Consider the following 284,603-nt stretch of genomic DNA (forward strand, 5'->3'; position numbering starts at 1 on the left):
AATTTGCCAAGGCAGATAATACTTTCAGTATATATCTACAAATAACAAGATATCCTCTTTTCAAAATCATTTTGTACTGTATGAGGGTCTCTTGATTTTACTGCAAATGATTTACCGTACTAAGCCTGAGTCTGAAAGTTCAGTTCGTAGCATTATAACTGTTCTGAGAACAGCCACGCATCTGAGAATGTTGAGAAATACGACGAGCACAATGAGTCAGGGTCGGACATTCATTTTCACCCAAAAGAAAATCCAGACAGATCGATGCAGAAATTGTGTGAGACATATGCTTATAATGAAATGGAGCCAGTTAGCAGTTGATGATTATTCCAGACCAGGCTCCATAACAACTTGTTTTGTATTTTGAGTTCTAAACACAGTCTGAGCAAGCAGCACGTTTTCTCAGAACCATGACGTTTTCTCAGAACAGCACGACTGCAGCACAGGATTAAGGTCAGTGTCTTGAGACCGAGATACCGCATTGCTCTAGATTACTTTGTTAACATAACAGTGATTAAAGGTCTTAACTAAGAAACTGGGGCTAGCTACTATTATTAGCTAAAAGGCTAATCTTAGACATGCTAATCAGCAATCCTATAAGCTTACAATGCCAATTTTGGTTACCTGCTCTATATATACTGTAAAGATCTCACGTGGCACAGTTAAACACACCTAGAGATACACTGAAATAGCCTACAAACTGCTTGGAAACAATCATAGACATGCTAATCAGCAATCCTTTAAGCTTACGATGCCAATTTTGGTAACCTGCTCTATATATACTGTTTAAGTACTCATGTGTGACAGCTAAACACACCTAGAGATACACTGAAATAGCCTACAAAATGCTTGGGAAACAGCATCTCACAGAATGAGTTTCTTGTGTGTTATTATGGGTTGTAGATTAGGCATTATCATTGAACATGAAGAATGTCTCCAAGAAACAAAAATGAAACACCTTTAGCAGCAAATAATAATATAATAATATATGCTGTATATAGTGTTATAGCAGGAGCCACCGAAGGGCAGACAGTACGCGTGTATGCGTGCGTGCTTGCGCGCGCACGTGCATGTGTGTGTGCGTGCGTGCGTGCATGTGTTTGTGCGAGGTAAACATATAGGGACAGAAAATCCTCACTGTCAAGGAAGTCAGCAGCAATGGGGTCATTCATCAGCAGGTGGGATGATAGCAGCTTGTACACCTCCCCGTGTTCCCGCTCAGGGAGGAAGTTCAAGATGTTTTGATCCACCATATCTGACTGATACAAAAGGGTAGATTTATGATTATCATTTGTGGTATTTGAGTTATTCTAGATGTTGCACCCACTGGTCTGTAGCAAAGCATCATAAAAGGTAATCTAGTGGTGTTATATTCGTGAGAAAGGTCTCCATTATAGGTGGAAGAAACCCATTACACAGCTAGTGCATGTGCCAATCACAAAGAAATCAATCATTAACAACACAATGACCAATTATAATAAATGGAAGTTTTGTACTGCTGGCTCTTTAATGGTATTATCTTTTAGTTGCGATATCAGTGCTGCTTCTCTGTCACTTACCGGCAAATGGCCAATAAGTGAAGACACACTGTCAGATACATATATGATGTTTCCATCTGTCGTTAATGCAACAAGGAAACCATCCAGAGCCTGTTAGAAGAATAGCAAAGCATTATTAACTTGTATTGACTACCTGTATTCCTGTCTGTCTGTATTGATTGTACTGAAATCAATAATTATTATTATTTCAGCTTGTGCTGTACAATCTATTCTCGACACACTATAGTTCTCGGCCTTACCTCCATCATTAACTGGGTGAATTCCTCATTACTGAGGAATGAAGGCTTCCAGTCCTGTTGTATGTCACAGGATTCATTCTGTGCAGTGATATCTGAAAAAGATGAGAAATAATAGACCTGAATGTTCAACATTGGCAGAAACTTGGGTAGTATATTGCAGCTACCTGGGCACTGTATTATCCAGTTAACATCGCATAATAAAGGCCTTGCACACAATGTTTTTGTTTTTTTTGGCAAGTATGGCTGCCTGTAACCATTGGTATAACCACTTTCAAAAGAAAAGGTCAAACCTGGTCAAAACTTATCTATTGTAAGACACTAGGAAAAAAAAGCGTTTGGTCCCTTCCTCCATGAAAGTTTTGAAACCCCTGTACCCTCAGATGGATACAGGTCCAGTGGGCACCTAAACCCAATTGTGGGCAGTAGTGAACATGGTTTTAAGATGCACGGTACATCATGATCAGACATGAAGTTACCATTGAGAAACTGATGTTTATTCACAAAATGACTATCACAATATTGTATATTTGTGTATGTATTTGGCCCCTCATTTGTAAAAGATACATTTATATAAAATATATAAAATCTAAGTTCTCCCAACTTTCCCATCAACTTTGAGTGTAATCTATTGATCACGTATTCGTATACTGTAGACAGCCATTTGTAATTATGAAAAGCAGAAGTCAATAGAAAATGTGTTATTAATGCAGAATGTTATTTAACCCATTTTGGGCGGGAACCCGTTTTGGTGTTAGCATTATGTTGTGCTTTAGCTATTGAAAAATAGAACTACTGACATAGAAACATAGCTTTTTCAGAAAACTGTCAGGATGTAGAAGACATTTTTAGAATCTGATCTCAGGTCAAAATGGGTTAACAAGTAAGTCCATATACTAGAGTTCAAAAGTATTTGCAGACTTTGGGGTATATACTGGTCGCACAGTGAAACAGAGTTTCCAAAAAACCCTAATAAACAGCTTGAATTCGGACAAAGTTAAAAACTGTCTTCCTCACGTGTGAATAATGCTAATAGGCAATGCCGTGTGCACGTTGAGATCAATTGCGCAACGAAGTGAGGAGATAAATGCAGAACAGAGAGTGTGACGGATTCTCCTTAATTATAATAGGATGATCAAAACAAAACTAAACAATGTTGTCAGTTATTCCCTCATATCCCACAGTATAAAAAAAGAGTCCAATACATGTTATTCTCTGTCTGTGTGTGTAGCATAACTTGATGTTCGCGTTTTGTGTGTGACATCAAAGGTTTGTAGTTGTAGGCTATAAGCAGCACAACACTGTTCACTTGACATGTCATCCCAGAATGTTTAGTAATAGGCAGAAATGTGCCAAACTGAGTTTGGCTATTCAGTGGAACCTAAATTACTCAAACATTTTGAATTTTTGATGACCCAAGACTCTGTGGGAACTGGGAATGGGTGCCTCACAAAGTCAGTCCAACCCTTGTCTGCAGCTTCTTGCGCTGTTAAGGCAGAGGTTTCAGGTGGGAGTGGTTAACGCACCTTAGTAATTAATTTTCAAAGAGAGGTGGGCGATTATTTGGGACGCGCAGAGAAGTTGAGGGGCGGAGACGCGAGCAGGCGAGGTCCTGTGAAATTCTTGAACGCGTGTTGGTTTCTTGCACGCTCTCCGAATAAATCAATCATTAACACAATGACCAATTATAATAAATGGAAGTTTTGTACTGCTGGCTTTATGGTATTATCTTTTAGTTGCGATATCAGTGCTGCTTCTCTGTCACTTACCGGTAAATGGCCAATAAGTGAAGACACACTGTCAGATACATATATGATGTTTGGCCAATAATTGAAGACACACTGTCAGATACATATATGATGTTTGGCCAATAATTGAAGACACACTGTCAGATACATATATGATGTTTGGCCAATAATTGAAGACACACTGTCAGATACATATATGATGTTTGGCCAATAAGTGAAGACACACTGTCAGATACATATATGATGTTTGGCCAATAATTGAAGACACACTGTCAGATACATATATGATGTTTGGCCAATAATTGAAGACACACTGTCAGATACATATATGATGTTTCCAAGCTGTGTACAAGCTGCTATCATCCCACCTGCTGATGAATGACCCCATTGCTGCTGACTTCCTTGACAGTGAGGATTTTCTGTCCCTATATGTTAACCTCGCACAAACACATGCACGCACACACGCACGCACACATGCACGTGCGCGCGCACACACGTACACGCGTACTGTATACTGTAGGTCCTTACATGCTGCAATGCTAAATGTATAACACTATATACAGCAAATCTTATATTGGCTGTTAAAGGTATTTTATTTTTGTTTCTTACAGTATATAGCCAGACATTCTTCATGTTCAATGATAATGCCTAATCTACAACCCATAATAACACACAAGAAACTCATACTGTGAGATGCTGTTTCCCAAGCATTTTGTAGGCTATTTCAGTGTATCTCTAGGTGTGTTTAGCTGTCACACGTGGGTCCTTTACAGTATATATAGAGCAGGTTACCAAAATTGGCATCGTAAGCTTAAAGGATTGCTGATTAGCATGTCTATGATTGTTTACCTTCCAAGCATTTTGTAGGCTATTTCAGTGTATCTCTAGGTGTGTTTAACTGTGACACGTGGGGCCTTTACCGTAGAGCAGGTTACCAAAATTGGCATCGTAAGCTTAAAGGATTGCTGATTAGCATGTCTATGATTGTTTCCAAGTTTGTAGGCTATTTCAGTGTATCTCTAGGTGTATTTAACTGTGCCACGTGGGGCATTTACAGTATATATAGAGCAGGTTACTAAAATTGGCATCGTACGCTTAAAGGATTGCTGATTAGCATGTCTATGATTGTTTCCAAGCATGTTGTAGGCTATTTAAGTGTGCAAGGGTGCATGTGCGAGTTGCACTGATCGGTGATGTAATATGCGTCACAGCACTACAGTAGTGCACTACAGAGCAAAATATGAGGAAGAGAACAAATACAATGTAAACAATTACACGGTCCGAAGGCTACAGATATAACCGATTTTTAGGCAAAATGTTTATGTGTAGGCAATTGGACACATGGTAGATAGATAGCTAGATTGCTAGAACATAGCACAAACAAACAAATAGCCTACATGTAATAGTTAATAGTGAAGGATGCGTGTTCTTTCCTTCTTGTTTAGGTATGCTAGATTTAGCACAAACATTTAGCACTTCAATGCAATGCACTGCAATGCAAGAGTGTGGACTACTAGCCATCACCAACTTTATTGAACCTCATCGTCACAACAGCAGCAGCTGGGATTGGCACAGTGTAGGAATATGTACAGAAATACCTATGTGGTTTGCTTTCTTTGTAATCACCAAATACAGTTGCAAAACAATGGCTGACTAAACAGGGCATTGTAAATTAGACCTACCTTTCTGTTTCTGCAAGAAATCAATAGTTCTCTGCAGTATGGTGGACTTGTCCATCTTGCGTGGATGTCCTTGGCCTTGCAGCATGGTGCATAGCTCCTTGATGAGCACATTGAACTGGTCTCTTCTTTTCTTCTCCGATTTGTTACGGGATGCCCTTAACAAGTCATCAAAATAATTAGAGAATCAGTGACAATATAAACAATATTCCTGTTAAAGCCTGTTAAAAATAATATTGTATATATATAAATGGTAAATGGTAAATGGTGCATTTATATAGCGCCTTTATCCAAGGCGCTTTACATAGATACATTACATTCACCCATTCACACACACATTCATACACCGATTGCAGCGGAAGCCATGCAAGGTACCAACCAGCACATCAGGAGCAATTTGGGGTTCAGTGTCTTGCCCAAGGACACTTCGACATGTAGACAGGAGGAGCCGGGATTCGAACCGCCGACCCATGGATCATTGGACGACCTGCTCTACCTCCTGAGCCACAGCCGCCCCAACTATGTGCAATCTTGCACGCACTCTTGCACGCACGCACGCACGCACGCACGCACGCACGCACGCACGCACGCACGCACGCACGCACGCACGCACGCACGCACGCACGCACGCACGCACGCACGCACGCACGCACGCACGCACGCACGCACGCACGCACGCACGCACGCACGCACGCACGCACGCACGCACGCACGCACGCACGCACGCACGCACGCACGCACGCACGCACGCACGCACGCACGCACGCACGCACGCACGCACGCACACACACACACACACACACACACACACACACACACACACACACACACACACACACACACACACACACACACACACACACACACACACACACACACACACACACACACAGACACACAGACACACAGAGAGAGAGAGAGCGCGCCACGCAGTACCTTTTTGCCCTGTCTTTATCATCTTCATCCAATAAATCGTCGACACAGCTGCTGGTGCTGTAGATAGATATTTAGAATGTAAAATGTTGCTTCTGTTAATGTCAAGGAGGACCGTTGTGTTGTAATGAATTGACTAGGGTTTGCAATGTCCACACACTCATTGCAACCAAAATCCATCAGAATTCAACACATTACTCATGTTCGTCATGGTATATATTACATTACTGAGAGATTCAGTTTTTTTGATCTAGGCCAGATTATGCACATATTGCATCGGGCAAATGCCCATTGGCACCAGCCAATTTGTCGTTTTTGTGGTCTGAAACAGAAGATTAAACCTTTTTCAAGCACTTTGCCGCAGCATTCCTGTCATGCTTAATTAAATAGGTGGCTCAATAAAGAACCTAACTAAGCAGGATGAACATGTGATTATTAAGTTGAAATATACAGTATAACAGATAACTCTTGGACATAAGTGACTATTAAAGTGAGGAGACATTTACAGGAGAGAGATGTGATTATACTTGTAGTTGCATGCTCCAAAAATGCCAGCAGCAGCATAGACGGTTCCAATTGATATTAGGTGAGCAGAACGTTTTTCCCCATCTCCTGACATCATTATTCTGCTCCGGTAAATGGTTGCGCACTTTCAATAAATGCACGAGCACATCCGTTTCCTCAGCAGAAAACGGTTCGTTTCTCTGTTATTTAAATAGCGATGCAGGTGCAACTGGCTCTTAAGACAAATGGGAATAGACACTATGATTCGTCTAATTCATTTTACGCCTAGCACAAAACACTAAGACCTTTGGACCTTGCAACATACGCGCAGATAATGTGCATAAAGAATAGATCCAGTAAATAATGCCAACTAACTAGTACATTTGGAATTGGAGCTCTCAAGAGTTTATAGAGATCTAAAAAGGGTCCATTTGGTTATGAACTCTCCATCATTTAGCTGTTGAAAACCACTGTTCTGCATATAATGACCACTGTGAATTAATGGATATGACAGAAGATATCAAGGAAGAGAAAGAACATCCGCACACTAGTTTATAGAGCTCCAACAAATTGCAACGTTCCGACCTACTAGGTCTTCATCAGGCAAATATCAGATATTTGCCTGATGAAGACATATAGTAAGTCGGAACGTTGCAATTTGTTGCCTCTAAATAAAGTACGTAAGTCTCTGAGCTCTACAAACTAGTGTGCGGATGTTCTTTCTCTTCCTTGATGTTTGCCTTGATGCCTGACATCCAGCACCTGGCCTAAATATAGGCATTGAGATGTGCACACAATCTTCTCTGTGAAATGACAGAAGATATGACACTTCTATGGCTTTCCACGTTATGGGAGGGCAAGATTAGATCTAAAAACTGACACATCGTATGGACATAATTATATTAGGCCACACTGCAGCTACTATAATATGTATACACTGTAGCTACTTCATGTCAGATAGTGGATTAATACAAAAATGAAATATTAATTTGATCAAATTTCAAGATGAATCACAATGTGATCATGTGTGTAGGCATATCACATTTAGACTCCCTGGTTATATGACCTGCATTACATCATTCACATGTTGTGTAACTATTTACACAACTTACATGTAGCAACTACAGTATGTGATAGAAAGGGAAACGTCAATGTATGAAGTGATATGAAGTGGCACTCACTCCCATTCCCCCCGGCTGGACGGACAAGGGCCACCAAAGTCGGAAATGTTGTCCATTATCGCTCCCTTTCCCAGCCAGGCCCTTTCTGGAGTCGTGTAAATCCCATCCGCGCTGATGGTGCCTCAACGCCTTGGATAAAACTACTGATGATCAACAGCTTCTCTCCACTCCAAACAAACCCCAAGACCTGTGAAAAAAAGCACAATTAATTCCAATTAAAATGCAAACTGGTTCAGAATGCATGTATCTCCAGATTTAGGCAAACAATGGGATTCGTCTGGAATCATGGGCATCACACAATGCAAAAGGTTTTTTGAAAATGGGTCAGGGAACTGAGAAAGAACAATTATATGCTTCTGTACACATGTTCACGTGCGGTCACAGTGATTCAAAGAAGAGGCCTGTTGTATTGCAGGTATGATATTAAACGTCAAAGGCCTCTTTGTCAACGCGGGATACATCCCTTCATCAGTGTGAAAACATTAGAAGATAAAAGATGCTAATGTCAAGGCTACACCATGCATTTGTCCTGACATCACGCTATATTACAGAGCAACACAAAATGCATAAACTATCTTCGGTTTCCACCTGGATACGCCACTTCAATACTAAAGAAATGCTCCGCACGAGATGGAGCTCGTCTTGACCTAGAAAAATGCTCGAGGCAGTCTACCTCGTTTGATAACGCAGCATAACAAAGACACTAAACGAGCCCACCTCTTTCACATCCTCCCGAATAAAGGAAGTTTAACAACACGCAGCAGCAGAAAACACCACTGGGAACTACAGTCTAGATCTGTTGCAAATCAAACTCACCGTCTGTCTGTAGCCTGCCCTTAGTGCCCTAGGCCAACTAAGTAAACAAATGAAAGCTGTTCAAAGCCAGACATTATCAAAACAATGTCTGAAAGTAGGCTACAGTACAATTCAAGGAGTAAAGCTTAATTATATGAAGACATATATAGGCTAATCTACTGTCCTATCCTTTTTCAGAGGGATTTCTAAGTGATGATGCACTGTAAAATCAGTTTTTATTTAACTTTCATAGAGTATAAGTTGCAAGTCAATACTGTACATCTCCATGACGAGCATGTGTATGCTTATAATCATATACTGTAAATACTGCAGTGTTATTAGTACATTTTCAACCATTACGTGGAAAGCATTTCATCATCAGCCATCATCATCCCAGAGCTGTTTATGTTTCCATTGACAGGGAAACATGACATGCACTACTTTTTTCCTCTTGATCCTTGATTAAAACTGCTGTGAGAGTGTGGAAATATCTTGTACTCTATATCATTTACTCCTCCGTTGGCAGCTGGTGGCCATTATTCATATTTCTGAGAGTGCTTATCCTCTGCTCTTCTGGTCTATACAAAGCAAAGTAGTATGACAAGAAGAAGAAGAGTATTCAAATAAACAATCACATGTTTTCTTCTTGCACAAGATAATGAATACTATAGAGAAAGAAAAACACAAGCAGCAATGAGGCAGGGGGTAATTAAGCTGCTCACTGTGGATAAAGAAAACGATTCCCTGCACCGTCCTAACTCATAACTGAAATGCCAGAAGAAAAATCTTAAAATCCTACAAGTTAAATTTGCAAGATGCTAAAAAAAGAAAAAACAATCCAGTTAGATATTGGAAATGAAATGCCTGCAGCTTAATGTTATGATGTAGCCCACACTTTGCATATATAGCCCAGGAGTGTTTTTAGGAGAGATTAGACTTAGATAGTTATACAAACTAGGCTGACATCCATATTTAACAACATATTGCATCCGGAAATTGGCCTGTGTTAAAATGAATACGATGCAGAAAGCTAGAAATGTGACATTTTGGGCTGGCTTGTGGTGCAGTGCAGCACTTTGTCCTGTGAGTGATGAGGACCTGAGTTAAGCAGACAGACATACCCCTCCCTGTCATGTCTCTGACTTAAGCAGACAGACCCCTGTCATGTCTCTGACTTAAGCAGACAGACCCCTGTCATGTCTCTGACTTAAGCAGACAGACCCCTGTCATGTCTCTGACTTAAGCAGACAGACCCCTGTCATGTCTCTAAGTTAACCAGACCCTCATCTGAAGAACCGTCTGACCGACTTCAAACTTGCCCGGACGACCCAAAACCGACACAAACAGACGAGTATGAGTACAAAAGAAAACAATATTGATAAACTTGCAGTCCCCATATATGGAGTACCCTGGTGTACTAAATATGACATCATGATAATGGCATAGACTGGCCTGGACTCCATATTTGGGCGTGCCTGACACGGAAGTCATATGTCCATTATGCCAATGAAAGGGACAGACAGACAGACAGACAGACAGACAGACAGACAGACAGACAGACAGACAGACAGGGGGCGAAAATTAAGGCCTGGCCCTACCTGGGCCCTAAGTGGGGTGGCCCGAGGCCCTGCCTGGCTTTACTAATTAGCACAATTTTACGCCCTACCTGGCCCGAAAACGTGAAAAAAACAATCCATATATGTGAAAACGTCAATTAAAAAAACTCATCTTTTTATAATGATCATGTAAGATTACAACTGAATTTATGTGATAGGTTAGCCGATTTGCTCGTCTGTATGTATGTTATAATGTTCCTTTCATTGTAAATGGCATTTAATGTTTGTGTTGCCACAAATTTATGTCATATTTCAGGCACATATGACGTAAATTCTCCTTTCATTGTCAATGGCAAATGTGAGACGTGACGGGACGAAAAGCTGTATATAGGAGCTAGCGCCCCTCGACGGGACGAAAAGCTGTATATAGGAGCTAGCGCCCCTCGACGGGACGAAAAGCTGTATATAGGAGTAGCTAGCGCCCCTCGACGGGACGAAAAGCTGTATATAGGAGTAGCTAGCGCCCCTCGACGGGACGAAAAGCTGTATATAGGAGTAGCTAGCGCCCCTCGACGGGACGAAAAGCTGTATATAGGAGTAGCTAGCGCCCCTCGAAAAAAGGGAAAAAAATTCACAATATGGTCATATATTGACATTCCCATATGGGCTTAATATTGATGACATCATGTATCTCCATATATGGGCATAACAGGAATTGTATTAGGCCCTAATACAATTCTCAGGGATCTATATGGGCATTCCCAGCCGATGCCCTAATTATTAGGGCATCGGCTGGGAATGCCCATATAGATCCCTGATGTCATCAATATTAAGCCGGCCAGCAAGTCTACATCTGACCTCACTGACACCAGATTCATAGTTTAACTTAGCTTCTCAACTGTGCCATATTAAGAAGCTCTGTTGTTTCAGCGCGACCTCGCCCTTAGGCGTCTTACTGGTAGTATTTTCTCTGACCAGTACATAGACCAAATTATTCAGGGAATGCCAGCTCTAATTTAAGAATGAATTTGCGATAAATATGAGTATACTGTTAACTCATTTGAAGTTTTCTCTCAAAGAGTAGATTTGGTTTTCTAGCCCTATAAATGCCTAACACAGTTGGATAATTCACTAGATTAGAGTAGACACTAGAAGACTGCTTATGTCTACAATCAGTCACTTGCCAACTGCCACCAATGAACATCAGCTGAAATAACATCGGAAATTCCTCAAGTTGTATTACGTAAATGTACATGTGACAGCTTTGATTTGTATAATATCATCATCATCCTAGAAAGCATCCAAGATATTTATGAAGCTACCTTTACAGTATGTTCTGTATGCTAGATTCAGCAAAACAAATGCAAATGTTGCAATGATTAAATGATGAAACCCTGACACCAGATTCTGCACTGAACTTTCCTCTGACCTCTGTGTGTGTGGGTGTGTGTGTGTGTGTGTGTGTGTGTGTGTGTGTGTGTGTGCGCGTGCGTGCGTGCGTGCGTGCGTGCGTGCGTGAGTGCGTGCGTGCGTGCGTGCGTGCGTGCGTGCGTGCGTGCGTGGGTGTCCATGCATGGAAGTGGGTGTGTTGGCAGAGGGAACAGAATGATCAAATATTGGGGATTGAGTAGCCCCTTTTCCACTGGGGTTGAACCGGTTCCGTTCTTTCTTCCAGACTATTCCAGAATCAAATTAATTGTTTCAGATCACTGGAATCAAAAAAATACTTCTTGCCCTGAAGTGGGAACCAAAGTGGGCGTGTCCCTATTCTGGTTGGAAGATGCAGATGTGATATAAACCGTCATAAAAAATAAAGTTCTAGACACCAAAATTATTTTGGTGGAAAAACGTCCAGACAATAAAGCATGTGCAGAAGCAAACCTTTCCTCAAAATGTTATAATTATCTTTGTTTCTGAGTTTAGGATTAAGATGCTGATGCGGGGCACCTGCTGAATTAACGACGCTGTGATATTCAGCCTCACAAACAAACCCTGGAAACCCACATTCACTGAATGCATTGAGGTTAAACCACACCTTGCTAAGTTTACCACTACAAAGCACAAGGCTCTGGTTACAGATGCCCTGAGGGGTTCAAGTCTTAATTTGGTCACCTGAACTCATGACAGAGGAGTAAATACACTACACAGGTTCACGTTCATGACCAAACCCGGAATGTACTGTACGTCTACTGTAAAAAGAGAGGGAGATGCATACTCTCGTGCTCCGGGTTTCTCATGGTACTGTACATAAACCCTCAGGAAATAAGCTGTTACAGGGTAATACAGTAGAGTTTAATAGAAGAATTGAAACCTTATGCTTGCTAGCAGGGGCATACGTTTTGTTTCAGTTCTGAGGGCAAACACTATACTGTTGCTGCAATCTACCCTACTCCTTCCTGATCATCATTACTGATGATGGAATATGGTGCAGTGTTACACTGTCTACTATGAACCCAGAATTGCCAATCCCAGTGTTATTTCACAGTGTTTGGGTGAGATCGGGCTGATCAATCACTCTGGTTGGTATATTACCAGAGTAATCGACAAAGTGTTCAGATCTTTTTGACAAACTACTAGCTAATCTGAGACTATTGTCAGCGTAGTGACTGTTCTTGTCTGCTTTGCAAACTATAACTACCGTGCCTGAAAAACCTCTACTTGTATCTAGACTTGTGTCTCGAAACAAACAATCCTGGACCTGGGTAAATTCTGTGTCTACTGAAATTTCTTCAAGCATCGACTCATCATTTAAAGAAAAAACGTGTGCAAGTGAAATGTACGGAGAAACAAATGTATCGAGCAGAAAGATCTCCACTGCCAACTCACAGTTTTCCCAGATGATAGCCTTTTCATGGTCAAACATTGAAATGTAAGCTCTATACAAGTCATTACATGTAATACATCTGCTTGTTCTAACTTCTCATTTGAGCTGCCGTATACCAAATGTATATAAACTCAAGCCACCATTTTGTCATGGCTGTCACAACAGTATCAACCATTTCAAACACCATGGTCTGAAAGGGCTTATTCTCCTTTAACTATGATGATATATATTATTATATCATGGAATAGTTTTGAGAGTCTGTTTGACACCAATCACTAATAGACGTGAGTAACACCTGGCCTATAAGCCAGCTTTCAACCTCACTCACAGTGTAGGCTACTGTATATCCTCACACAGTATCCCACTCCCATATGATAAAAACAACCGCTCCATTTCTTCAAAATGCATTCTAAACCCATGTCGGCACTAGTTTTGTTGAGTAGTTATGTGAGCATGCAGCTCTTCCTATTTGAAAATGGATATAGTCTGTTCACTTCAATGTTTTGACCCTCTAGTTGTACATTTCAGAGGCAGGGTTAGTGGCCTCAAGTGATAAGGAAACGTCACAACACTTCCATTCCTTAGACCTCCTAAAGGAAAACAATAATGTAGGGGAGGGGGTGGGTGGGCCCACCGATGCACTCAATGACCTTTACCTTCAACATGCATATAGCACACAACGTCCACAGTGACACTGGTTAAACTCAAGCAACCTCAGTCATTCAGAATCTGTCCACAGAGTTCCAAACAACACAAGTCATCCAAGATGTATTTTAAACCATGGTAATGGAATAGCCATGAAAAAGCCTTCAGTAGCCTAATGATATAATTTAAAGATGCATTTATTTTATATTTGAATAACTAATAATGACCTGAGGAAGTCAATAATGAAATTGGATTATTACAACCTATATTTTGTAATTCTACAATATACACTTGCATATTGTATAATTAAATGAGAGAGAGAATATTTAAATGGCTCTGCTGTGAAGCAGTCTCAAATATAGTAGTTGAACCAACAATCTACTGCATACATACTCAGTGGTCCTCTAGAAAATTATTAACTGTGTATGTGTGTTGTAGGCTAATCATGAGATAGAGACAGACCACCCTCCAGTGTCATTTGAAGGAAAAAAAAGACTGCACATGAACTTTGATGTTATAAAAATTCAAAAACGGTGCCAGGGATCATCATGACAACGTGTGTGACAGCCTCTTACAGTGGAATAAAACATATTGCAATGAAATAAAACAATCTAAAATTAAATCTCACATAAGTCCTACCTTGAAAACGAGTCTTCAGAGGAAATAGAGATCCATATAGTTCACTTTGGTAAACCTTACTCATAGTAAACTACGGCATAGCTGTTCTTGTGCAACTACGCACGATCATCACCACACAGCTAGACGTCAGAAAACGTTCAATTGCATAACCTTATTTAATGTGGTTAATCGCAAAAGCAGCAGTCAAAGAAGTCTATACCCTTAGTATTAATCAACATATGACCGAATTCCATTCGCAATCCTTCCTGGTTTCTGAGCTCCGTCCGTCTTTTTCCAAAGCCTGCACTTCAACATCCTCCAGTCCGCTGGCAGCCGCTTGTAAACAGCACTGGGAGAAAGTAGGTCAGCTGGTAGCTCAATACTCAGCTAACGACATCATCATAATCACACTGCTGAAACTCACCAGCCCAGCACAGTAGAATGCTGTGGTACCTCGGGGTCCGTCGGGGAGTAATACAAATGTAACCAAACTAGAATTTCGCGGGCCTTCGGCCCGCTCATCCTAACGCGATGCGTCGCAAATGGGAAGAAGGCAATGGCAACCCATGATGTTTTCATTTATGCATTTGCTTGGAAAGCGCAAAGTTGCCAAGCTGGCTGAGTGGCCCTGTTTGGTTTTGTGTATGTGCGTATGAAAGCGAGCATGGCAAGGCGCAGGAACAGTATACTGTACTGTACTGTACTGTAAGTCTTTGTACTGTACTGTAGTCATGTGTACTGTACTGTACTGTTCTCTGTACTGTTGTATTAGTGTTTTTTTATTATTATTATTATTACATGGATTAATATTCAGATGTACTGTACTGTACTGTTCTCTGTGCTGTTGATATTATAGTTAGTAGTGTTGCGTTATTATTTATTATTATTATTATTATTATTATTACATTGGTTAATATTCTGATGTGAGCTTTCTTTCTGTACTGTACTGTACTCATGTGTACTGTAGTGTTCGCTGTATTGTTGATATTATTGCTGTTATTAGTGTAGTGTTGTTATTTATTATTATTATTATGATTGAAAGAGCATGGCAAGGCGCAGGAACAGTATACTGTACTGTACTGTACTCATGTGTACTGTACTGTTCTCTGTACTGTTGTTAGTGTTGTGTGCTTATTTATTGTTATTATTATTATTACATGGATTAATATTCTGATGTACTGTACTGTTCTCTGTACTGTTGATATTATAGTTATTAGTGTTGTGTTATTATGTTTTATTATTATTATTATTATTACATGGATTAATATTCTGATGTGAGCTTTCTTTCTGTACTGTACTCATGTGTACTGTACTGTTCTGTGCTGTTGTTATGATTAGTGTAGTGTTGTAATTGTGTATTATTATTATTATTATTAGCGTTTTGTGGCGTGTGTGTGTGTGTGTGTGTGTGTGCCATTTCAGCTGCATCGCGAGGCGATCCAAATTCCCCCCCCCCCCGCGCACGCACGCACGCACGCACACACACACTGTACGTAGCTGTTTGTTGTTGCAGCGCGCGCGTGTGCGTGTAGTGTTGTTGTTGGTATCCATATATGCGCCTGGGTTTGTCCCGCTTGTACCACGCCAGGTGTCGACGCGGTCGTGTTAGCATTATGGTAAGTGTCCAAGTTAGAATCAGAGTGTGCGCTGTGTAGTTGTTCTTCTTCTAGTAAACAGAAGCCGTGTGTGTGTCACACCAAAAGTGGTGACCTATAGAATCCTGTACATAGAAGCATCACGCAATGGTCTCCCTCCCTGTGTGGGTCACGTGGTGGGCTGTGAGCCAATGGGAGAGGGAATGTAGTGTTGCCAGGTCCGCGTATTGTAAGCGAGTGGTAGTGTGTGTAAGTAGCGTGTTGAATGGCATTTTTTTTGTGCTTGTTTTCATAGACGTGGCAACAAATTAGGCGGGGGTGTCGGTGCTTGTGGCGTGTTTGTGTTTATTATTGATATTGATGTTGTTTGCGAGTGTGGACGGGAGCCGGCTGTAGTGGCAGTGCGATGACAGTTTTGACGCGGCTGGTGTCGAGTGTGGCCGTGCGGCGCGACATGAGGAGATAGGGAACCAACGACGCGGAGGGTAAGTGTGTGACGTGTTAGTGTGTTGTTGCAGTGTGTGTTGCAGCGTGTTGCAGCGTGTCAGTGACGTAGTAGCTGGTGCCTTTTGTTCCTGTCCTGGGGACACCTTTTGGGGACACCTTTTCAATTGTATATAAGATGGACCATTTCGTTACCCTCTCTCACTCAGAGTTAAATGGACACTGACGGGGAAAACAGATTTTTACATTGTTTAGACACGTGCAATCACTTCTGAGTCTGACACGGCTGTTATTTATACTGAGGCGCTTAATTGATTCATTGTAGCCTACAAACAAGAAAAAATAAGTGTTTCGTGTTTGCGATTGGATCACAGTCTGAGTTAAGTGCGCTCCTCTCAAGTTCAATGTTAATCTTTACCCGGAGCTCCACATGGTAAGAAGAGGCCAAGTTGTACTAGGCGAGATAAAAGAAACAATTTGACCAATCGATCTACGGGGCAGTGACAGCTCAGCAAACAAAACACATGTGTTGTTTATATAGTTGTAGCCTACTTTAATTACTACTACATTTATGAGTGTGGGTTTGCATTAACTTTGCAACAACTATATATAGCCAATATAACTCATTTACTATGCCTATCATAATTCACTATCTCCAAATGTTTTGTCAAATGTCCATGATTTTACGCAGGCAGACAGAAAACAATGAACCTTACAATATAGCAATCATTCAAATCATTCAACAATAAATAAACCGTGGGCATCATTTCCGAATATGAATGATGATTAAAGAGTACTGCCCCTTTTACAACTCATTTATCAACAAAGATCAGTACAATCACACACACACACACACACACACACACACACACACACACACACACACACACACACACACACACACACACACACACACACACACACACACACACACACACAGGTGAAAACATAACAGGTGGACATAATGAATATGATCGACACTTTGGCAGGACATCTGCATTGCACTCTGGGCAGGCTGTAGTGAACTAGGAAGGGGTGCTCTGTGGTGTGCATATCTCCGCCCGGCTATAGGTGGCCTATAGCAGGGATTCCCAAACTCCCCCAAATTGACACTAATTAGCCCGCGGACCCCCATTTGAAGAGATAAAGACCCCAGGAAGAATAGCTGCTGTGACTCACAGTAAGCTAATGGGGATCTAATAAATAAATCTAAAAATGCCAGGGACCACCATAAGAGAAGATCCCTCAGTTTGACATGCATTAGGCTACGGACCCCCATTTGATGCTATTTCTACCTCTGGGACCCCAATTTATATCGTACAATCACTGTTAATTTAACTCTGAGAGTGTACAAATGGAACGGTGGGGGAAATGCTGAATGGCAGAAATTGTAGTTAGGCAGAAATGGGCATGCGGCCCAAAAAAGTTAAATTATACAAGCCACGTTTAAGAGTTATATATAGAGGATATGCGTGACATCATCATCAAACCCGGAAGTTATGCAGGAACGCCTAGTCTGAGACAGCCCATACATCCAAATAGAAAACGTATTTGATTGCATTAAACGACGATAAACGACATTAAACTCACTTTGTCGCTCATTTTGCCACTCGATTTGCCATTCACTTTATGCATGTGCCAAAGCGTAAAGGATGCTGGTGCAGTGCCACCGGTGTGTGTGTGCGTGCGTGCGTACATGCGTGTGCGCATGTGTGCGGTGTGCGCACATGTGTGTGCGAGCGTGCATGCAGGTGCACTCGAAATTCAAAGGTTTTTCAACGGAGACAGACGGTCTGTCCTAAAATAAACAAATAAATAATATAGACATGATTGTGGTGTATAGAAGAACATTGTTTGATGAGTTGTGTTTATATTATATTACTTGGCCATATTGAGTTGTCATACACATTTCTCATACAGTTCATAACTGTATTTGGGCTCCATATTTGACTCACCATTTACTTCCAGTGTACATTTTAAGTATACAATGATTCCCAAAAGACCATTAAGATCACCTTAATTAAGGCTTAAAGCTATGGAAAGTTTCAGCAATTCAGACCAATCTGACCATGGGGTGTGTGGGTGTCCATAGAAGACATACAATCAAACATACATTACAGTCAGCCAAACTACTTTATTGTGATATGTCTGTCCGTCCGTCCGTCCGTCCGTGTCTGTCCATGGGTAATCTCACAAAACACTGAACCGAATAGCACCTAATTTCTTGTTCATGAGGCCAAGAAAGAAATTGTCCTTTTTATGGAGCTGTTTGCACCTGATGCCCTGACAACACATTGAGGTTAGACAACAAACTCCATAAATTATACAGACTCAAGATAGTTCTGATTAAGGGGGGAAAAGAACATCCAATCATACAGTGGTACATATACGACAACAACAGAACACCTATGGCGAACAAAGGGAAATCTTGCATTTGTACACTTTCAGAGTTAAATGAACACTCAGGATTGTATTGTGTAATAAACTGAACGATACCAGGATGACAACACTAGATTACTCCAGAAATAAGTATTGCTCAGGCAGCAGCCAACAAGTGTGAAGCTTCATCAAAGATCTCCCACATTTTACTGCATTATTCACCATCCGCCTACATAGAGATTAGTTCCCGTCTTTTATGTAGGTCAGTCTATTAGATAATGGGATGACATTTACTGTTTATGAACAGCCCTCAATACATAATAAATGGTCTTCTACATTCAATACATATCTTCTAGCCAGCTGCTAGGTCAGTGAAAAACAAGATATTATAGCATATCTATATCATTGAGGCATTAAGCCATCTTGCCTCTTGATGCTGGTGTTGGTGATGTCACTGTGGTCCTCCTCTGAAGCACTGACTGTCATTAATTAGACTGTGGTACTGCTGTTCTCTCTGGGTTACCATGGTAACATTGTGTGCTGGAGATGCATCTAGTTATCTTCATTCTATAATCCAAGCAGGTCATGTCCATCAAGACAACTCAAAGCAAGGGAGCATCAATACACTTATCTCAAAACTTAGCTCGAACTGTCCTGTGTGCATTTCTAAAACATACTGTATTCTGTAAGCTGGCTTAAAGAAGAGATCATGATGTGTTAATGATTTTTTTGTTGGGGCACTGAGTCAAGAACTGTAATTGTAATTATAAAGATGTAAAGCCTAATTTATACTTAGTTACCCCCACCGGTGTCATGCACCAATATGTGATCTACAAGCTCACCTTGCCGAGCAGGTTGCGCAACACAATCTGAGTTTGTAGATTGGCTATTTTCAGGGTGCAAGACTGTGCAACAAAGTATTGTAAGATTTTGACTTGATTTCAAAGTTTGTGTGTGGCCCTGCAAGAAAAACCTGGGTGTTGATGTGATTGTGTAATACACATCCCTCCTTCAATATCCACTGTTAAATGCCCTGAGCGAAGCAGTTAAGCCCCAACTGCTCCATTCGTGGTTGTACTGGGCAGCTGCCAGGGGTGAATGTGGGTATGAGGCAGGGCATTGCTGTAACCTACCCAGGATTAATAATGGTTATAAACTGGTTGAGGCTATGTTCCTCGCTTTGCTTTGATGATCTGCTGTAGCCTATACATGCATGGCTCAGTAAAGCTCTCACTCACCATTGCACCCTATATGCTGGACTCGGAGTTGGGTGACCTTCATTGGCCTTGATCTGTTTCCCTTTTACCTTTGAGAAAATATCTCACCAAAAACAAGTAGGGCCTAAGTATTGTTTGTGTTCAAATGACACCCTCTTAAAGTCTGGTTCATATACTGAACTCGGAAAACAGATCTTTGCAGCCTGCCTCTGCAGTCTGGAACTTCCTGCAGGCAGATCTGCAGCTAAATGAGCTTGATACCGATTAGGTCTTTCACAAATGTAATAAAGGATTTGGTGGCAAATCCAATTGGAATTTGTAATTGCTTCCTTGGCTGGTTTTCTTTATTTATCTTTTAGGCACTTGATTCTGTGAGTTTCTATTGTATGTTTACTATTGCTGCTTTTAATGTTTGTTGCAACATTGTTATTGTTGCTATCTTTGCCAAGGCTCCCTCTTTAGGAGATAAATTGCAATCTCATGGGAACTGGAACAAAACAACAAAAGCAACAACAGCAACAAAACATTTCAAGAACAACAGAAATATTGGCCAATGGAGATCAAATCAACATGGTATACCTGTCCTTTTCCCACAAATGATGGATCTGGCAAAAAAAAGAAGAAAAAAAACAGCTCAACACAACCCCTCTGCCCCAGGCAGCAACCAATGAACCCGTTGCACTCAGCAAAACAACATTGCACCCCCCACTGGACAGTCCACTTTTCTTTTTTTCTTTTTTTTTGTGGAATGTGCCTGGACTGCTTGGCCAGCGGGCGCCCCCTCTGGACAGTCTTCTAACAATGCATTTTAACATTTATTCTCCATTTATGTACACTATAAAAACATACGTTATTTCTACAAAGTGACGGTAAAGCATTCTCTTTTTTAAAACATTTATCCTTTTTTGTACTAGTGTATGATGAGCTCAAACCTGTTCAAACTAGTATGTACATACTTTGTTAGTTCGTTTTACTTTGCAGTTTCATATTTTTGTTTGAATTTGAAATTGTTTCAATTCAACCACAAACTTGAGCTGCTATTTTAATGGACACTTTCATTCAAAATATGTACTGTACCGGTCTCGCAACTTTTTGAGGGGCGCTGCCCCTCCTATGCACAGCTTGTGTATGTGTATCTGTCTGTCTGTCTGTACGTTTGAGCACAGAATGTGCTCAGCTGATTGGCTGAGCACGTAATGTGATGTATGATGATTGATGTATGATGATAAAAGCACCGCTCACTTCACACCAGTGAGACTTTTGAGTGGTGCAACCACTCCCTTACGGAGCTATGTGTGTGGGTGGGTGGCTGGCTGGGTGGGTGTCTGGGTGGGTGTGAGCACAAAACAGCCTGGTTGTTTTTCACCACCTGTGCGCAACCTAACACACACAAACACACACGTACGTATTAACTGTATATATGATGATTTCGGGTGTGCCAGTACAGTACAGTGACAGTACAGTACAGTAGGGGGTACAGTAGAGGGACCATCATTTCTCAACCGTTTCGGACGCGGGGCGGCACGCCGGAACCGGCCCGGCTCCCTGGGCGCGTTCCTGGGGGTCCCCCTGGGAACCCCCACACGGAGTTGCACCACTCACTTCACACGGGTGTGATTTTTTCAATAATGCCCTATACCGTTTGAAACAAACCTATCTCAAGGAATTCGATCTACTTTCTAATGTAGACTCAATCATGCTTAATCATATAAATATAGCCACATATATATTATTTTACATTATTAAATCATTACAGGTCTCTGCCTGCTGTTACCTACAAAAAATATGCAATCCTTGCTGCCTACATTATAATTACCTAAGGCAGTGTGTGAGCAAATATGGGTCACAATTCTAGGGCATGAGTGGAAAGGGCAAGACAGCTCTCTCTCTCTCTCTCTCTCTCTTTACACATAAGCTCAGAGAATGGGTTACATCGTTAATTGAATTCTTGGCTAGAGAAAGATCCTGTTTACTGGTACAATGCCCTGAAGAGACATTTGGGGCTGGAAAGCATAATCGTATCATCTGTATCAACTATTCAAATGCCCATAAGTATCAGCACACTACAACCCATAGTATAGCTAATAGCTATACTCACTTGACTTGAGTTTACAGATACAATTACTCAATTTAAAAGTTAAATTGAGCCCTAAGGTGCATGGGATTCATTGTCTGAGGTTTCTGAACATAAATGAATATCTCCCATAGCCTTAAAATATTAGCAAAGACTGTAGTAGTCTATGATGAATCCTCAAATGTCACACACACACAATGGAAACAGTGGTGCACATGCCTCAGTATTCAGGTGAGTTATATTATTATGATATTATTATATGCTCCTAATCAGGACACAAGCTTATAATGATTTTAACGGTTTAGTATAGCAGAGGCTGGCATGAAATCGGTGCAGTTACCTGTTCCCACGGATCACAGATTGGTGTCTTTCTCTTATGTTAACATTGGTCTATATATAATACTCTATGGGGAATTATTTTGGGGATGAATTGTCCTTTTTATTTCAGATGTGACACACTTCCAGTCTAGCTTGCTGTAATACTTTGTGTTTTAATGTACAGTAAGTATAAACAAAGTAATAGATGTGCAGCCAACACCCTGAACAATAGAACTTACATGTAGGTAATTCATACAGGGGCTGGGTTCACACAGATTGTGAAACCAAATGTTCCTCCTCTGAGTCTGAGTTAGCCAGTAGCCACACCCAATCCTTGACAGTGACCTTTTGTCTTGGGATACACAGATAAAGGCTGAACCGTGAGGATTATAGATCAGATGTATGTATAGATAGGACTTGGAAAGAAATAGAAATATCAAAATAGAGAGAAGACATGTTATTAATTATTTTCACCTGACACTTGAACAGAATGAGTAGCACTGAAAACCACTCACAAGACTGTGGTCATCTGCTTACCATTATTTAAACAACTTAAACAAGAAACGAATAATAACAACGTCCCTGAAAATGTTCCATATAATGTTCTTTACTATACACAATACTTCTCAAGAATTGTCCTTTCCTTTTGATGCCGTGAATGAAAAATCGAAGTGACACGTTAACACACTCAACGTGAAGTATATCCCAGTTAGAACTAGAAGAAGGAACTTTCACAAAGGCAATTAAACATCTTAATCATTCCCTAGTCCTAGTACATCCATGACTGACGCTGGTGGTGACTACAAAGGGGCAGTGCGAGATCGGCGACATCAGCAGCGAGGCCATTGACGTCTGTAGAGGCAGTTATATTATATAACCAGAGCTGAACATTTTGTCTGTCACAGTTAGAAGGTTAAAGAGGGTGACATGAATACCAGACATACTCCCAAGAGTCATGTGCAACATAGTTCCACTGGGCAAAGAAGTCATCATCCAAGTACAAGGAATGTGCAGCATGGGGGCAAAAGTATACAGTGCTACAGTATAGAACAGATCTGTGAGCTATTAAAGCTGCAACGTTTGAACAATGTGTTGTACGATTCGATTTTATCATGTCTCGCTGCACATTTGGCCATCATGCAAGAGACCTTACAAAAAGCTCCTCCTACGATTTCCTCCCAACAATTACAGGCATGGAAGCATCAGAAAACTAGAAGTTCCATTATGGCAGGCCGGAAACAAACACTTTGGTAACATAAGTGTTGATGGATCTCCTTTACCAAAAGCAACAGGTCCTGTAGTGCTGCAGTAGAACCACTGCTAGGGTCAATTTAATAATTGAGTTAATTTAATTACAGAAATATAGCTAAACGCTCACGAGAGAAATACATGTACACTAATTAAGTAAGTGTTATTGTTAGTTGGACACTATACCTTTCTTACAAGGTCATTCAGTGTCTTTAGATCATACCAACAATAATTTGTTGGTATACGACTAGTCGCTTGCCAAAAATAACTGATTTTCAACAACAATCTCTCTCTCAATGAATCATTATTGTTATTATTAGTGTTTTGAAAGAGATAAAATAATAACAAATAATAATAAAACAATAAAAAAAGAACTAGCCTAAATAAATGAAGATGAAATAAATTAATTAAACTGATTTCTTTACAGGTCAATCGACAGAGGAATATAGGATTAGGTATATCATTATTGACAATTCTAACTTATACAACATAAAGTATTGTAATAACAACGTATCACAAATCTTTAATTATCACCACACACACAAAAATGTATCACAATTCCTAAGGAGATCCCAGCTCTATATGGTCTGTCCATTCATGTCCAAAGTTATTATAATTAGGATGCATAGAATAAGTTATCTTACATCATCTTGGGATGGACAGGTCTGACAGCAAAATCTGGAGTGACTCTGGGTGTAAATTGATTGGTTTGTACACCCTCAGAGTTCAACTACCGCTGTGTGCTTAAATAATTTCACTCATTTTTTATGAGTGATAGGGATGAATCAACACAAGTTGAACATACAACATTCATTCAATGCGGAGCACTGCTCTATTTTCTTAAAGGGACAGAGGACAGAAAAGGCCCCTTCACAGCTGCACAGGACTACACCATTTGTGCATGCACAGTCACACTAAGCAGCTCTGGCAATATTCAGACTAGCGTTCAGTTTAAGCTTGCAGGACATGGCCTAGTAACCTACTTTCCTTACAGCATGCTCTGTAAGATCAGAGACTACAGGCTATGTGTCATCAGTTACCTAACCCAGCATATTTTAGGCAAAAAAAGTAGCAAAAACGCTTTAAATCCTAAAAGAGAGAACGGACACCAGTCAATAAACAGGAGGGTTGTTAAAAAACAAAGCCTAAAGCTTATTTGCCTATAAGGGCATAACCTTAACCAACACTGATCACTGGTTCCACATTCTACTCCTGACAGTGGCATAACAAATAGGTGCAAAAGAGTGAATGACAGGCAACACGGGCCATGCATAAGGCAGACACAGACACAAATAGATGATATAACATGCACATAAACACCCCAGTAATGGGATGTAAACCTTGTCACACTTAATTGTCTATACAGTTTGTCTATAGACAAGCATTAGCTGTGGAGAGTGGACCTCATAAATGAATGATGTTTGTGGAAAAAGCATGAATGGAACATGAATAAAGAATAGAAAAAGGCTATACTAGAATGATTCATGCAAAACCCAATACTTCCCAAGCTGTCCCTCACTGCCTTGTGCGCCTCATTGACACAATACTAACGTAAATAGCCAGGCCTATTAATAGGCCTACTATATAACTATACACACGCACACGCACGCACACACACACACACACACACACACACACACACACACACACACACACACACACACACACACACACACACACTACTATAAATATATAATATTGCCTTTAATATATGAAACATATTAAAAAAGATAAAAGTATGTAGGCCTATTTAATAGGTTTATGACATTTACACGCAATGGTTTTTCGTCTTTTAAGTTAAATGGTTTAATACATGTCACAGTAGGCCTACACGTGGATAATATGCACGTATATTTGCACCCATTCCCATTTACACTTTTGGGCATTCTGGCATTACTGATTAGTCACTGGCATGCATGACTACCATCGACTATAGCCTATAAAACACTTGAAGAATATGACATGACATGACATCTATCTTTCCAGTGATGCCCTATCATGCCCACATGCATCATGCATTGATTGACCAACAGTGACAGCGCTCATGTGCTGCATGTGCCTGTGACACAGATCCACGCCACGCCAGACGATCTAACTGCCAAAGTGACATTCCACCTTCAAATGAACATGCATGCTAATCTAGGTGGTTACGCCGGTACACCGGCTGGCCTTTCACCCTGTAATGTAGGCATATCAAACATTTCACAAGTTATTTATCACCATTATTCATAATTTCTGCTATGGTACAGTAGGCCTACGCTACGAAATACGAATATCCTATGGCCGTTTTTGAGCGACACACGGTCACACCTGTTGCAACATTAAACTATACTGCAAAGCTACACACTTACCTTATTCAATGCACGAATTCAATTCCTTCAGTAGGTAGACAGTATTTCCATGGAATAACACCCTTTAACCTCCAGAGTTGAACTCCAAACATAGCAGCCGATATGTGGTTTTTGAGATGATGACCAATGACCATTTTCCAAGCCGCACACCTCACTCGCACTTCAAAGCACACTTATAGTTTAAACTCAGTTGAAAGCGGTAGACGACCATGTTGTGTCGTAACTTGGGTAGTGTTATGACAGGACCCCTGATTGTGCTAAGAGGGAGCGCCCCGCCCACTGGACCTGTAAGTTTGCATTGTCAAACTCAGAATGTCAGTCGTGTTGACATTTGAGTTTACAGTAATAATAGCACAATAAGCATAAGCACATCATGGAAAAAAAATCTTTATATGTGCTTTAAATGTATGTAGCCTATTGTTTTGTGCTTTATAGGGCACAGCTTATGGGGATCCTATAACAAATAAACAAATTAACTTATAGGTAATATAGACAAGTATCCTATAAACAGTAAAAAATAAAAATAAAACAAATGTCAGATTCACAGGAAGACCAATAAATAAACTTTATTGCAGTAAAAAGGTTCTTATAGCCTACCAAAGCTATTTAATAATAACAAAATCACACCCATGTGAAGTGAGGGGCGCTCACTCTTATCATCATACGTATGGATTTGTCTCTTCCTCTTTGATATCCTCAATCCCTTCTACAATCGCATCTTTATCTTTATAAAGTAACAGTGATCCTGTAGGATCTTCTTGTTAACATCTCTCTTGATACATCTTACTGTTTGAATAAAACTGATAATGAGGATTTCCACTTTTCTTTAAAAAGTCCATGGGCTTAATATTGTTGATGTCTATTCGCTCTAATTGTCTATTGCTTCATTGTTAATGGGAATTTAAGCTGAATGCACCGCAGACGATTCGAACCAGCCCCGGCACACCACACTTTTTCCATCCAAAGGCAATACCGTGGACCCGTGGTGGGGCCTTGGCTGGCTTTGACCCAACTCCAGACCCAGTTGAGGACCACATCACTCTGTCCTGCTCTCACAGCAGCTGTGTGGGTCTATGCATGGTTTCGGGAGCTGTAGTTATTATGTTTCCCATCTTACAGTGTCTGTGCTGCTATGCTTCGTTCCTCCAGGTATTGACAATAATGGCACCTCAACCTGCTCCCAGTTTCGTTGGGACAGGCCATTGACTTTTCCATGAAGATGGCCCACTCTGTGGCACAATTGAAATGATATCCCTGGAGCGTTTTGACGCCAGGCCCAGGAAACTTGCATCTTTCCTAGGTTCCGGGAGCTGGCCAGTCCTTGATGTTGATGATGGTGCGGTGGTGATCGTCTTGTGTCAGTAAGGGCCTGGCACTTTGTGTCATTCAGCTCACAGTCTAGATGTAGCCCCTCGGTTTAGCCTATAGCCAACTGAGTTGATGTTCAATGGGAAGGGAGGAGAGATGGGATGGCCATTCTCTCACTGTTCTGCCATTCTGTAGTTTTGCAGCAATGAAGAAGGTCTTGGATGCTCTGCATGCGTGGACATGAGCAGTTGAAAGAAAGCACGGCCGAAGAGGCGAATATGCACCTGAAGGATCAGATTATTGCATAAAGCCTTGCAGGGCCAACTCCTCCTGCATGGACAGTAGATGAGAAAGCAGGATAACTGCATTGAGCAGTAAACAAATTTCATCAGCCCCTAAGCTGTGTACATCTCTCCTCGTCCTGACAGAAAGCGGAGAGGAGAGCTCAATCATCAGTTCTGCCAAATGGAGATGAGTTCATATAGCTGTGCTTGTACCGCTAATGCTAGCACAATATTAACACCATCTGAACTTGGACATGGTAGACATATGGAGTTCCCTTTCCATTGTACTCGGGTAGCTTAGCACCTCCTCTAGTCTAGATGGCATAATATGCATCCATCAATGCTTCATGGTGGGTGGTTGCTCGAAACCCCTGCAGCACTCACTACAGCAGTCAGCGGAGGTGGCATAACGCTGATCATGCTTGATGTAGGGGGCCTGTCAGTGGGCCTTGGCATTGTCAGTGACAGTGGTGGCAGCAACTGCTGGGTGGAACTAAGTGGCTGCTCTCTGTAGCTCAGTGGATACTCTTTTAGTAGCTTGCTGGAGTTGCAGCTGCTGGATAACAAGAGGATTGGCATTATAGAATTGTTTGACTGTACTTGTTTTGGCTCGGGCCAGTTAAGCAAGAGATATAGGCTGATCTGACCCATTGGTTTGGCATTTTAATAAATGTCAAGTTAGACAAAAGGTCAAATCATACACACAGTCTATACCTGTTTCTAGACAAAATAAAAGTAATTGTATTGTCAATGTACATAGAAACAAAGATCCCCATCAAGACAATTTCATTTAATTTTTATGTCCATTGAGGGGAGAGAGAGTGAGTGAGTGAGTGAGAGTGCGAGAGAGAGTGTGTGTGTGTGTGTGTGTGTGTGAGACAGAGACAGAGGGGTGAACCATAACTCCTAAAACAACTAACAGCTAATGTGCCAGGCCATGAAGGTTGCATCAATGATGCACTTCCTTATTAATATAGTGATATAGTGATAGTGCTTCTACAGCACTGAGCATTATTTGGGACGGATTCATGGGACAATGAAATATGGGAAATAAATTGTATTACGTGGCCAATCCCATTCACCTTTCCATGACTCATCCATAAGGCTGACTCATAGGCGGGGGAGAAATACACACACGCGCACGCAGACATACAGTCGCACGCACGCACGCACGCACACACACACATGGTTTGACCTTTAAAATTGCTTCAGATATATCTAGATTTAAAATCACTTTTAGGGGATAAAAGTAAATATATAATGAAAATATAATTTTCCAACTTCATGTAAACGCGAATCTATAACTCTATTAGGACAGTTATGCAACCCAAATGCAACCACATGGTTGTCAGCAGTGCCCTGCTGAGAATGAGTCTGTTTCAGGCATGATGGGTTATCAGTTTACCACAATGCCACATGTTGCCTCTTCTATTTCCACACACAGTAAACGCATCTTCAATCATAAGTAGTATACCATGTTCCAGATACTCCAGTCATCAATGTGTTATTGTTGATATTTTAACATATTCTTTTACTTTATCATGTTGTAGTAGTAGGGCATTTAGTAGAGTAGTGCCTTTAGGGAAGAAGTGGTTGTTGAACATTGGGCTGGGCTGGATATTATTGTCTTTTTTTGCAATTGTGTTTTTAGTGGAATAAGAATGAATCAGAGAACATTTGCATTATTTTTTACCCAAATGTCTCCTTCCATGAAACAACAGTTTGACGACTGCTGGCTTTACATTCAGTCTGTCAAGACTCAGACATGCTCTCAGGATTTCCATTGCTGCCTCCCTTTAATGGGGGGAGAGGGGGGGGGGGGGGGGGGGGGGGGGGGACTGAAATATAGTATCATGGTTTTTTTTTTCCAGTACTTTGACCCATCAGTTAAGAAAGGAAACCAAATAAGACCCAGATGAGATGTCATTCTATGGAATTGAATTTCAAGCATTGATTGGGTACAGCATCCACCATGATACCCTCCATCCTTAAACTATTTGAATTTAGATAACTCACAATCACATAAGCTTCTGAACATATTGTAGTATGATATTAAACAGAAATGGGCATTCAAAACATTTAAGAAACCAGGAACTTTTGTTTCTCCTTATATTTAAATAAAAAATCACACCCGTGTGAAGTGAGGGGCGCTCTTATCACATTCCGTGCTCAGGCCAGGTCAAATTATCACAAATGTCATTCCGGCCAATCACTTTTGGCGACCTCACTTTTCTGTCCTCACTTTTGGCTTCAATGTTTGTGTTTACACAGACACCAAAAGCTGGGCATAGGTGGGGATAGCACCCCTCAAAGATAAGTCTGAACAAATATGCAATCAGTGTAAATATAAGTGAGGTGTATATGATCCTTTCATTCACAGTATTATGAAAATTGTAAAAAGAAAATGTGTGTTTTCTCCAATCTCATCTCGGTAGTCAGTACCACTGAAACCGTGGCTCAACCTCGTGTTTTCAGATAATTAGCCTAAATAAAGATTGATTTAAATCTATTCTAACAGTTGTATTTCACTTCAGTGTTGATAAATGTGAAAAATGTAAGGACACATTCAACAGTGCCCAGTTAATTACTGTCTCAAGTTGTCTGTTCATTAACAATCCTCATTGGTCTAAATAATCTATATTTAGTCAATAGTGCATAGTGTGCCATCTAGTGGTAAAAAGTATGCCTATGTTTATGCTGAATGCAATTGCTTTTTAACTAAGGAAAGTATAGACCTATTTCTAAGTGAAAATGGAAATAAAGTTGTCAAGTGGCAGCATTTCCCATCAGTGCGATCAGCAAGAATACATAGTTATATACTGTATGACTTTTGTCCATGTGTCCATCTGACGATTCCTATATAAAAACAAACAGGTTGGGCAGTGGAAGGGTTCCACTGCTGGAACTCAGGTTTGTTTTTTGACCATTTACGGTATTATTATTGTGTGTGTATTTTGCTTTTTCTGCCCACTCTTTCTTCCTTTTCTCCTGAAATGTACACTCTGAAGTGATATTGCCATGTTGCCCCTGTTAAGTGTTGACTTGATGCCATATGTAGTCCATCTGAAGAAAGCGAGGATTATACATCACATTGGAGATGGAGCCACTTGGAGGGGGGATGAGGGGGAGGGAGGGAAGAGGGGTGAAAAAAAAAATCCTGGGAATTGCACTTGTGTCCTATGTATAAATATAAATGCTGTCTATACTGTACTGCTTTTTCCAAATAAAATAAATATTATAAAAAAAAAAACACAACTATATATGAATACCTCTCTCTATTATGCTACATGCCTACATCTAAATACACAATTATATATATATATATACACACACACACACACACACACACACACACACACACACACACACACACACACACACACACACACACACAGAAAATGGTGGGCCCTATTGTAAACAAGTGTAATGCTTTATGCAGTTTATGGTGCCGTCCACTCAACAGTTTTTGTATTGAGTTGTACTTGAAATGTACTGTAATTCTGCAAACTGTTAATAAATAAATCAATCAAATCAATCAATCAAAAACACACACACACACACACACACACACACACACACACACACACACACAGTATATTCTATTATTGACGTATGTCAAAAGCAGATATGCATATAAATATGCTACATAAAAATGCATACATTTTTTTTATAATAATTTAAAAGAATGACATTAAACCAATTATTTATGATTTTGTGCTTTGTGTTTACTATTTCAAAACTGACCACCCCCACCCTAGCCTCAGCCTTTCCCCCACCGAGGGAAACAATTCCCTAAAGACATTCACCGAGCTGAGCTGAACTGTTCTTTTCGACATGCGCCCTTCCAACTACTGAGCAGATCTGATGAATGTCATGTAAGCCTGCCTTCAGCTCATGAGCTCATGTCCCAGCCAGGTCGAACCAAGCCATGCATTGTCCACTCCAGTCTCCAGAGTCCAGACTCTCCATGAGCTTGCTTTTGTACTACAAACCTAAAAGCTCAAGCAAGGACAAACATACACAATCCTATATTCCTAATAAGTAGCAGAAGTTATAATTGGACACTGCATGTAGCATACAAATATATATAAATACAAATAAAATGTATGCATTCGTGTTATTATTATTCACCCACACTACTAGCATTCCATGATTGCTTCGAGAATGGCATTGTTTCGCTGGAGGGCGCTAACACAAAGCACCAGGTGGTCACAGGGAGAACTTGAGAAAGGAGGAGGCCATTCACTAGCTTGTTTGCTAAACCAGCCATAGCTAATGCTGGCTAGCGAGCTAAAACACCAGTTAATCTAATGTCGTCTTTCTTATCAAGTGATGGCAAACGAACAGTGTTCTCAAATCGAAGCTGGTGAGTATCGGGCCCCAACTTCTCTAATTCAAAATATGGTGTGTTGTAATATATATTATATATATATCAGTTAGCCAGCTTAACCATTGCACCCGAATGCTAGCTAGCATGGCTGACAAATAACCTTAGTGCCTAAATACACCCTCTTTCCTATTTCAGAGTTATATTACCTCATTGCCAGATTTCTGCAGTCTGGACCGTGCAAAAAATCAGCACAGGTAATTCTATGAATAGAAAAAAAATTACAACTCGCATATATTAATCGTAAACATTGTCTTGAGCGTGTAGCTTTATAGTGCTAATAACTAACGCTACCACCGACTGTTTCATAGATTCTAGTGGAAGAACTGGAAGAGTACGAGGTAAGTTAAAGCTGCCCTTTCTGTTTTTATTCTCATGTGTGTTTCCGTACTCCTGCCCAGCTGCTTTTTTGGTCACATTGTACTGTTTGGATTATTAGCAATGCGCTCAACAGAGGAGCTGCTGAGCACCGTTGCAACATTGTATCCCGTTTTTTTAACAGCGCGTTTCTAATTTTAGTTGATTCCTAAACGATGGAGTTGGGACGGGAAGATATACAAAAGGAACTTCGAAGACTGGGTGAGTGTACATTTGCAGAATTAAGTTTATTATATTTATAAAATATGAGGCTTGGGCTTTTTTTATTGTTTTTTTTTTAAAATCAACATTACTCATTATTTAGACTGATGTAGTAGTGCAACCGTGTGATTGTGTTTATTTGTCATTTAAGCTTTTCTAAAAGTGTAGGCCTATAGATAATAATTTTATCCAGGCTTATCTATTGTGTGGCGTTCTCAGGGGAGGGTCTAAAGGCTAATGCTAAAAGTAGGCTGCTGCAGAAGGACACAGAGGCTGTCAATCTTCACGTTAGAGCCAATCAAATCGCAGTTACCGTTGTAGAAAGCGGAAGAATTGGAAGAGGAGGCCTTTGATTGGCCCTGAGCCCTGATTAGTATGTGTGCGTGAGCGTGCCATGGCGCGTGCATGTTTGTGAAAGAGAATGCTTATATATAAGCTATTACCATGCTTCTTTGTTTAATATTTCAGCAAATGCAATTATGCAAATAAGAAATATGGCTGTTATGGAAGGGGGAACACCAACACAAAATTATCCACAAAATGACAAAACAGTGTTTTCAGATTGTTTTGAAATCTTCGCACATATGGCCGTTTGTTCCCAAATTGTGTATGTGTAAACTTATTTACTTATTGGTAGTAAAATAAGTAGAATAATATTATATAAAAAAAAAAGAAAAGGAAAAGGTCTGGCTGCTCGGAAGTAAAAAAGTGTCAAAGGTGCTCTTTGGTGGGGGACTGGAAACTTGCAACTAGGGGAAAGAAACCAAGGCACTCTTCTGGTGTTTTTTTTTTAAAGCCTTTATTTTAGTGGCTATTTTATATTACACTGGTATTGTCAAATTTCAGGCGTTGGCCTCATTGGAAGAGATGTTTTAGGCCCAGGCTTAACGATATTATGCAGATTTCAACTTACTGGATGTTATCTTTTTTTTTTAAATGTTTTTTTTTGCGGCTTTCGCCTTTATTTTATATATTTCTTAGAGGGACAGACTGTAGACTGACAGGAAATGGGGGAGAGAGATGGGGGAATGACATGCAGTAAGGGCCGTCGGGATCGGGAGTCGAACCCGCGGCACACTGCCAGACTCGGACTACCGGCCAAGATGCCTGGACCGCTGAGCCACGGCCCAGGCCACTGGATGTTATCTTAAACTAATTTATCTGGTATGCAGGCGATTTCAGACTGTATATGATAGCCGTTTCTCTGATTTTTCTAGGTGATTGTCAACCAGCACATTCCTGCCGACTACCTGCTGCGTATATGTCAGCAGATTGGGCCGCTTATAGAGAAGGAGATCCCACCTAGCGTCCCTGGCGTCCAGACCCTCCTGGGTTTGGGAAAACAATCCTTGCTTCGTACCACCAAAAGTGTGTGATCTTGAAGTCCTGTTCTTTCTGTGTTGAACTTAAACGCACAATAAACTTAAAAGCACAGTTTATTCTTCTTGGAAAGCAATTCTGAATTTGTTTGTCTCCAAAGTAGCCAATCGTATGTCTATTGATCTGCCACCTCTTGTACTGTAGGTTGTAGCCATAAAGTATGTACTGGCTCAGCTATTGCTGCACTACACCGAGGGCGACCACCAGAACCACCAGTCAGCCATGGAAACCCTCCCAGTGTCGGTATGTGAAGCGTGTTTTAATTTACAGCAGTGTTTTTGGCAGCAAATTTAGATTTTTAGTTTTAGTCATAGTCTCTTGAAAAGTTTTAATTTAGTTTCAGTCACATTTTAGTCAACTGGAATTTTTTTGTGTTAGTTTAGTTTTAGTCGACTAAATATAAGATTTTAGTCGACTAAATCTACAGTTGATTTAGTCGAACAAAATGTATTTTGGTGGGCCTTGATGCCGTCGTAATGACAGATTTTTTCACTTGCTGAAAATAGCCGATCTACAAGCCCACAATGTGTCTCAGCACGGCACATTGTGAGCTTGTAGATCGTCTATTTTCAGCATGCAACTAATTGTAAAATTACTTATACTGGATCTCTTGTCCACTAGTCCCTTCCTAACATTTTAGTCTAGTTTTTATTTGTTGACGAATTTGTTAATGCCATGATCGAAAGTACTTAAGCCAAGTAAAACAATCTCTGGCCTCTATCAATTGCTGTTTTTTATATTTATTTATCTAGTGTCCACCATGGGTGCTCGCCAGGCCACAGGCATGGCCCGATTTGACCACATCCTGCCGTCTTCCACCTACCAATGTATGAAGATACACAAACGTATCCTGGGTCACCTTTCTTCGGTCTACTGTGTAGCATTTGACCGCACTGGCCGGCGAATATTTACAGTGGGTCAAGATTACTTTGTCATCTGATCAAATTATAATCAAGTTTATTTTTTATCGTTTTAACTTGTCATGGCTGGTGTTTCTTTTTTTATCAGGGATCTGATGATTGCCTGGTGAAAATCTGGGCTACAGACGATGGCCGTCTCCTGTCCACACTGCGTGGCCATGCTGCAGAGATCTCTGACATGGCTGTGAACCATGAAAACACTCTCATTGCCTCAGCCAGCTGTGACAAGGTCATCAGAGTGTGGTGCTTGCGAACCTGTGCTCCCATCACTGTCCTGCAGAGCCATGCTGCCTCCATCACTTCTATACAGGTCAGATTCTATTTATGCTATATTTTAAGGTTATGCTCATTCAGTGAGGTCTATGAAGGGTTCCCATTTCCCAACTTTTTTTTTGATTGTTCAAAATTGGTTATTTGTGGGGATAGAAAACACATATGGGAGCCCCAAAAACACAAAAGAAAATTGAAAAAGTTGAATTTTACGTTATAGGTCCTTTAAAATAAGGTATGTTTGCTAATGAAGTCAATGTAAATCTTTGCAATGACCCTTACTGGTTCTCTGCCCATAGTTCTGCCCAGCGGTTAAGGGGACGACACGGTACCTTGCCTCCACTGGTGCAGATGGCATGGTGTGCTTTTGGCAGTGGCATTCGATCAGCATGAAATTCAAGTAAGAACTTGTTACCATTGACCACTGTTATAGAGTACAGTTATTGCTGTTTTACCTGTGGTTCAGCTGAAGTTTTTTCAAAGCAAGTCAGTGTTTCCACAATGTTACATTTCTCCTCAGTGATCAACCATTCAAGTTTGTGGAGCGTTCACGTCCAGGTGTACAGGTGTCCACTTCATCCTTCAGTAGTGGTAGGTGGTCAAGTGTCAAACTGTGTGTGTGTGTGTGTGTGTGTGTGTGTGTGTGTGTGTGTGTGTGTGTGTGTGTGTGTGTGTGTGTGTGTGTGTGTGTGTGTGTGTGTGTGTGTGTGTGTGTGTGTGTGTGTGTGTGTGTGTGTGTGTGTGTGTGTGTGTGTGTGTGTGTGTGTGTGTGTGTGTGTGTGTGATTACATTACATGTGGCTCTTATTTTGAAGAGGAAGTTAGTGCACAGGAAGTCCGTTTCAGTTGTAAACAAGCTACTATGACACTCCCCCTTAAAAATACGAAGGCAGCTGCTGCACGCACACGTGAGCTTTCACACTTGCACAACAGGTCCATCCTGCTGCCACATTTTGCCCAGTGCAGGAGGGATCTTGTGCCCTAAAATGTTAGTTTTTAGTCTATTTTACATGGCTTGTAACTGAGAATACCTATGCTTATAGGGGTTATCAGTAGGATGTGTTGGGAAAGGCCTTATGATTAGAGGACTGTATCTTGCCTTAGGCGTCGGGGGAGGGAGCTGGTGAACTAGTCAATAGCAGTCAGCTATGATTTAGGTACCTCCTTGATAAATGATTCTGAATACTTACTTACAATATGAGATACTTTTTAGTATAAGATATCTGCCTGTGTTATATATATATATATATATGTTCTTCAATGCTTCTGGGCACCACACTTTATAGGGAGACATGACGTCGTGGATGATGTCATGCTGTCCACCGTTTCCGTGACAACATGGCTCGTGTCTTAGAATGAGTTTGACACCCTTGGTAATAACACAGTTGAATTTAGCAATGATTGGATCTTGCCATGGCTTTCTAACACAAAGGATTTTATAATTTTATAATAATTGTAATAATCAAAAGTCCTGCTTTACCCGCACATTGTAGACCTTTGAATCCTTGTAACTTAACCCATTTTGGGCGGGAACCCCTTTTGGTGTTAGCATTATGTTATGCTTTAGCTATTGAAAAATAGCAGATCTACAGCTCATAGCGCGCCACCGAGTGGCGCGCTACGAGCTTGTAGGTCTGCTATTTTTGAAAAATCGAAGAACGACTGACATAGAAACATAGCTTTTTCAGAAAACTGTCAGGATGTAGAAGACATTTTTAGAATCTGATCTCAGGTCAAAATGGTTAAGTCTCCAAGAAATTGGAAAAAGTAGACAACTAGACATGGCAGAGGAAGTTGTGCTATGTATGTCAAGCCCCCAGAAAGGTTTGCCAATGTTGAAGCTGCGAGACGTAGTGGTGAAGGCTTGGACACCAACTGTTGGTGTCCAAATGCGGAAGTAGACTGTTCTTCCGGGTGCTTCAAAACGCCACTGAGCAACTTCCAATGAAATGAACAGCAGGGGGCGGGGCAGCCCGCCCTCTATCCTTTTATAACTCTATGATGTGTATGTTCATGATACTGATCTTAGGGAAAGTTGCCCAAAGCCATGATCAGGTGTAGATTACTGTGTAATGACTTCCATGTTTGTTTTATGGTCAATGTTCACAGGAGGGATGTTCCTGGCTACTGGTGGCACAGATCATGTGCTCAGGGTGTACTACCTCGGTGGTGAAACTCCCATGAAGCTCTCTGAGATGGATGCGCACACGGTGAGAAAATACATTAAAAGCGGTAACACAAGCTGAATGGTATGCTAGTTTTAAAATGTATAGTACTCATTTTTGTCATGTATTTTTCTAGGATAAAGTTGTCGTTGTCCAGTTTTGCAATAACAGCGACAGGTGAGTGTGTGTGTGTGTGTGTGTGTGTGTGTACTGTACTGAATATCTGAAGGTATCAACTCTCATGTTGTTTGTTGTTCTTGAATTCTAACAAATGTGTGTGAATGTTTCTTTTTGTATGTCCTTAGCCTAAAGTTTGTGAGTGGCAGTCGTGATGGCACTGCCAAGATCTGGCAATACCAGCAACAAGAATGGAAGAGCATCACATTAGACATTGCTACCAGGCTGCCAGGGTAAGTTAAGTGTTTCAGATAATTGTGAACTTGTCTTCTACCATGTCAGATATTTGGCTTTACATTTTCACCTGCATTGCACAGTTTTTCTTTTTACAGCCAAGCCAACAAGGTTTGTCTGTCCCTTAAAAATAGAGCTCATGCTGCTACAGTATGTGCATGAAAAGGCAACATAACCACTTTTGTCCATGAAAGCCTGACATGCCTTAAATGTGCAAAGGAAACTATGAACAGTGTGAAAGTTGGTTGCACACAAGCATCCAGTCTGTATGGTGTGGCTTCCCCACTGAACGCCACCATGTCATTTGTGTAGTTTCATTTACAGACTGCACAGATTGGACAGGGTCAGGGACCAATGCCATGCCGTTCTTAGACTCTCTTCTTTTCTTTTTTATACCATGATCCCTGACATGGTCTCCTTTGTAGTAAATTGGCTACGTGTGTGTGTGATTTTTCATTTTTTGTTTTTACTTCCTCCAGGAGTTCTGTTGTCAATGGGGATGATAAAACCAAACTGGTTGTGACCATGGTGGCCTGGGACCGCAGAGATCAAAGTGTCATTACTGCTGTTTCTAACTACCTGCTCAAAGTGTGGAACTCTACAACTGGACAGCTACAGCATGTGTTATCTGTGAGTATTGAATTGTGTAATTCCTGCCGATTTCCTACTAGTTTCAACACTGTCAATTGTGTTTGTAGCTGGGAATTGAACGTGGGTCTCTGTGGTGGCAGGCGAACGTTATACCTCTATGGGTACTCCCAGACAGTCGAGTCACGAAGATGCCAGATGCAGCTAAGAGCAGGAGTCACTTCCTGGTTTTTAAACAGCTGGTGGATGGAAAATAAGCTTGCGTGCGGCTGCAACCAGGAAGTCACTCCTGTTCTAAGCTGCAGCTTGCATCTTCGTGATGCACCTGTCTGGATGCAGGTTATGCCAGCCAGATGCAGGTTATGCCAGCCAGATGCAGGTTATGCCAGCCAGATGCAGGTTATGCAAAAGACCCCCCAGACACGGGGTCTTTTCACAAGCTGATGTCCAATATTCTGCCACTCTTCCAGGGTCATGATGACGAGGTGTTTGTGATGGAGGCTCATCCGTATGACTCTCGCATCATGCTCTCTGCTGGCCATGATGGCAATATCTTCGTGTGGGACTTGTCCAAAGGAGCCAAGATTCGCAATTTCTTCAATATGGTAAATAACCTGCAGTAAAAAAAAAAGTGTGTGTGTGTGTGTGTGTGTGTGTGTGTGTGTGTGTGTGTGTGTGTGTGTGTGTGTGTGTGTGAGACAAGGAGATGCATTGTTTAATTAAGGTAGTTTAGAAAAAGCATGACATTGGAATATATCAAATAGCGACACTTGGTCCATAAATATTGATCACTTTTAATTCAAATAGCCCAGTCCTTTGTCTATTAACACTATAGTTCATATTTAAATGAATTGTCTTATGTTACAGATTGAAGGACAAGGCCACGGTGCTATTTACGACTGCAAGTTCTCAACTGACGGACAGCATTTTGCCTGCACTGATTCCCATGGTCACTTGCTTATCTTTGGCTTTGGCTGCAGCAGGCCCTATGAGAAGGTGACACACCCCCCCCCCCCCCCCCCCCCCTCGTCTAATGTTCAACTCCTTTGTATTAACTCCTCTTGTCAGGAACCATGATCAAATAATCAAAACCACATAATCAAAATTGTAATGTACCCTTAACTCCCTTTCAGATTCCTGACCAGATGTTCTACCACACGGACTACCGACCTCTCATCCGCGATGCTAACAATTACGTCCTGGATGAGCAGACGCAGCAGGCCCCACATCTCATGCCTCCACCCTTCTTAGTGGATATTGACGGGAACCCCCACCCGCCTCACTACCAGCGCTTGGTGCCAGGCAGGGAGAACTGCAAGGAGGAACAGCTTGTGCCCCAACTAGGCTACATGGCTAACCGTAAAACAAGATATTTCTCATTGATTACATTCACAAACTGTCAAAAAAGATGTTAAAATGTCTACTTAAAGCAAACACTGTTGAGACGATGCTGAGTTTGAATCTGTGTCTTTGCTGCTTAGGTGATGGAGAGGTGGTTGAGCAGGTGATGGATCAGCAGACGGCAGACAATGGAGAAAGTGTATTGGACAACATCATCAGACAGCTTCAGAATCAGCAAGATGAGCAGCAGAACACAGAGGGACCGCCTGAAGAAGCAGCGGGTATGTTACTGTGTTTACATATACAAATGGTTATTGTTGGATGTCCCGAGGGCTCGGATAGATCTACAGAATACATACTGATCGCAACATGAACGATTTAATTAAACTCCCCGTTGGCAGTATCCCTCGCTAGAAAATAATCTCATATTTCTTACCAGCCGGCGACGCAGCTGAGATGGAGGCAGCTGAGATGGAGCCAGCTGAGATGGAGGCCTCGCCCCCTGTTGGGGATCTACAGACGAGCGGTCAGGGGGAAGGTGTGCGGCAGATTCCCCAAAATAATCTCCGTAGTCAGGTGGCCACTGAAAGGGACCTGCTAGCCTGGAGCCGGCGAGTTGTGGTCAATGAGGTCCCCCGGGGGACATTGAGGTGAAGCAGGCACAGCCGGGCACTACACATTTTACCCCCAGATATTTCTTACTTCAGGGTTTGTTTGTGCTCAAAACAGCCACAGGCTACCACAAGTTTGTTTCATAATATGGTTGTATTTATAGTTTTTTCTTTTTCTTTTTTTTTTACTTAGGGTGATGACGGACTGTAGACGAGCCAAGGGGGAGGTGGAGTGCTCCCTGTACAATACAGAGAGGAAGAAGAAACCGGTGACCACCACACCTAAGGTTCTTATTGTCTGCAAAATGCTTTCTTCACACTGCATCATCATAAACTAATAATACATTTGTTGTCATTATAATGTTTAAAGCACTTCCTGATGTACTCATGATCCTCCTCCTCCTTCTGGACGGCAGACTACAGGCCCGCTCACCAGGCGTATGCAGTCCCTTCGGCCGGCGAAAAAGAAACCGCAGCAACGCCATGCCTATCAGACCCGCTCAGCTCAAGGCAGCCGTCGTGGCAACAGGAGTAGGACCGCCAGCAGCCCCCATAGTTCTGACAGTCAGATAGACTCGGACAGTGATGGAGAAGTGAGTGGGGCAGCATGTTTGCACTTAATACTTAAAAGTCACCCCAAAGTGTCTGGTGTAACAGACAAAAATAACTTGGAACATTTATCAGGCCACCCTACATACATATTGAACAATATTGATGAATCTGAACGACTGAATCATGAATGGTACAATGTGTGGGTCTGTCCACAGGCAGTGGAACAGCAGGCCAGTGATGCTTCCTCTGACGGTGAAGCACAATGGCAGAGTGACAGCAGTTCCAGGTAAACCATCTAAACAGAGTAATGTCCATATGAGCCGAGTCCTTGTACAGTACATAGCTACATTCCAACTAGATCTCTGAGATCGACTGAACCTGGGTTATTGTGTAGCTCTGCATTTTAACATTGTATCACCTCACCACCCTTGTTTTCTCAGTGAATCTTCCAGCGAGTATTCCGATTGGACAGCCGATGCCGGGATCAACCTCCAGCCCCCAAAGCGATCGAGCAGACGGCAGGCACCGCCGCAGGCTGACAGCAGCTCAGAGGAGGAGGAAGGGGATGCAGACACTCGGGGAGAGGAGGCCAAGAAGAAGGAGAGCGAGAAGAGGAAGAAGCCCAAACAGGTTAAACAGGTGAGCGGACTGGGGGTCCTAGATGATTGGAAACGTAAAAGCACAGTGCATTTTGGCAAGATCATGTGAGCGAGTGCTGGTGCTGAACATCACACTTTGCGGCTTGTCTCTGCTCAGAAACCCACCTCCTCACTGGCTGGGATCGATGCAGAGGAGTGGCTGCCACCGTCGTGGATAATGGAGACAGTCCCTCGCCGGTCTCCTTTTGTTCCACAAATGGGAGATGAGGTAAGAGAGCGAGAGACTACTTTTGGGGAAACAAAGTTCAAGCCAAGGCCTCTATTATTTCTTTCTTCCAGATATGACCAACAACATTTATTCAAATAAGTGTCTCCCCCCTCACCCTACCAACAATGACCCCACCTTAACTACAACACTTAACCAACATTGTTACAAACCAGGCCAATGAGAAACTGAAAATATCAAAACAAAATTAAGAGAATGAAGCCTTTATTCTATTCTTACTCCCAACCTTCCTCCTCCAGCTCATGTACTTCCATCAGGGCCACCAGGCGTATGTCAGGGCTGTCCGTAGGGCCAAAGCTTACAGTATCAACCCTCAGAAACAGCCCTGGAACAAGGCCGACCTCAGGGTGAGATCCACTGTTAATTACTTAACCACCAAACTTTACGTTCCTTCATTAGACCCTCGTAAACGTAACATTTGCGATTGTGCGTTTCAGGACCAGGAGGCAGTGAAGGTTGTTGGCATTAAGTATGAGGTGGGACCTCCCACACTCTGCTGCCTAAAGCTGGCGTTCCTCGACCCCATCTCAGGGAAAATGACCTATGAGTCTTTCTCTTTAAAGTGAGTGTTTTAAGGTTGTTGTATGACTGTGCGTGTTTTAATGATGAATGAATTCTCTGTTTCTATGGTCCAATATATTCTGTTCCCATATTCCTCCAGGTACCATGACATGCCTGATGTCATAGACTTCCTGGTACTGCTGCAGTTTTACAATGAGGCAAAAGAGCGCAACTGGCAGCCAGGTTTGTCACTCCCCAACTTCCCTTGCTATTAACTTTGTGAGGTTTGTGTTAGCTTTAGTGTAATATTCACACTACAACTCGTGTTGCATGCTAATCCAGCCCCTCTGTCCTAAAAGGTATGCGATTTCGCAGCATCATTGATGATGCCTGGTGGTTTGGCTCCGTGGAGGAGCAGCAGCCTCTGCAGCCAGAGTATCCAGACAGCCTGTTTCAGTGCTATGCAGTAAAGTAAGTTGTGTGACACTCCAACCTTTGTATGGAGACGTGAGGGTGATTCTGACATGGAGTGCATGGTTGAATAGCCTCATAATGTGGAGGTGTGATGTTCACTTTTCAGGTGGGATAATGGTGAGAAGGAGAAGATGAGCCCATGGGACATGGAGCCTATTCCAGAGGAAGGTCAGTCTTGTGATTTACTGTATCTCTGATAAAGATTCAACATACTTCTGGCATAATGGTGGCCAAAGAGAGTGATATCTGTAGTAGTTGAGATTATCATTTACTTGCTAATCTCATGGTTGATTATTTTCAAGCTTTTGGTGTCCTCAGTTTTAAACATGATGCAAGTTTATGTCAAATAGATTCCATTTCGCCATGTAATTCTTTTTTTTTATTGTGTATATCAGCCGAGTTGCCAGAACAGGTTGGTGATGGGGTGGACGTGTCAGAGGAGGAAGTGAAGGCTCTGCTCTACAGCCCCCAGGAGGGGGAATGGGGGTCTCACATACGGGATGAGGACTGCGAAAGGGTCATCAACGGCATCGATGACCTTCTCACACTAGGTAGGTCAATGGAAAGAGTAGAGAGAGAGCTCATTATGTTGACGTCATATCCTGTATGTAGTATAGACGCTAGAACCAGAAGTGAATTTCTCATTCATTTTCCTCATAGACTTTTCAAAAAGTATTTATTTAAAGACGATTACGCCACGGACAAAGCCAACTGGAGTTGTGACACATCATGACAATAAACACAATGTTTTTTGCTGATCAAATAATTTGTAAGAAGAAAAACAAAACAAAGTGTTCTATCCTGCCATGTTTTTCTTCTTACAAATTATTTGATCGGCCCAAAACATTGTGTTTACTGTCATTTGTCGTCACAACTCCAGTTGTCTTTGTCCGCTGACTTTTTGAAAAGTCTATGAGGAAAATGAACAGGGAATTCACTTCTGGTCCTCGGCAGGGGGCGGGACTGCGGAGCTCTATCATCAGCTGTTACTGGTAATGAGGCTTAAAGGACAACTTTAGTTTTTTTCAACCAAGGTTTTACGTTGTTATTAGAGAAAGTATAAGATCAGTGTTGTTTTATTTTCATTTGCTTTTGCTTTCTTTCGTTTTAGCTATTTTTGACAGGGGGGCGGGGGCATTCGAACATGGGGCTAAATATGTATTTTTTTTTACAAAATTTAAGAGCGATTTTATTTTTTTATTATTTACTATAGTCCTACTAGACCCCAGGAAATTACATCTGGCTACAAAAGATCACTGAATGTGAAGGGGGTGACAAACTGACCTGTTGAGCCATACGACACTGGCAGCCCCCTATAGTAACCCCCTTCACATTCAGTAGATCCTGTGATCTTTTGTAGCCAGATGTAATTTCCTGGGGTCTAGTAGGACTATAGTAAATAATAATAAAAAAATAAATCGCTATCAAATTTGGTAAAAAAAATACATATTTAGCCCCATGTTCGAATGCCCCTAAATAGCTAAAATCACTAAAACGAAAGAAAGCAGCACATGAAAAATAATTAACACTCATCTTTTACTTCCTCTAATAACAACCTAGAACATGAACCTTGGTTGAAAAAAACTAAAGTTGTCCTTTAACTAAAGTAAAGTATATTTTTATTAGGCTTCGGAGTGTGATTTGTTATTCCTTTGTTTACAGATGTAGCCAAGGCGTTTTCTTCGCCCGTGGACTTACGGGACTACCCTCTGTACTGCACCGTGGTCGCCTACCCCACTGACCTCCGCACTATACGCCGTCGACTGGAAAACCACTTCTATAGGTCCCGTCCCTTTACCCGTGTTCCATATTGTAACAAAACGACATCACACTGGGAGTTTTGAGTTGAAGTTCTGAGTTTAAAATAACTGCCTCCTCTCTCCCTGTAGGCGGATCTCAGCGTTGATGTGGGAGGTGCGCTACATTGAGCACAATGCCCGAACCTTCAACGAGCCACAGAGCCCCATCGTAGCTGCTGCCAAGGTGGTGACTGACGTGCTTCTCCATTACATCGGGTAAGACGCAGTGAAAGAATAGTCCTTGTCTTCCCTTGTTAAGTGGGCTTTTTCATAATATTTAACCCTAAATGTGTCCATTATTATTTGGCCAGTGACCAGAGCTGCACAGACATCTTGGACCTGTACCACAAACTGAAGTCTGAGGTCAGCAGTGGAGGAGAGGCGGAGGTGAGAGAAGTGTGTTGCGTGAACTACGCTGCTGATCACAATGGGTTTGTGGGGCATCAGAGGCTACTTTGTCTTTGGATTGTTCTGAAGAGGGTAATAATATGCATTTGTGCGTCTGTCGTTCTGCAGGCAGTTGAGGTGGATGTGGACTCTGACACTCCAGGGACATCCACGGGCCAACGGGTAAAGTAGACTGAATGCTAGTTAAGCCTAGTTAATGCTTTCTTAATTAAGCCTGATATATATTATATGCGCCAGTGTCAAGAATACCCAATCTACACGCCAATCTGAGCTTGTAGATCAGCTATTTTAAGCGCATGACACCTCATACGATGGCGTGTAAATTAAGTGATAAATTACACAGATATAGCTAACTGTGTAGTTCCTGTCTATATATAGTGGAAGAGTGATTTATTATTAAAATAATAATCTCAATAAATGATGCATACATTACACTTAGAATGGCAATATTGTAAATCTTTGCTCATAAAGATCCATTCTGCCTTTTCTGTCTATCAGCGGTCCAACCCTAGTACGAAGAAACGCGGTGTGGTGTTGAACGTGAAAGCATGGCAAGGCCAATGTCGGGAGCTGCTACGTCGTATGATGGACAACCCAGATTCGGAGCCATTCAAGCAGCCTGTGGATCTCTTTGTTTACCCTGTAAGACACAGAAAGATAATTACCACCAGCTACAGAATGACTGATTTCATAATATTCTTATCTCTTCATCTGATGGGCAATGACATCTGAATCAAAAGCAGTGGCCGTAATGAAACTGCCGTGATTGTCTACTAAACATTACTTCTCTAAATCTTATCTCAATTTAGGACTATCGAGACATTATTGACACTCCAATGGATATGGGCTCAGTGTCAGAGACACTGCTTGCAGCGAACTATGAGAACCCGATGGAGTTTGCCAAAGACATGCGGCTCATTTTTAGCAACTCCAAAGCATACACACCCAACAAGAAATCACAGGTAGGGGCCCCATGCGATCGTAGATATAAATTGTGTCAAATCCCTCTGACAGTTTGATTCTAATGGTCGCCGGTATGTCAGTTAAATTTACTTTCTTGTTTATTCCCCAGATGTACACCATAACTTTAAGCCTGTCGGCCTACTTCGAAAGGCACATTATCCCCGTCATCTCTGACTACAAGTCAGCCATTCAGAATCAGCGACGGAGTCGCCAGAGACCCAATTACAGGAATAGGGTGCCCAGCGGAGGCAGCTCTCCTGCCACCAGTCCACCTCCCAGGTATTGGACCCAACTCACTGGCATTGGACCCATCCACAGTAGAAGATTAACTCTACAACATTCTTTACATGAGCACTACTTTATATAGATATGGTAATCATTATTTTCTTACTTTCTTGTCTTTTTAATGTTCAGCCCGAAAGGGAAGCACAAGTCAGGGAAGGCGTCGAAACCAAAAAAATCCAAGCCCACCTCAAAGAGCCGTTCTCGTCGGCCGAATGATGGTATGAATCCAAAAAAATACAGTTGATGGTATGAGTGTGGTGCAGTGTACGCACCTCTGTGGTGTAGGGGTTTGCTGGTCAGCAGTGTACTTTGCTTCTCCTCTTCTGCAGAGTGCAGCAGCGTAGCCATGGACGAGGACAGCCAACCCTCCTCTTCCAGTTTAGGGACAAGCAGTCGGAGCAGGAACCAAGAGCCAAGTCGGCTAACCCGCAGCCAAACAACACCAACTAAGAAATCAGGTATATTAGTTGCACTACGTGTTTAAGGCAGTGACGTGTCTTGAGAGATTAGTTGCAAGGTGAAGGTTACAAGAACTCCACCCCTTAACCCATTTAGACCTATTTCAATCCGGGAGCTACCTCTGTGTCTCATTAGTTGCTATGATGTAGCAACATATTAATTAGGTTTTCAGAAAACTTACCTTAGGTTTTAGAAGGTGTTTTTAGAGTCTAATTGGGGAAAAAGTCAATTAATGAGAGTTGGCTAAGGGCAATTTAGTTTCTTAAAGAATTAAATTTCGACCTAATGTATTGTACAGTGTGCATCACAGCAGAGGGGAGTTAAGTGTGACGTTTCCAATGTCGTACAGAGATGAACTATTTGTTTCTCCTTTGTGTCAGGGAAACTGCTTAACATGGTTTTGACCAATGGATCCAGCCAGAGCCACAGGCGAGCATTAATGCAGTCAAATGAAAACGAGGCTCCTGCGTCCAACAGCTCCACGTCAGAGTCATCGTCTTCGTCCTCGGATTCCTTCTCTTCGTCCTCGGACTCATCCTCATCTGACAGCGAGAACAGCTCCGATTCGGAGGCGGCGGTGGGAGGGGGAGCGGGAGACCATGACTACAGCAAGGCCCCCTGCTCATCGGTAGCCTGGTTAATAAACCAGACCGAATCAGCCTCATCGGTACCTACCCATGACTACAGCATGGCCCCCTGCTTAGCAGAACAACATATACAGGCCTCTAAGGACCAGGCGGCAACCTCAGGGAAAAGGAGGCACAAGGGAGGAGAGGACATCTCACAGAGACCCAAAAGGTTGCGAGTACAACTCCCAGCAGCAGAGGAGGAGGAGGAGGAGGAAGGAGAGGAGGAGGAGGAAGACAACGACGAGGAGGAAGGAGAGGAGGAGGAGGAGGAGGAAGAAGAGGAGACGGTAGAGGTGGAACAGAAACAACAACCACCACAGGAGGAGGCGGGAGGTGAAGAAGATGAGGAGGAGGAGGAGCCTGATGAGGAGGAGCCTGAGGAAGAGGAGGACTCTGAAAAGGAGGAGGACTCTGAAAAAGAGCAGGGTGGGGAGGCGGCGGTCAGTGGTAAGAGGAGTGGCCGGGGCAAGTCGAGGCGGGAGAACACACGCAACCAGGAGCCTGAGGAAGAGGAGGACTCTGAAAAAGAAGAGGATTCTGAAAAAGAGGAGGACTCTGAAAAGGAGGAGGACTCTGAAAAGGAGGAGGACTCTGAAAAAGAGCAGGGTGGGGAGGCGGCGGTCAGTGGTAAGAGGAGTGCCCGGGGCAAGTCGAGGCGGGTGAACACACGCAACCAGGGCCGCAGGACGGTAATGTATGGGGACGACTCGGAGGACGATGGCCATGGGTCAAAGGATGACCCCCTGAACCTGGGTAAGTCCCGTTCGGGACGGGTACGGCGCATGACTGAGAAAGCCCGTGTCAGCCACCTTATGGGTTGGAATCATTGACACGTCGCCCCGCCAAGCCCGCCCTGCCCTCTAAGGCCCTATTTCTACTTTGTCACAGGACGGTGCGACAAAGTAAAAACGAGGCTTACGGCTGAAATGAAGAGACTGGTGTCTAGAAATAATATACTGCAGGGATTTTTTCTTTTTGTTTATTTTTATATATATATATGACTAAGTATATATGACTTTCTTTTTTTTTATCTGAGACTGACAGCTGGTGCTCTTGATAATGTTGCCAAGGAGAGCATCCCTCCCTGGTCTGTAGTAGTAACTGCTCCACAAGGACCCTCTTCAAAACTCAACAAACTCACCTCCGCCTTACCGCTCTCTGGAGCCTTCCACATGGGCCTGCTCTTCAACCTCGACGTCTTTTATTCTCTGCCGTCATCTTTTCTTATCCACTACTTTACCAATACCTGCTCTCCTCCCTACATCTTTTCCTCTCTCCTCTCTTCTCCCAACCCACCACCTAGTCTTTCTTTCCAGGTCACCAAAGAAAGGTTCCGAGATGCCAAAATACTGGTGCTCATGTTGTTTCTCAAGGAGTGTATTGGTTCTGGTTTTCTCGACATTAGTGTGTTTTTGTAAAGTCATGCCCCACATTTAATGAATTGCATACAGTAACTGATGTCAACTTTCCACGTGTTTGCTATATTCTCTAGCATTAATCTTTTGAAGAAAACCATCTGAATTCCTACCTTAATTATGTTCTAGTTTTCGTATGGACTTGCAGCTCGGATAAGGAGTGGGCACTAGCAATACTAAGTAAACACAGTGACATGGGTAATCATTTCAATAGAATACTGCAACGCCATTAATAACAAGAATTAATTAATTAAATTAATTACCAGCTGCATTATTATCTGCTGGGGTCTGCTATAACTGCCTCTGTGTCAGTTTCAGCGCAGTAGTTTAGGTAGGAACCAAAATTATCGAAGGCGAAACTATTTTGTTCTGACTGAGTCGTTTGTTTCCGCCCGGACATATTTGCGGTGCGCACATACGTCAGCCAATGAGAACCAGCTGGACTAGAGGACTAGCTTGCACATCGATGATAGACTCAGCTTGCTATTGCATAGCAGCTGGTAAAAAAGAAACCTAACCCCAAATCAGACAAATTGACCTCCTAGGCCATTGAATGTTATGTCTCCCCATTTGCCTTTCGTTGTATTCACTGTTCCATAGAATCATGGTATGTTGGCCTTTCATCATGTGGCATTGCTTGTCTTCCAATCTAGGGGACAAAATGAAATGGTGGGTTTTTACTTCTTGGCATAAAGGCACCACATTTTGCTGTAATCCACGATTGATCCAACATCAGACACATCCACCCACAGTGGCTTCCATGGCACTGTCTGCGCAGCATGTTCCAAAACAAAGGGTTACCCATAGCCAACTCTTCCATGGAATTTATATATTTTTTCAGTGTATTATACTCTTTACTTTAACTATTCCTAAATAATGAGGAAAGGGACATCTTTGCACATGATCTACCCTATGTGGCAGCTGACAGTGATAAATATATTGGATACGTGACAAATTATGAAAAGATCAACCCTAGACTTTAATGCTTTTTTTTTGGTGAAAGAATGCTTAAACTGTGGCAGCATACTTTGTTCGATCTTGGATTTTAAAGAAAACACGTTTTGCTATAATTAAGACTTAGAACAAAAGCAAAATGTAGCCTGTTAGATACACCACAACAAAACAAAAAGCTAGATATTGGTTTATTGTATGCTTTTATTGGGTTGGAACAGATCTAGCTGGCAGGTGACACCTGAAGGATAAATCCACAAAGTATAATTTGGGTTTATTGACTGGCCTTTGCCATGTTCTTCTAGCAGTTATTTGTGTCACGTTTTTTTCCTGCCCAACCCATTCACTGCAACTGCATTCTCTTTCATCTCATGTTGTTGCAGAACCATTTCCTTAAACAGAGTGGTAGGATTAGTATGTTCATTTGAAGCCTTTGGTGTCAGACTTATCCAATATTAGAAGAAATGTAATAATCTGAGTTTTACACAGAGGCTTTCAGATGTTTATTTTTTCATTTATAGAGTATGGATAGGGGTCAATCTCAGAAATAAACTAAAGTCAACGTCAGTCTTATTTTCTCTGAGAGGTAGCATTAACTGGTGTGTGTGAAGGCTTCCATTGGGCCAATGCGTATGATTAATATTTTGGGAATGTGTTATTTTCATATCTAATAGAAGGCTTTTAAGCTAACCTCTAAAAAAAACTGATTGCGAAAACAATGACATTCTAGCTGGGAAAACTTATGTGACTGGGTTTTTTTTGTTTGTTTTTTACACTGTTTTTTGATTGTATGAGTTTTCTTTTTTAAATAAAGAAGTGGGTTTCTCATCTTGATATGTCTTTTTTTTCTTTCATGGTGTATGCTGAGATATTCTTAATACCAGAGATTAATATTGTTAATACACTTACCTGACCACATTCTTTGTGAAAAGGTTTCAGTACCTCTGGTTGTTATGGTGGTATAGTGACTCATCACGTCATTCAATTATACTCCCAATTTTCTCCTTGGCCCTCAAAAATAAGCAATAGGGCATGCAAACCTTGCACCTTTGGTATGCAAATTCGGGGGGTGCGCCATTGTGATGAGTCATTACTATACCTGGCCAACGGATAGGCATACAGTGGTGGAAAAAGTACTCAATTATTTTACTTAAGTAAAAGTACCAATACTGCAATTTAGAACTACTCCATTTCAAGTAAAAGTATGGAATTGAAAATGTACTTGAGTAAAAGTACAAAAGTATCGGCAAGTATGGCAAACTGAAAGGGCTCTAGCACTAAACACTCAAACACCAACTTTATACATTTGATGCAGATGTAATATGTAGGGCTTGTAGGCCATCACAATCAAAATGGCGCCGGTAGGCGTGACAGCCTCCCGTGACGTCAGCCTTGCATTCCCTGTTGGCAAAATCTTCCCTTTTTTCTCTGGTTTTGGGTTGGTGAGTCATCTTTACGCCTCCAAAGAGTACAGTGATGAGTCACCAATGCGCCACAGTCTGCTGTAATGGCAAATCCACCCACCATGATGAAAACACTTCAACAACATGAATTTATGCTGGGGCAATTCACAGCGGTTCATTGTTTGGGAATTTTTGCATCCAATATTGATGGTTGTACTGTATACTGAGGTTTGTCAGACACATTTTAAGACTGTACCATGAAACCACATGTCAATGGAATAATGGGTCGAGTGCATAACACCATTACACCTAGGTTTATTTACTTTTTCATATTTGTCCCATGGCACACAGCCAAGATTGCATAGTTTATCCAGCTTGTGAATGTTATAATAATAATAGCAAAACAAAGCAACGGGAAGGCTTATCCTCTGTACGCTGGGAGTCTCATCATGCTTTGCTTGTGTGTTCTGTCAGTTGTCCTATTAGTCCGGCAGCCGAGGTGGACATGTGGGTTTTTTATTGGCCTAAAATATTGTCTATATACATACATTCATGAATCCACTTGCTGACCGGCTGTTAGTGTTGAGCAATTATTTTATAGGGGTTTCTTGTGATCCTACCATTAACATCCCAAACTTTCCTTTTGCTTTAAATAGCATGTGACATGTCAAACTAGAGGGTTTTCATGATTCTGAAGCAAGCATTAGTTTTGCACAAAATGCACTCCTTGGGCCATAGCCACTTGCCCAAATGTGCCCGAAATGTGCTGACCTCATCACATTTGTCATGACGTCTATGGCCGTTTTTAGCCCAAGGAGTGTTTTTTGTGCAAAACTAATGTTTGGAATGGATTCAGAATAATGAAAACCCCCTAGTTTGACATGTCACATGGTACTTAAAGCATAAGACAATTTTGCCTGCCATAGGATGTTAATGGTATAGAAACCCCTATAAGAAAATGTGCCCAATACTGACAGCCAGTGAGTGGATTCACCAGCAAGTGGATTCATGAATGTATGTAGGCTATATAGACAATATTTTAGGCCAATAAAAAAGACTATATACCACTTTAAACAAAAGAAGCCTGTCGGCTGCCGGATATTTATTACAAAAATTGCAAAAATTGCAAAGCTCATGTAATTCCCAATTATATAGCTACATAGAGCAGATGTACAGTAGCCTACTGACTATACACTATCACCTCGGGAATATGATATACAGTGATGGTCAATTTGGGAGTGCTGCAATACACTCATATATTTCACTATATCTCATACAAGATGTTATATTCAAGAAAAGTCTCATTTCCCACAACTAAAGAAGTGTATCATTAGGCTATATTTGGAGGGAAGATTTCAAATAAATTACATTTGTGTTATGTTGTTTATTATCAATGACAAAACAAAATGTACCAACTGGATATCATAGAAATACATTCATTCATTAATGCCTGAAGAAGGTCATCAGTGACTGAAACGTTGCCTACTTCAAATAAATTGTCCTCTTGTACCTAGCACATCAACAGTGTGCAGGTACATTTCAAGTGGCAAACCTACCTACTACATCAGCTATTAAGTTGGCATGGGAAAATGAGCTGGGGACTTCAATTTCAATTAATGCGTGCTCTATCAACTTCAGACATTGCCTTATCCAGTTTCGAGTCATACATAGACTCCATTATTCCAAATTAAAATTACATAACATATTCCCAGATATTTCTTCACACTGTGACAAATGTAATGCAATAGATGCAAATCTTCTTCACAGCTTCGCCCTTTGCCCTTGGATACAAAGATATTGGATTAAGATATTTGAGACACTCTCTGATATTTTGAGTATTCATATTGACCCCGGTCCTGTACTAATTATTCTGGGTTTGTCAGACTCCATGCCTAGGTTGACGAGAGCACAGAAACAACTCTTCTCATATGGTCTGATTACAGCAAAAAAAACTAATTTTGACGCACTGCATTTAAGCATTGGCTAAATGAAATGACTAGTACGCTTCATCTTGAGAGAATAAGGTATTTCCTGAGAAACAGGGAGAAACAATTTGATAAGGTTTGGCTGCCCGTTGTCCATTACTTGAGTAGAAACAATTCATAGACAGGATACCACTGATGTGGTTGACTGTACGACATTTTCTTTCAGATGTTTTCCATTTATCAAATTACTATTTTATTCTATAGTCACTGAGCTCTTTTTTGTCCTTGTATTTTTTCTTTCATTTTTTGTTTTCTATAAAAGAAAAATGTAATTCATATCACAATGTTTAATCTACAACAATTTATAATCTGTTCTCAATAAAAACCTATTTGACAAAGAAAACAGTGTGCAGGTGTATTTTTCTATTTTATTAGTCTTGTGATTAATATATTGACATAGTATACTACTAAATGCAGTCCTCACAATGTAGGCTACTGCCACACAGTTTGTGCCCACAGAATGGATTCAGTATACTGTATAAGTGGACAATCACAGACATCAGAAACAGCCTAATCCACAATAATAAATGAACACTTCTTCATTTCTATAGTTTGTATTTGAACATATATTTGAATGTATAGCATATTAACACGTACGCCTATGCTGAAATGATACACAATGAATGTGTACACACAAATGCTGTGTAAAGTAACTGCTTAACAATGCTTAACTAATTAGTTACCAAATTATTAATTTTATTATTAACTTTGATATGTTAGCTGTATTTCACATAGAAGAAACAAACACTTTCCCCACACATTAACACACAATTGTCACCATTTATAACAGAGAGATAAATCTATCTATCAATTAAACCTAACCCTAAAAATGAAAAGAATCTAGTATTTGTCCTTTTCAAAGACATAAATCCCAAGACTCATTTTGTGATGTGCTGCTGATACCATCAAAATATGCTATCTATGGGCACCCACTGGCCTAGTGAGTCCCGTTCATGACGACCTTTGCTGCATGTCTTTCCACTCTCTCTCCCTCTTTCCTGTCCGTCTTCACTGTAACTATCAATAAAGGCACAAAAGCCACACAAAAAAAACTAATCTTTAAAAGATATGCTCTCTATAACAGTCCCACTGATCCATCAATGTGTGTAGGTAAAATCAGAATTGTAGGGAGACTGCATGGGGTCAAAAGCAACACTATTTACATTTTCCTTCATAATTCACAGACTATAGGTCTACTAGTCATCTTTCGACATTATAAACATATGCCTATTAACAATACCATCTATAAGCTGTCACTAGTAAGTACAGTAGTCAAGGACAAGATTACTTTTAATGCATTAAAGGGATGTGTGTGTGTGTGTGTGTGTGTGTGTGTGTGTGTGTGTGTGTGTGTGTGTGTGTGTGTGTGTGTGTGTGTGTGTGTGTGTGTGTGTGTGTGTGTGTGTGTGTGTGTGTATGTGTGTGTGTGTGTGTGTGTGTGTGATAGATTCAAAAACATCCGTCTTTGGTTCTGGTGACTCATACTGCCCTCCGAATACGTGAGAGCCGAGGGCCATATTTTGTTTTACTTTTACTTTTACTTTTAATCAGTGTAGAAATACTCTCACGTCTAAAGGAAAAATCATGTCAGTAAGAACTAAGAATTATGACTCTGACTAGCCCAGACCATGAAGACCTCTTCTAATACTTTACTGTCCATGGAGAATTCTCCAACCGTATTCTTCTCTACGTGGAAGAGTAAACACTGCAAAGCTTTCCAACCCCCAAATCACCTTCTACTGTACATTCATCTACTGTGTATTCATCTTGAAACATCGACATGCTGGCCTCTAACAAAAGACAGTCAGTTTTACTGCCATCTTTCATATCACAGGCATAAAGGTTTTTCAAAGCATTTAATATACTGCAACCGTGCATGCCTCTTATTCTTTAACTTCAAATGTGCCTCTGGTGGTTACAGAGCTCCATAGTACATGCTCTCCACACTAACATGCCAGAGCTACACTATGCCACTCTGCATATGGAGATGCAAAGGGTAGGGATGGTAGAGTAACGGGGACTGGGGCGGGGCAATGTAATATCTACTGAAAATGGGGTCTGCTATGTATGGCGCCGGCTGATAAAAGCAGGTCACGTTGGCAGTGTTTGGGATGGCATTCTGCTCACCTAACACCCTCAATGCCAGTACGGTGATCATATTGAGCGTCTGTCTCCTCTCATGCCCCATCAAACACACAGTGCTCTCATCTATCACTCGCCGCAGAGTCATCAGATAGTCGTACTTGCTCGTCTCCTCATTGCCAACAAAATGGCCCTGCAAGTAGGCCTCGACCTTACGCTGTTGCTCGCTCACGTCGGGAAAGTCAATGAAGAAACGGGAGCACATGTAGCGCTCAAGGGACTTGATCTCCATCTCACTGGCTGGCCTGAAGTTTCGTACCAGTAAGTCACTATACTTTAGCAAGCCCCCTCCTCGAATCTCCTCCGGGCTGTGTGTCACAATGAGATGGTTTCGGAGGTGGCTGATGGCCTGCTCAAAGTCTCCGTACATGCACTCTGCCTCAACGATAATTGTGGCATTACCTTCTGATAAGTCTGCCCTTGAGCCTGACTCTGTGTTATCTCTGAATCCGTCTGTTGGCTGTGGCTCCTGGGAAGCCAGGGTGGGCTGCAAGTCTCTGTCTGTGCAAAGTGCATGACTTTGAGCCGTTGTGTCAGAGAGTTTTGTCTTCAAAACTTCTTTTGAGACTTTTCCGTCTTGGCACGTGACAGGGGTATCATATGTGGGACTTGTGCAGGTTTCTGCATCCCTTGAAGATTTGTGCACAGAGTCTGGCAGCGTAGAGTAATGAACCTCTGCATTCTGCTGTACAGGAGGCTTTGGCTGGATTGTTTGGGGTATTTCTATGGGGGGAAACAGCTGTGCTGTAAGGTCTGACAAATCTGTCAATAATGGCACATTTTCAGGGAGCGCCAACTTGCTGCTATTCTTCCGTGATAATTTTCTTTGTAATTGAGGGGATGGGCAAAAATCTGGTACAATGTCCTGCGATGTGTTGCAGGTTTTCTTAGCTGGAGGAGGCAATGAGAATTCAAAATGGGAGTCTTGTAGAACTAATGGTGCATTGTCACTCACATGGATTAGCGAGTCTACTTTGAACTGAGGTGTTTCTTGATGTTGGATTATTTCTTCTATCGACATTTTTGTATGTAACAAGGAAAGTGGTTTGAAAGCTTTAGACTCTGGTAGATCTTCCTTCTTCTGCAGATTCATGCACACATTTGTCACAGATGGTTCTGCATCTTCAAATAAAGGTTTGGGGGATGAGGTTGACACGTAGTCTCTTCTGTTCAATTGTCTTGCCTCCTTATTGCTTCCATGCAGTTTAAATGCCATGTTGTCCCCAGAGGGAATGTCTATGTCTTCTGCATCCTCTTCACCCTCCAGAGATGTTAAATCAAGGCCAGTACCCTCACTTTGTTTCACTTCCTGTGGGTCTTGCTTTTCCTTTACACACTCAACTACTGGATGCAGAAAGTCTTCCTCAGGCCTAATGGCATCTTCATCCTGGCAAGGACTTTCACTGCTGCCTGCCATCGTTGAGTGTTTTTCTTTGTCCTCTCTTAGATTGTAACATTTCTGTGATTCTGTTTCTCTCCCCTCCAGTCCGACATTTGACAACTTCACACCATGTAATTTTAATCCCTTAAACTTCTCACCTTGTTTCTTTTCAGTCTCCCAGTAGGACTCTAGCATACGGTTGAGTATTATCTGGAAGGAGTCTACACTGAACTCAAACTGCCTTCGCAGAGAGCTTACAAACCTAAGCTCCACAGGTTTAGTCCTGTTGTTGGACAAAGAAATAAGGCTCCATCTGTCATGCTCATTGAAAACCATGACCATCTTTTGCACATAGGCCTCCTTCATGGTAAGGCAAGTAATCTTGCGCCTGTTCACGCCACAAGGGAGGAAGTCTCTGAGGCTCTCCAGCACTACCTCCTTAATAACCTGGAAGTTCTCTTGTTGAGGCAGCTCCACTCTGAAAACGATGTCAAGGTCTCTGTAGCCCATGCCGTTATCTCTCACCATCACATGGCTGGCAGTCGAGCCATTAAGGCGAATGTCTTTGACCTGGATGTCTCTTTCAACCAGCCGATCCTTCACTACACGAATTATATCTTTTGCTCTCACCTCCAATGTGGGAAAGTTTCCTCTCCCATGAATGGGAATGACCTCAGTCAGAACTTTATCCAGCGCCTGGACTTGTTCTAGGGTCAATTTATGGAACCTTTTATCCATCTGAAGCGCCATTATCTTAATCTGTAAAAAGAAAGGACTTAGATCACATTATGGCATATTAATAGTGAACACAAATATTTAAGTAAAGGTAAAATGGCCAAACCAATTCATTTATATTGTTTTGAGTTAAAGCAAGAAGTTAGAAAGGGTACTGCAATCCAAACTGCACAGTTTATATATGATGCATTAATCATGTAATTTAATAATTCTGCACATCAGCGACTTTATCAGTGATTTAATGATTTACCGTGATGATGTTCCAATCTAAAAGCGAATACACACTCCTCCTGTAAAGAACAGCATGTTTGTAAAGTTGTGGTATTAACTTTCTATAACAGGTGAGTATTGTTTACAAATCAGGTAGTAAGATTTCTTTAGGGTGCTTGTTTACTCTAACTTGTGTTGTGTCTATTTAATGTAATAAAGAAGCAGTTACCATCATTACAGGTCTTTTTGTTATGTATTAAGAGGGAACTCTCAAGTTTTCTTTATTTTTTTCATGTATGCACACAGCACACGGTAGAACAAACAGTAAGCCTGAATATCCTGGAACAGCTGGAATGGAAAGGAAAATGAGAGAGGTTGATGAGGCTGAAACTCTGCCTCGCATGGGCCTCAAAGTCTTTTCATAATAGATCCACTTTTTCAAAGGAAACTTCAGCTGGTTCCCAAATTATATTTTTTAGTCCATTTACCTGTTATTTAGACTAAACCAGCTGGCTGGCAGAGCTTGCAGGAATTATATATTACAAATTAATCAAACGTTTTGAGTAAAGATCTCTTTCAGTAGCACTTCATTTAAGCAATTTATCTTTATGGGACCCACTTTTAGAGTCCACTATAATAAAATAAAACAAATCTGGTCGACTATGTTACATCTTAAGTCAGAAGTGATTATTTCCCCACAATAATACTTTTGTACTGATTGACTTGTGCAGGCAAGAGCCAAGCTATTAGTCCGGCAGTCGAGGTGGACGGTCATGGGAAATTTGGTATCTTTTTTATTGGCCTAAAATATTGTCTATATACATATATTCATGAATCCACTTGCTGACCGGTTGTCGGTATTGGGCAATTTATTTTATAGGGGTTTCTTGTGACCCTACCATTAACATATATGGCAGGCAAAAATGTCAAACTTTCCTTTTGCTTTAAGTAGCATGTGACATGTCAAACTATGGGTTTTTCATGATTCTGAATCCATTCCAAGCATTAGTTTTGCACAAAATACACTCCTTGGCCTAAAAACAGCAAAACAGCCCAAAATGTGCTGACCTCATCACATTTGTGCTGACCTCATCACATTTGTCATGATGTCTATGGCCGTTTTTAGCCCAAGGAGTGTTTTTTGTGCAAAACTAATGCTTGGAGTGGATTCAGAATGATGAAAACCCGCTAGTTTGACACGTCACATGCTACTTAAAGCATAAGGAACGTTTGACATTTTTGACAATTTTGCCTGCATGCCATAGGATGTTAATAAAATAAATAAGACTATATACCAAGCCCTAGCAGGACCCCTGCATTGTGGCTGCCAAGTGGTTTATTTTACAAGAGCAACTACTGTATTTATTTCACTTTGTGCATGACATAATTGCTTACAGTGTTTAGAGGTCAATATTTAATGTTGTTTAATGTTATTTAATGTTTAGGTTATAATGTGACCATGCATGGCCTGCCAAACCATGTCGAAAACATATGACAGACAGGGTTTGGTTTTTAGTCGTGACATGCAATATTGATTGGCATTGCCGCACACATCATATAGCAATGTCAATGACCACCACTATTGTGGAACTGGAATTGAATACACTTAAGGTATAGCTAACTTACTGATGTTTATGCTGAAGTCAAGTCCATCTAAGTTGCCATGGATATGAATCAACTGATAGGCTATTCTATTATCTAATATTGGTTTAAAAAATATATAATAATAATAATATTTTATAATAATAAAATAATAATTTCCCGAACGTTTTCAAGCATAGATGCAGACATAGCCACATATGGTTTACAATTTTAGACTTCGTTTTGAATTGGCTAATATGATATATCGAATATATATTCGACTCAGAACTCAACTCACCTGCAGTATTCTTGTGTGATTAAAACATACACAACTGAATTAAAGTATCCTCTCTAGGCTACTTAATTGTTCTGCAGCGATCAAAACAAAACAAGATCCAAAGTAACGGGTTTAAATCTCCAACAGCGTTAGACACTGAGGAAGCGCAGAGGTGTTGATGACAGACAGACTGTCCAACGCAATGTTTAAGTTGTAGCTTATGAGTCTCTTTGGTATTTTCTCTCAGCGGGGTACCGGTGTTTCCATGGAAATCTGGCGTCACGAACTTGACGACGAGCACTGACTTGTCATCACACCAACAAAAGTCTGAAAGAGCCAAACTGCACAATTAGTATAGATCAGTCTTTCTTTTCTTTTTTAAAGCTGAACTTTCACTGTAAAATGCACTGCTACTTCTTGCATGTTGTCAGAGGCAGACCGCAGGGTGAAATATCATCATCATCAGACAGAGAGTGAGTCATCCTCTCTCTCCCCCGCCCCTGCTGCCACATTGGGAACAAGACACACAAGTGGCCTATCATACCAAAGTGCAAATACCTTTTTTAACTGCATAGGCCTATATGATGATTTCCTTTTTTTCATAGAAGTGTATATTTTTAGGTCATTAATGTTCTGATCAATTGAATGTGGAGGACCCTTATGTAGGCCTAAACAAGTCTTCTTAATTAGTGCTTTTTCTTGTTCTATCCGCAAGTAGCAATTTTTCTATTGACCTGTACATTTTCGGCATAGTGTGAAATCAATCAATCAATCAATCAATCAATCAATCAATCAATCAAAAAAATGATCTTGCATATAAATTCTTTCTTTATTTTCATGTCAACATGGATGGAACTATAATACTACTGCCACCACTGCATACCACGCGAATTACGATTTAATTATTAGCTTAACCTTTTCATCGAGAGGGGAATTCACTTCTTTTGTGACGTAACTGAGCACGTGACGATGACGTCGTTGATATTTTGGTAGTTTACCAGGAAGTAGGAAAAGGAAGGGAGGCGAAGGAAAAAATAGCTCGCAAAAATATCAACTTTACTGTGTTTAACTTTATTTACTAATATATACACGCCTCGACGGCTTCCCGTAAGGATTTGGTCCGCTTCGTTTGGGAATTGTGACGTCTCACGCTAGCTCAACATGTCTCAAATGGAGAGTATCCTTTTGAAAACTTTGCGAGAAAGATATGACTCAAAATGGTAACGTACTTAAGTAGTCACTATAAAGTAAACAACCTAACAGCAAGCTTTAGTTTTTACTTCATACTACTCGGTAGTATGAAGTATTTTGGTCGTTCTAATTTCTGTAACGAAGTACTACAAACTACATGCTGTGGTTGTTCTGTTGAAGCAGTGAATCATTCACGACGTGTTTGTACATGAAAAACTATTCATGACCGAGTGTTATAGACATATAATAGACATATTACATGTGACTGATTGGAGTGACTGTGAGAATCCAGGATATTAGGGGGGCAAATAGCTCTGGTCCATAGCTCTAATGCCGTGCTAGCTCTGGTCCATAGCTCTAATAGCGTTGCATTTAGAAATGCAACGGCATTAGAGCTATGGATCAGACCAGAGCTAGGGGGCAAATAACTGTGGCATTATTGCTTAAAAGAGCAGATGTAATTTCCTGTGTTCTGGTGAATTTTAAGAGTTTGATACTTTTACTTTTATCATTACAACGATAACTGTGGGGGTGAGGGGTGGGTAAAGGGAGAAAATGGAAAACTACTAATAAAACCTAAACCTTTAAATATCTTTTTAAAATTATTTGGGTAGTTGGGTACAGTTTCAGCCATTAAAACGCAAAGCGTAGACCTACAGAAATTGATTTGATGACTGCATTTCCTGTGTTCTGGTGAATTTGGGGACTTGGATACCAAATAGAATCCAGTAGAAATGAAAATGCAGGGGTCCAACAGGAGATGTGGTCGAAATGCAGGAGACTAGTCTGTATAAAACTGATCACCAAAATACTTAATTGGGTGATTTTAGTGAGCAACTACTGTATGTGTGGCATCAGGCCACCAAGAAGGGGGGGGACTAGTTTAAGAGGCAGGTACATCTGGTACAACAGTCGGCCCCTTAGCAAGCCAGATTGAGTTATGGATTGTCACTTCTCATTTATAAAGTGTCAACATTTACTTGTATTACTTACTTGTATGTCATTGAGCGTTGTTAGTCTTTAACCTCCCATCACAGAACAACTCTTCAACCTAAAGTTTGCTGCCAAAGAACTTCAACGCAATTCAAAAAAATGTGACAAAGAGGAAAAGATAGAGAAGTCTAAAATCAAGAAAGTAAGTACTGGCAATAATAAGCAGTCAACGTGGCACTGAAATATCTCTACTTGCCTGCTGATGGGATAATATGTCCTCATATTAGGCAATCCAAAAAGGAAACATGGAAGTGGCCAGGATCCACGCAGAAAATGCTATTAGACAGAAGAATCAGTCGGTCAACTTCCTGCGAATGAGTGCTCGAATTGATGCAGTCGCAGCAAGGGTCCAAACGGCAGTCACGATGAACAAGGTATGGTTATTCTGAATAGCCTACCTGGACATTACTTACATCCATATATACATCTACACAATCATAGTCATAGTGTTCCGATGTTGTTGATCTACACAGTGCTACTATGTCAGCAACTTATATTCGGATAATGCTGTATTATTCCACAGGTCACAAAATCTATGGCTGGAGTGGTGAAAGGCATGGATTCTACACTGAAGAGTATGAATCTAGAAAAGGTAATGCGTGTGCTTGTAAAAGAGACAAAATATGAAAAGCGAGAATACATATTTTCCTGTAAAGCTGATTTTTATATTATTATATAATATATTATTATTATTAGACTGCTAGCTAGGGCACCACGCAGCTGTTTGTGTGCAGTACTCCCCATTTCTGACATGTTGGCGTCTCAGGCTTATCTCACATTTTCTCATACGCCGTCACTTATATTGGTGAAGTGGTGCAAACTTGCCGCAAAGCTTGGCCACTTTGCAGGGAGTTACGGATGACTCATGCAGATATTTATTAGGTTACGTTTTGTGAATTCATACTGTAGATGAATCTTTGTTACAAAAATATGCTCAGTGATTTCTGTTCATTAAAAAAGAAAGTCTGTTACTGCAAGAACAAATCAAAAAATGTTTGATAGTGTTATTTTCTCAGATTTCAGCTCTCATGGACAAATTTGAACATCAGTTTGAAACTCTGGATGTTCAGACAGCCCAAATGGAAGACACCATGAGTAGCACAACAACACTTACAACACCACAGGTACACTTACTCTGCTTTCCCCATTATCTTCACCAGTTTGAGCTGTAATTATGATATTGGAAAAACTCATTTCATTTGCCCAAATATATTTATGTTTCAGAACCAAGTGGATTCACTGATGCATGAACTGGCCGATGAAGCAGGGTAAAAAATATACTGCACATTTTGTTGGTATTTATTATTTTTCTCTATGTAAAATATTTCGGTGTAATATAATATGTTGAAATTGCATCTTTTAGGTTGGATCTGAACATGGAGCTACCCCAGGGACAGACAGGATCCGTCGTCGGCGCCAGTGTTGCTTCGGCAGAACAGGTACAGAAACGCACACACACACACGTTTGTATTATTTGTACTTGTATTACTACTATGTAGTTAATTTGGGAACAAATCATTATTTTATGACGCGATTTTATGAAAAGTAGCACAAGCTCACAACATGCAATGCTACAACGCTTTGTGAGCTTGTCATGATACTTGCAATGCGTGACACCAAAAATAAATCAGTCATAGCTCTAACCCTAGTTTTGTGTGGCCAAACTGTTTTGAAAAATACTTTTTCAAATGCATGTCGGGATGGGCATGTCTTGTCATACAGTCTGGAGCACAGAAGCCCTGATCATGAGCAAGCGATACAACGGATGTGGCGCCTACTCCTTGATTCCGTTTCATCTTTACACTTGCGCAAATTTAACCTAATATATAAATCCAAATCCAATCCAAGCTGAAATGGAAATAAAATATTTTTGTGAACGGAAATGCCAGCTTCCGTGTTCGGATTTCGAGAGGTGTAGTTCGTATATAGCATTCAGAGATTGTGGAATAGTTGACTGATTACGTGAGACTACTCTTAACTCTAAACAATAAATTAGGGATGCACCGAAAGGGAAATTCTTGGCCGAATACTGAATATCCGAATGATTAATATTATATATCTTTTTTCCTACCATTGCTGTCATGGCCGTACCTTAAAGCTACCTGATTTATGGAAAAATAATTGGTTATGGCAAAACTTAATCACTATTATGGGTCCATAAAACATTTATTCAGCTCTTTTGAATGCATTAATTGCATACACTATTCGGTGATATCTTTTCTGCCCATTCGGGCCGAAACCGAATTGGCCGAAAATGCATTTTTAGCCATTTTCTGCCGAATACATAATATATAGTGATGCACATATTCGGTGCATCACTACAATAAATGTAACCTCTAAATGTCTAATCTTAATTTAACCCCAACTGAATCTTTTCCTAATTAAGGAATAAACCTAACTCTACAAATCATAACCATTAAAGCAATTTCTCCTTACAATGTCTTATTACTCAAATATATATACAGTATATACATATTACAACTTAAAGATGGGGTGCCGTGATTTCCCCCCCCCCCCCCCCCCCCTAAAACATGGTCATCAGGTACTATGATTATACTAGGAGGAAGATTTATTTCAAAAAAGTGTACAGAAAGTTTTAAAAATATGTTTTATGTGGCCACACCCACCAGTTCATTCAGTATACCTGGTTTTCACCGTAGCACCACCTACCTGAACTTAAGCCTCACCCACACCTGTCGTTGTATGATAATGTGGGAGGGGTTCGGGTTATGATGTCACTAAAATGGTGTTATTTCGATTGGGCCTTTTGACTCAAAGGCTTTCAGCTTTCAGGAAGAAACCAAAAATACTATACTGTAATACTGTATTGCCTTTGTCTATCTATGACAAATGTTGTTCCTTTGTTTTCAAGGATGAATTGTCTCAAAGGCTTGCCAAACTTCGAGACCAAATGTAGGAAGAAAGACTTCAGTCGATGGGGGACATAACTGAGAGCTTCAGGTCAACTGTGTACTATCTGAAACTCAAAACTGCTCCATTACTTTAAAATGACATTAATAATGTCTTTATTTTGCCTTTCCATCTCATACTTCTCTCTTCGGGTTCTACTGTATAATATTTTAGTCTATGGGCCTTATTTGTTTCTGGTACCTCAACATGCATACTTGTGGGTGCATGCCAAAAACTGAAAAGAGTGTGTATAAAATATATGCATTTCTGAAAATGTATGTTTCAGAAGTGTGTAAATTGGAATTTTATTTCAAATATTTCTTGGGCATAAGTGTGTAATTTGTGGTTAAACAAAGAAATATATTTGTAATATGGTTTTGTTTCTCCTATTATAAAACATTCTGGAGGTGAATTGACTTCCGGTGTTGTGTATTGTGCTTTTTTGTGTGGGTTTGTAGATTAGAAACTTGTCTTTGTCTTTGGATGACAATTATGTTTATTCTTTTGGGAAATGGGATGTAGCTTGGAAATTACATAAGCAGATAATACAATTTTATAACCTTTTTCCCCCTTGGTTTTTCAATAAATGTAATAGAAATCTGCATCGCATCTCATCTAGTCTAATGTCACTGGATACTTGTATGCCATCTTGCTCTACCCTGGATGAGTCAGGTCTACTAGAATTCTACTAAATATTGACTGGGTAGAGTAAAGCAATAGTAAGCCGATATTGACATGATAGCTTCTAATTGGGGTGTAATGTTAAGCCTAAGCTTCTCATAATAAAGAAAGCAAAAAAGATTTGCGGTGAACATAAGTCTATTTTATGTCTTTGTGTATTTGGTATTTTTGGAGATGTCAAGCTTTCATCACTGCCTGTCCGATTTAGCCTAAAATTAGACTCGTAGAAGATGTATTCATCGATTCTGACATTTTCAATAATGTCAGAATCGATAAATACATCTACGAGAGTCTAAATTTTATGCTACGGACTCAGCTTAGAACACAACCACTAAAATAATGACATGACTCGTATTGTGTTAATATACCTTAAGATGGCTGGGGACCCCCAGGGGTCCTTGAGGGAGTTCCAGGGGGTCCCCAGCTAAATGATACTTAGGAACCAAATGGACCCTTATGGGTCTGTAACTCACAGAACGGGTCCATTTGGTTCCATTTGTTCACTCAGAGTTAAATTAACTTAACAAATTGGGGTCCCAGAGCTAGAAATGCCATTAAATAGGGGATCCATAGACTAATTCAGGTCAAACCGGGGGCCCTTGAAATGAACATGGTTGAAAATCACTGCTAGAGCTGTAAAAATCTTCTCTTGTGGGGGACCTTGGCCTATCATTTTAAATGAGTGTCATTTTGGGGGTCCTTGACATGAAAAGGTTTGGGAACCACTGCTCTACCTGGAGCACACAGACAGAACCCAGCTCCAGCTGACGTCTCGGGCTCCACCTGGTGGCCATCAGTTGGGAGTCAGTCTTGGGACTGGGGTAGTCAATCAGCGTAAACAGGAAGCAGCTGATCTGTACTTCACTGCCAGCTTGTGATCAAGAAGAAAGACCAGTGACCAAGTAATGTATAACAATTCTTTTAAGACCAACAAAACGGTCTATATAAAATTGCTAACCCCTCTTCCATGCCGGGCAAACCATTGGAGCATGGCTAGCTTGAATTTAACATAGCTTTGCTAAGCTGTCTCAACACTTTATTCGGTTTGGTTGATATATGCTAGCTAGCGCTTAGCATAGCTTTATTGCATGAACAAAAAAAAATGTGATTGACGTAATGTGTTTTTGTTTTTTAAACTCAAAGTTACGCAAACATGTCTCAGTTTACGGTCGTCTCCCCCAACAATGATTATGGTCCCGTTTGTGAGTTAATTTAAGAGAACACTAAGATGAACTATATGCTCTCCTTAACACCTATAAGTGAAAATGTTCTCATTTTGACCAGCCTGCAGCTGTCACAGCCGCGCGAGTAACTGAAGAAGTGGGAGGCCACACCTGGGGGGGAAACAGAAGCAAGAAAAACATTTCAAAGTAATACTCTACTTGTTCAAGAAAGGGAATGTCAAGCACGGCTATGAAAAAGAAGGTGAGTCTCATTAACCACTGTTGATTTCCTGTTAGTGTTTTTGGCTATATAGAAGTGTATATTTGTATGTCTCTAAATGTTATGATGAATTGAACATGGTGGACCCTATTGTAATGCTTTATGGTGTCGTCCACAGTTAACAGTTTTGTATTGAGTTGTGCTTGAAATGTACTGTAGTTCTCCAATCTGTTAATAAATACTTCGATCAATCAAAGTCTCATATATATATTAGTTAATTCTGGGGCCAGGTGAATTGAGTGATAATGACCTTGTCTTGCGCTGTGTTCAGGTGCTGCTGATGGGGAAGAGTGGGTCTGGGAAGACCAGTATGAGGTCAATCATATTTGCCAACTACATCGCCCGAGACACACGGCGCCTTGGAGCCACAAGTACGTCATCTTGATGATCACGAGTGTTTATTTTGTAATCTAATAATTAATTTGTTTTTAATATGCAAATGATCTCTCCTTCAAAATGTAGTTGATGTGGAACACTCCCATGTGCGGTTTCTTGGCAATCTGGTTCTGAACCTCTGGGATTGTGGCGGGTAAATCTTATTTATTATTTATAATTATTACCATTTGACCAGCTACAAACATGTCAGAGCTAATGATCTGACAATATGTTTTTTCTGCTCTTTCTCTCTCTCTCTCACACACATCAGGCAGGACAACTTCATGGAGAACTATTTCACAAGCCAGAGGGACAACATTTTCAGGAACGTGGAGGTGCTGATCTATGTATTCGACGTTGAAAGCCGTGAGCTGGAGAAAGACATGCATTACTACCAGTCTTGCCTGGAAGCCATCCTGCAAAACTCCCCTGATGCAAAAGTGTTCTGCCTTGTGCACAAAATGGATCTGGTGCAGGAAGACCAAAGAGATTTGGTAAGACAGATGTGGTTTGGAAATCAACAGTACCCCCCCCCCCCCCCACACACACACACACACACTCTTGCCAAATCCGGCTGCTATTACTGCTCTTCTGTGGAAATTTAAGGCCTAATAATATGACAGTCATACGTCATGTGACGGGATGTCATCAGTATTGGCATGCAACTAAAGGGCCCTACCTAGCCCCTCACACAGCAGCGGAATTTTTACCCGTGTGCGCAGAGGCATTCCCGCCAGGGCGTTAGTGAGAGACTCGCTATAAGCACTGGACCAGGCAGGGGCTAGGCCCTACCCTGCTCACTATGCTAGTGTTTGACTGTTAGTGTCAACAACTTATCACACCATATCGACAGCTTGTTCAGCTTGTAGAAATGATTAACTGTAGTGAACCAAAGCCTAAGGGGTTATTCACCATATTATTAGCCGTCAATTCACTGATTAAATTTGAATCAGTGAATCCTAATTCTGGCACATAGATTCAAGTGAGGAATATCTTTCTATCCATCTTTCACCTTTCATCTTTTCTACTTTAAAAAAAAATACTATAGTGTAGCAGTGAATAATGTGGTGGTGTTAATGTTTAAGGTTCACTATGGATAATGTGCTATTCTATTGGAAAGTGAAAATGGTTTAAACTCCTTTTTAAAGTAACACTCTCAATCCATGTTGACTGATGTTATAGATCTTTAAGGAGCGTGAAGAAGACTTGAGGAGACTGTCCAGACCACTGGCTTGCACATGCTTCAGGACGTCAATTTGGGATGAAACGCTGTACAAGGTTGAGAATCTTATTTCACCACATGTTGAACTGTGTGGTAGTACTCGGTAGAACACACCACTGCTAGTGCTAGTACTGGCAATCTCTTAACAAACCACTGTCTCTCCATGTTCTTAGGCATGGTCCAGTATTGTATATCAGCTGATCCCAAACGTACAGCAGTTGGAGACAAACCTCAGAAACTTTGCACAAATCATAGAAGCAGACGAAGTTCTTCTGTTTGAGAGAGCCACATTTCTGGTAAGAGAAAGCAGGCTGCGCTTGAGTTGGGATGTAATTTATGCTCGTATTTAAAAATGTATTTCTCTTGTGATTGCTGTGTTATTTAGTATTGTATTGCCTGTCACAATTATTACATCACCGCAATTATGTGAGATAATCACAATTATTTTTCATAATCATTGCCATGTTGAAAAATGTTCATACATGTTCACACATTTTCCCAGAATCGTGTAAATAGCAGATCTACAAGCTTGCAACATGTCATGCTTGTAGATCAGCTATTTCCTCTATTTATTTATTTTTCTATTTTTAAGTATGATTTAATGTAATTTCTTTATATATTTAAGCTATTTGTCATATCTGCCCTGTGCAATTTGTGAGTATGAAGCCTAAAAACCAAACGGAAATTAAAATTCTAATCGTATGTTCCAATGCCAAAAACACAATTAAATCGTTAATCGCAATTATTTTTGACAATTAATAGTCAACTTAAATGTAATGTAATGTCAGCCCTAATACCGTCACACATTATGTTGTAGGTGATCTCCCACTATCAGTGCAAAGAACAACGTGATGCCCACCGGTTTGAGAAGATCAGCAACATAATTAAACAGTTCAAGCTCAGTTGTAGGTAAGCACACAACGCCCCCTCGGGTAGGAAAAGTCCATTTGCCTCCAGGACTGCTTGATACGTGTAACTTGGTGATTCTGATTTTAGACTTTTATTTATTTCAGTAAACTTGCAGCCTCCTTCCAAAGCATGGAGGTGAGGAACTCCAACTTTGCAGCCTTCATCGATGTCTTCACTTCCAACACATACGTCATGGTGATCATGTCAGACCCCTCCATACGTAAGTTTGAAGATTCAGTTCATAGAACCATGCATTGAAATGATAGAAGGATATTATTATAATTGTAATTTTTAGGACTTTACAAAAATCACCTGTTTGATCCTGCCAGTAGCATATGCTTGTCTCAAAGATTAAGCCATGCATGTCTTAACCCATTTTGGGCGGGAACCCCTTTTGGTGTTAGCATTATGTTATGCTTTAGCTATTGAAAAATAGCAGATCTACAAGCTCATAGCGCGCCACCGAGTGGCGCGCTACGAGCTTGTAGGTCTGCTATCTTTGAAAAATCAAAGAACGACTGACATAGAAACATAGCTTTTTCAGAAAACTGTCAGGATGTAGAAGACATTTTTAGAATCTGATATCAGGATATCAAGTACAAACGGCTTGTACAATGAAACTGCGATATCGGCATAATGCATGTCTTTTTATTTTATAGCGTCTGCAGCGACGCTCATCAATATTCGCAATGCTAGGAAACACTTTGAGAAGCTGGAGCGTGTGGACGGACCCAAGCACAGTCTGCATATGCGGATGCGCTAGCTAAAGGAATGGGAGTAAGTGGATACACTCAACCAATCAGTCCAAACTTCAGACCACAGGATGTGGTCCAGCCGTGATTTCAAATGAGCAGCCCTGCACTGCCTCTCCTGTATCTCCACACTCAATCACAGTTATTATTGAGTTATTGTTTGAAAATCAGTTTTTGATTTTTGTTAAGTCTAATTTCTACAGTGATCATATGTATCATGATCAGTGATGCTATTTTGTTGAAATATTTGTCCTAACATTAAGAATTAAAGGAGGAAAAAATAAATGCTTGTGTTTACATTTAAGGGGCCAACTATGATTGTCATGCTTTGCCATGCTAATATTGGTATGGAATTATGATGTCATTAATAAAAGGACAAAACTCCCAAAACAAAAGGTCAGAACATGTGCATAAGTGAATTGTATGCAAAATCCTGTTTGGATAATTAATTACAATATATTTTAAACTTTATTTAATTTTAACAAGCTATTTCATATTTGGTAAAAAGAGTATTTCACTTCAAAATACTTATTGGGTCATTTTAACATCGACTGATTCTTAAAATGTTTACAAAAAATCACACCCGTGTGAACTGAGTCTCTCTCTCTCTCTCTCTCTCTCTCTCTCTCTCTCTCTCTCTCTCTCTCTCTCTCTCTCTCTCTCTCTCTCTCTCTCTCTCTCTCTCTCTCTCTCTCTCTCTTCCCCCCCTCTCCCTACTGGTACTCTAAACATAGTCACGGACGTTGCTGTTCTTTGGAGTTAGTGTTCACTTAGTGTTCAGCCCATGACTTCCAAGTGTTGTTTATACAACAAACTTAAGTTTTATCCTTACCCACGAGTTATGTCGAGGTTGGCAATTGAATTGTCATGCTCTCCTTGACCGCATTTAGGTGGTATCTGTGAGGAATTTGTCTTTCCCCTCTGTCCCTAAAATGCATTTCTTGCAATCTATTTAGGGTTTTGTTAATGTTAACAGATTTAATCTATTAACAGATTTAATCTATTAAAGAATGAGCATATTTTGATATAGAGGGTATGCGCATGACATCATCATCAAACCCGGAAGTTATGCAGGAATGCCTACTGAGTGGCTAAAAACTACTTTCTGGCCTTGACAGCCCATACATCCAAACAGAAAAGTCCTTTCTGATTGCATTAAACAACATTAAACAATGTTAAACTCACGTTGCCTGTTGCTTTGCCACTCGATGTGCCATTCACGTTAAGCATGCGCATACCCTCTATTGTTTAAACTTGACCAGTCCAGTTCAGCTTCAGAAATCTGCAGTTCAATTCTTTTTTTCTTTCTTTTCTTTTTTTTCCTTTTTTACAAATCAACATCTATGATCCTCCTAGGACTTCTAAGCCATGAGGAGTAGAGAGGCCAGATGTACAGTCAGTGCTAGAACGCAATACCCTATTAAAAGGAAATATTTATGATGGCAATTATCGCAACCCAAATGTATGTTCACTGTTTACCCAAAGACTGCTTCTTTTAATGTTTAATACACATACCTTCATCCTATTTTAAAGCTATAGCACAATATAAACATCCTCAAGACATTCAAGTTAAATTGATGTTGACATACAGTAGAAAAAGACAACCTCAAGTCAGTAGCCTGTAGTTTGTCCAATATTTTCATGTTCCACTGTAACAATTGTTCTGAAAAGGTCTTAAATTCGTTCTTATGGTGGAAGTCAAAGGGACATCACTGGCAGGAGTTTCATTTTTTATACTGAGTTTGAAATGTATTGACCTTAAAAACCTCTTCACTGGTACAGTTCACATTTATACATTGGGCTTAGTTTGTATATTATTTCCATGTGCAAATCTTTCTGTGTTTGCAACAGCTGCAGAATCTGTCTCAGTGACAGCTTCTGCATCTGTGTCAATTATTTCATCATCTGCCAACAGGCCACAGCATGTGTGGTTCAGCTGTTGCTCCAGAACGGTGACCCGCTGCTTCAGCCGTTGTTGAGTGGCTGTGTGTTCACTAAGAAGTCGAGCAAATCGAGTCTGCAAGGTGTCTAGAGAAGATTCTAGTCTCTCCAGCTTCTCCTCTGTGTCCGGTTTACCCAGCCCCCCACTTTCGGCATTCTCATCCAGTAGGCCCTCTTTCATCAGTATTTCCCGACCCCTCTCCTCAAGTACCTTCTTTGCATCTGGGTACTCAGTCACTGCCTCCATCAAGTCATCCTTAGAGAGGCAAAACAGATCTGAGTAACCAAGGCTACGGATGTTGGCTGTTCGTCGATTTCCCATTTTGCTGCCCTTTATATTAAGAATGCTAATTTCCCCAAAGCAGCTGCCAGCAGTTAGAAGGGCATATTGTGTGATGCCATCATCTGCCACCACAGCCAGCCTCCCCTCTTTGATGATGTACATCTCTTTTCCAATATCGCCCTTACGGCAGATATAGTCACCTGGACTGTACACTTGTGGGCGGAGCTTAAGCACTAGCTCCACCAATAGTCCCGCCTCACAGTCTTGAAAGATGCGGACCTTTTTCAGTGTTTCCAGGTGTACATTAATTGCAATCTCTGCCCGTAGTTTGTTGGGCAGGTTCTTAAGCACCTCTTGCTCATCCACAGCTTTCTTGTTAGTCCAGAGATAATCGAACCATTTAATGACACGTCCCTCCAGCTCTTTGCTGACTCTGCGGAAGTGCATGTAATGTTTGATGGCGTCGATGCGGGCCTGAAACTCTGCACGTGTTGCATTCATGTTGGCGATCATGGAGCCCACATTTCCCACAATTGTAGCAAAGATCAACACCCCGACAAGAAAATCAAAAACTACAAATAGATATTCTTCATCTCGCACTGGTGCTGGCATCTCTCCAATGGTGGTGAGAGTAAGGGTTGACCAGTACAGACAGTAGACGTATCCCCTGGTTAATGATCCATACTCTGGGTTGGAGATGTTAGGATATACCCAGGTATCAGAACCAAACCCCAAAGACTTTGAGATAGCGAAGTAGATGCAGGCATTCCAGTGAATGATGACCAGAATGTAGAGCACCAAGTTGCAGATGCGGAAGATGTTTGGGTAATTAGTGCGTGTTTCAGTGCGGTCAAAGAACTCAAACATGCGTGGGAAGCGCACCAGGCGGTTGAACCTGAGCTGTGGCGTGTGGATGCCTGTAGTAATGTAAGCCAAATCGGTGGGCAGGATGGACACCACGTCGAGTTTGAACTGAAATGTACGTATGTAGCTGTCTCTTAGCTTGGCATGATCCTTCACCAACAAGCCTTGCTCCAGGAACCCTACAACAAGCAAAGCACAGTTTTAAATGACCATACAATACATATTGTCTACAGCAGTGGTTCCCAAAGTCAAGTGGGGTCCGGGGACCCCCAGGGGAGTTCCAGGGGGTCCCCAGCTAAATGATAGTTTGGAACCAAATGGACCCTTAAGTGCATTCTAACTGCATTTAAACAATACTTCTTATGACAGGAAAGTGTGTTGAAATGATCTACCTGTGCGAAGTCTGACCATTGTGTCCATTATGTAGACAAGATCAGAGAGATAGTCCAACACCAGCCAGCAGATATAATTTCCCAACTGCAACTTGTCAAAACATGCCCTATGGATAAAATAAAAAACGTTTGACATTTAACTAAAGCATTCAACTCCTGTTCAGTATTGGACAGCAGGTCTACTCTGAGTCTCTCTCACGCGACTGAACTTCTCACCCTATCTCTAAGGGAAATGCCAGCCACCCGTCTGAGAAAACTCATTTCGGCCGCATGTATCCCAACCTTATTCTTTCGGTCATGACCATAGATGAGAGTAGGGATGAAGATTGCTCGGTAGACAGAGAGCTTTGCCTTTAAACTGTAAGGGTTTTTTTCTTTTTCTTATTCTTTCCTTCAGTACCTAGCCACGAGAAGGATCCAGTTGTACAGCACGGCTGTTGCGATTACAAATAGCCAGCGATAGTATGCATCATCTGATGGGGACACGACGAACACCTCCCACTTTTTCCTAAAAACATGGTAATAAAGGACACAATATTATTCAGTGACCTATTGTATATATTCACTGAACAATGTAACAAATGTATATGTCCCTACACAGCTCAACAGACAATCAAACATGCTAATACATTCATTGTTTGAGAGATATATTGTCACATATTGAATACTAATAATTGTACAGTAGCACTCATACCTAAAGATTCCTTTGCTATTGTTGCCATTGGAGTCACTGTTGCGACTGGGGGCAGCTCTTATTTCACCGCCCCCTCGAAAGCGCTCCAGGAAAGAGTCTGGCCGCTCTTCTTCTTCTATTAAACGTCTGTGTGCCCAATCTCTCAGTGTCACCACCAAGCTCACAAACCTAAGAGAGAAATACCAACCTGAGTCATGCATTATGTTTTCCTTATATTTAAAAATACGTTTTGTATTTAGGTATCACATATGAATCATCACGTTATGTTAATTTCTGGATAACTGCCTCTGGAAATTTGGCAAATGCATACACGCTGCCCGAACCTCATAGTATTATATTTCCCCACTCAAATATTAGCACTACAGATTTCTAGTCCACTCATACCTATTTTCATTAACACTGCTGGTTTATCAGTGGAAGCATTCTGTGTTTTTTGGTAACTCGTGTGGAACCTGGTCCTAAGTCCATGTATACAAGGGATAGAGACTGATGATGGCTTTTGTCTGATACAGTTGGAGGCCATCGATATTGTCCTTTGTACTAGCTTGTAGGTCTGCTATTTTTGAAAAATCGTGAAAATATTTATTTCAGAAAACTGGAGGATTTAGAAGGATTTTTTTAAATTTTGAGGTCAGGCCTAAATGGGTCAAATAATAAGGGACAATATCGGTGGCACCCAACTGTAAGTGTTTAGGAATTGCATGTGTCGGACATTCTATTAGCATCCCAGGCCAGGCTTCCACAGCTTTACCTTGTGAAAGCACCTCCTGTTTGTAAAGAATTTCTAGAATTGCGTCCTTGTGGATCAAGGTCAGCTACTCTTTGTAGCTCGGAAGATGTGTCATCACATGCTGATGGCACCCTTGAAACAGAAACAAATGATAAATGTTGAATACAAACCGTGTTTTTGTTATGATCTGTGACAAAATATTTATTGTATAGTATACAACATGGTCTCATTGGGTACATACGGTAGATCAAGAATATTCGTACTATGACAAAAGTACTGAATGAAGGAATACATACAGTGAGAGTGCCTATGATTGAATTGGGAAATGCAAATTGTCTGTAGTTCTTAATGGCCAACCTGCTAGGAATACTCTCTCTGTCATTCTCCTCCTCTAAAGTGGTCTTCACTGAAAGGTTATGGGGCGACACCTCTCTCCCAGCCACCTGGCCTGTCATCTTCAAATCTGTTATGAGGAGAAATAATGTATTATGTTATTGTACCCCTCACAAGCCATCTCCGATTCTATGGTCAGTGGTCACCATGCTTCTTGTAGTGTCACTATCATAACCGAGGGAAAGGGAAAGAGGGTGAACATAAAGTCTGGAGTGTTTATGTGGTGTGTTTAAACAAATTATAGTCGAGGGACGTAGGACGGTTGGGATTGCCTGCCACAGTCCCTGTTCTGGCCTATTGCAGAGAAAGTGGTTGCTGTGGTGAGTCTGGTGACTAGCAGTCATACTACAATGTAACAATGGCGTCGTAGGGATCTGATATGACTTTATTTAAAATGTAGCTTTTATTTGAGGATGAGTAAGAGGATATTGCACTCTAAACATACAAATCTATTAAAAAAAATTGGTTTTGCGTCCAGAGCTGGATAACGAGGGGGTGGGGGGGGGGGTGGGGGGCAACAGATGTCTGTGGTGCATGTTTGGAAATGGACACAGATGATGAGGTGTTTAGACGGTGTTACCATTGTGTGACTAATTGGTAGATCATTAAGGAAACCACACGCAGTCATCCTGAAGCACAGCGCTCAGTGAGACAGTCACCCCACCTCTCCCAGGAGCTTCATCACTTAGGAAACCAGGGCACTGACTACAAAGCTCAATGTGATATAATACTATAGTATAATGTCTCATGACCCTATACTGTAGACACAGTTAAACAAACACTGCAGAGTAGTATGATGTTCGTCCCTCTCCATTATTTCTTTTACTGGAGGTGGGCGGATTTATTTTAAATATGTATTCTTACAATAATATTATACATTAGGTCAAGACAATTGACTCATAATCACATTCTAGTACTACAGTGACACCACTATACACTATCATGTGAATTGTAATCGTTGACTTGATTGAATTCATGACCTCTCTTTTTTCCTTTAAAACGATATCCAGACAGTTGGCGTTATAAGACATTATAAATGTGTCTAATGTATGACAAAGGGTAAATCTTACTAATGTAATTGTCATTCATACTTTATTCCATCTCAATAACATAATAAAACATGGTGTACTGAAAACTAATGAATGTATGAAATGTCATATAGCTATAATTGATCATTTGACTCTGTATATCCCTGGAATGCTAAATGATAGGAATGCATTAGCATTCATACATTTATTATCAATATTGATTTAGATGTATTTTTTTGCCTACCTTAGTTTCGTCCAGCTACTCCAACAAAATCCTTGGTGCTTTCACAAAGAGACAGCCAGAGCTCAATCCCATTAACCAGTCCATTGTCAATGTCCATTACAGCTCTAGATACTCAGCCTGTTCCTGTTGTACTCTACTCTACTCTGAGCTCCCAAGACCATTGCTTACCCCGTTGCTGCTGAACATGTAACACTTTGCCTGTGAGTGCGTTTCCAGCGGGTAAATACAGGCATAAGTACAGGCATAAGTGCAGTTGTATCCTCACAGGTGTGATAACAGGTCTTCTGATGGACTAGTTAGAGGAGGTTGGTGGACAAGCTGCTGTAGGAAATAAAGGGCGGAGAGATGCTCAAACAGATGCTTGGTAAAAAAAAAAAAACCTGGTGGTCGTATCTCTTTTTACACAGACCGGTAAGAAACGGCTTAAAAGTGAACAGGAAGGAATATGTTGTCGGGCAATACACAGACCTACAGTTGGAGGCCATCGATATTGTCCTTTTCTTTTTGCTGAGGTTTGCGTGATCTGCGCAAAAGGACAGTTAACCCATTTTGGGCGGGAAGCCGGGAACCCCTTTTGGTGTTTTAAACATTGTTATAATTTAGCTATTGAAAAATAGCAGATCTACAAGCTCATAGCGCGCCACCGAGTGACGCGCTACGAGCTTTGTAGGTCTGCTATTTTTGAAAAATCGTGGAGGATTTAGAAGGATTTTTTAAAATTTTGAGGTCAGGCCTAAATGGGTCAAATGATAAGGGACAATATCGGTGGCACCCAACTGTACATGATATAACGTCACAAAGACACCTGGGTATTAACGAAGCACAGAGCGCTTGAGAACACAGATGATGAGGCCGCAAGAGACAGGCATTTGCGTTTCATGTCTTCCTCGCCGTAAGGCTGTCTGACAGAGCATGACACTCACTATTTAATGAAATACCCTAAGAGAGAGAGTGGAGCTTTGAGGCCCTAGGCTAGGGTCTCTATAGGCCCTCTATGCTGTAGCCCAATGGACCGTCAACTGCAGTGTATAGCCTAGTAGACCAGAATGTTGCTAGCAAATGGATTTAGGAGAAATGTGTCTTCTGTCAAGTATGTTATATAGCCTAAATCTGACATATGTATGGGGACCATTGTCTGAAAGACCACTGTGAAAAGGAAACTCAGGAGTAGTAGGCTACCGATTTAATAATGTATTCAACTCCACAGATAATTTCTAAACTAATACATGAATGTTCAACTCATAAATACACAATGGCTGTGCTCATAAAACGAAACATGGGCCTACAGGGATTTGTTTCTTTCTGTGCAGTTGTGCAATAGCTGTGTACTAAATGGCAGCTATGATGGTAAAGGTATTTGAATTCAAATCAAGAGCAAAGCACCCTTATTTGGGCTTTAACTTTTTTCTTCCTGAATTGTAGCAGTTTCTTATAAACAGTGTTCTGTTATTCCATCCTCCTCGCTTTCAATAACAAAACAGCCTAAAGGCACAACCAGTAGCCCCTAGAGGCCATACTACTCCTCAAACCCTAAACTCTAGCCCACATTTATTGTGCTAGGGAACCCCCAGAAGAGATTTGTAATCAAGTTTTCAAAATTATTCTATATTTTTCCACAATAGATTTTTCTACAAACTAGACATGTCACGTTGCAATGCGTTGTGAGCTTTTATACCAGCTATTTTTGAACAGCCAAAGTATAAAAGAGGGTTAAAGTAGTTAAAACTGCTTCCGATGCTGCATTAACAAATCTTAGTGGGAATGCCCTGGAACCCCTAGGGGGTCCCCAGGCTCCACTTTGAGAACCACTGCTGGAAACTGACCCAAGGGTGACACAGCAGTATCAAGAAAATATGTAGGGTTCATCGTGGAATCTGCACATCAAATTATTAGATATATTGAGTGAAATGTTGGCATTTTAGCCTGAGGGTGGCACTAGAGGATAGGTCATGGGGTCACTTAGTGTTCTGTGAGTGTCATGGCAATTTTACTTTCTGAGATAACTTGTGTTGTGTGCACTTAGACATTTTAGACTAAGGTTAAGGGAAAAGTCACCCAAATCAGTAGGGGCCATCCATCAGGGAGCTCAGTGAGTTGCATGGCAATTGTGTGCCAGTGTTTAAAAGGGTATCTTTGAAAAACAAAGAAGGGTCCCGCACACTGTCAGAAAACTTGCCAAAAATGTTGCTCTTTATTCAATGTTTCGGTCTATTCGACCTTCATCAGGACAGACAAATGTCCTGACAAATTGTGTGCCAGTGGAAATGTTGGCCTAAACCCAGGGTCATGGAAGTGCAGATAAAATCCCATGGCATTTCTGTCAGTAATTTGTTTTCTCATTCACAATTTGAAATTAGGGAGGGAAAGGAATAGAAGGTGAATTCATTTTTTTTCCCAATGTCATATTTATTACGTATAAAGCACTTAACCACATGACCAAATCAAATTATTTGGTCATTGTCATAGAATATCATGAAGCTACCTGGAATGGAGCCATTGTTTATATTTGGTAATGCTGAATACAAAAGAGAGAAGAACCTCAAAGCGCAATACAAGTTGTCATCAAGACAAAAAGGCACAGAAGAAGCCAAGAGAGTAAACTCTGTCTGATCCAAGAGTTTCATCCAACATAATGAAAAACAAAACGAAAAAAGAAAATCAGATTGATACAAAAACAGCCAGTCACCCCCACCACAGCTTTCACCAAATGTATAACCCCAAGAAATGGATGTATTCAAGAATACAGAGAGCACATCAGGCTTGGTCATTACTATAGCTTGACCTTTACGGCTTCTGTAGATATGTAGCAGTTCATGATACCAGTTTTAAAAAATATGAGACATGCATGCACTTCCATAATAGGTAGAGGGAATGTTTGGGTGCTTTGTTTGAGATGCCACACCTAAACCCCTCCCCTCCCACTTCTGTTTTTGCCAAGTCAAACAGATATACAGTATTAATAAAGGAGTATGGTATTGCGGAATGCTTACTTCTTCATTAACATTTGAGGATATAATTAACTTATCAGTCTGAGTAAAAATATGTAAACAACCTTGCAGCTGGAAATATCCAGACATAAGAAAAGAAAAACAGCATTTCTATACATTATCAAACATTTTTGCATAATTGAGAAGTAACATACCAAGTTGTTTTCTGTAACACAATGCCCGTGTCCTTTTAGGAATGTAACATTTTGGGCTTACCTTAAATAACAAGACAGCATATTATTCTTCAGTACATTACAAGAGGCGGGGGGGGGGGGGGGGGGGGGGGGGGTTACCAAGATGAACATTTTTTTAAATTTGTTTGGAAACAATCAAGGTGATATTTTCATCCTAAAATTGTTACTTCTTGAAAAATATCATTCCTTCAAATAGGGGATTGGGGGGGGGGGGGGGTGTCTCCTTCATTCAAGCAAATGGCTGGTAGGTGGGTATTTTTTATCAAGCGCCACACAAAACACAGCCAGTCCATTATGCTCGCTTCATTCCTCTGCCCATCAAGCAGGCAAAGACCGTCATCACCAGCTTGGGCTTCACTTCCACAAGGTCTTCTGGGAGTGCGTAGACACGTGCACCAATCTTTCTCGCCATAGACACAGCATATCTGTGAAGGGCGTTGAGATTAATGCATAGAATAACAATGCATTCACACATTGTGTTGACCATTTAAGCCTGACACGTCAAACGTTGAAATTAGCCAATCTACGCATGGTCGGTGTGTTGTGAGCTTGTAGATTTACATTTCCCTATCTATGCAACACCAGTGTATGATGTGTATATTTCTGACACGGTACGCCCACAGGTTAAAGGAATAATTCACCGGGTGTCTGGGGCTAGGGTTATGGTATCCTACCCATAGTTATATATATATACACACAACAGAGACGTCACCGGATTTCTCCTCCCATCCACTTGCATTGAGTTGCTCACCCAGCGCATCTTCTGGGTTGGAACAGAGTGCATTCTGGGATGGATTTGGGGAATTTTCGGCCATACATGAACGTCCCGAGCCGAAAACATGAACGAGTAACGTGCGTGTGTGCGATATATATATATGGAATATGTGCGATATATGGCAGATGGAATGTCGGGAACAGGTTCTGCCATATATGGAGATCTAAGGGTTTGAGGTCAGATGTAGAGTTGCTGGCCAATATTGATGACATCAGGGTCACTTAATTGCGACAGCAGGTCGCATTTACTATGACATCAGGGATCTCCATCCCTGATGATGTCACGAGACCTGGGCACCATATATGGGGGCATTCCCATGTATGGGGATTATGAGTGAGTGACTGACGGGAAATGTATGATTTCATAGTAAATGCGACCTGTGGTCGCAACAACGGACACGCTGTGAACCATCCCTAGCAGACATGATACAAAGTTATGAAATCATAACATATACATAATATTGATCAGGTAAGCTGTTAATATCTTACTTGGCATTGTCCAGCTTGTCATCATCCGAGAGGCTGCCTGTCTTTACGAGGTCATAGGTGATACTTCCAGGTTGGATGGCATCTATCAGGTCAACCACTGCCAAACTGCTACTGATCTCTTTGTCCTGCCGAGCATAGAGGTAGATGTTAATCCACTCCAGTGATAAAATACACACAATCATTATGAATGGGTTTACTGAATAAATACAGTGAGATATTGGATTTGTTAAAACTTCAGAGAATGTGCCAATTTGTTTTTATTATCGATACCTCTAATATCTCGAATATGCAAGTGAGTTATACAGTAACAACTTAATTGTATCATGATAAAGTTAAAATGTAATAAACTGATACCTGCCAGGTGTTCCTCTGGAGTCGCATTCAATGATTAACTATCTCTAGATAGTCAAATAATACCTATGCGACCTCAGTTAAAATTGTTTCACAAAGTCATGAGAAAACCTAATCCAAAGAGCCATATACACCCGACAAACCTTGAAGCTTGAAATCTTCGTAGCTTTCCCAGCCTCAGACAATGTCTTGTTGACCCATTTTACAATAATGTCATCATTTGCTTTCTGTCCATCTCCCAAATCCTCCAGTACATTCAGTGTATATCTGAAAGAGATAAGCATGTTTAAAATTTAACAAAAAGGATTTGCACATCCACTAAGTCAGTAAGAATACAGGTCGAAGTAGCTTATTGTCAGTATCAGCCGAGCACTGAGGAAGTCTATCCCTTTTACAATGCGCTAGGACCCCTGGGAGATGGATTGCTCAGGTGGAGAGACACACCTACAGAACAATCGGCTCCCAGGACTTACGGGTTACGGCATGTTTTACCAAAACCATGCTACTAATAAGCCAAGCTCGAGTACCAGGGATGAGGTATTGAACCCAGGCCAGGACCTTGTCATTCAAAGGCGAGTGCATCGATCAACAACTGACTGCATTCACCAAAATAATAATAAACCATGATATATTGTATAGTGCAATAAATGTGTTCTGCCTGTGGGAAATTATGCTCCCGTTTTCTTTGTATGATCTTGATGTATAAAAGAGTCAAAAGGACAAACAAACCTTTAAGTCATAAATAATGCTGATAACAGCAAAGCAACTGAAAGGCCTGAGTTATGAGTTTCAGGTCGAACAATATACATTTCAAATCATAGTCACACCTTGTGGGTATGCTAAATGGAGGCAATTTATTGCAGTGTATTTTGGTCTCCAAGGAAATTATGAATTGCAACATGGTGGCCAATTAAGTACTCTTTAACTGTTGAGAACAAAACAAAATTGTTTAATCTTATTTCATTTGAAAAGTGATTATGTGCATATATATAATCATTGCCGTATTACCTTCTCATCAGCTGCCACACCAGAGCAAGAGTAAGGGTGGCATTGCCATCGTTCAGGTCCTGCCCGCCAATGCCAACAAGGGAGAACTTTGCCGTCGTCTTGCCCAACTCTACTGCGTAGTTACAATTCTCCAACTAGGAGCAAAAAAATAAAATCAGGGTTGATTTCTGTTGTAATGTTCTTGAAATGGTGTACAGAGGATTAAGACAATCATGTGACAATGGTTCACCTTTTTCATGTTGGTTCCAATCTTGGGATATGGTGGCTTGTTAACCTTGTTCGTCCAGTCAACGGGTACTTTAATCTTCTCATACAATTGAAGGATGACCATAGCATCCTGTAGGTCTCTACAAAAGAACATTGAACATGGAACATTTGATAATCATTAACTTCAAACGACTACTAGACAACACCTATAGTAAATACAGTGCTTAAATAAATAAAAGATATGCAATATGTTACTAAAAAGGGAAATTGTGAGCTAGCTTACCCATACAGATGATTTACATGTGGGTTTACCCCCAGGGAATTCATCCAGTTTCTGAATGTTCTCTCTTCTCGTGACTCACCTAGGGAGAAAATAGAGAGGACAGGAGAAGTTAAATGGTCATTCAAGAATAGGAGTATGACAATCTGGCATCAAAATCTGTCCACTAAGGAATCAGAATCAAATGTAAAGAGTTCTCAGTAAGACAGTAATTTGTCTATGTCATTGCACCAATCCACATTTCTTTTAAAATCTTTAATGTGATGGTTAGAGCCATTATAATTCGGCATACAGAGTTGAAGTTTATCTATGGGGACATCAATTTCAGAAACTGACATTAAATTAAATTGCTTGTGTCCACTTCAAGGCCTTCTGCAACTTTTTGCTCACCTTCCAGAAGTCCCCAGTCAATGTCCTCATTCTCAGGTTTGGTTAGAGCTGGATATTTGTTGAACAGATTGGCCACAAAGGCCAGATTGAGTTTAGGGTTGCCACTGACGACATCCGCTGAAGTGACAAACTGGCGGCAGCCCAGCCTGTCCGCTTGTAGCAACATGGCCTCTGCCCTCTTCAGGTCATCTTTCTCCTGGAAAACACACAGAGCATCGGTTCAGGTCAGGGATGGATCGTAACTCACACAGAGGCATTTTCTATAAAGTCTGGTTCAGACCAAAGATCTGTGATGTGACAGAGCTGTTTTCAGCCACATTTAAACATGTACAGTGCACTTACGCTGAAGCCTGCCATGCTAATGTCTATGCGTGGCTGGTCCTCCTCCGTGCCTTTAGGGGAGATTTGGTTCAGGAGGTGGAAATATGCCTTGGAGTCCTGAAACAGACAGATGAATAGATAAACAATCTACCGTTTGCAACAAAACCTCCCCAAAATATTAGCATTTTTTTCACAGCTGCAGTAAAGTTGAGGTTCTCAACTTTGAAGCCACACTTTTTGCTGCCGAGTGGCCAGACACTGGAAAAGTGCCGCGACGCTCGTCTCCATAGACTTTGCATTGAAAATCGACGCTCAATCAGAACGTGTCAGTGTTAGGGCCGATTCATACTCCTATTTTACCGCTGTTTCGGCGCTGTAGTGCCGAAATGATTTCGGCTCGTCAGAAATTTTCAGTAGCACCAAAGAGCCGACTTTAGGACGGTACCCGCCCCCCCGAACCTCAAATGACGTCACATTGTAGGCTCTACAAAGCCGAACCGACTTTTATTCGGCTCTAAAATAGGAGTATGAATCGGCCCTTAAGATGCTGTGTGAATTGAGTGTTAGTTATTAAGATCTTTCACAAACAGAAAAAAAGTTGCCATACTTTCTATCCAACTAGAAACACTGTGTAAACATTACAGGATTTCTATTCCAGCAAACAATCCTTACTGAGTATCTTGTTGTCGCTAGAGATATAATTATGATTGTCACAGGAACTACAATTGGTGGTTTCAATGTTACTGTAGGTTTATATCAGCTTTAGGATAGGAACTCTGATCTCTTGGGGAGTTACTGTTACTAATTCAACAGCTGCTTCAGTCACCCAGCTGAACTGTGAGCAATACAGGGAGAACACTGCTGTGTTTGTTGTGTCAATAGGGACAAACCATCAGTTACAGAGGAAGTAGAAGAGAAAAAGCAGAAATGTAAGGTAAGCAGGGCTCACCTTGATATCAGAGCTGAAGTTGTTAATCTTCTGCCAGCCAGCATTGTCCAGGTGGAAGTTGGCCCAACGCAACAGAAGTTCTTCAGGCGACAGCTTCATCAGATCTTCCAAGGTCTCTCCATCTCTTAGCAAGGCTGCCAATGCTGAGGGTGAGATGTAATGGTTACACAGCCAAACCATTAGTAAACCAAATGACCTGCCTGTACCTTCGGGGTCGGCTCATAATTCCGACCTCCCATTATTCAGATGAAAAATGGGCCATGTGAATAATGAAATGGCACTGTTACCGTACCTTCATTCCTGCTGAGCTCGATGTCAGCAAACAGGCCAATCTTAATGATCTGCCACAGAAGACCCAGCACCAAATGAGGCTTCCCCTCCCGCAAGTCTAGAGCTCCAATGTTCACAACATGGCAGCCAATGGCAGAGGCAGAGTTCAGCGCCAGGTTCAGATTTTCCTATAAGATAAAAACTATTAGCTGGAGGAAGTTTCAATGAAAGGGAAAAAAAACATGTCACATATTTTCCTTTGTACTGACCTGTACTGTAAACGGTGTCAGCTTTTTCTTATTTATGGTTCGCTCGTCGATCGTGTCTGGCACCGACAGGTTGATCATTTTGCTATACAACCACAGAAAGGTAAACAAAAAGGGTTTATGACTATGAGCCATCTAAGCATATTATGATGCTGGTATTTGCCATTTATACAGCTCCTATCAGTAGGGTGCCTAGGCAACAAAGTCATGATTTTGGCTTTGAAGCACACAATAAATCTCACCAGAGTACTATCCCATCTCCCACGGCCGTGAACAGAGAGTCTGCGTTGGGGTCCATTGGCAGGACATGTTTGCAGTCGTTATCATTTTCCAGAGCAGTGTTGATCCAGTTGACGAATGCAAAGCGCTCCTCCTCTGCAAGGATGCAATATTAAGACATCATTTAGCCAACAAAAAAGAGCAAAGCAAGCCATTTTTATATATGCAACGCCGTCCATTGTGATGTCTCAAAGGAATTACATTGAGAAAGACATTTTCATTAAAAGGACCACTTCACCACTTTTCAACCTATCTTCATATAATAGGTCCTCACTAATAATCATGATAAAATGGCACGATTCTTTTCTACTCGGTCTGTGTCTCATAGGAGGGCTGTGGGCAGTTTAGAAACCGTCTTCCAGTGACATCATCATTAGGCAGATTTTTCTTTTATAAAAATAATGTATTATTGTGAGAACGATGGCTTCCATTTTCGCATTGCAACTTTTCAGGACTAGAAAGACTGCAGTTTCTATTAGCTTGTATTCCCCATCGATGATGTCACTGGAAGGCGGTTTCTGAACTGCCCACAGTCCTCCTATGAGACACAGACCGAGTAGAAAAACATTGCGCCATTTTTCCATGATTATTAGTGAGGACCTATTATATGAAGCTAGGTTGAAAAGTGGTGAAGTGGTCCTTTAACAATGACATGACAATGGCCATTTTGGTCTTACGCCACGACATGTGTATGATATGGGCAAAATGGCCAATGGGAGAATATGGTCAGTTGTCTCTAGTATACTGTGCAATACATGGTGTTATTTTTCAGGAAAACATTAAGCCCGATTTACTTAGATGTGCGCAGGACGGTGTTGCACATTGAAAATCGACACACTGTGATCTAGAATGGCTATTTTCAGAGTGTGGTAAGATGCACACAAGTATGACTCAGGCTTCAGTGTGGTGTCTTACCAGAGAAGGAGTGTTGCGTGCCTTAGTGTGGTGTCTTACCAGAGAAGGAGTGTTGCGTGCCTTCACTAGATTGACTCAGGCTTCAGTGTGGTGTCTTACCAGAGAAGGAGTGTTGCGTTCCTTCACTAGATTGACTCAGGCTTCAGTGTGGTGTCTTACCAGAGAAGGAGTGTTGCGTGCCTTCACTAGATTGACTCAGGCTTCAGTGTGGTGTCTTACCAGAGAAGGAGTGTTGCGTGCCTTCACTAGATTGCACAGATGTTCCTCCTATGGCGAGGATGCCTTCTTTTCTGTTGATGGCCTTTCGGAAGCTTTTAGCAATATCACTGCTTTTCAGTTCTTGGAATATCTGTAAAATAAAATAAAATGATGCTAAACTGTATTCCACGACAATAAAGTCAGAGTTAAATCTAAAGGGAATATTCATGTTGATAATGTTATTCCGTAAGGCACCTTCCAACCCAAGTGATAAGACATGTTGATAATGTTAAGACATAAGACATGTTGATAAGGTTATTCCGTAAGGCACCTTCCAACCCAAGTGATAAGACATGTTGATAATGTTAAGACATAAGACATGTTGATAAGGTTATTCCGTAAGGCACCTTCCAACCCAAGTGATAAGACATGTTGATAATGTTAAGACATAAGACATGTTGATAAGGTTATTCCGTAAGGCACCTTCCAACCCAAGTGATAAGACAAGCAACCAAGACATGAAAGACATCCAAAGGTAACTAGAAATACTGGACTTTGATTTGATTTATTCAATTTCTAGCAACCGTCTTACATTGAAGGTTGAAAGACAATTGACTTATTTCCACTGTGGGCCCCATACACAAAATCGAAAAACATAGCCATACATAAATAAAAAACAGTACAAGTTTTAAAAGGCGCCTAAAACTATTTACAAGTACTAGCAAATAAAATGCCTTAGCTTCTTTATTCAAACAAGACACGACAATGGGAAGGCATATATATATATATATATATATATATATATATATATATATATATATATATGCATTTCTGTTTTTTTACTCGAGTACCGAGTATCGAGTACCAGCCCTAGAGGCCTTATTGTATTATTCAGGCCACAATGAGCTACTCAGCCTGGAATTTTGTGACTTTTTAAAATGATATATATGCACCACAAAACAAACACAAGGCCACAGAGTCTACGCTTACGTTACTGTAGTTGTACACTCGAGGAAGAGGAAGTAACCACAACATACAATGATGGCTTGGCTTTGCGGTCGCAGACGATTGTTTCTTTCAAAAGTGTAAATGTATAAAAGTTCCTACAGTTGTAGCCCAGATTGATGTTTATGGATACTGACCGATTTAATCAAGAATGTACATAATTAACCGAAGAGACACATTGTGTTAATTATAAAACAACTTCTTTTAGCAACTTAGCCAACCAAACAATAAATAATGCAAATGCATTTGTTTTTTTCCCTTAAAGTGGTCATACCCTACATAACTGTGGTTTAAACTAAATAAGAAAAAAAGTTGAAAACTCCTCACATCCCTAAAAATAGTAAGATTACAAATGAACCCACCACACCTCTCCTTCCTCTAGCGGCTAGCCACTCTCCAGATGTCAGTAGGCACATTCTGAACAGGGATAATAGTGCAGAGGAAATTCTTATATTGCATTACATTTATTATTTATATGTTTTTTAATTTATAAGAACAAATAGCTATACAGTCTCTTATCCTCTATTGATTATTACTAGTAGTGGAAACAACCAGCATGTCCCATTTAAAAATGTCGACAGTGGGGAAATTCTGTCCTACATTGTGTTTGTTATGTGTAGATTTAGTATTGTGCTACTTGGTTTGCATCTTACAAAGTGAATAGGAAAATAACCACTTGTACAGCCTCATCAGTCAAAACTAACATGCCAAAGTGACGGTGCAGTGGGATTGTAAGCTGAACAAACAGATGCATGTAGCATGTTGTTGACATGGGGAGGTACCTCAGTGACAAACATAATGAAAATTGTCAGTGTTTACCACTGCTTGACACTGGGTTAGTACTTGGTTTATTTGATTGGCCCTAATCAAATACACCCAAGGTGGTTCTAGGCTCTCTACATTATTAAATTGGCCTAAAAGTCTGATACATTTGATATTTTTGAGGGGCTCCTATATACAGGTTTAATGTTTGTTTTTAGTTCAATGTTTGTTTTAAAAACACCATGGACAATTCAGGGAAAATGTATGTCATCTTGTCCCCAACACAAACTTAAATTAAATGCCATTAACAATAAAGAGAATTTAATGTTTGTTTTGTCACCGTTTTTTACATTACCATTACATCACCTAATCATAGCAACATGAGTTACTTTAATATATTAGCGCCCCTTAGTTTTTAACGCACACAATGAGTAGAGTGAAGTATGTCCTAATATGGACACACGGTCACAATGGCTAATATCATCCACATCTGACAGAAGTGACATTTTTCATGATTAATTAATGTTATGAACTAGGTATCGAGGCCCACATGGATTTAGAATACCCATAGATTATTAGGCTATGTATAATGAACATTTTAAATGCACACTATAAATGAAACCATTTTACAGAGATCTCCTGTACTCATCTGGCAAATATTTGCCCAATACAGTATGTGCTTGTGCGTCTCTAATTCAGGATTCTGATAAGATCTTTAAATCTACACTTTTTAAGGACCTCAACTACCGGTACACACTTTGAACACTTTTCTGTCATGGTAGATGACTATCATTTTGTGTAACGTATATTATTTGTTTTGTATATATCTAACTTAGCCATTTTTCAGACGTGGGTGTTTGTTTAAAAAAAATGATTTCCCAAATGACTTCTGCAGTAACCGTCTCTTTCCCCCTCCACCGATCATTCCATTACTGTGAGACATGGAAGTTATGAAAAGAAAAAAACTGCTGTGGTCCTCTTTGGTGACTCAGCAGGCAATGGCTCATGTCATGATATAGACTGTAAAGTATTTGGACATTTTAGGGAAAGAAAAACAAGTAACTGGACATTTTGAATCCCACTACAGAACAACACTATACGCTTCATGTCCAAATTATTGCCCTCTCATCACTGGCGAAACAAAATACTGGAACTCACACCACTTTGCTGACCTCATTTCCTCATTCCCCATGTGTGCGCATGTGGAGAGGGGTGGTGGGGGTTCCATGCTATTGTGCACAGAGGGAACACTCAGTGGCTAAAAAAGGTGCTTTCCACACAGTGGTCTCACTCAGCAGTAGCCAGTGGTTCCTTTGCCAGACAAGGAACCAGACACCAACCGCCGACAAGGCATTTCTGACCAATAGGTGAAAAACTAGTAAAACCAGATTTGCAGGCAACAAGTTTAACGGAATACCAACAGAAGGAGTAGTGAATAACTTAACATACCGATACAAACTCGTCAAAGCTGATCTTGTTATCTTTGTTGCGATCCAGTTTCTGGATGATGTCCCGGACCCGGTAGCCAGGCAGGGGGACGTTGGCAGCTTTGAAGAGCTCATGGAGTTCATCGTCACAGATAAATCCATTGCTGTCCAGATCTATGAGAAGCCAGAATATAATGGTAGAATAGTCAAAGAAGGTACTACAGAGGCTATATAAAACACATGTTGATTACCAATGTTACCATGCAGACAAATAGAAACATCCTACAAAGTCATAGTAAAATTATATGCCTTCCAGATCTATGTGAGAAGCCAGAAAATAATGGTACAATATAGTCAAAACAAACAAGATACTACAGGCTATATAAAACAAATGTTAATTACCAATGTTACCATGCAGACAATAGAAACATCTTGATAGTATGTGATGTATGATGTATGTGATTTATTGCCATGCTTTTGTTCTTGCTTAATGTAAGTCACTCTGGATTAAGAGCGTCTTCTAAATGCCTAAATTGTAAATTGATAGTAAAATGATATGCCCCCCCATCTATCTAATAATACCAGAAAAGAACAAACTCACCAACTTTCCCAAAAGCTTCTCTCAATTCTTCCAGCTCGTCTTTTGAGATCTTTCCTGCCATTTTCATGTGATTGACCTGAAGTGGTCAGTCAGAGAGAGGTGTAGGTCCTCTAAAGAGAAAGAGAGCACAATGTCAGAAGGACACAGAGAGCAAACTATTTAGGCCCAACAGGCTAGGGAAGATAAGGGCACTTGTCCTTGTGGGCTGGATGCACCAGTTTCTGTTACTACTGGGAGGGGGTGGGGTGGTGGGTGGGGGTGGCGGCTTACATTGTAAAACCTAACAACTTCTCGTCATTATAGTATATAAATGGCGATCACAAATCTTCCAGAACACTCAAATGCATAAATAGGAAAACAAGGAATCAGACAGCTGGGGACTTTTGCCTCTCCCAAGATCAGTTTCAAGCCAAAAGGAACCACCTTGCTTCTGCACGGCTCTCAGACCAAAGAGAGAGACATCTGAACATCACATAAGAACAGAAATTAATTTAAATTAAGCTCCTCCGATCATGTTCTGGTCTAGATTTAGTGGAACAGGAATGCAGCGGGCCTGTGCAGACTCAGGGGTGTGCTGCTTTCTCATTCAGGTTACTCCTTATGCTAAACTGGAATGATAGCATTCCTCTATGATAAAAGTGACACACAACAGGAAAGGATCTGACTGCATAGTCAAGGAGCATAGATTCTCAAACAATACAGTGTTACTCTTACTTTGAAGTCTGTATGTTATAAGCCAACCTTTTATAACAATGTTTTGTCTGAGCTATCGCATCCATAGACATAAATTATCAAATTATAATAAAAACAACTCCGGCCAATCACAATTTGCAAAAATAATTACTGAAATAATAACTTCCTGACTGATACATTTATCCATATAATTTGTCAAAGCCGAAATCAGTAGTGGATGCTCAGAAACATATATACACATAATGAGGCAAGACAAGAATTCAGACTTCAAAGTATGAGTAAGCAGTCAAAACTTACATGGCCCCTCAATGGAATGAAAACCCAGTCTGGCTCAAAGAACAACAGAGATTCACAGTTTTTGAGGGGCGCTATTCAGCTATAGTGTAGATTTTTATCCTAACACAAACATTAAATGCCATTGACAATGAATGGAGAATTTACATCATATGTGTCTCACAGTGTCTGAGCAAATCGGTATTTTTGTCCTACACAAACATTAAATTCCTAATGACAATGAATGGAGAATTTACGTCAGATGTAGACGAGCAAATCGGTATTTTTGTCCTACACAAAGATGAAATTCCCAATGACAATGAATGGATGATGTATGATGATAAGAGCGCCTCTCACTTCACACAGTGTGATTTTTATACCTGCCAACAGCTACAGCTCTGGCCAAATAGTAAACAGACATGTCACATCACATGAGGGTCTGTTGATATAGGTCAGATAAAGAGCTGGGAGACAGTGCCCATTGTCCCACAACAGTGCTAGATCTAAGCAAACTAAGTACATCCTAATCCCAGATCTCACAATCATTCCAAAATTGAGTACCACAGACGAAAAACAGTCTAAGTCCAAATTTCAGACTGACCCCTCCACGAAAAGGCCTTGTTGTCCTGAACCCTTATCTATCATTTATATATTATGGATCAATAGTGTGGACTTAGACTGTTATTCGTCTGTGGTACTCAATTATAGGTAAAGAAAGAGAGCTCTAAAGTCAGATTATATATAATATAGCATATATTATATAGCATAGTGAGTTATATTAAATGTTTACTTCTCAGAATTCTTTGATAAATTTGAGTAAGTTGGCCATTTCTAACCAAAGGCATCAATGGAACACATTCAATCAGAAAAACAATGGATAAAGAAAAACGGACTAATTACTATTAATACACTATGGATAGAGGATATGATGGTTCAGCATACAATAATAATACAAAAGGCTATGAAAGCATTACTGATGAAAACAAAACACTTTGCCTCACAATTACTCAAGGGAGTTTCCCCAACTCCCATAATAACATCATTACTTTAGTTTAGACTGACACAGCTATGTGCAATAAAGACTACAGTCTATGTAATCACATAGGTGATAATGATAATCTACAGTCTAAAACATATTTTCCCACACTTCACTCAAAATAAAAGAAAAGCGCTAAAATATTTTCAAAACAACTGCAAAATGTTGCTAATTTATGGGCAAGTACAAACCCCTAGCAAAAAAGCTTGGAAAGTGACGTGTGCCAGCCACTAGGCCTATATTTAGCTTGATTTCTCCAGAAGGATGTGAAATGAGACTGCAGATGTCGGCCAGGCTACAATAAAGGACTACAAACATTACCTCATTTACCAACTCTTGTCACACCCTCGACGGAGAGAGAGGGAGAACGGAGGAGTGGGGGGAAAGGGGGTTAAGTACACGGAGCACAGGGCACAGATGGCAATAGACAAATGTTATGGGGTATCATTGGTGGCACTGTCAGAAGAATAGAGGGCTTGTGTCGCATTCATAAACTGTGGCAATCAATCTCCAGAGACCCTAGAAACCAAATCCTGAACGTTAAGACTCCAAAGACAGTTGCTGTCACGACAGCTGAATGAGGCTTGCTCATGGAACAGAAACATTCTTGCACACTGCAGTGCTACATGCAAAAGGTACTGTAAGCTATTGGTGGCAAATTCAGATATCATAAGAAGTAGCCATGTGCCGTGAGGCAATGACAGTGATAGCTCTAAGCTCTTACAATTCAAATTTCAAATATTTACTTAGATGTCAAATACAGAAGTAAAAAAGCCAAAGCTCTGTTGTAACAAAAATAAATAACAGACGATCAGAGCTATGCCGTTATACTTCCTTGCTTCCTAGCGTCCATCCTCCTATAAGAAAGTACCAGCTTTAATTACTACGCCAAAACAACACATCAACACCATTTACAGTTATTTAAATTTTTGGAGGGGTGTTCCCAGATGGCAGAGTAAAATTTGAAGAGCCAACAGACCCCGCCCTGCCTATGCTTCATCCAGAGTAACATGGGAAATATAAGTAACACAAATAGATTGGGCACTCTTCCCAAGTGTGGTCAAGTTCATGTGCACACACCCAACATAGTCTGCAAGAACATGGACATTTTCAGCCCTGTCAGAATCACCCGCAGATAGCTTCAAAGCCTACACACTCCATAACACAGGCCTTTCATTTCCCTTTAACTTCAAGTGAATAGGCACAACAAACCACACCGACAGGTAAGGCAGCAAAATATTTCAGTTTGCACTACTCTGAATTATGTCATTCCCCACCCAAAGAATAAGGCGTGTTTTAGGCATATATGGAAAGGAGGAAAAGCAAGGCTACCATGCCATGGACACTTGGTCATGTGCCTTGTGGTGAATATTCAAATCAAAACACTGAGGTGGAACCGTGGAACCCTCACCATCACTAGCAACTCTTTAGTACATTCATGAAAATTTGCTTTTTAACATAAGATAAACCTTTATTGATCCCCGGAGGCAATGGTGTTACCAGTTTTGCATGCAATGGAGCATGTAACAGTCGCCTGCATTGGGTGACTGGGGTGTAAACAAAGGAATTTGTTTTATATCCATCAGAGGAATGTCATCAGGCTGGTTACCGAATTCCTAATAAAGCAGGCTAGGTTGTTTCAACTTCAAACTAGAAAAAGTGCCCTTCCGGGCACAGGTCTCCACCAGGAGGATAGGAGTGTGTGTGATGTTTGGCAAAATGTTTAGGAGGATGTTTTTTTTTATTTGTTTTTGCAACAATTTTCTTCATTTTGTTGAGGAAATGCAGAGCCAGATCACTCATAGCATCTCTAAGGATAGAATTCTGGATGAGCAGGACATGTGCAGCATTTTGTACAAAACGGGCCACTCCTGAAAACTTTGGAAGGCAATCTTAGCCAATCAGTGTACAATCTGAGAAATCCAACAGACTCGTCTTGATCACATGACTACAGAGATCATGTGTACCGTTTGCCATTTCTTCATACGCCTTTGATGGCAATTGGATGATTTGAGGCATTTTGTTCCAAAAATGTGTTTTGCAAAAATCAGCCTGTTGGTGGCGCTATAACAGGCCAATGTGAAAAGGGTGGGATATATTCCTCAGCCTAGTAAGAAAATGTGTGAAAGATTTCACGTAAATTGCATGCTGCGTTCATGATTTGAGGCTTTTGTTCAAAACGGGGCAATCTTGCAAACTGTGAAAGCCAATTATAACCAATTAGGATGGAATATGAAATATGGGACAGATCCAACTTGAGCACATGACCATAGAGATACTGTGTAACGATTTGTGAGATTTTTGAACAGAATCTGGAGGAGTAATATCAAAAAATGTGTTGTACAAGAGTCGGCCTCCTGGTGGCGCTATAAAAGGCAGATGCGGAAAATGCAGGTCAAAGGTTTGTCCTCGGCCTCTGGGGAGTGTGCATGCAACATTTCACGCAGAACGGTGCAGTTTTAGGTAACAAATGTGAAAAGCTGCCTCATGGTGGCGCTATAACAGGCCGTTCTGGAAAATGTGGGGCAGAGGTTCATCGTTGGCATCCAGGGAGTGTGTGTGCAAAGTTTGGCATCGACCGGGTTAACGGTGCCGGAGATTAGCTGTTCACAGACGGACGGAAGGACGGAAGGACGGAAGGAAGGACGGACACACACACGGACGGAGTGCAAAACATACTCTCTCCCCATGCCTTCGGCCTGGTGGAGACAATAATCCAAATCCACAAGATGTGTTTCCATTGCTACACCTAATGATTTTATAAAAAATATCTATACTAGGTAGGTAGTAGGTACTGTCAGTGACCTACTAAGCTTTGATGCTGTAAACGCCGCACATGTGCACAGGAAGTCCACAATATAGCCCCATAATAAAACACATTTAAAATAAATTAATGTTTTGTAAAACAGGCAGAAATAAAATGGAAAAACAATTAAAAACAGAAAATTATTGAAAGGCCTGCACAGCTGCTTGTGGAGCCATCCGGATTGAGTAATTTTATATATGTGATGTATTCCCAATGCTTTTGTTCTTGCCTAATAAATCGCTCTGGATTAAGAGCGTCTGCTAAATGCCTAAATTGTAAATTGAGTAACAAATTTCAACATGTGGATTAAATACTGACAGAATGGAGTGGGGCAACCTGTCCAATCCCATAGGTAAATTGCACTTGGGTGTAAACCAATGTTATGCAAGATCCTTTTTTCCCCTGACAGTCTAGAATAGATTCTTTCCAGAGAGATTTTGTTTTTTCCTGCATGCATTTAGAACATTACAGACATTCTTATACAATGAGAGGGCAGGGCATAACCTCCAAACTTAGATTGCACACAACAACTGGACAAACCATAAACACACAAGCAATTAATGATGTCAATGTTGGTGTTGGCCATCTGGCAACACATGGCCAATACAACTGTTGTAGATGGGACAAATGACAATTTTCCTTGGCTTCAATAGAATGCACCATACATACACACATACAGCTAACAGCCCTACTGATACCAAGAGCTGGTCCAAGTCCAATCTATTTCCCTAGAGAGGATCTACAGAACAAAAGGGGGGAAGCAAGAGTCTATAGAACAATGTTATCAGGAACCAATAGTGGTAAGTGATGCATTAGGAGAGAGGATGGGTGACTGACTGTCTAGATGAGAATTGTATCGGATCCCTGACCAACAAAAAAAGGAGAGAGAGAGACATATTTCTTCTAGTACACAGTATACACAGGTTTTGATTTACTAATTCACAGGACAAGAAGTGAAACATTAAGCACCTGACTATAGAGCATGTGTAATGCATTAGATAGACTACTGTCTGTGTGTGTACACTGTACACTGTGTTTTGAGGCTGGCATTCAAATGGCTACAAACAGGTGCCTTTAGCTTCCTTTCAACACATGCATTATTTTTGCCCCCCCCATTGTTGGTCTCTGCAAATAACCACCCCCTCCTCCATGCACTTGCATTCAAATTCATCAATGTTGGAACAATATAGACCTCGAAGGATTACTCACTTGAACCATATGACCCAAAGCCAAAATATGTACTAACAAAGGCAACAGTAACATACACTATAAAAAATGAGTCAGAATGAGATCCTAATTTAAATAACTGACAATATTAAAGTAATGCCTTATTGTCGTTTCTTCACAACAATGTTCAAGGCTAGCAAAAATACAATTAGGCACACCTGACCTGACACCTTAACTATAGGTAGGTACTACTTCACTTTAGTTTAAATTACATTGCATCGCAGACTAGTAGTTGGCATCAACCGCTCCTACTCCAGAGTGTCCATGTCGCTGTTGTACAAGTTGCCACTACATCAGTCTGTCTGGACATGAATGTTTAAAAGAAATGCAGGCTCCATCTGTAGTACGGCTTAACAAGCCAGTCTAGTAAAGAAACGTAGTTCTTGAAATTCTCGCTTTTAGTGGGTGGGTCACAAATATTTTACATTTCTGCGTTTTAAAAGTGTGGATTTTACTTGGATATCTATATGCTGCAACATTTAGTATTCATTGTAATACAATGATACAAATTCCCATAGGATGTCTTAACCTGGGTTAACTCCAGGCAAAAGTTGGCTGGCCGCCTGGCCCCACAGAGGAGTGGAAATAATTTATTACAATACATAGACGATGTGGTAGCGTCGCGAACAGAGATGAATAGGCTACACACAGTGAAAGTGCTAGCTGGGCTAGCAACGGACATGCAGGAAACTATTCCCGTGTAACAGCAGTTTATCACTAAAACAAACAAATGCAGCCATGGCCGACAAGTCGGATCACACCACATATTATAACAAGACAATTTTCTCAAAAAGGAAGAAGAGTATAGCACACATCAAGGCGCCACTTCATACTCACTTTCTGTGTGCGCCTTAAATTCCAGACAACGTCCAGACTCCAGTTGGACCGGAGACGTACTCCCTCATCCACGTAGGAGCAAAAAAAAAGTAGAAAGAGAGACTGGAATGTTGTTCACCCCGCCCAGGCACTGACGTGACATTTAGGTTGGGATATTACGTTTGTCAAAAAATTCAATGAAGACATGATCTGACTCCCAAGTCCAACACATCCTAAAACATTGCACATCAATGCACAGAGAACCTCATTGGTAGCCTGCCCTCCTACTACATACATGCCCAGTTCCACCCATGCTTGGGTAGTCAGTAAAGCAATATAGCCTACCAATAAAAAGTGTGTTGTGTACCCAAAAAAACTTGAGTTAACTTTTCATCTATCAATATTGAACTTGGCAAGGTTAGTAGGCCTATTAACAGGGAAACATCTGTGGAGGAATTCTTGATTTTGAACTTGATTGTGCCTTGACCTTATTATTATTATTAGCCTTCTGATCATTACATTTTTATGAAATCCATTCTCGATTTTGATGACCCAAAACTAAGTCATGACCTAATATCGGGGGCAGCTCCTGTTCATTTCAACAGTGAAAATCTGTAATAAACAAACAAACAGATACTGATTGATTGATTGATTGATTGATTGATTGATTTATTAACAGTTTGGAGAATTACAGTACATTTCAAGTACAACTCAATACAAGACTGTTAACTGTGGACGACACCATAAAAGCATTACACTTGTTATAGGGTCCACCATGTTCAATTCATCATAACATTTAGAGGCGTACAAATACTACTTCGTACTGATAGGACCAATTACAACACCCAGTATGACAGTAACAAAAGGATGTAAAAATATAACAGATGTGCTTATAGCTACAAAATAAAGCTGTTTCTAGCTGTTTTAACACATTTTTCGTCCAACCCTATATAGGCCTATGTCATGAATACTTATAGTGTTTGAGCATGATAGAAATATATATATGTTGTATATATATATATATATATATATATATATATATAAAATAGGCTACATTTCACAGTGCTTCCACCTTGGTTGACTTGCACCTGCTAAACAATGCACCATATTTTGAATTAAAAAATTACGTAACATTTAAGGTGAAATGTAACACGTGGCATTTCTCTCCAGCCCGGAATGCTAGTTTACAGTAGGTCTCACTCCTACTCATCTTAAAACAATGAAAACAAAGTGAGAGTGGGATTCATTAGTCTACTCATTAGTCTCCTCATTAGCAACCTCATGGGGCTCAAGCCTGCTTCTGTTGGTGCATCTGCCTTGTTTTCAAGTGATATAAAACGTCCTACTCCTCTTGTTGTAAACAAAGGTCTTGCACGGTGGTCAGGTCCTGTTGAAGGGCTGTGCCGTTTTAACCACCCTCTGTGGAGCCTTGCTTTTGGATTTTGAGCATATTCCATGCAGACAGTGATGGATACTCTCTATACACCTGTAGAAGTTGTAAGGGAGTCCATGCTGAACCAATGTGAACCATTTCGGCTTATGGAGGAAGAGGATAGCCATCATCTCACCACCTTGACAACAGTGTCTGTGTGGTGTGACCGGGCCCAGGTCCTTGTCGATGTGAACCCAGAGAAACTTATGAGCAGGCTACATTAAAACAGGCTAAAAAAAAACGTCAGTGATGTTACCCATGTTTTAAATGGCGAGTTTGTACTTCTGCCCTCTGGGAGAAGATACAAAGAACCAAAGTGGAAGTACATCAGATTTAAAAAATCGTTTGTACCAGCATCAACTAAGATGTTGAACGAGGCTCTGAAACAGCAGTAACTGTGTGAGGCTAGATTATCCACATCATGTGTGCAATTGTGTAATGTTGTGTCTTCCTCTGTAATGTATTTTTGTTTGTCATTGATGTTTTATGTGTCAAGTCAAGTCAAGTCAATTTTATTTATATAGCACATTTAAAAACAACAGCAGTTGACCCAAAGTGCTTTCCAAAATAGGTAGACCGTAGTCTATCACAGTGCAATAATACAATGTAATACAATCGAAAGAAAACAGGCCAAAACAAACAAAATAACAACAAAAACAAAACAATGAACAACAATAAAAACTAAAAACTTCACACTGTATTAAAAGCCAGACTAAAAAGGTGTGTTTTCAGGTTAGATTTAAAAATCTCCAGGGTGGGGCTAACCTTGATGTGGGTTGGAAGATTATTCCAAAGTATGGGACCAGCTACAGAGAAAGCCCGATCGCCCGATCACCTTTGATGTGCGGCTGTAGCTGGGGTGAAAGCCCAAGACAAATTTCCCTTGTGGACAATAAAGTTTACCTTGACCTTGACCTTGAAACTTGAAGCCACTCACTCTCTCCACTGTAGAGGAACCATTGATGTGAATAGGGTGTGTGCTCACTGTAGCTTCCAGAGTCCACAATCATCTCCTGTGTTTTGCTGACGGTGAGATAGAGGTTGTTTTCATTTTTAGGGCACTCATTTCCTGTAGTCTCATCATTGTCAGCAATCAGGTCATCAACGGTGGTGTCATCACATCAGCAAACTTTATAATAGAATTTGGTCACACTGTTGCATGAGTAAACATGGATTATGCTACAGGAGGGGGCTGAGCACACAGTCCCAGGGTTGAGTCACCTGCGGTCTGCCTTTCAGGAAGTCCAGGATCTATAGCTCCACGGCACAGGGTGATGTTGAGTCCTCTAGGTCTCTCAACTTGATATTCATCAGTTCTAGGTGAGAGAAGGAAGTGTGGATCGTGAAACGCGATGATGATTCATGATGACTGGTGTGTGCAACAAGGTGGTAGTCATTATGGCAGAGACCTTTTGTTTACTTAACAGGGATGCTCTGGTTTGTAAAGACGCCTTCCAGCTGGTTTGCACACACCTTAACCCTAGAACACTAAACATATTTTTTGTTACACCATCAGGTCCATCACTAAATACGGGTATATTTTACCCAATATAAAATATTACATAAAAGATATTTCTCATCAAAATATATTGCAGTACAGCAATACATGGCAACTTGAGGTACTCTTCTTTAATATTTCATCATGACTTTTCACATCATCATGGGGGGAAAAATCGGTGAAAAACGTGCATATTATTTTTAAAATATTCCTAAAAAACTTCTCCTTTGGTCCACCCATTCCTAAGACATGTGAGATTGGTCCAGTGAAGAAAATAATAAAAAGGGGGAAACAAACCTACCTTCTATGATGTCACTGAGCATCATGAAAGTACTGAAAGATCCACAGACCTCAGACATCAGCAACATTATTAAATTAAAATTCATGAGAAATATAATCGTCCGGGTGAAAATCACCCATGTTTAGTGTTCTAGGGTTAAAAAGGACCACTTCACCACTTTTCAACCTATCTTAATCATATATAAAATAGCACAATTTTTTCTACTCGGTCAATGTCTCATAAGAGGGCTGTGGGCAGTTCAGAAACCAATCTTCCAGTGACATCATCGTTAGGCAGATTTGTTTTTAAATATTTAGATTTTTATTATTGTGAGAACGATGGCTTCCATTATCGCATTGCAACTTTTCAGGAATAGAAAGCCTGCCGTTTCTATTAGGCCGGCTTAGCGGTCCAGGCACCTTGGCTGGTAATCCAGCATTACAGCGTATCATGGGTTCGAGTCCCGATCCTGACGAACTTTGCTGTGTGTCTTCCCCCCATCTCTCTCCCCGTTTCCTGTCAACTTACTATCTATCTATCAATAAAGGCAAAAAAAGCCCCCAAAAATATCTTAAAAAAAACAACATTTACTATTCTCTGCCTATCGGGTCGCAACTCGAACGGCCCTGATTCGGCTAAGCGAACTTCGCAACGTTCAACACAGCAACTCGCTTGCTTTAGCTTGCTCGGTGGTGTCTCACGTGGCTCTAGTCCATAGAGTTATACAGTATATAAACAAGCGCCCCATCGGTGTCCATCGACTTCCAGGCTCAAAAGGCCTCTCTAACCACTAAGCTAGGGCCGCTCCTCAAACTTCTATAGAAAAACAAATTATGCTGATTTTAGTAACATAATTTATCACTACACAAGTAGGCCTATTTCATTTGGAATTATGTACACATCAGGACAACAAAGACCTTACTTAATTCCGTTTGGACTTGGTATTGGCCTACCGTATGCTATTATTAACCTATTACTGCCGGTTAACTACATGCAGTTTGCACATACTTAAGACACTCACTCGAACCCCTGTGATGGGCCATTCCATGTCCTGAAAAGTAGACGAGAATGGCTTCACAACTCTATGCATCACCTCAAACCTGCTCACCTGGACCTGGATCAGGTTGGCTGTACTCTCGAGACAGACTGTTGAGTCCCATCAATTCAATGGAAAAGAGGGCGCTGTTTCTCCTTCATTTGCCGATGGGTTCTCAGATTGGGTTGGCTGTGGCCCCACACTAATGTGTTCCAGTCCCAGACACGGGCAGGATGGCTGTCCCAGGCCAAACAAAAAAAAACATTACCCCTGCTCACTGAGGCTCTGTGTTTGATTGATTGATTGAAGTTATTTATTAACAGTATGCACTATGCAGAATGGGTACATTACACTTGTTTACAACAGGGTCCACCATTTTCAATTCATCAGAACATTTAGAGACGTACAAATATACACTTCTATATAAAAAACTTGAAATCATCATATAAGGAGGTAAAAGGGGAAAAAACATATACAGTAAGGGGAAAGGGGTGTGTGTGTGTGGGGGGGGGGGGGACTCAGATTTTACAGGGGCCACTTTCGAATTGCAGCCGTAGGTAGGTGCCCTTTGTCTTGATGGCTGTTGGTAGAGCGTTCCACATTTTGGTGGCATAGGAACGAAATTAATTTAGAACCCTTGTTTGTGCCGAATCTGGGTTGCACTTGCACATGGCTTGTTGAACTCCCTCTGGTGTTGTGGATGTGGACTTCGTTGACGAAGAAGATACAATATGCAGAAAAGGTTAAGCAGCCTTCCTGGTGGAAACCATGCACCGTTTCTGAACCGCAGTGGCAGGGGGGTTGGACGTGACCTCATCTCGGAGCTACAGAATGAGCGTAGGGACCGAGGGCTACGGAAAGATTAGCCTCCAGGATGGAACCGAATACCGAAGAAGTCGCCGGTTTACCAATTCGTCTCTCTGCCTTGGGAGAGCTCTGGGCGAGCTCTCCCGCCCCGGGGCGACATGTCTGGCAACATGTCCGGACTTTCGGGGACCTTCGCGGCGACATGTCAGGCGAGTTGTCCGCACTTTTCGCGGTGAGTCGGAAAACCGGCGACTTCTCCGGTTACCATGGAACCTAGGTAGGTAATTTCATCTTTTCAATCAATCAATCAATCAATCAATCAATCAATCAATCAATCAACCAACCAACCAATCAATCAATCAATCAATCCTGGTTTTAGCCTTGTAGCAGTTTTTGTATTGACCTGTACTATCGTTGAAATGTACCCACCATTATACATACTGTGAATAAAATGATCAGACAATCAATCAATCAATCAATCAATCAATCAATAATACCTAATTTGGTCATGTGGTTTCATACTCGGGGTACAGCATTTCTATTGAACAACAGGGTGCAATATCTCCATCTAGTGGGCACTGGGCAGATTCCTAGGATCCTTGGCTCCTCGAGTCCTTGGATGATCCTCGAGCACTCGATCCAATTCCGGGTCACAGCCGGAGGACGGGTTGCGTTGTTGCGTTGGAGGCGCGAGCCGAGGTCCATGGCTACATTGGCTACTTGGCTAGCCTAGCAAGGGGAGTACGCGTGAAGAGAAAACCCGTCTCGCTTGTTGTGGTTTATCCGTCATTAGATCATGCAGCGGTACCACCATAGTATGTAAACAAAAAAGGATCTGAGACGCGAATCCACCGTCGGCCTGTCTAATCTCTCGAGATGACGGAAATGCTGAGGTAAAAACTAAAAGTAGACGTTACTATAATTATTTACTTAGCGGCATGATTAGCTAGAGCTAGACGTTAGCATTTGTAGCTAGCTACACTGTTAAATCAAATGCGTGTGTTTCATACGGTTTCTGTTAGTTTAGTCACAATCTTAGTGTATACTAAGTTGTATAGTTGTATGTGTTTAAACACACTGGGGTGAACAAATCGGGATGTTCATATATATGGTAACAGTAAAATGTAAAGAAACCATTGTTCTCTGGAGGAAATCCCCGAAAAACAATTGTGAACTGAAACTGTTTTATCTCTCTATTGAGCCGAAGGATGGATGGCAACACTGAACACCAACAAGCTTTTTAATTTATCAGACAAGATCTCTAAATGGCTGTCCCCCTTTCCTAACGGGGCTATGCTACACTACAGTAGCCTACAGGGGATAGTTTCCCTACTATAGATTTGTATCAGCTTGCTCTGATCAATGATCAGACAGCTCAGACTTCAACACTTTTTGACCATTGGCTATTTGGCTCGCCTCGATCCTAGCCTTACTCTCCACCCTGTGGAACTCTCTCCCAATAAAGATTCGCCATGCTCCAACACTGGACTCTTTTAAGGATGCCTTGAAAAGACACTTATTCTCTCAGGCTTATGGCATATATTTGTTGATTGTTGTTGGTACATTTTGTAAAGCGTCATTGGGTTCATGAAAGGCACTATATCATTTCAAGCTGCTATTATTATTATTACTCATGATCTGTGAAGAGAAAAGCCTGGTCACAACTAGCCCCTTTCGGGACCCTCGGTTACCTTTTCTGAATTTTGGACGTCGGTACCCTAGGGTCCTTTCCCAGTTATTCAACTCTCCATAGGAATGATAGGACGCAGCTTTACCACTGTCTGTTCACGGCAACCCGCGGTGTTGCTTGAGTGTACTGTTGATGCGATGTTTCAAAGATGCATAGGCCTAAAGTTGCAGTAGGAGACCGCAGAAACTTGTGCAAAGCAGCGTTAATCGGCGTTGCCGTTAAGTATTTTTAAGTTTTAGCTTCTCTGAAATTCTCTCTTCCTTGACTTCCCATGTCCCGCCTCCCGCGACTGGCTAGCTGCACGTCCTAGTTACTGCCTCTGATTGGCCGGCCTTGTACATGCTGGATGTTTTTAAGGCTGATGTGTCGTGGGTCTATTTAATAACTCCTGTTATGATCTAAGATCGTTAATGTTTCCTCTAAAATGTCTGAGGCTGAGCACAGATACAGCAACGTGCAGCTAGCCAGACGTAGTCCGAGAGGCGGGACATGGGAAGTGAGGAAGAGAGAATTTCAGAGAAGCCAAAACAAAAAAGATAAAAAATACTTAACGGCAACGCCGATTAACGCTGCTTTGCATACGTTTCAGCGGTCTCCTACTGCAACTTTATGCATCTTGGCCGGAACATCCGTCAGATGTATTTCCCCCGGATACGATATTTTCCGACCAATCACAACGTCATTTCCTTGAGTGGATACTTCCGCCAAAATCCCGTTACTTCCGCCGATACACTCTACACTCTAGCGTAGGTCTTGCCCAGCGTGCTATTTGGCTATCCTTCAAGCCAATGGGGAGTGTTCCCCCAACACACACACACACAGCTGCAAGCTGATATAAAAATGACATTCATTTCTTGTTTTCATATTCAATTCAAAGGAGCTTTATTGGCAAGAGAAAACATACGTTTACATTGCCAAAAAGTGTCAAAATATAAATAACTGTTGAAAATGGGGAAAGTAAAGTATATACAGTTGGAGGGGGTACAACATTTTGTAAACAGCTTTGTCACATTCTGTTGTTATTTACGTTATACAGGGTATAAGCGTTTTTGGGACAAATTGCAGAATTTATTTCTCAAGACAATTTAGCAAATATTTGCCACATACTCAAGTCTTGGGATTCGTGCTCGCAACTGCCATTGCCAGCACAAGATCTCTCGGGAGATCAGAATTAATTGTATTTTATTTACCGTTTTTAGCAGCCATCGTTAGCCTGGAGCCAAAATGGAGGGCAATCACTTCTGGGTCGGCCGGATGAGGGCTCTTCTTTGTTTATGTTGTGCATTTCACTGGCACTAGCCTCACGTTACTGCCTATCGTAGCGGCATGGAATCGGTTAAAGCGCCACTTCACCCCTTTTGCAACCAGAGCTTATTTTAATGATGTTTAGGACACCAGAAACACTTTCCTGGGGTTTGTGTGTAATATGTTTTACAAAGACAACGTGTCTTTGCATCGTTTCATCTGCCTGTGTGAACGCACCATTTGGGTGTGTAATCAGTGGGAAGTATTTGTCTCTGTCTTTGTATAGTGGGCAGGTGGTTAGAAAGTGTAGCTCTGTTTCCGCCTTTTTTGTGTGCAGTGGGTGCATGGTCTGTCTTCCCTTGGGAGCGGAATCGGTCTGTGGTGGCCTTTCTCTATTCAATGGGTTGAATCTAGAGTTGCAACACCAGCCATTGACAGTCCATACATCCAAACAGAAAAGTCAGATCATCTGATTCTATTAAACGATGTAAAACTCACCAACATTGCATGGGATTTTTAGTAGAAAGTAGCTCATAACATGTCTACGGCAGACTTTTAAGAAACAAACACTTGGCAGATAGAACGTGGTGTGCCACATTTTGAATGTAGCAACTACAGACTAAAGACTAAATATTTTCATAAATAGTGAGAATCATGAAAATGTGAGAATCATGATCTCAATTCTTGTGGAAGAAAATCGAGATTCACGTTTGAACAAGAATCGTGCAGCAGCACTACTTGTATGTTCTAACAATTCTTAATATCCTCTCTGTAGTAGCAAGATGGATGCGTTGGTGACCAAGCTCCATGAGTACATGGCTCGTTCTTCTGTAGAGGACAGTAATGACACATCAGCTTCTCAAAATGTGGAAGGTATTAATACTGTATGATTAAAAAAATGTATTTTCCCACCACAAAATTAAGATATTCATTTAATATGCATTTGCTTAAACATGTAGTAGATAACTGATTATTTTATGTCCACAGATCTGCCGGCCAAGGATTCAACAGGCCCAAGTACCACTGAGGTTGTAATACTTTTAATGTTTTGGGGTTGGGGAAGGGGGGCTTTGACTCTTTACAGGGGCCAGTTTCGAATTGCAGCCACCTGTAAGAAAATAGTTGCAGGCACTGCAGCCCACATTTCCATAACGGTTCCAAAGTTACATACCGGTAACTTAAAAAAGGCATAGTTCATAAAAAACAGAACTTTGTCATGAAATCTTGACATTTAATTTAACCTGTTCTTTAAAATGTATCTTGGTGGGACTATTTTGAATATAAGAGGATTTTCTATGAAAGAAATCTTAGGTGCATTATTAAGGAATAACTTATATATTAACACATGCTTCATGTAATTTGCCTCTAAAATGTCCCTTTGCAAAATCTCTTGATTTTCAGGCTGGAATCTCTGTGGATCTCTTGAAGAATTCAGGATCAAGGAGGTGGGTTGACGTTTCATTGAAAATCGAGTAAAATGCCACTTTAATTTTCTCCACCAGGCCTAAGGCATGGGGAGAAAGTATGTTTTGCACTCCGTCCGTGTGTGCGTGCGTGCGTGCGTGCGTCCGTCCGTCCGTGTACAGCTAATGTCCGGCACCATTGGTGCGGCCGATGCCAAACTGCGCACACACACTCCCTGGATGCCAACGACGAACCTCGGCCCCAATTCTTCCACAACGGCCTGTTATAGCCCACCATGAGTCCGACTTTTGCAAAACACATTTAATTATATTACTTGTACACATTTTATCCATACATCACGCAACTCTGTATACACCATCTCTTTAGTCATGTGATCAACACGGACAACTCCGCGTCCCCATATTCCATCCCCATTGGCTGAGATTGCCTTCCAAAGTTTTCCACACCTGCCTGTTGCGCCACCATGAGGCCAATTTCTGCAGAATTGAAACACTTACTGTAAGTCGCTTAAGAGCGTCTGCTAAATGCCTAAATTGTCAATTGCTATTATCCCCAAGGGGCACTTTTTCTAGTTCTTTCTGCAAACATGTTCGTAGACAACTGTATACATATATGAAAGTGGCAACTGCCAATTTACCTTTTAGCATTGCTCCGGTTGCTATGCAACGCCTCCGTCCCCACCAGCTATGGGTTTTTTTTTCATCCAGCTCCATTGAGCCTCCATTATCGCATGATTTTCGAAGCCCTGTATCTCTAAAGCTTCGAGCGCTGTCCATGGTGAGCCGTCGCGCATCCCGATCGGATTTCATTTGTGACTTTGTCTCGCATCACTCAGGACATGTAACCGTTTCTGACGAGAGGTAAGGGGTATGAAACGGAGGCTCATAGACTGAGACTCAACAGCTGGCACATGTTTAGCCTGGCTAATAAGCCAGACCGAATCAGCCGTTGGCAAAAACAAAATTGCCTGCCGGCGGATTACGGTCTGGAGAGGCTCAATTGTACGCCCATTTCCTACACCAGAGAACTGGTGTGGCCAATCGGGACACGGTATGCAATATGGGCGGGCTTTGGTACAGTGACGCTCAATGCTTGAGACCTTTGACTGACAGTAGCTCTGACCAATTGCGTCAAAGAGAAAATGTTTGAACCCGCCCCCCGGGAAACAAGATCCATACACAGCATCTCCAGACTCAAATACCACACGACAGTGTGATTTGAGTCTGGCTTATTAGCCAGGATAGCACATGTTAGCTGTGCTTATGCTATCACCTAGATGCTCTGCTGCCATTTAAGGCCAACAAAAGAGTTAAGAACCATGCTTATAGGACGTTTATGTTCTTTTCTGTTTCCCTAATATTACAGGAAACCATCTGTTGTTATAAAACACTCTGGGCTAGATGAATCTGGTGAATCAAATGCAAGTGACAATGACATTGATTTGCCCTTCAATTCAAATGGTGACCTTGATCTAAGCAGATTACCAAAAGGTAGGTATTTAATATTCCTGCTGCATAAGACATTTACATTTATTGAAGTCTGCAACTGAAAGTAGCTTGAGATTTCACTGTCGGGTTTTCTTCACACAGGAACTGTTTTGGTAAAACCTGAAGCAGTGTGTCAAGTAAGAGACGACTTCAGAGGTCCGGAGTTTCGTAGTCGGCAATCTGGTCACCGCGATTTTCCAAGGAGACGTGGAGGTAAGCTATTGATAAATTAATGCTGCTGTTGAAGTAATTTACTAATTTGTAGCAAGTTGTCATAAAGAGTTTGTGTGGTTCTTCTAGTTTTCCAAACACAAGGACCATGGTAGGATTGAGAGCACTATAGCATTTAGAGCATATGATCTCATATTACAGCCTGTAATGACATTGACTTCTTGAAATCTAGTGTTGCCATTACAGTATAATGTGAGATGACAAGTCACATTTCACATAAATATGCCCCATTACATCAGGCTTAATTGGTTAATTGATTTGGATAAGTTGCAGTACCTAGTAGTAATTTTTAGGGTTAGGTGATTATTATTTTTTTGAATCATTTATATACTTAGTTGACCGGAGCCCTAGGGCCCCGGTTTGTGCCCTGCCACTGGTCTGTGTTGAAGTTTGCCTGGAAAATGTGTAGGAACCCTGTAAACATAGTATCCAGTAAGGCAAGCAAGGAAGGGCATATTCCTTCTTTCAGCATCTCTGTTTCAACTCCATTGAATTCAACATGCTTTACTGACATTACTATAGCTGGCCTGTGTCTTATCTGCTATCTGTATGTAAGAGTGGCTGTTTGTTGCTATACCGTAAATTCTCTTAGTAACCTGGGCTTTTATTCTTCTCAACTGTATTTGATACCGGGCTTTTATTGGAAGGAAGCATTTATACACTCTTTCAGTGTTTAGTGTTGACTCCATCGCCTTCTCCCTCCTCCACTTAGACTCCTGCTCTTATTAGTTTTATTGTCCGCAGCCATGAAAAGTGCTTAGCGGCTTTCTCTCCCGAATGCTCCACTCCTCTTAACTGAACACCAAAACTTGCCCCTCCTTTCGGATTAGGAGCCATGCTTGCTCTATAGAGCGTCGCAGTCCCGCCCTCTACCATGGACCAGGAAATGATTCTCCGTTCATTTTCCTCATAGACATTTCAGAAAGTATTTATTTAAAGACGTTTACGCCGCGGACAAAGCCAACTCGAGTCGTGACAAATCATGACAACAAACACAATTTTTGGGGCCGAAAAGATAATTAGAAAGAAGAAAAAACGGCAGGTTACAACACTTTATTTGTTGTTTTTCCTCTTTGTAATTATTTGTTTGGTCCAAAATATTGTTTGTGTTGTCATGAGTTGTCACGACTCGAGTTGGCTTTGTCCGCGGCGTAACCGTCTTTAAATAAATACTTTATGAAATGTCTATGGGAAAAATGCATTGGGATTCATTTCCTGGTCCATGGTAGGGGGCGGGACTGCGACGCTCTATTGTTGCGTGTAGTTTGTTGTTGTTTGTTGTTGTTGTGATGTGCGCGCCGGCATAAAGTCAGGCACTGACTGGCAGCGATGCCCACTTAAAACAAATAAAAATAAATAACTCGGCTAATAAAGGAGGTCTGTTCTTAAATGCTTTATTCCATGCCACCCCCGGTAATTAATAGAGGCACAGCTTTTGATTGGAGGATATTATTAGAGGATTACGGTATCTGCTATCTAATAATAATTCAAGATATTGTTTTAAGTGGTCATGCCATTATGCAGTTGCATACACTGGCTGATTCATTTATCTGCTGTAAGTTGTTGAATTTCTCTTCAAGCTGTACACTTTGAATTGTGTGAATAGAATAAGTGCGTAGTGCACTGCTTTTACTGTAGCTCAAACAACTGGGGCGCAAAAAAGGAATGCGCAATCTTCCTTTACAAGATGAGAAATGATAGGCTACTAAATTCAAATGTTATCAGGTCTTCCATTTGAAAAGACAGACTTAGGATAGATAGGATAGGTGGCCCGTGATCAATAATATCTGGCATGCCAGATTCACCCCTACCACTGTCGTATACTGTAGTATATTTTCAAGAGCAGGGATTATACAGAAAGGAAAGACTGCAGCAGGAAGCTAATGCAAAGTATTTCACTAGTGTGAAGGTGACTCCACCAAACCGACTACTACTACTATACACTGTCGGCCGCCGGCACATCGCTTTGTGCACGCCTTAATGAAATCCGATGACATACTGTAACTCACCACAGCAGAAGGTGGCAGTAGTCTGCAGCACTGGTCTGGTCTGCAACAGCCTGTCAGGTCTGCTTAAGTGACTTTGGGCTTGTTTTCATGTAAAGTTGCTTGTAAATATTCATAGTTGCGGTTTGAGCTCGTTTCTGAAGTACTTTGGTTAGTTGGGCTTGCTTTCAGGAAAGATTATTTTTTTAATGTAGTGGCGCTCAAGTGGTGAAACATGTTTTCATAGACACTGGTTACTTATTTCACTCACAGAAGAATCTGGCAACACTCAACTCGGTCTCGGACCAAAATATTATAAACGGAGCATTTTTGTGCTAGCTTTGCTTTGGATTTGAATGTTGATCGATTGGTTGGAAAGTTGAGATTGAGAATATGGTAACTATCTACCGTAGTTCAAATGTGTGACGGGCAAATGTCTCTGGCTTATTTAGGCTTGCTTTTGCAGCACCAGTAGTAGCCCTGGCTGAAACATGACGAGCGTTGAGTGATCCATGGCTACATCATTAGCAGTCGAGAGGTCCACTCTGTACGGAATCTTTCCCCCCGCCTGTCCCCCCTCTTCACCACCTCGTGGCTACCGACGTCGGAACCCGACTGAGCTTGCTTGGTCGGAGTTAGAAACGATCCTAGAAGTCCCGACCCGACGCCACAGCAATATCTATATCAGGTTGTCGGCATGTTGTTGGCAACAGACTATTTCCAACACCAATCGCCGCAGATGTCTGTGCGGTGGAAAGTTAGCTTTTTGACTGTGCAGACAATGTGCGGTTGGGGTGGGTGGAGGTTGCAGATGCAGAGCCAAAAGTTGCTGAGCCACTTCTTATGGCTCAGCTAATGGCATTTTAAATTCAAATCACTATTGATCAACATACCCACTTAGACATACACAACATCCCTATCTTATTGTTTACAAAACAATATTTTCGGAATCTGTTACAAAGCTCCATCCATTACAATCTTCCGCTTTCACTCATATCAATTACCTCTCTTGGCCGCTTCAGGACTTCCCTGTATTCACATCTCCAAACAACCTGTTCATGCTTCTAATAAGATGCTGCATCTCAAGAGGCCATCCTCTCAATACAATTCTGACAAACAAGTAACCATTTTTCTTGGCTAATGACAGCTTTGTGTTTTTGTAGGTGCACAACAGCAAATTATAAACTGTACAGCTTGTCGCAGTCAAGTTAACCACTTCCAGAAAGACGCTTTGAATCGGCATCCAGTTCTCAAAGTACTTGTATGCAAGGTAAGCCTCTTCATAAGCCTGTTATACTTGACATACTACCATTCTTTTTTTTTAGCGCTGCAATTATTTGGACTGCCATATACTGTGGGATCGTTCGGTGAATGATCCCATGGCTTGTAGCCTTGATGGTCACATTATTATTGCATTTTCGTGAATAATATAATTTGATGTTCTTACTGGAATTTGTCTTTTTTTAAATAATTGCTTTGTTTAGCTTGCGATCAAACTTTGAACTTGTAAACATAACAGTCATTGTAATTTAAAATGTATTCTGTCTATTGGTGAGTTTTAATAGTGTTTACCGTATGTTTTGTTCTTCGTCAGTCTTGTATCAGGTATTATTCAAGTGATGACATTAGTAAGGATAAAGACGGGATGGATGAACAGTGCAGGTATGGTTTGGATGGTTGTATTTACCATTTTCAATAACATACTGCCACATAAAATTAAGTTGTTAAGTCTTTCTATTTTCTTTTCATACAGATGGTGTGCAGAAGGAGGCAACTTGATCTGTTGCGACTACTGTAGTAATGCCTTTTGTAAGAAGTGCATTTTAAGAAATCTGGGGAGGAAGGAACTATCGGGCATTTTGGAGAGCAAATGGTACTGCTACGTCTGCAACCCAGAGCCCCTACTTGATCTGGTAGTGGCCTGTGACAGTGTTCTCGACAACATGTTCTCTGAAGATCTCTGGCAACAGCAGCGCAAAAAGAACCGTCCAGCGCAGGAGCAATCTGAACTTTATCATATGTTGACAAAGCTTCCCGAAAACATTGCCTTAGATAAGTGGGACCACAGTGGTATGGATGGCAATGTGGTGTTCAACTACAACATGCTTTCGATCCCAAAGGAGCTCACCAAAAAGGCCAAGTACTTGATGGACTCGACAAACACGATAAACAGATCATTTGTGAATTTCATTCAAAGTGATTCAAAGGCCAAGAAACCGGCTGGTGTTAGACTTCTCCATCTGAAGTCTTTCCTCTCTGTGCTGAAAGGCCTGCGTAAAACCTACAACGCACTGGAGGAAGGTCTTAAGGAGGAGTTCAGTGACTTGGGTATATTGGACTCTTGGGAAAGCTTGCTTAATGAGGACTTTGATATACAGAATGTAGGAGCCGAACTCGGCAATTCTGATGATGGATGCATGAAAGAGTTACGAAAGTTGGCTGCTGAACATGTGGAAGATCACGATTCTGACTCAAGGGATTTCACAGAAGATGTAAGGTTGTCCTTACATGAGAAAGCTGCACGGTCACAATCAAGTCGCACAAGGGGGAGATCCAGAAAAGATCTCCAGATTCCTGCTGACCTCGACTTGACTAAGAAACTAGTAGTGAAACTAGTGCCTATGGAACAAAACCTGCCTTCTAATAGCCCAACGACCGAGGCAGTCAGTCACATGGAGCAGGAAGAGGAGACCGAGGCAGCACCGCACAGGAGGGAGGAAAAAGAAGAGACCGAGGCAGCCACTCAAAAAAGGGAGACGGAACAGAAGACTGATTTAGCAATGCACACAGGGAAGGAAACGGAAGGGGAGACCGAGGCAGCCATGCACCGGAGGGAGCAGCAGGAAGAGGAGACTGACACAGCCATGCACCTGAGGCAGGAGAAGGAAGACGACCACATTGTGGATGGAGAGAAACGTGTTGGAAATATTAAAGCTGATGAAGAGAGAAAATGTGGAATCAGCACAGGAGCCAAGGAGACTTCACATGTTGAAGAAGAACATAGAAACAGACGATCTCCTCGAGTGAAGACTACACCTTTGCGTCGACCAAGTGAAGACCAAGGGTTTGGTCTTCACCAAGTGAAGACCAAACCCTCCCTTTCAGCTGTTGACAGTGATTCAGATCCTGAGGATAGCCCTACCACAAAGACAGCCAATGAGGCCGAAGATGAAGCGTTTAGCAGACTAAGAGAGGACTCTGATTCAGATGAAGTTCCTGCTGTTCTACTTCAGCGGTCAGCCATGGCACACAGCTCCGATGATCCCCAGACCGATGACGATGAGAAGGGATCAACACAAGTGACAAAGAAATGTCTCTTTGCGCTCACTCGGTCCCCAACAGAAAGGCTTCACCGCAAACGCAAAGTTGCGGATTGTTCCTCTGAATCTGATGGGGGTGACAGAAGAGCCAAGGTTCAGAGAGGTAGAGGCACAGATTCCTCTAGTGATGACAAAAATGTGCAGAATGAAATGAAAGACCGGAATAAAATCAGGTCTTGCTTGATGAAGAGACATGACTCAAAGGAGGGTAGACGACAAACCAGGAAGTCTAAAAATGTAACCAGATCACAGGAGAAGGAAATGGACACCTCTGCCTCATCAAGCGATGAGGAACAAGATGTGGACTTGTATTCTGAGAGTGATACAGATGTCCAGAAGATAAAGCCAATCCTAGAGGATGTGTCCTTGCAGGGAGCAGCAACATTCCATCATCAGTCATCCGGTGAACCTTTCTTTACCTATCTGCACGAATATAATTAACCACATGTCAGTCAAATTGTCTCTCTAACATTTTTTAATCTCATACTCTGTATTGGGATTATTACGTCTGAGTGCTTTAAAAAACACTGCATCTAAAGAGCACTCACCAAATTATTTCGGCCAAACAAAACATGTAAATTTAACCTTTCAGGCGTAGTCTGTCTTCATCAGAGCATGAATATACTAGTAGTACTAGTGTCATGGGATTTACTAGTATACCTTTAACCTTTTGTCTGGGAGGGGCAGTCACTCAACAAATACATTTATTAAGCTTTGAAACTTCTTTGAGTCTGTGAATGGTAAAGTTACATGGTACAGATCAGTGCAATCACAGACGGATCAACGCAAAGGTGAAATGGTTACTTTGTTTATAGCTCTGGTACATAGCATTAGAAGGATTTTTCCTTAACGCTATGTTACTTTCAAGCTGTTGTGTGCACCAGCTGGTAGAGCAGCCTCTCGTTGGTGGTAAAAATAATAATAATACTTTCGCTACTGACCAAAACAAAGACGGTTTAGAGGAGTTGAAAGCTTACTATCCTTAGTGGGAACACGTGGAGCCCCCCACGTCTTTTGTCTAGCCTTTAACTCAATGGTCGCCAAGGACTTATTTAACTTCTTTTTCATGATGTCCTGGAGCGCCAAGGACGTGTTTTTCGTGTTTTTTTTTTTTTAGACTTTTTTTTTTTTGAAAAAAATAAAAATATATAAAATAAAATAAAAGATATATGGTGGCGGTCTGGGACTTTTGGCGCCCCCTGGTGGCGGTGAATTTAATTTAGTTTCACTTCATTATTCTTTTGAATCGCCAGGAAATATTATTTTAATGGTAGCGATTCAGGGCTGGAGCCAGATTACCTTTGGTCTAGAAAAGAAAATATTTCACCCTAAGCCTAAAGTAATGGGATTTTTCTATTGACAAGATCTGTAGAGAGCGCAGTGGAGTAACTAAAACAGGTTTTTGAGTGGTGCAGCCACTCCAATGCACAGCCTATGTTTAGGGTCCCTATGTCTGTCTGTATGTTTTGGGCAGGCGTGGGCGAGAGGGCCACTATATTTCCACACTCACTCCATAGGGCCACATTGCAATTGTCATAGCAAAAATAGCTGATCTACAAGCTCAAAGCGCGCCACACTGCGACACGTTTTGAGCTTGTAGATCAGCTATTTTTGCTATGTTTAAATTGTTAGCCTCTCTATGGATATGCATGTCCTCTTCACAGTAGAACAATATGATGCAGTTTTAAATAAAATATTTTTAGTGTTTGAACTAAAACGCAGAAGCAACAAAAATGTACAAGTATTGAAGGAAGCAGATGCACAAGTACATCTAACCCTTCTTAAATTCGTATAGTGAATGTTAATGCAACTTTATGCACTTTTAATGCAAGTGTCTGCAAACAATCTGTAATGGCGTAATGGCGTAATGGCTGCTAAAAACTCAGCTTCCCATCATGCACCTGCATGTGCAGTGTGAAGCTCAACAGCACCACTTTGTCACCCGTTGGTACCCTAAACCATACATGGGCGCGGGGGGCCACATGCAGCCCCCACCTTCACATAATGTGGCCCTCAGGTTAATATACTGATATATTATTGATTTTAGCTGTTACAATTCCAAAGTCTAAATTACTAGCTTAATTAGTATTACGCTTTTTTATGTCCAATGTATTTATACAGTTAACATAACTATAATTAAATGCAAAATGTTACAATTTAAACATAGCAAAAATAGCTGATCTACAAGCTCAAAGCGCGCCACACTGCGACACGTTTTGAGCTTGTAGATCAGCTATTTTTGCTATGTTTAAATTGTAACATTTTGCATTTAATTATAGTTATGTTAACTGTATAAATACATTGGACATAAAAAAGCGTAATACTAATTAAGATAGTAATTTAGACTTTGGAATTGTAACAGCTAAAATCAATAATATATCAGTATATTAACCTGAGGGCCACATTATGTGAAGGTGGGGGCTGCATGTGGCCCCCCGCGCCCATGTATGGTTTAGGGTACCAACGGGTGACAAAGTGGTGCTGTTGAGCTTCACACTGCACATGCAGGTGCATGATGGGAAGCTGAGTTTTTAGCAGCCATTACGTCTCTCACACACGCATGCGCACACGCTCGTGCGTGCGTGCGTGCGTGCGTGCGTGCGTGCGTGCGTGCGTGCGTGCGTGCGTGCGTGCGTGCGTGCGTGCGTGCGTGCGTGCGTGCGTGCGTGCGTGCGCGCGCGCGCGCGCGCGCGCGCACGCACACAGAGGCCAGGGAGGAGGTCTTGTACAGTACAGTATAGTACATTAGTACAGCACTACTCAGTTCAGACAGGTGTAGTGTATTTTGGATGCGCGGTTTTTTTAACATCTTGTTTCGGTGAATAGCGAAAGTGTGTGTGTGTGTGTGTGTGTGTGTGTGTGTATATATATATTTATTTTACTAAAGACGAGAGGCTACTGTGGGTGTGAGGGGGAAAGGATCGAAAGTACCATACCAGAGCTTCTTTGTTTCAATATCAATGCAAATACCATTAAGGTTAAGATCACATTCAGAATTCACCCACAGAATAAAGATTTATCCTGGGGGAAAATGGAGAAAACAATAAAGATAAAAAAGCAATTGAGTCTTTGGAGAGAAAATTAATCCATGTGGCTTAATTCTAGTCATGCATTTTGGTTAATGAAAACAGGTTGTTCTGAGTGAGACACTCAAGTGTCTGTCAAATCTTTGGTCATGAAAAATGGGAATATGTGACGTGTACAACTTGCTCACTTTTACATTTTGTTTGTACTTCAGGGGATGAGGAGCAGTCCCATTCTGGGCCCTCTTGGGCAGCAGAGGAAGATGATGACCCAGAAAATAGGTATGGCTCAAAAAGACAGGACTTAACATTTGTAACACACTCTAAACGTGGGAGACCGCCTAAGAACCTCAAATCCTGTGTTAAATCTGGTGTCAGTCCTGTCGTCGAGACACGCCAGTCCCAGTTGCGACCAAAACGTAGCTGCAGTAAACCAGCGGCAATCAAATATACGTTATAAATATACAGTGTTATGTGCACTAAACACTTTATGAACCCGAGCTCGATCCTCTACTAATCTTGCTTAGCCTGTCTGCCTGAATGTTTGGTCATTTGAAGGTTTTCTTGGATAAGATTCATTTGGCATTGACTGTATACAAGTTAACATAAGGATTCCGGTCCATGAGCATATTACTTGCGCTAGATAGCCTGGAGAACAAATTAAGCACATTTTTGTAACTCCATACAAAGATATATTTTAAGTTTATCGCCAGTAACATTTGTCTTCTATGTTTAGACTGTTTTGAAATTTGGTCTCTTATAACAGAGGTGGGCCAGCTAGTTAAGCGCGGTCCACATAACTGAAATGTCCTGGGTTAAGTGGGCCAGCTAGTTAAGCGCGGTCTACATAACTGAAATGTCCTGGGTTAAGTGGGCCAGCTAGTTAAGCGCGGTCCACATAACTGAAATGTCCTGGGTTCGTTTTCTGCCTCAGAGCCTCTTTCATGTCATCCCTTCTTCTGCTCTCAATTTCCTGTCTTTCATTTCAATAAATCATGAATGCTTAAAAATAATCTTTAAATGTTAGTCTCCTACTGAGCTGTACTATTTTATATATGCATAAAAGAAAGCTGTATGGTTACATTTGAGAGTAGAACATTGGTTAATTATGCAAGTACTTTATTATTATTACAGATTGTTTGCAGACACTTGGATTAAAAGTGCATAAAGTTGCATTAGCATTCACTATACGAATTTAAGGTTTAAGAACGGTTAGATGTACTTGTGCATCTGCTTCCTTCAATACTTGTACATTTTTGTTGCTTCTGCGTTTTAGTTCAAACACTAAAAATATTTTATTTAAAACTGCATCATCTTGTTCTACTGTGAAGAGGACATGCATATCCATAGAGAGGCTAACATATTTTACCGACAATGCATTCATGTCCTCTCAATAGAATGATAGGATTCAGGTTAAGGGTCATTGAAGTTGCCCTTAAACACAGTGGGCTCTGCTCTACTGAACACATTTGTTTTTTTTGTGATATTTACAAATGCACGTGTTTGTAAGGTATTAGGAAGTCATTTTCCTGATCAAGTCATTCTGAAAGTGAAGAAAATCTTTTTAATAAAATAACTTTCACTTTTTCCTTTGGCAGTGTTATTTTCCCAGATACTGTAATTAAACTATAATGTAGGTTGCCTTTCATGTTATTAAACAAGAGTATGACATCCTTGTTTTATGTATTATTCTGTTCAGCAATTACATTGATTTCTGTTTTATGGGACCTTTCTATCGTTCGCATATCTTGAGAACCTTTCTTTGGTTCAACTTCACACTTTGGAGTGGGTTACCGTTAGTGAGTACGATGTTGAATGTGAAGTTGATCAGATGTAGCCTGGCTAATAAGCCAGACCGAATCAGCCGTTGGCTGGAAACAAGATCCATACACAGCATCTCCAGACTCAAATACCACACGATTTGAGTCTGGCTTATGAGCCAGGCTAGATCAGATGTCCTGTTCTCGAAATGAACGCTGCAAGCAGCATTTCTGGGGGCCAAGCGATCGTCTGGTTCCGAACGGACACACGTTCCGAATGGGCACGGCACTATACAAAAAATACATTTTCTGAGCCTTTATTGATGGGTTAACAGTTGTGTTGGCTTTTTTTTTTTTTTTTTTTTTTACTGTACCACTTTTTAAAATTGTCTTTGTACGCTTTATCATGGAAAATCCATGTTGTGACTCACAATGTCTAAATTTTCTCATGAATTTCAGTCCTTCCCAATGTCTGTGGCAATGATGTAGTTTTTCTTCTGTAATGTGTTCATTTTTCTTTCGCTTCGCTTATGTTTCCACAACTCTTCCAAGCTGAAACACTTGAGATAAGGTCCTAGGCTTATGCAGCTGTCTGACTACTCACTGCTACTGCCTTATATTAGGGAGGAACCAATCTGAGAACCCATCGTCAGAAAATAAGGAAAACTGGTTTTGTTGCTCTATTCAGTATTTAGATATTTGATATTAATTGTAGCTGCCCAACCCCCTTCCTATACATACCCAGTGTAACTTTAAACTCTATTTTAACCATGTTAGAGTCATCGAAAACACCTGTCCTTACTTTCTGGTGACTGATAATGTCTTTAAATATTGAATCGAGCAACTTAAACTGTCTGGGGTGTTCAAAGTCTTGAGTAGATGAAATGACAAGCTTTTTTGAAAGTGAAATGTATCTTTATTTTGGGGAAACACTTTCTGTACAGTTGGATATCATTATCTACACTTGGAACAGCTTGCATCCAAAGTTTTGTTTTGAGATTCTTAGATTTACAACATGTCATGTTAACTAATTAAAAATGCCAAAAAATCATGACCAAAACATTTGAAATTGCGATTTACCTTTTATAGGTGTTCTATCCACAATGTTTAATTTGATCTTTTTACTTTAAGTACATACTTTACTATAGCTTTTAAGTTAATTATATTTGAGAAATTGTAATAAATTTAAACATTCCAGTGTCTGTCTGATTTTATCCAGTTTGTACCGTTTTGAGTTGTAAGTGATTGGTTTGCAGGGCTTATATCAGTGCAACAGAATATTCCCCGTGGTTATTAGAAAATATCGCTCGAATTTACTCACACAATTTCAAACTTGCAGACCAAGACTAAAGAGCCCCTTTGGTTGTCCCATTTTAGCAGTCTTTCTAGAAAATCTACCACGCATTTTTGTAAATTCATCTGTTGATGGTACATATCTGGAGACAACAACAACTCAGGTCCCTTTTCTCCTTCTCTTCCCCTGCTTCTAAAAGAATTGCTAAGAAAATGCTCTTGGCCCAAATCACAGCCAACTACTCTTCTGGGGAAGATTTCTCTTCAGATGAGGAGACACTGGAAGATGAATCTGAGTCTGATGGTGACAAGAAATTAAAAGAAAAACAGGATGACAACAGAGATGAGAATGGTAAGTCAGTCTTTAGCAAATTGTTCACCTTGTGTCTCAAATACAACAGATGACTCGGGGGCGTTATTTGGGGACCCAGGGCATGGAAATTGCCACCCCCTAGTATTAGCAATGAACCTCAAATTCAGCTATTTAATGCATATTTTCCTTCTCAATAGATGTGCAGATTAATTGATTTTAGATGGATGCTTGTCTCAAGTGCATCTCAATCCACATTCGGCCATCTACATTGTGACGTGAGATGATGTGACACATGTAACCATATTTTCTTGTCTGCAACCATACATTCATTAACCACTTTAATTAAAGCTGGCGTCCCTAGTTTGGGCATTTCATTATACGCAATTACACATGCATTATCACTTTCTTTACTTTTTTTAAATTGTGAAACTGGCCAACAAGCAGAGGCGAATATTTGTTATAACTGTCATGGGTGCCCCCCCCAGTTCACAACAAACACATGATTCACTCATGACTTGTTTCATCGTCTGGTTTCAACATTTCAGCACCATAACGGTAGTAATGAAGTCGGCAGTAGAGTAAAGAATTAATGAATGTCTATTGTAGTGTAAATGTGGCGGTCGCTTATTCACGTACCATTCATTGCATGAGGAAGTTGTTTCTCCTTACAGCTGAGCGTCGTTGGCTATGACACCCATGTCCAATGACAGTTTAGCAGAGCAAGGTGATTGAGTCTCGCTTGCCCCATTGTGGATCGCCCACCCCCCAGTGGCCCCAGCCCCCCACCACCCCCATAATGGTGTGACTACGTGACAAAACGACAGTGAGGGAGGCTCAGGGGACCAATTTGTGTTCCTGTTTTCTCCATGGGTGCTCAAGCTCCGACGCACCCACATAGTCTGCGCGCCTGCCAACAAGAGGCTCGGATAAACTAGTCACCTGTGGTGTAGAGAAAAATATATGTTTTTGTAATGGGGTTTAAGTAGTTTATTTTTTGATCTCATTCGTGGGGTGCAGCTGACGGGACACGGTGTGGGGTTTAATCAGGAAATAATGCTCTCCACTGCCTAATAATCAATGTTTTCCTGCAGGGGAAGACTCAAGCTTGACCTCGGAATCATCAGACAATTCTGATGTTCCGAAAGGCAGGCACCACCTACTGCGTCACAAACTCACCCTTGATGATGAGACGGCAGCTGATAAGACTCCAGGAGAAACGGATAAAGAGAAGAGATTGAGAAAAAGAAGAGTCAGGAGCCAAGGTAATGGAGAGCAAGGAAGCCTCTTAACAATGACAGATTATCAGTTGAGAGAACACTGGATGTTTTAACAGTTTCTGCATTTCTCTTGAATATAAGATTTGTGGAGTGGTAGTGACAATAGCCAGGCAGAGCTAGAAGAGTCTGGTATCAGCGAAGAGCTCAGTGCATCAGAGGATGATGGCAATGGAGAGAAAAAAGAGAAGTCAAAAAGGTAATTTCATTTATTGTAATCAAATAAATATCTTTTTGCGAAACTGGCACATGTAAGCTTGTATAACCTTACAAAAACACACCAGATCAGTTTTAAAAATTGGAACATAAATCATATGGCCTTCAATTGATGCAGCATATTATCAGCCTCTGCTTTGGACAGGTTGACAGGATTGTGCAATATGATCTCTGGATTAAGTGTAATGTCTTTCTTTGTGTTGCTTTTGCATTTCCTCAGATCCACCAGAGTGGAGAAGGAAGCAGTTCGGAGTTATCTACAGAAAAAACCACCACCCTGTATTGTGTTGTCAGACTCCAGTGATGAAAAGGTACTGGGAACCATTATTGTCTCCACCAGGCCGAAGGCATGGGGAGAGAGTATGTTTTGCACTCCGTCCGTCCGTCCGTCCGTCCGTGTGTGTGTCAGTCTGTCCGTCCGTTACCAGCTAATCTCTGGCACCGTTGGCCCCATCCATGCCAAACTGTGCGCACACACTCCCTGGATGCCAACGATGAACCTCTGCCCCAAGTATTCCACAACGGCCTGTTATAGCGCCACCATGAGGCCGATTTTGGCAAAACACATTTCTGTAGATTACTTGTACACATTTTATCCATACAGCACGCAATTCGGTATACACTATCTCCATAGTCATGTGATCAACACTTTTTCTAGTTGCTGTTTATGTTTATCCGTAACTTTAAGCGAGAACCTCCTGCAGCGCTACTGCTCATTGGTTGTTTGCAGGGACGAAATGTTCTTATAATCGCCGCGGGGGCACGCAACGCACCCCCCCCCCCCCCCCCCCCCGCATGCCCCCCAGACCCCCCGTTTTCGCTAGGTCATTTATTTACAGTTTGGTAATAAACACAGCGTGATCTGAGGGAGGACCGGCAACCCCCCGCCCCCAGACCGGCCGAGCATGCCCAGGGGCGGGGGGAGGTGTTAGGAATGTAGAAAAACTAGAAATCCCCTAAAATCATCAAGGGGGCTCGAGCCCCGCAGCCCCCACGTAGTCGTCGTCATTGGTTGTTTGGAAGCCGTCATATTGTCTTTTTGGAGGAGCTTGCTAATATATAATGTTGTACTTAACAGGATGAGGCGGATGAAGAGGGAGACCTTAAAGGCACACCAAAGGGTCGCAAAAAGATTCGCAGGATCATCAACGATCAACACCTTCGTGCTGAGACCCAAGACGCACTGAGGGAGGAAGAGGAGAGACGTCAACGCCTGGCAGATAGAGAACAGCAGAGGGAGGCCCTGAGAGAGGTATGCAAAGACGGATTTCGCTTTCACTGTACTAAAATCGGAAACACGTGCTCACAACACTAGCGGCTACACTATCTACACTACAGCCACACTTGACTCTAGTATATATTTATTTACCCATTTAGACCTAACTTACATTCTATAAATGTCTTCTAAATCCTGACAGTTATGTTTCTATGTCAGTGGTTCTCAAACTATTTCATGTCAAGGACCCCCAAAAATTATATGTAATTGTCCGCCGACCCCCATCTGAAAATATGTTGTTCCAGGGACCCCCCCAGAACCAAAGATTTGAGTTAAAAACGTTCGCTCTAAAAGAACATGTACAAGCTCATATACTGTACAATGAGCTTGTAGATCTGCTATTTTTCAACAGCTAAAGTTTAAAATAATGCTTAAAGGTATATTCAGTGATTTGACTTAATTCAAATATCACTTATTTTTTCTTTTTTTCTGGATAATCCTCCCTACTATAGAGTGTGCTGACCATATAAGGAGTTCCTCCCTGTCCCCAGTGAGCCCCTGGGGTCAAAAAACCCTAGTTTCAGTTTTGGTGGCGGGTGGCAAAACCTTCATCCAATCAGGATGAGAGGGGCCTTCCTCCAATCATGATCGAGTGGGGGCGGGCCTTGGTGCACATGCTGTTGGCCTGTTGCACTTCCCCCCACTGTAGAGCGTGCATGTGCACATTTTGTTACCGGGGCGGACTGGGTGGTTTTCCAAATCACCCAAATCACTGAATGCTCCTTTAAAACACCAAAAGGGGTTCCCGCCCAAATTGGGTTAATATTGCCAGGTATCCACCCACAGTGATTGGAAACACTTTCAGCACATGTTCCGGAATCTCATGTTCAACTGTGTGTGGTACTTTTGCCATATCCATGAAAGCATTCAATGACAACTGTTGCCATGCTGCTGGGGGTACTACCATTCTGCACAGAACCCTGCTTTCAGTGTATGTTCTATGTATTCGTGGCTTACTCTTAACTTAAAGTGCACCATTGTCTTCCAGGTGATCGTTATAGAAGATGAAGTGTCGCAGGTGACATGTCCCGTCACCACCAAGCTGGTCTTGGATCAGGATAGCACCACTAAGGAACCCATTGTTCAGGTTCACCGGAACCTGGTGACTAGGCTGAAGCCTCACCAGGTCGATGGTTAGTCAATTCTATGACTTGTATATGAATACGGTTCTTCATTCTACATACTATGAATGACAGTAGCATTCATGAAAACAAGCTCAACTCAACTAATAGCTTGAATTTAGATCGTGTCTAAATGTTGGATATTTGCCTTACATACATAAGTAAGGACTCTGCCCAGAACATTGTGTGACGATAAATGTACTAGGGCTTTAAGCCATAGATATATATAAACGCTAGATGGCTCAAGGCGGAGTTTCTGACGTCGTTCACCCGGCAGCCATCTTACTTCGGGGCTACAGTACAGTATGTTCAATGGCAGCTCAAAAAGAAACAGTCATAACTCGCTCAAATCTTGACGGATTTACAAACGGGTTGGTTTATTACAAACGTTGTCAACGTGGCTATGATTCAGGACGCTTATCTGCTTAATTTATGTTTTTTATATGAACATCGTATAAAAGCATATAAGTATGCGGACGTCTCTGACGTTTATAACAAACCAAACCGTTTGAAAATCGGTTGAAAATTGAGCAAGTTATGGTCATTTAAGAGTACATGCCCCATAGACACAATGTTATGTGTCCCGAGGTAAGATGGCCGCCACGTAACGACGTCGCTCTCCATTGGCCAACAGCGCGGGTGAGCTATCTAGAGTTTATATATATCTATGCTTTAAGCAACTAGTCAACTAGTAAATCCACTAGTCGACCTTGTTGGTACTAGTTGGCTAGTTGATAAGAGAGAAAAGGCCTCAAGATCAGCTAGGTTATAGTTATAATCACCAATGAACACAGTTTTTTAACTATTATTGAAAAGAAAATTAAAAAAATAGTCGACTAGTAAACTAGGCAACTAGTCAACTAGTAAAAATCACTAGAAGTGAAAGCCCTAAAATGTACTAAACTCAAGTGCTTCTTGTGATTATATTTCTCTGTGTTTTGGCCAATATCATTCACCATTGATGTTCATGTACAACTGTCAACAGCATTTGGCTTCATTTCACTACAGGTGTCCAGTTTATCTGGGACTCTTGTTGTGAGTCTGTGAAGAAGGCCAATTCCACCCCTGGATCGGGATGTATACTGGCACACTGCATGGGCTTGGGGAAGACTCTTCAGGTGTGACAGAAGAAGAAACATCTGTATTCGTAGAGCAGTCACACATCCCATGTACCTTAGTCTGCACTGTATTTGGCTACAATGTTTCACATTGGTCTCTGCTGTCATTTGTCTGTTGTCCCACAGGTTGTAACATTCCTCCACACGATGCTGCAGTCTAAAAGCCTGAAATTCAAAACTGCCCTTGTGGTTTGTCCATTGAACACCATCCTCAACTGGATCAATGAGTTCGACAAATGGCAAGAAAGCATGGGAAACGATAAAGTCAAGGTGGTTCAACATTTTTTATGATTTGACTCTTGCAAATGACCTGAAGGCATTATTAACCGATATGCCCCAATTTGAATTTTGTTTGGCTGTGGAGCCCCATCTGAAAATGTTTTGTGACAGAGACCCCCAGAAGAGAAGATGTGTTAAAATAATAATAATCAATGTATAAAAAGATTTTGCCAAATCTGTACAAAAGAGCAGATCTACAAGCTTACGAGTTCTATCGCGATGCGTTGTGAGCTTGTAAATTGGCTAATATTTAATAGCCAAAGTAGAACATTGGTTTAAAGTGGTTAGAATGTTTGTGATGTTATGGTATATTAACACATTTTCCTGGGGATCCCCTGGAACCGCCTCAAGGACCCCTGGGGGGGATAGCCCCCCCCCGACACACACACACACATGCATTACTCTACTTAAGTGCGTAATCGACGCAAGAATACATTAGGAACGGAGGGTGAGAAATTCCTCCCTTGCGTTGCGTCGGTTACGTGATCTGTCTCGCTCCGTCGGGTTGAGATCTGATCCCAAGCAAATTGCTTGCGTTGCGTACCTTGCGTCGAGGACACCCTGCCCACTTGGAGGCAGCAGTGGACTCTGCTCCTACCACCAAAGCAAGAGGGAAGCCACTCTGTAAACATAAACACGAACAGGCATGGCTATCTCACATTATTTCACTGGAAGCCAACATGAAAGTTAAACAGGACAACGTCACAGGCGTCATAATGTGTCACCAGGTTAGAACTTTATAATTATAACTTTTTTTTATTTATCAAACACACAAACTTGTTACAGGTTACAGAATTGGCCACACTTAAGAGACCTCAGGAGCGTTTTGCAGCCCTCCAGAAATGGCACAGGATTGGAGGTGTCATGATTATAGGGTATGAGATGTATCGCAACCTCTCATATGGGCGCTATGTCAACAATGAAGGATACAAGAAAATGATTATGACTACGCTTATTGATCCAGGTAAGATAACAGTAAAATGCCATGATAGTAAAACAATTCTATTGTATGTTCTGTTGCATGGCACATTGGAACAGTTGTACATTTGTAGGCAATTGTTGTTTATTCTCCAGGTCCAGACTTTGTGATTTGTGATGAGGGCCACATCCTAAAGAATGAAGTGACCAACATCTCCAAAGCCATGAGTCGCATTAAGACCAGACGGAGAGTGGTGCTGACTGGAACACCGATGCAAAACAACCTGATCGAGTGTAAGGCTGCACTACACCCTATACACACTATATTAAGGTATTAAAATAACTAAATGATATGTGTCGGATACTCACTGAATACATTTTCTGCCATCCCAGACCACTGCATGGTCAATTTCATCAAGGAGAACCTCCTTGGGTCATCGAGGGAATTCCGAAACCGCTTCATCAATCCCATACAGAATGGTCAGTGCGCTGATTCAACCCCGAAAGATGTCAAAATCATGAAAAACCGTGCGCATGTCATTCATGCTCTGTTGGCTGGATGTGTACAGGTGAGCATGGCTTCTGAATGTTCAGCCTACCTATGTGACATGTGCACAGAATAGTTTCAAACCCAGCACTCATGTATTTAATTGTTCCAATGTAACAAGTACATTTATTTAACTTGAATTGAATAAGAACATAAATTAAATTGTTTCCTTTTTATGCTAAGTCTGTTTTTTTTCCTACTAGAGAAGAGACTATTCAGAATTGACCCAATTCCTGCCTCCTAAATACGAGTATGTGCTACTGGTGAGGGTGACCCCACTGCAGTGCAAGTTGTACCGCCACTACATTGACCACTTCACTGGTAAGAAAGTGTGTGTGTGTGTGTGTGTGTGTGTGTGTGTGTGTGTGTGTGTGTGTGTGTGTGTGTGTGTGTGTGTGTGTGTGTGTGTGTGTGTGTGTGTGTGTGTGTGTGTGTGTGTGTGTGTGTGGTAAATGGTGCATTTATATAGTGCCTTTATCCAAGGCGCTTTACATAGATTGTGCATTACATTCACCCATTCATACACCGATTGCGGCGGAAGCCATGCAAGGTACCAACCAGCACATCGGGAGCAATTTGGGGTTCAGTGTCTTGCCCAAGGACACTTCGACATGTAGACAGGAGGAGCCGGGATTCGAACCGCCGACCCATGGATCATTGGACGTACCTCCTGAGCCACAGTCGCCCACAGTCGCCTGTGTGTGTGTGTGTGTGTGCGTGTGTGCGCGCGCGCGCGCCTGACATTTAAGTTTTAAACGATATCACTGCGTAGATATTAGTCTGTAATCTCTGTGTGGAACCTGCATTTCCAAGGGGCGGATTAAAAAAAAGCCTTAATGGGAGTCTAACATTTTTAAGGCCACGTTTCTGGCAGCAGATAAGATGCTTATTATCCATAGTGAAAGTACCCGTGGTAGTTCTATCAAAGTTGTTTTCCCTGTTGGACGTACTGGACAATGCATATGTATGTACATACTGTATTTGTTGAAAACGGTCTGAAGCAAACCGCTTTTGCAGCTGCGGGCATGGGGGGTGGACCCATTGTCAAGATTGGAACAAGTCTCTTCAAAGACTACCAGGTACTCAGCAGAGTCTGGTCACATCCCTGGTGCCTGCATCTCAACTACATCAGCAAAGAAAACAAAGTAAACATACTGACCAAAATGCTTGTCTTTCTGTCTTGGCTTGATGGCGTGTAAAATACATACTTAAAGGACAACTTTAGTTTTTTTCAACCAAGGTTCATGTTTTAGGTTGTTATTAGAGAAACTAAAAGATGAGTGTTATTTTTTTTTCATTTGCTGCTTTCTTTCGTTTTAGGGATTTTAGCTGTTTTTGACAGGGGGGCATTCGGGCATGGGGCTAAATATGTATTTTTTTTTACAACATTTTATAGCGATTTATTTTTTAATTATTTACTATAGTCCTAATAAACCCCAGGAAATTTCATCTGGCCACAAAACAGCACGAGATCTACGGAATGTGTCAAACTGACATTGAGCCTATAACACACAGTGTGGCTTCCCCCCAGTAGGCTACCTTCACTTTCAGTAGATCCTGTGATTCTTTTGTGGCCAGATGTAATTTCCTGGGGTCTATTAGGACTATAGTAAATAATAAAAAAATAAATCGCCATAATATTTTGTAAAAAAATACATATTTAGCCCCATGCTCGAATGCCCCCGCCCCCCTGTCAAAAACAGCTAAAATCCCTAAAACAAAAGAAAGCAGCAAATGAAAAAAATAAAAATAACACTCATCTTTTACTTTCTCTAATAACAACCTAAAACATGAACCTTGGTTGAAAAAAACTAAAGTTGTCCTTTAATTTCAATTTAACTGATGGTTATACTTTTTGATTGCAGGGGAATTTTAATGGGATAAATTACATTAAAGCCAATGCTCTCTTGAGAGGTGAAGAATCCGCTGATGTTCAGAGGTGAGTTCGATTTTCACACATTGATTTTTTTTTGGTAAGCAATAAGACCTTCTCCCTCTCTACAATGTTAGCTATTCTGATCTAGCACCCATCAAAATAGCCAACTTATGAATGAGGGTGCACCTCTTGACCGAGTTTGATTCCAAGCACTTAAGTTGCACTTGCTAAACTAGCTGCATTTATGTTTGCTAAATTGAATTTAAAACCAAAGATCTCTCATTATTTCCCCTTCTGTCCATTTTATACCTTGTACAGTGGAGAGAGAGAGTGTAACGGGACGCACAGCAATGAAAGGACAAGGGCCAACGATAAGGGCCAAGTGGCAGGAGCTCAGCAAGGCACTGCAGGAGGGCAAGGTATAAAGATGCTAGAAATGCCTCTGGCGCCCAGGCGGTGGCGTAACCGTCTGGGCACCCGACTGGTAATCCAGTCGCAGTGTGCCGCGGGTTCGACTCCCGAGCCCGACACGGCCTTTACTGCATGTCTTCCCCCATCTCTCTCCCGTTTCCTGTCAGCCTACTGTCTGTCCCTTCAAAAACCAATAAAAGGCGTAAGCCGCAAAAAAATATCTTAAGAAAAAAAAGAAATGCCTCTGGCCAATGGCTAGAGTAAAGCTATGTAAAGTGAACATGTAAAACAGTCTGCCCTGTGCCATACTGTGTACAGGAGAGATGGTGACCAGCAGCTCGAGACCTGATACAGCAGCTGACGACTGGTACAAGAACCTGCTGACTCAAGCAGATGCGCACATCTTGGAGCACTCGGGGAAGATGGTTCTCTTGTTCGAGATTCTCAGAATGGCTGAGGCGCTGGACGACAAAGTGTATGTCTTTTCAGTGGACATTTCAAATTACTGAGATAAATGATGTGATAAATGACATGACATTTCCAATCTTCTCTATACTTGAATGATCGTTTTCTTCATTTTGCATTCTCAGGCTGGTGTTCAGTCAATCCTTGCTAGCATTAGACTTGATTGAAGATTTTCTGGAATCTGCTCACCATGCCGCAATGAGTGGAAAATCATCCCCATTTGAAGGTAGTATTCTTTTATATTGCAATTCATCTGCACAACGTATTAGTTGAGGGTGTTAAAGGAGAATTCCATACTAAAAGGCTTTCTACCTTCTTTGTAGTTGTTATGTCCCCACCAAAGAGGTCCAGGTGTTATTTTGTGCAAAAGCTCCTTATTGGCTTTTCCCCCTACCATAAGCCTTAAATGAATTGCATTGAATTGAATGGGAATTGAATGGGGCTATGGGGTGTTGTGCTAATTCGCTTATTTCCATCGCTCAAAATTATTATTTTTTTGAATATATCCTCTCTTCATAATGTAAATAATATCCCAAGCGGCACACTTTACTACTTATTTCGATGGAAATAAGCGAATTAGCACAACACCCCATAGCCCCATTCAATTCCCATTCAATGCAATTCATTGAGGGCTTATGGTAGGGGGAAATAGCCTATAAGGAGTTTTTGCACAAAAAAACACCTGGACCTCTTTGGTGGGGACGTAACGACTAGAAAGAAAGGTAAGAAATCTTTGTAGCATGGAATTCTCCTTTAAAATGTGTCACTGTCCTTCTGCTTCAAACTCCTGCCTGTGTAGGAACTGGCAGCTGGATTAGAAACAGCGATTACTATCGTCTTGATGGGACAACAACTGCTATCTCTAGGAAGAAATGGACCGAACTGTTCAATGATGCGACTAATGTTCGGTACGTAATATCCAACTTCAACACATGTCTACCTACATAAAGTACATTACACTATAGTATAACTCTTTACCAACAAGAAGTATTTAATGTTTGATGATAGCTTGCTGTTACACATTTTCTATACATTTGTGTGGAGTTAAAGGAGAATTTCTAGACTAGAGATTTTCTTACCGTAATCTGATTTTATTATTAACAACCACTGGTGGAGGCGAAGAAAACAAAAACAAAAATCGCTCGACTCGACACCGGGCACTGCACCTCCTGTGGTGGTGTGGAAAGCGTGTGTCGGTGGGGCGAACGGTTCCCGAGTTACGTGGATTACACACGGACAGATGTACAGACAGAGACTTGGTGCATTTATAGATAGATTACAATAAAGAGATCAGCATGATCACATCCCTAGCCTACGCTACGCTGTTTATTAGTATCTTGCGTTGCCACCCTATGCTCCGTGAACGCATCGTCTGCAGTGCTCGGCACAAAGCCATTCTAAACACGGCACTCATTTTCGGGAACATTTCTCGTACCACCAGAGGAGGTCCTTTGTACCAGGTTGAGAATCACTGATTTAGCCTAAGACCCCGCGTGCATGGTTGGAGCTGCTCTGGATGTTATGTAATTCTTCTCTTCTTCTCTTGTATGACTCTTATTTATTGGATATGATAACAACAGAAACCGGAATACTCTTTTAAGCACATACAACCATTCAATGCTACAAAAATAAAGGTGCTGAATAGAAAAACACTAAAACAGACATTTTCTAGTGTGCAGACTTCCCCCCTTCTGTTACTAAGCTTCTGCCCTTTGCCTTGATTTTTTCCCATAGTGGTCGGCTGTTTCTGATCTCAACAAGAGCCGGGTCACTGGGCATCAACCTCGTAGCAGCCAACAGAGTCATTATCTTTGACGCCTCGTGGAATCCCTCTTACGACACGCAGAGTATCTTCAGGGTGTATCGCTTCGGTCAGCAGAAGAACGTGTTTATTTATCGCTTCTTGGCTCAGGTATTTATTATAAACTCTTCATTGTGCATTATCATTGATCTATCAACTTCATGCTTTGAGATGTATAAAGTAAAGTGGTGTGAATTTGGGGGGTTGTTGTGTGATTACTCACATGTCCCAGAGAAGATGCCTGTATTTGGCCAGGTGCTGGACATCGATAACCTGACTCCGCCAGATGGGGCAGCAGAGAGTCCCCCCTCCTGCTCCCATCTGGGAACTCTCAGGCAGACTTGATGCCCGGCCACAAAACGGCCTGGCCAATCAGCAGCAGCTAGAGGCGGGATAGCTGCTGCTGATTGGCCAGGCCGTTTTGTGGCCGGGCATCAAGTCTGCCTGAGAGTTCCAAGATGGGAGCAGGAGGGGGAACCCAGTGTACTCTCTGCTGCCCCATCTGGCGGAGTCAGGTTAGGACATCGATACATCAAGGCGAGAATCAAGAAGAGGATAAAAACATCTGCATGCAGTTTTATAGTTCCAAAGAACGTACTCTTATTAATGGTGCAACGTTTCAACCATTAGCTCAGGCAAAATATGATGAAGACCTGACGGTAGAAACATTATTTTTATTTATTTTTTTAGGGCACAATGGAGGAGAAGATCTATGATCGTCAGGTGGCCAAGCAGTCTCTGGCATTCCGTGTGGTGGACCAACAACAGATAGAGAGGCACTTCACCCAAGTTGAACTGAGTGAACTCTACATGTTTCACCCAGAACTGTTGGATGACCCCAACTCTAAGAAGAGCAAGCGGGCCACCCCTGTGTTGCCCAAGGTAATTAAAGGATTTCATTTTTGATTGTTCCATTTGGTTCCATTTGTACACTCTCAGAGTTACAGACCTGTGAGGGTCCATTTGGTTCCATTTGTACACTCTCGGAGTTACAGACCTGTGAGGGTCCATTTGGTTCCATTTGTACACTCTCAGAGTTACAGACCCGTGAGGGTCCATTTGGTTCCATTTGTACACTCTCGGAGTTACAGACCTGTGAGGGTCCATTTGGTTCCATTTGTACACTCTCAGAGTTACAGACCTGTGAGGGTCCATTTGGTTCCATTTGTACACTCTCAGAGTTACAGACCCGTGAGGGTCCATTTGGTTCCATTTGTACACTCTCAGAGTTACAGACCCGTGAGGGTCTATTTGGTTCCATTTGTACACTCTCAGAGTTACAGACCCGTGTGGGTCCATTTGGTTCCATTTGTACACTCTCAGAGTTACAGACCTGTGAGGGTGCATTTGGTTCCATTTGTACACTCTCAGAGTTACAGACCTGTGAGGGTCCATTTGGTTCCATTTGTACACTCTCAGAGTTACAGACCTGTGAGGGTCCATTTGGTTCCATTTGTACACTCTCAGAGTTACAGACCTGTGAGGGTCCATTTGGTTCCATTTGTACACTCTCAGAGTTACAGACCTGTGAGGGTCCATTTGGTTCCATTTGTACACTCTCAGAGTTACAGACCTGTGAGGGTCCATTTGGAACCACGTCGAGGGACCTTGACGTGAGACTATTTACTTTGTTGTTTTCTCTCGCTTGAAGCCAGTACATAAACAGCATAATATTGGGTTGTGCAGGTGAGATTTAGATTAACAAAACAAAAATACAATAGAAATGGGGAAAGCAATCAGAAAAATAAAAAGCAAACCTAAACATAATTTGGCAACATAATACATGGGGTTATTATTCAGAGTTCAGTTCAGGATGGCCTGAATGTTTTCTGTCCATCTGTCTCAGGACTTGGTACTGGCAGAGCTTCTGCAAAGCTTGAAGGAACACATCGTGTCCTACCATGAGCATGAGTCACTGCTTGACCATAAAGCAGAGGAGGAGCTGAGCGAGGCTGACCGCAAAGCTGCCTGGGCCGAGTATGAAGCCGAGGTAAACAACACATACACAGTTGGAGGCCATCGATATTGTCCTTTTCTTTTTGCTGAGGTTTGCGTGATCTGCGCAAAAGGACAGTTAACCCATTTTGGGCGGGAACCCCTTTTGGTGTTTTAAACATTATAATTTAGCTATTGAAAAATAGCAGATCTACAAGCTACGAGCTTTGTAGGTCTGCTATTTTTGAAAAATCGTGAAAATATTTATTTCAGAAAACTGGAGGATTTAGAAGGATTTTTTTAAATTTTGAGGTCAGGCCTAAATGGGTCAAATGATAAGGGACAATATCGGTGGCACCCAACTGTACACTGACACACAGGGAACAGTTCTCTATAGCAGTGGTGCCCAAACCAAATGGCATTTGGCTCCATTTGTACACTCTCAGAGTTACACACCCATAAGGGTCCATTTGGTTCCACACTATCATTTAGCTGGGGACCCCCTGGAACTCCCTCAAGGACCCCTGGGGGTCCCCGGACCCCCACCACTGATCTATCTTTGTTGGATGACCATGTCGCTCAGCGAAAATAACTGATTTTCAACTGAAAAGTTGTTTTCATCGAGTGACATGGTCGTCCAACAAAATAATAATTTGACTTAATGCCATGAACATTTTCAAGTGTCAACTTCACATCCAATCACAATTTGTTAGCTTGTAGATCTGCTATTAAATTATAAATATATTTTTTTAAAGAATGTAAATGTCGCTTAGAATGTCCAAAGTATGGGCACCAAAGGGAAAGTGGTTAATAGACCCAATTGTATACCTTTATTTTTGTACTTAAACACGCTTACCTCTTGTATAACAAAGGGTCGCGCCGCCGTGGCGAAGCAGCCACCAAACATCCCTGGGCCTTCAAACGTCCCTGGGCCTTCAGGTCAGCGTCTTCAGCCCATCCACACCGCCCTGAACAAGAGGAGCAATCAACAGCTACAGGTACGTACACATCTAGCTGCTTTTCTGGCTACTTCCCAGTGTTGTTTTCGTCGACTAATACTATGACGAACAATGTTCGTCGGCTACCTTTTTTCACTGACAAAAACGACATAAAAACGACTAAATATACTGACAATTTTGTCAACAAATAAAAACTAGTTTAAAATGTTAGGAAGGGATAAGTCAGTATAAGTCATTTTACACTTGGTTGCATGCTGAAAATAGCAGATCTACAAGCTCACAACGCGTCACGCTGCGACGTGTTGTGAGCTTGTAGATCGGGTATTTTCAGTGTAAAAACAGTCATTAAGACGGCATCAAGGCCCGACAAAATAAATTTTAGTTGACAAAATCAACTGTAGATTTAGTCGACTAAAATCTTAGGATATTTAGTCGACTAAAACTAGACTAACACAAAGACATTCCAGGTGTCTAAAATGTGACTGAAACTAAATTAAAACTATTGAAGAGACTATGACTAAAACTAAAATCAAAATTTGCTGCCAATGCCTTGCCAATGTGTCACGTTGGTTTAATGACATACTGTTACATTACATTTGTCTTTGCAGAGCATGGTGAATGAGTGTCGACAAAATGTCAGCAAGTCCATTATGTCACTGAAATCGATTAAGGTCCTAACCCTAGAAGACTGCATTGTGCAATTGGTGAGTAAGTGTGTGTGTGTGTGTGTGTGTGTGTGTGTGTGTGTGTGTGTGTGTGTGTGTGTGTGTGTGTGTGTGTGTGTGTGTGTGTGTGTGTGTGTGTGTGTGTGTGTGTGTGTGTGTGTGTGTGTGTGTGTGTGTGTGTGTGTGTGTGTGTGTGTGTGTGTGTGTGTGTGTGTGTGTGTGTGTGTGATTATTTCTCCCCTTCAAGCTCGATTTTACTGTAACACACACACACACACACACACACACACACACACACACACACATATATATATATTAGAATGGCTGTCATGTCATAATTAACACACACACACACACACACACATATATTAGAATAGCTGTCATGTCATAATTATAAATGATGAATTGTACTTTACAGTGGGCTGCTGATCCCAATCTGGATGATAAGCAAGTCAGGGCCAAGGCCCTGGCTTGGAAATTTGCCAATGACATGGAAGTGGAACGCAGACAAGCTCTATACAGGGAGGCCTGTGGAAAACAGCAATCTGTAAGTAAACCAGTAAGACAAGCTCTATACAGGGAGGCCTGTGGAAAACAGCAATCTGTAAGTAAACCAGTAAGACGCCTGAGGGCGAGAAGCGTATTAGAAGGACAATATCAGTCACCAGAAAAAAGGACGGGTGTTTTCGATTAATCCATCATGGTTATTGGTTAAAATGAAGTTTGAAGTTACAATGGTTTTTTTTGTATATGCAGGGGGCGAGGCAGATAAAATTAATATCAAATATCGAAATACTGAATCAAGCAACTTAAAGTTTTTGAGATTACCTCCAGACCAACACACAGACCCTCTTCTAGATGACTGGCCTCCTTCAGAGGCTATACTTTACCTGTATGCTGTGTACATGTGCCATTTTTAATGCCTCTTGAGGGCGGCTGTGGCTCAGGAGGTAGAGCGGGTCGTCCAATGATCCATGGGTCGGCGGTTCGAATCCCGGCTCCTCCTGTCTACATGTTGAAGTGTCCTTGGGCAAGACACTGAACCCCAAATTGCTCCCGATGTGCTGGTTGGTACCTTGCATGGCTTCCGCTGCAATCGGTGTGTGAATGTGTGTGTGAATGGGTGAATGTAATGCACAATCTATGTAAAGCACCTTGGATAAAGGTGCTATATAAATGCACCATTTACCATTTACCATTTACTTTTCCCTCCATAGCTCACGCAGAGCATCCGGACCATATTGGACAGAAGAAGCCAAGAAGAGAAGAAGGCTGTGATTGTGACCGTGACTGTGTGACTGAACCCAAATGTGGCACTTTTTTGTAAGGCCTTTAGTGTTTTCTGCTAGAGGGTGGCCCAGAATAAGAATAAATATGAATTAGTAAATATTTAAAAAAAATAGTAATATTTTTCTAAATATGTGTATTTTTTTCCATGTTAAAAAGTGATAGGACAGCAACCTTTTTCTTTTTTAATATGGGTAAAGTCAGCTTTACTGCACTGTTTAAATTAAGCTGATATTAATTAAGATTAAGTTTCTTTTTACACTTCTAAAGTAACATAGCGCTGCTGTCAGGTGGAAACCTTTTATGTCCAAAACCGTTTTTTTATTATTTTACAAATGAGATTTCTGTCCAAAAGCAACGATGGTAAGTAATCAATTTCATGCTACTGTCCAAACTTGTCTACATGTACTTTTGGAGTTGGCGGCAGATTCTTGTAGTGTTCTGTCAAGATGTTATGTTGTTAATTAAACTTGTTTTTTTTTGTTGTTTTTTTATTTTGTATGCTCTAATAAAGGTGTGAATATTCTTGTATCTGTTTCTGTCTAAGCAAGATCAAGGTTCTGACTGATAGGTTGCTTGAATCTCTATCAGTGGCATCAGCCGAACCACGGCTTTTCTTTTAAAGGACCATTTCACCACTTTTCAACTTCTCTTCCTATAATTGGTCCTAACTAATGTTCATGATAAAATACCACCATTTTTTCCTACTCAGTCTGTGTCTCATAGGAAGGCTGTGGGCAGTTCAGAAACCCGTCCACCAGTGACATCATCGATGGTGAATCCAAGCTAATAGAAACGGCAGGCTTTCTTTTCCTGAAAAGTTGCAATGCAAAAGTTGAAGCCATCGTTGTCACGATAATACAAATCTAAATATATTTTAAAACAAATCTTGTTTTAAAAAAATAATCTGCCTAATGATGTCACTGGTGGACGGGTGTCCGAACTGCCCAAAGCCCTCCTATGAGACACAGACTGAGAAGAAATGGTGGTGTTTTATCATGAACATTAGTGAGGACCAATTATATGAAGAGGTGTTGAAAAGTGGTGAAGTGGTCCTTTAAGCATTCTTAAACTGTGAATCTTTGATCTGAGCTATGAGTAGATTTCTGGGTTTTGGTATGCATGTTCCACCTATTCCTACTTATACTTTATTTACTTTACTTACATTCCTTTGGGAACATAAACCATTGATTAATCTCTTCCAACCTCGTCTGTCTTGCACCATCCTCTCCAGCTGTTTCCACGGCAGTCTCTTCTGTTTTTCATTAGCTCTGTGCTCCTCCAGGTGTTTTTGGGTCTCCCTCTGCTCTGTTTGCCTTGTGGGTTCCATGTTTAGTGCCTATTTGGTTATTGCCATTTTGCTAATGTCCACATGATCCAGACATTGTGGGTTCAAATCCGACTCTGCTCTATACTCTGAATCTTTACTTTGAAGAAAGAAGAATATGAAAGCGTATGGAAATCTCACCCAGTCTGGCAAAGGTAGTGATGATGGAGAGGTTAGATTCCTGATAACTGGATGTTTGCGCTGCAACACTCGCTGGTTCAAGCCTCATGCCACCACCACCACCTACAGGATCCACCAATAGACTTAAGGAAAACAATTAAGGATACGTCAAAAGAGAGGAGAAGTAGAGTTTCTAGGTGAAAGTGTTTTTTGTGCCAAAATCTGCCATTGATTGATTGATTGATTTGCCATTATAACATTTTCAAATTTGAAAGAACTATTTCTAAAACTATGGAACATTTCAAAGATTCCTTTTCAGGCAAAATGCATTGGGCGTTTAAGTTAAATAACTCAGAAACTACAAAACATTTCAAAGTAAAAAGTTCCAGCATGTGTCTCCACAGTAAGCTGAATTATAAAAATCACACCCGTGTGAACTGAGTGGTGTAAGGTCTTATATAGCCTGATCAGCTGTGGTCTGACGTAATGTCTGACGTAATGAAATCACACCCGGGTGAACTGGGTGACCAAGGCAACCATGCAAAGTTTTTGGTACGAACAGACACGTAAACTAACAAAGCTGAAATCACACCCGGGTGAACTGGGTGACCATAGCAACCATGCTCATTTTTGAGTGGTGTAAACCACTCCTACGACTGGCTTTGTTAGTTTACGTGTCTGTCTGTGCTCAAAAAATTAGCATGGTTGCTACGGTCACCCAGTTCACCCGGGTGTGATTTCATTACGTCAGACATTACGTCAGACCACAGCTGATCAGGCTATATAAGACCTTACACCACTCAGTTCACACGGGTGTGATTTTTTTTTGTTGGTACGGACAGACACGTAAACTAACAAAGCCAGGGGTTTCTAGGTGTAAGTATGTAGGACTAGTAGCATGCCAAAGTTTGTGCTATTGCCATTGAGAATGCATTGGGCGTTTAAGTTAAATAACTCAGAAACTACAAAACATTTCAAAGTAAAAAGTTCCAGCATGTGTCTCCACAGTAAGCTGAATTATAAAAAGTGTCAATGGAGTTTCTAGGTGAAAGTGATTTTTTGACGTGCCAATATCTGCCATTGAGCCCCATTATAAAATTCTCAAATTTGAAAGCACTATATTTCTAAAACTATGAAACATTTCAAAGATTCCTTTTCAGGCAAACATGTCCACCGTAAGATGAACCTAAATAGGTTTGAATGGGGTTTCTAGGTGTAAGTATGTATGACTAGTACCATGTCAAAGTTTGTGCTATTGCCATTGAGAATGCATTGGGCGTTTAAGTTAAATAACTCAGAAACTACAAAACATTTCAAAGTAAAAAGTTCCAGCATGTGTCTCCACAGTAAGCTGAATTATAAAAAGTGTGAATGGAGTTTCTAGGTGAAAGTGATTTTTTGACGTGCCAATATCTGCCATTGAGCCCCATTATAAAATTCTCAAATTTGAAAGCACTATATTTCTAAAACTATGAAACATTTCAAAGATTCCTTTTCAGGCAAACATGTTCACCGTAAGATGAACCTAAATAGGTTTGAATGGGGTTTCTAGGTGTAAGTATGTAGGACTAGTAGCATGCCAAAGTTTGTGCTATTGCCATTGAGAATGCATTGGGCGTTTAAGTTAAATAACTCAGAAACTACAAAACATTTCAAAGTAAAAAGTTCCAGCATGTGTCTCCACAGTAAGCTGAATTATAAAAAGTGTGAATGGAGTTTCTAGGTGAAAGTGATTTTTTGACGTGCCAATATCTGCCATTGAGCCCCATTATAAAATTCTCAAATTTGAAAGCACTATATTTCTAAAACTATGAAACATTTCAAAGATTCCTTTTCAGGCAAACATGTCCACCGTAAGATGAACCTAAATAGGTTTGAATGGGGTTTCTAGGTGTAAGTATGTATGACTAGTACCATGTCAAAGTTTGTGCTATTGCCATTGAGAATGCATTGGGTGTTTAAGTTAAATAACTCAGAAACTACAAAACATTTCAAAGTAAAAAGTTCCAGCATGTGTGCCCACAGTAAGCTGAATTATAAAAAGTGTGAATGGAGTTTCTAGGTGAAAGTGATTTTTTGACGTGCCAATATCTGCCATTGAGCCCCATTATAAAATTCTCAAATTTGAAAGCACTATATTTCCAAAACTATGAAACATTTCAAAGATTCCTTTTCAGGCAAACATGTCCACCATAAGATGAACCTAAATAGGTTTGAATGGGGTTTCTAGGTGTAAGTATGTATGACTAGTACCATGTCAAGGTTTGTGCTATTGCCATTGAGAATGCATTGGGCGTTTAAGTTAAATAACTCAGAAACTACAAAACATTTCAAAGTAAAAAGTTCCAGAATGTGTGCCCACAGTAAGCTGAATTATAAAAAGTGTGAATGGAGTTTCTAGGTGAAAGTGATTTTTTGACGTGCCAATATCTGCCATTGAGCCCCATTATAAAATTCTCAAATTTGAAAGCACTATATTTCCAAAACTATGAAACATTTCAAAGATTCCTTTTCAGACAAACATGTCTACCGTAAGATGAACCTAAATAGGTTTGAATGGGGTTTCTAGGTGTAAGTATGTAGGACTAGTAGCATGCCAAAGTTTGTGCTATTGCCATTGAGAATGCATTGGGCGTTTAAGTTAAATAACTCAGAAACTACAAAACATTTCAAAGTAAAAAGTTCCAGCATGTGTCTCCACAGTAATCTGAATTATAAAAAGTGTGAATGGAGTTTCTAGGTGAAAGTGATTTTTTGACGTGCCAATATCTGCCATTGAGCCCCATTATAAAATTCTCAAATTTGAAAGCACTATATTTCTAAAACTATGAAACATTTCAAAGATTCCTTTTCAGGCAAACATGTCCACCGTAAGATGAACCTAAATAGGTTTGAATGGGGTTTCTAGGTGTAAGTATGTAGGACTAGTAGCATGCCAAAGTTTGTGCTATTGCCATTGAGAATGCATTGGGCGTTTAAGTTAAATAACTCAGAAACTACAAAACATTTCAAAGTAAAAAGTTCCAGCATGTGTCTCCACAGTAAGCTGAATTATAAAAAGTGTGAATGGAGTTTCTAGGTGAAAGTGATTTTTTGACCTGCCAATATCTGCCATTGAGCCCCATTATAAAGTTCTCAAATTTGAAAGCACTATATTTCTAAAACTATGAAACATTTCAAAGATTCCTTTTCAGGCAAACATGTCCACCATAAGATGAACCTAAATAGGTTTGAATGGGGTTTCTAGGTGTAAGTATGTAGGACTAGTAGCATGCCAAAGTTTGTGCTATTGCCATTGAGAATGCATTGGGCGTTTAAGTTAAATAACTCAGAAACTACAAAACATTTCAAAGTAAAAAGTTCCAGCATGTGTCTCCACAGTAAGCTGAATTATAAAAAGTGTGAATGGAGTTTCTAGGTGAAAGTGATTTTTTGACGTGCCAATATCTGCCATTGAGCCCCATTATAAAATTCTCAAATTTGAAAGCACTATATTTCTAAAACTATGAAACATTTCAAAGATTCCTTTTCAGGCAAACATGTCCACCATAAGATGAACCTAAATAGGTTTGAATGGGGTTTCTAGGTGTAAGTATGTAGGACTAGTAGCATGCCAAAGTTTGTGCTATTGCCATTGAGAATGCATTGGGCGTTTAAGTTAAATAACTCAGAAACTACAAAACATTTCAAAGTAAAAAGTTCCAGCATGTGTCTCCACAGTAAGCTGAATTATAAAAAGTGTGAATGGAGTTTCTAGGTGAAAGTGATTTTTTGACCTGCCAATATCTGCCATTGAGCCCCATTATAAAGTTCTCAAATTTGAAAGCACTATATTTCTAAAACTATGAAACATTTCAAAGATTCCTTTTCAGGCAAACATGTCCACCATAAGATGAACCTAAATAGGTTTGAATGGGGTTTCTAGGTGTAAGTATGTAGGACTAGTAGCATGCCAAAGTTTGTGCTATTGCCATTGAGAATGCATTGGGCGTTTAAGTTAAATAACTCAGAAACTACAAAACATTTCAAAGTAAAAAGTTCCAGCATGTGTCTCCACAGTAATCTGAATTATAAAAAGTGTGAATGGAGTTTCTAGGTGAAAGTGATTTTTTTGACGTGCCAATATCTGCCATTGAGCCCCATTATAAAATTCTCAAATTTGAAAGCACTATATTTCTAAAACTATGAAACATTTCAAAGATTCCTTTTCAGGCAAACATGTCCACCGTAAGATGAACCTAAATAGGTTTGAATGGGGTTTCTAGGTGTAAGTATGTAGGACTAGTAGCATGCCAAAGTTTGTGCTATTGCCATTGAGAATGCATTGGGCGTTTAAGTTAAAAAACTCAGAAACTACAAAACATTTCAAAGTAAAAAGTTCCAGCATGTGTCTCCACAGTAAGCTGAATTATAAAAAGTGTGAATGGAGTTTCTAGGTGAAAGTGATTTGTTGACGTGCCAATATCTGCCATTGAGCCCCATTATAAAATTCTCAAATTTGAAAGCACTATATTTCTAAAACTATGAAACATTTCAAAGATTCCTTTTCAGGCAAACATGTTCACCGTAAGATGAACCTAAATAGGTTTGAATGGGGTTTCTAGGTGTAAGTATGTAGGACTAGTAGCATGCCAAAGTTTGTGCTATTGCCATTGAGAATGCATTGGGCGTTTAAGTTAAATAACTCAGAAACTACAAAACATTTCAAAGTAAAAAGTTCCAGCATGTGTCTCCACAGTAAGCTGAATTATAAAAAGTGTGAATGGAGTTTCTAGGTGAAAGTGATTTTTTGACGTGCCAATATCTGCCATTGAGCCCCATTATAAAATTCTCAAATTTGAAAGCACTATATTTCTAAAACTATGAAACATTTCAAAGATTCCTTTTCAGGCAAACATGTCCACCGTAAGATGAACCTAAATAGGTTTGAATGGGGTTTCTAGGTGTAAGTATGTATGACTAGTACCATGTCAAAGTTTGTGCTATTGCCATTGAGAATGCATTGGGTGTTTAAGTTAAATAACTCAGAAACTACAAAACATTTCAAAGTAAAAAGTTCCAGCATGTGTGCCCACAGTAAGCTGAATTATAAAAAGTGTGAATGGAGTTTCTAGGTGAAAGTGATTTTTTGACGTGCCAATATCTGCCATTGAGCCCCATTATAAAATTCTCAAATTTGAAAGCACTATATTTCCAAAACTATGAAACATTTCAAAGATTCCTTTTCAGGCAAACATGTCCACCATAAGATGAACCTAAATAGGTTTGAATGGGGTTTCTAGGTGTAAGTATGTATGACTAGTACCATGTCAAGGTTTGTGCTATTGCCATTGAGAATGCATTGGGCGTTTAAGTTAAATAACTCAGAAACTACAAAACATTTCAAAGTAAAAAGTTCCAGAATGTGTGCCCACAGTAAGCTGAATTATAAAAAGTGTGAATGGAGTTTCTAGGTGAAAGTGATTTTTTGACGTGCCAATATCTGCCATTGAGCCCCATTATAAAATTCTCAAGTTTGAAAGCACTATATTTCCAAAACTATGAAACATTTCAAAGATTCCTTTTCAGACAAACATGTCTACCGTAAGATGAACCTAAATAGGTTTGAATGGGGTTTCTAGGTGTAAGTATGTAGGACTAGTAGCATGCCAAAGTTTGTGCTATTGCCATTGAGAATGCATTGGGCGTTTAAGTTAAATAACTCAGAAACTACAAAACATTTCAAAGTAAAAAGTTCCAGCATGTGTCTCCACAGTAATCTGAATTATAAAAAGTGTGAATGGAGTTTCTAGGTGAAAGTGATTTTTTGACGTGCCAATATCTGCCATTGAGCCCCATTATAAAATTCTCAAATTTGAAAGCACTATATTTCTAAAACTATGAAACATTTCAAAGATTCCTTTTCAGGCAAACATGTCCACCGTAAGATGAACCTAAATAGGTTTGAATGGGGTTTCTAGGTGTAAGTATGTAGGACTAGTAGCATGCCAAAGTTTGTGCTATTGCCATTGAGAATGCATTGGGCGTTTAAGTTAAATAACTCAGAAACTACAAAACATTTCAAAGTAAAAAGTTCCAGCATGTGTCTCCACAGTAAGCTGAATTATAAAAAGTGTGAATGGAGTTTCTAGGTGAAAGTGATTTTTTGACCTGCCAATATCTGCCATTGAGCCCCATTATAAAGTTCTCAAATTTGAAAGCACTATATTTCTAAAACTATGAAACATTTCAAAGATTCCTTTTCAGGCAAACATGTCCACCATAAGATGAACCTAAATAGGTTTGAATGGGGTTTCTAGGTGTAAGTATGTAGGACTAGTAGCATGCCAAAGTTTGTGCTATTGCCATTGAGAATGCATTGGGCGTTTAAGTTAAATAACTCAGAAACTACAAAACATTTCAAAGTAAAAAGTTCCAGCATGTGTCTCCACAGTAAGCTGAATTATAAAAAGTGTGAATGGAGTTTCTAGGTGAAAGTGATTTTTTGACCTGCCAATATCTGCCATTGAGCCCCATTATAAAGTTCTCAAATTTGAAAGCACTATATTTCTAAAACTATGAAACATTTCAAAGATTCCTTTTCAGGCAAACATGTCCACCATAAGATGAACCTAAATAGGTTTGAATGGGGTTTCTAGGTGTAAGTATGTAGGACTAGTAGCATGCCAAAGTTTGTGCTATTGCCATTGAGAATGCATTGGGCGTTTAAGTTAAATAACTCAGAAACTACAAAACATTTCAAAGTAAAAAGTTCCAGCATGTGTCTCCACAGTAAGCTGAATTATAAAAAGTGTGAATGGAGTTTCTAGGTGAAAGTGATTTTTTGACCTGCCAATATCTGCCATTGAGCCCCATTATAAAATTCTCAAATTTGAAAGCACTATATTTCTAAAACTATGAAACATTTCAAAGATTCCTTTTCAGGCAAACATGTCCACCGTAAGATGAACCTAAATAGGTTTGAATGGGGTTTCTAGGTGTAAGTATGTAGGACTAGTACCATGTCAAAGTTTGTGCTATTGCCATTGAGAATGCATTGGGCGTTTAAGTTAAATAACTCAGAAACTACAAAACATTTCAAAGTAAAAAGTTCCAGCATGTGTCTCCACAGTAATCTGAATTATAAAAAGTGTGAATGGAGTTTCTAGGTGAAAGTGATTTTTTTGACGTGCCAATATCTGCCATTGAGCCCCATTATAAAATTCTCAAATTTGAAAGCACTATATTTCTAAAACTATGAAACATTTCAAAGATTCCTTTTCAGGCAAACATGTCCACCGTAAGATGAACCTAAATAGGTTTGAATGGGGTTTCTAGGTGTAAGTATGTAGGACTAGTACCATGCCAAAGTTTGTGCTATTGCCATTGAGAATGCATTGGGCGTTTAAGTTAAATAACTCAGAAACTACAAAACATTTCAAAGTAAAAAGTTCCAGCATGTGTCTCCACAGTAATCTGAATTATAAAAAGTGTGAATGGAGTTTCTAGGTGAAAGTGATTTTTTTGACGTGCCAATATCTGCCATTGAGCCCCATTATAAAATTCTCAAATTTGAAAGCACTATATTTCTAAAACTATGAAACATTTCAAAGATTCCTTTTCAGGCAAACATGTCCACCGTAAGATGAACCTAAATAGGTTTGAATGGGGTTTCTAGGTGTAAGTATGTAGGACTAGTAGCATGCCAAAGTTTGTGCTATTGCCATTGAGAATGCATTGGGCGTTTAAGTTAAAAAACTCAGAAACTACAAAACATTTCAAAGTAAAAAGTTCCAGCATGTGTCTCCACAGTAAGCTGAATTATAAAAAGTGTGAATGGAGTTTCTAGGTGAAAGGGATTTTTTGACGTGCCAATATCTGCCATTGAGCCCCATTATAAAATTCTCAAATGTGAAAGCACTATATTTCTAAAACTATGAAACATTTCAAAGATTCCTTTTCAGGCAAACATGTCCACCATAAGATGAACCTAAATAGGTTTGAATGGGGTTTCTAGGTGTAAGTATGTAGGACTAGTAGCATGCCAAAGTTTGTGCTATTGCCATTGAGAATGCATTGACCGTTTAAGTTAAATAACTCAGAAACTACAAAACATTTCAAAGTAAAAAGTTCCAGCATGTGTCTCCACAGTAAGCTGAATTATAAAAAGTGTGAATGGAGTTTCTAGGTGAAAGTGATTTGTTGACGTGCCAATATCTGCCATTGAGCCCCATTATAAAATTCTCAAATTTGAAAGCACTATATTTCTAAAACTATGAAACATTTCAAAGGCATGCTATAGTATGCCGTCTGAGATGGGCTACAGCCCATGGTCAAAAATGATGAAAAACGAGGATTTGAAAAAAAGACGAAAATCACTCGAGACAATGGACTATAGCCCATGGTCTCGGAGTGATTTTCGTCTTTTTTTCAAATCCTCAAAAATGATGAAAAATGGCATGCTATAGTATGCCGTCTGAGATGGGCTACAGCCCATGGTCAAAAATGATGAAAAACGAGGATTTGTCTCGGAGTTATTTTCGTCTTTTTTTCAAATCCTCGTTTTTCATCATTTTTGACCATGGGCTGTAGCCCATCTCAGAATGGATTTGAAAAAAAGACGAAAATCACTCGAGACAATGGACTATAGCCCATGGTCTCGGAGTGATTTTCGTCTTTTTTTCAAATCCTCAAAAATGATGAAAAACGGCATGCTATAGTATGCCGTCTGAAATGGGCTACAGCCCATGGTCAAAAATTATGAAAAACGAGGATTTGAAAAAAAGACGAAAATCACTCCGAGACCATGGGCTATAGTCCATTGTCTCGAGTGATTTTCGTCTTTTTTTCAAATCCTCAAAAATGATGAAAAACGGCATGCTATAGTATGCCGTCTGAGATGGGCTACAGCCCATGGTCAAAAATGATGAAAAACTAGGATTTGAAAAAAAGACGAAAATCAATCCGAGACCATGGGCTATAGTCCATTGTCTCGAGTGATTTTCGTCTTTTTTTCAAATCCTCAAAAATGATGAAAAACGGCATGCTATAGTATGCCGTCTGAGATGGGCTACAGCCCATGGTCAAAAATGATGAAAAACGAGGATTTGAAAAAAAGACGAAAATCACTCTGATACCATGGGCTATAGTCCATTGTCTCGAGTGATTTTCGTCTTTTTTTCAAATCCTCAAAAATGATGAAAAACACTCCGAGACCATGGGCTATAGCCCATGGCCTCGGACGGCATACTATAGCATGCCGTTTTTCATCATTTTTGAGGATTTGAAAAAAATATGAAAATCACTCCGAGACAATGGACTATAGCCCATGGTCTCGGAGTGATTTTCGTCTTTTTTTCAAATCCTCAAAAATGATGAAAAACACTCCGAGACCATGGGCTATAGCCCATGGCCTCGGACGGCATACTATAGCATGCCGTTTTTCATCATTTTTGAGGATTTGAAAAAAATATGAAAATCACTCCGAGACAATGGACTATAGCCCATGGTCTCGGAGTGATTTTCGTATTTTTTTCAAATCCTCAAAAATGATGAAAAACACTCCGAGACCATGGGCTATAGCCCATGGCCTCGGACAGCATACTATAGCATGCCGTTTTTCATCATTTTTGAGGATTTGAAAAAAAGTCCTGTTGATTGAGCTGAGCAGGACCTATAAACCTTCAAGGTTTATAAGTCCTTCTCAGCTCAATCAACAGGACCAGAACACACCTGGGCTGGCTGCCAGGATCACATCCACCAATGGGGAGGCTGTCTGTGTCCTGTCATGGTTTCTCCTCTGTATTATCTGATTAACATCCACGATAACACTTAAAAGCACTAAAGACACCTTTGATGCACAGCACCATTCAAATGCTCTGTACATGATCCCAAGGCCCCATTTGAAAAGTGACACCAAGAAGAACAACTTACAACCTAATAATCACTGAGAGCTCAGTGGCACCCTTGTTAAGATGATATCCATGTGAGCCAGAGGTTGTGACTTCAAATCCAGCTGAGTTCCTGCTACTTTCACTTTGCAGCATGTTTTGGAGAATAACATCCAGAAGAGAACTGGAAAGAGATGGAAAGCTGAGGAGATTCTCAGAGAGCATGGTGGCCTCTGTGATAAGCTGCTGTCTATTAGAACCACAGGTCGTGGGTTCAAGTTCAGCCCATGGCCTCAGACGGCATACTATAGCATGCCATTTTTCATCATTTTTGAGGATTTGAAAAAAAGATGAAAATCACTCCGAGACAATGGACTATAGCCCATGGTCTCGGAGTGATTTTCGTCTTTTTTTCAAATCCTCAAAAATGATGAAAAACACTCCGAGACCATGGGCTATAGCCCATGGCCTCGGACGGCATACTATAGCATGCCGTTTTTCATCATTTTTGAGGATTTGAAAAAAAGATGAAAATCACTCCGAGACAATGGACTATAGCCCATGGTCTCGGAGTGATTTTCGTCTTTTTTTCAAATCCTCAAAAATGATGAAAAACACTCCGAGACCATGGGCTATAGCCCATGGCCTCGGACGGCATACTATAGCATGCCGTTTTTCATCATTTTTGAGGATTTGAAAAAAATATGAAAATCACTCCGAGACAATGGACTATAGCCCATGGTCTCGGAGTGATTTTCGTATTTTTTTCAAATCCTCAAAAATGATGAAAAACACTCCGAGACCATGGGCTATAGCCCATGGCCTCGGACAGCATACTATAGCATGCCGTTTTTCATCATTTTTGAGGATTTGAAAAAAAGATGAAAATCACTCCGAGACAATGGACTATAGCCCATGGTCTCGGAGTGATTTTCGTCTTTTTTTCAAATCCTCAAAAATGATGAAAAACACTCCGAGACCATGGGCTATAGCCCATGGCCTCGGACGGCATACTATAGCATGCCGTTTTTCATCATTTTTGAGGATTTGAAAAAAATATGAAAATCACTCCGAGACAATGGACTATAGCCCATGGTCTCGGAGTGATTTTCATCTTTTTTTCAAATCCTCAAAAATGATGAAAAACACTCCGAGACCATGGGCTATAGCCCATGGCCTCGGACGGCATACCATAGCATGCCGTTTTTCATCATTTTTGAGGATTTGAAAAAAAGTCCTGTTGATTGAGCTGAGCAGGACCTATAAACCTTCAAGGTTTATAAGTCCTTCTCAGCTCAATCAACAGGACCAGAACACACCTGGGCTGGCTGCCAGGATCACATCCACCAATGGGGAGGCTGTCTGTGTCCTGTCATGGTTTCTCCTCTGTATTATCTGATTAACATCCACGATAACACTTAAAAGCACTAAAGACACCTTTGATGCACAGCACCATTCAAATGCTCTGTACATGATCCCAAGGCCCCATTTGAAAAGTGACACCAAGAAGAACAACTTACAACCTAATAATCACTGAGAGCTCAGTGGCACCCTTGTTAAGATGATATCCATGTGAGCCAGAGGTTGTGACTTCAAATCCAGCTGAGTTCCTGCTACTTTCACTTTGCAGCATGTTTTGGAGAATAACATCCAGAAGAGAACTGGAAAGAGATGGAAAGCTGAGGAGATTCTCAGAGAGCATGGTGGCCTCTGTGATAAGCTGCTGTCTATTAGAACCACAGGTCGTGGGTTCAAGTTCAGCCCATGGCCTCAGACGGCATACTATAGCATGCCATTTTTCATCATTTTTGAGGATTTGAAAAAAAGATGAAAATCACTCCGAGACAATGGACTATAGCCCATGGTCTCGGAGTGATTTTCGTCTTTTTTTCAAATCCTCAAAAATGATGAAAAACACTCCGAGACCATGGGCTATAGCCCATGGCCTCGGACGGCATACTATAGCATGCCGTTTTTCATCATTTTTGAGGATTTGAAAAAAAGATGAAAATCACTCCGAGACAATGGACTATAGCCCATGGTCTCGGAGTGATTTTCGTCTTTTTTTCAAATCCTCAAAAATGATGAAAAACACTCCGAGACCATGGGCTATAGCCCATGGCCTCGGACGGCATACTATAGCATGCCGTTTTTCATCATTTTTGAGGATTTGAAAAAAATATGAAAATCACTCCGAGACAATGGACTATAGCCCATGGTCTCGGAGTGATTTTCGTATTTTTTTCAAATCCTCAAAAATGATGAAAAACACTCCGAGACCATGGGCTATAGCCCATGGCCTCGGACGGCATACCATAGCATGCCGTTTTTCATCATTTTTGAGGATTTGAAAAAAAGTCCTGTTGATTGAGCTGAGCAGGACCTATAAACCTTCAAGGTTTATAAGTCCTTCTCAGCTCAATCAACAGGACCAGAACACACCTGGGCTGGCTGCCAGGATCACATCCACCAATGGGGAGGCTGTCTGTGTCCTGTCATGGTTTCTCCTCTGTATTATCTGATTAACATCCACGATAACACTTAAAAGCACTAAAGACACCTTTGATGCACAGCACCATTCAAATGCTCTGTACATGATCCCAAGGCCCCATTTGAAAAGTGACACCAAGAAGAACCACTTACAACCTAATAATCACTGAGAGCTCAGTGGCACCCTTGTTAAGATGATGTCCATGTGAGCCAGAGGTTGTGACTTCAAATCCAGCTGAGTTCCTGCTACTTTCACTTTGCAGCATGTTTTGGAGAATAACATCCAGAAGAGAACTGGAAAGAGATGGAAAGCTGAGGAGATTCTCAGAGAGCATGGTGGCCTCTGTGATAAGCTGCTGTCTATTAGAACCACAGTTCGTGGGTTCAAGTTCAGCCCATGGCCTCAGACGGCATACTATAGCATGCCATTTTTCATCATTTTTGAGGATTTGAAAAAAAGATGAAAATCACTCCGAGACAATGGACTATAGCCCATGGTCTCGGAGTGATTTTCGTCTTTTTTTCAAATCCTCAAAAATGATGTAAAACACTCCGAGACCATGGGCTATAGCCCATGGCCTCGGACGGCATACTATAGCATGCCGTTTTTCATCATTTTTGAGGATTTGAAAAAAAGATGAAAATCACTCCGAGACAATGGACTATAGCCCATGGTCTCGGAGTGATTTTCGTCTTTTTTTCAAATCCTCAAAAATGATGAAAAACACTCCGAGACCATGGGCTATAGCCCATGGCCTCGGACGGCATACTATAGCATGCCGTTTTTCATCATTTTTGAGGATTTGAAAAAAAGATGAAAATCACTCCGAGACAATGGACTATAGCCCATGGTCTCGGAGTGATTTTCGTCTTTTTTTCAAATCCTCAAAAATGATGAAAAACACTCCGAGACCATGGGCTATAGCCCATGGCCTCGGACGGCATACTATAGCATGCCGTTTTTCATCATTTTTGAGGATTTGAAAAAAATATGAAAATCACTCCGAGACAATGGACTATAGCCCATGGTCTCGGAGTGATTTTCGTCTTTTTTTCAAATCCTCAAAAATGATGAAAAACACTCCGAGACCATGGGCTATAGCCCATGGCCTCGGACGGCATACTATAGCATGCCGTTTTTCATCATTTTTGAGGATTTGAAAAAAAGATGAAAATCACTCCGAGACAATGGACTATAGCCCATGGTCTCGGAGTGATTTTCGTCTTTTTTTCAAATCCTCAAAAATGATGAAAAACACTCCGAGACCATGGGCTATAGCCCATGGCCTCGGACGGCATACTATAGCATGCCGTTTTTCATCATTTTTGAGGATTTGAAAAAAATATGAAAATCACTCCGAGACAATGGACTATAGCCCATGGTCTCGGAGTGATTTTCATCTTTTTTTCAAATCCTCAAAAATGATGAAAAACACTCCGAGACCATGGGCTATAGCCCATGGCCTCGGACGGCATACCATAGCATGCCGTTTTTCATCATTTTTGAGGATTTGAAAAAAAGTCCTGTTGATTGAGCTGAGCAGGACCTATAAACCTTCAAGGTTTATAAGTCCTTCTCAGCTCAATCAACAGGACCAGAACACACCTGGGCTGGCTGCCAGGATCACATCCACCAATGGGGAGGCTGTCTGTGTCCTGTCATGGTTTCTCCTCTGTATTATCTGATTAACATCCATGATAACACTTAAAAGCACTAAAGACACCTTTGATGCACAGCACCATTCAAATGCTCTGTACATGATCCCAAGGCCCCATTTGAAAAGTGACACCAAGAAGAACCACTTACAACCTAATAATCACTGAGAGCTCAGTGGCACCCTTGTTAAGATGATGTCCACGTGAGCCAGAGGTTGTGACTTCAAATCCAGCTGAGTTCCTGCTACTTTCACTTTGCAGCATGTTTTGGAGAATAACATCCAGAAGAGAACTGGAAAGAGATGGAAAGCTGAGGAGATTCTCAGAGAGCATGGTGGCCTCTGTGATAAGCTGCTGTCTATTAGAACCACAGTTCGTGGGTTCAAGTTCAGCCCATGGCCTCAGACGGCATACTATAGCATGCCGTTTTTCATCATTTTTGAGGATTTGAAAAAAAGATGAAAATCACTCCGAGACAATGGACTATAGCCCATGGTCTCGGAGTGATTTTCGTCTTTTTTTCAAATCCTCAAAAATGATGAAAAACACTCCGAGACCATGGGCTATAGCCCATGGCCTCGGACGGCATACTATAGCATGCCGTTTTTCATCATTTTTGAGGATTTGAAAAAAAGACGAAAATCCCTCCGAGACCATGGACTATAGCCCATGGTCTCGGAGGGCATACTATAGCATGCCATTTTTCATCATTTTTGAGGATTTGAAAAAAAGATGAAAATCACTCCGAGACAATGGACTATAGCCCATGGTCTCGGAGTGATTTTTTTCTTTTTTTCAAATCCTCAAAAATGATGAAAAACACTCCGAGACCATGGGCTATAGCCCATGGCCTCGGACGGCATACTATAGCATGCCGTTTTTCATCATTTTTGAGGATTTGAAAAAAAGTCCTGTTGATTGAGCTGAGCAGGACCTATAAACCTTCAAGGTTTATAAGTCCTTCTCAGCTCAATCAACAGGACCAGAACACACCTGGGCTGGCTGCCAGGATCACATCCACCAATGGGGAGGCTGTCTGTGTCCTGTCATGGTTTCTCCTCTGTATTATCTGATTAACATCCACGATAACACTTAAAAGCACTAAAGACACCTTTGATGCACAGCACCATTCAAATGCTCTGTACATGATCCCAAGGCCCCATTTGAAAAGTGACACCAAGAAGAACAACTTACAACCTAATAATCACTGAGAGCTCAGTGGCACCCTTGTTAAGATGATATCCATGTGAGCCAGAGGTTGTGACTTCAAATCCAGCTGAGTTCCTGCTACTTTCACTTTGCAGCATGTTTTGGAGAATAACATCCAGAAGAGAACTGGAAAGAGATGGAAAGCTGAGGAGATTCTCAGAGAGCATGGTGAACTCTGTGATAAGCTGCTGTCTATTAGAACCACAGGTCGTGGGTTCAAGTTCAGCCCATGGCCTCAGACGGCATACTATAGCATGCCATTTTTCATCATTTTTGAGGATTTGAAAAAAATATGAAAATCACTCCGAGACAATGGACTATAGCCCATGGTCTCGGAGTGATTTTCGTATTTTTTTCAAATCCTCAAAAATGATGAAAAACACTCCGAGACCATGGGCTATAGCCCATGGCCTCGGACAGCATACTATAGCATGCCGTTTTTCATCATTTTTGAGGATTTGAAAAAAAGATGAAAATCACTCCGAGACAATGGACTATAGCCCATGGTCTCGGAGTGATTTTCGTCTTTTTTTCAAATCCTCAAAAATGATGAAAAACACTCCGAGACCATGGGCTATAGCCCATGGCCTCGGACGGCATACTATAGCATGCCGTTTTTCATCATTTTTGAGGATTTGAAAAAAATATGAAAATCACTCCGAGACAATGGACTATAGCCCATGGTCTCGGAGTGATTTTCATCTTTTTTTCAAATCCTCAAAAATGATGAAAAACACTCCGAGACCATGGGCTATAGCCCATGGCCTCGGACGGCATACCATAGCATGCCGTTTTTCATCATTTTTGAGGATTTGAAAAAAAGTCCTGTTGATTGAGCTGAGCAGGACCTATAAACCTTCAAGGTTTATAAGTCCTTCTCAGCTCAATCAACAGGACCAGAACACACCTGGGCTGGCTGCCAGGATCACATCCACCAATGGGGAGGCTGTCTGTGTCCTGTCATGGTTTCTCCTCTGTATTATCTGATTAACATCCACGATAACACTTAAAAGCACTAAAGACACCTTTGATGCACAGCACCATTCAAATGCTCTGTACATGATCCCAAGGCCCCATTTGAAAAGTGACACCAAGAAGAACCACTTACAACCTAATAATCACTGAGAGCTCAGTGGCACCCTTGTTAAGATGATGTCCATGTGAGCCAGAGGTTGTGACTTCAAATCCAGCTGAGTTCCTGCTACTTTCACTTTGCAGCATGTTTTGGAGAATAACATCCAGAAGAGAACTGGAAAGAGATGGAAAGCTGAGGAGATTCTCAGAGAGCATGGTGGCCTCTGTGATAAGCTGCTGTCTATTAGAACCACAGTTCGTGGGTTCAAGTTCAGCCCATGGCCTCAGACGGCATACTATAGCATGCCATTTTTCATCATTTTTGAGGATTTGAAAAAAAGATGAAAATCACTCCGAGACAATGGACTATAGCCCATGGTCTCGGAGTGATTTTCGTCTTTTTTTCAAATCCTCAAAAATGATGTAAAACACTCCGAGACCATGGGCTATAGCCCATGGCCTCGGACGGCATACTATAGCATGCCGTTTTTCATCATTTTTGAGGATTTGAAAAAAAGATGAAAATCACTCCGAGACAATGGACTATAGCCCATGGTCTCGGAGTGATTTTCGTCTTTTTTTCAAATCCTCAAAAATGATGAAAAACACTCCGAGACCATGGGCTATAGCCCATGGCCTCGGACGGCATACTATAGCATGCCGTTTTTCATCATTTTTGAGGATTTGAAAAAAAGATGAAAATCACTCCGAGACAATGGACTATAGCCCATGGTCTCGGAGTGATTTTCGTCTTTTTTTCAAATCCTCAAAAATGATGAAAAACACTCCGAGACCATGGGCTATAGCCCATGGCCTCGGACGGCATACTATAGCATGCCGTTTTTCATCATTTTTGAGGATTTGAAAAAAATATGAAAATCACTCCGAGACAATGGACTATAGCCCATGGTCTCGGAGTGATTTTCGTCTTTTTTTCAAATCCTCAAAAATGATGAAAAACACTCCGAGACCATGGGCTATAGCCCATGGCCTCGGACGGCATACTATAGCATGCCGTTTTTCATCATTTTTGAGGATTTGAAAAAAAGATGAAAATCACTCCGAGACAATGGACTATAGCCCATGGTCTCGGAGTGATTTTCGTCTTTTTTTCAAATCCTCAAAAATGATGAAAAACACTCCGAGACCATGGGCTATAGCCCATGGCCTCGGACGGCATACTATAGCATGCCGTTTTTCATCATTTTTGAGGATTTGAAAAAAATATGAAAATCACTCCGAGACAATGGACTATAGCCCATGGTCTCGGAGTGATTTTCATCTTTTTTTCAAATCCTCAAAAATGATGAAAAACACTCCGAGACCATGGGCTATAGCCCATGGCCTCGGACGGCATACCATAGCATGCCGTTTTTCATCATTTTTGAGGATTTGAAAAAAAGTCCTGTTGATTGAGCTGAGCAGGACCTATAAACCTTCAAGGTTTATAAGTCCTTCTCAGCTCAATCAACAGGACCAGAACACACCTGGGCTGGCTGCCAGGATCACATCCACCAATGGGGAGGCTGTCTGTGTCCTGTCATGGTTTCTCCTCTGTATTATCTGATTAACATCCACGATAACACTTAAAAGCACTAAAGACACCTTTGATGCACAGCACCATTCAAATGCTCTGTACATGATCCCAAGGCCCCATTTGAAAAGTGACACCAAGAAGAACCACTTACAACCTAATAATCACTGAGAGCTCAGTGGCACCCTTGTTAAGATGATGTCCATGTGAGCCAGAGGTTGTGACTTCAAATCCAGCTGAGTTCCTGCTACTTTCACTTTGCAGCATGTTTTGGAGAATAACATCCAGAAGAGAACTGGAAAGAGATGGAAAGCTGAGGAGATTCTCAGAGAGCATGGTGGCCTCTGTGATAAGCTGCTGTCTATTAGAACCACAGTTCGTGGGTTCAAGTTCAGCCCATGGCCTCAGACGGCATACTATAGCATGCCGTTTTTCATCATTTTTGAGGATTTGAAAAAAAGATGAAAATCACTCCGAGACAATGGACTATAGCCCATGGTCTCGGAGTGATTTTCGTCTTTTTTTCAAATCCTCAAAAATGATGAAAAACACTCCGAGACCATGGGCTATAGCCCATGGCCTCGGACGGCATACTATAGCATGCCGTTTTTCATCATTTTTGAGGATTTGAAAAAAAGACGAAAATCCCTCCGAGACCATGGACTATAGCCCATGGTCTCGGAGGGCATACTATAGCATGCCATTTTTCATCATTTTTGAGGATTTGAAAAAAAGATGAAAATCACTCCGAGACAATGGACTATAGCCCATGGTCTCGGAGTGATTTTTTTCTTTTTTTCAAATCCTCAAAAATGATGAAAAACACTCCGAGACCATGGGCTATAGCCCATGGCCTCGGACGGCATACTATAGCATGCCGTTTTTCATCATTTTTGAGGATTTGAAAAAAAGTCCTGTTGATTGAGCTGAGCAGGACCTATAAACCTTCAAGGTTTATAAGTCCTTCTCAGCTCAATCAACAGGACCAGAACACACCTGGGCTGGCTGCCAGGATCACATCCACCAATGGGGAGGCTGTCTGTGTCCTGTCATGGTTTCTCCTCTGTATTATCTGATTAACATCCACGATAACACTTAAAAGCACTAAAGACACCTTTGATGCACAGCACCATTCAAATGCTCTGTACATGATCCCAAGGCCCCATTTGAAAAGTGACACCAAGAAGAACAACTTACAACCTAATAATCACTGAGAGCTCAGTGGCACCCTTGTTAAGATGATATCCATGTGAGCCAGAGGTTGTGACTTCAAATCCAGCTGAGTTCCTGCTACTTTCACTTTGCAGCATGTTTTGGAGAATAACATCCAGAAGAGAACTGGAAAGAGATGGAAAGCTGAGGAGATTCTCAGAGAGCATGGTGGCCTCTGTGATAAGCTGCTGTCTATTAGAACCACAGGTCGTGGGTTCAAGTTCAGCCCATGGCCTCAGACGGCATACTATAGCATGCCATTTTTCATCATTTTTGAGGATTTGAAAAAAAGATGAAAATCACTCCGAGACAATGGACTATAGCCCATGGTCTCGGAGTGATTTTCGTCTTTTTTTCAAATCCTCAAAAATGATGTAAAACACTCCGAGACCATGGGCTATAGCCCATGGCCTCGGACGGCATACTATAGCATGCCGTTTTTCATCATTTTTGAGGATTTGAAAAAAAGATGAAAATCACTCCGAGACAATGGACTATAGCCCATGGTCTCGGAGTGATTTTCGTCTTTTTTTCAAATCCTCAAAAATGATGAAAAACACTCCGAGACCATGGGCTATAGCCCATGGCCTCGGACGGCATACTATAGCATGCCGTTTTTCATCATTTTTGAGGATTTGAAAAAAAGATGAAAATCACTCCGAGACAATGGACTATAGCCCATGGTCTCGGAGTGATTTTCGTCTTTTTTTCAAATCCTAAAAAATGATGAAAAACACTCCGAGACCATGGGCTATAGCCCATGGTCTCGGACGGCATACTATAGCATGCCGTTTTTCTTCATTTTTGAGGATTTGAAAAAAAGATGAAAATCACTCCGAGACAATGGACTATAGCCCATGGTCTCGGAGTGATTTTCGTCTTTTTTTCAAATCCTCAAAAATGATGAAAAACACTCCGAGACCATGGGCTATAGCCCATGGCCTCGGACGGCATACTATAGCATGCCGTTTTTCATCATTTTTGAGGATTTAAAAAAAAGTCCTGTTGATTGAGCTGAGCAGGACCTATAAACCTTCAAGGTTTATAAGTCCTTTTCAGCTCAATCAACAGGACCAGAACACACCTGGGCTGGCTGCCAGGATCACATCCACCAATGGGGAGGCTGTCTGTGTCCTGTCATGGTTTCTCCTCTGTATTATCTGATTAACATCCACGATAACACTTAAAAGCACTAAAGACACCTTTGATGCACAGCACCATTCAAATGCTCTGTACATGATCCCAAGGCCCCATTTGAAAAGTGACACCAAGAAGAACAACTTACAACCTAATAATCACTGAGAGCTCAGTGGCACCCTTGTTAAGATGATGTCCATGTGAGCCAGAGGTTGTGACTTCAAATCCAGCTGAGTTCCTGCTACTTTCACTTTGCAGCATGTTTTGGAGAATAACATCCAGAAGAGAACTGGAAAGAGATGGAAAGCTGAGGAGATTCTCAGAGAGCATGGTGGCCTCTGTGATTAGCTGCTGTCTATTAGAACCACAGGTCGTGGGTTCAAGTTCAGCCCATGGCCTCAGACGGCATACTATAGCATGCCATTTTTCATCATTTTTGAGGATTTGAAAAAAAGATGAAAATCACTCCGAGACAATGGACTATAGCCCATGGTCTCGGAGTGATTTTCGTCTTTTTTTCAAATCCTCAAAAATGATGAAAAACCCTCCGAGACCATGGGCTATAGCCCATGGCCTCGGACGGCATACTATAGCATGCCGTTTTTCATCATTTTTGAGGATTTGAAAAAAAGACGAAAATCACTCCGAGACCATGGGCTATAGTCCATTGTCTCGGAGTGATTTTCATCTTTTTTTCAAATCCTCAAAAATGATGAAAAACACTCCGAGACCATGGGCTATAGCCCATGGCCTCGGACGGCATACTATAGCATGCCGTTTTTCATCATTTTTGAGGATTTGAAAAAAAGATGAAAATCACCCCGAGACAATGGACTATAGCCCATGGTCTCGGAGGGATTTTCGTCTTTTTTTCAAATCCTCAAAAATGATGAAAACACTCCGAGACCATGGGCTATAGCCCATGGCCTCGGACGGCATACTATAGCATGCCGTTTTTCATCATTTTTGAGGATTTGAAAAAAAGATGAAAATCACTCCGAGACAATGGACTATAGCCCATGGTCTCAGACGGCATACTATAGCATGCCATTTTTCATCATTTTTGAGGATTTGAAAAAAAGATGAAAATCACTCCGAGACAATGGACTGTAGCCCATGGTCTCGGAGTGATTTTTTTCTTTTTTTCAAATCCTCAAAAATGATGAAAAACACTCCGAGACCATGGGCTATAGCCCATGGACTCGGACGGCATACTATAGCATGCCGTTTTTCATCATTTTTGAGGATTTGAAAAAAAGATGAAAATCACTCCGAGACAATGGACTATAGCCCATGGTCTCGGAGTGATTTTCGTCTTTTTTTCAAATCCTCAAAAATGATGAAAAACACTCCGAGACCATGGGCTATAGCCCATGGCCTCGGACGGCATACTATAGCATGCCGTTTTTCATCATTTTTGAGGATTTGAAAAAAATATGAAAATCACTCCGAGACAATGGACTATAGCCCATGGTCTCGGAGTGATTTTCGTCTTTTTTTCAAATCCTCAAAAATGATGAAAAACACTCCGAGACCATGGGCTATAGCCCATGGCCTCGGACGGCATACTATAGCATGCCGTTTTTCATCATTTTTGAGGATTTGAAAAAAATATGAAAATCACTCCGAGACAATGGACTATAGCCCATGGTCTCGGAGTGATTTTCGTCTTTATTTCAAATCCTCAAAAATGATGAAAAACACTCCGAGACCATGGGCTATAGCCCATGGCCTCGGACGGCATACTATAGCATGCCGTTTTTCATCATTTTTGAGGATTTGAAAAAAAGTCCTGTTGATTGAGCTGAGCAGGACCTATAAACCTTCAAGGTTTATAAGTCCTTCTCAGCTCAATCAACAGGACCAGAACACAACTGGGCTGGCTGCCAGGATCACATCCACCAATGGGGAGGCTGTCTGTGTCCTGTCATGGTTTCTCCTCTGTATTATCTGATTAACATCCACGATAACACTTAAAAGCACTAAAGACACCTTTGATGCACAGCACCATTCAAATGCTCTGTACATGATCCCAAGGCCCCATTTGAAAAGTGACACCAAGAAGAACCACTTACAACCTAATAATCACTGAGAGCTCAGTGGCACCCTTGTTAAGATGATGTCCATGTGAGCCAGAGGTTGTGACTTCAAATCCAGCTGAGTTCCTGCTACTTTCACTTTGCAGCATGTTTTGGAGAATAACATCCAGAAGAGAACTGGAAAGAGATGGAAAGCTGAGGAGATTCTCAGAGAGCATGGTGGCCTCTGTGATAAGCTGCTGTCTATTAGAACCACAGTTCGTGGGTTCAAGTTCAGCCCATGGCCTCAGACGGCATACTATAGCATGCCATTTTTCATCATTTTTGAGGATTTGAAAAAAAGATGAAAATCACTCCGAGACAATGGACTATAGCCCATGGTCTCGGAGTGATTTTCGTCTTTTTTTCAAATCCTCAAAAATGATGTAAAACACTCCGAGACCATGGGCTATAGCCCATGGCCTCGGACGGCATACTATAGCATGCCGTTTTTCATCATTTTTGAGGATTTGAAAAAAAGACGAAAATCCCTCCGAGACCATGGACTATAGCCCATGGTCTCGGAGGGATTTTCGTCTTTTTTTCAAATCCTCAAAAATGATGAAAAACACTCCGAGACCATGGGCTATAGCCCATGGCCTCAGACGGCATACTATAGCATGCCATTTTTCATCATTTTTGAGGATTTGAAAAAAAGATTAAAATCACTCCGAGACAATGGACTATAGCCCATGGTCTCGGAGTGATTTTTTTCTTTTTTTCAAATCCTCAAAAATGATGAAAAACACTCCGAGACCATGGGCTATAGCCCATGGCCTCGGACGGCATACTATAGCATGCCGTTTTTCATCATTTTTGAGGATTTGAAAAAAAGTCCTGTTGATTGAGCTGAGCAGGACCTATAAACCTTCAAGGTTTATAAGTCCTTCTCAGCTCAATCAACAGGACCAGAACACACCTGGGCTGGCTGCCAGGATCACATCCACCAATGGGGAGGCTGTCTGTGTCCTGTCATGGTTTCTCCTCTGTATTATCTGATTAACATCCACGATAACACTTAAAAGCACTAAAGACACCTTTGATGCACAGCACCATTCAAATGCTCTGTACATGATCCCAAGGCCCCATTTGAAAAGTGACACCAAGAAGAACAACTTACAACCTAATAATCACTGAGAGCTCAGTGGCACCCTTGTTAAGATGATATCCATGTGAGCCAGAGGTTGTGACTTCAAATCCAGCTGAGTTCCTGCTACTTTCACTTTGCAGCATGTTTTGGAGAATAACATCCAGAAGAGAACTGGAAAGAGATGGAAAGCTGAGGAGATTCTCAGAGATCATGGTGGCCTCTGTGATAAGCTGCTGTCTATTAGAACCACAGGTCGTGGGTTCAAGTTCAGCCCATGGCCTCAGACGGCATACTATAGCATGCCATTTTTCATCATTTTTGAGGATTTGAAAAAAAGATGAAAATCACTGCGAGACCATGGGCTATAGCCCATGGCCTCGGACGGCATACTATAGCATGCCGTTTTTCATCATTTTTGAGGATTTGAAAAAAAGATGAAAATCACTCCGAGACAATGGACTATAGCCCATGGTCTCAGACGGCATACTATAGCATGCCATTTTTCATCATTTTTGAGGATTTGAAAAAAAGATGAAAATCACTCCGAGACAATGGACTGTAGCCCATGGTCTCGGAGTGATTTTTTTCTTTTTTTCAAATCCTCAAAAATGATGAAAAACACTCCGAGACCATGGGCTATAGCCCATGGCCTCGGACGGCATACTATAGCATGCCGTTTTTCATCATTTTTGAGGATTTGAAAAAAAGATGAAAATCACTCCGAGACAATGGACTATAGCCCATGGTCTCGGAGTGATTTTCGTCTTTTTTTCAAATCCTCAAAAATGATGAAAAACACTCCGAGACCATGGGCTATAGCCCATGGCCTCGGACGGCATACTATAGCATGCCGTTTTTCATCATTTTTGAGGATTTGAAAAAAATATGAAAATCACTCCGAGACAATGGACTATAGCCCATGGTCTCGGAGTGATTTTCGTCTTTTTTTCAAATCCTCAAAAATGATGAAAAACACTCCGAGACCATGGGCTATAGCCCATGGCCTCGGACGGCATACTATAGCATGCCGTTTTTCATCATTTTTGAGGATTTGAAAAAAAGATGAAAATCACTCCGAGACAATGGACTATAGCCCATGGTCTCGGAGTGATTTTCGTCTTTTTTTCAAATCCTCAAAAATGATGAAAAACACTCCGAGACCATGGGCTATAGCCCATGGCCTCGGACGGCATACTATAGCATGCCGTTTTTCATCATTTTTGAGGATTTGAAAAAAATATGAAAATCACTCCGAGACAATGGACTATAGCCCATGGTCTCGGAGTGATTTTCATCTTTTTTTCAAATCCTCAAAAATGATGAAAAACACTCCGAGACCATGGGCTATAGCCCATGGCCTCGGACGGCATACCATAGCATGCCGTTTTTCATCATTTTTGAGGATTTGAAAAAAAGTCCTGTTGATTGAGCTGAGCAGGACCTATAAACCTTCAAGGTTTATAAGTCCTTCTCAGCTCAATCAACAGGACCAGAACACACCTGGGCTGGCTGCCAGGATCACATCCACCAATGGGGAGGCTGTCTGTGTCCTGTCATGGTTTCTCCTCTGTATTATCTGATTAACATCCACGATAACACTTAAAAGCACTAAAGACACCTTTGATGCACAGCACCATTCAAATGCTCTGTACATGATCCCAAGGCCCCATTTGAAAAGTGACACCAAGAAGAACCACTTACAACCTAATAATCACTGAGAGCTCAGTGGCACCCTTGTTGAGATGATGTCCATGTGAGCCAGAGGTTGTGACTTCAAATCCAGCTGAGTTCCTGCTACTTTCACTTTGCAGCATGTTTTGGAGAATAACATCCAGAAGAGAACTGGAAAGAGATGGAAAGCTGAGGAGATTCTCAGAGAGCATGGTGGCCTCTGTGATAAGCTGCTGTCTATTAGAACCACAGTTCGTGGGTTCAAGTTCAGCCCATGGCCTCAGACGGCATACTATAGCATGCCGTTTTTCATCATTTTTGAGGATTTGAAAAAAAGATGAAAATCACTCCGAGACAATGGACTATAGCCCATGGTCTCGGAGTGATTTTCGTCTTTTTTTCAAATCCTCAAAAATGATGAAAAACACTCCGAGACCATGGGCTATAGCCCATGGCCTCGGACGGCATACTATAGCATGCCGTTTTTCATCATTTTTGAGGATTTGAAAAAAAGACGAAAATCCCTCCGAGACCATGGACTATAGCCCATGGTCTCGGAGGGCATACTATAGCATGCCATTTTTCATCATTTTTGAGGATTTGAAAAAAAGATGAAAATCACTCCGAGACAATGGACTATAGCCCATGGTCTCGGAGTGATTTTTTTCTTTTTTTCAAATCCTCAAAAATGATGAAAAACACTCCGAGACCATGGGCTATAGCCCATGGCCTCGGACGGCATACTATAGCATGCCGTTTTTCATCATTTTTGAGGATTTGAAAAAAAGTCCTGTTGATTGAGCTGAGCAGGACCTATAAACCTTCAAGGTTTATAAGTCCTTCTCAGCTCAATCAACAGGACCAGAACACACCTGGGCTGGCTGCCAGGATCACATCCACCAATGGGGAGGCTGTCTGTGTCCTGTCATGGTTTCTCCTCTGTATTATCTGATTAACATCCACGATAACACTTAAAAGCACTAAAGACACCTTTGATGCACAGCACCATTCAAATGCTCTGTACATGATCCCAAGGCCCCATTTGAAAAGTGACACCAAGAAGAACAACTTACAACCTAATAATCACTGAGAGCTCAGTGGCACCCTTGTTAAGATGATATCCATGTGAGCCAGAGGTTGTGACTTCAAATCCAGCTGAGTTCCTGCTACTTTCACTTTGCAGCATGTTTTGGAGAATAACATCCAGAAGAGAACTGGAAAGAGATGGAAAGCTGAGGAGATTCTCAGAGAGCATGGTGGCCTCTGTGATAAGCTGCTGTCTATTAGAACCACAGGTCGTGGGTTCAAGTTCAGCCCATGGCCTCAGACGGCATACTATAGCATGCCATTTTTCATCATTTTTGAGGATTTGAAAAAAAGATGAAAATCACTCCGAGACAATGGACTATAGCCCATGGTCTCGGAGTGATTTTCGTCTTTTTTTCAAATCCTCAAAAATGATGTAAAACACTCCGAGACCATGGGCTATAGCCCATGGCCTCGGACGGCATACTATAGCATGCCGTTTTTCATCATTTTTGAGGATTTGAAAAAAAGATGAAAATCACTCCGAGACAATGGACTATAGCCCATGGTCTCGGAGTGATTTTCGTCTTTTTTTCAAATCCTCAAAAATGATGAAAAACACTCCGAGACCATGGGCTATAGCCCATGGCCTCGGACGGCATACTATAGCATGCCGTTTTTCATCATTTTTGAGGATTTGAAAAAAAGATGAAAATCACTCCGAGACAATGGACTATAGCCCATGGTCTCGGAGTGATTTTCGTCTTTTTTTCAAATCCTAAAAAATGATGAAAAACACTCCGAGACCATGGGCTATAGCCCATGGTCTCGGACGGCATACTATAGCATGCCGTTTTTCTTCATTTTTGAGGATTTGAAAAAAAGATGAAAATCACTCCGAGACAATGGACTATAGCCCATGGTCTCGGAGTGATTTTCGTCTTTTTTTCAAATCCTCAAAAATGATGAAAAACACTCCGAGACCATGGGCTATAGCCCATGGCCTCGGACGGCATACTATAGCATGCCGTTTTTCATCATTTTTGAGGATTTAAAAAAAAGTCCTGTTGATTGAGCTGAGCAGGACCTATAAACCTTCAAGGTTTATAAGTCCTTTTCAGCTCAATCAACAGGACCAGAACACACCTGGGCTGGCTGCCAGGATCACATCCACCAATGGGGAGGCTGTCTGTGTCCTGTCATGGTTTCTCCTCTGTATTATCTGATTAACATCCACGATAACACTTAAAAGCACTAAAGACACCTTTGATGCACAGCACCATTCAAATGCTCTGTACATGATCCCAAGGCCCCATTTGAAAAGTGACACCAAGAAGAACAACTTACAACCTAATAATCACTGAGAGCTCAGTGGCACCCTTGTTAAGATGATGTCCATGTGAGCCAGAGGTTGTGACTTCAAATCCAGCTGAGTTCCTGCTACTTTCACTTTGCAGCATGTTTTGGAGAATAACATCCAGAAGAGAACTGGAAAGAGATGGAAAGCTGAGGAGATTCTCAGAGAGCATGGTGGCCTCTGTGATTAGCTGCTGTCTATTAGAACCACAGGTCGTGGGTTCAAGTTCAGCCCATGGCCTCAGACGGCATACTATAGCATGCCATTTTTCATCATTTTTGAGGATTTGAAAAAAAGATGAAAATCACTCCGAGACAATGGACTATAGCCCATGGTCTCGGAGTGATTTTCGTCTTTTTTTCAAATCCTCAAAAATGATGAAAAACCCTCCGAGACCATGGGCTATAGCCCATGGCCTCGGACGGCATACTATAGCATGCCGTTTTTCATCATTTTTGAGGATTTGAAAAAAAGACGAAAATCACTCCGAGACCATGGGCTATAGTCCATTGTCTCGGAGTGATTTTCATCTTTTTTTCAAATCCTCAAAAATGATGAAAAACACTCCGAGACCATGGGCTATAGCCCATGGCCTCGGACGGCATACTATAGCATGCCGTTTTTCATCATTTTTGAGGATTTGAAAAAAAGATGAAAATCACCCCGAGACAATGGACTATAGCCCATGGTCTCGGAGGGATTTTCGTCTTTTTTTCAAATCCTCAAAAATGATGAAAACACTCCGAGACCATGGGCTATAGCCCATGGCCTCGGACGGCATACTATAGCATGCCGTTTTTCATCATTTTTGAGGATTTGAAAAAAAGATGAAAATCACTCCGAGACAATGGACTATAGCCCATGGTCTCAGACGGCATACTATAGCATGCCATTTTTCATCATTTTTGAGGATTTGAAAAAAAGATGAAAATCACTCCGAGACAATGGACTGTAGCCCATGGTCTCGGAGTGATTTTTTTCTTTTTTTCAAATCCTCAAAAATGATGAAAAACACTCCGAGACCATGGGCTATAGCCCATGGACTCGGACGGCATACTATAGCATGCCGTTTTTCATCATTTTTGAGGATTTGAAAAAAAGATGAAAATCACTCCGAGACAATGGACTATAGCCCATGGTCTCGGAGTGATTTTCGTCTTTTTTTCAAATCCTCAAAAATGATGAAAAACACTCCGAGACCATGGGCTATAGCCCATGGCCTCGGACGGCATACTATAGCATGCCGTTTTTCATCATTTTTGAGGATTTGAAAAAAATATGAAAATCACTCCGAGACAATGGACTATAGCCCATGGTCTCGGAGTGATTTTCGTCTTTTTTTCAAATCCTCAAAAATGATGAAAAACACTCCGAGACCATGGGCTATAGCCCATGGCCTCGGACGGCATACTATAGCATGCCGTTTTTCATCATTTTTGAGGATTTGAAAAAAATATGAAAATCACTCCGAGACAATGGACTATAGCCCATGGTCTCGGAGTGATTTTCGTCTTTATTTCAAATCCTCAAAAATGATGAAAAACACTCCGAGACCATGGGCTATAGCCCATGGCCTCGGACGGCATACTATAGCATGCCGTTTTTCATCATTTTTGAGGATTTGAAAAAAAGTCCTGTTGATTGAGCTGAGCAGGACCTATAAACCTTCAAGGTTTATAAGTCCTTCTCAGCTCAATCAACAGGACCAGAACACAACTGGGCTGGCTGCCAGGATCACATCCACCAATGGGGAGGCTGTCTGTGTCCTGTCATGGTTTCTCCTCTGTATTATCTGATTAACATCCACGATAACACTTAAAAGCACTAAAGACACCTTTGATGCACAGCACCATTCAAATGCTCTGTACATGATCCCAAGGCCCCATTTGAAAAGTGACACCAAGAAGAACCACTTACAACCTAATAATCACTGAGAGCTCAGTGGCACCCTTGTTAAGATGATGTCCATGTGAGCCAGAGGTTGTGACTTCAAATCCAGCTGAGTTCCTGCTACTTTCACTTTGCAGCATGTTTTGGAGAATAACATCCAGAAGAGAACTGGAAAGAGATGGAAAGCTGAGGAGATTCTCAGAGAGCATGGTGGCCTCTGTGATAAGCTGCTGTCTATTAGAACCACAGTTCGTGGGTTCAAGTTCAGCCCATGGCCTCAGACGGCATACTATAGCATGCCATTTTTCATCATTTTTGAGGATTTGAAAAAAAGATGAAAATCACTCCGAGACAATGGACTATAGCCCATGGTCTCGGAGTGATTTTCGTCTTTTTTTCAAATCCTCAAAAATGATGTAAAACACTCCGAGACCATGGGCTATAGCCCATGGCCTCGGACGGCATACTATAGCATGCCGTTTTTCATCATTTTTGAGGATTTGAAAAAAAGACGAAAATCCCTCCGAGACCATGGACTATAGCCCATGGTCTCGGAGGGATTTTCGTCTTTTTTTCAAATCCTCAAAAATGATGAAAAACACTCCGAGACCATGGGCTATAGCCCATGGCCTCAGACGGCATACTATAGCATGCCATTTTTCATCATTTTTGAGGATTTGAAAAAAAGATTAAAATCACTCCGAGACAATGGACTATAGCCCATGGTCTCGGAGTGATTTTTTTCTTTTTTTCAAATCCTCAAAAATGATGAAAAACACTCCGAGACCATGGGCTATAGCCCATGGCCTCGGACGGCATACTATAGCATGCCGTTTTTCATCATTTTTGAGGATTTGAAAAAAAGTCCTGTTGATTGAGCTGAGCAGGACCTATAAACCTTCAAGGTTTATAAGTCCTTCTCAGCTCAATCAACAGGACCAGAACACACCTGGGCTGGCTGCCAGGATCACATCCACCAATGGGGAGGCTGTCTGTGTCCTGTCATGGTTTCTCCTCTGTATTATCTGATTAACATCCACGATAACACTTAAAAGCACTAAAGACACCTTTGATGCACAGCACCATTCAAATGCTCTGTACATGATCCCAAGGCCCCATTTGAAAAGTGACACCAAGAAGAACAACTTACAACCTAATAATCACTGAGAGCTCAGTGGCACCCTTGTTAAGATGATATCCATGTGAGCCAGAGGTTGTGACTTCAAATCCAGCTGAGTTCCTGCTACTTTCACTTTGCAGCATGTTTTGGAGAATAACATCCAGAAGAGAACTGGAAAGAGATGGAAAGCTGAGGAGATTCTCAGAGATCATGGTGGCCTCTGTGATAAGCTGCTGTCTATTAGAACCACAGGTCGTGGGTTCAAGTTCAGCCCATGGCCTCAGACGGCATACTATAGCATGCCATTTTTCATCATTTTTGAGGATTTGAAAAAAAGATGAAAATCACTGCGAGACCATGGGCTATAGCCCATGGCCTCGGACGGCATACTATAGCATGCCGTTTTTCATCATTTTTGAGGATTTGAAAAAAAGATGAAAATCACTCCGAGACAATGGACTATAGCCCATGGTCTCAGACGGCATACTATAGCATGCCATTTTTCATCATTTTTGAGGATTTGAAAAAAAGATGAAAATCACTCCGAGACAATGGACTGTAGCCCATGGTCTCGGAGTGATTTTTTTCTTTTTTTCAAATCCTCAAAAATGATGAAAAACACTCCGAGACCATGGGCTATAGCCCATGGACTCGGACGGCATACTATAGCATGCTGTTTTTCATCATTTTTGAGGATTTGAAAAAAAGATGAAAATCACTCCGAGACAATGGACTATAGCCCATGGTCTCGGAGTGATTTTCGTCTTTTTTTCAAATCCTCAAAAATGATGAAAAACACTCCGAGACCATGGGCTATAGCCCATGGCCTCGGACGGCATACTATAGCATGCCGTTTTTCATCATTTTTGAGGATTTGAAAAAAATATGAAAATCACTCCGAGACAATGGACTATAGCCCATGGTCTCGGAGTGATTTTCGTCTTTTTTTCAAATCCTCAAAAATGATGAAAAACACTCCGAGACCATGGGCTATAGCCCATGGCCTCGGACGGCATACTATAGCATGCCGTTTTTCATCATTTTTGAGGATTTGAAAAAAATATGAAAATCACTCCGAGACAATGGACTATAGCCCATGGTCTCGGAGTGATTTTCGTCTTTATTTCAAATCCTCAAAAATGATGAAAAACACTCCGAGACCATGGGCTATAGCCCATGGCCTCGGACGGCATACTATAGCATGCCGTTTTTCATCATTTTTGAGGATTTGAAAAAAAGTCCTGTTGATTGAGCTGAGCAGGACCTATAAACCTTCAAGGTTTATAAGTCCTTCTCAGCTCAATCAACAGGACCAGAACACAACTGGGCTGGCTGCCAGGATCACATCCACCAATGGGGAGGCTGTCTGTGTCCTGTCATGGTTTCTCCTCTGTATTATCTGATTAACATCCACGATAACACTTAAAAGCACTAAAGACACCTTTGATGCACAGCACCATTCAAATGCTCTGTACATGATCCCAAGGCCCCATTTGAAAAGTGACACCAAGAAGAACCACTTACAACCTAATAATCACTGAGAGCTCAGTGGCACCCTTGTTAAGATGATGTCCATGTGAGCCAGAGGTTGTGACTTCAAATCCAGCTGAGTTCCTGCTACTTTCACTTTGCAGCATGTTTTGGAGAATAACATCCAGAAGAGAACTGGAAAGAGATGGAAAGCTGAGGAGATTCTCAGAGAGCATGGTGGCCTCTGTGATAAGCTGCTGTCTATTAGAACCACAGTTCGTGGGTTCAAGTTCAGCCCATGGCCTCAGACGGCATACTATAGCATGCCATTTTTCATCATTTTTGAGGATTTGAAAAAAAGATGAAAATCACTCCGAGACAATGGACTATAGCCCATGGTCTCGGAGTGATTTTCGTCTTTTTTTCAAATCCTCAAAAATTATGTAAAACACTCCGAGACCATGGGCTATAGCCCATGGCCTCGGACGGCATACTATAGCATGCCGTTTTTCATCATTTTTGAGGATTTGAAAAAAAGACGAAAATCCCTCCGAGACCATGGACTATAGCCCATGGTCTCGGAGGGATTTTCGTCTTTTTTTCAAATCCTCAAAAATGATGAAAAACACTCCGAGACCATGGGCTATAGCCCATGGCCTCAGACGGCATACTATAGCATGCCATTTTTCATCATTTTTGAGGATTTGAAAAAAAGATTAAAATCACTCCGAGACAATGGACTATAGCCCATGGTCTCGGAGTGATTTTTTTCTTTTTTTCAAATCCTCAAAAATGATGAAAAACACTCCGAGACCATGGGCTATAGCCCATGGCCTCGGACGGCATACTATAGCATGCCGTTTTTCATCATTTTTGAGGATTTGAAAAAAAGTCCTGTTGATTGAGCTGAGCAGGACCTATAAACCTTCAAGGTTTATAAGTCCTTCTCAGCTCAATCAACAGGACCAGAACACACCTGGGCTGGCTGCCAGGATCACATCCACCAATGGGGAGGCTGTCTGTGTCCTGTCATGGTTTCTCCTCTGTATTATCTGATTAACATCCACGATAACACTTAAAAGCACTAAAGACACCTTTGATGCACAGCACCATTCAAATGCTCTGTACATGATCCCAAGGCCCCATTTGAAAAGTGACACCAAGAAGAACAACTTACAACCTAATAATCACTGAGAGCTCAGTGGCACCCTTGTTAAGATGATATCCATGTGAGCCAGAGGTTGTGACTTCAAATCCAGCTGAGTTCCTGCTACTTTCACTTTGCAGCATGTTTTGGAGAATAACATCCAGAAGAGAACTGGAAAGAGATGGAAAGCTGAGGAGATTCTCAGAGAGCATGGTGGCCTCTGTGATAAGCTGCTGTCTATTAGAACCACAGGTCGTGGGTTCAAGTTCAGCCCATGGCCTCAGACGGCATACTATAGCATGCCATTTTTCATCATTTTTGAGGATTTGAAAAAAAGATGAAAATCACTCCGAGACAATGGACTATAGCCCATGGTCTCGGAGTGATTTTCGTCTTTTTTTCAAATCCTCAAAAATGATGAAAAACACTCCGAGACCATGGGCTATAGCCCATGGCCTCGGACGGCATACTATAGCATGCCGTTTTTCATCATTTTTGAGGATTTGAAAAAAATATGAAAATCACTCCGAGACAATGGACTATAGCCCATGGTCTCGGAGTGATTTTCGTCTTTTTTTCAAATCCTCAAAAATGATGAAAAACACTCCGAGACCATGGGCTATAGCCCATGGCCTCGGACGGCATACTATAGCATGCCGTTTTTCATCATTTTTGAGGATTTGAAAAAAAGATGAAAATCACTCCGAGACAATGGACTATAGCCCATGGTCTCGGAGTGATTTTCGTCTTTTTTTCAAATCCTCAAAAATGATGAAAAACACTCCGAGACCATGGGCTATAGCCCATGGCCTCGGACGGCATACTATAGCATGCCGTTTTTCATCATTTTTGAGGATTTGAAAAAAATATGAAAATCACTCCGAGACAATGGACTATAGCCCATGGTCTCGGAGTGATTTTCGTCTTTATTTCAAATCCTCAAAAATGATGAAAAACACTCCGAGACCATGGGCTATAGCCCATGGCCTCGGACGGCATACTATAGCATGCCGTTTTTCATCATTTTTGAGGATTTGAAAAAAAGTCCTGTTGATTGAGCTGAGCAGGACCTATAAACCTTCAAGGTTTATAAGTCCTTCTCAGCTCAATCAACAGGACCAGAACACACCTGGGCTGGCTGCCAGGATCACATCCACCAATGGGGAGGCTGTCTGTGTCCTGTCATGGTTTCTCCTCTGTATTATCTGATTAACATCCACGATAACACTTAAAAGCACTAAAGACACCTTTGATGCACAGCACCATTCAAATGCTCTGTACATGATCCCAAGGCCCCATTTGAAAAGTGACACCAAGAAGAACAACTTACAACCTAATAATCACTGAGAGCTCAGTGGCACCCTTGTTAAGATGATATCCATGTGAGCCAGAGGTTGTGACTTCAAATCCAGCTGAGTTCCTGCTACTTTCACTTTGCAGCATGTTTTGGAGAATAACATCCAGAAGAGAACTGGAAAGAGATGGAAAGCTGAGGAGATTCTCAGAGAGCATGGTGGCCTCTGTGATAAGCTGCTGTCTATTAGAACCACAGGTCGTGGGTTCAAGTTCAGCCCATGGCCTCAGACGGCATACTATAGCATGCCATTTTTCATCATTTTTGAGGATTTGAAAAAAAGATGAAAATCACTCCGAGACAATGGACTATAGCCCATGGTCTCGGAGTGATTTTCGTCTTTTTTTCAAATCCTCAAAAATGATGAAAAACACTCCGAGACCATGGGCTATAGCCCATGGCCTCGGACGGCATACTATAGCATGCCGTTTTTCATCATTTTTGAGGATTTGAAAAAAAGATGAAAATCACTCCGAGACAATGGACTATAGCCCATGGTCTCGGAGTGATTTTCGTCTTTTTTTCAAATCCTCAAAAATGATGAAAAACACTCCGAGACCATGGGCTATAGCCCATGGCCTCGGACGGCATACTATAGCATGCCGTTTTTCATCATTTTTGAGGATTTGAAAAAAATATGAAAATCACTCCGAGACAATGGACTATAGCCCATGGTCTCGGAGTGATTTTCGTCTTTTTTTCAAATCCTCAAAAATGATGAAAAACACTCCGAGACCATGGGCTATAGCCCATGGCCTCGGACGGCATACTATAGCATGCCGTTTTTCATCATTTTTGAGGATTTGAAAAAAAGATGAAAATCACTCCGAGACAATGGACTATAGCCCATGGTCTCGGAGTGATTTTCGTCTTTTTTTCAAATCCTCAAAAATGATGAAAAACACTCCGAGACCATGGGCTATAGCCCATGGCCTCGGACGGCATACTATAGCATGCCGTTTTTCATCATTTTTGAGGATTTGAAAAAAATATGAAAATCACTCCGAGACAATGGACTATAGCCCATGGTCTCGGAGTGATTTTCGTCTTTATTTCAAATCCTCAAAAATGATGAAAAACACTCCGAGACCATGGGCTATAGCCCATGGCCTCGGACGGCATACTATAGCATGCCGTTTTTCATCATTTTTGAGGATTTGAAAAAAAGTCCTGTTGATTGAGCTGAGCAGGACCTATAAACCTTCAAGGTTTATAAGTCCTTCTCAGCTCAATCAACAGGACCAGAACACACCTGGGCTGGCTGCCAGGATCACATCCACCAATGGGGAGGCTGTCTGTGTCCTGTCATGGTTTCTCCTCTGTATTATCTGATTAACATCCACGATAACACTTAAAAGCACTAAAGACACCTTTGATGCACAGCACCATTCAAATGCTCTGTACATGATCCCAAGGCCCCATTTGAAAAGTGACACCAAGAAGAACCACTTACAACCTAATAATCACTGAGAGCTCAGTGGCACCCTTGTTAAGATGATGTCCATGTGAGCCAGAGGTTGCGACTTCAAATCCAGCTGAGTTCCTGCTACTTTCACTTTGCAGCATGTTTTGGAGAATAACATCCAGAAGAGAACTGGAAAGAGATGGAAAGCTGAGGAGATTCTCAGAGAGCATGGTGGCCTCTGTGATAAGCTGCTGTCTATTAGAACCACAGTTCGTGGGTTCAAGTTCAGCCCATGGCCTCAGACGGCATACTATAGCATGCCATTTTTCATCATTTTTGAGGATTTGAAAAAAAGATGAAAATCACTCCGAGACAATGGACTATAGCCCATGGTCTCGGAGTGATTTTCGTCTTTTTTTCAAATCCTCAAAAATGATGTAAAACACTCCGAGACCATGGGCTATAGCCCATGGCCTCGGACGGCATACTATAGCATGCCGTTTTTCATCATTTTTGAGGATTTGAAAAAAATATGAAAATCACTCCGAGACAATGGACTATAGCCCATGGTCTCGGAGTGATTTTCGTCTTTTTTTCAAATCCTCAAAAATGATGAAAAACACTCCGAGACCATGGGCTATAGCCCATGGCCTCGGACGGCATACTATAGCATGCCGTTTTTCATCATTTTTGAGGATTTGAAAAAAAGACGAAAATCCCTCCGAGACCATGGACTATAGCCCATGGTCTCGGAGGGATTTTCGTCTTTTTTTCAAATCCTCAAAAATGATGAAAAACACTCCGAGACCATGGGCTATAGCCCATGGCCTCAGACGGCATACTATAGCATGCCATTTTTCATCATTTTTGAGGATTTGAAAAAAAGATGAAAAACACTCCGAGACCATGGGCTATAGCCCATGGCCTCGGACGGCATACTATAGCATGCCGTTTTTCATCATTTTTGAAGATTTGAAAAAAAGTCCTGTTGATTGAGCTGAGCAGGACCTATAAACCTTCAAGGTTTATAAGTCCTTTTCAGCTCAATCAACAGGACCAGAACACACCTGGGCTGGCTGCCAGGATCACATCCACCAATGGGGAGGCTGTCTGTGTCCTGTCATGGTTTCTCCTCTGTATTATCTGATTAACATCCACGATAACACTTAAAAGCAATAAAGACACCTTTGATGCACAGCACCATTCAAATGCTCTGTACATGATCCCAAGGCCCCATTTGAAAAGTGACACCAAGAAGAACAACTTACAACCTAATAATCACTGAGAGCTCAGTGGCACCCTTGTTAAGATGATGTCCATGTGAGCCAGAGGTTGTGACTTCAAATCCAGCTGAGTTCCTGCTACTTTCACTTTGCAGCATGTTTTGGAGAATAACATCCAGAAGAGAACTGGAAAGAGATGGAAAGCTGAGGAGATTCTCAGAGAGCATGGTGGCCTCTGTGATAAGCTGCTGTCTATTAGAGCCACAGGTCGTGGGTTCAAGTTCAGCCCATGGCCTCAGACGGCATACTATAGCATGCCATTTTTCATCATTTTTGAGGATTTGAAAAAAAGATGAAAATCACTCCGAGACAATGGACTATAGCCCATGGTCTCGGAGGGATTTTCATCTTTTTTTCAAATCCTCAAAAATGATGAAAAACACCCCGAGACCATGGGCTATAGCCCATGGCCTCGGACGGCATACTATAGCATGCCGTTTTTCATCATTTTTGAGGATTTGAAAAAAAGACGAAAATCACTCCGAGACCATGGGCTATAGTCCATTGTCTCGGAGTGATTTTCATCTTTTTTTCAAATCCTCAAAAATGATGAAAAACACTCCGAGACCATGGGCTATAGCCCATGGCCTCGGACGGCATACTATAGCATGCCGTTTTTCATCATTTTTGAGGATTTGAAAAAAAGATGAAAATCACCCCGAGACTATGGACTATAGCCCATGGTCTCGGAGGGATTTTCGTCTTTTCACACGGACCCCCTCCGCGGACCCCCGGCGGACCCCCTCCGCGGACCCCCGGCGGACCCCCTCCGCGGACCCCCGGCGGACCCCCGGCCCTATGGAGGGGCCGGGATTGATTTATCCTTAGTCCTTAGTCCTTAGTCCTTGTGGGACGGCCGAGATAGGGTCGGGGACCCCCACGGACCCCCTCCGCGGACCCACGGCGGACCCCCTCCGCGGACCCCCGGCGGACCCCCTCCGCGGACCCCCGGCGGACCCCCGGCCCTATGGAGGGGCCGGGATTGATTTATCCTTAGTCCTTAGTCCTTAGTCCTTGTGGGACGGCCGAGATAGGGTCGGGGACCCCCACGGACCCCCTCCGCGGACCCCCGGCGGACCCCCTCCGCGGACCCCCTTTCGGACCCCCTTTTTTAAATCCTCAAAAATGATGAAAAACGGCATGCTATAGTATGCCGTCTGAGATGGGCTACAGCCCATGGTCAAAAATGATGAAAAACGAGGATTTGAAAAAAAGACGAAAATCACTCCGAGACCATGGGCTATAGTCCATTGTCTCGAGTGATTTTCGTCTTTTTTTCAAATCCTCAAAAATGATGAAAAACGGCATATTATAGTATGCCGTCTGCAATGGGCTACAGCCCATGGTCAAAAATTATGAAAAACGAGGATTTGAAAAAAGGATTTTTCAAATCCTCAAAAAGGATGAGAAACGGCATGCTATAGTATGCCGTCTGAGATGGGCTACAGCCCATGGTCAAAAATTATGAAAAACGAGGATTTGAAAAAAAGAGGAAAATCACTCCGAGACCATGGGCTATAGTCCATTGTCTCGAGTGATTTTCGTCTTTTTTTCAAATCCTCAAAAATGATGAAAAACGGCATGCTATAGTATGCCGTCTGAGATGGGCTACAGCCCATGGTCAAAAATGATGAAAAACGAGGATTTGAAAAAAAGACGAAAATCACTCCGAGACCATGGGCTATTTTTTTCAAATCCTCAAAAATGATGAAAAACGGCATGCTATAGTATGCCGTCTGAGATGGGCTACAGCCCATGGTCAAAAATGATGAAAAACGAGGATTTGAAAAAAAGACGAAAATCACTCCGAGACCATGGGCTATAGTCCATTGTCTCGAGTGATTTTCGTCTTTTTTTCAAATCCTCAAAAATGATGAAAAACGGCATGCTATAGTATGCCGTCTGAGATGGGCTACAGCCCATGGTCAAAAATGATGAAAAACGAGGATTTGAAAAAAAGACGAAAATCACTCCGAGACCATGGGCTATAGTCCATTGTCTCGAGTGATTTTCGTCTTTTTTTCAAATCCTCAAAAATGATGAAAAACGGCATGCTATAGTATGCCGTCTGAGATGGGCTACAGCCCATGGTCAAAAATGATGAAAAACGAGGATTTGAAAAAAAGACGAAAATCACTCCGAGACCATGGGCTATAGTCCATTGTCTCGAGTGATTTTCGTCTTTTTTTCAAATCCTCAAAAATGATGAAAAACGGCATGCTATAGTATGCCGTCTGAAATGGGCTACAGCCCATGGTCAAAAATTATGAAAAACGAGGATTTGAAAAAAAGACGAAAATCACTCCGAGACCATGGGCTATAGTCCATTGTCTCGAGTGATTTTCGTCTTTTTTTCAAATCCTCAAAAATGATGAAAAACGGCATGCTATAGTATGCCGTCTGAGATGGGCTACAGCCCATGGTCAAAAATTATGAAAAACGAGGATTTGAAAAAAAGACGAAAATCACTCCGAGACCATGGGCTATAGTCCATTGTCTCGAGTGATTTTCGTCTTTTTTTCAAATCCTCAAAAATGATGAAAAACGGCATGCTATAGTATGCCGTCTGAGATGGGCTACAGCCCATGGTCAAAAATGATGAAAAACGAGGATTTGAAAAAAAGACGAAAATCACTCCGAGACCATGGGCTATAGTCCATTGTCTCGAGTGATTTTCGTCTTTTTTTTAAATCCTCAAAAATGATGAAAAACGGCATGCTATAGTATGCCGTCTGAGATGGGCTACAGCCCATGGTCAAAAATGATGAAAAACGAGGATTTGAAAAAAAGACGAAAATCACTCCGAGACCATGGGCTATTTTTTTCAAATCCTCAAAAATGATGAAAAACGGCATGCTATAGTATGCCGTCTGAGATGGGCTACAGCCCATGGTCAAAAATGATGAAAAACGAGGATTTGAAAAAAAGACGAAAATCACTCCGAGACCATGGGCTATATAGTCCATTGTCTCGAGTGATTTTCGTCTTTTTTTCAAATCCTCAAAAATGATGAAAAACGGCATGCTATAGTATGCCGTCTGAGATGGGCTACAGCCCATGGTCAAAAATGATGAAAAACGAGGATTTGAAAAAAAGACGAAAATCACTCCGAGACCATGGGCTATAGTCCATTGTCTCGAGTGATTTTCGTCTTTTTTTCAAATCCTCAAAAATGATGAAAAACGGCATGCTATAGTATGCCGTCTGAAATGGGCTACAGCCCATGGTCAAAAATTATGAAAAACGAGGATTTGAAAAAAAGACGAAAATCACTCCGAGACCATGGGCTATTTTTTAAAAATCCTCAAAAATGATGAAAAACGGCATGCTATAGTATGCCGTCTGAGATGGGCTACAGCCCATGGTCAAAAATGATGAAAAACGAGGATTTGAAAAAAAGACGAAAATCACTCCGAGACCATGGGCTATAGTCCATTGTCTCGAGTGATTTTCGTCTTTTTTTCAAATCCTCAAAAATGATGAAAAACGGCATGCTATAGTATGCCGTCTGAGATGGGCTACAGCCCATGGTCAAAAATGATGAAAAACGAGGATTTGAAAAAAATACGAAAATCACTCCGAGACCATGCTATAATGCCGTGCCCCATTATAAAATTCTCAAATTTGAAAGCACTATATTTCTAAAACTATGAAACATTTCAAAGATTCCTTTTCAGGCAAACATGTCCACCATAAGATGAACCTAAATAGGTTTGAATGGGGTTTCTAGGTGTAAGTATGTAGGACTAGTAGCATGCCAAAGTTTGTGCTATTGCCATTGAGAATGCATTGGGCGTTTAAGTTAAATAACTCAGAAACTACAAAACATTTCAAAGTAAAAAGTTCCAGCATGTGTCTCCACAGTAAGCTGAATTATAAAAAGTGTGAATGGAGTTTCTAGGTGAAAGTGATTTTTTGACGTGCCAATATCTGCCATTGAGCCCCATTATAAAATTCTCAAATTTGAAAGCACTATATTTCTAAAACTATGAAACATTTCAAAGATTCCTTTTCAGGCAAACATGTCCACCGTAAGATGAACCTAAATAGGTTTGAATGGGGTTTCTAGGTGTAAGTATGTAGGACTAGTACCATGCCAAAGTTTGTGCTATTGCCATTGAGAATGCATTGGGCGTTTAAGTTAAATAACTCAGAAACTACAAAACATTTCAAAGTAAAAAGTTCCAGCATGAGTCTCCACAGTAGGCTGAATTATAAAAAGTGTGAATGGAGTTTCTAGGTGAAAGTGATTTTTTGAGTGCCAATATCTGCCATTGAGCCCCATTATAAAATTCTCAAATTTGAAAGCACTACATTTCTAAAACTATGGAACATTTCAAAGATTCCTTTTCAGGCAAACATGTCCACCATAAGATGAACCTAAATAGGTTTGAATGGGGTGTCTAGGTGTAAGTATGTAGGACTAGTAGCATGCCAAAGTTTGTGCTATTGCCATTGTGAATGCATTGGGCGTTTAAGTTAAATTACTCAGAAACTACAAAACATTTCAAAGTAAAAAGTTCCAGCATGAGTCTCCACAGTAAGCTGAATTATAAAAAGTGTGAATGGAGTTTCTAGGTGAAAGTGATTTTTTGAGGTGCCATAATCTGCCATTGAGCCCAATTATAATTTTCCCAAATTTGAAAGCACTATATTTCTAAAACTATGAAACATTTCAAAGATTCATTTTCAGGCAAACATGTCCACCTTAAGATGAACCTAAATAGGTTTGAATGGGGTTTCTAGGTGTAAGTATGTAGGACTACTAGGTATGTAAATTTGTCGACCTCTTCCAGAGTCTCATCCCCGATGTTTATAGGATTAATACCGTTGATTATCCGCATTATTTGGGTTTTTGGTCTGTTTATTTTAAGCCCCATACATGCAGCCATTCTGGAAAATTCAAGGTTCATCGTTGGCATCCAGGGAGTGTGTGTGCAACGTTTGACATCACCAGGTTAGCGGTGCCGGAGAATAGCTGGTAACGGACAGACAGATGGGGACACACACGGACAGAGTGCAAAATATACTCTCCCCATGCCTTCGGCTGGTGGAGACAATGAAGGCGAACTAATGTTACCTTTTGGAATCCCACCTCTGATTTCTGCATCGCTTACTTTAATGTCCCTATTGCACAATAGTGAAAGTTACAGAAGTGCTCAAAATGAATTGATGAATTCTGACCAGACCACCTGGCCAGGTAAATGTAGTGAACAAGTCAAAACATTATCAGTTCTTGATGATTGACACTGCAATTAAAAACTTTGAAAATATAAGTATACTGTACAGTGCATTAATTACAAAGAATCTCTAAACAACAATTTCTCCCATCTCAGTATAAATAGCAGCTGTTCTAGCAAGTTAGCAACTGAGATATTGCCTGAAGAGAAAGCTCCATGTTCAGAGAGATGTTATTAACGAAACCCAGCCAGCTGTGGTGGCAGATGCCCGTGAGCTCCATGTCAACTAATGCAAATATATCGTGATTTAAGGAATTGTGTGAATAATCTAGAATTTCCTTTGAATAACACATTGTCACTGTCGAGCAGAAGCCTTGTATATTTTTGTATGTTAAAGGAGCATTCAGTGATTTGGGTGATTTGGAAAAAACCCCGGTCCACCCTGGTAACAGATGTGCACATGCACAATCTACAGTGGGGGAAGTACAACAGACCAGCAGCACGTGCACCAAGGCCTGCCCCGCTCGATCATGATTGGAGGAAGGCCCCTCTCATCCCGATTGGATGAAGGCTTTGCCACCCAAAGCCCAAACCGAAACTCAGTGGTGGAAAAAAACGAAGTACAAATACTTCGTTACTTTACTTAAGTACAAGTTTGGAGAATTTGTACTTTTATTGACTACTTTTCTTTTGCTGTATTTTTACTTTTACTTCGTTACATTTACAAGGAAAAAATCGTACTTTTAATCCGCTATATTTAAAATCTGACACCTCGTTACTCGCTACAAATTAAATAATGCGCAGTTGAGAACAGAACAACAGGGCTGCGCTCCACTCTCAGATAATAGGGGGGCGGAGTTGTGTTCTGCTGCCTGGCCTGCTTGAAGACGGCAAGACGCACACACACGTTGTCACACGCATTCAACATGGATGAACGCAGGGCTGCCAAGTCTCACGCTTTGAGAGTGAGAGTCACGCAATTTGACCTTTTACCACGCACCACGCCACACCTCTCATTTCTCACGCACGCACAATACGCACGCCGAGGGGGGCATAAAATGTGCCAAAAAAGCCAAGCCGGCTATCATAATAACAATTTTATAACAACGCGCGCCCATGTGTGCGTCCTCACAAACGGCAAAATAGCCGATCTGCAGGAGATCATGCAGCGCTGTTATATGCAGTAGAAAGGGTAACCAGGCAGTGGACCACCAAATCGTCAGCCGGGTCCCTGACTGTGACGCATGGAAATGAGCCATGCAGAGTTTAACATCGCATCGAAATATTTTTCATGGAAGACAATATAGCCTCCACAAGTTACAACATTAAGTGAGTAAGTCACAAGTGACTATCTCTCTTCTATACTGGTGTGTGGCGTGACTGGCGTCTCTTGCGTGATATGAGGAACGGTGCCAGTAGCCTACGCACATTATAGGGTGTGTGTGTGTATGTGTGTGTGTGTGTGTGAAGGGGGAGGGGCCGCATCGCAACTTGTCGTTATAGTTCTGTTCAGAGAGGGGGGGGGGGGGGGGGGGAGAGAGAGAGAGAGAGAGACCACAGATGTGTGGGCATGGGGAAATTAAAAATAAGGCATTTTCCCAAATTCCAGTTTTCTGACTTTTTATTTCACAACATATTCCCCAATTTCCACTGAGATTATGGGGTGAATGAATGTGGCCAGACCCATCTTCTCTTTCTGTCATAGTGACATTGTCCTGCATCAGATCATGTCCAAATCAGGTTCTCCAATCTCCAGTAGCCTCTTCAGTTTTTTGAAGATTTTTTGAGTGGTGCAACCACTCCCTTACGGAGCTATGTGTGTGGCTGGCTGGGTCTGAGCACTATGTGTGTGGCTTGCTGGCTGGCTGGCTGGGTCTGAGCACTATGTGTGTGGATTGCTGGCTGGCTGGCTGGGTCTGAGCACTATTAGTCCATGAGCCAGACCCCCCTAATTTGCGCGTTAATTACGAAATGGGTGGGCAAATTCTTGTTTGAATTTTTGATTCACGGATTCACGGCTCGTGATTATAGTACAGCAGTGTTTCTCAAAGTGATGTCTGGAGACATCACTTTGTCCAGAGACATGTTCCATTCAAACCCAAATGCATTAAAGTTGCACATTTCATAAACAAGAATGCAGAGGTTCAACTAGCACTGGGGAACTGGGCTTCGTCTGTTTTGCAACGCAACATGGAGCTCTTGTGTTAATTAATTATGCATGTTGGTCCTGTATGTTATTGATGTATGCTGTTGGGGGTTCTGTATTTTAATTATTTGTATGCCATTTCATTTTTTGGAATAAAGCCACTTTTGACAGGACAATTTTAGGACTTCATTTATTTGTATTCATTTTGAAAATAATTTTGTATTTTGTACTTTGTAATTTTTACTTTTATACTTAAGTACATTTTTACACCGGGTACTTTTTATTTTGTACTTTGTAATTTTTACTTTTATACTTAAGTACATTGTTACACCGGGTACTTTGTATTTTGTACTTTGTACTTTTACTTTGTAATTTTACTTTTATACTTAAGTACATTTTTACACCGGGTACTTTGTATTTTGTACTTTGTACTTGTACTTTGTAATTTTTACTTTTATACTTAAGTACATTTTTACACCGGGTACTTTTTGTACTTAAGTACATTTAATTTGAGGTACTTTTTTACTTTTACTTAAGTAACTTTCTTAATGGGTACTTTGTACTTTTACTTAAGTAATTGTCAAGTAGAGAATCAGTACTTCTACTTAAGTAAAATATTTTTGTACTTTTTCCACCACTGCCGAAACTAGGGTTTTTTGACCCCAGGGGCTCACTGGGGACAGGGAGGAACTCCTTATATGGTCAGCACCCTTTATAGTAGGGAGGATTATCCAAAAAATAAGAAAAGATAAGTGATATTTGAATTAAGTGAAATCACTGAATCACCTTTAATGACTTTGGCAAATGTTAGTTTTGACATTTTCACTGATAATGAAAAGCCCAAAATAGGGACGCCCGGACGCTACATTGAAAGTGGTCATGTAGGTCTGTGATTTTAGAGTGTGACTACTGTACATAATTCCATGAAAAGTTACGGTTTTAGTTTTCTGCCCGACAGCAACGATACTGGGTAACCAATTTTTTGTTTTCCTTTTGAAAATGACCGCCAGCCTTTATGCACTACAGGGGCTGCGTACTGTATGAAAAGTTGTCTTGGATCACTTCATATATTTTCTTTATAAAAAAAGAAAAAAGGTATCCAGCCTGTACTTTCCTTCCATCTTGGATTGAATGTATTGGCTAATTAGTTCTCCCATTCATCAACAGCAGAGCACTACTAGTTTGACACTTAATGACATCGAAAGATTTACTTTTCCACATTGAAAATGAATCATTTTGGACGGTGCCGCGTGAAAGTTCCATTTCAGTATGCTATCTGAATCTAAAAACTAAGGTGCAGTTGAAGGAAATTGGCTGGAAATGCTGACTTCAAATCAAAATGTCTATAATAAATCACAAACAAAATGCACACAAGTATATAAAAGAAAAGATATTTAGGAGCTGTTAAGATAGAAAATAGCACACATTTTGGTGGGAGCTTTGTGTAAATGGCAAGAAATATTATATTCAAGACAATTCACCTTTTAAAGGTGAATCTTTTAATAAGACAGTACACAGTATGAATCATAAAAATCACATTTAAGTTAAGCACAGTACCCCTCATAGTGGTAGCCTTCCTGAGCAAATAAGCCACTTATATGAATGCGATACTTGTGTCAGTCATGTTTGCATCATAATACGGAATTGGTCAGTATCCCCCCCAGCCCCAAATAAAAAAACCTTAAATAAAAAAATAAATAAAACCAAAATCCACAGTTTGAGTTTCAGTGTTGTGCAGTTGGCCTGAGTAGCATGTAGTGCCTTCATCCTTAATGTCCTGTGTCCAGGTCCCTCATATAGTCCTGAAGGGCCTGTAGCCTGGCATCAATCTCTGACAGCTCAGCAGCACCGGTGTCTATGGAGCGTTCTGGAGTGAAGATATGAAGCAATGGTTGGAATTCAAACCGTGGCATTTTGTGATGGTACAATATTCTGCATGTTTGCAGGAACTATTATCAGGTAGAGTTTTAGTCCATGAATGATGTACAGTCATGTGGACAGGTTACCTTTGTCTGTCTTCATCCTGTATGTGGGAGTGCTACATAATGGCTTCCTGGTCAACAGGTTCCCTCTGTCACGGACAACGCTAGGACCATTGTACATCCGATTTCTTTCTCTGAAAACAGTGAGGAAAAAGTAGTAAAGAAGGGGTCCATCGTTAAATATTTAAAATGTTATTCCACACTAGTGGAAGTATTTTTTATGATATGGCAATATGGCTTATATCTGATATCATACAGTGTAGTGTAGTATGTGTTATTTATAACAACCTAGTCTAGTATTTGTTTTTAAAACATACTATAGTAGGGCTTATTCTTGGGGGAGAATAGTTGGCATTTGGTATCTCTGTCTTTTTTTACTTTAAAAGTAGTGTATTTTTTTAATTTAAATGTTTTGTGTGTTTTATATTCAATTCAAGTCGATAGTGGTCGGATTGGGCTGAAACCTAACCCAGATATGTTATACATCATAGATAAATCGCAGATAGTTGATGTGATACACTGGCTAGTCTCGCATAGTCACCTAATGAAACGTCTGGGGACATCTAAATTCAATGTAGGGGCTAGAACTGAGTGGGAACAATTAATATTACAGAACCAATGCAAAGACTTTAGGGTGATTCATCATCATATTAGGATGGTATCAGAAATATTGGTTGTGAAAGCAGAATAGGCGTAGCTTTGTTAGCAGACGTTCTTTCCGCTGTTCTAGAACCAGCCTACATTTAATTTAGGCTACATTGAGACTATTAGACCTGGCACAATGTGTCCGAGTTCTACATGGATCCTGTCATGTTGAAGACATACTGTACATTTGTACAGTATTTTGACAACATAGTACAGTATGGCCTATTTTTGCCAATAGAGAGTATGCGCATGCTTAAAGTGAATGGCACATCGAGTGGCAAATCGAGTGGCAAAGCAACAGGCAAAGTGAGTTTAACATTGTTTAATGTTGTTTAATGCAATCAGATAAGACTTTTCTGTGTGGATGTATGGGCTGTCAACCCTTCCTGGTTTGATGATGATGTCACACGCATACCCTCTATACAGTATGGCATGGTGTGTTGTATTTCTGTACAGTACGTAATATTGTTGAAGACAATACAGTACCGGTAGGTGTGGTATTTCTGATCATAAAGTAAGGCATTTTTTTTCTTTTTTTTAAAAGATATATTTTTGGGCTTTTTCTGCCTTTATTGATAGGTTGAAAGTAATCTGACAGGAAATGGGGAGAAAGGTGGGGGGAAGACACGCAGCAAAGGCCGTCGAGATCGGGAGTCGAACCCGTGGCACGCCGGCAGGCTGGCTCAGCAGCCTAGGTGCTCAGACGGTTGAGCTAACCGTCTGGGAAGTAAGGCATATTTTTTTACGACATGGCATAGTATTAGTTAATGAACTACTTCACCTGAATACAAGAGGTCTGTCCATTTCCTCCATGTCTACAAGTGAGCTTTCAGAGGAGTTCCTGCTCCCTCTACGCTCCACAGATAAACTCTTGCCTCTGCTGCCAGCCCGGCTCTGCTGGGGATAGACCTCTCTTGAACGTGAACGGCCCCTCTCTGGGATGACGGGAGATGTCAACATGTCCCTCCGCACTTTTCTCTGTCTAATGGGAGGGGGGCACAGAGTTAAGCAGTTAAAGGAGCATTCAGTGAATTGGAAAACCCCCCGGTCCGCCCCGGTAACAAGATGTCCACATGCACACGCACTACAGTGGTAGGACGTGCAACAGGTCAACAGCACGCACACCAAGGCGCTCGATCATGATTGGCGGAAGGCCCCGCTCTATCCTGATTGGATGAAGGCTGTGCCACCTAGCCAAAAACGAAACCTAAGGTTTTTTGACGCCCAGGGGTTAACTGGGGACAGGGAGGAACTTCTTTGGGCAACCACACTACAAAGAAGTGATATTTGAATTAAGTGAAATCACTGAATACAGTACCTTTACGCTCTGTGATGCTAAACAGCCAGAAATGTATTGGTGTGTTGTTTTTTTGTAACAGACCAAAAGAGACATACCAATTGCAATTAAATAATACATAAAAATAGCAACTCACTTTTTAAGGTCTGCTTCCTGTTGTCTGCGCTGTTTGTCTTCGACATAAGCAGTTGGGTTAAATCGTTGTATCTGTGACCCTGAAAATAATTAATACAAATTGTAATGGAAATGCAGACTGGCACTGTACAGTACCGGTATATTGTTATCCACGTTGTTGATTACTTTATTGAAGTCAAACCAAAGAAAGAGACAACGTCTCAGTCTGTGTGAGAAAATGGCAACAAGCACAAGCACCATCAAAAACCATTACCTGTGGGAGAAGGTGATGGCCTGGGAATTCGAGCACGGGGCCCTGAGGAGTCTGCTCTCCTCCCTCTTTCCTCTGACCGTAGTGCTCTGTATTCTATCCTTTCTCTTGACCCTGAGCGAGCCCTGATCACTGTGTGCCCTGATCTCCGCTCACGGGACAGCGAGCGATAGATTTCCCCATCACCCCGAGAGCCAGCGCGGCCAGAGTGGACAGGTGTCACCCTGCTACGGACAAACACAGAGATGTGTCCATATTTTAGCTAAATGTGGAGGTCGGATAGAACTCAAAGAAGGACAGAACACACAACACAATAGTTGGGTCGTATCTGATACTTCCGTGACCGTGGAGAGCAAAGGTCAGTTTCTCAGTGGAGTTATCATCTATGAAGGTTAAAAAACAAATTGAGCCCCTCACAATAAGGCAAAATTACCTAAAATTGATTCTGCTTTAAGTAGCATGTGACATGTCAAATTAGGGGTTTTTCATGATTCTGAATCCATTCCAAGCATTAGTTTTGCACAAAAAACACTCCTTGGGCTAAAAACGGCCATAGCCACATGCCCAAATGTGCTGACCTCATCACATTTGTGATGACGGCTAGTTTGACATGTCACATGCTACTTAAAGCAGAATGAATTTTAGTAATTTTGCCTTATTGTGCCTGTCAACAGGTTGTTTATGGTGGCCATATGGATTTGGGGCTCTAATGAATTTCCCCCGCATTTTTGCAAGGTACATGGGGCCAGGGCTCAATTTGTTTTTTAACCTTCATAGATAATAAATCCACTGAGAAACTGACCTTTGCTCTCCGCGGTCACGGAAGTATCCCACGACCCTACTACAAGTGAATGAATGAGAGAGAGAAAAGACATAAAAAAGATATACATGCTTAGATTGTCTAACCCTCTCCGTAGTACTGCCAGTTCACTCATCAGGCTCTTGACTCGAATCTGCAGAGCACACTCTGATGCCTTGAGCTCCTCCAGCTAGACAAAGCAATACAACAAAACGTTAAACCAACCGACAAATACCAACTTCACTGAATAGTGACTAGTTTGTAAAGTAAAAGAAAGCACCACCTGCTCCACTAACAGAAGTTGCTCCTGAACTCTCTTGCTTGCAGAGTGCTGACTTTTAGCTCTCTCCTTCAGAAGCTGTTCCTCCAAAGTCCTCACCACATCTCTGTTCCTCCATGACTCCGCTCCGGCTGTGGAGATGCACCCCCCTTGCTGAAGGCGCTCCAGAGCCTTAGCCATGGCATCCTTCTCCTCTTTCATCAGAGAGAGTCTTGAGGACATAAGATAAGTAAAGCATCATAACTTCTCTTATCTGTTGGCTCAGGATAATGACAGACCAAACACACACACACACAACGTACTCTGATCGTAGTCGTTGTATCTCGGCACGGTCTGCTGGTTTGTGACCTCCATGAGATGTGACGGCATTTAGCTCCATCCTCAGCACTCTGATTTCTTTCTGCAGGGCAGCAGGGTCCGGTTTCCCCTGGTAGGGCAGAGGCAACGGGTAGTGTATCCTGTGAACAGATGTAACAGTGTTATATAATTACACAAAATATGATACAAATAAGTGCTTCTACCTGACTTAATTCTCCATGGTTCATGTGTATAAGAATGCATTAGAGGTCACAGCTCCTTTAAGTCTCCTCCTTGCCCCCCGTATAAATGCCTTGCCACACCTCCACCTCTTCCTTCTGTATTTCCGCATGGAACGAGGTGGGTGTCTTTGTTGTTCTCTGTATAACAAAATAAGCATTGTACTTGTTGCACAATGATTTACACAGTGTTTGTTCAACTCTGTTTAGAGAGGAGTCCTTGCACTACTAAGAACTAACGTGGAGACGTGTCTGTTGTTATTCTTTGTCAGGTATGTTACGTTTTATTATTTGTTGTGTTACTGTCGCGCTGGGTTCTGTATTTCCGCATGGAACGAGAGAGGAGTCCTTGCACTACTAAGAACTAACGTGGAGACGTGTCTGTTGTTATTCTTTGTCAGAATAAACGGAGGTTGTCTCTAGAGTTCTGGGTCAGTCTAGTCCCTTCAACACAACGCAGAGAGAGACAGACTACACCGGTTACACAGAGAAGGGAAATAGAGAAAGTAGGGGAACGTCATTCAGAAAATGGTCCGGCTGGCCGGGATTAGAACAGGAGAGTGCGGAGACTCACTGATCAGGCCATATTTTCTCCCATGCGGTATGTGCCCAAACCACTTGGCTATTGGGTTGCCCCAGGAATTCCACTGCTTTTCGGGGGGTTTCAATTTATGCAGAAAATGAGGCACATTTTGTTTTACAACATAAATTACACCCGTTTACATCTCAGTAACTGCCTGTGTGATTCAAAACTCTGTGTGTTCATTTGCGGGGTTTTTTAAAGTAATATATCGCAGCTCAGTCCATAAATATTGTGATAACATTTTCAAGCGATACCTCCCAGATCTACAAACTCAAACAACATAAAGTAATAATTGCACAACCCTGGTTAACTTGTAGTGCATGTCAATCTCCAGGGTCCCGTCTCTTTATAGTATGGACTACACTCTTTGATCTACAGTAGAAACTGCCAAAAATTATGTAAAAGATAAAAACACAGAAAATCTATATCTATGCTTAATCAATTATTTCTACACCCAATAATCTAACATGTCAAAATTATGTCAAACCCGATCCCGACGACATTTGCTGCATGTCACTCCCCATCTCTCTCTCCCCATTTCCTGTCAGACAACTGTCCTATCAATAAAGGCATAAAAAGCCCCACTGTCACCTGTAAGAATATCCAAAAAGAGAGGCACAAACCTGTCAAACTCCACAGTGTAGATGAGGATTAGATATCTTTTGGCACTGAGAGCAGGAGACTGCTGCTGGCCACGGGGGCGGCCCACAACCCCGGCCTTTCTGTTACGTAGGAGCTCCAGATCACCATATGTCAGGAGGTCAAGGGTAACAGAATCACTAGTCTGTAGGAAAAGGTCATGTCAAGGCCATTCTTTGAGATCATGCAACTGAACAAGAATGAGTACTCATGGGAACTTGTGTTGAAATGGCATACGATAACGTGTGGCTAGGTCTTTATTTTGTAGCCTATCAAAAGGACCCTCTTTTTACACTTAAAGTGTAAAGTGGTCTATACCTAGCCTGGGATCCAGTTTGGAAGACTTTTTGTTTTCCTCACTTGAGAAGCAAAGCGAGAAACAAAAAGTCTGCCGAACGGAGTGATTCAGTCTGGATTATAGGCTAGTCTATAGAGCGTCGCAGTCCCGCCCCCTTTCATGACGACGCCAGGCCCAGGAAATGATTCCCAATGCATTTTTCCCAGACATTTCAAGTATTTATTTAAAGATGGTTACGCCGCAGACAAAGCCAACTCGAGTCGTGACAAATCATGACAATAAACACAATAATTTGGACCAAACAAATAATTACAAAGAAGAAAAACAACAAAAAGTGTTGTAACCTGCTGTTTTTTTTTTTTTTTGTCATGATTTGTCACAACTCCAGTTGGCTTTGTACGAGGCTTAAAAGGTCTTTAACTAAATACTTTTTGAAAAGTCTATGAGGAAAATGAACGGGGAATCATTTCCTGGGTAGGGGACGGGACTGCGACGCTCTATACACCATCACCACTAATAAAAGTGATCTACTCAAAATAATGAATCCTTCTATTGTTCTAATGACTAAGACGAGACAGTGCTACAAATATCACTTTTCTCATATATCAAGCTGCCTTCTGATCTTAGTGCCTCTGTAAAACCACCACTTTCCCCTCAATTTTCCATTTCCTGTTGTTTTTTTATCCAAAAGACCACAGGCATCTTTCCGCCTTTCATCAATTTAAACAAATTGAAAAAGGAATAAATACAATAACATTGCAATAGCTATATCATTTGACCAGGCCTATTTTCAACACCAGTAAGTGAAATGTGAGGCGTACCTTTTTAACAGCACTTTCCAACATGCTACAAAAGATAGGGAATTGCTTGAAGTTGCCAGTTTTGCGAGTGAGGTCCTCAATATCTACAAAATAAAAGAACAGTTTAAGTCAGTGTGTTTGGTTGTGCCTTATATGGAGCAATGGATTAATGTTCATGATATGCGTCGCTCACATGCCGGCACAAATTCTCCCCTCCATTGATCAGCCGTCATAGAATCAGAGATCTCGACGATCAGCAAACTCTTCGCCAATTCTATCTTCACAGTGAACTCCACACCTCTGAAAACGATATCCTCCAGCACCTCTGAGCCCACCTCCATGGCGCTACAGTGTAGACCTATATGTTCAAACATCAAAGTTTTGTTATTGATAGTAAGTCCAATGCAATCCATGCTAAAGTATGCATGTTATTATAGTATATCAAATAGCACTTGATAAAATGTATAACGTCCTAAGTGGTAAACCAAAGTGGATGTACTGCAGGCTACATGTATTCTATTCATGTGTACTAAGGTCATCCATCTGGACATTTTACAGAGTGTACTATAGTTTGAGGTCCCAGAGAGTATTAAATGGGGGTCTGTGGCTAGTGGCATATTAGGCCTATGCATAAATATAAAACTGGGGGTCCTTGATATTTAAAAGGTTTAAATTTGAGAATCACTGCTCTGCAAAAGAAGGCAAAAAATGCATTTCACTTTTACAATTCTTCAAACAACTTGTTATAACACATTGATCTCTCTCAGGTTCCCAGATTGATAACAAGCATACGCTGATCGCCCCAACAAACAAGCTATTCACAACAAGCACAATAAACTACTTTTATATATATATCAAATCATCCTATTTTCTATCGACTTTCCGTTATCATGACATCACTTGCGATACGACATGTCGGATGCATGCAGGCAGTTTTTGGCAGGCGGTCGTTTTTCGGCACAAAACCCTGAATAGTGAGATAAACGCTAACACGGGTCGTCACTGGGCAGCTAGCTGTGCTCTGTGTCAAACGTTATTCCGCTGTCAATAAACGGGCTAAAAAAACAATTCAAAACACATACGGTTTTTACCTTTCGGCGTTGCCTGGCGATGAGCTCAAATATGGGTAACGTGACAGATTATATAGCTACGCCTTGAAAAACATAGCAGCCATAGCCGTGACATTAATATGTCCTAAAGATATTTGGTAATAAGTAAAAACCACCAACAATCATCAATCACAGACTGCAAAATGATGGAGCGCCACAACAACCGGGAACGTTGAACTCTTCTTCTACGTACGCTTGTCTTCTTCTCCTTCTTCTTGGGAGAAGCAGCAGCAGGGTCATCGCACCTATAGGTGTACTACTGCCATCCACGGGTGATGACAAGGACATACTTCTTGTCTTTAAGGGAGAAAAATGGTAACGTATTCTAATTTAGTTATTAAAGCAGGCTGGTATACCGTATTTATAATGTCAACTCTAACACAAGCAGCACAAAACACAACGTGTTTGTGTTGTTAGATAGGTAAACGTCTTTATAAACCCTTAGTTCCGTAGATCAAGCCTATACACATTGATTGATTGATTGATTGATTGATTGATTGAAGTATTTATTGATTGGAGAATTACAGTACATTTCAAGCACAACTCAATACAAAACTGTTTACTGTGGACTAAACCAAGCATAAAGCATTACACTTGTTTACAATAGGGTCCACCATGTTCAATTCATCATAACATTTAGAGACGTACAAATATACACTTCTAATCTTCTATATAGCCAAAAACAGTTGACAATTAGGCTACACATTCTTTTCCAGATATGTTGGGTCCTGTCTAGCCTTGGAGGATCAATATGATTGATTTTGACATTTGTAATAACTAAACTTTAATTGCGCGCTTGTATTTTATATGGTAGGTGCAGGTGTTGGGCCATGGTATTGGGGGTTAGGTGTTGTTTCTCATTTTAATTTAGTTTCTAAGATATGGTTTAGTAGGCTATAGCCTACCAATGCCATCAGACAGACAGAAAGTGTCCTTACAACATTCCACTGTGTGAGAGCTTTTGTAGAAAACAAATCTGGGCCTGTAAATGTTTGATGAACGTGCGCACCTGTTGCATAATATAAGAGACCCGGAGACCCCTCCTCTCTGCATGCATGCAGTCCGCACAGTCTATGACTGTTCCCATGGAGACATAATATACAGCCATAACGCTTGTCGCTTGGTGTATACTTCGTCGTAGGACCGCGTCGTGCCGCTGGGAAAGTGTGCCAATCCACAAGCTCACAACGGACCGGGTCCGTGACGCGCTGTGAGCTTGTGGATCGACTATTAGTTTTTTGGTTTTTTTTCCCGCGGCGCGCGACACCGTAGTAAGACGCACTATACATTGTTGGCGTAAAAAGAGAAGTTGAGTTGGTTCACTTGGTTCAGTGGACGGAGTCTGAAGTCTGAGGTCCTCCTGTCTTGTCTGTCAGCGCAGCGGATCGAAGAAAAAAACAAAACAAGCCCGCGGTCACGGTGGTGGAATGCAGTCGCGGCGGGGGAGGCATGTTGTATGTTGAGGAATGACTGTCTAATGGTCTTCCCCATGCAGAGCAGCACATGGAAGAAACAGAAAAGTCCGGGGATCTCATCTCCCATCTCCAAGGCCCCCGAGAAACAGCAGGAGTGGCTACAAGTGGTTGGACATGCAGGTTTGTTGGATGGATCATCAGCCTTGCTCACTTTGCTTTACATCTTTTTTCGTTGGATAAGATTCTGTATGATATGGTACCATTTGGAGAGATAACAGGCATTTGATTAAAAAAAGAACAATTCTTCTACATTCTCTAATTGTGTAGACTTATGGTAAATGAAGTGATGCAGATGTACATTACAATAATGTGTAAATGTCCATTTGGTTTCATTTTACACTCTTTACACTCAAGAGTTAAAGATCTATAAGAGTCCATTTGGTTACCAACTCTCCATCATTCAGCTTGGGACCACCTGGAACCCCTCACTGGTGGTCCCCGGACCACTGGTTGAAAACCACTGCTTTACATGGCTGCCTTCTTGAGGCAAGCAGCTAAATTATAAGGCCTTTTGAAACTGACTTTATTTAAAATGTCACCTCTTTTTGCAGGAAATTTCCTTGCAGGGGACTATGGTCTGCTGCTGAAGAGATTCTGCAAACGGGAGCAGCAGTGTTTCCAGGGGCTGATGGAGGACACCCTGAAAGCGTTTGTGCCAGCCTACCATGGTGTGGTGCAGCGAGATGAGCAGGATTACAACATGATGGATAATCTACTCACTCATTTCAACACTCCGGCCATAATGGACTGCAAGATGGGCAGCCGGTAAGTGTAAGAGCTTTATGTTTTCTAGACCAGTCGTTCTCAAAGTGGGGCCCCCTAAGCAAAGATCTGCCACTTTGAAAACATTTGAAAAACTCTTAAGAATTTGGAATCATTTTGAAAAACATGGATGCAAATTATCTTCTCTTTTGGGGCCACTAGGGCACAACATCTTTTGAGATGGGGGTCTGTGGCCAAAGGCTTATCAATTTGGGTGTCTTCATATGAAACACTGTTCTAGAGTAGACAGCTAAGCCTGTTTGCTCACACATCCTGTTTGCTCACACATAGCCTACTTGAGAAGAGCAAATAGTGCTTAGGGACTGTCTCTTACAGTACGTACCTTGAGGAGGAGCTGCTGATGGCAAGGGAGCGACCTCAGCCTCGTAAAGATATGTATGAAAAGATGGTGGCTGTGGATCCAGCGGCCCCCACAGCCCAGGAGCAGGAGCAGCAGGCAGTACTCAAAACAAGATACATGCAATGGAGGGAGAGCCTGAGTTCCACAACAACACTGGGCTTCCGGATAGAGGGAGTGAGAGTAAGTACTAACTGTGTGTTTTGTCTTTGAAACCTAGTTGATTGATCCAAGTTGGAACACGATCGATTGATTGATTAAATTAAACATGCACCCATCTGACCACTTAACATGGCAGCCGTGTTTTATAAGTGGGCGCTGATCATGAAAAGGTTGAGAACCACTACTGTGCTACAGCACATTAAAAACTTGGGAGATAGACAGACTAGTACCCTCAAGATAGGGTACAACAACTGTCATGTCACTGTCATAATAATATAACCACAACATCATTGGGTGTCTTCCGGCACGGTCACTGTGTATGTCCTCAATGCCCTGCCAGAAAGTACAAATATGCCCCCCACAAAAAAAAACAAAAAACCCAAAGATGAAGCATTTGCTGTGCTACAGAGTGGCATACAGTTCCACCTACTGTAGTTCTGTATTCTATTCTTTATCTTCTAATTACCTCTGCAGCAAGCAAATGGAGTGTGTCAGACAAACTTCAAAAGGACCAAATGTAGAGAGCAGGTGATCGAGGCTCTGAAAATCTTTTTTGATTCCAACACCCAAATTGTGGTGAGTCTGACCTTGTTATTAACTTTGAGTTCACTTCCAAAGTTTCCATTCTTTGTTTCCTCTTTTGAAGTTCTCTTCTCTCGTTCTCTCTTCAGCGGGGATATCTGAGGCGGCTGAAAGAGTTACGTCAGGTTCTGGAGACATCACACTTCTTCAGAATGCACGAGGTGGGATTGATTCTAGTTATCTTTTGCCACAGCTTATTAAATGTTGTGAACGTGACACTGGAAAGTTAGTTGTCGTTCAACTGCAGTGTAGTTGTCAATTGCAGATAATAAGTGAAACAACATATTGCAGTGAGCAACATGGAGATTTGTATAGTATAAAACACAAAATCATTGTGAAATTAGCGAGGGGGGGGGGGGGGGGGGGGTAATTTTCACTGATGACATGCCAAAAATAGGGATCAGATTAAGTGGTTAAACCATACAGTACAAGCTACAACCAGCACGAACACTTCTTCTCCCTCCCTACAGGTAGTAGGGAGCTCCCTGTTGTTTGTCCATGATGGAACAGGGAATACAGGCGTCTGGATGATCGATTTTGGAAAGACAGTGGCCCTACCACCACCCCTCACCTTGGATCACCGCACTCCCTGGGTAGAGGGGAATCGAGAAGATGGCTACTTATGGGGTCTGGACAATCTCATTGACATACTGACCAACATTCTTCTGTCCCTCGCCTGAAATCCATTCAGAAATGGTCCGGGAACTGTCACTGCCACCTATACCTTATAATGTAAATGGTTAGGAGTTGGGACTCTGAGTGGATTGGCTCCTGCAACATCAGTGTTGGGATTGAAGTGAACTCTGGATAGAAATATAGCACATACCTGATAACTTACACCAGCATGTACATATGTACATGTTACCAGAACAAAATGGACGTCCTGTACAAGTGGTACATTGGAATAACAGTAGGCTACATTTAGGCTGATTTGGAACCCATGACATTCTCGCACATCAGACCACACTAATCTACGTTATACAGTATACTTGCACTTACGATACATTGCATTACATGATTCATGTATACGTATAAGTGCACTTACAGCACAATTAATTACAATATTGTTGCTGTTTGGCGGAAACCATGTATCTCCATATTTCATACTTGGTCCTAGTACAGTTACTACAGTACCACGCCAAAGCAGCAAAAAGTTGTCTATTTTTTGCTATTTCTGAAAAGACTACAAGGTTTCCACCTGGCAGCGATGATACACTGTAACGACACTTACAGTTCATTACATTATAAGTCTGTATACAGTAGGTGCAGTTACAGTATGTTAATTACATGCACTTACAGTTCATTACATTACCCTGTAACACTTAACCGCACAATACATTACACATTCCGACTCAGAACCCATGACATTCTCACACAAGCCTGTATGTAGTCCAGTAATTTCCACCCTCAGTGCGAACAACAATAGACCAGACGTTTCTGGCTGGAAACAGCTTGGTCAGCAGTTTCGGAAAATATATTATTATGCTAACAATACAAGACTTTTGGAAAAACCTAGTTTACTATAAACAGCCTTCTTATAGTTCTATAGAAACCAATGTACTAGGAAGTATAAGCTTAATGGACAACTTATCCTTATTAAAATGAAGCCACATTGTACCAGCAAATTATGCCAAAGCTTGACTATGATGCAAAAAATAAACATTGTGCCTTGTTATCTGTCTTTTCATTTAATTTTGAATGGTCCCTTAATATTGAACACCAACTGTTTTATGATGTTTAGCAAATATGTCTGTTGTTTGTGCCTAAATGACTGTACACTTAAGCCATTGTCACATTGCAATGCTTTGTGCTTGTCGATATGCTATTTTGGCAATTTTAGAAATTAAAACGTTATTTTTTTTTAGATTCAATTAAATGTTTCAACAAAATAGAGAAGCCATTCCACATACAGTAAATGTTTCTTTATTTTCCCTGTGCCTCCTACACACAGACAATGGAAATGTACCAGAAATGTATTCATGTATTTAATACTGCTTTTCATTGGTTTTGCCTGACTGCATCGATATCTAACTCCCACACCTGTGCACTCAGTCATTTAATCATCAAAAGCTAAGCAGAAGAACTCTCTGTTCTCATCTCCATGATTAAAGGCAGAGCTGACTGAATAAAGAGGCCACTCCGTCCTGTCTGTCGGAGACCTGTGTTCCGAGAAGCACACTTTTGTACTCCCAGAATATGATTGTTAGGTTCAAAGTAACATGGCATAACCGTTATGCCATGTTACAATCATTGTCTACAACACGTTATGCCATAACGTGTTGTAGACAATGATTGTGTCCAACAGTAAAAATGATGTCCACTTTTGCTAGCTAGAATAAACTTGCTAAAAATGGTTACCACCTTTACTTAAGTAAAAGTACAAAGTACTGGCATAGAAATAGTACCAAAAGTAAAAGTACTTAAAATCTTACTTGTAAATATTTTACCATTGCACTTTGTTTCAAATGTAAAGTGCATTATAAATAAAATGTAGACTATTATTATTATTATTATTATTATTATTATTATTAATGTATTTTTGAGTGGTGCAAACCACTCCAATAACCAGCTTTGTCTGTATCTATGTATCTATGTATGTACCTGTACATGGGACCACGTACAGATGAGCATGGTTGCTATGGTTAGTGTGTGACGTAGTGTGTGAACAGTTGCACCACTCAGTTCACACGGGTGTGATTTTTGTATTAACAATCTAAATCTACAAAGTAACTAGTAGTAACTCAAGTTTTCAAATAGTTGTAGTGGAGTAAAAAGTACAATATTTGCCTCTGATATGTAGTGGAGTGTGGAGATGTAGGAAATCCAGTGGTGTGCACAGATAGACACTAGGGGGTGCTAGAGCTAGCCTGGCTAATAAGCCAGACTAATATCACACAACACTGTCGCGGTATATCAGTCTGGGCTGGCTCCACTTGGATTTCATTTCCCGGGGAACATTTTTCTCTTTGACGCAATTGGTCAGAGCTACTGTCAGTCAAAAGTCTCAAGCATTGAACGTCACTGTACCAAAGCCCGCCTATATTGCATACCGTGTCCCGATTGGTCCGACCTGTTCTCTGCTGTAGGAAAGAGGCGTGCTACTGAGCCTCGCCAGACCGTAATCCGCTGGTAGGCAACTTTTTTTTGCCAACGGCTGATTCGGTCTGGTTTATTAACCAGGCTATGCTAGAGCACCCCCTGCCCTTTTGGCAATGTGCCCTTTCGGGAAAAAAAACCTTTTCCTTTTTTTTCTTATTTTGTACAGTTACACTGTACAGTATGTGGACCATGGTAACATTGATCAATTGTTGATAAAAAGCTTCTAATATATTATTTAGGCCCCACAATCTATAAATCTCACACTATTAAGGCAACCGGCCGGTTCCACGCGCTGCACAAAGTGCCCTTTTTTCCACTTGAGCACCTGCCCCTCTAAATGTCTGTGCACGCCACTGAGGAAATCGACATACGGTACTCATCTAAAGACCTCACAATTGTACTTGAGTACAGCACTTGAATAAATGTAATAATGAGTTACTTTCCATCACTGGTCTAGGTACAATCAAAAGCAGGGGGGAGTGTGTGTGTGTCTGTGTGTGTGTGTGTGTGGGGGGGGGGGGGGGGGGGGGGGGGGGGTGTCTAGGAATGATGTCAACACTAAAGTGGACACATCAGACAGCCTCTCTCACGTTATAGAAAATAGACGCCTCCTCCCCGCTGGCCATTCTCCAGCCGATCTGTGATGCGAGCACAGCAGACATTTTCAGTCAATGGACAATTGCATTAATAGGTTTGTTTCATTCTTCTTTACTTTATCTCTATACTTCTTTGTTAGATTGCAGATAAGGCATAGATTGTAATAGTATTTATATATATTTATCAAGACAAAACAGTGCTTTAAAGGTGAAAAAAATATATAAGTGTATTATTATTTTTATTACAGCGGTCAAATGCCATTTTCCGTTAACCTATAGTTTTGCACTGAAGTGCTTTGCAATGTGCATGACCTTCTTCAGCTTCACATTCACACGCTGATCTGCTCACCACCAACCTTCTCATCAGAAGCCGTTAGGGGTTAAGTGTCTTGCTCAAGTAGTCGCAGTGAATAAGTCAGTAATGAAGTATTCAAGAAATGTTTCTCCTGTTCTCTTCACAGGCTATAATGTCCATTTATCCATTCATCTAAATCAACATTGATACCTTTCCATGACATTTTAAAGGTACAGTATATTTGAAAATGAGTGGTGGTAGTCCTGTGACCAGAGTGTTTTGACCCCGTTGGCGGAGGCGGTGTATGTTGGTGCAGTGGTGCACCTGGGCAGCCGCAGTCATGGCTCTCAGGAGGAGGAGTGGTGTTGGCTGCTGTTCCCGGCGGTCCATGAATGAAGATAACGCCCGCTTCTGCCTGCTTGCCGGCCTCATCCTGCTCTACTTGTTGTGCGGAGCAGCCATCTTCTCCGCTCTAGAACACCCCTTTGAGCTGCACGCCCGCCACCTCTGGAAACAGCAGCTGGACAATTTCACCCAGCAGTATACGGTCAGCCTGAGTGCCCTGCACGCCCTGCTACGTCAGTATGAGGAGGCCAATGGATCTGGGATCAGGGTGGACGCCTTGAGACCCCGCTGGGACTTCTCTGGGGCTTTCTATTTCGTAGGCACAGTGGTTTCCACCATTGGTGAGTGCCACAGCACTGATCTTTTCATTATTGCAGAGAAGCATCTCAGCTTTTGGTTCATATGGTCATCATTATATACTGTATACTGTGTATTCTATATGCTGTTCATATCTCTGTTAAGTTGTGTGTCAGTGTGTGTGTGTGTGTGTGTGTGTGTGTGCATGTGTGCGTGTGCATGTGTGCGTGCGCATGTGTGCGTGCGCATGTGTTGAGTAATTGAGTTATTACTCGTAAGCCAGTGAAACCTAATGTACAGTATGCGCAATACTTAATAGAGCTTCAATCCATATGCATCCCACAGCATCTGCATAATTGTGATGCTGCAAAGTTAAAGTTGTTTTTATGTTCCTCTTTCCAAGGCTTTGGTATGACCACCCCAGCCACGATAGCTGGAAAAATATTCTTAATCTTCTATGGTCTCATTGGCTGTGCCGCCACCATCCTTTTCTTCAACCTGTTCCTTGAGAGGATAATCACCATGCTGGCCTATGTCATGCGCTGGTGTCACGAGCGTCGGCTGAGGACTTCTGGCGTGGGGTCGCTGTCGGAGCGGAAGTCGCCTGTGGAAGAGGACAGCCTGGAGGGATGGAAACCTTCCGTCTACTACGTGATGCTGATCCTGGGAGTTGCGTCTGTGGTGATCGCATGCAGCGCTTCCACACTCTACTGCTCCATGGAGGACTGGAGCTACATGGACTCCCTCTACTTTTGCTTTGTGGCCTTCAGCACCATCGGCTTTGGGGACCTGGTGAGCAGCCAGCGGCAGCAGTACGAGGCTCAGGACGCCTACCGCTTCGGCAATGGCCTTTTCATCTTCATGGGGGTGTGCTGCATCTATTCCCTGTTCAATGTCATCTCTATTGTCATCAAGCAAACGCTCAACTGGATCCTGGGTAAGCTGGCCTGCCCCATGTGGCATTGCTGCTGCTCCTGTCACTGCTGCCCTGGCCTCCCGAGAAAACGGCGCACCCTGAGGCTTCCGCCCACGCAGCCCGGCCGACGGCGCATCAGATGCAATGCCGTGCAGCCCGTCACGTCCCGCTGTCCTGCAGGACAACACCACTACACAAACGCCTCAGTGGAGGTGGCATGTGACAGTGAGACGGAAGCTGAAGCAGCTGGCGGTGGTGCATATGTGGGCCGGCGCATGTCTGGGGAAATGATCTCTGTGAATGAGTTCATGGTGTCCAATAAGGTGTCTTTGGCTCTGCTGCAGAAGCAACTAAGCGAAACGGCTCGCCATGGCCCATTACAGACTAGCCACGTGCACCAAAATGGATTCTCTGGGGGTGTGGGTGCTTTTGCCATCATGAATAATCGCCTGCAGGAAACCAGCGTGGACAGGTAGTCCTCCCCCCTAACAAAACCCACACAGAAAAGCCATCTTCAATGGCACAGTTTTCTGGAGGACATTGCTGTAGATCTCTAAAGCACTTTGGATTCTATATATTGTACTAAGATAAGAAATGTTGTTTCCCCCCCCCCCCCCCCCCCTTCTAAACAAATCCTTTTTGATGCTATTTGTTCAACACCAAAATCAGGATGTGACAATATATGTGGATAGTAGCAGACCTGCATTCTTATTTTCACCAGTGTTTCTAAACATGGATTCCAGCCAGGCACTTAAATCTTTTTCCGTGGGCAGACAGGATAGACAGATGCATATCATTTACAGAACATCATTGTGAAGAGGGGTTTGATATCCTGAAGTGATTGGCTCATAAGCCATTGGCTCACAGGCAATCAGATAGAGGAAGCAATGAAGGGCCTCTTGAAAAGGAAAGCTGATTTAAGAGCACTGCAGATGTTCCTGTGAGATCCTCAAAAACCAATGCCTGAATATGAGGTGGTGGTCAGTATGAGTGAATGTACAAGCCTATGCATAATGTGCATTTGCCTTCTCAATCATTTAAGACACAAAGTCGTCTTACACACCTTGATGAATATACATTGTATTGGAATTGCATTTTGAAATTAAATAGAAACGGGCTCATATTATTAATAACCACTTAAACCCTCTCTAGGCTTAGTAAACTGGATCCGAGTTGGCGCTGTACTTGGACATTTTTTTTCTCATCAACACCAAATCTCTTTGCGAACAATAGCCAATAGCCAAGCTCACAACGCATCGCGATGCCCCGCCTTGTGAGCTTGTAAATCTGCTATTGGATGCTGGGGTTCAAGCGGTAAAACATATCCTCTTAATCTGTTTATGGCTAGTGAGGCCGTCAACAGATCAACAGATATCAGTTATTCACAGATAACCACCACGCTGTATTGTCTGCATTGCATACATGTATGCTCATCAGATCTTTGGATACAGCAGAAAATGTTCACAATTAGAGTTTTTCTTTAGTGCTTATTCTCAAAAATGAACACTTAAAAGGTGGAATTATGGATGAATTGTTGTGAGAATGTTAGTTACTGTAAATTGTATCCAGCAGTTAGTCAAATAATCTTTATTCAGGCTGATAACAACCACAAGTCTTAACATGTAACGTCTATACACAGAATGCAAGGTCACTGGTCATTCCAAACATATAACAATTCAGTAAGATGTTGATAAACCTTATGGTCTCTCTATTTTTGATCTAGGATCTGTCTCAGTCACCAAATGTTCAAAAATACTTAGATACTTACAGTAATACTGTACTCATTTACGTACAACAATAAGGCAGCACAGTACGGATCATCCATAACCATTTTAACTACCGGGACCTTAAATTGGGAAGGATTTGAAGGACCTTATAGTTATACAGGGATGTCTAAATATTTAATTCTGATGTACTTAATAGCTTTTCTTTGCAATTACAACAACATTGGGAAAGGTTTCTACGCATATTCCCCCAGGTACCCCCATATAGACTTAATTGCACTGTAAACTTGAAAAATCATGTTGCTGAATCCCATCATGTCAAAACCTTATTTTATGTCTAAATCATTGTCTCATATGCACAATTGCACATCCTCTCTTTTTCTACACTATACAGAGCCTGTTATTCTCAAAAATAGAGTTTGCGGACAATTGTTATATAATAAGTAGAGCCATCTCTGAATATTTGCAATACAAAAAATATTTTGACATCTTTAGAAAGTTTACAATCTCATCTTCAAGTTGCTCAAAAAAAAAGTGTTTTCCGTGACATCTGACTGATTTCAGCAGAACAAGTCACATACTATCAAGATTAACAAGTGACACTGCGGGTACTGCTGCTTATCGATTGGCAAATAACATTCAAATGGCTATTGTTGTAATATTAGTCAATTGTGCCAGGACAAAAAAACTTTCCCTGGTAGCAGCAAGAGCAGACCAAAACTCTAAATTTCAGAATTGAATACTATTATTAAAATAATAATAATATATATTTTTTAAATCAACCTGAAATCTTGTTTTCACATTTGGCTAATACAGTCACCAAGTAAAAATGTGAATTGATCTCCGTAATATAATTTGTTCTTTGAATATGAGGCAGCGAGTTGTTGCTGGGCCGTTTCTCTACACAAGCCAAAATATTATTCCTTGTATAAATATAAAATGTATATCAGACTTTGTCACACTTACATTTGTTGTATTTGTTATGGCAAGTTGTTGCTTGGCTCAGGTGGCGGGACACAAAAAGCTTCTTACTTCCCATTTCTTTCAAATTGCACACATTAAGTTCTAGTATTGACATTATTTACACTCCATTCACGGATCCTTGGAGATTCATCCTTGGAGATTCATCCTCCATGGATTTTTCAAGACCCACCCAAACCCTAGCAGAACAGGGAATGAAGGAAGTAATCAGTAAATACCACACACACACACTCACGGTCGCACGCACGCACGCACGCACGCACGCACGCACGCACGCACGCACGCACGCACGCACGCACGCACGCACGCACGCACGCACGCACGCACGCACGCACGCACGCACGCACGCACGCACGCACGCACGCACGCACGCACGCACGCACGCACGCACGCACGCACGCACGCACGCACGCACACACACACACACACACACACACACACACACACACACACACACACACACACACACAGTTATAATGCTATCTGCTTACATTGGGTGGTGTGGGCCTATACGTCTCTCTCTTCTGATAATAAGCAGAAATGATGCAGTTCCTCCTATAACACAAAAGGATGGATTGAACCAAGATTAAAGGACCACTTCACCACTTTTCAACCTATCTTCATATAATTGGTCCTCACTAATGTTCATGATAAAATAGCACAATTTTCTTCTACTTGGTTTGTGTCTCATAGCAGGGCTGTGGGCAGTTCAGAAACCCGTCCACCAGTGACATCATCGTTAGGCTTATTTTTAAACAAGATTATATATATATATATATATATATATATATATATATATATATATATATTTAGATTTTTATTATCGTGAGAACGATGGCTTCCATTTTCCCATTGGAACTTTTCAGGAATAGAAAGCCTGCAGTTTCTATTAGCTTGGATTTCCCATCGATGATATCCCATATGATCCAATAATATTGGAGGGAGGGCAGAATCTAAAAGATCCGGCCGGCCGCTTCGATAGGCCGGCCGGTTCGTGTGCTGGAATATTGGATAAATTATTTTCAGAGTGAACGTTTTAAACTCAAATCTTTGCTTCTCGGGGGTTTCCTGGAACAACATATTTTCAGATGGGGGTCCACGGCCAAATACAGATAATTCTGGGGGTCCTTGACATCATGAAAAAGTTTGATCACCACTGACATAGAAACCTATGATTGAACCTATGAACGAAATATTTCGCTCACTTACTTAATAACCAGGGTTACTGAAGTAACCTTTCTGTTTTTCAGAAAACAGTTAGGATTTAGAAGCCTTTTTTTTTAAGAATCGGCCTCAGGTCTAAATGGGTTTTAAAACACTACAAAAACAATAGACAAACATGTCTCTTCTCTTACTTGCTCTGTATGCCTCCCCCTGGTGGTAATCCAGGGAGGACAGTGGATGCTAGGACTGTGAGGACAGAGAGTAGGTCAGGCTCTTCCCCGGTGGCACTCAGCTCCTCATAGATCTCTATTAAAGAGTCATCAACAAAACAGAAGAGCAAGTTAGGGAGACAGGCTTTACAATACTAGAGGGTTTGCTAAAAATAGATGTGACATCTAGTCCATCACATCTAGATGTGATGGACACAGTATATAGGCTAATAATAATAATAGTAATGCATCATATCATTGTTGCAACTTCTAAATAAATGAATAAACTTTCTTAAACATTGTTACACATTGGCTTGATTGATTGATTGATTGATTGATTGATTGATTGGTTGATTGATTGAAAGATTTATTAACAGTATGCAGAATAGGTACATTTCAAGCACAATTCAATACAAAAAATGTTAACTGTGGACCACACGACACCACAAAGCATTACACTTGGTTACAATAGGGTCCACCATTTTCAATTCATCAGAACATTTAGACTAGAGACTCTTCTATATAACAAAAAACAGGAAATCATCATAAAAGGAGGTAAAAAGGTAAAAGGTAATTTTTAACTTTTTTCTTTTTTTACGGGGGCCAGTTCCGAATTGCTGCCGTCCGTAGGTGCCTTTTGAGAGCGGTTTTGAAGGAGTCAAGGGATTCACATGTCTGAATGACTGTTGGTAGGGCGTTCCACATTTTGGTGGCATTGGAGCGAAATAATTTTAGTCCCTTGTTTGTGCCGAATCTGGGTTGCACATGGCTTGTTGAACTCCCTCTGGTGTTGTGGGTGTGGACTTCGTTGACATTAAGGTCAAGGTATTTAGACAGGTACATGGGTATCTTGGTGGTTTAGCGAATATTGTGGACCAGACCCATTGCAAGATGCTGTACTCTGTCATCAACCCTAAGCCATTCCAGCCTGTCAAAATGGGCAGGGGTGAGGTGGGTTCGGGGATAGAGTGAAACGACAGGTGAGGAGATATTACTTTTAAGTTAACAATTAACATTAGTTTAAGGATGTGTGGTGATCAGCCCTGTCACAAATATTACCTAATCGCAATTATTACATAGTTGAAAAATGTCCATACATTTTCTAATATTTTCCAAAAGGAGCGGAAATAGCCAATCTTCAAGCTTTAAACATTGTGACGTGTTATAGGCTAAACTAGATTGGCTATTTCCGCTATATTTGAAAAACGAGAGTATAAAGTTATTACATTTGTCAGTCATTTATTTATCTGTCCTGTGAATGTTTTGTTCACGAAGCCTAAAAGCCAAACAGAAATGTCATTTGTATTTATGTTCCAATATTCAATGCCAAAAACACAATTCAATTTAGGCCTATTAATCGCAATTATATTTGCGTGACAATTCATCATCAAGTAAAATGTCATGATTTGTGACAGCCCTAGTGGTGGTGATTGATAAATGGCCCCAATGTTGTACCACACAGTCCCCCTCACTGTCCCACACAGTGGCCTCCACAGTCCACATGTCAGTGTCTGCACCTGCTACTTTGGATTCCAGCAGGTCCTCTAGCTCGGCCTCCTGGTGTAATGCCTCTGCTGAGAGCTGGGGGGCGCCAGGAAAGCACAGCAGGATGATGCTAATGTTGTCCAAGCTCCCCTGTGAAACACACGTTAAAAGGAACATGGGCACCGCTGGCTGTTATGTGATGTGATGTGATGTGATGCATGTAATGTCAGCATATCGTTGTTGTGTAGCTTACCGTAGAAACCTTGTATCTCCATATTTCATAAATTAATGCCCTACTTCATCATACTACAGCTACACAAAAATTGCCAATCAACAAGCATTAGACGTTTGTGAGCTTGTAGATCGGCTATTTTTTGAGGGGCTATAGCCTATAGGTTTAATGTTTGTTTTTAGTTCAATGTTTGTTTTAAAAACGCCATTGACAATGAAGGGAAACTTTACATCATCTTGTCCCTAACACAAACATTAAATGCCATTAACAATAAAGAGAATTTAATGTTTGTTTTTAGTTTAATGTTTGTTTTAAAAACGCCATTGACAATGTAGAGAAATTAAGGTTTGTTTTTAGTTCAATGTTTGTTTTAAAAACGCCATTGACAATGTAGGGAATTTAATGTTTGTTTTGTCACCGTTTGTTTTACATCACCATTACATCACCTAATCATAGCAACATGAGTTAAGACTTTAATATATTAGCGCCCCTCACTTCACACGAGTGTGATTTTTGTATTAGTATTAACTAATAATGAAGACCTTGGGAGTCGGGACTAAATAATTGTATCCATGGAAACACAGGTTATTTTTTCCCATTTACTAAAAAGTAACGGTTGGACATACTGTACAAGGTTTTCCACCCGACAGTAACAATATTACACATGATTTCAATCTTTTGATGAGTGGACTGTGGCACAATCCTCCTCAGTTGTACAAATACAGAGAAAGATAAAAACCCGTCCATGTGGGATTTATTTTTCTTTCTTTTTTTCTTTCTTTTTTTTTACACTCATATGGTTAAATGAACACTGAGGAACTATTTTGCCAAAATGGTTGAATGAGATGTTGAAGTGGGATGGATTGTGATGTTTTCAGGTCATTGTGCATGTCCAAGCTGAGGGCTTGTTACATAACAGTGTGACATGAGACATAGGCCAGTAACAGTCAATTCATTAGATAATAGAACCTGAGGCACTACCATAACCCAGTTTAAAAAGCCAATTGGGAATATTATAATCTACCCAATAAATATTGATTTAATGATGCGAGGGTCCATTTTGTATACATTTGTGTGTGTGTATTATATACGCATAGAGAGCATTTGCACTGAGTACTTATTTTATAATGATCCATTCATTTTGGTTCCATTTGTACAAGAGTTTCCACTCAACACTCAGCCTTTTACAGTCCACCAGTGACAGGATGAGGTTCTGACCTTATAGAGGCAGAGGTCGATCACCTGCGCGCAGACGTCTCTCAGGTCGGTGCAGACGCGCAGCCGACTGTGGATGAAGGCACACAGCTCCTCGTTGGAGATCATGTCCCACACCCCGTCACACGCCAGCACCAGGAACTCGTCCGCGGGTGACCGCTCCACCACGTACACCTCTGGCTCCGGAGAGACCATCTGCTGGTTGGCGAGTCGGTTCTCGGCCCCCTTGTAGCCGAAGTCCCCCAGGGCACGGGACACGGCCAGGGAGCCGTTGATCCGCTGGAGGGACACGGAGCCGCCTGCACTTTCGATGCGCTCCCTCTCCAAAGGGCTGTACGGTTTGTGGTCCTCGGTGGAGAAGCACACCTGCCCAGACCGGCACAGTAAGGCCCGCGAGTCGCCGCAGTTGGCAAAGTAGATGTAGCACGGCGAGATGAGCGTGGCCACCGCCGTGGTGCCTCCTTTCTCCCAGCCCTCTCGCCGTGCAACAGTGTGCAAGTGCTTGTCTGTTTGCAGGAAACCTTCTATGATGCCGCCTCTTACTCTCCCTGGGTCATCCTCTGGCCCCATTCCACCTAAAAGTGAACATAATAGGCAATATTGAATATATATTGAATTCTCAACCAATGTTGAGTATAGTTACTGTTTTCATGTTAGAATGAGTAATGAGAACTAAAGAACATATAGTTTGATCAAACCAAAGCGTGATAGAAACCTATAGTAGTTAGTAGTAGTAGTAGTAGAAACTTGTCATATTTCACCTGTAGACAGGATTTGACCCAGAAGGTGCTGGGAGCAGTACTGTGCTACACTACTGCCTGCGTGCCCATCAAATACAGCAAAGAAGCTCCAGCCTGCCAGCTCACCACCAAGCTGTGGAACGCAGTTATGGAAGTCCTCCATGTTGGCCCTCCAGCCCTGCATGCTGCCCAGGGCGTAGGTCAGGCCCCAACGAGAGCAGCCTTCCTCGGTCAGTTTGTCCAGAACAGGATGGTCCAAGTAGGGGCTCGGAATGACCTCCTCTCCCTCTCCATCCCCGGATTGCTCCCCCTCCCCTCCTGCGCCTCCTCGCCCCCCCTTGAAGAAAGAGCTGACCCTCTTCTCTGTCTCTTTGGCCAGCTGCCTCATGAACGCAGGCATCTCCACACTTCCCTTCCTGGAGGTTCTCATGGCTCCTGTGCGAAAGCTGGTGTGTGTGAGTCTTCTTCCCGTTGGTGGCAGGGGTCTGGTGTAGGCCTGATGCTGGGCCTGTGTGTGTGTCGTGTGGTGTAGCCCTGCTGCTCCAGGACTCAAAGCATGGCTGACTGACCTGATGGATGCTGTCCGTGCTGGCTGTTCACCACCCTCTTCCAGCTCATCTCTCTGTCTCTGTCTCCCTCCTCCCTTCGCTCAGTCGAGATGCTCACCGATCAGCTCTCTGCTTTGACTCATCCTTCACCTTCTTCTTCCTCCGTTTTGTGTCTCTTCTATTTTATCCTCTCCCTCTCTTTTTCATAGCCGTTTCCTTCCTTCACCAGCTCTCCTCTAGTCTTGTTGTTTTCCCTGCCTCAACCCCCACCTGTGATTGGATAGCTATTTATGTGCACCAATCCCTGAGCATCATGCATATGCCCTGTCATGAATGGAAGCAATCTCTCTCCACCACTCTTGCTTGGCTCCCGCCTGCTCTGCAGCAATCCTGCCCCTCCCACATCTATCTCTGTTAATCTCATCTGTTGCTCGCTCTGGATTACCCAGCATCTTCTGTGGACTGGATTATAGCACTGTCAGGTGTTATAGCACAGTGGTTCCAAAAGTGGGGTCTGGGGACCCCTAGTGGTCCTTGAGGGAGTTCCAGGGGGTCCCCAGCTAAATGATATAGTAAGGAACCAAATGGACCCTTATGGGTCTGTAACTCAAAGAGTGTACCAAATGGACCCTAATGGGTCCATTTGGTTCTCTCTCAGAGTTCTCTCTCAGAGTTAAATTAAAAACTTTGATTTTACGATATAAATTGGGGTCTCAGTCAGAGATAGAAATGCCAGCGCAATGCAAAATCTTCTCTTATGGGGGTGCCTGGCATATCTTTTCAAATGGGGGTCAGCGGGGGCTCATTAGTGTCAATTTGGGGATCCTTGACATGAAAAAGTTTGGGAACCACTGATATAGCACGTACTGTAGAACCATAAATGAGTGATGGAGGGACAGGGTTATTCATCTGGACACGCAGCGTTTAGTACAGCATTAAACACGTTGGTGCAATAACAGCTAATAATTGCCAGACCAGGCCTTATGCGACCTTTGCTGATATATAGGTCTCTGCAGAATATCATCCCAGGACTTAGAAGCTGACATCTACCAGGGCATTAGTCTGACATGTAACATTACAAATAACTGCCTGATGCTGAACAGTATAAGCTGCACCATTGACCTCACATGAGGGAGAACCAAAGCAGCATTCGATAGATAGGGTAGAACGGACCACCCTAGCCCACATATCTTGGACATATGGAGGATCATCGAGGAGGTGAAGAAGGTTCAAGGTTATCTTTATTTGTCTCCCTTGTCTTGGAGAGTCTTGGAGAGTCACAGCTGCATACAAATACACACTCACAGAAGGAAAAGAAAAACACCATGAAACACACCACCATAAAATACAGAGATATTGCACACATTCCCTTGATAAAGTGCAACTAGTTAATAAAGAAGAACAACACGACAGCGGTGCTGTGTTTGATCAATTTCCAAAATTCATTTGACTAAAAGGTTTGGGAACCAGTGTTCTTGTTCTAGACCACTTAGGTGTAATAGCGAGGCATGGTTCACTGCTCCATTGATGGCCTGCCTAAGTGCATATTCCAGAACTATACTGAAGAGAAAAGGCGAATGTGTCTCCTTCCTTGCAACACCCATGCCAGGATGTCAAACTCCTCCCGGTAGCTGCCATCTGGGACTGGGGTCACCACCTTCTCTCCCTTATGTTGGGGTCAGCCGGTCAGGTGCAGCATATCGTGTTCAGTATGTGGTTGTACATTTGTATACCTGTGTACATGGCCCTTTGGCCTGGACTATAGGTTGAGAAGGACACCATAAGCCTCTGTGTATGAAGTCAAATGAACGCCATGGTAGATGTCTGGTTTTAAGCCCTGGGATGATGTTCTACAGAGACCACATATCCCTGGAACATGTGACGCGTTTAAAACCTAAACACCAGTGTGTGATAATTAAATGCTAAATGTTTATTTATGCATAAAGAATACACTAGAACACAAGTCACCTCAAACACCTCACGAGAACACCTAGTGTTATAATTCTAAACACGTATGACTTTTGATTGTATAACCTAAACACATACTGTAAATGTGTTTAAAAAGTGTTACCGGTGATTAAACATGTTTTTCTGTTTATAATCTAAACACTGTGACACGTTTAAAAAGTTTTACAAAGGCCTGGGCCATGGCTCAATGGTCCAGGCACCTTGGCTGGTAATCCAGTCTGGCAGTGTGCCGCGGGTTCGACTCCCGATCCCGACGGCCTTTACTGCATGTCTTCCCCCCCCATCTCTCTCCCCATTTCCTGTCAGCCTACTGTCTGTCCCTCCATAAAATATATATATATATAAAAAAAAGGCGAAAGCCACAAAAAAAACAAAAAAGGTTTTACAAAAATGTTTAGAACCTAAACGCTTGGATTTAGTGTGAAGGTCGCTTAAGGCCTGTGATTACCCGTTCTGGCAATTATTTTATGACCAATACCAGAAAATATAATTCCCTCTGGACATCCTGGCTGTTTGTTTTTTGTAAATAAACATGACCACAAGTTCTCTCTCTCTCACATGTGGCTTGAAGGTATAAGGAATTGTCACAAATGCATCACAATGTGTTGTGAGCTTGCAGAGAGTGAACACAGTGTGCCATGGATGGACATGGTTGGTCTTGGCTAAATGCCAAGAATAGAAAACTGAGGTTATTACCTACAACATCCTTCCGGACCATTTACTGTACCTCTTAACCACAACAGGCACTATTCATATGTATCTGCAATTTATTGAGTAGCTTGTATATGAAAAATCACACCCGTGTGAAGTGAGGGGCGCTACTATATTAAAGTCTAACTCATGTTGATTAGGTGATGTAAAACAAACGGTGCAAACACAAACATTAAATGCTTAACAATAAAGAGACAATATGACGTAATGAGGGACAATATGACGTACATTTTCCCATCATTGTCAATGGCGTTTACAAAACAAACATTGAACTAAAAACAAACATTAAACCTGTATATAGGAGGGGCTAGCGCCCCTGTTTTACATGTGTAAACTTGTGATGTGACAAATAAACTTGAAGTTGCATTCGGGATAAGAGTGTTTGTAAAATGCTTATATTGTAAATTGAAATGAAATCCATCAGGACTGAATCCAGCTTGGCGAACAGAACAACAAGGCTGTCTGAGGACATTACAGTAACGTGTACACTTGGCCAGTACTGGCTAAGTAAACATACTGTAAGTCTCTCTAGTCTGAACTTAAGGGACTGTCTTCAGTTGAGCACATGCTGATGTCTCAAATTCCCCCCGACCCCCCCACGCTCTCCCTCTCTTTTTCTCTCTCTCTCTCTCTGGGTGTGTATTTGCATGTGTGTGAATTCAAACAGGGGGTATCCAATACAGGATAAAATTAGGCCAGCCAGGCCATATATTGCTGACTGTGCACTGGTGGCTAAAAAAAAGCTTGGTGGGGCCTCCAGCAGCGGCAAGACAAGACAAGACAAGGAACTAGAAGAGAAGGAAGAGTAGCAGGATCACTACTAAAATGGCCATCAAAGGTAAGAGTAGGAACCCTGACAGATTTGGGTTAAATGGATCACTGACGTATCTCAGCTGAGCTGGCTAGAAGCAGTGAAGAGTGGAAGATTTATTTGATTTATTTTTCCTCATAGAGGCAGTTCATTTTTTTCTGAATAGAGTGACTAGTCAAATGTAGAGCCTGGATAATGTTGCGTGTTGTTTTTTGGTTAGTAATTAGAGGATTTGATCGTGATCGTTGAGTCACTGAGAACATGTGTTGCGGAGAGTGCAGTACTGTTACTGTACATAACCTTTAACTCTAGCTGTGTTTCAGTTTGGCTAATGAGACTGATGTCTCTGTTGATATTTGATCCAACGTGATCTCGTCACTGAGCATTGCAGGTTGGCCAAGGCTTAGAAAGAAGATGAATGTTTAGGTATGTGTTTATTTATGTGTGTTTGGGCATTTGTAATCTGTGCTTTAGCAATCTTATGAACTCAATATACCCCCTGCACACTACACAATTAGACACTATAGAGGGCCACCTTCTCTAGATCTAATTAGGGAAAGAGTGGATTTCAATTTTCAGCATTAAAGTTGAAGATGGAGTGCCGTGATTTTTTTCCCACCCTAAAACATGATCATCAGGTATTGTTATTATATATGGAGGAAGAATTTCTTCAAAAAGTGTACAGTATTTGTTAAAATGTCGTTTTTATGTGGACACGCCCCCACCGGTTCATTAAGTATGCGCGGTTTGCCTGCTGGGTGGTGATCCACCTGAACTGAAGCCGCACCCACAGCTGTTGTTGTATGATAGAGGGGGAGGGGTTAGGGGCGGGGATGATATTGTGATGTCACTATATCCCTGTTTTTTTCATTGGCATGTTTGACTGCCAAGGTTTCGGCCTCCAGGAAGAAACCCTAAATACAAAGGTATATTTGTATCATGACAGGGAAGATGCATGATGCTCAGAAATTGGTGCACATAAATAGCTCTCATAGAAACATGCCAAACTGGAAAGAATACAAAGATCATGGCACTCCATCTTTAAGAATTAGATTAAGCCAAGGTTTGGGTATTGGTTTAGGTGTTTAGGTAATAAACAAACAAATAAATAAATGCACAGAGTTGCAAAATGGAGGAAGATAGTGAGGAACACTAGATTAAGTTGTACTTGTGCAGTTGAGGTGTAGGGCTACTGTGGCATATCTGTGGGCATGCATCTGTGCTTATATCTGTGAGGGGGGCGTTTAAGGGTATCCATAACTTTGGCAAAGCAATTGTACTTCTAATCTCTGCACCTGCAATTTGTCCATTGTAGTTTATTTTACAGTCATTCTCCTGAAAAACAAATTTCATTGTAAAAGTTTATCACATTATGTTCCTTTGTCCCTCTATACACATTATCCAGACAACCAACCAAGAGACCACATTGTTTCTAACGCATCAATTTCTCACTCTGTCTTTCTTAGCTCTTGTGGATCTTGTTTACTGGCGGAATGTCAAAAAGACTGCAGTGCTGTTCACGGGCCTGGTGGTGGGCCTGGCCTGCCTGTTTCAGCTCAGCGCTGTCACCGTGGCCTCTTACCTCTGCCTGGGCATCATTTGTATAACCTTCCAACTTCGCCTCTACTATAAACTCCTTGAAATGCTGCACTGGAACCCTGACGGTGTGCATCCCTTCCAGTGAGTAGTACACTGCAGTGCAGAGTACAAAAGCTGTCTCCAAGATGAAATAGCCATACTGTAAGGTCTGCATTTCTATAGCGCCCTTTGTGTGTTCAAATTCACCCATTCACACACACACACACACACACACACACACACACACACACACACACACACACACACACACACACACACACACACACACACACACACACACACACACACACACACACACACACACACACACACACACACACACACACACACACACACACACACACACACACACACACACACACACACGAGGGGCCAGGGATCACATAGGGAACCTTCTGCTAACCAAACTGCCACTATGCCTGCTGAGCCAACAATGAGTCCGTATCCCTTAAGTCCAGTCAGTGTATTGTGGTAAATTAACCTCTTCAAATAAATATGCATTTGCCTAAATATGTGTGTGTGTCCTCAGATCCTACCTGGATGAAGACAAAACTCTGACAGACGGACAGACGGTGAAGCTGGTGGAGGAGATCGTGCTTCTGATTGCCTTTGCATTCACAGAGCTCAAACACCTGCTCTTCATCAGCAGCATGGTGGACTCTATCAAGGTCTGTGAGCTGTCTGTGGAGACAAGCTCACAACGTGTCGCAGCGCGATGCGAGCTTGTAGATCAGCTATTTTCAACAAGTGTAAAATGAGCCATTACGACGGCATCAAGGCTCGCCAAAATACTTTTTAGTCGACTAAATGAACTGCAGATTTAGTCGACTAAAATCTTATGACATTTAGTCGACTAAAACATTCCAGGTGACTAAAATATAACTAAAACTAAATGAAGTTTCATTCCAAAGACTATGACTAAACTAGAAATGTGCTGCCAAAAACAACACTGACCGCAAGCCTTTGCAGTTTTCAGGAGGCGTAGTTACAGACTATCTGTACCATTCAGGAGGCGTAGTTACAGACAATCTGTACCATTCAAAGATAAGAGTTGTCTGTGAATCATACAGCTTAAAAGGGGCGGTTCATTCAAAATACAAGGAGAAACATTACATAATAGTATTTTTCCTCTCATACTGATAGTTTCAGATCTGCAGATTTCTGCCATCACCATAATTACGAGGAGCTCAACAGCATTTTTGACAGTTGGCAGCAGACAAGTATTAGGAGACAAGACATTACTGTCTATGTTTACCTATAGAGGGTATGCGCGTGACATCATCATCATACCTGGAAGTTATGCGGGACGCCTACTGAGTGGCAAAAAACTACTTTCTATGCCTTGACAGCCCAGACATCCAAACAGAAAAGTCCTATTTGATTGCATAAAATGACTTTAAGCAACCTTAAATTCACTTTATCCCTCACTTTTCCACTCGATCTGCCATTCACTTTATGCATGCTCCTACCCTCTATAGCCCTTCAGTGTTTCTCCCAAATAGGGTTGCAGCCCATTTTGGGTCACACAATGAGAAAACCTTTTTTTTTTTTAGATTTGAGAATTCAAAGGATTTTCAGAATAAACAAAAAGAACAGTGTTTTTTTCTTTGAAAATTAAAAATGTCTTTTAAAAAGTAGCAACTGCTATTGTCACATAGTACTTTTTAAATAATATTTAAGTGGTTAATTATTTCTTTCTCCCGGAGAGATACCAAAAACCTCTTGTGGGTCTCAAGCTGAGAAGGTTTGGAAACCACGTAAGGCATGGCTACAGGAAAAGTTGAGTCAAAGTGTTTCTTCTCTGTTTCTTGTCAGTTTGCTGTGCTCCTGTATTTGCTGACCTGTGTGGGGACTCAAACCAACGGACTGACACTGATGATAATTGGTGAGTTGCTGATACACAACAACCAAACACAGCTCAGAGCATACTTGGCTTAATAGCAGGGGGTGGACTTCAGCAAGATTTGGCTTTTGGTGACTAGTTTCTGAATTTTGGTGGCCTAACACACAGACACACACAGGCTTGTACAGTACAGTACAGTACAGTACAGTACAGTACAGTACAGTACAGTACAGTACAGTACAGTACAGTACAGTACAGTACAGTACAGTACAGTACAGTACAGTACAGCACCACTCACTTCACTTTTATCTTGGTTTTGCAGGTGTGATTTCTGCTTTCTCCTTGCCTATATTGTACAAAAAGCAGCAGGTGAGATGAATTATGTTGATATGAGTAGCTGTTGTTCAAATGCAATCCTGCACATACTTGCCTTATATTATTTCATGTTTAACAATGTATTTAACACAATGTATTTGGTCACAGGTGCGGATAAGAAAGATGGTTAGAGCGGCAAAGGCCTTCGTAAAGGCAATCACAAATATGTAAGTTATACAGCACAGATCTGATGAAATAATTCAGATTGACCTTGTGAATATTTTTAGTACTATCATCTGTAGGGACAATAAGTAAGCTGCACTTGAAAATTCAGGTCAGAATAATCACAGTAATACACAGTAAAATGCTCAGCACTAGTTTACAGTAAGTCCGTGCTAATGGACTCAAATGTAAGAGTCCATTTTGAGGATTGTATGGTGTACACACAGGATGCAACCCACACAATAGTTTCTAGAGCCTCCCATACACTACAAGGTTTTTGTCAAGATTTTAGATAGATTTGTAAAAGACTATACATTCTTCTAGTCTAATGTAGTCTTTTAAAAATCTTTCCAAAGTCTTGTCAAAAAGTGTATGGGATGCATGTCGTGCGTATATACGGTATTTAAGGTTTGATGTAATGTGTTGTCCCTTTTTTCTTGCAGGTTTGATAGTTTGTTAAGTAAGTTCAAATCATCATCTGCCACTGAGTCTGAATCAACCCCGGTACCAGCGATTGCAGCTGCCCCTAAACAGAAAGCAAAGTCAAAGTAATGAGTGTGTGTGTGTGTGTGACTGTGTGTGTGTGTGTGCGTGCGTGCGTGCGTGCATGCAGACTGTGTACTGTACAGCATGTGAAGGAGCACCAGCTCACACAGACAAGTATGTTCACCATAGCAGTGGTTCCCAAACGTTGTAGCCTGTGACCCCGAAAGAGAGAGATTAGATTTGCCCATGGCCTAAGTGAGTGAGTTTTCTAATTTATGGATTTATTTATTTCTTTCCTCATGAAATTACTGAAAATAATCTTTGGATTTTATTTTTAATTAATTAAAGTAGTAGTAGCCTTGCCGAGCCATTGGGCCCATTTCTGTAGCGTGAGGCAGCTTGATGTACAAGTACACCCCCTGGACATGACGCTAGTATGTCGCAGGGATTTACCCCCAATCCAACCCTTGATGCTGAGTGTCAAGCAGGGAGGCACTGGGTCCAATTTTTAGAGTCTTTGGTATGACCCGGCCGCCGGCCGGGGATTGAACCCCGACCTCCCAGTCTCAGGGCGGACACTCTGATTGATTGATTGATTGAAATATGTATTAACAGTTTGCAGAAATACAGTACATTTCAAGCACAAACTCAATACAAAGACTGTTAACTGCGAGTGGACGACCCAATATAGCATTACACTTGTTTATAAGAGGGTCCACCTTGTTCAATTCATCAAAACATTTAGAGACGTACAAATAGACACTTCTATATAGTCAAAGAACAGAACAGGAATTCATCATAAGGGAGGTAAAAAGGGAAAAGAAACATATACAGTGAGGGGAAAAGGGGGTGGGCGGTGGGGGGGGATTCAGATTTTACGGAGGCCAGTTTCGAATTGCAGCCGTCCGTAGGTGCCCTAACCACAAGGCCACTAAGCTGGCCTTAATTAATTAAAGGGACCCATAAAAATGTGTCTGTGACCCACAAATGGGTCCCGACCCAGTGTTTGGGAACCACTGCACTATATGGTTGCTGGAGGAGAAATTCCCTTTTCCCCACCATAATGTTCATGTGATTAATCTAGATTGTTTGTTAGACTGTTTCTCTGACAGACTGTCTACGTTGTATGGCACAATAATGAATTCCCTCATTTATTAAACACATGTACTACATGTAACAGAAGAAAAAAAAAGAAAAAGAAAAATGACAATCCAACATATTCATATCAATAACACACTGGTGATCTGGTTTCTTAATGGTGGCCTGAGACCTCAATACTGACCAATGGACCTGCATCAAGTATATACAACCATTGCTCAGACCATGAGTAACACATGGCCACCCCATAAGGAACAGTGTCATAAGGCCTCACTCACACCTAAGACACACTCCTGTGTCCTGTGTTCTGGACACAGGAGTGTAACAAGGTTGTGTCTTCAAACCATGTGACTCCTATTGGAAATGCATTGAGGCGGCCATGACACACAGGACACAAGTGTCTCATCAAATTCCATCATTTAACAACGTTATTATATTTTAGCCAATGACACATGGCTTTTGGTTCTTCTGCTAAGGTTCTATTTAGGCTACCTAATACTCCTCGTCTTAATGTGGTTTGGTTTGTTGCTCAAATTAAGTTGTGGGATTTGTTTCTTGTTTTTTAACCAGGTGTATGTCACATGTCACATTAGCATCACATGTCAGATGTATTTAACCCATTCTGGGCGGGAATCCCTTTTGGTGTTTTAAGCATTATGTTATACTTTTTAACATAATGCTAATACTTTTTCATAATAGTTTTCTTATTTTTCTGTTGAAAAATAGCAGATCTACAACTACGAGCTTGTATATCTGCTATTTTTGTAAAATCGAGAAAATGTGGCGCAAATCTTTGAATAGGTGCTTTCACAGTGAACGTTTTTAACTGAAATCTTTGCTTCTGGGGGGGTCCCTGGAACAACATATTTTCAGATGGGGGTCGGCGGCCATATACATATAATTCTGGGGGTCCTTGACATGAAATAGTTTGAGAACCACTGATATAGAAACGTAGGTTTTTCTGAAAACTGTTTTCAGGATGGATTTAGAAGCAACTTTTTAAATTCGGCCTCAGGTCCAAATGGGAAACTAAACTGTGAACAATATTAATTAAACCCTAAAGATAGGGCTACCAAATGACTGTTACAAACTGTGCCAACATGCACATAGATGTGTTTATAAATAATACACACTCTGACAGATGCTATTTCAGGTCTCAGCTGATTGACCAGTCAAATATGTGTTACATCAAAATACTCACATTTATTTGACAGTTACTGTTCAAAAGTTCTCTGGAAGTGAATAATGGTGCATCATATAACTGATATCCACATGGGTATAAATGTAATCATTAATTGACACATTTTGTTCTAAAATAATTACAAAAATGTCTGTCATGTTACTTGTCACTTTTAACTTTGTTTAGTATTTTTCTATAGTTATTTATTAACCTGTTAATTAATTTTATTTGATGTACTCTACTGCTCCCCAATTAAAGAAAGATCATAAAGACATTATCCCATGCAGCAAGACTTATCTCTTGACTCCCGGTGATTCTGCAGCAAAGGCACATGGTGTGCCATAATGCTCTCAACCAATTCAATCAGAATGCTTCCTCCAAACCTCTTGTATGTATAATGAATATTGTTAATACCCACTGTTAAATATATTGGAATGCAGCCATGCAGCCCAATAGATGGCGCTCACACACTGTCTTTGGCCTTGGGGGGGGAATTGTCTTGTGTATGACGTTACATTACATTCAACTCAGTGATGCTGTGTTTGCTACAAGTCAAGTCTGTTCAAACTAAGCAGATTGCAATTTGGAGTAGAAGTAAAAGCATTGCAAATGGAAATACTCCAGCAAGTCAAAGTACTTCAGAAGTAATTGTATTGACTTCCTATGAATCCAATATCTATAATGCACTAGTATAAACACAAGGTATAATGCATTATAATCAACATATGGAATGAATTCTGTACTGGCCATACTGTATATGGAGCGTGTCTTGAGTGTACAGTGTTTGATGAGGTCAGATCAACATATGGAATGTCAGAACAGGTCAGCTCCATATATGGAGATCTAAGGGTGGCAGCGGGGGCAGTGTCTTGAGTGTACAGGGTTTGATGAGGCCCAGGTAGGGCCGGGCCTTCATTTTCGGGCCTGTTGAGAAGTTGAGAGTTGCTGGCCAATATTGATGACATTGGGATCTCCATATATGAGCTACAGCATGTCGCATTTACTATGACTATCTCCATCCCTGATGATGTCACGTGGTGTCACGAGACCTGGGCACCATATATGGGGGCTTTCCAATGGGGATTTTGAGTGATACACTGACTGACAAAAATGTACGATTTCATAGTAAATGCGACCTGCAGTCGCAATAATGTGATTATATCTATTATTATCTATAAATGCACCATATGTGTATGTCTGTAATCCGCGTAACTCGAGAACCGTTTGTCCCACTGAATTTAAATTTGACACACGCGTTCCACACCACCACAGGGAGTGCAGTGCCCGGCCTTGAGTCGTTTAAAGCAATGTACTGGAGATATTGGTGGTTTATTGAAAGGTAGACGAAAAGTACATTTCAATGCAGCTTAAAATATCCCCAATGATTAACAATGTTTTCAGTGAGCTCTCTATACAGTAAGGCTACAAAATAACAAAGCTACAGTATCATATAAAGACTAGTGCAAATTTTGGCAACAACATATACATGAAAGAACAATTTTAGTTAATAAATCAAACAAGATGGAGAAATGAAAGATATCCATGTATAACTTCACTAACATATCAATATGGCACTTGAAATGAGCTGGCAAATCTCTCCATATGTTCACAGTAAATGCCAGATAATATACCTTTAACAAAAGTATGGTAAAACTATAGAAATGTACACTCAGAAGAGCTCAAATCTCTGCCAGGAGGCATGTGTACAGGTTGGGGCCCTGAACATTTTCAGAAATACAGCCATTGTGTAAACATCTTGTGGTGTCCATTTTACATACCCGGAACCAAACATGATAAGACAGAATAGGTGATATCTAACCCTATGGTTTGATGATCTGCATGGTTACAATAGTAATCTACATCTGGCATGCTGTGAGCCATTGTGCCGTACACAATTGCCTTACTAAACTGCATTATTTTGAATTGATTGATAGTTTGAAAATCCTATGGCAGTTCAGTTGCGGCCGTCACAGCCTGCCAAATTCCTGAAGTGTGCGATATTCTTATATTTCCCTGTGTTGCATGCATATAGGCCACAATCAAAGCAGTTTGAAGCTTCGTAATGTGGTGCCTACCTCCAGGCTTCACCTTTTGAGGGGGGAAAAAATACCTTTCCCCACAAAAACACACAAAACCTATTCACAAAAACAAAACTGATATTAAAGATGGAGTGCCACAAGTTTTGTATTTTTCCAGTTTTGCATGTGTCTATGAGGTGACAGTACTTCATTAGACACCCTGGAGTCATTTTTATGTGCAATGGTGTATTCACTTTGTATTTAGGGTTTCTTCCTGAAGGCTGAAACCTTGACAGCCAAACGGGCCAATGAAATAAACAGTAATATAGTGTCATCACACTATCAGCCCCTCCCCTAACCCCTCCCCCTTTATCATACAACTACAGCTGTGGGTACGACTTCAGTTCAGGTGGATCACCACCCATCACCACCCACAAGGCAAACCAGGCATACTTAATGATCTGGTGGGCGTGTCCACATAAAAGCATGATTTTAACAAATACTGTACACTTTTTGGAAAAAGTTCTTCCTCCTTATATTATAATAATACCTGATGATCATGTTTTAGGGTGGAAAAAAATCGTGGCACTCCATCTTTAAGTGGTCAAAATTTATATTGTCGGTTAACATTAACATCCTTACCCAGGCTAGACTTTATAATATCAGTGCCGCTGCATGTAAGTTGCATAGTTGTAATACTTAATCCCTTTTTTTGTTAACCTTGAAAAGACAGTGACTGTAAAAATAACATTTCAATATGACCATATATAGGGGAGGGGGGTGGGTCTTATTATAATGAGTCAAAGATGTGCGAGGGGAGTAGCTGGGATGAGGGCGTGGCAGAGAAATAATTTGCATACACAGCGCCCCCACCACATCAGGACATTGTGGTACTGCATGTGTCTGAATAGAGGGTATGCGCGTGACATCATCATCATACCCAGACGTTATGCGGGAACGCCTACTGAGTGGCAAAAACTACGTTCTGTACTTGACAGTCCATACATCCAAACAGAAAAGTCATATTTGATTGCATTAAATGTCTTTAAACAACATTAAATTGTGCCACTCCACCAGGGCCAGCCCCACTCAGGTGGGCAGACAGAATTGTAAGGGGGGCGACTCCGCCGGCGCGGGTGGGGTGTCAAACCCACATTGGGTGGGCAGGACGCACGTTTGGGTGGGCTATGCCCACCCCTGCCCCCCCCCCCTAGAACCGGCCCTGCACTCCACATACCCTCTATCTATATATATATATAATGAATATAAGTCACATCTCCGTGAGTCTAGGGGTTTGAATGCACCGCGGTGCATCAAGCTTTGTCACGCATCTATACGAACACTTATTGTGCAGGGAAGGTGATATTTGTCACTCGCTGCACATACTCTTACGGGCTGGGGCTACACCTGTCAGCAGGGAGTGTTGGACGGGAGGAGTAGGTCAGAGGTGCTACAGTACGTCCTCCCAGTGGGAGCTCCTCACTGGCAAGTGAGCCAGTAGCAGGGACGTGCAGAGAGTGTTAGAGAGGCAGGGGCTGAAATCCCGTAAGAGGGCACTTTTGGACAAAAAAAGAAGATCTACAAGCTCTCAACGCGTCGCGCTGCGACGCGTTGAGAGCTTGTAGATCAGCTATTTTCGGGGCGCAACCCAGCACTCTTTAGCTAGTGGAGATGCGGTGTAACGACATGGATTTCTAAACAAATTTGTTCCGCTCAAAATACTGTGTTCACGTTCAGGAGACTCCGGAAAAAAAGCAATTCTCCTGAATGCTGCCTTCCGGTATGGCATGGAAAGGACTCAAGGAGTGTGGCATTTGCATTTCTTTCACCATAGTAAATGCTGCATTCGAGGTCTGGAAAGGGCAGTTGTAAAAGGGCAGGGGCTGAAGCCCCCTTTGATGTCTATGTGTGCACGTCCATGGCCAGCAGTTGCTTATCCGTAGCCGTGTGCACAAGAAATGATGGGCACACACACACACACACACACACACACACACACACACACACACACACACACACACACACACACACACACACACACACACACACACACACACACACACACACACACACACACACACACACACACACACACACACACACACACACACACACACACACACACACACACACACACACACACACACACACACACGGCGGAGATAATAAATCACATTTAAATTGTGATTGTGACCTTTTGCTCCCCCTATCAGTGTTCATGAATCACCATGAAAACTTTTCAGAGCAATTGAGTCAACTTACACATCAATATTATTATGTAAGTAGGCGCTACATACGCTTATATTCCTATAAATACCATTCAAGTTTAATAATCTGACTATGTTATTGTCTCTGGTAGCTACAAGGTTAGGATCAACATACATTCTAAAATGTGCCAATATGCTAGCAGCTAGAATTATATAAGTCTACCACCAGAAATACTGCAATAATGTTAGATTAGCATAATAATGACAATACATGTTTGGATCATTTCCTTATATGTGGACCGTGTTTAGGTTGGTGACTTGGTGCAGGTGTATACAATGCAGCAGCCTTGTGTGAGAGGTTGGACTAAAGCTTAGGTGGTGGTGCATGCGCGCGACCGCGTCACGTGTGTGTGTGTGTGTGTGTGTGTGTGTGTATATACTACAATTGAGCTATAGTCTAATTTATAGGCTACTTACTGTGTGCTAGACGGAAATAATGATTTTCAAATAAAAAAACATTGATTTTTCAACTGAAAAACATCTTTCAGTTGACCATCAGCTATGTTTGGCCGACAACAGATGAAATGTAGACATTTTATATCAATACTTACTTACTCATTTTGGAATGCATGAGTTGATAGGAGGCAGATGTTCTGAATACACTTCTGGAGATACACCAGTAAATGCTGTGGAAATACAGGGCACTTCATATATAGAAACAAATTAAACACTAATGATAGCAAAAAGAAAAAATACATCAAACTGGTGATAACCATCAGTGTGATTTACAGCGGGATTTGTCCTACAATGCCACAACAGCCGTTTCATTTCCAGGACGCCGGGCTGTGAGTCAAGTGGATTTCATGAGCTTATTGATATCGGTCAGAATGATTGACTGACAGTTCCTCGCTTGATCGTGTGGTCGGTCAGGGTGCGTCTTGTCACACGTAGTGCTCCCGGTGATTGATGTAAACACGGTCCTCTCCGCTCTGATGACACACCCACTGGTGGCCGGACAGCTGATGGTGGGTGGGGCTTTGGGCTGCGTGCTGCACAGGCCGTGTAGTAGGAGGCGCTCGCTCAGCTCCCTCATACCTGCGCTCTGCCCTGCGGGTCTGCAATGCACATCACATCAAGATGATGTCATTGCAGTCGCTCGCTGGTGATATTTATAAATACTGTAGCTATTTTAAAAGAGAGTGCATGGGCAGTCCATTCCCTGGCCATTTGCCTTTAAACGGTGCAGGAAAGCACAGGAGGAGGAATGACATGGCAGGGTTTGATCCAAGGCCAGTTGGGTTTACATGTAGTTCAAGGAGACAAATGCTTTAAACAGGTGAATATATATGTTGTGGTACAGGACGATATATGGCGCTAAACATTAGACTGATTGAAGCATTTTCTGCCTATAAACACAGATTTGTAGGCAAGACAAAATGGTCAGAAAGGAGGGTGAATAACGAGGTACTGATATACTGGACGATGGTAATTAGGGAAGCAGAGGCATGTTAACAACATCAGACCTCTACAGTGAATATATTTTTTGTTAATGTATGTATTGCATATCATTATATTTTGGTAAGTATGATTTGAGAAGAATATTATGTCAAATAATTTGATGTAAAACGAGGGGAGCTGTGGGGTTTCTTAAAGGTATATTCAGTGATTTCACTTAATTCAAATATCACTTATTTTTTCTTATTTTTTGGATAATCCCCCCTACTATAAAGTGTGCTGACCATATAAGGAGTTCCTCCCTGTCCCCAGTCAGCCCCTGGGGTCAAAAAACCCTAGTTTCAGTTTGGGCTTTGGGTGGCAAAGCCTTCATCCAATCAGGATCGAGTGGGGCGGGCCTTGGTGCACATGCTGTTGGTCTGTTGTACTTCCCCCCACTGTAGAGCGTGTGCATGTGCACATCTTGTTACCGGGGTGGACCAGGGTTTTTTCCAAATCATCCAAATCACTGAATGCTCCTTTAAACGCACACAGTTCACTTCATTTTGGAGGGTGAAAGACTCTTTCATTTTGGAGGGTGAAAGACTCTTTCATTTTGGAGGGTGAAAGACTCTTTCTGGAGGGTGAAAGACCCATTTTGGAGGGTGAAAGACCCATTTTGGAGGGTGAAAGACTCTTTCATTTTGGAGGGTGAAAGACTCTTTCTGGAGGGTGAAAGACTCTTTCATTTTGGAGGGTGAAAGACTCTTTCATTTTGGAGGGTGAAAGACTCTTTCTGGAGGGTGAAAGACTCTTTCATTTTGGAGGGTGAAAGACTCTTTCTGGAGGGTGAAAGACTCTTTCATTTTGGAGGGTGAAAGACTCTTTCTGGAGGGTGAAAGACTCTTTCTGGAGGGTGAAAGACTCATTTTGGAGGGTGAAAGACTCTTTCATTTTGGAGGGTGAAAGACTCTTTCTGGAGGGTGAAAGACTCTTTCTGGAGGGTGAAAGACTCATTTTGGAGGGTGAAAGACTCTTTCATTTTGGAGGGTGAAAGACTCTTTCATTTTGGAGGGTGAAAGACTCTTTCATTTTGGAGGGTGAAAGACTCTTTCATTTTGGAGGGTGAAAGACTCTTTCATTTTGGAGGGTGAAAGACTCTTTCATTTTGGAGGGTGAAAGACTCTTTGGAGGGTGAAAGACTCTTTCATCTTGGAGGGTGAAAAACTCTTCATTTTGGAGGGTGAAAGACTCTTTCATCTTGGAGGGTGAAAGACTCTTCATCTTGGAGGGTGAAAGACTCTTTCATCTTGGAGGGTGAAAAACTCTTCATTTTGGAGGGTGAAAGACTCTTTCATCTTGGAGGGTGAAAAACTCTTCATTTTGGAGGGTGAAAGACTCTTTCATTTTGGAGGGTGAAAGACTCTTTCATTTTGGAGGGTGAAAGACTTTCATTTTGGAGGGTGAAAGACTCTTTCTGGCGTGGCTATAAATAGCAAAAGTTGTCTCTAAAAGCTGGCAGTGATCTCTCTTCTCTACCGGCTAAGAACATCCTTATGTGTGTAAGTGTCTAAGAACATCCTTATGTGTGTAAGTGTCAGTGGCGTGCACAGATAGACACTAGGGGGTGCTAGAGCACCCCCTGCCCTTTTGGCAATGTGCCCTTTTGATTTTTGACACTGTACAGTATGTGGACCATGGTGACATTGGCCCCAAAATCTATAAACCTCACACTATTAAGGCAACCGGCCGGTTCCACGCGCTGCACAAGGTGCCCTTTTTTCACTTGAGCACCTGCCCCTCTAAATGTCTGTGCACGCCACTGGTAAGTGTGCTGGAGATGATTACCTGACACAGCCACGCCACTTGTGAGGCATGGACTCCAATAGGAATGGCAGGGGGTCTCTCGGTATAGGGAGGAGGGGGCTTGTGAGTTGGGGGGAGATCAATGCTGCAGAGAGAGAGAGAGAGAGAGACAGCAGTGACAGGAAAATGAGAATTAGAATTGTGACATTATAGTAATTGACCAATGCTTACTTAATGTGTTCCGTTACATTTTCAAAGTTTAGGCCCTAATCCAATTGTCGTTTCTAGTACGCCGTGAAAGGAGTATTTTCCATTAAATAGCCATATTCATGTGGGAGTAGGGTTGATATAGACATGCATACTACAGCAAATTACATAAAGTAACAATAAATTGGATGAGTAATGGACGCTGCCGTTAAGATTCTTCACAGAGGGACCTCAATTTAAGTGAAGTAAGAGGTTGAGGCCAGAGTTCACCATCTCATTAGTTTAAATGCGCTGAGACCTAGATATTGACCTGAGCCATTCATAAAGTGATGTCATCATCATACAGTAGCTATTGATTTCCAACATTGGACGTTCATTGCCTCGTGAGCCTTTTATTCAGTCAGAAATCATCATCGTGGTTCTGCTACTTTCTCACTCGATGGGGTTGTGGCTTTACAGCTCATGTATTCACGATTGCACGCTGCCCCACATCCATTATAAAAATGGGCTTTCATATCTGTGTGGTGACAGAGAGGGATGAGGGCAGATTGCATCCTGTCGTCCCACAGGGACATCCATTCAGGGTTGCATTTATACTCCATAGTACGACAGTGCTTGCCAGAAATAATGCATTGTGGTTGTAGGTCAGTTCTTTTTTGGCACTGTACCGCGATGGAGTATTAAGCTGAAAATACGAGGAATTTGTGTTGGGATTAATTGCAAACTACTATAGATGCATGCCTCTGGATAAGTGAGGATATAGCCTCAGTACCAAAAATAGACCATTGTTAGAACCTTACCGCCAATTTGAGGATATCTTTGAGTTGCAGGCTCATTATTTTTTAAATGTCAAAATTTTTAGAACTCATGCTAAATAAATGTTATCCTTTGTGAAACGCAATAACACTGATATTTTTACAGGACCCTGATTGGGTTTTCATATTTCACATGGAACGGGGAGGTATTGCTGTACCAGCCATGTGTGTATCACACACACACACACACACACACACACACACACACACACACACACACACACACACACACACACACACACACACACACACACACACACACACACACACACACACACACACACACACACACACACACACACACACACACACACACACACACACACACACACACACACACACACACACACACACAAATCCCAGGAGGAGTCAGTGTGTGACCTAGCTCCCAGGTAAATAATTTAATCCAGAAGTTTTTCTTTGCCCTGGCCCCGGACACCAACATTAACATGAGTGCAGGGCAAGCATGGAAACAAACACAGCAAAATGGGATAAGGGCTCCCTGCCAAGACAGCAATTACCTGCCACCTCTCAACCTTGTACCATAACCTTCCTGGACAATGGATCGTAGCACAGCGTGAATCCCAACAGAAACATCCACCGGAATCCATTCAGTTAATGTCATGGATGCAATATGCCATTAATTAAACAGCTGATCATTTTCTGCAGCATGAATTATTTGTGGGACTCACACTTTGTCAGTAAAGACAGGGGGAGGGGCCTTCCGGGCAGTGAGGATGACGATGGTGAAGACTGCAATGAGGAACAGAGCGAAGACCGCACCCATCACAGCTCCTACCACAGCAACGGAGTTTGACCTCTCCTGTTGAGACTGGTCTGGGGTGGAATAAAGAGGAGCAATGTATTTTAAATGTCACACAATAGAAGAAACCAAACATGAACATGACAAACAACACATGATGACCTGTACGCGCCTGCGCGCCGGTAATACAGACAGAATGACGGGGAATGTCTTCCCCACGCTTGCGTTAGTGTTTCATGGCGAGTGTTGAGCCGTAACTGATGTGTATTGCCCATGGCAGGTTGATGGCTGTGCCTGGCAGCTCTACGTTGCAAGAGGGGGATGGGGAAGAGGGGGTATACTCTTCCTTCACTGGTGCTCGTGTTTAGCTTTGTCAAACTCTCCGCTGAGCATTGCTCACGTTACACCTCCATCTCCCATCATCCCACCTCCCTCTGCCCTCTGTATGAGGAGCTCAGTGTACCATTATGTCGCCGTTAAATTGACTTTGTCAGACCATATGCTTGTTTTTATCCCCTGTGTTGTCCCCCCCCCCCCCGAGAGGAGATTAGGATTAATCATGATTAACATGTATTAAACTCACCGCCCCAAAAAACAGGCTTTGGCCAATCAGGAGCCATTACATCAACTGTGGTTGATGGATAATCCTTTGGGCAGGTAGTGTGTTGTTAATAGGACTGTGATTGTGGGGCATTGAAAGAAGCAGAGGACATAAGGTTGGGGGTGTTGGTGTGACGGTCAATTTGAGTTGCTTTAGCTGTTGAGGTGGAACGAGGGGAAAAAAAATCAATAATTTGCTGAGGAGAATCCTAAATAACATCTTAATTATGATGCAGAACAAGCTGGGACTTTAGAGTTGAGCCCCTGAGACCTACATTTCTTTACTCTCATGCCCTTCATACCCGTATTAGTTTGTAATGGATTTAGCCGTTATAGTTTGGTGGTAGATCACACTTTGCAGCAAGGCAGTGGAAACATCAACGGCAGGGAGAGCCTAAACTAAGCAGAAGATGCAGTCACAGTCTTTGAAGACCTTCCCTCTTTGATAACCATGACAACAAACTTTTGGGATGAGTCATGAGTCAGACTGAACAACAAAAAGAAAGCTATTACTCACGCTGTCCTACTTTCTTTTACCTGAACAAAATACAATGCCACGAAGAAATACACAGGCTTTAGCTGTAGAAATTACTTACTTAAACCTTCTATATTTTCGCCCAAGGCACTATACTGCTGTAGGTTCACTAATTCTTCCCCTCAACACCAAATCTCTTCGCAGAAAATAGCCACGCTCAAAATTTGTTTTGCGAATGCGATGCATTGCGAGTGCATAAAATGACTTGTCTTTTAGTTTTACTGGATCTCTTCTGCAAAATGTTAGGTAGGGACTAGCCCTACCTATAACATTTTAGTTTGTATTTGTGAAATTGTCAATATATTTACTAGTCTTGGTTTTAGTTATCATAGCTTAGTTTTTATTTAAATTTTATTTAATTTGTCATAGTTTTAGTCGAGGAAGAATTGAGTCTCAAGGAACGGTAGGGATCAGTGGATCAGTATGAACCATTGAACCAGGCACAATTGTTTTTTGCATAGGGTAGGTAGTCCAAAATGCCCCCCCATTCCTTCTGTTTATTTCAAGCCTTCTCCTGTTTTCTGAGGGTGGTAATTTAGAAATTCCTCACACAACCAGATTGTATCCTCCTTTGCTGCCTGCGAAATTGTTCCCGTCTGTTGTGTATTTGTAAAGTCAAACGGATTGACTTCTGAATGGGGGTTCAAAAGAAATCAAGGTTTAGCTGATTAAAGTCATTGCTAGCAGAGAGCTGCCTTTGCCCTTACTCGTCAGAACAGGCTGGCGCGCGGCTCCAGACTGAGCATGCTCCGTTTCAAGGTCACAGCAAGAACTGCTGTGGCCACAATAAGATCTATTGAAGAAACGACAGTGTGATGGAAGTGAACTGATTGCAGACACATTTCCTGATTAGTGGAAGGACTCCAGTGCTAAACAATGCCAAGGTCAATTTGACATTTTTGTCTCTCGTTTCCCAGCTCAGCAGAGCGCTCCATAGAACAGTGACGGCTATACAAAGGGACACGTCCAAAACCAAACAGTAGATTCTGTCATTTAACCAGGCCCTGTGCTCAGCTCCACTAGCCCCGTCTCCACTTTCTGTCTCTTGCAGCCAGGTAGAACCAGCAGCAAAGCCTTACAAGAAGACAGCCTCTGTCACCAGCCCCTGATGAGCTTGTTGCCATGGGGACAGAGTCAATGGGCTGGAGAGAGAGCGGGACGTTTGGGCCTCAGACAAACACTCAGCGTTTAATTTTACCAGCTGGTAGATACAGGGAGAAAGGCATGGGGTCCGATAGGTGGGGGTTCACGAAGGAGACTAGCTGTTTTAGTGGAGACTAGAGCGAGGGGAAATCCTGTCCTGTCACGAAACACAAAATCAGGACAGGACAACAGCAGGGGAGGGATGGAGGGGGGGGGAAGAATTCTGCTGAGAGGAGCGAAACACTCTGGGGATAAGTGAAGCATACAATCCAATTCTGACAAATGAAGAAACATATTGCTGCCCGTCATCATGCAGAAACCTTGCATTTCTATATTTCAATGAATGCCCTACTACAGTCAGTGTCACATAAAAGTAGCAAAAATATCCGATCTACAATGAGTCGCATCGCAATGTCTGGTTTTTTTATATAGATATTGAACCAATGAAAGTATTAACAAATGACTAGATCATATCTACATTGAATCCACTGGAACACGGGGCTCTTTTTATTTTTTTACAAACAGGGATTCCACCCGACAGCGACGATTTTATATACAGTACCTCCCTGTGGGATCAGGAGGGGCAGGGGGGTGGGTTGCTGTACTGGTTAAAGGCTGATTGATGCCTTGATGACAAGTGTGTCTCTTGACAAATAATATTTTCAACTGAATTAGGTGTCGACACATTGCTTTTTTTTCCCAGCTGAAAAGGTTATTTTTGTCTCACGACACGCTGAAGCATGGAGTAGGCTTTAGAGAACTGCAGGTGACGTCATTTCTAGAGGCACACCGAGCTGGGAAACATTCAGCAGGAACAGAACTCACAGGTGCTAAGGTGCTTTATTGAACAAAAGTATCTCAAAACTCTTTACAAAATAACGTGCCATTGTCATTACTGATACAGCTGTGTGATATATCTTTTTTTTTTTACTTTTAAACTAATTCTTTATATACAAAACACAAGGAGAAAGTGCTTTAATGTGAGACTGAAGTTAACCCTTCACTCTTACGCAGTCTGTTATGCAGACCAGGTTTGATCACCAAATGTAGCTACAGTAAGTACAGCATTTACCATCGTTCATGTTATTTTAGTTCTGCATCTGGAGTATCTGCATGCATTTGTTCTTGTTCATCCGTTCAAATAATGTTGACAAATTAATTGGTGTCATAACGACGAGTCAAGAACACAGAAATGGATATGGCATAGACGAGTTAAATGTCTTGAGGGAACTCAGAGACCAAAGGGTAGTGAAAACTCTAAAGGAAAAGAGACAAGAAGACAAACGCATTTCTTGGAAGCCAACCAAAACATGTTCCCATCATTACATACCTTAAAAAAAAAAGATATACAATAACAAATTAACCAAAATTAAAATGTCTGGGTTTCTAAGGCACCAGTGTTCATGTTTCTGAACCCCAAGCAGAAGAACTTCATGACTCCCTTCCAAGACTTTGCAACTAACACCCAGAGATAATGCCAACAGCGATAATGACAAACATAATATTGGCAAATTCGGAAAATGTCATTGTTATTAAGAATCAAGAACATGATCAGCATGTCTATTCTGACTTGAATCCATTATCACTGAACATGTCCTACTAAAATAACTGATTAATTAATTCTACTGTACTCAACAGTGCTTCACAGATGACACCACCACATACATTTAAGTATTTGGATTGCAATGTCTGCTTGAAGGTTACTCGTCAAAATTCAAATAAAATGCTAGTGCTCAATTCACTCCTCACAAAAAGAAAACTCCACTTTGATAACGGTTTCTGGGATATCTAATTGTTCTAAGGAATCTTTTCTCTCTACTTCAGGCTAGTCTGAAACGGTGTTTCAGTTGTCATTCATTAGCCAATAACACCATGTCTGATACACTACTGTCATAATACATACAATAAACATATTTTGGCATTTTAAAATACTGTATCTGATCATTCCATTATGGTTGGCACCTACTCACAAAACACTTGTGCATGTGAAAAAAGAAATACTGTTGAGTTTTCTTCTCCATGCAATCTACAAGTTTTTAAAAGTGTTTTTTTTACTACGTGAAATACAAATCCGTCTTTTCTTCTGCGGTTACCTAATCACAGAGGGCTAGAAATTAAATGTGGTTACAGACACCATCTATACTTTTATTTGCAAGTGCAATTACGATGTGATATATCAGATACCGTATACTGTAGGCCTACTATGGGTCTGATTTTCAAATACATCCAATTTGTGCAATAAAATAAAAACGGAGACATACAGTTGGAGGCCATCGATATTGTCCTTTTCTTTTTGCTGAGGTTTGCGTGATCTGCGCAAAAGGACAGTTAACCCATTTTGGGCGGGAACCCCTTTTGGTGTTTTAAACATTGTTATAATTTAGCTATTGAAAAATAGCAGATCTACAAAGCTCGTAGCGCGCCACTCGGTGGCGCGCTACGAGCTTTGTAGGTCTGCTATTTTTGAAAAATCGTGAAAATTTAGAAGGATTTTTTCAGGATTTAGAAGGATTTTTAAAAGTTTTGAGGTCAGGCCTAAATGGGTCAAATGATAAGGGACAATATCGGTGGCACCCAACTGTATCTCATTGAACATGAGGATCTTTCCCTCACTGTATTTACTGTATGATGAGGTTTAAGTAAAGGGCAACCAGCTACAGTATTTCTGGTAGGATACTAGGAATTAATGGATTCACTGTTGGAACAAATTATTACCCCCCCCCCCCCCCCCCCGCCTAGGAACCTAAGTTGCAACTATTACTGAAGGCCTAGCTAAACAGATACTCTAGAATTTACAAATACAATAATCTGTTGCTAGACAGCAGCAGGTGCATATTATCTAGTCACTAGATTCTAGTGGACCACAAGTGCTATGTAAAGTAAATGAATTAATCTTCTGCAAAGCATGAAACAAAACAAAAACAAACAAACTCACTTAAACCCTATATACAGTGCTTCATTGACCGCCAGGGCTCTGGTCCTCGTTTTCCCCTCTACATCAATTCTCTCACAACGTGCCGCGTTGCGTGCTTGTAGATTGGATTTCTTTGCCAGATGCTCGCCTTTTATGACATTCCCAGAATAAGGATGCGAGGGTTCAAGTGTTTAAGCTAGAAAGACTTAAGGGACCAACTTGTGTTTTGTCATGTCGAGTAACGACAGCATTTTCCCAGTGTGTTTGTATGTTAAGGCCAGACTGTGTGACAAATGACGTCTGTGGTTACATTTGAGTGGAGCAGCATACAGGCTGAGGCAGACCCCCAGTGGCTATTCACCCCCCCCCCCCCCCCCACTCTCATTTCAGCTAGTCTTATCTTTTCTTCTTCCCATCCCATCTCTCCTGGGGACGACAGCCTATAGGAGCCGAGGACACTGAATTACTCTCTCAAGGTTCTTCGTACTTTCTAGGGCATCATTTTCCAGGACATTTCCACGACATCACAGATCAAATTGACCAGTTGGCAAATTGACAAAGCGCCACATCATTGCAGCTTGTAGTGATTGCAAAAACACACACGTGTCTTTAACATGATGCATTTTTGCACCATCATTTGTGGCACCGCCAACAGCCTAACCAACTATTAAAATGGACCATAATTTCAGGCGATGAAATAACCTTAAAATGTATCTGCTTCTCCAGCTAATATTGTCACTGAACTAATGGGCGTCTGAATTTCATTCGTCAAACAATCTTTTCTCCAGGGACTAATTTCGGGAACACTTTTCAAATAAATGTGCAGTTTCATCGTCATTAAATACGCTACTGTTGACAAACTATAAAAAATAAAGGCCACAAAAAGTCCCCGATGTTCGATTACCTACCTCACGCATGTTTCAAGTTCATTTCTAACCGTACTGAAATGAATGGTAAAGCATACCACGAGTTGTAGCCAATGGGCTACACATGGCAGTGGTATGGTCCTTTTAGGCCAAAATAAACCAAACAGATCATCAGAACAGCTGGGGATTCACATTGTCAAGGGTCAGCAAACTCAGCAGTGATTCCTTCAGACCAAACACTCACTATGGTCGCCTCCTCATTTACACAACTGGATTGAAAATTCTCAGCGTGAAGAATGCCGCCACCAGACCACCACACATCCCTCCTATTGAACTGTATGCTAAACTCGACCGACAGGTGACAGCTGTGCCTCGGTTATGTTTTTGAGCCAAGCTCCCGTGATCTGTGAGGCCGGACTTCAGTCTAAAATACGCCAACACAACAAGCAGACTACTTCAAATTGTCTTTACCCCGCTGTTTTCCCCGACCACTGGCTTGGTGTATTTTAAGCTTTACACAGGTGGCTGTAGACTATAATTAGAGGGTAGCACAAGATTTCTCAAGCAAATCAGTGCAAGTTTTAGCAACACACACACACATACATAGCATAAGACGGTTTAAAAAAAAACAATTATACGTGATTTCAGTTAAGTAAATGAACTGACGTATACCAATAATTCAAAGTAAACTGCCAATCCTTCATTAACCATTACCTGAACTAAAGCAGACAGTAGTGCATGTGTGTTGTGCTTTAGTTCCAGCATCCAACACACAAACCTGCTAGTTTTACCCTTCCAACACGCAATTAGGGCATTGTCTTGTCTTGGGTCCATATAGTTTGGCAGTCCACTCTGGCCACACAAAGAATGAAATGTATATATATAAAAAAAATCAAGTATCAACCAGGCATCTTGAACAGATTAAAAACTACAGTTCTAGTGTGTGGGTGCGTGCAAGGGAGAGAAAAATCCCCCCGCCAAATAATAGATGAAATCCCTCCAATTCCTGTGGTCGTCATCTCCTTGGTTTAACAGTATCCATTTACGACTAAGTGGTAGTGGGTCAAACGTACCACTCTCTGCGGGAGATAACCGAACCGTCTGTATGGGAGACGTAGTCACCATCGGGACCACTGTCATAGCAGTCATCCGAAACGTAGGGGGAGCTGTTGCTCAGCGGTTTGGGAGAAGGAGGAGGGTATCGGGCATGTTTAGTAGTCCGCTGTGGACTGGAATAGTGTAATTTGTCATGGCGGTCATGATGGTGACCGTTCTGGTGGTGGTGACCGCTTTCCCTCATGGCCCTGGTGTAGCCGTTGGGAGAGTACTCCTCTCCGTCGTGGTTGCCCCACTCCTCTCGGTCGTGGTCCTGACGGGAAGAGCCGTTGCCGGTCTTGGTCGGGTGGAGCTCGTGCTGCTGGGTGGCGGGTGCCTTCTGGAGGTCGGACGGGCCCAAGTACTGCTTGGCGTAGTAGTTGCTGTGGAAGGTCTGCTGTTTCCGCAGGTAACAGATGCCTCCGAGAGACAGCAGCAGCAGCAGGAACAAGGCCCCGCCCACAGCCCCACCCACTACAGATCCCAGATTGCTCTCAGGGAGGGCTTGGAGCGTTGGGGAGCTGAGGAGGACCTGGCGCTTATCGTCCACTAAGGTGGAGGCAACGCCCGATAGGACAGGCGCAGTAATGGTGGAGGGCATGGTGGGAGGATCTAATGGAGGGAAGGAGGGAAGGAAGTAGAATGGGGTGGAAAAAAAGAGGGAGAAAGGAATTTGGGAGGGAAGGGAGGGGAGGGATGGACAGGCAGAAGAGTAGAGAATGTCAATGCCAACTACATCAGCATTTTCACTAAGAAGGGGTTGGTTGACATGAAAATACTAACATCAACTCAACTAACCAAGAATTAAACTACATGCTTACGATAGCCTTTGGTTTGCGTTGGCAACACATCCGAAATAAACAATCCTTTAAGTCTATGTTTATAGTGCATGCTTTAGTTATCTCTGCAGATCTGCACTTGGTCACCCTCAGTAGAAAGATGTCAGTAATTGCTTTTATTTGTTTTATTGCAGAAAAAACAGATACTAAATCCCTTTAATTGGATGGAATTCAAGTCCATTGCCTGATGCATAAACGAAAAGTCTGTGATCACTGAAGGAGGGTGCCATTTTATTTAATGTAAGGTTGTTAGTTAATGTAACGTTGCATGGAAACATCACAGCAAAATTCAAGGTTAAACAAAAGCAAACCAAAGGCGATAATGTGTTATTTGTACACAATTCAATAAACACATGGAAAACTATGAAAGGCCAGTGATGTAACCAGTGTTCCCTCAGAGTTGTCCGCGAAGCCACGGCAAGCTCCAGATATCCACAAATATAACCATAGAGGGAACACTGGATGCTACTGTATTGATCTAGTCTTATGGTCTTGTTTAAAATGTTTCAAAAAATTTTATGCATCTTGTCACAGTTTTCCACCATTGCATGTTCTGCTTTGTTTAGAAGTATAATCCATTTCAGTTGTACACTGTGATCAACTGTATATTGCAATCATTCCATTTTAAGGTGATTTTGATTTATAAACCATGGTTGTGTCTCTCCGACAATAGTTTCCTCTCATCTTTTGACTTGCAGATTTGATTTTTGAAAGCAGAAATGCAAAGTTGAAGAAATGCTAACTTTTCATGATGTCCCAATAATGCTATGGCAATATTAGAAATCACTTAATGTCTGCCACTATATTCATAAGTGCCTTAAGAGGAGCAGTTATGAGTATATACACACAACTGCAGATGCACAACCTGTTGTCAATGAGAATGTGGATAGGAAAAGGGGGTTCTGATGAAGGAGGAGGAAGAGGGTATTTCTAGTGTATGTTACTGGAGCACAGGAGGAAGTCTACCAAGAGATCTGGACAAAGAATAAAAGACTTTCATGTATAATTATGCATGTTTAATTTTATTTTATAAACAAAAGGCCCTTTAAATCAAACTCTAGGACTTATTTTACATTCGCTTACGCTTGTTCAAACAAACAATTCCACATGGTCGCTCCATCACTAGTGCCTTTTTCAGATGGCTTGACTTCCACGTTTTCTATCCCTTGTAAAATATGTAAATATGACTTGACTGCAGTGCTTACAACAAGACAATGGCTTGATGAATTTTCTTTTTTCCAGGTTCCCATGAGTTTTTGCAGAGTGCCATTGAGAGCCAATGACTATCGACAGTACAGTTGAATAAATCATGTCGCTGACATTACATGTTTGTCACAATGCAGAAGAGGAGAACAAGACTAGATTGGATTCTGGAGTCAGTGTCTTCGCCGTCTGTGACAGTCGCACATCATTTAATGCACGGCACAGAAAGGTATGATGAATTGAGTTCCAAATTCTTATACGTCATCATCATCTAAACCTTCTGGCACTCTGCACTATTTTGAGTGTGGAAAATCCCAGCTCGCTCAGACACCTACGTAGGCTAGCCTAAAAGAAACCTTTGGTATTTACACGTCAAATTTGACCCACTTCTACTATAAACTACACAGTCAGCATTAGTTGTCCAGCACAGGTGTAGCACAGCTGACTTAATGAGGCACGACAAGGCCTTGCAGGAAACCAACCTCAAAATAAACTGTCAGCATCAGGCTGACAACACCCAGAGCAGAGGGAACTCAACACACATAATAGGAAGGATGTTAGAAGTAATGGAAACGTGTAAAAGTGCACAGGGTTCTGCAAATTCTTTTTCCAAGCCAGATGTAAAAGCGGAAGATTCACATTTATTGCAGCAACATCATAAGATTGTGGTTTTTAGTTCAATTATTATGATACCATGCATAGTCGTATGCAAAAAAGAACACATACACCCAGGAGAGCAGCATCTTGTACATGCACACTTGCGCACAACCATACAGCTCATCTCAAAGGAAAAATATATAAGGATGATAAATAATAAATAGGAGTTGAAAAGAACTAGTGAATGTTTTATGAATCTGGGACATCATCTGAGGCTGGAGGCTTTTGCCTCTCGTTGCATGACACACACCGAAATAAGAGTGAAAAGAAGAGAGAGATGCAGCAGAGGATCACATCATACTCAGAGGTTCATTCAGGAGGAGCCGTTCCAGAGGCAAGAGGAGTGTAACAACACCTTAGGGACATGCTCATAATGCACAAACACAATCACATGCCAAGGAGAGAGAGCCAAAGAAAGACAATGACAGAGAGAGATAAAGAGAGAGGAGGGTGGTGGTGCCTTGTGGTCGACTTAAACATCAGCAGATGGGTTTAGCTGGTGAAATTCTCCTGTTGAACATCTGGAAACCTGGCGTTAATCAATGCGAATCAGCTTGTAAGTAATTAAGAATAAATCTAAGGGCCGGAAATAATCTGCACAAATTATAGCAGGAAAGAGTCTTGATAGGCTGTGGGTGTGTATCTGAATGTAACTCAACTCTGCATTTTTGTAAGTATGATGTAATACAACAATTGATGTAATACAACAATTCGCCAGGATGACATGTGCGTTTTTTGCCAATGGGTCTTCCTGAGGGAGGGGAATGCAGTCAGCCGTTTTACAGACCACAGCTCTTCCTGAGGGAAGGGGATGCAGTCAGCCGTTTACAGACTGCATTCGGACTCACCTTGTATTAGGATGCGTACATCTCTGCTGCGAAGGTTTACGTCATTAGCCGCCTCACACCTGTAAACCCCCGAATCATTCCGCTGGAGCGGCCGCAGGAACAGCAACGTGTTGTTGACCACTTCAACACCTTCTGGCATTTCACCGTCCAGTCTGGGATACACATCAAACGCGTTCAGTTACACATACAGTATGCATGATGTACACAATAGGGAAACTTTGACAGGAAAAGACTCGCTCACCGTATAGAAAATAGAAGTAAAACTCCTTAAACTGAGACTTAGGAAAATATCTTTTCTTTATTTTAACATGCTCATAAAGTGCTCGTGCTCAAAGTGCAATTAAAAAGCAAACGTTTCGAAACGTTTGCTTTTTAATTGCACTTTGAGCTCGCTACCATTAGCCTGGTATCCAGCCTGCTTCGCTACGTTCGGCGGATTTTTTTTTCTCTCTTCGCTTATCAGTCTGGAAAGCCTCCCATTGGGAGGTTTTGCAGAACTACACTAGAACTACATATGTTACGTAGTCAACGTCGTTGCTGATTGGATGTTGTTCCAACGAATGAGAGTAGCGTTAGGCAACCTACGTCATCAGCCAGCGCCACCCTCCATGCTTTTCACACTGTTGTAGCTGCGCTTTGCTATGACGTCTCACTGGTGCTTTGTCCCGCCCCGCACCACAGACCAATCAGAAGCCACGTTAGGTTTCGAAGCTTTTGGCATGTCCCGCCTCCCTTGGAGATAGGAGGCTTTCCAGACTGATAAGCGAAGAGAGAAAAAAAAATCCGCCGAACGTAGCGAAGCAGGCTGGATACCAGGCTACGCTACCATAGTCACGTTTGGAAAGAAAAAGGACGAAGAAAGGCGCAACAGTTTTCTCAGTGCTGATGTACACAATTAGTGCGGCGGTTAAGCTCATATATGGAAGGTATTGTGCATTTTATGACTAAAGCATGAAACTTTCAGAATATCATCTACACACCCCAAGGTTTGATTTCAGACGTGGAACCACTTTCTGACTGACCTCTGGTGACCTTGAGGGGTCATTGACCTCAGAATTGCATTTTTGCACGTTTTGCTCCATTATTTGCCACTATAATAATTATTTATGTTTGTTAAATGGAAGTTTTGTTCTAATGAATGACAACTTAAACCCCAATAGTCTACAGAGATGGTGAATCATGTCAACTTTTATGATATAAAGGTTATGACATTGTAATAACATTAAAAACATCTAGGAGAGCAGTTAAGCTCATATGGAAGGTATTGTGCATTTTACAACTAAAGCATGACACTTTCTACAGTGCTAGCCCAATAAAATAAAGATGCAGCTCTTCACACAGCTACAAAAAGGACTGTATGAAGAGGTATAAGGAATTGGTGGAGATGGTCAAAGCCAAGAAAGCTGCACAGGAGCTTTTGGCAGCGAAGAGTAAAAAATGACAAGAACCACAGAAGAGATAGTTGTCGTTATTTTAACATTATTGTATTGGTCTTAATTTTTTTTAATTAAGTTATGGAAGAAAAAAATACAGAGACTTGATTGATGAGTTTGTTTGGTTTTTATATCCAATGAATATCGTTACAGTATATTCAAAGGTGCTATAGGGCATAGCAGTGGTGGCCATTTTCTGGTTCCATCGCTCTGGATTAAGAGCGTCTGCTAAATGCCTAAATTGTAATCCAGACTCCATTCATTTTCTGGTTCCATCCATCCAGACCCCATTCATTTTTCACATATAGAGATTTACAAACAATATATATCAATCATTCTAAGCCTATGTAATCAAGCCATCATCCTGGTAATTAATTACCATAAATTCTGTGAAAAACAAATGAAAAAACCTCAAAACAAATGCTATTATATAGGCTAATAGTATATTATATAATTAAATATTTAAAAATAAATCACAGAATCAAATGTTTTATCGTCATGATTCAGTAGGGTCCTGGATGGCTTGATTCTATAGGCTTATTCATTTTTTATATAAATATTCGTAGAAATCTCTATGGGAAAAAAACAATGGCTGCCAATGCTACTGTAAGCCCTATTCATCTCATGATTTTGGGGGCAGTATATGGCGAGCGTTCAGGGTTCATATGTTTTGGGGGAAGTAACTGTTGGATACTCTTAAACCTCTTATACCAGGTGGCAGGAATTTAAGGAGATGTTGGTAGATAATATGGTACCATTTCTGTCATAACACTTGCTACCAGTGACATCGATGGAGAATCCAAGCTAATATAAACTGAAGACTTTATATTTTTTGAAAGTTGGCTATTATACTGTAGAAGTCATTGTTCTCACATTATTACAAAATCAAATTAAAACATTTAAATGTTCGAAATGAACAAACCTGCCTACCGACAATGTCACCGGTAGGCAAGTCTCTGAACTGTCCACAGCCCTACTCTGAGACACAGACTGAGTGGACAAAAATTGTACCATAATGAGCACTAGTGAGTTCACTTAGAACCACAACCTCACACTCAATGGTCTTTTACCACTATCTTCATCATCTCTCTCCTCATTTCCTTCAACCTCTACATCTTCTTTGTCTTCATCTTTGTGTATTAGACCTTATATTAATCATATTGGAAAATTCTGTTTTCTGCTTCAATTAGGTTATTGCTGCTCAAGGCCGTCAGACCTTTGAGGTCAGGGGATTAAGGGTCTTGCTTATGTATACCTCAACACATTGCCGGGGCATGGAATTGAACCTGGGACCTTCTGTTTCACAGGTGGCTCATTCAGCTATGGCCATCCTTCTTGTGAATGTGTTGTAGAAGTTCCAACAGGAACTGTATTGAGAGACTAGGCATGGTACTTTCTCACGGGGTAGGAGAGTAAGGAGACAGTATCACATTGACATCCTATTGACATCCTAACAGGAAGGAGGACAATCACAAGCATCTGATAACACTCGATGCCTGGTTTTATCACAGACATGTTCATCAATGTTCCAATGCAGCCAATGCATGACATCAGAGTGTGCATCAGGCCTTGCTTTCAGATTCCAAGACGTCCGATCTACCTCTTGAGCCACTGCTGCCCCGTCACTCCACTGGATTAGACATGTCATAAAATAGGCCGAAAGACGAATTATTATATACTTTATGCAAATTATGCAAATAAGGAACAATTTCATAATTTAGTTATGGCAAGAGATTAATTTATGTAACATAATATAGATGTAGACTCTAAAACAACCTTGGTACGTTGACTAAAAGCAATAACACTGTATAGCTAATTCCTAATTTGTACCTATGTTTTACATAATTTATACCAATTATGCTAATGAAGAAAGGGTGTATGACTTCACCATAATAACAGATGAATTTCTGGATATCACAAACATAGACTTTCACTCTTAAGTCACCTTTCAAAGTTAAATGGATGCAAAATGATAGCTATTTCCAGTTAATTTGCTCATTAAGCAATTGATTTGCTCATTATGCTAATTACTCAAAATGTCCTTGTTAGATAAATTCTGACATGTTGTTTACACGTCATGTCAAGTTGGCCATTCCATCATATTCTGTTGGTTAACACATATAGAACTTTGGGCCCAGACCGTGTTCCATATAGGTCATATGTTGTCATCTTGCCCTTTTATCATCATTTTACTCATAGCCTACTGCCTGTTTACACAGGGTGGTTCATCTTATCCTTTATATTATTTTATCATACTTATATTATGGATTTCCTGACGCCACATTCAGATTTAATATCTTATATCTTGTTTACTCCTTATTCGGTCTCCATACTGTCTGTCCCCAGTCAAGTAAACTTGCCATAATGAAAGGTCTATTTTGATTCGAGACTACATGTATTTGACCTTGATGCCTAGTGAGAAAAGAGATAGCTGCTCAGTGGGAGTCAGGGAGTGTTTCTCTCTGTCGAAAGTTCACAGTGCAGGGAAAGTTATCAACAGGTTGCCTGGCAACGCCAGCGTCCACGCTCTCCCGGCTTGAGGCGACATCAATGATACCAGTCTCATCATCCATGTGCTGGTCCAATGAGTGCTCGACAACCAGCGCCACCGTGGGATATTGCGGAAATGAACTATCTATTCAGCCAATGAACGTTTATCAACAACTGACGTCAGATGCAGTATAAGCCAGGGACATACTGTGAAGAGGAGTTCAGGTTCAGTTCGGATCCATATTGGAACAATTGAATACTCTAAATTATAGTGATGTATTGTACTATTATTATTATTATCTGAACCATGTAGCACATTCTCTATGTAAATTGACTTTATTACCTACTAAAAATTACAGTTAAAACCTTAAACGTCCTCTCAGAACTTTATTTCGTCTGTCTCCAATTCGTTTTTAAGGTATCCTTCTATTTTTTATGGTACCGTGGCTGTCATTCAAGATTTAAAGGGCTATCCACTCATTTGTAAGGTAAATACAGCACGGTATTTGGTCTCCCTGCTGGGTTATTGAAGGTATATATATATTTACAGTCCTTTCTAATTAACATTACAGTATAGATATAATTTATTTTTATCCTTTAAATGGCCTTTCTCGCCATCTTTCCAACAAATTGATCCTTGGGTCACCGGATTTTTATACGCAACAAATTGGTCTTCGATCCTTCCCTTATCTTAAATTTATGCAACAGTCCTACATATAACTTTTTGTAAACAATCATCATCTGAAGCCTATAGATGACAGTTCAATCATAAAAGTTTAAAGGAAACAACATTTATGGGTTTAACATGGGTCCTATGGCGGTTTACAGCAAGTTCCAGATGTAAATTCAGAAGTGTTTCCACGTCTAAAAACAAACTTAATGGTATATAGAAACACTGTAGAAAGTGTCATGCTTTAGTCATAACATGCACAATACCTTCCATATATGAGCTTAACCGCCGCACTCTCTCTCTCCGCAATCTCTCTCTCCTAGATGTTTTTAATGTTATAACAATGTAATAACATTTATATCATAAAAGTTGACATGATTCACCATCTCTGTAGACTATTGGGGTTTAAGTTGTCATTCATTAGAACAAAACTTCCATTTAACAAACAAAATAATGGAGCAAAACGTGCAAAAATGCAATTCTGAGGTCAATGACCCCTCAAGGTCACCAGAGGTCAGTCAGAAAGTGGTTCCACGTCTGAAATCAAACCTTGGGGTGTGTAGATGATATTCTGAAAGTTTCATGCTTTAGTCATAAAATGCACAATTGGTTTGGTTATCCGCCGCACTAAATATGCACTTTCTGGTTGATACCAGTCTGCAGCAGAACATTATCACAGATCCACACTACTTTTTATTTGTTTTTAAGTGTGTGTGTGTGTGTGTGTGTGTGTGTGTGTGTGTGTGTGTGTGTGTGTGTGTGTGTGTGTGTGTTTTTTTGTGCCAACTTTTGTTGTTGCAACTCTAAGTCGGCTGTACGTGATCCATGCAGACAGTCACAGCTGGTATTCTAAGGGCTTGGCTGACTACGCTTCGGTCCAGAGCTCCACTTCGCTGCCATCTCACTGCTATTTCTGCCACTGAAGAAAGGACAGCTTTTTACCTCAAAATACTGACATTTCTATATAATGTTTGAATTGTTAAAAAGAAAACATAAATCAGGCCTTTTTAGCTTTTATTCAATGGAGGAACTGGGATTTGTTTGGCAACTTGTTTCTAAAATTCTAAATAACCTGTTTTAACTGTGCCATGTAGGGATGTACCAATATTTCTTGGCCGATACTGATGTAAATCCTTTGATTGTGCACAGATTTGAGTGTGCAGAGCCTTCCTTTATTTTTTTCTTCATTATACCTTTGTGACTCCAGCACCTCACTTAAGTTTTTTCAGCAGATGAGCTGTGTTTTTTTTTATACATTTTTGTCCCATTTTTTAAATAACAATTTAGCCGATAGCCGATACTGATAATGATATTTGTATTCGTTAATTAGTTATTATTTCCAGATTTTGGGCAGGGAAACAAATATATCTTATAACTGTTCAGAATCTACAACTTGGTAGGCTGCAGAGAAGTGAACCTTTCAAGCCTGTTTTCTCAACTCGCTGTTTTCTGCAACAACAACCAATACGTCAATTTGAAGCTACGATTCCCTGCTTTCATATGACATGAAAAAACGAAAAAAATCCAATGGCAGTCTCTCTCAGTCAAATTTGGTCACAAATGTCACAAGGTACACAATACTCAATAACAAAATGACAACATTTAACCACTTAAAAGTTAAACCTATATATTTTGTTCGAATAATAGCCCATATCTCATCAAAATGTGACATGTTGCTTATACAGTAGATTGACATTTTTGCCAAATAGTCCCCCCATTTCTGCCATATGGTCACCAAATAGTCCCCCCATTTCTGCCATATGGTCACCAAATAGTCCCCCCATTTCTGCCATATGGTCACCTAAAGTATTTTCCTAAATGTTAGTCTATAAAAATTATGACATGCCAAGAATAGGGATGTTATAGAGCTGTGCATGTCTCTGTGAGAAATTGCCACCGGGAGTGGCTAAGAAGGTAGATGGGTCGTCTGGGAATTAGATGGTCCCCGTTTGAACCTGGCTCCCCCTGGCACCGTGCATCACAATGTCCTTGAGCAACACACTGAACCCAAACTCCTCCCGATAAGCACCATGGCACATTGAAAGGCTGGCTGCCTCTGCCATTGGTTTGATGAGGAAAAGTTTGACCGTGAGGCATACATTGTAGAGCCCTTTCTGTAGTCAGAACACTACTGTAGAAAAGCTCTATCCATGTATGCAGTGTAAATGTACTAATAACAATAGTTACAAGGTCAGAAGGTCTAAGTGAAGACATCTTGAGACTCATATATCACATCATATAAAGGCAAACGATGGCCGCACAAGTGATGCATACATACTGTACAACTGTGGTACAATATGTAATTATACCACAGTTCCTCCTCAACGCTACTATGCCACTTTTATATTTAGAAACCAAATAACAGCTTCATTTGTCATCCTTTTAGAAAATATATAAAATGATCTCGTTTATGCAGGTAGTCAGGAGGGCCTGCTTTCTTATAAATAATTGTAGTGAAATCGTTTGGGATATATCTATAATTTTTAAACTGCCATATTTGGTAACTGTTTTATGAAAGCAATAACTCAACGTCTGGCATGTCATAAGTTATTACTTAAATATTCATTTGGCACCCTACCATCTTTCCTGCCCAGTTGGGAAGAATATTTACAGGGGTTGTAGCAGTTAAACTGAAGATAATGAAAAATATAAAATGTCTAATAAAAGCAGTATTAAATACAATAAATACATTCATTATGCATGAATCATCTTTTGACAATCACAAAAAATATAATAGCTGGTGCAACAAACCACTCCCACATACATTAAGAAATAAACCATATCTCCATATCCAGCAGGCTAGCTGATGCATGTAACATACATGATTAATGGCCCCTACAGACTGTAGGAGTTTTAAAGTTGTTGGCGAGTCATCGAGTCGTTAAGTATTTCACACTGCAGGAGTCGTTTTTTGTAAATCGGGTGTCATATCTTTGTGGCTTTCACACTAAACGATTGATAGCAGACAAGGGATCACACACTGCAAGAGTTCTCCAAGATGCGATCCGGACCAGACCCGATACATTCCAATTCATATTGACATCTCACGTACATGGAGGATGCCGTGATACACACACACACGGCGAAATGATTGTGATAGCCTAGTAACCTACGTGCGCTATAGCGAGACAGGACGTTAAAAGAAAAAAGTCCAAAATGTTGCACTGCCGTTGATTCCGCTGCGATTTTATCAACATTATTCAAGTGAGATGCAGACTATTTAACAGCAATATTGGGCTAATATAGCTACCAATATGTATGACACTTGGATTTACCCAAGGAATAAAATGTTATATATTATCAATCGATACAGACAGACTTTACTTTCTGTCTGTGAACAGTGAGCACATCTTTCCTGTGCTCTCATTGGCTGCAATACAGACCTTCTCGTGTGCAGACACAACCCCGTTCGTACTGTATGATGTCCAGTCGGCGAGAGAGGCAAATATCAAACTTGCTAGATATTCAGAAACGGTCGGGAAGGCGTCGCCTTTTTTTTTTATGGGCGCTGGATCTTCTCGCCGATCCTTTCACACACAGCGAGCAAAACCTCTGCGATCAAAGCCCGATCTTGCGTCAGATCGGGAGTTGTCGGTGAGCGCAAAAAAAGATCCGCGACAGCAAAATCGGAGCAAATATCGTGCAGTGTGTAGGGGCCATTACAGGGAGGCAGCCTTGTGCGTCAGGCTTACACATCCAATAGAAAAGCCAGTAGCATTACTGTAGCGTAGCATTGGGAAACGTACTTACTTCAATGTGAAACGCTACAAGTGATTAAATATGTACAACAAAATTCAGGAGTCAGAGTAGATTCTCCTCCACCCCCCCCCCCCCCCCCCAAAGGAATTTGTACACAGTGCTGCCAACACAAATAGCTGCCTCACACACTGCATGTTTCCAGTTTATGTGTGGTAAATGTGTGGTAAATGCTGGGTGCTTGTTTTTGTTTTTTGAAGCAAATACAGTCTAGTTCTGCAGATGAACATCTATGGTAAGTAGAAAATGCACTGTAGAGTTCTCTGCTCAGTATTACTTTTACTCAATTAACCCATTTAGGCCTGACCTCGAAATTAAAAAAGAAATCTTCTAAATCCTCCAGTTTTCTGAAATAAATATTTTCACGATTTTTCAAAAATAGGAGACCTACAAGCTCGTAGCGCGCCACTCGGTGGCGCGCTACGAGCTTGTAGGTCTGCTATTTTTCAATAGCTAAATTATAACATAATGTTTAAAACACCAAAAGGGGTTCCCACCCAAAATTGGTTAAGCTTCTGCCATGTCTTTTCAGCCGGAAGTCTTATTTTGAAGACCATTAAAGCGGCTATAAGCAATATCTTTTCAGAATTTCTCAATTTTTATTTTTAGTATTCAGACAGCCAGCAATGGGTAAAACGCTCCCAAAACAAATGTAGTCTCTGTGACACATCTAGGGGCCATAATCTGCATTCAAAGATTTTCCTAGAAGCTTTGTCATTGGTCGATTTGCCTGTCTACTTACTGATTGGCTAGTCATTTCAGCAGGGTTTTTTTTTTCGACCAATCACTCACAAAGCTTATAGGAAAATCTTTGAATGCAGATTGTGGCCCCTAGAGGCGTCACAGAAACAAAATTTGTTTGGGACCGTTTTACTCATTGCTGGCTGACTGAATACCAAAAAACAAAAACAAAAAAGGTAATTACATTTTTGACATATTATTGCTTAAAGCTACTCTAAATCCCGGGAGTAAAACCAGAATTAAAATCCAACTGTGTAACGTATCTCGCGATCGTTCTTTAATTTAACGTTTTGTGTTGTCCTTTTGGCATAGTTTTAGTTTACTGTAGTGATGTACCGTTACCGTGCTAATAAAGTATCAATCAATCATAATAAATCAAACAAACAAACAGTTACACAGTGGTTTGTTATCATGTTATTACTTGGCTTTGAAATTATTCTTCCAAGAACTACTCTCAAAAGTACCAGACGCACCTGATCCATCTGAAGTGATTGGCCGGCGGGTTCGCGTTGGCTTTGCAGGTCAGCTGGACATGCTCGCGGCCCACATGCCAATCTCCATCATATCCCACAACTGAGATATCAGGGGCAACTGCAATACAGACGGGCAATAGATGGAAAGTGTGAGACGTGCCAGCGGGATGTAAGCCAGACTTCCTCCATACAAGCATGAGCACGCACACGCACACACACACCATATGCTATGTACGTAACTGCAGTAGTCAACCAAAGAGGATGTCACCAAGGTGACCTTTGAATATCATTGTTCGTCGGGCAGAAACCTTGCGTCGCCATAACATTGTTTTTTTTCTGTAAATTAAGTGGCCAGTTTCATCACGCAAAAGTAGCAAAAAAATACTTCATCTACAAGCACAATCACATCACACATTAGCATGTAGATGTGCCATTTTCTCAACTTTTCATAAAATATTTTTGAAAGTAAAAGTGGCCAAGTCTTATTTAACAATTTCAAAAGTATTTACAGAATACAAATAACTACTTTGGATTCGATTGGAAGTGGAACACAGGTTATTCTTTCAAATTTCCTGAAAAAAAAAAGATACATTTTAGACATACAAGGTTTCCATTCGACAGTGACATCATTTCATAGATGTATCTGCTATGACACCCTGTCAATAGTTCCAAGTCAAACATACTGCAAACACTGGTTGACAGCATCCTGTAATATCTTTGTGTGGAAAGGGGCCAAGTAATCATTATTTTGTTCATGAAAAATATTATTTTGCTCGGATAAAAACAAGTTGCATGACTGTCAGCGTTTGTGACATTCCAACATGACATAAGAGATCCAATGCAGCAGTGGATCCTCATCATGACATAAGACATCCAATGCAGCAGTGGACCCTCAGTCAGGACTTGTGCCCAAACAAGGTCCCGTAACATGACGGCAGGGTAACTGCAGGGTATTAACTAAGAACATGATCTAAGACAGCACAGCCTTCACTAGCCAGGTTTCCAGATCAGTTGGAAACATTCAAAACAAAAGAGCTGTTATACTGAATAAAGTGGTGGTCTGTTATATTTTATTTTCCATGGCATAATCAACCAACCATTTGGCTTTGTTGCCGGGTATGTAGAATCTTAATATCAAAATGTTTGTTCATTCGTTCATGGATTTACTTAAAATATTTTTGTTTTTGTTTGGTTGTCAAGGATTGACAACTGTCTTAAGCCAATTAGAGAGAGCATGCTAGATGAGCTCTCGTCGATAGAATGTACACTTTGGTCAGTTAAGGGCTCACATACTGTAGCAAGATCTATCGACACACAAAAAGCTGAGGAAATACAGACACAGGGGAAAAAGAAAATACAAGAACAGAAGACCTGCACTTTGGCATAAAAAAGTAGCAATTAAAATCCTCCTCCAAGAAGGAAACACTAACAATTACATTTTAGATCTGTGCAATGTTAGAAGAAAAAAGTCTTTCCTTATGCACACCTACAGCAGACAGGTGCGTCAGATAACTGGAACTGGAGAAGTAGAGAAAAAAGGCATCATCAGCCTGATGAAGGTCTGAACGACCGCAACGTTGCTCAATAAATCTAATTCTGCAAGTGAAGACAGTGTGCGGGATCCATTTTTTCTCTACTAGCTCTGTGCAATGGACTTTTTCCATTCCAGTATGCTGATCTGTTTTCTATTACAATACAACAAAACAGCTGCCAATTAATGAAAATGTCGCATTTAGTTTTCCAACAGAACTTGGGATGGCTCGATGACGTACCAACTCAATCAACTTAAAAAGGTCAATGATGTGGCAACAAGTCATAGGCCATACATGTATTGTATATTATACATACACATCATGGACCATTTTCCTGTTAATGGTTTTAATTTGAGAATTTGTGTTTTGTTTACATTTTCTTCACAGTAAACATAGTTTACATTACCACACTTTCATGAAAGACATGATTAAGTCACGATTAAGTCATGAATTTAGTTTGAAGATTTTTGGCTCAACTTCTCAAATCAGTTCATTCTTTACAATGCATTAAAAAAAAAAAGGAGGAAGCAATTTTCAATTCTCTGTAAGTTCATACCGTAACTGAATGGAATCCAATTGTTTCCCCAAAAATCAAGTGAGCATGCATTGGAAAATGGAAACATTAAGTAAAGCATGAGTAACATTCAACGACTAAACAGGGTGTCATTTCGGTAAGGTCCTTTTAACCCATTTAGACCCGAGGACGATTCAAAACATTTAGACAGTTTTCTGAAAATCCTATGTTTCTGTCAGTGGTGCTCAACCTTTTTCATGTCAAAGACCCCTAGAATTATCTGTATTTGGTCGTGGACCACCATCTGAAAATATGTAGTTCCAGGGACCTCCCAGAGGCAAAGATTTGAGTTAAAAAGTTTGCTCTGGAAGAATATATATTCAAAGATTTGCGCCACATTTTCATGATTTTTCAAAAATAGCAGACCTACAAGCTCGTAGCGCGGCACTCGGTGCCGCGCTATGAGCTTGTAGATCTGCTATTTTTCAATAGCTAAAGTGCAACATAATGCTTAAGACACCAAAAGGGGTTCCCACCCAAAATGGATTAAGACGAAACAAAAAAACTCACACTGCACGTTGAGTTTGTAAGGGATCCTGAAGTCGTTCTGCAGTGCCTGGTGGCGCACCACACAGGTCAGAGTGTGTCCCTGGATATGGCGGGTGGGCTGCCACAGGTAGCGCACCTGCGTGCTGGTGGTGCCGTTGGGCTCGTCGAACAGCTGCACCTCGGACTGGCCGAACAAGTTGGACTCCCAGGAGACCTCGGCGGGGGGGCGGGCCCGCTCTGCAATGCAGGTGGCCACCACGGACTCATTACCTCCGTCGATCAGGGCTGCCGATCCTGCTGACACGTAGACCTTGGGCTCCACTAAGATCCACAAAGACAGTTGGGGGAAGGGGAGGGGGGGGATAAATAAATACCGTATAGGTTATACAAATTGATGGTCCTTTGAAATGTTCCCAGGCTTCATTCACGCTTTTTCTAAGCATGCAGTAGCAGCAGAGACGATTTCTGCAATTTTCTCTTTCTCTCGCAGTTTTGTGCACCAAATTTTAGCGAGGGAGAGAGAGAGACAGTGTGTGTGTGTGTGTGTGTGGGGGTGTGTGTGTGTGTCTGTGTTCCCACAGTTCTCCTTGACAGGGGAGTCTCTCACCAGTGAAACAAAATCAACAAAGTCAAACATACCCAACACTGCCATTATTCTTCCATCTCTAAATCAACCCGTTTCTTTACATTTACAACCCTGCTTTTACCTCTAAATTCTCCTGTTACATTGCCTAGACACGAGGGATTCTGCAGGGGTGCGCAGGGACACTTCTTTTTTTTATTGTTGGCTAAAACTTCAATTTAGCCAATATTTCACCGGCTAGTCCAGAAAGAAAATGTATAAGAATGACTACTGTATTCAGATCATAGGTTTCATTGTCTCCACTGGCACAGTGACAGTTCTAGTAGAATTCTTTACTTAATCCAATAATCCAACAACTAAACACTTCTGTTGTGGGGGACTCTGGAACTAAATATTTTCAAATTGGGTCCGCAGACCAATATTCATATCAAGTTGGAACAACTAGCTGTTTTTCTATTCATTCCCCTCTTCATTTGGTCCTAATCTTTCTCAGACTCAGTGCCAGTGCTGAGTACAACATTACCATACAACTATTGACTCCAGACACAAGTCATTTGACTTGCGTCTGGACATCAATCATACAGAAAGATACAAAATGTACAGCATTTCCATAAATGGAACTGCTGTTTGCAATGCACTTTATTCTCATTTGGTGACTAATTGTGACTAATGGGGCTTAAACAAGCCACATAAAAGTAAATAGGAAATACCTTTTGGACTGGATATGTTGGGTTTAATAGATGCGTTGGATTAATGTATTTACTTGTACCATTTTATTTATTAATTTTTAATTATTTGTATATTGTCTATCTCATCGGTTCAACATCCAGACACTCATGCATGACACTATGCATGTACATGGACACAGAAGCACCAACGGACACGTAAACACTTACCAAGCACAGCAACAGTGGTGGAGGCCTGTGCGTTCCCCAGAGGGAAAGTAGCCACCTTGCAGGTGTAAACTCCGATGTCAGAGAAACCCACCTCCTCCAGGACAATGGTAGCATCATAAGGCGAGGGCGATCGGAAATGCAGACGGCGGGTATACTCTGGTGGAATGGAGATGCCAAACTGGGGGTGGTAGACTGCCACTGTGACTGAGCCAGAGGGCAGACGGCGCTCCCATGAGCTCTGGGTGAGACTGAGGTTCGAGTCCACCTCAACCCTGCATTCCAATGTCACATTCTTCCCCAACACAGCATTCACCTTCTGAGGCACCAGCACTTGATTGCTCCATACACCTGCTGAACAAACACGTTCATTTACAACCAGGCACTCAAAACATAATTTGTCACGTTTCAGTTAAAACAATCAAATAGGAGTGAAATTATTAATTTACAACCAGGCACTCAAAACATAATTTGTCACGTTTCAGTTAAAACAATCAAATGAGTGAAATTATTAATTTACAACCAGGCACTCAAAACGTCATTTGTCACGTTTCAGTTAAAACAATCAAATAGGAGTGAAATTATTAATCAAAGAGTTATCAAATATTATAAGTTTAGTGCTGTATCATGTAAGCATGTCTAATCTGTGCAATTTCATTAAAATAACAATGTTTGACCTTGTTCCTGGTTTTCCCAAAAGGAAAATAAAAACAGGAATTATGTTTTTGACTGCTGGGGAAACTCATTAAACACAGGGCAACAGATCATTTTAAATGCTGGAAATAAAAATGTGAAGAAACCATTTGAGAATTTCGCAATCTTAAACAATCAATCAGTGTTGTTAACTTTGAACAGCTAAATCTCCCCTACCCCCAAATTTCCCATACTCAAGGTTGTGATGTCAGGAGCGGAAATAGTTTTTATACTTGTATATCTCTGCTGTCTGGAAGAAACCACTCAACTCCAAAATGTTCATTTTTCAGTAAATAAAAAAAACATCCAGCTCAAGCGGAGTTGGGAGGTTTTTGTCAAAGCGCTTTTTAATACTTTTCATTACACACACACACACACACACACACACACACACACACACACACACACACACACACACACACACACACACACACACACACACACACACACACACACACACACACACACACACACACACACACACACACACACACACACACACACACACACACACACACACACACACACACACACACACACACACACACACACACACACACACAGAGACAGAAAGGGTGTTCAATAGCACTGACTTATGAAGAGAGAAAAAAAGATGGCCAAACGGATGGAGTTAGCTGGTTTGGCAGATAGTTTGAGCATCCAATGGAGTTGGAGTCGATAGAATTGATTTATATAAATGGAGTTAGGCGACAGTTGAACTGGTTCCAGAGCATTGCAAAGAGTTAGTTTTGAATGCAAGACAATTATTACTATGTACTCATTGTACTGTACATAGTCAAACACCAAGTACTGTCAATACAGTAGTACATCTATCTTCTTCCTCCATTCATGTCTCAATTCTTCAATTGCATTCTGCTACAACACCCGCCATTGCATTCTGCTACATATACACCCGCCATTTTAAGTCATAATTTTCATAAAATTATGCAAAGCAACCAATAATATTGTTGTCTAGAAATATGATAGTGTTATACATGATACTAAGTATGCATGATCTTCAGTTGTCCCTTAAAGTTATCTGATGCCCTACCTTAAGGCCTAAAGTGAATTCAAGATGTCCATTTAAGGTTCGGATAACATGCGTTATGATTTACAAACATTTATACATGATTTTAAGGTTTAAATGATAGCATATAGCAATATAGTAATCAAATAAAAATTATTAAAAAAATATATATTATGAAAGTAATCGTTGCTGTAGTTGCAGCTCCAAACCTCATACAAGTTTAGTACTTTCACACTATGCGCTTCCAACTGAAATCCACACAGGTGATGTTGCTCAATCAAATACTACACAGCTGTGTGTGACTGATGTGCACCGAGATATACTACAATACATTTAAAAGCTCACATTTCTGTTGCTCACTGCTCCCAACTTGAATTCAGAAATAAATAAATAAAAAGAAAACGAGCAGGAGTTAAAACGTACTGTCTGTCTCCAGATATAAGTTTGACCACCACCATCTACTGCAACTTGTCAATAACATACATGACTGGTCTCTTTAAAGCTGTGAACTGGGCTGAGAGGGAGGAGAGTACAGGGGACAGAGAAACGGAAAGGGAATGATGTGTTTTAACACGATGAAGTCATCGGTGAGAGAAGAGAAATAAGGTCAAAGGGATGAAAAAGCAACAGTGTGATTATGGTACCGCATCAAACAGGAATTAACCCATTTTGACCTGAGATCAGATTCTAAAAATGTCTTCTACATCCTGACAGTTTTCTGAAAAAGCTATGTTTCTATGTCAGTCGTTCTTCGATTTTTCAGAAATAGCAGACCTACAAGCTCGTAGCGCGCCACTCGGTGGCGCGCTATGAGCTTGTAGATCTGCTATTTTTCAATAGCTAAAGCATAACATAATGCTAACACCAAAAGGGGTTCCCACCCAAAATGGGTTAAAACGGAAACGTACAAAATGGGTTAAAACGGAAACGTACAGTATCACCAAGATTCCAAAATAAAAAATAAAAAATGAGTGAGTCAAGTTAATAAAAGCACAACAACCCTGCTAAACCCCTCAACGTTATCACTAATTGCAACAAGCTGCCAGTGGGAACACGTCATCGTAAATCAAAACCTGCCACATTGCTTGGCAACCGACCGAAATATTTCTATTGTTGTTTTGCCAACAACTGCTTTGTCCCTGGTCCAATCTCCCACCAAGAAAATATAGCACCCCACAATACTAAACGTCCACAAACCACTGACCAAAACCCAGCCATTCCATTTAATGGACAAGTTCTGAATTTGAACAAGCAAGCCTCTAATTTTGTTTTTTAAATTGGATTTCAGTTGAGTTTGTTAGTCATCTCCCAGACAAGTTGTTAAAAGTATGTAGATACTATATGCAGATTTACTTAAACTGCATAATAACTACATACAAGCATTGATTATTATGCCAATACGTCTAAACTTCAGAACGAAATTATTAACCCTAAATCTGATCTCTCCCTCTCTCACAATAGACAGACAGCAAGGCGCAGTGGCGTGCACAGATAGACACTAGGGGGTGCTAGAGACCTTTTGGCAATGTACTCTTTAGGAAAAAAAACAAAAAGGTTTTATTTATTTTTATTTTTTTGTACAGTTACACTGTACAGTATGTGGACCATGGTAACATTGATCAATTCTTGATAAAAAGCTTCCAATATATTATTTAGGCCCCACAATCTATAAATCTCACTATTAAGGCAACCGGCCGGTTCCACGCGCTGCACAAAGTGCCCTTTTTTTCCACTTGAGCACCTGCCTCTCTAAATGTCTGTGCACGTCACTGGCAAGGCGGATTGATTATAGAGTATAGATATAAGCAGACTTCAGGTGAACTGAACTTAGAATGGTATGCTGGGGGTCACATCTGACACCATGACTGCTAGTCAGCTATCACTGTAGATAATAATTGATGAATTGTGTAAAACCACATTTGACCCAAGGTCGGACTTCAGCTCTCTAGTTCCTAGCTCCTCAAAAGTAGTTCAAAGACTACAGCGGGCAGATATTTTTCATAAGGAAAAAGTGTAAAAAGTGTGTGTAAAAAGTGTATTTATCATATTACCAAAAGTGTAATAATTAACTGTCAAACTTAACAAATGTTATTTACAATACCCGTCAACCACACTGTGATCAACCTATTAATCAAAAGGATTAATGGCGTGCAGCTATTTTAGGGACCTGGCTGAAACCTAATGAAGGTCTTCGGACTGAAACGTTAGGTTTCCCCTTACAGCATATTTCTTTTCACTTGAAGACAGTGTGTGGGAGCTTTTCTTATGTATAGGGAGAACCTTCCTAACATGGCACAGACAAGGGAGACTGGTCATACAACCAACGGTCACGTGAAATAGGGAAAATTGCCTATGAACTCACTTTGCGACACAATGTGAGCTTTTGGATTTATCGGTACTACTGGATAAAAAATAAAAAAACACACCTTTGTGAAGTGAGGGGCACTCTTATCATCGTACATCATCATGACATTACATGTCGATTTGCTATGACGTACATTCTCCATTCATTGTCAATGGGAATTTAATCTTTGTGTAGGTAATTCTACCAATCAATATTAAAACTGTATGCTACTAGTTTGTCTTACACACACACCTTAAATTGGAACGACAAAATGCAATCTAGCATCCCCAAAGTAGATTATAAAGACTAAATGTAGCATCCCCCAAGGTATATAAATCCTAGGCTGTTTGAACTAACTGGAGATAAAGTAGCTGAATGGGTAGACAGGACACCTGGGAAACCAAAGATCCCCGGTTTACATCCAGGCCCTGCCTATGTTGAAGTGTCCCTGGCAAGAAGACACTTTACCCCTAACTGCTCCCCGGGTGCTGTCCCCGTAGGGCCACTGCTCCAGATACTTTACGGCCACGCTACACCAGGCTTTTCTCGCACGTTTACCCTAAACGCGCGGCTCGCGCGTGCGTTTTTGAAAATAGGACTGGACCTAAATTCATCGCACATGTTTAGGGTAAACGCGCGCGTTTTGTGCGCGAAAAGCCTGGTGTAGCGTGGCCGTTATTGGTGTAAATGCAGAGGACACATTTTATGTGAAAATATAACAGTGACAAACACCCCTAAGGAGTGGGCACATTATTGTGATTATTATAAAATCCTCCCTTTGTGAAGCATATGGAGGGAGTTCCTCCTGTTTTGAAACAGTGTTCAGTTGAAACACTCTACAGTGACAGCTTGGAACTTTTGAGGAGTACAACCTTACATAAGCTTGTCCTGATTTCCTCCCCTGCCCAGAAAATGATCAAATGATGAAGGCAATAAAATCCTGTGGCAATGCTTAATTCATACTACATCATACAATGTTGTCATTTGCCGATCTGCAAGCTCACAACGCGTTGCATCATCAGATCATAAAGTATAGATCGGGTTTAGTGTGTCTCATCATCCTGAAAGAAAATAGTGTAGACATTTATCCAATCTGCGCATAGCAGATAGAACACCACCATCATGACACACACACACACACACACACACACACACACACACACACACACACACACACACACACACACACACACACACACACACACACACACACACACACACACACACACACACACACACACACACACACACACACACACACACACACACACACACACACACACACACACACACACACACACACACACACACACACACAATGTCCTGGTAGCAAGGACACATCATTCCCACTGGAAGCGCCACTACACAGTCCCAGTGCCACTTTCATGCACACCGCTCATGCAGTAACCATGAATGTCTTATTAAAAGTGCAAAGAACATACACCGTGTTGGTGCAGTAGGATGGGCTTGGGCATGCGTGTTAACTTCTAGAAAAGTGCCCTTATTTTTACCCCCCAAGTCAGAACCAGCCGTACCGTTTCTGCTGTACAGGCTTGTGATTGGACAATGATTTCAGGGCCAAACTCAAATGCATCACTACTGATGGAAACACAGACATCTTGCGGCACTTTAAAAAAAATGTTTCAATGCTAAATGTATTGGTCCAAGACAAGTAACTATGTACTAATAATGACTGAGTGATGTGCAAAATGTTAGGAAGGTTAATAGTTTTATTCAAAGTGCTAATATAGAACAAGCTAGCTTTTTATGTTCCTTATCAGACATAATTATAGGCTAAAAGGTAAGCTTATTTACTCCATCCAGTGATGTTGAACACAACTGTCCAGACCCATTTTTCCCCAACATTTGGGGAAGTTGGCCGTCTCAGGCATGCTGTGGCAGCAGTGTTGATTTTGTCGACTAAAACTAAGACAAGAAATGTGAACTTTTTTCACAGACGAAAACTAAATGGAAACTACATGAAAATGAAGCTACGATGACTAAAAGTGAGACTAAATATATTGACAACATCGTCGACAAATACAAAACTATACTAAAATGTTTGCAACCAAGTAATTTTACACTTGGTTGCATGCTGAAAATAGCCGATCTACATACAAGCTCACAACGTGTCGCGACGCGTTGTGAGCTTGCTATTTTCAGCAAGCGTAAAAACGACGTCATTACGACGGCATCAAGGCCCGCCAAAATACATTTTAGTCGACTAAATCAACTGTAGATTTAGTCGACTAAAATCTTATGATATTTAGTCGACTAAAACTAGACTAACACTAAAACATTCCAGGTGACTCAAATGTGACTAAACTACAGTAAGTGAAAACTATTCAAGAGACTAATGACTAAAACTAAAATCAAAATCTGCGGCCAGAAACAATGCTGATGACGTCGGTGGAGATTACAAAGCAAATGGAAACTACAGCCTCTCTCTTCCCGGAAAGTTAGCATGCTACAATAATAGCCTTTTAATGAATCAATTAAAAAAAAAGGAAAAAGTTTAGTTTGTGTAGTGGTATTCTCCTTCAAGGCCTATAGGCATTAGCTGTGAGTAAGTATGCATCTATTTTACATTGTAAAGCACAAGGTCAAACACCTCATTGACATGTACAGCAGACTTGATGCAGCGTGGAAATATAGGAAACTGCTGCTCTGCACCAGAACGTGAACTTTGAACTGGAGATTCATGTGAGTGTACATTAGGGATGGTCTGCTCTTCTGGCTTGGTTCCATTAGCGATACTACTTTGGGGGCATACATTTTTCATGCATACCATAGCCCATTTTAAATTAGTCGAGACAAACGTCATGTGCAAAGTGTTTAATTTCAGCCCAAAATTAATATTCACATGACTGTAAATTAAGTGTATAGATAAATACCTGCATTTTGATCTGTTGCCAGAGGCAGATACATAATCTTTGATTGGTACGGCATCATTTCAGTACCAAGAGGGTCCATAAACATGACAGTTTGGTCACATCGGCCAGAGTGCACTGTGATGCCTCAACAACATATTGCCCATTTGGGCAATATGTTGTAATTAATTGGCAATTAGACTAGGCTGCCTATGGCACTAGTTTTCCTCCCCTAAAGCAGGGGTTCTCAACCCGTGGGTCGCGACCCCTCGGGGGGTCGCCAAATTATTTTAGGGGGTCCCCAAATTATTTTCAAAAAGAAGAAAAAAAAGAAAAAAGATGTTTTTTTAAATTTTATTTTCACGATTTTTCAAAAATAGCAGACCTACAAGCTCGTAGCGCGCCACTCGCGCTATGAGCTTGTAGATCTGCTATTTTTCAATAGCTAAATTATAACAATGCTTAAAACACCAAAATGGTTTAAGGTTATTGTAGCAGTCAATTTATATTGGGGTCGGGAGGGGGCGGGGCGGGGGTCCCGAGACATTGCCAAAGCATTTCCGGGGGTCCCCGGCCAAAAACGTTGAGAACCCCTGCCCTAAAGTATGCTTAAGTATGCTGTTGGTGGCACTATAACAGGCCAATGTGAAAATGGATGGGATATATTCCTCAGCCTAGTAGAAAAGTCCATGAAAGATTTCATGTAAATTGCATGCTGCAATCTGGAGGAGTAATATCAAAAAAATGTGTTTTACAAAAGTCAGCCTCCTGGTGGCGCTATAACAGGCTGTTATGGAAAGTTTGGGGCAGAGGTTCATTGTTGGCATCCAGGGAGTGTGTGTGCAAAATTTGGCATCGACCGGGTTAACGGTGCCGGAGATTAGCTGTTAACTGCAAACTTTGAAAGCCAATGTTAGCCAATTAAGATGGGATATGAAATATCGGACAGATCCGTCTTGAACACATGACTATAGAGATAGTGTATAATGATTTACGGGATTTTTGGACAGAATCTGGAGTAGTAATATCAAAAAATGTGTTTTAGAAAAGTCGGCCTCCTGGTGGCGCTATAACAGGACATTCTGGTAATTTAACGGTGCCGGAGATTAGCTGTTAAGAGACGGGACGGACGGACGGACGCACACACACACACACACACACAGTCTCACACACGGACGGAGTGAAAAACATACTCTCTCCCCATGCCTTCGGCCTGGTGGAGACAAAAATGCTTGTCTCCAGGACAAGCATATGTCATGCTCTTTGCAGTCCGCATCCCGAATGCAATTGTTGTCATTCCTCGGAAAATGGGACATTGTAAGCTTTGCGTTATTAAATACTGAAGAAAATAGTGCAGAGGTCTTACATTTTTCTCTAAAAACTACATCTCTAGGATAAAAATAGGGTGTGCTGAACTTAAGCTCCTTTACTGACTAAAGGGAGTTATATTCCAACTCGTTCCGTCAAAGGGTTAGACTTTAGCCTAAACAAACTTGTGAGCTGATCATAAGATCCAGACAAGACTCATCCTTTCATAGGTGGTGACTCATGATAAGGTGTGAACTAGAGTCCAACCGATGCCAGATTATTGAGTCCAATGCTAATCCAGAGTTTGGAGAGTCATAAAACACTGATTACCAATGTTTTTGACAGATTTCTTTAAAAGGGCAAAGTGCACAAGGAAATATTTGCACGTCCATTTAGCTCGCCTCTGATGCAAATGACCAGTAATGACCACTCCTCTTGCTCCTCATGTTTGGGGTAATTTTAACATCTACTCGTACTCAGGCGTGTGTGTTTCACCCCAGAGACAGTCATTAAGTTGCTTGATTCAGTATTTAGATATTTGATATGAATTTTAATCAGACACATCCCCTTCCTCTACAAACAGATTGTAACTTAAAACTCCATTTTAACCATGTTAGACTCATTGAAAACAGATCTGTCGTCCACTCCTTGGCCCGTGTTTGTTTGTGCAATTACTAATTTATGTATTTTACTTAAAAAACACATTTCTAAAAGAATAAATGAAAAAACACGACTAGTCGGCTACCTCGCGCATTAGAAGGACAGTATTAGTCACCAGAACCAAGGACGTGTGTTTTCATATACAGTATATAATATACAAGTGTAAATTGAATAAATTGCTGCTGCTGATAAATTGATGCTGCTGAGCAAGAGCAGCGTATGGGATTTTTCTTCATTAAAAAGAACAAAATCTTGAAATCATGTTCTTTTTTTAAATACTTATTTGATAAAAGTTTGAGAACATGTCACGTGTAAGCAAAAAAAAGCAACAAAAAAACTTCAATGTGAAAAGGACATTTAACTTTATACAAAGAACAAGCAAACAAGTAAAAATACAAACTTTTATTTAACAACTTGCAGTCGCAACAACTTAAGACCTATTCAGGAATGTTAAACCCCCCCCCCCCTCCCCCCCCCGTCAAGTGAGGCGCGCTCTTATCATCATGATCACATTCCGTGCTCAACCAATCAAATCACAAATCACAAATGTCATTCCGGCCAACCACTTTTGGCAATTCACTTTTTCTGCCCTCACTTTTATCTTCAATATGTACTTTGCTCAGCCAATCAAATCGCAATGGGGTGATCAGCCAATCACAAGCCAATGTTTGTGTTCACACTTCAGTTCACACAAACCCGGAAAGCTGGGCATAGGAGGTGCTAGCGCCCCTCAAAAAAAGAATTAGACGGTGTACAATCTCACAATGGTGCCGTGTTGTGAGCTTGTCGATAGGGCTATTTTTGAGATTCGTTCAACAAATTTCCCACAACAGGAATGCCAGGTCGAGTCAACAATGGCTCTAGTGTCCCTGAAGTTAGTTCAGCTTTTGATGCTGAACTTTGAGAGTGCTTTCCTTAATGAGAAGTCATCCAGCAAAGCCAAGTGTGTTAGTTATGTAGAGTACAATAAAGGGAAATACCAATATACAGTATTCATTTGAATTCAAACCAAATAAACCAAGGATAGCATTGGTCCGAACGACAACCTACCTCAAACCCTCACCCTAACCCTAACCTCCCACGGGGCAGCACACCTAAACCTAGCCCCTCTCGGAACCCTCGTAAAAGGTTTCTGACATTTGGATGTTTACCTTTTACGGAGGGTCCCTTCTCAGTTGTCGCCCGCAACATGGCGATTCTGGGATACACACGGACTTGGCCTCGCATATGTCCTTGCTGCGCTATTTGAGTGATGGTTATATGTCTCTAAAGAAGCATATATCGGCAATAGGAGACAACGGAGACAACAAAATCCTCAGCGAACGGCGCAGAAGCCGTTAAGTACTTTGTTAGACCGTTTTGGCAGCTCTGAAAAACATCCTGCATGTATGCGGTCGGCCAATCAGAGGCAGTAACTAGGACGTGCAGCTAGCCAGCCACCGCTCGGGAGGCGGGACATGGGAAGTGAGGAAGAGAGAATTTCAGAGCTGCCAAAACGGTCTAACAAAGGCTTCTGCGCCGTTCGCTGAGGTTTCCGTTGTCTCCGTTGTCTCCTATTGCCGATATATGCTTCTTTAGAGACATAACCATCACTCAAATAGCGCAGCAAGGACATATGCGAGGCCAAGTCCGTGTGTATCCCAGAATCGCCATGTTGCGGGCGACAACTGAGAAGGGACCCTCCGTAAAAGGTAAACATCCAAATGTCAGAAACCTTTTACGAGGGTTCCGAGAGGGGCTAACCTAAACCTAACCCCAACACTCTCCCGACCCCCAGCGCACCTCGGACCAATGCTCCTTCGAACCATAGTATGCCTCCCGGATTAATAAGTATTACGTTCTGAAACAAAATTATGAAAATGACGTGACATATCAATATTCAACATTAAGCGATATGTGTTGCTAAACCATGCAGATTGCAGACTCACCATGAATGTTAACATAAATACTAATACAGGTGCTCTGTGGAGCAAGGGTAAAGTATACCTAGTACCCATCAACGAGGAATCTAGGTTCGAATCCACCGTGGTGAATCTGGCTTACAGAGTGTCTACTCTAGGCCTATATGAACACAATTGGACATATTTCGGAGGGCAAGCTTTGTCACTCAATGGTACTAGGGTCAGGGTGGTAGTAGGGTGCGTCCTCCCAGTGGGGGCTCCTCACGGACAGGTGAGCCGTGGCAAACAGTGGGAGGAATTAATTGGTTTGGTATAATGATTAAATTGGGAGAAAATGGGGTAAAAATAAATAGTTGGCTACTCTTAATTTATAATAATGACATTCTTCATTTTCCCCCCAGAGGTCAAAGTGGTTAGGGTTTGTTGTATCCCATGAGATAAGATATGACATATCACACTCACAGGTCAATTGTCATATGCAAAAATAAACAATGTGTGCTACTTTTGTATGGGTTTATACTATGTTAGAAAGCAGCCAGTGTGTAGTCAACACGCAGCAGGCACTGAAATGATTCTATACCTTAGTAAGCCTACTGGCTGACAGTGACAATATAGTCGGTTCGGGTTGACTGGGTTGACTATGATGAATTCCTGTTCTATGACTATATAGAAGTGTCTATTTGTACGTCTCTAAATGTTTTGATGAATTGAACATGGTGGACCCTCTTGTAAACAAGTGTAATGCTTAATTGGGTCGTCCACTCACAGTTAACAGTCTTTGTATTGAGTTTGTGCTGGAAATGTACTGTAATTCTGCAAACTGTTAATAAATATTTCAATCAATCAATCAAAATGGGATGCTGGGCTTCCAAGAGTTTGCTTCTTGGGGGGGGGGGGGGGGGTTAGTAAATTAACAATGACGTCATCCTTTTAACTAATATGGGCATAAAGAGTCTGCGATCCACTGTGAGCACCGTGTTGCCGCCTCTAAATATTTCACACTGACATCCACGGAGGGCCAAGTTAAAATGCTAACATTTGAAATTATATACCTGCCAAAGGATGAGGGATGAGATTCTGGAGCCAACATGGCTGCCACTCTACATACAGTGACCTAACTGCTCACGGTTTCTATGGAGTGTTTCTATGGTAGCAGCCCGCCGGGGCCACACCGCCGTCATCTGCGGCGGCGCTATCATTCCAAAGCACTGAAGGACTTGGAAGTTCGTTGCAAGTTCTCTTTGAGTCTTTGGTCTTCAAATGTCCGTCTTACTTATTTATTTTTAATACGCCAATAATGATATGGCTTTAAAATGTATATTGCCTTCACTTTAGTCTGTACCCCAAAGTTATAACTGCATAAATAAATAAACATGCCGAGAGTGCACTCTCCCATGCAGGGCGCGCCGAGACAACCCCGCCGGCTGCAGGTTTCAAAAACTGCACACAACTTCTGCTTATAGGCAGAAATAAATAAATACCAACTACCTGAGCGTGCATGACGTACCTGTGATGCTGTACAGTACGAGGTGAAATAAAGCCACCTTGCACCGGCGACGTGGGCAGCTCGTCCAGTGACAGGACAGTGACATTTTTTTTCTCAAAGCGGTGTTGTCTTCTTTCTTTCACAAAGCAGCAGACGCGTGTACGTTCCCATTGAATGCTATCTGCTCAACTATGCAACCTCCTCGGCAACAACTCCACCAAACTGCATGTGGAGGACCGTACCATCACACAACACCCAGCAGGGAGAGAATAAAGGCCTGTTGGACGGTACCATGACTAAACACTGAGCAGGGACGGGGAGCTCACCTAAAACTATATAGAGGTCCACCCACGAAGAATGAACATTACGTCATGCTTGTTGAGAGCCGCACATATTCGATTGTGTGTAATTATTTTTCTTTGTTACACCCCTCCCCTCCCTGTCTCGGTCACTTCATTTAATGGTAAAATTATCGTTTGTGTTTAGTGGTAGGCTATAATATTATAGGACCAACAAGTGGATGTAACCTGGAATGATGCTTGACATCATGTACATCAGTGAAATGAAAAAAATGAACCGTTCACAGATACTGGCTGCAAAATGTATAAATATATATTTAGGAGTTGTGTAGAGAAATATTGTGATTAGGCGGCAAACACGAATGGCCTGCCCTTAGCGAATGATTATTGCACATGCAGAATAACGTTTCTTTTCAGTTTTGTCTGCTTTTATTTAGCCTGCCCGCTTATGTGCCGACCGACGACACGTGAATGATGTGGTACCTCGTAACCTCGATGTCCGCAGCCCAGTGAAGCAAGTTAATCCTTGCGAAGTAAATGCGGGGTCACGGCTCACCCCTCCTGCTGTCACAAAGCTAACCAGGTCATTGCTTTAATTTGAGTCGCACTGTGTTGTCCTCTCTAGTCTAGAGAGCCACAAGGGACACAATTACGCGCCTCTCCTATTAATCCCCCCTATATAGTGGTTGCAGTGTTCATATGTGAGTATCATTCTAGTAGGCTATATAGAGAATATCAATGCCGTACTGCTCAGATTCAAAACGACTTGCACTCATATTAAAGTTATGTTGTGGTCACAAAAGCTGAAGCATTTCACAAGACAGTCTCAGACTCAGCCACATAAGTATAGGTTTTAAGCTTGAGGTCAATTAGCTTCTAGGCCTAAAAACCCAAACTGAAGTCATTTAGCCTGAACAGTTCAGTATGGCTATTACTTCGAATCGTCTTCATAAGTTTGGGTTGTACTTGTAGACGTTCCATCTGAGCAGTTTCCATTTATTGGGACAAGTGTGGGGGGTTATTTATTTAACCATTTATTGCCACCTCAGCAAACCCAGTTTCCTTATCTTTCTAATAACCTCAGTAAAATGTATAGGACTATACATAATCTGAGCAACACAAAATACCACTGGTGTAGACTTGTAGATATAGAAGGTTCAATGTTCTTTATTGTTTGTGCACAGCACAAGTTCATAAGAGAATAATGTGCCTTTGTTAATAGCATATTAGCATCTTGGACAATTGCGGCAGGCCGGCAGCATAGATAAAACAAGTGATTGTTGGGCGTGTGGACTGGGTGGGACCAAAGACAAATATGGGACCAAAATAATAATATCAATAATGAAAAAGCGTATGAGCATGCATGAAATGGCTTCAAAGTAATTAACAGAAACCAAACACATGCATAGCCTATGTCAGTAAACAACCCCTTCTTTTCTCCCCTTGATACTGCTCCTTTCTCTCTGTGGAATGTTGTTCAAGGCCTCAAGTGCCCTCTCATGAGGGTAAGGATGTATGGAGAGGGTTCTGAATGATCCCGAAGTAAAAGATCAGTTAAATTAGACCACCTGTCCCTTCAAACCATTCTGTTGTTCTATGGTTCGGCTCCCCCTGCCTTGTTTACCCACATAAACTGGTCTCTCTTGTCTGTCCCCTCCACTATCCTTTTTCTGGTGCCATCGGCCTGGCCCTACACTACACAGTATCTGAACCATGGACAGGAACTGAGAGAACATACAGCTAGCTATGAATGTAAAAACGTTCAATAACAGCCATTGGTGGATAGGATAGTTGTACAATAGGCCTATGTACAACATACACATACACTAGACTATAGCAGTCAAATCCAGTATCCATTTAAAATGTAAACATATAGCTGAGCTGTTAAAATAGCATTCCGGATTGTACTGTGCAGAAAAACACAACCGTGGCGACTGATGGGAAACTTATGAAGCTGTGGCGACATCTGCTGGTCAAAACAATAAATGCATAAAAATACTTTTGGCAATCATGTAGTACTGTAGGCTACTGTATATTCCCATCTAATCGATTTAACCCTGCATTTAACTGAATTTAAATTGTATTCAGTGTTGATTTCGTCGACTAATACTATGACAAAAAAAAATTAAACTAAACTAAAATGAAAACTAAGAAGACTAAGACTAAATCTATTCACAATTTTGTCAAGAAATAAAAACTAGACTAAAATGTTAGGGAGGAGGGACTAGTGGACAAGAGAAGTAAAAGACAAGTAATTTTACACTTGGTTGCATGCTGAAAATAGCAGATCTACAAGATCTTGTTGTGAGCTTGTAGATCTGCTATTTTCAGCAAGTGTAAAATCAGCCATTACAGCGGCATCGAGGCCTGCCAAAATACATTTTAGTTGACTAAATAAACTGTACTTAGTTGACTACATTTTTTTATTTAGTCGACTAAAACTAGACTAACACTAAAACATTGCAGGTGACTAAAATGTGACTAAAACTAAATGAAAACTATTGAAGACTAAAATCTAAATTAGCTGTCAAAATCAATACTGATTGTATTTTAGGTGAAAGAAAAGAACAGGTCAATTTCTTTTTAAATGACTCAACCTGTGCTACTTAACCTGTTATCTGTAAAGAAGAAAAAAACATATTTGCATATTTCTCTCTCTCTCTCTCTCTCTCACATGTTACTAAATCAAGCTGTGAATCAAAGTGATAGTTGAATTTTGTATTACAAAACATTATGGTGGAGATGTTTGGTTAGATTCATAGTAGTCATTCATGTAGACCAAATAATGCTTCTATAGCAACTTGACTCTTTGTGACACAAGGGCCAGCCTTGTTAAAGACCCAGAAGGCTCTTGTGATGAAGTGTGAAATAAATCAAAATCACGCGTTTTTCGGAAAACCGACGGAAAAACGTCGCTAAAAATCAGAAAACGCGTCCAGTGTGCAGGGACCTTTACGGTGGCCTTTGGATCATAATGTACATGAATAAATTCACAACATTTGGGAGCATTCAAAACAGTGTGCACTGTGCAGATTTTCTCTTCTTTCTCATTGGCTTTTGTCAATAGACAAAGAGTTTTTAATTTTTTTTAATAATGTGATATACTGTAGCAAAAAGTTAAGTAGATGTCTGTTGGTGTTTTGTTTTTCTATATCCATCTTTAATCATCATTCTTTAAATCCAAAATATTAAACACATATCACAACATTCAATCACGTCAAAATAGACCAGAAACAATGATTGCGTCAAAGGTATAAAAACAAATAAGAAAAAGATTAAGATCTTGGGCAAGCAAAGCCAAATCCATGCATTCCAAAGGAATCTAATAAAATAAGGCAAAGCTGGAAGGTGCAATAATAATAACAATAATAATAATAATAATGTTTATTGTACTTGTAATATTTTCTTGAGTTTGGTGTTAAATTGTACGATGTCCATGGATCTCCACACATTTTCTCTATGGCTGCTGGCTATGTGTATACTGGACACTGTAAATTAGCTGTAAAAGAATGATCAACAACATTAAATGTATTTTTGTCCTCATAATTTCAGATCCAATACTCTCATATACTGTATAATATTATGAACCCTTTGTGAGGATCAGAGATCAGATTGGTGTAATTCAAATAGCGGTATATAAATACTAATTGCTGTAACCCCAATGAGCCATTTCATATTTAAATGAGTGCAGATCATTCTGGCTCAAGTTAATATTGAAAGATACAACTAATTCAGTCTCAAAGCTCCCCCCCGGTTAAGGCAGATGGTGGTCGATTTGGTGCTGTATAAATTAAATTGACTGGATTTGATAAATAGACAATACTACTACCGTATTGTGCTGAATATAAGACGACTCTGATTATAAGACGACCACCATTTATCAAGACTCATTTGTGGAAAAAGAACATTGAATGTGAAATAGTCTAGTCCCCGATTATAATACGACCCCGTTTGTTGGGATATTTCCATTGGAGAAAAAATCTTAAAAAAGTCTTATAAATATTCAGGCCAATAGGGGTAAATTACATGATACTACTCATGCATGCCTTGGCTTATACCGTATGATCATCAGTGCAGCTTGATATAAATCTTCATATAAAATCTAAATCTACCACAAGAACTGTAAAGTTAAATAGGATTTGCTCTTACCACAGGTATCCCTCCTTAAATTCAGTGAATTTGTGCCGGACCATAAATGATGCTATAGCATCTGCTACCTGGTAAGAAATAAGACGTTGAAACCAAAGCCCACTGCATCCTACAAACTGTCCTCTACAACAACTCAGAAAAATATTTTAGCCACAGTACTTGGTACTTGCTCAGGTAAATACAGTAAAACATACTTTTTCGGGAACATCCTCATGGACAGCATGGCCACACTGAGGAAGAACCTGCATCTGAAACTTCCCTGTAGAGAAACAGATTACCAATGGTTGCAAAATCATGAACCTGAACTTCATTATGAATTGCGATCTAAAGTCGTTGACATTGGTTTCACAATGACAGACAGAAAAGTGAAGAAGAATGAACCAAATGCATGCATCGCTCCTCACCTTGCATCTGCCCAATAGTTAAGTCTTTATCAAGCCTGTCCACTCCTATGGAGGACAGAAATTTAACATTTTTAGACAGTGGTGTTAACAGTGTGCCAGTGACTGAGAAAGGAGAGGCTGCACAGCTCGTAGTCACGATGCCAACAGTGTGCCAGTGACATACAGTAGTACTTTTGTCAGTGATACTGAACTTTGGTAGGCTTGAGTGCAATTGCTATTACTATATTACTGTATATGTAAACATCCAAATACCCTGCAATACCAAAACTAGTTGAAATCAATAATAACTAGGAAAGGTGCTCCTCGGAGCACAGGTGTCCTATATAGTCCTATAGAGATAGTGTGTACTGATTTGCGTGATGTATGAATACAATCTGTAGGAGCAATATAAAAAATGGGTTTTGCAAAAATCAACCTCATGGTGGCGCTTTAAACAGGCCGTTTTGGAAAAGTTGGGGCAGAGTGTTTTTGCAGTTTCGTAGCGACCCACCAAAGGTCCGACAGTCATTAGACCGACAACCTACCCCAAACCCTAACCTAACCCTAACCGCAAGCACGACGCAACGCATGTCGGACCAACGCATGTCGGGAGCGACAGGTGATTTCCGCATATCGAACCTTTGGTGTGTCGGATAAGCGTGTGCAACACCCAGAGATTAACTGGTAACAATGGACGTAATCTTCGCCATGCTATTGCCTGGTGGACACAATAACTGTACAACATCACAACATAGCTCTGTACTCAAAATGTATTTAAAACATGTCGTGATGTACAGTCATGTTGGTTTGTTGTGCAGAACCTAGTGAAATACCGTGATAATTTGGACCACACCAACATGTCCAAATTCAATCTATTCGATGGCAGCATTCTTCAGCACAAACAGTGAAAAATAGTAGGTTTTGTAAAGAACTAACCAGCAAGGAGAAGCAGTTTAGGCACAGAGCAGGAGAGAAAGAGAGCAGACAAGCCTCTAAACCAGCCATCCCAGTATTTCTCCGTCTTAGACAGATCCACTCGCCAAGTAAAAACACTCTCCTTCTTCACCTGTATGGACAGAGTTCATGTTAACACACATACAGTACACACACACAAACTCTCAGTAAAAAAAGAACTCAGCTAGCTGAGCTGGCCCTATCCCTTAACTTAAACTAACCGTAAACCTTCACCGCAATCCTAACCCCCAAAAAACACTTTCTGGCTCACCTGCCAGTAAGGAGCCCCCACCGGGAGGATGCAGAACCTCCATCCTGCTCGTCCCGCCCAACACTCCCTGCTGACAGGTGCCTGACAAATATCACCCCCAGCCCGGATTCCCTCCCATAAACATGGGCCAATTGTGTTCGCAAAGCCGGATGCACCGCCGTGGATTCAAACCCTCTAGACTCCAGAGTGGTGGGCATTAGGGCTCTCTCTATCTTGCGCCACACTTATCCCTTATCCCTAAACTTATTTGCCATTTTATACTATTTTGAAAAACATTTTAAAATAGTTCTACTAGCCGATCTACATCGAGACGTTGTGAGCTTGTAGATAAATAGTAAAAAAAGGGGTGGCGCAAGATATAGCCCTAGGTATAGAAAACCTTTTCCTCATGCAGACTAGAAAAATGTCTTTTGGGACCCATAAAGTTAGTGAAACATAAGACAGACAGAACAAACCTCTTTGTCATCTTCTTTCAGTCTTTTATTGTTGGACCCTTCTCCTTCCCTTTCTTCTTCCTCTTCTTCTTCTTCTTCTTCTTCTATTATTCCTTCGATGCTGGTAGAAACACCTGTACTGATGACGGTCTCCTCCATTCTATAAATGTCGGAAGAGAGGATCACAAATAGTTGATTGGCTGAGAAGGTCAGACACAAGGGCAGCATCTGATACCGTACAGCCTACAGCAGGGGTTCTCAACCCGTGGGTCGCGACCCCTCGGGGGGTCGCCAAATTATTTTAGGGGGTCCCCAAATTATTTTTAAAAAATGTTTTTTTTTTTTTCACGATTTTTCAAAAATAGCAGACCTACAAGCTCGTAGCGCGCCACTCGGTGGCGCGCTATGAGCTTGTAGATCTGCTATTTTTAAATAGCTAAATTATAACAATGCTTAAAACACCAAAAGGGGTTCCCGCCCAAAATGGTTTAAGGTTATTGTAGCAGTCAATTTATATTGGGGGTCGGGAGGGGGCGGGGCGGGGGTCCCGAGACGTTGCCAAAGCATTTTCGGGGGTCCCTGGCCAAAAACGTTGAGAACCCCTGGCCTACAGTACCCACACAAACATACTTCATAACTTGACCTCCCATGGACACCCGTGCTGACTCTATGTTTCGGATCTGTCCACTCTTCACACTGAAAGAAATATGGAGTATATGGACATTTAATGCTGGAACATTTCATGAGTTACATTCTTGCTAATCTGTACCCTTTGGGAGTAAGAACAACTCTCAATGTCAGACTTTTAGCACACAAACACAAACACAAACAAAGCAGATTCTGTCAATAATATGACATTTCAAAAGCAGACAGTGATTTATTTTTACGGTGTGTCTCTGTGGAAGGCTAGCCATGTCTATAAAGAGGGTTGATCTGCGTTTGTGTCAATGTCAATCAGTGCCACATTTCTTGTGCACACTGCCAATAAGCCAAAGACGTACATCTACAAATCCTTCTTTCAGTTGATAATGGAAGTCAATGGGGCTCAAAACATCCATCATTTTATACAATTGGTAGGATTGGTGTTTGCAAACATTTTTGTGCTAAATATGTGAAGAGAGTTAGACCTGTTCGACCATGCAATGTAACTCAAGACTATTTTGGATTATCCCATTTTAATCAATGGAGCAACTATTGAAGATACATCCCCAATATTTGTTTAATAAGTTTAATAGTGCTTTAAGGCCATAGTCACTACTTTGACTATAAACTTAAAGTACCCTATGCATTTTGTTTTACCTCCATTCAATGGCATTCTCCAGGGACTTGAAAGTCTTTGGCCGACTCCGGAGGAAATTCTGCATACTGTTCAAAGCATCCATTGCTGTGCCTGACCACAATCACAGGACGTTTTTCATGTTATACCAATTAGAAAAGTAATGGAAACCTGCTAAAGTGGAAGACAGCTAGAATAAAGAACAGTTAGAACACACACAGCTCTTACCAATTTATATCTACAACGCAAGCATGCGTGTTTACCTTCGACAACATCAATGACACAGAGGCCAAGTAGGGATGGTAAGTGATTGGCAGCTGCTGTGTGAACTCCGATAGCACCACCCATGCTGTGTCCGACAACCATGATAGGTGGAGGGTTTTCGCCGTACAGAGCCTCCACTACTTTACCAATATCCCTTTAAAAAAAAAAAAACAGCAAAATCTGTATTTTCATGCCAACTTTAACATGTTCACTTGTAATTTCCCAATAACTCAATCTAGTATTTCTGAATATAAACTGGCCTGACTGATAATAGTGAGGGAAAACTGAGATTCTAATGCTGTAAATCTGTGGAACATTTTGATGACAGGGACCCCCAAGTTGAAGTATTTGGCCAATAAAATAGGTTTTGCCAAGATCTTTCAACGAAAGATGTGGGGTAAAATGTAAGTCCTTTCATTCTAGCAAATAAGGAGACAGCAGCAGATGTTCATGGACAAACAAACTTTCCAACAGCATAGTAATAATAAACCTCAATGATGAACTACAGCATGGGGTCCCTTTTAACATCCCAAAACACTCCCGAGGCGTTGAGTAATGATCATGTATGGATGCAGCAAATCTTGTTCTTCCCCAATTCATCAAATAGTCGCGCTTTTAAGTAGGACGTTTTGGCACCTTGCCTAATGTAAATAATTTGTTTCCACACACAATCCTGCAAGTCTACTGTACATATGTCCCTCGTTTTCCTTTCTATGCAGCAAGGATAACAATAGAATAATGGAAGGAATGCGTTTGTGTTGTTTGACCGGACAACTTACTTGGCCATTGTGTCTGCAGAGATATCATCATCATCTTTCACTTTAGTGTCACCTGCAATACAGCAGAGAAAAGCATTTGACAATTTGTTACATCTGAGGCTAAAAAATGCAGGAGGCAGAGTAATCGGGAGGCAGAGTAAGAACGAATGTACTACCATGTAGACTCAACATTGAAAACAAGGCAATCTTGGCATTAAAAACATGGAAACCCAGGCAGGCATGCCACAAGTGCACTCAGCGTAAGCCGAAAAAGTGCCTGCTCAGAGCAGAGCAATGGCCGTACTGCCAGCTCAGTGCCATCCGAGTGGCATACCGAATGGATAAGAGGGGGAAATCAATTACCGGTATAATAATTCCGTCACCGACATTGTCAACATACAGTATGCAACAGGGCATCCTCAACCTCAACATGGGACACCAAAGTTACATGACCAATTGACCATGCTGCGAAATCTAACAAGGCATGACAGCATGCATTGCTGCGTTGGTTAGGAATATCCTTGTGCATGAGTCAAACTCTTGCACAAGGGAAGGGTAAATTCCTAGATATTATTCTACTTTGTTGACATAACCTTACACTTTCAGGCAACCTTCTACCACTTACCATGAGATCGCAGATCCATAGCCACCACCCTGCAAGTAATCCTGCTGAATATCACAGACTGCAAATGCACAAAGAAATTGAAATGGTTAACAACGATCAATCGAGACAAAACAGCTTTGAAATGTAATGCAGCACTGCAGATGTGGAGGTACCGTATGTCTTTTATTTTACAGTAACGTGGCTCACAGTGAACACAGCCCAGGAGAGAGCAGAGTGACCTCCTCCGTGGAGCAGGAGCAGTACAGGACCATGAGACCCGCTGCAGTAAATTCTGAACTGGTGCACGGAAGTCAAGGAAATAGATGAAAGTCTTATGACAAAAAAATTGTGTAATTGAAATCTACACATGATAATTAACTAAGCATAATATGCTCTTAATTAAGAGCAATGTATCATTAAGAGCATAATATACTCTGAATGATATTTTGCTATTACTACTATGCCACATATTATGTAGCAATAGGTGCTAAAAAGTTTCTGCCTGGTTCACTTCATATTCATACCTACGTTTGTTCACATACTGTATATGCAGTACCTGAACCTAACAGTAGCGTTCCACTGTTGACCAATGAGCAGCTCTATAACAGCATTTGGAGCTGACATGTTTAACTACTTTCAACCTGGCTTCCCGATTTTCACCAGAAAAAGAAAAGACACTGTGACACATTGTGAGTCTGTTGTTAAGGAGTGCGTATTGCTACTGTACTCTTGACTCACTATGCCAGACCAACCACCTGGCCTGGAGAACCAAAGCTGAAAACAGGCAGGCTCCTCTAACGTTTAGGTTACCAAGTCCACCCCACACCTCTAAAATTGGGTAAGAGAGAACATGAATAAGCATGAAGGATATATCTTTTCCATTCTCAGTTTCCACTTCGACGTCTTCCATTGTTTCAAAATACTGACTCCAGCACAATGGGGTGAAATCTTTTTTCCGTCCAGGTCTATGAGAAATGGGGAACAACAAGAGAGGTTTTAACTTGAACTGCATGTCAGCTGTTAAATACCTAATTGCAGGTTATATGGCTATAGGATTTGATTGCAATGACACAATGTAAACAAATTAATAGCAGTATACAAAATATAAACATTGCAGTCCAGACCACCATCCGACTCTCTTGATAGGAGAACTACATTATAGACAATATACATTAAATCATGTTTCCTGTATTTTCAGGGCAGCCTACAGTGCAATTTGTAGAAAGTTTCAAATAATTTTCCATCTACAAATCAAACTCTTGTTCAGTGTTTTAGTCGTAGTTAGAGGTAGATGCAACATTGCATCATATATACACCGTCTGTAAAGGGCTATATGATGAAACAAAAAAGCAGGGTGGAAAAAAACTAAAGAGAAGAAAAAAATCAGTCTGCTAATTATGTGTCCTCCTCCTGAGTCCTGACTGAGTCACGGTCACGACAAACAAGGGTAGAATGCTCTATCATCAATAACAACTGCCCACGCACATTTCAAGGTGGAGCGAAGCGTCATAGCAGGTTGCAATGTTGCATATCAATATGTAAACGTGAACGTTACAGAAACATGACGCATAGATAGGCTATACACCTGCCATCCTCATCACAGAACAGCAGGGATCTCCACTTCTCCACCACTGACAAAACAATCGTATTGCATTCCATTCAATATTATAAAACATGCAATAATACCATTTCAATCTACAATTAAAGAAAGACTCGTGTGTATTTGAACGTACAACAGTATTTCAAATCAATATAAAAAGATAAAACATTACCTGTACATATGTTATGTACCGTTTTTGTTTTGTAACTTAATTAGAATTAGACCTGTGGGCTGATGGCTTTAGAGACCTCACTCAACCTCGCACTGAAAAAAGGCTGTCACAACAATATTGTAATGTGGAGTGGACCATATCTATGGAGTGGACCACCGCAGCAGTTTCAAAATAATCTATGCAAACTGGGACAATGCATTGCAGCCGACAGCTCTCCAAACTCTGCCAAGTGTCTCTATGCTAAGCTAACATTATTGTAAAATAGGCTTATAAACCAGACACCTCTCTATGGCCTCATTGGAGAGAGGCAGATGGCTCTGTGCTCAGCGGGAATCTGAGGATAGGTATAGCTAACAAAGTTGATAGCATGCTAACACAACATATAGTGGCTAAACTCACCCCATTCTCATCTTGGACCCCGACTGCAAACCACCTCCCATTGGAGGTCTGGAGGTTAATAAATTCAAATGTAACTGTTTCTCCATGTCGTCGACAGTGTGGAGTTTGTTCTGTCAAGAACAATGCGATAGGAGCGCCCCCCTTTTTTGCAGCATATGATTCCTCCTCTTCAAACCCACAGTGAGAGGCACCACTCTCTCTCGTCCAGTTAAGGCTTAAGCACTTGGAAAATCTCAGCTATTTCGGGCTATACGAGTGCTTTGACGTTTTCCAACCAGAAGCAGTAGGCTACTGTCCACCTCAGCTCAGCCCACCATAATAGACCATATCATTCTTCTTCTTCGTTCAGTTATTCTGCCGTGGATTCTTCTTCTTCGTGGAAGAAAGAAATCTGACAGATTATGTGCTTGTATGGTTATTGGTGCCCTCCACAGGACAGTTTTTTTTTTAATCGATTTTAAAATATTTAATTTTATATTTTATAATGGAAGTCAGTAAAAAAAAAAAAAACAGATGTTAGGCGCCAGAGCATCCAGCGGTTGCTGGAAAAATGTTTACACACAATCTGACAACCCTGGGGTTTTCCATCGCTGGCAGCAGCAAGCTGCTAGAAGAGTCAAGAGTGTAGGCCGCAACCCCAGGGGGCATAGGGTTATCCATCACTCTTGCCTCCAAATGTGCCTGATGGTGGTATAGGGCAGGCTACCATTGCAGGCATAGGGCTGCTGAGCCACTGCTCCCTGACATCAAGCATGACTGGCAGTGCACCGTCTCTGTTGATGATGGTAACAACTAACAGGTGTCCCCACCGGTGCTCACATTGAAGAGAGTACAGACCCCCGTGTCCATGACCCCCCCTCCATTCACATGTTGTTGTTTTTTTCAATTACCTTTTTTATTTATTTTTTATATTTTGGGGGTGAAAAATAAATAATAATAAATACAAAACATAACATAAAATAAATGAAAAAAGTAATTTGAAAAATAAAGAGATCTAATAGACCATTTTGAATGGTATTTGCAATGAAACTGAGTAACTGACTCTGTAAGAAAGAAATTAATGCATACTCTCTCTCCTGTGAAAAGGAATAAATTCAAGTTCCATTCCACTGATTGAACAAAAGAGGGCAGTGTTACCAAAGTAAGTTTACTGAGTTTAAAGAACACAATTTACAACACGTAAATTAATGTTAATAAAGAAGAGAAGAGTACAGCAACATATCTCAACACAGGTATGACCATTTGGAAAATACTTTTTTTTACATTTGAAAAGGTATAAATTATTATTGTCTCCACCACGGCCTGTTATAGCGCCACCATGAGGCAGCTTTTCACATTTCTTACCTAAAACTGCACGATCTGCGTGAAGCGTTGCATGCACACTCCCTAGAGGCCAAGGACAAACCTTTGACCTGCATTTTCCACATCTGCCTTTTATAGCGCCACCAGGAGGCCGACTTTTGTAAAACACATTTTTTGATATTACTCCTCCAGATTCTGTCCAAAAATCTCACAAATCGTTACACACTATCTCTATGGTCATGTGCTCAAGTCGGATCTGTCCGATATTTCATATTCCATCCTAATTGGCTATAATTGGCTTTCACAGTTTGAACAAAAGCCTCAAATCATGAACGCAGCATGCAATTTACGTGAAATCTTTCACACATTTTCTTACTAGGCTGAGGAATATATCCCACCCTTTTCACATTGGCCTGTTATAGCGTCACCAACAGGTTGATTTTTGCAAAACACATTTTTGGAACAATCATCCAATTGCCATCAAAGGCGTATGAAGAAATGGCACCCTTTTCACATTGGCCTATTATAGCGCCACCAGGAGGCCACAACCTGACCTGCCCTGGTGGAGACCTGTGCCCCGAGGGGCACTTTTTCTAGTTATTATTATTATTATTATTACCAGTAAGATACCCTGAGGGCGAGAATTTGGGTGAGGTCGCGCTGAAACAACAGGTCTGGGAATGCCCATATATGGAATTTACGTTTTCGGGCGAAGTGTACCGATTAGTAAGGCCAGGCGGGGCCTCGGGCCAGCCCAGTTAGGGCCCAGGTAGGGCTGGGCCTTAATTTTCGGGCCTGTTGAGAACTCTAGTTTCCGCCGGCTGCCGGGCTTGGCAGCCGGCCTTTGTTCTTTGTTTTCAGCTCACAATCTGTCACAATGTGACTCGTTATGTGCTTGTAGATCTGCTATGTTTAAGGGGCGCTAACCCCTCTATATACAGCTTTAATGTTTGTGTTGTCTGTCATTAAAAATGCTATTGACAATGAACTGAGAACTAATGTTTGTGTTGTCTGAACAAACATTTAAAATGCCATTGACAATGAACTGAGAACTAATGTTTGTGTTGTCTGAACAAACATTTAAAATGTCATTGACAATGAAAGGAGAATTTACGTCATATGTGTCTGAGAAAATCAGCGTATGTCGGTGGGAACCTTTGGCCAATAAGGGACCACCATTCTTGATGATGATGTACGATAATTAGAGCGACCCTCACTTCACATGGGTGTGGTTTTTCACTCTATGTTCACGTTTTTGCTGAATTGTTTGCTTGTACTGTCATGCCCAAGCCCCCACATTAGGGACTGTAGGTTTAAAGTAGTTAAATCCCATGAGCTGATGTGATTAATACTTAATAGTGTAAAGGAAATTACATATTTCACTGATCCACGTACAATACAGTGTGGTGAGTGATGATGGGGGGTTGGGATAACTAGGCTTCTTGAGACACTCGCACACCGATATTCAATTTCATTTTCAGGGCCAGAGGGTGACTTCAGGGCTGTTGGGTTCGGCCAAATGACCAAGTTGTTTACCAGTCCAGCTATGTTCTCAAAGGTTACTGGACATTACAGTAACGGTACAGTATGTTCCCGGGGTACAACAAGTTTTAGCTGGAGGTGAAAAGGCAAATTCTGATTTAAGCTCAGTCTTTGAACAATCCATTGAACTTTAGGCCTGCCTAGGCTACTTAAACTATCTAGTCTTAGCCAACTAAAAATTAACACTGACATAAAATAAAATAAAACATAATTGCTCAGACTCTTCAACAAAGATGGCAAAAACAAACTTTGTTCTGTACTTTGTTCTAATACATACAATTGTATAGTACAAAACACTGAAGTCCTTAAACCAGAAACCTATAATGCTAACCCTAAACCCTAAGGTAAGTGGAGAACATAGAACCTGGGGGACATAGGGATGACCCCAAAAGGGGTATACAGGTGGGAAGATGACCCTCTCCTGTAACAAGTAACAACACGTCACTTTGTGACGGATGGATTTAGCCATTTCTGTATCTCATTTAAGGAAAGGAAGGGAAGTACAGAGTCAAGTCAGGAGATAATGAAGACCCACAGTGGTCGGAATGTTGTTTGAACTTTTAATACATTTTCTACTGGGAGCTGAGTTACAGTGTGCGAACTTCCCTTCCTTCCCTCCACCTCCAGTGTGCGTACTGTTGTTCAGCACCTGAAAAGTTTTTGTCAGGATGTGCGTGCCGTGCATCCCATTGGACTTAATCTCATTTAAGACATCTTCACCTAATACAAATATACCAAGGGCATTCAGATGTATGTTGCAGAACTGGCCAAGGAGCACAATTTTGAAAGTTAAGATTTGCGAAGAATTGGCACACTTCAGAGATGAAAGCAACGTTCTGACACACAGCAGCAGGTGATTGTTTAGGAGACACTCGTGGTTTGCATAGTTAACGGCTGGGCCTGAGTCTGACAGGGCCATGACCTACAGCTACCATGGAAAATCACACGTAGAGAGGAATGCCTGCTAAGGACGTCAGCACACCCAGCCTTCCTGGCATCTTGGACCTTACCCTTCTCTGCACGCAACCTCTCCTTTTGTGCTCCTTTTGTGTTCGCAAAACACGAATGGCCTGATTCTGATGTAATCAATCAATCAATAAATAAATCAATAAATCAATCAATCAATCAATCAATCAATCAATCGATTGCATACAGATGTCAGGTCCATTCCCCCACCCCAATGCATTGTATAGGGATGGACACAGCATATTGTATATTATCTTCCAAAGCACTGAGAAAAGGCTACAATACAAACAACACTCACTATATCATTATGTAAGTGAAAGCATAAAAGCATGCTTGGAATCCAGACAGGCCTACACTGGCTGATTGGCTATATACAGCAACCAATGGGATCATGAGACAACTTACGTCAGCATGTGATGTTGAGGCAAACAGTTTCTTGGAAAGTATAGTAGTAAATAAAATAACGAATGTGAGCATATGACAAATTGGAAGAAAACAAATTGCACAGTTCTTTAACACATATATTTAACAATAAAAAATAAATAAAAAAACATTATAGACAATGGTTCTAATAAAAATTAAATAAATCAACTTATTGTCAATTTTCTATTCTTCTTGTCTGTACTACTTTCCAATTTCACAAGTGAAAGTGAAAACCAAAACAGAGGATGAAAACGGTTCCAGGTTCCATTAGGTTCCATTAAAAGGCTGCAGTCAGTGCTGTTTGTGAGTGACCCTGTTTGTGTGATGAGTGTAGAATCTACAGATCAACAACTGCAGCTCAAGTAGCCGGCCGTGTCCTGGCGGTGTCCTGTAACGTGATATAATAAACATAGCAGGAGCAGTGAGCACTCTGTGTGACCAACTCCTCATGCTTATATATGGCATGGATCTGAGGTACCTGCTGCATAAATTGAGGGGCTCCTTCAGTGTTACAACTGTAGCCATACAACAAGGACTACAGACAACTAGCAAGGATTTATCAAGGATATATGTGTCATATTATACTGGATAATACTTTTCCATGGAATAACTTTAATAAGGTAAAAACTGCTATTTCAATTAAGTCACATAAATGTATTTATGGGATTATATTGTACAGTATTTACCTGATTCCATTTTAATAGACAGTCTGCAATTTTATATAAAATGTTCTATATAAAGTTTGCTTATTTCTGTCACTAGCTTTAGTTGTAACTTAGTGCTGTAATCGTATGGGGGTACAACTGTACATCGGGATATCAATACTGTATAATGTTATTGTAATACATGAGCCTTGCTTAATTACAAGTATGACACAGTCAACCACAGTCAATCAATTCAGTGATGAATGTGGTTCATTTCAACAGGGAGTTAATAATTGTATGCTGCTTTGCCTAGTTGGAGATCAGTTTATGGCCAAGACATCTCAAGAGAGTATCAGACTTACAAAGAGAAAGAGAAAAGTTTACCACAGGAACAACTTGAATAATTCTTCTTTGCCTTCACGCACAGGTATGTACTATATATATAATATAATATAACGATAAACTATAACAGTAAACTAACTATGGGTTGAGCTGCTGTGCTCTCTTTGTCATGTCTGTATTCATGAGATTGTTAGTTTGTAATTAAGGGACATCTCATCTCTGTCTCTCCTCAGATATACAACGAGGGCAAAAACACACCTTTAGTTAACCCAAATCCTGTGAACATCCCATCAATCCCAAAATTCCCAACACAGCAATGGTTGGCATAAATGCCACAGACCTGGCACCTTCTACCGCCACCAAGTTCTTTGGTGCAGGCACTGCAGGCTGCTTGGCTGATCTGGTCACCTTTCCCCTGGATACTGCTAAAGTCAGACTACAGGTTAGATGCACTAAGAATTCATTCTTAGTCTATTTTTTAAGGTTTATGTTCGGTTTTCCACATAAGCAATTAAGAAAAGCATTGAATACAATATCTCTTTCTTAGTCTATTAAAAATAAAACCATATTATTCTCCAGGCAACATTAGTTTGTTGCTCAGCATCATACTGTATCATTCTATTTCCCAGATCCAAGATACAGTGCAAGGGACCAATGCTATAAAGTATCGGGGCGTTTTTGGTACCATCACCACCATTGTGCGAACAGAAGGACCCAGTGGCCTTTACAATGGCCTGGTGGCAGGACTCCATAGGCAGATGACCTTTGCCTCTGTCCGAATCGGTCTCTATGACTCCATGAAGCAGTTCTACACTCGAGGCTCAGAGAGTGAGTTTCTATCTATACGCACCTGACTAGTATGATTGTGTTGACCCACGATTCACTGTGACTTATCATACATCATCATTATACTCCTCTTCAGATGCTGGGATCGTCGTCCGGCTCATGGCAGGTGGTACCACAGGAGCCTTGGCTGTGGTTTTTGCTCAGCCCACAGATGTGGTGAAAGTACGTTTCCAAGCCCAGGCTTGCCTGATTGGTGGTGAAAAAAGATACAGTGGCACCATGGATGCTTACCGGACAATTGCTCGCGAAGAGGGAGTGCGGGGCCTTTGGAGAGGTACCAGTCATCTTAAATCAAGACATATTTATCATATTCCATAATTTTAAATTGCCATACGTCAGGGTTCCCCAATTAACTTTCCTCAAGGGCCATATTTTGACTAGGGTACCAGGCTGGGGGCCGAGTCTGCACGCTCGAGGTCGAGGTCTTGCCCTGAAAATTCATTTTCAGGGCAAGACCCCATTTGAAAAGGTTGCCCAGTTTGACATGCATAGGCTACTGACCCCCATTGAATGCCATTTATATCTGGGCCCCCCCCCCTTTTTTTATTCTTCCAGGGGCCACAAGGGGGCGCTCCACGGGCCGCAAATGGCCCACGGGCCGCCTATTGGGGAACCCTGCCATACGTGCTGATGTCATAGTTTCACTGTCTTCATGGTTGCTGAATGCCTGATCCTATCACCTCTCTGTTTCTGCTCTAGGTTGCATACCAAACATAACACGTAACGCCATTGTGAATTGTTCAGAGTTGGTAACCTATGACATCTTCAAGGAGCTCATCCTGAAGCATAACCTCATGACAGGTGAGACAGAACAGAAGAGAGCCAGTGCATTTTCCGCCAACGGCATCAGCCGGCTGTTAACCGGCAGTTTACCGGCAGTGCCGAACGGACCGAGATGGAGCGGCAGACCGGCAGTGGAGTGACATAATCCCCCAGCATATGCTGCCCCTTCTCCCGGCAGCATTACGTCTAATTGCCGTTGTCGAAGAATGCACTCGCTGCTTCTGGGAGAGACAGCCAACAAATGTAGTAGCCTATAAAGTAATGTAAAGGTTGGTGTTATTAAATGTGTCATTGTCTATATTTTTCCACAGATAACATGCCGTGTCACTTCACCGCTGCGTTCATAGCGGGGTTCTGTACAACAATTGTGGCTTCCCCGGTGGATGTAGTCAAAACACGTTACATGAACTCGGGCTCAGGCCAGCAGTACAGCAGTGCCATACATTGTACAGTCACAATGCTGACAAAGGAGGGACTCACAGCTTTCTATAAGGGGTAAATACATCATCATCATCACTGTTGTACACATAGTACGACACAGTAAATTGTGAGTGTTCATTTAATTACAAGAGTGTACAAATGGAAGCAAATCCTTTGGTTCCAGTTGTACACTCCCAGAATTATATACCCCAAAGTCAATTATTTACACTAGTGTAAATAAACACTCAGGCTGATGTGTATTAGCCTAGTATTGCATATATTAGAATTGAAATGTACACTTCTTCACTTGTATTTTGTCTGCTTCAGGTTCATACCATCGTTCCTGCGACTGGGGTCTTGGAACATCGTGATGTTTGTGTCATATGAACAGATTAAGCGAGGGATGACCAGAGCACAGCAGTCCTGGGAGTCTCCATTCTGACCTCATCCTTCAGTGTAATTGTACATTTCTCAGACAGAGCTCTGCAGGCATGGATGCCAACTCTGGAGGCTACTCCGTTGTGTGAAGTCGTGTTGTTCGACAAACATGACTTGTGAAGACCACATTTCACTGCAGCACAGTCATTATAGTGACACCAGAGCTTCATGAATGAATGCAAATCCTATAGTATTATGGGATTTCAGATGCAAATGTATTGAATACAGGTGTGATTTCAGTCTTTTCAGTCAGCCTGTACACGTCACTCTGTATGGCAATGAACATAATAGCTGCTTCACACCTAAGCCTGTTTGGCAAGGAGGACTAAAAGCATCGCTGACTGTTTTTGGAGTCTTGGCCCTCTGGCAATTTACATGCATAATGAGAGGTATGTCCTCCATGCTGTTCAGATGACATCTGAATGACACCTTTGAAACGTGCTGCAGCTGGATGATTTTAGGCACCTTCTCCACTGTATGAGACTCTTATATGGGCCTAAAAATTGTTCATGTAGTTGGTGAAAAGATTATCTCATGACAAGGTGGCAGCACAGAGGCAGAGATCATATAAAGAGTTCATATTTATCTATGCTATGCTCATCATCGTGGACCGTTTAGTATTGATTTGATTATGAGCCTATAATAAAAGGGCGGATTTTGTCAGCTGATGTGTCAGCTAGCGACAGGGTGGTGCGATGGAGTAAATTAGAGACAAATCCTGGATCTGCTCCACTGATAGTGAAGGTGGACAATGTGTCAATCTGTCCATGAAGTCTGTAACTTTATGAGGATAATGACATTGTATTATTCAGGAAAAACAGCATGAACATTTTGTCTAAAAGTTCAAACTATGACATTCTGAAGATGCCACAGGTTAGAACCACATTTGCTGTGTTTATGAATCAAAATATTTATTGAAGTGGTTGAACATTTGAACTATTAACTGACAGAATTGCACTGTAAGGAGTGGGGTATATTTTTATGTAATGACCACATTTTGACTGTAAAATGTTTACATTTTTTATGGTGTACTGTAAATAAGTATAGGTTTATATCCATTCATGTCACTGTTTACAGAGCTGTTTGCTCAATATTGTGAAAGTATGGCTAATAATGGCTTA

At 41.3% G+C, this 284,603-nt stretch overlaps 16 protein-coding genes across 23 annotated transcripts in view; 8 read left to right on the forward strand and 8 right to left on the reverse strand.

The window, feature by feature from the left end:
• Positions 1–14,569, reverse strand: part of npas2 (neuronal PAS domain protein 2) — a 32,150-nt gene extending 17,581 nt beyond the window's left edge. The window contains exons 1-7 of the mRNA XM_079508723.1: positions 14,300–14,569; positions 7,841–8,027; positions 6,159–6,215; positions 5,226–5,380; positions 1,799–1,890; positions 1,560–1,649; positions 1,139–1,259 (exon numbers count right to left, since the gene is read on the reverse strand). Of these exons, the coding sequence (XP_079364849.1) occupies positions 1,139–1,259; positions 1,560–1,649; positions 1,799–1,890; positions 5,226–5,380; positions 6,159–6,215; positions 7,841–7,896 (571 nt within the window). The 5' untranslated portion in view covers positions 7,897–8,027; positions 14,300–14,569. The remainder of the gene's footprint in view (positions 1–1,138; positions 1,260–1,559; positions 1,650–1,798; positions 1,891–5,225; positions 5,381–6,158; positions 6,216–7,840; positions 8,028–14,299) is intronic.
• A 17,128-nt stretch (positions 14,570–31,697) lies between these two features.
• Positions 31,698–50,302, forward strand: brwd3 (bromodomain and WD repeat domain containing 3). Its single transcript, XM_079507327.1, has 40 exons — positions 31,698–31,862; positions 32,022–32,080; positions 32,195–32,224; positions 32,403–32,462; positions 33,680–33,830; positions 33,987–34,085; positions 34,595–34,755; positions 34,851–35,072; positions 35,332–35,432; positions 35,553–35,623; positions 37,141–37,241; positions 37,333–37,373; positions 37,502–37,606; positions 38,087–38,237; positions 38,666–38,800; positions 39,063–39,191; positions 39,329–39,554; positions 39,677–39,817; positions 39,976–40,186; positions 40,341–40,434; positions 40,564–40,740; positions 40,915–40,985; positions 41,140–41,338; positions 41,456–41,566; positions 41,824–41,931; positions 42,022–42,146; positions 42,246–42,328; positions 42,445–42,556; positions 42,666–42,727; positions 42,955–43,110; positions 44,222–44,342; positions 44,449–44,574; positions 44,670–44,745; positions 44,875–44,928; positions 45,265–45,408; positions 45,576–45,728; positions 45,839–46,008; positions 46,144–46,232; positions 46,344–46,472; positions 46,854–50,302. The coding sequence occupies exons 1-40, from the start codon at positions 31,829–31,831 to the stop codon at positions 47,930–47,932; spliced, it is 5,667 nt and encodes a 1,888-aa protein (XP_079363453.1). The 5' UTR covers positions 31,698–31,828; the 3' UTR covers positions 47,933–50,302.
• A 9,842-nt stretch (positions 50,303–60,144) lies between these two features.
• On the forward strand, positions 60,145–64,840 carry chmp1b (charged multivesicular body protein 1B). The gene is made up of 8 exons (XM_079507774.1): positions 60,145–60,359; positions 61,411–61,508; positions 61,594–61,740; positions 61,890–61,958; positions 62,383–62,490; positions 62,591–62,634; positions 62,730–62,805; positions 64,239–64,840. The coding sequence occupies exons 1-8, from the start codon at positions 60,344–60,346 to the stop codon at positions 64,281–64,283; spliced, it is 603 nt and encodes a 200-aa protein (XP_079363900.1). The 5' UTR covers positions 60,145–60,343; the 3' UTR covers positions 64,284–64,840.
• Positions 64,841–65,701: 861 nt separating this feature from the next.
• rraga (Ras-related GTP binding A) lies at positions 65,702–69,943 on the forward strand. The gene is made up of 10 exons (XM_079507832.1): positions 65,702–65,859; positions 66,242–66,382; positions 66,672–66,771; positions 66,863–66,929; positions 67,047–67,269; positions 67,958–68,053; positions 68,171–68,293; positions 68,815–68,906; positions 69,011–69,126; positions 69,566–69,943. Exons 2-10 carry the CDS (start codon positions 66,356–66,358, stop codon positions 69,667–69,669), a joined length of 948 nt encoding a protein of 315 aa, XP_079363958.1. The 5' UTR covers positions 65,702–65,859; positions 66,242–66,355; the 3' UTR covers positions 69,670–69,943.
• A 1,504-nt stretch (positions 69,944–71,447) lies between these two features.
• LOC306928673 (cyclic nucleotide-gated channel alpha-2-like) lies at positions 71,448–75,017 on the reverse strand (the record flags this gene model as incomplete). Its single annotated transcript, XM_079508943.1, has 6 exons — positions 71,448–72,925; positions 73,139–73,245; positions 73,539–73,646; positions 73,833–74,000; positions 74,584–74,694; positions 74,920–75,017. 6 exons carry the CDS (start codon positions 75,015–75,017, stop codon positions 71,448–71,450), a joined length of 2,070 nt encoding a protein of 689 aa, XP_079365069.1.
• Positions 75,018–78,608: 3,591 nt separating this feature from the next.
• On the reverse strand, positions 78,609–97,009 carry pls3 (plastin 3 (T isoform)). Its single transcript, XM_079507679.1, has 16 exons — positions 96,773–97,009; positions 89,901–90,008; positions 89,322–89,473; positions 86,127–86,256; positions 84,956–85,088; positions 84,717–84,798; positions 84,470–84,635; positions 84,178–84,320; positions 83,250–83,345; positions 82,908–83,103; positions 82,521–82,599; positions 82,260–82,377; positions 82,031–82,164; positions 81,166–81,289; positions 80,672–80,796; positions 78,609–79,833 (listed from the first exon to the last, which is right to left on the reverse strand). The coding sequence occupies exons 2-16, from the start codon at positions 89,965–89,967 to the stop codon at positions 79,701–79,703; spliced, it is 1,878 nt and encodes a 625-aa protein (XP_079363805.1). The 5' UTR covers positions 89,968–90,008; positions 96,773–97,009; the 3' UTR covers positions 78,609–79,700.
• Positions 97,010–102,390: 5,381 nt separating this feature from the next.
• Positions 102,391–136,253, forward strand: atrxl (ATRX chromatin remodeler, like). Its single transcript, XM_079507677.1, has 35 exons — positions 102,391–102,697; positions 105,515–105,612; positions 105,727–105,767; positions 106,141–106,184; positions 107,530–107,654; positions 107,754–107,864; positions 111,031–111,137; positions 111,462–111,529; positions 111,621–113,590; positions 116,426–116,492; positions 119,464–119,615; positions 120,668–120,838; positions 120,935–121,049; positions 121,287–121,377; positions 122,145–122,318; positions 123,331–123,475; positions 124,472–124,581; positions 124,708–124,851; positions 125,647–125,824; positions 125,935–126,072; positions 126,172–126,347; positions 126,529–126,646; positions 127,343–127,470; positions 128,191–128,264; positions 128,520–128,620; positions 128,931–129,087; positions 129,203–129,303; positions 129,877–129,985; positions 130,812–130,989; positions 131,569–131,760; positions 132,725–132,868; positions 133,686–133,811; positions 134,381–134,476; positions 134,856–134,984; positions 135,655–136,253. The coding sequence occupies exons 1-35, from the start codon at positions 102,681–102,683 to the stop codon at positions 135,733–135,735; spliced, it is 5,976 nt and encodes a 1,991-aa protein (XP_079363803.1). The 5' UTR covers positions 102,391–102,680; the 3' UTR covers positions 135,736–136,253.
• A 46,793-nt stretch (positions 136,254–183,046) lies between these two features.
• On the reverse strand, positions 183,047–191,187 carry ccdc61 (coiled-coil domain containing 61). Of its 6 annotated transcripts, none has more exons than XM_079507684.1 (12): positions 191,116–191,187; positions 190,007–190,171; positions 189,835–189,917; positions 188,700–188,860; positions 187,260–187,415; positions 186,961–187,168; positions 186,767–186,867; positions 185,882–186,105; positions 185,630–185,708; positions 184,978–185,178; positions 183,576–183,685; positions 183,047–183,436 (listed from the first exon to the last, which is right to left on the reverse strand). In XM_079507684.1, exons 2-12 carry the CDS (start codon positions 190,152–190,154, stop codon positions 183,339–183,341), a joined length of 1,569 nt encoding a protein of 522 aa, XP_079363810.1. In that variant the 5' UTR covers positions 190,155–190,171; positions 191,116–191,187; the 3' UTR covers positions 183,047–183,338. The 6 variants fall into 6 exon arrangements, with proteins under 6 accessions (XP_079363810.1, XP_079363813.1, XP_079363812.1 ...); XM_079507687.1 differs by lacking the exon at positions 191,116–191,187 and adding an exon at positions 190,905–191,105 and having other exon boundaries at positions 185,882–186,102; positions 186,785–186,867; XM_079507686.1 differs by lacking the exon at positions 191,116–191,187 and adding an exon at positions 190,905–191,105 and having other exon boundaries at positions 186,785–186,867.
• Positions 191,117–195,923, forward strand: itpkca (inositol-trisphosphate 3-kinase Ca). 2 transcript variants are annotated; one of them, XM_079507695.1, is made up of 7 exons: positions 191,117–191,237; positions 192,418–192,517; positions 192,949–193,162; positions 193,496–193,700; positions 194,154–194,255; positions 194,351–194,422; positions 194,732–195,923. In XM_079507695.1, the coding sequence occupies exons 1-7, from the start codon at positions 191,235–191,237 to the stop codon at positions 194,939–194,941; spliced, it is 906 nt and encodes a 301-aa protein (XP_079363821.1). In that variant the 5' UTR covers positions 191,117–191,234; the 3' UTR covers positions 194,942–195,923. The 2 variants fall into 2 exon arrangements, with proteins under 2 accessions (XP_079363821.1, XP_079363820.1); XM_079507694.1 differs by lacking the exon at positions 191,117–191,237 and having other exon boundaries at positions 192,217–192,517.
• Positions 195,924–198,639: 2,716 nt separating this feature from the next.
• On the forward strand, positions 198,640–200,285 carry kcnk12l (potassium channel, subfamily K, member 12 like; the record flags this gene model as incomplete). The annotated part of the gene is made up of 2 exons (XM_079507689.1): positions 198,640–198,937; positions 199,297–200,285. The coding sequence occupies 2 exons, from the start codon at positions 198,640–198,642 to the stop codon at positions 200,283–200,285; spliced, it is 1,287 nt and encodes a 428-aa protein (XP_079363815.1).
• A 1,095-nt stretch (positions 200,286–201,380) lies between these two features.
• On the reverse strand, positions 201,381–207,989 carry ppm1nb (protein phosphatase, Mg2+/Mn2+ dependent, 1Nb (putative); the record flags this gene model as incomplete). Its single annotated transcript, XM_079507688.1, has 6 exons — positions 201,381–202,693; positions 203,006–203,069; positions 203,870–203,984; positions 205,405–205,522; positions 206,823–207,394; positions 207,581–207,989. 6 exons carry the CDS (start codon positions 207,987–207,989, stop codon positions 202,676–202,678), a joined length of 1,296 nt encoding a protein of 431 aa, XP_079363814.1. The 3' UTR covers positions 201,381–202,675.
• A 3,517-nt stretch (positions 207,990–211,506) lies between these two features.
• rtn2b (reticulon 2b) lies at positions 211,507–216,436 on the forward strand. The gene is made up of 7 exons (XM_079507702.1): positions 211,507–211,624; positions 213,064–213,277; positions 213,726–213,864; positions 215,012–215,081; positions 215,362–215,408; positions 215,523–215,581; positions 216,020–216,436. The coding sequence occupies exons 1-7, from the start codon at positions 211,612–211,614 to the stop codon at positions 216,126–216,128; spliced, it is 651 nt and encodes a 216-aa protein (XP_079363828.1). The 5' UTR covers positions 211,507–211,611; the 3' UTR covers positions 216,129–216,436.
• A 7,070-nt stretch (positions 216,437–223,506) lies between these two features.
• Positions 223,507–227,753, reverse strand: LOC306928674 (uncharacterized protein; the record flags this gene model as incomplete). The annotated part of the gene is made up of 3 exons (XM_079508944.1): positions 227,520–227,753; positions 225,848–225,950; positions 223,507–223,680 (listed from the first exon to the last, which is right to left on the reverse strand). The coding sequence occupies exons 1-3, from the start codon at positions 227,612–227,614 to the stop codon at positions 223,507–223,509; spliced, it is 372 nt and encodes a 123-aa protein (XP_079365070.1). The 5' UTR covers positions 227,615–227,753.
• Positions 227,754–230,689: 2,936 nt separating this feature from the next.
• nectin3b (nectin cell adhesion molecule 3b) lies at positions 230,690–264,505 on the reverse strand. Of its 2 annotated transcripts, none has more exons than XM_079507681.1 (6): positions 264,235–264,505; positions 251,928–252,275; positions 250,470–250,769; positions 247,854–247,971; positions 238,291–238,442; positions 230,690–235,355 (listed from the first exon to the last, which is right to left on the reverse strand). In XM_079507681.1, exons 1-6 carry the CDS (start codon positions 264,317–264,319, stop codon positions 234,712–234,714), a joined length of 1,647 nt encoding a protein of 548 aa, XP_079363807.1. In that variant the 5' UTR covers positions 264,320–264,505; the 3' UTR covers positions 230,690–234,711. The 2 variants fall into 2 exon arrangements, with proteins under 2 accessions (XP_079363807.1, XP_079363806.1); XM_079507680.1 differs by having other exon boundaries at positions 251,928–252,278.
• A 2,862-nt stretch (positions 264,506–267,367) lies between these two features.
• On the reverse strand, positions 267,368–276,144 carry ppme1 (protein phosphatase methylesterase 1). The gene is made up of 14 exons (XM_079507690.1): positions 275,777–276,144; positions 274,477–274,570; positions 273,813–273,905; positions 273,627–273,684; positions 273,023–273,074; positions 272,243–272,397; positions 272,003–272,093; positions 271,334–271,399; positions 270,725–270,863; positions 269,981–270,110; positions 269,066–269,110; positions 268,856–268,920; positions 268,662–268,729; positions 267,368–268,011 (listed from the first exon to the last, which is right to left on the reverse strand). Exons 1-14 carry the CDS (start codon positions 275,860–275,862, stop codon positions 268,008–268,010), a joined length of 1,146 nt encoding a protein of 381 aa, XP_079363816.1. The 5' UTR covers positions 275,863–276,144; the 3' UTR covers positions 267,368–268,007.
• A 4,368-nt stretch (positions 276,145–280,512) lies between these two features.
• On the forward strand, positions 280,513–284,062 carry LOC306927842 (dicarboxylate carrier UCP2-like). The gene is made up of 7 exons (XM_079507706.1): positions 280,513–280,629; positions 281,229–281,437; positions 281,625–281,823; positions 281,918–282,115; positions 282,541–282,642; positions 282,936–283,119; positions 283,372–284,062. Exons 2-7 carry the CDS (start codon positions 281,312–281,314, stop codon positions 283,484–283,486), a joined length of 924 nt encoding a protein of 307 aa, XP_079363832.1. The 5' UTR covers positions 280,513–280,629; positions 281,229–281,311; the 3' UTR covers positions 283,487–284,062.
• The last annotated feature ends 541 nt before the right edge of the window (positions 284,063–284,603 follow it).

The sequence above is a fragment of the Electrona antarctica genome (assembly GCF_951216825.1).
Source record: "Electrona antarctica genome assembly, chromosome: 8".
Taxonomy (NCBI): domain Eukaryota; kingdom Metazoa; phylum Chordata; class Actinopteri; order Myctophiformes; family Myctophidae; genus Electrona; species Electrona antarctica.

What these genes read in the sequence shown, in the direction of transcription:
- chmp1b (XM_079507774.1), top strand. An exon ending in CAACACTTACAACACCACAG is followed by an intron (nt 62,491 to 62,590) that starts GTACACTTACTC and finishes TTTATGTTTCAG; the next exon opens with AACCAAGTGGATTCACTGAT. An exon ending in GTGTTGCTTCGGCAGAACAG is followed by an intron (nt 62,806 to 64,238) that starts GTACAGAAACGC and finishes TTTGTTTTCAAG; the next exon opens with GATGAATTGTCTCAAAGGCT.
- rraga (XM_079507832.1), top strand. Translation starts at nt 66,356, where the DNA reads ATGTCAAGCACGGCTATGAAAAAGAAG. An exon ending in ACGGCGCCTTGGAGCCACAA is followed by an intron (nt 66,772 to 66,862) that starts GTACGTCATCTT and finishes TTCAAAATGTAG; the next exon opens with TTGATGTGGAACACTCCCAT. An exon ending in GGGATGAAACGCTGTACAAG is followed by an intron (nt 68,054 to 68,170) that starts GTTGAGAATCTT and finishes CCATGTTCTTAG; the next exon opens with GCATGGTCCAGTATTGTATA.
- itpkca (XM_079507694.1), top strand. Translation starts at nt 192,379, where the DNA reads ATGTTGAGGAATGACTGTCTAATGGTCTTCCCCATGCAGAGCAGCACA. An exon ending in ATTCCAACACCCAAATTGTG is followed by an intron (nt 194,256 to 194,350) that starts GTGAGTCTGACC and finishes TTCTCTCTTCAG; the next exon opens with CGGGGATATCTGAGGCGGCT. An exon ending in ACTTCTTCAGAATGCACGAG is followed by an intron (nt 194,423 to 194,731) that starts GTGGGATTGATT and finishes CCCTCCCTACAG; the next exon opens with GTAGTAGGGAGCTCCCTGTT.
- LOC306927842 (XM_079507706.1), top strand. Translation starts at nt 281,312, where the DNA reads ATGGTTGGCATAAATGCCACAGACCTGGCACCTTCTACCGCCACCAAG. An exon ending in CTACACTCGAGGCTCAGAGA is followed by an intron (nt 281,824 to 281,917) that starts GTGAGTTTCTAT and finishes ACTCCTCTTCAG; the next exon opens with ATGCTGGGATCGTCGTCCGG. An exon ending in GAAGCATAACCTCATGACAG is followed by an intron (nt 282,643 to 282,935) that starts GTGAGACAGAAC and finishes ATTTTTCCACAG; the next exon opens with ATAACATGCCGTGTCACTTC.
- atrxl (XM_079507677.1), top strand. An exon ending in TCAAAGTACTTGTATGCAAG is followed by an intron (nt 111,138 to 111,461) that starts GTAAGCCTCTTC and finishes GTTCTTCGTCAG; the next exon opens with TCTTGTATCAGGTATTATTC. An exon ending in TGTTGGCTGGATGTGTACAG is followed by an intron (nt 126,348 to 126,528) that starts GTGAGCATGGCT and finishes TTTTCCTACTAG; the next exon opens with AGAAGAGACTATTCAGAATT.
- rtn2b (XM_079507702.1), top strand. An exon ending in GACGGTGTGCATCCCTTCCA is followed by an intron (nt 213,278 to 213,725) that starts GTGAGTAGTACA and finishes GTGTGTCCTCAG; the next exon opens with ATCCTACCTGGATGAAGACA. An exon ending in TATTGTACAAAAAGCAGCAG is followed by an intron (nt 215,409 to 215,522) that starts GTGAGATGAATT and finishes ATTTGGTCACAG; the next exon opens with GTGCGGATAAGAAAGATGGT.
- pls3 (XM_079507679.1), bottom strand. Translation starts at nt 89,967, where the DNA reads ATGAAAATGGCAGGAAAGATCTCAAAAGACGAGCTGGAAGAATTGAGA. An exon ending in CACGCAACACTCCTTCTCTG is followed by an intron (nt 85,089 to 86,126) that starts GTAAGACACCAC and finishes GCATCCTTGCAG; the next exon opens with AGGAGGAGCGCTTTGCATTC. An exon ending in TTAGCATGGCAGGCTTCAGC is followed by an intron (nt 83,104 to 83,249) that starts GTAAGTGCACTG and finishes TGTGTTTTCCAG; the next exon opens with GAGAAAGATGACCTGAAGAG.
- ppme1 (XM_079507690.1), bottom strand. Translation starts at nt 275,862, where the DNA reads ATGGAGAAACAGTTACATTTGAATTTATTAACCTCCAGACCTCCAATG. An exon ending in GGGTCCAAGATGAGAATGGG is followed by an intron (nt 274,571 to 275,776) that starts GTGAGTTTAGCC and finishes CATTTCTCATAG; the next exon opens with ACCTGGACGGAAAAAAGATT. An exon ending in TCTGCAGACACAATGGCCAA is followed by an intron (nt 272,398 to 273,022) that starts GTAAGTTGTCCG and finishes TTTTTTTTAAAG; the next exon opens with GGATATTGGTAAAGTAGTGG.
- ccdc61 (XM_079507684.1), bottom strand. Translation starts at nt 190,154, where the DNA reads ATGGAGGTGGGCTCAGAGGTGCTGGAGGATATCGTTTTCAGAGGTGTG. An exon ending in ATACAACGACTACGATCAGA is followed by an intron (nt 187,169 to 187,259) that starts GTACGTTGTGTG and finishes TATGTCCTCAAG; the next exon opens with ACTCTCTCTGATGAAAGAGG. An exon ending in CAGGAAGCAGACCTTAAAAA is followed by an intron (nt 185,179 to 185,629) that starts GTGAGTTGCTAT and finishes CCCTCCCATTAG; the next exon opens with ACAGAGAAAAGTGCGGAGGG.
- nectin3b (XM_079507680.1), bottom strand. Translation starts at nt 264,319, where the DNA reads ATGTCACTGTCCTGTCACTGGACGAGCTGCCCACGTCGCCGGTGCAAG. An exon ending in CGTACTGTACAGCATCACAG is followed by an intron (nt 252,279 to 264,234) that starts GTACGTCATGCA and finishes GTGTTTGTTCAG; the next exon opens with CAGGTGTATGGAGCAATCAA. An exon ending in AATCACTTCAGATGGATCAG is followed by an intron (nt 238,443 to 247,853) that starts GTGCGTCTGGTA and finishes TGTGTATCCCAG; the next exon opens with ACTGGACGGTGAAATGCCAG.
- brwd3 (XM_079507327.1), top strand. Translation starts at nt 31,829, where the DNA reads ATGGCAAACGAACAGTGTTCTCAAATCGAAGCTG. An exon ending in CACTTCATCCTTCAGTAGTG is followed by an intron (nt 35,624 to 37,140) that starts GTAGGTGGTCAA and finishes CAATGTTCACAG; the next exon opens with GAGGGATGTTCCTGGCTACT. An exon ending in GCCACCAGTCCACCTCCCAG is followed by an intron (nt 46,009 to 46,143) that starts GTATTGGACCCA and finishes TTTAATGTTCAG; the next exon opens with CCCGAAAGGGAAGCACAAGT.